Consider the following 288,358-nt stretch of genomic DNA (forward strand, 5'->3'; position numbering starts at 1 on the left):
CGCGCAGCAGAAGGTGGAGCGTGACAGGCAACATGTTGACCGATGAGCCATTGAGATGGGTTTGAAGCAGCCATGCATGCGTGAGGTAGTTGGCATGTTGCCGAGTGATTCGGTCGTGTTGATTAGTACATGCACGTCATTAGCTGGTGGAGGTTGCATGTAGAATTATTAGTGGAGTAGTTGCTCAGGACGTCTGCATAGAAAGTGGATCAGGACCTTGGCCTCTGGCCGTGTGAGTAAGAGCGTGAGTTTAGTGATTAGCTGGTAGTACGATCGTGTATGAGTCTGTTGTACTACAAGCTATTTAAGGTGAAAAAGGAAATGAGAAAGGAAGGCCTTGAGGGCACAAGAAAAATGTAGCCGGCGTGTGCTCATCAGGGAAGTCTTTTTGGCAAAGCTGGTGCTGGTTTCTTCCTTGGCGTGCATGAGCGTGTGTATGTTTCCAAGTCTTGTGTGTTCTTGAGAGAAAGTACAAGAGAGAAGAAACAGATTGAGAGAAGAGAGAGCTGTGCGAGGCAGCCGGGAAGAAGAAGAGCGGCGCTGCGAGAGGCGGCGCCAACAGGAGGAGGTACAGCCCCATCACCATGGCCATCGTCTGGAACGGCGTTAGGTACAGTACGATGGCCACCACCAAGAAGAGTGTCATGAAGACGGGAGTCACCCTGGGGTCGCGCCACGGAGCAGGGACTGCGCGCGCTCCCCTACCACTGTCTGTACCCTACCGGCGATCCCCCTCAGTCGATCATACCGCTCACCTGCACGACGTCAGTCCGCCTAGAGCTCGTCGAGGGGGTGCACCTGAACCGGGTACCGCCAGAGCATCGTAGTCATGTGCGGCGGCTGCAAGCTGTCGAACACCTCGTTCAGCTCGTCCGGGTGCGCGAGCTCTGAGCCTGACATGATGCGACCGTATCTGCTACATTGGCAACGGGCATTTCCAAAACTGGTCAAGGACAGAAGGAGATATATGTCGTACCTGCTCGACGTCGGGTGAAAAGTGTACATGCAGTTCTTCAAGATGACACTCGTGAGACCGACAAAGTTCAGATCATACCAGCGAAGGAAGTGAAGCCGACATTCAGGACTCCATGCAACTTTTTGACAGTGGGCAGAATTCATCTGAAGTTAAAATTGAAGTCAGGTCAACGTACTGTGTGCTCATTCCTAATTCTAGGATCAGTAGTACGTGCGTGTGCTAGCTACATGCCTAGCCAAGTATTTAAATTAGTACTATATATATAGTAGTATATGGGCTGTCCGTCTAGTACTTTGTTTAGGTGTTTTGTTCGGTTCAGCTTGAGCTGACGTTTTGGTTTAGGAGTCTGGGTCTAGGTCTCTCTGGTCGACCATATAAAAGGTCAGGGCGCTGCCCTTGTAGAAGGAGTTTTTTTTTTTGCGCGTGAGTTATAAGGAATATACAGAAGATATTCGCCAGGTTCCGGCGGCGTACATCCCATCTAGGGTTCGTACTCTTGGCGAGTAGGTTGGACCGGCTTTCGTCCAATTTGCTGCTGATCTTCTAAAGATTGTCCACGTACTTTCTTTTTTGGGTGTGCATGTTGTTTTTATGGTGATTGCATCTATAAGATCGCGAGCGCCACATCATTTCAGGTGACACTGTACCGTGAAAGATTGGGGAATTTATTCGTGCCGTCGTTTTTCTGTCGACGGTCGCATCATGACAGCTCCGTGACCATATGCGGCGGTTTCCGCGGCCGCCGCGGGTAGTTCCACACTGCGATCATGATCATGCAGATAAACACGGTGGACAGGATCAGCTCCGGGTAGCACACCAACTTCAGGAACACCACGTGCACCACAATCGTCGTCAGCGGGTTCTTCCACTTGCACTTGCAGATGCCGTCGAACCACTTGCAGATGCCATCGAACCTGTTACCTCGATCCAAAACCCTAGCCGTCACCGCTTCCATGTGTGCGCGTCGCCTCCAAAGCGGTCGGCCTCAATGACAGCCGCCGGTGCCGCGCCACCCGTACCTAGGATTCGTCCGCCAGTCGTGTTGACTGGCTGCCATAGAGAGTCTTTTTCCGGAGCCCTTGCTCCGAGTTTTTCTCTCTCCTACGTTTGATTGCTAAAGGTGTCTGGACAGGTCGGTCCAGACATTTGGGGACAAGTTGATGATCTGTGTTAGAGTTGGCCTTATGATAAGCAACTTAGAGATGAAGCTTGTCAATTTAGTAGTCATGGTAACCAACTTAGTAGGGACTCCATGCTGATAGGTAGATACCAAGTTGTTGGGTGCACTTAATCTTTTATATATGTGGCTGCTTTTTATGTAGATACCAAGTTGTTGCCGCCATCTCTTTGTCGTGACGGAGATGGCTACGCGTCGGGGACTACTCCTCCTTTACACACCATCTGGTTTGAATGCCAAAGTTGCTCGGGAGCAGCGGAGAGGGCAACGCCGGACCGCTGTTGAAGATTGACCGTTGGATCAACATCTTCATCTGTCGTGCCGACTCTTTGTCCGCCACAACAACCTCGGCTAATAGGACGACTTCGCTCCTCGTTGTCTGAGGGAGCTATAGCACAACCTCCCGTTTCACTGAACTTTGTCTGAGGGCCATGCGACAACGTGGTGCACAATAGTGATGCCATGGTTCCGGGGGCGTGGCTCTGCTTCATTTTGAGATCGTAATGGTGGTCGTCGCAGGAGGTACAGACCGGCTGCCGTAGTGATCATTGTAGAGGAGGTCGCGAGGGACACGATCCAACACACGGCCCGGAAAAGGGACAGACACGAGGGGCGCAGTCCGGTGTGAGGGCCCTCAGTCGGCTCAGCTCCCGGTCAACAGTGCTAATGAGCGGTACGCTAGACGGCGTGTGGATGGATCGGCAGATGAGATGCTGCTCGGTGTTTGTGTCAACCCTAGCTTTCCCTCTCACCGGAGCTCTCTCTCTCTCTCTCTCTCTCTCTCTCTCTCTCTCTCTACTCTCGCTTCACTCTAGCTCTAGCCGAAGAGGAAGAAGGAGATAGGAAGAAGACACGGCGGACTCGGCAGTTTTTCCCGGGCACGAACGCCGCCGCCGCAACAACGGCTGTATCCCTCAAGCAACAGACTCCAGCCACACTGCCACACCGTTACAACGATCCCCGCAGGGCTTAAATACCTGGGCCACCGCAGGAGCATGATCTCCACGGCCCTGCCCACCCGCTCGCCTTGATTGGCCCGCTCTGACCGCGTCCTCACCGCGCACGTACGCGAACGAGTAGCACCAAGCACGCACGATCTGCACGCGCGCCCGGCGGAACTACCTACGACCTAGCCAGGTACACAAGTCGGACACAGGTCAGACATTGGCCAGACACTCACACACGCACGCACGCCACGCACCTGACGCGTCCCGCGCACGCACACACGCGCACCCGATGCGCACGCTGTGGCTTATTGCCAACACTCGGCAATGTGTGCTAGGCAGTACCTCGATGGATTGGTCGGCGAGGGATTGCGACCGGCGGCAACAACTAAGGAACATGAGTACTCGCATCTGTGCAATAAGACATTGCAAAGAAGCAAGCTAGCACACGCGCGTTCTAGGCATCAGCGTTCCAGCTATTTTGCCATGCACACGTACGTGCTGCCTAGCTGCTGCATAACGCATGACGGGTTGGGCGCCGGTCGTATCTGCTAGCAAGCGCATGTATCGCGCGGAGCGGTGCTGGAGCCGTTCTGTTCGGCTGGCGAGCAAGGGTGCGCTGGAAGTAACGAACGAGCGCCGACGGGTCCTGGATTCTGAGGTAGAAAAGGCAACCTTGGCCATCAAGCCACCCAGAAGCTAGGGTGGAGGCATGCGTGCGTTAGTCTTCTTATATAAATATACTTCCTCCGTTCCTAAATATAAGTTTTTTCAGAGATTTTAATAGAAATCTCTGAAAAGACTTATATTTAGGAACGGAGGGAGTACATACTAATTTTTTGAGAAACAAAGCAAAGAGGATGAGAAGAAAAGTGAACAAAAATGCTGCTAAAACTTCACTTTAGCTGTTATACGTGTTGATGCGCCATTTCTTTGTGAGTACATTCTTTCACATAAAACTAACTAAATATTACGAAATTATATCTCATAACAGACCTAGTAATCCTCATGAACTCTAAATTCGATTGTTATTTGGGGCTGAGCAGTGATTTTGTTTTTTATTTTGAGGGCTCCTCGAATTTTTTTTTAGGGCTGAAACATTGCAAGATCATCGAAAGTTTGATCATCTTTGATCCCTGAAAGTTTCAGATTATGCACATGCAGGGGGTATATGTACAGCTTGGAGCGGCCACTGCCTAGTCGTGATCATGGGGCGGACAACTACCTCAACGTGCACTACTCTTTTTTTTCATGGTAATGTTGGGAATCGTAGCATAATTTTAAAATTTTCCTACGCTCACCAAGATGCATCTATGGAGTATACTAGCAACGAGGGGAAAGGAGTGCATCTACATACCCTTGTAGATCGCGAGCGGAAGCGTTCCAATGAACGTGGATGACGGAGTCGTACTCGCCGTGATCCAAATCACCGATGACCGAGTGCCGAACGGACGGCACCTCCGCGTTCAACACACGTACGGTGCAGCGACGTCTCCTCCTTATTGATCCAGCAAGGGGGGAGGAGAGGTTGATGGAGATCCAGCAGCACGACGGCGTGGTGGTGGATGCAGCGGGATGCCGGCAGGGCTTCGCCGAGCTTATACGAGAGAGAGAGGTGTTGCAGGGGAGGAGGGAGGCGCCCAAGGCTGTGTTCTTGCTGCCCTCCCTCCCCCCCCCCCCTTTATATAGGCCCCTGGGAAGGGGGGGTGCCGGCCACAACCCATCTAGGGCAAGGGGCGGCGGCCAAGGGGGGAACTTGCCCCCCAAGGCAAGTGGGCCCCCCCACCCTAGGGTTTCCAACCCTAGGCACAGAGGGGAGGCCCATGGGGGGCGCCCCAGCCCACTAGGGGCTGGTTACCCTCCCACTTCAGCCCATGGGGCCCTCCGGGATAGGTGGCCCCACCCGGTGGACCCCCGGGACCCTTCCGGTGGTCCCGGTACAATACCGGTAACCCCCGAAACTTTCCCGGTGGCCGAAACTTGACTTCCTATATATAATTCTTCACCTCCGGACCATTCCGGAACCTCTCGTGACGTCCGGGATCTCATCCAGGACTCCGAACAACTTTTGGGTTTCCGCATACACATATCTCTACAACCCTAGCGTCACCGAACCTTAAGTGTGTAGACCCTACGTGTTCGGGAGACATGCAGACATGACCGAGACGCCTCTCCGGTCAATAACCAACAGCGGGATCTGGATACCCATGTTAGCTCCCACATGTTCCACGATGATCTCATCGGATGAACCACGATGTCGAGGATTCAATCAATCCCGTATACAATTCCCTTTGTCAATCGGTATGTTACTTGCCCGAGATTCGATCGTTGGTATCCCAATACCTTGTTCAATCTTGTTACCGGCAAGTCTCTTTACTCGTACCGCAATGCATGATCCCGTGACTAACGCCTTAGTCACATTGAGCTCATTATGATGATGCATTACCGAGTGGGCCCAGAGATACCTCTCCGTCACACGGAGTGACAAATCCCAGTCTCGATCCGTGCCAACCCAACAGACACTTTCGGAGATACCCGTAGTGCACCTTTATAGTCACCCAGTTACGTTGTGACGTTTGGCACACCCAAAGCACTCCTACGGTATCCGGGAGTTGCACGATCTCATGATCTAAGGAAAAGATACTTGACATTGGAAAAGCTCTAGCAAACGAAACTACACGATCTTTTATGCTATGCTTAGGATTAGGTCTAGTCCATCACATCATTCTCCTAATGATGTGATCCCGTTATCAATGACATCCAATGTCCATAGTCAGGAAACCATGACTATCTGTTGATCAACGAGCTAGTCAACTAGAGGCTTACTAGGGACACGTTGTGGTCTATGTATTCACACATGTATTACGATTTCCGGACAATACAATTATAGCATGAACAATAGACAATTACCATGAACAAAGAAATATAATAATAACCATTTATTATTGCCTCTAGGGCATATTCCCAACAGGTAATACGTGGCTCATTTGTATGATAAAGATTAAAGTAAAAGTCACGCAAGGACGACATGACAAAACTCTAAAGATAGCAGAACATCTTTGGGTTTGACACCAACGTCCATCACCTGCCTCCGGCACCACCACAGCATCCACCGAAGAATAGAACGATGGATCACCTCCACACCCAACCTCGACGTGACTCCATCGCTGATATGCAGCTTTGCGGACCTCCAAGGTGGCTTCCCAAAAGTGAAGTTATTGCCGTTGAATGAATCAGACAGGGGCAACACCCCAAACACGCCATCAAACTCCAGATCTGACCCCCACCCCGATTAAGAAGCCGAAGAAGGAAACGACACCTGTCAACTGTCATCCATCAACCACGACACCAACACACGTTCGGTCTTTCAGAAGTCGTCCATGCAGACCACATTTTGCATCCGCTCCTGGACTACCTCCCAAGCTCCGCGCCGATGTTGGAGCAGACGTCGTCGCAACGGCGGAGCCCGAAGACACATGTCCACCACGATGATGCCGTCGCCATACCATCCTTGCTTGAACTGACAGGATTCCAAATCCATCCACAACGATAGGACCAATCATCTCATCGAAGTAGGATCTGAAGAAATTTTATTCAGCATCACCATCGTCGCCGCCGAAGCCAAGACGGTGAGCAACCTAAAAAACTATACTATTTTGGCCTAAAGTTATCCACACATGTGGATCCGGTGACCCTCCTCACCACACCGGATAACAGCACGGAGCACGAGTCCCTTGCGGCGGAAAGCTAGATCGCTTTTCCTGTCTTCGAACGTGCGACTATACGGGTCGGGCTACGGCATTCAGTAGGCTAATACTTTACTTCGCCTCCCTGTGCAGACCCCAGCCTTCTGCATCGTCCTCTCAACGGCATGAATATTGAGCGGCCGTTGTTAGAACACGTCTCCCACCACAGACAACTTCGCAGCCCTAACGTGAACCAACCTGTCGTTGGGTGGTTTGAGGGACTGTGGTATCCCCAGCCCACCAGGTTTCAAATCCTGGTGCTCGCATTTATTCCTGGATTTATTTCAGGATTTCCGGCGATGCGCATTCAGTGGGAGGAGACGTTCCCGTCAACGACGAGGTTCCTACGGTGACTTCGTAAATTTCAAGATGATATGCCAGCTCAGTCTTTCGGAGGTGCTCGTAGGGGTATGGTATGCGTGTGTGCGTTCATAGGGGTGAGTGTGTGCGCGTGTATATGAGCGCTTGTGTCTGTACTGATGTTCAAAAAAAAACTTCGCAGCCCTAACCCAGGTCTCCGCTGGTTCCGCAGACACGGACTGTCCCCAGCTCGTTGTTCCCGTCGACGCTTTCACAATTCGGGTGGCCTCCTTCCTCGGGGTAGCTCCCCCATTCACCGAGCGCTCGGCCATGGACATGGACTCGCCGCAGAGGAGCGAGCACATCGCCGATCAACTCACCGTTGTCACCCTGAGATTTACCGGAGAGAATCACCACCCCCGTAGTAAATCGTAACCGTAGCGGCGCCTAGCGATCGCCTGTGGATCGCCTTCCCGTCTCCCGCAAGGTTTTACCCGTGCTGGGACCGCAGGATCCAATTGATTCTACACGTACGTAACCAAACTGGACACCCCTAAAAAAAGGTAACCAAACCGGACACGTTTTTTACAGTGATATTTCCATATCCGGCTTGCATTTCGACTATATATACACAGCTCGATCTCCCTGCGGGGGGACGGACGCGTGGGCAACGGACGAAGAAGAAGAGAGAAGAAAGAAATAAGATAGGAAGAAGAACCAATCTAGGACGGAGTAGAGATTGTTAGGACGACTGACCACGCGGATGGAGCCGGAGATGGAGAGGGTAGGTTGTTTTCCCTGTAACCACTTGTTTAGATCTAGGTGCAGACCCAAATTCATTGTGTTCATTATTTGTTTATTAATACAACTCTCATAGTGAAATAAAACCAACAAATTTATACAAAACATTTATACTTTTTAAAAATTATTTGTTATTATACTACTCTCATAATGAATGTCCTTTTCAATTAAATAGTTGGCATAATAAACCAGGTAATAACATTGTTGAAAAGTATTTACTATTATTTTTAATATAGTTCTGATGTATATATTGATAAATTTGTTTCCGCAAAATTTAAATTTTTTGTTGTAATAAAAAAGTTGTTTGAATTGAATTGTGACGATTGCCTAAATCATGTAGTGTATATAAGAATGTATTCGTGTGTATACACATGTATCCCAATATATTTAAATATCAATACAGTTTATAGCTCTAAAGCATATTGTCCATCAAATATCTTAATCGTGGTTTCCAGTGTACTACTATTAGGTAATTATTTTTGCATAAAATTTTGGGTATAAGTTGTGCCATTGGTAAATAGGTCTTGGAATTTGGGTTAAGTGAAATATTGTGCATGCTTTCACTGGGATTTAATACATTGCATATAATAATTCACAACTACCATAAAAATGATCTCAAATTGACTTTCACAGACATTAAATTGATTACTGACAAGCTCCATATAAAAGCTCCCTTTAGTCTCTCACAACCATACTATCGCAGTCAAATTGGTTTGTTTTTCATTAATACATGCTATTGGTCTGTGTATAGACTTGCGCCTACAAATAGAATTTTTTTAACACCTTCAATAGAATTATATAGTTATTACAAGTATATATTTTGTATTTTGTACCCTCCTTCTGATGGGGCCCAAGGCATTTTCCAATTTTCCTAACTTATAGGCGGGCCCTGGTTGCTCAGCCGTGACTTTTTGCCATGGAATACGCCTTCTGGAAACGTCAATAGGGCAGCAAGATTGATAGTGCACGGGCTTCTGAGATAGAAGTAAATATGCATGTCGCTTGCCTTACTAAACTTAAATTGTGTTATATGTTGCTCTGTTTTCTTGCTCAATCTATGCTTGTCTCTAGAAATTTTAGCAGATCACTAACTTCATTTCTCCTCATATAAGTAAGGGAATTGAAGATAAAGGACATGTTTGATATTCATAATTTACTTATATTCTATATCTTATACCTAGTCCTCCACTAGCCTATTTCTCTCAACAAGCAAGTGCATCACCTCAGCATGCGACGTGCATGGAAAAAGACTACCTCCAGCGCTGGCCTATATAAGCACCCATCTCCCTTAACCTAATCACATCTCCTAATCTCCTCTCCTCTCCTCTCCTCTCCTCTGTTGCTCATCCAGATCCAGCCTAGCCGCCGCACTCCTCTCCTCCGGCAACTATCCGTCCTTCCTTCACCGGTGTTGGCTTGCCCTGGCCGACGACAACATGCATGAACAACCATGCATGTCCGTCGTCCTTCACCGGTGGTGGCCGGCCGACGACAACACGCGTCAACAACCATGCATGCTCGTCGTCCTACACCAGTGCCGGCCTGCCGGCGATAACACGCATGAACAACCGTGCGACCATCTCTGGCGTCCGTCCGTGCTGGCCGCCACATCACCATCGCGTGCTCTCTAGTGGGATTTTTTTTGAGCTAATGCCTTGTTGCTCCTGGGCAGGCTTGAGGGACGTTGGGTGAGTGACCTTGCCGGACGTTTGTGGGTCAGAAACGTCGGACTGGCGTCAATGCCTCGAAGGCCTAGCCTGTTATGGGCCGGACCAGGTTGACGGGAGGGCATGCCGGTCCGGCCCATCCGTCGCAGCTCGGTGCTTATTCCTGCCTCCCGAGGGGAGGGGAGACACACTCCATCATTTTCACCCGCCGCCTGCAGCTAGAGAACGACCTCGGCCTCGGCGCCGGCTACTCCCCCTCCAAGCAACTGCGGCACCGAATCCAAGCTAAGGTGAGCTGCACACCTATCTGCATTACGGTCAATTCTTTTGCTGTTATGCATTTGGGGTTGGAATTTGACCGCGCCACCTTCGTTTCCCTAGGCTTCTAGTCCTCCGTTGGAACTCTGCAATGTCACCAAGCTCGTCAACCAATCTCCTTGGGATCTGGCAGTGACCGGTGAATGGATCCTCCTTGTTCTCGTTTGGTTTGTTAGTTGTAGTGGTTAGGTTTTGTTTTCCCTATAATCACTTGTTTACATCTAGGTGCAGACACAAATCCATTGTGTTCATTATTTGCTTAATCTTTCTGGAGTGAGCATATTTGGTTTGATTAACCTTTTCCCCTCCAATTCCATTCCAGTCAGAAGTGGAGCACGACAAGAGCTCGTCATCTGAGCTCCTTCCGCCTAGACTGAGTGCTCTCCTTTTGTTTTGCTGGATCATCTGCAAGCTTTTCCTTCTAACTGCATCTGTAAGGATGAACACACACTAACAGTAAGTCCATGACTCATTGTACTCACTGCTCTTCTTTTGATCCTAGTGTTAGAAGATGTTCCTCAAAGCTGGTGTGCTTTATTCCTTATAGCTGCATATTTGAAAACAGCACCACATTAGCAAGGGAGGCAATTATTAGTGCACCCAGTTAGCTTGAACTCCATATTTTGTTTGGGAGTACTATAATATGATTCTGCTACTGATTACCTTTTTATTTCTTCTATTTTCATTCAATATGTGGTAGATATGATTCCCTTTACTATTATGCATGGCGTCCACATTATATGTAGAGCTAATGTTCCATGGCTTGAATATGGTGGTCTGTATTGTAGTTTTAAAGTTAGTGTTGACTACCAGTTGAATAAATGGGTTAAACTATGGTCAAACTGTGGTCAAACTATGGTCAAACTACTTATTCAAGAAATATTAGTGTTAATAAATAATTATTATTTTTTAGAATAATAGTTTCAAACTCAAACGGTGCTTCATGCTCAAGTTCAACTCCTAAGGGTTAATAGGATTGACAATTTAGTATTGTCAGGAAAATAACAAATGCAGACTTGGAAACTAGGGGGAATAAAATTCGAAAGTTAAGCGTGCTCAGACTGGAGTAGTCAGAGGATGGGTGACCGGCCGGGAAGTTAGATGATTTTGAATAAGTGGTTCATACTTGAGCAGTGATGAGGGGTGATTAAAGACTAAATTATCAAATATTTCAGAAATTTGAAAATTCAAAAAAATTAGAAAAACAGAATTTCAAAAAAATACATTTAGTCTCGGTTGGTCTCCAGACAACGGCCACGTGGAGCTTCTTTAGTCCCGGTTCGTAAGCAAACCGGGACTAAAGGTTTGGGCTTTAATCCCGACCCTTCGTTTTCTACTAGTGTACTCCAGGCAGGTATGCTAACTCCATGGTAACCATTTTGCACATACCCATGAAATTCAGGAACGAATCTTACTTTACATATTCCAAGGCATATGGAGACTCTTACAAATTAGGGGTGGGAACAACGAGCACATCTCTTACATAATACATGAATAATCGTATAGGGGATCATACCCTGGATCCTTTAAGCTGCAGAAGATGGGCGGCTCCATGGCGACGGCTGCGTCGACATTGACCGGATCTACAGCATGGCGGCGCTCACGGTGGCTGGTGTTTGAAGTCGTTCCAGAGGATAGGAGGGCCACCCGTGCTAGAACTAGGTAGGGTGGTCCGGCGGATGGGAAGAGAGTGGCGATAAACCTATTTACTTACCCTAGCTTATAGTTCGCCTCGTACTGGTACAGAAAGCGAACAGAGCAAAGGAAGGAGACGATGGGATTTCAGAGGGACTCTTTGCACAAATGGTTTTACCAGGTCCTTTTTGTAAAATGTACCGGCGGCCACCTGATGATAACATCCTGTCCATCAACTTTTCATCCAGTGGCTTAGAATTGCTCGGAGCATTCGTAGCACGAGTTCAACCATAGCACTGGATACGTTCTCGGTTGGTTGGTTGGGTGATTGTAAAGAGAGGGAGGAGGGAGACACCGACACGAGAGTATTTAACCAAAAACTACCACAATTCGTGGAACCGTGCCTACAAACTATCACTTTACGATTTTGTCCCGAAAACTACCACTTTTTTATTAATCTGTGACTAAAAACTACCATGTGAGTAAATCGACTGATTCAGCCATTTTAAACGCGTTTATGACAGGCCTGGCCCGCATGTAAGTGCTGACATGGCATCGTAAGTCAACACCGTTTGTTTGACCACTAAGTGCTGACATGTCTCGTCTCCCCTCGCCCGCCGGAGTGGTCACAGGAGTGCGGCCCCTGCACTCCCCACGCCACAGGCGGCGCATGCCTCTCTTGCTCGCCCCCGTCGACTCCAACCACGGGCGGGCACGGCCGGGGCGTGGGCAGGGAGCGGGGCGCCCGCGGGCGAGCGCGGCGGGGCCAGGCGCGCGGCCACGGGCGGGCGACGTCCATGGGCACGACCAGGGGCGCGGCGGCCAGGCACGCCAGGGGGGCTCGGCCAGGGGCGCGGCGACGGGCGCGCGGCCAGGGCGGCAAGGCCAGGCATGCGGCCACGGGCGCGCAGCCACTGGGCTGGGCTACGGGCGCCCGGCCAGGGGTGCGACCGCATCTGGAGGAGACGGCGCGACCTGCAGGCGGCGCTCCGGCGCGAGCAGGGCGGCGTCTGCCGGATCTGGCGACGACGAGGCTAGACGGTGATGGGAGGCCTGCCGGCGGCGAGGCCCGGGGCGGCGGCCGCTCGGGGCAAGGCCATGGCGACGGGCGGCGCGGGGCGGTTCGCTGGGCAGCGGGGCTGCGCCAGGGAGGCGAGGCTGCAGGATCTGGTCGCGATGGGGTCGGCGACTGCCGGCAGTGCTCCGGTGACCACTGCGGCGGGCGAGGGGAGACGAGCGGGCGCGCGGGCGTAGAGGTCACGGGCGTTAACGGCTGGCCACGAGCGCTTCGCCACGCTGGCACCTAAACGGTGGGGTCGGGCAGTCAGATTCGGATTTAACCCAGGCAAAGCGAGCAGTTTTCATACTTGGTAGTTTTTTGTCACGGATTAATAAAAAATGATAGTTTTCGGAACAAAATCGTAAAGGGGTAGTTTTCTGTCACGTTTTCGTGAATTGCGATAGTTTTTGGCTAAATACTCCCGACACGAGTAGCCACCAGCAGGGCGCCGGTCGGAGGTCATGGCTTCAGGCAAGCAGTCTTTGTAGCAATTGAGGTCAGCGAACAGCGCCCATGGCAGCTCCCTTTCCTCGTGCTCCTAGCAACGGGAGACGCTAGTCCTATCACCGGGAGATGCCATTCGGAACATCCTTGGTATGCTGCGCGCCCCTGTTGTAGCTACGCCAGCCACTGGTCGCGTATCCCTACCTCGCCGGTCATAGGTTAAGACGCAACTTTCTCCCGCGCCGATCGTAGCTTCAATGGACAGTAGCTTGCGAATGACGCGATCTAGGTCGAGGCCACTGATGAGGAGCGAGATGGGTGGGCCGACTTACAATGTTTCCTTTTAACCAACCATCGAGGTTCTATTTTTTTTTCTTTTTCTTGTCCAAAAGTCAGCACCGTCGGTTTCTAAAACTATGGGTCCCTGCCTCCGTGGAGGTTAAAGGATGAAGGACACTCAAGCCTATCAAATTTGTCATTCCAAGGGATTTGAAGGCTGCTTTGGATGTTCATTCCTCATGTTATCAATCGTCCACGAGAGTTATGACAACCCCACAACAAGGAGTTCATCTATGTTCAAAAAAAAAGGAGTTCATCTATGATAACTTAATCGAAGTCTATTCTGACCACCGCTAACATTGTTCACTGTCATATGTGGTTACTAGGACTGTCACCGATGCTCTTGGTGCTACTGGCTATCACGAGGTAGAGAAGCATGCTTCATTTGGTTATCTCTATTTCATAGAGTCATTACTACTTAAGTATATATAATTCCCTCTCAATATAAATTAATAAACATTTTTTACCCCATGTACTATTTGAATTCACATAATTTTATGGTTATATCTATCTCATAAAGTCATCACTATATAAGTATGCATGATTTCCCTCACTTGCGGCACCCACCCACGCAATGCCAAGAGGAACCGCACGCACGAGAGCTCCATCCCAACCGCGACTTCGCGGACCTGTCCAGCGACCACGCGAAGCCACTGACGATACCGGAAAGCAAGCAGGGGACCGTGTTGCGGGAGTACGTCACATAAATGTGCTCGTGCGGAGAGACGATCTTGAGGACCATGGTCCCGTCGCACCTATAGTCAACACCGTTGGATCTAAGAACGTCAACCTTGGGATATGGGCCAGATTAGATGAGATGTAGATCATTTATGCTAAGGCTACTCATAGAGAAGAGTAACATATACTAGTATCATGCATATAGTACTAGTGTATGATACCTCCATAGTACATAGTATTATAGAGTAGTATTATGGATGATCATATTTATTGTGATGCATGACACAAAATAGCATAATATTTAACATGATACTATATCTACCTATGTTACTCTAACCATCTCTCTTTTCTTTAATTTTTTGCCACATCGGCATGTTTATTATTTTCAAGTGCATGATACCGGCTATGATACCACCATTATGGCCAGAGCATTAATAATCTTTGGACATGGGATCATAGGTGCTAGAGCGCATTAACAATAGGTGCTAAAGACGTCTTGGTATGTACCAATTTGCTACGTGGATAGATTCGCACTACTACCAAAGTATACATGCATGGCAGCACGCTGGTCTGGAAAATGTGTGGCACATATTTTTTTTCCCTAGATGGCGTTATACACTACTTTTATGCTGAGACACATATTTATTTTATCTGTGTCCGTCTTTTCTCTCGTGTTCCACTTACATGTGTGTTTCTGCTTTTTAGAGAATTACAAAAATCTGACACACACTAAAACATGTCTTTTCTAAGCTCTAAACTTTGTTTCATTTCTTGTGCAGACAACCACAAATGTCATTGCCAAAAATTTCAGATTTGTTTTGCACAGATTTTTTTTGGATTTTACTGTTTATATGGGTGCATTTGAGTTCGGAACTAGAAAATTCATGTCTGAAAGGAGAAACATGAAACATTAGTCTTTTAGGAGAAATTTTTCATATTTCCTTTTATGTTTATTGAATATTGCGGAGAATTTTACAATGTTAGCAAACACCTATGGAAAACACTTGTATCCAACCGGCTGATTTTGGCTAAGCGTCAACCGCGTCCGACGCCGTCCGATATCACAGGATCGTGCGGCTACCGCTATCCTTATCCAGTAATCTTCATCTCTCTTCTCCCTGTTTATGCGTCCTCTCGCCTCTCTCACTACACGCGTGCTCTCCGCCCTCGCCAAGGCTCCGCCCTCCTGCGTGCTGCTCCTCCAGTAGCTCTCGCGTCTCTCCTCGCCTCCGTATCTCTCTCTCTCTATTTTCTCTTTCTCAAAGCATATATGTCTACCCACACTTGAGCAGTAAACACGTGCACAACCGGAGCTAACAAACTGCCTTGGTGTTGTGACTTGTGCCACTAACACACGCACTTACACACGACTAGACCAGTAGACCTGTGATGCTCATGCAGCTAACTAACTACATGCACGGCTAAGTTCAGTTTTTAGGCAGCCTTACGAATAACCGCAGACCCAACGAAACTAGCATGCCATCGCAACACCATGGGAGCAGCCGGCCACCATTGTCGTCCCACCGCGACCGTCGCTGCATCATCGGAGCAGCCTCGTGTCATCGGAACACTACAGCAGCCATGAAACACATCGTTGCGGCATCGTCGTAGCAATCGGGCGTAGCATTGTCACGGTTGTCGAAGCACAACTTTGCAGCCTCACCACGATTGTTCGAAGCATGCTGTTATCGTCGCGGCTGTCGAACCATGTCGTCACGACATCATCGCGGCCGTCAACAGCACAACACGGGCATTAGAAGCATGTCGCCGTGCCATCGCTGCAGTCATCGAAGCATGCCTCGCAGCATCACTGCGACCGTCGAAGCATGCCGTTGAAGCACACCACGGGTGTTCGAAGCATGTCGTCATGCCAACGCCGCAATCGTCATAGCATCATCGAAGCAGTCGAGATGCCGTCGTGCCAACGCCGCGACCATCGCAACATCATCGGAGTAGTCGGGATGCCGTCGCGCCATCGTCGCGGTCGTCGCGGCACGCCTCGTAGCATCACCACGGCCGTCGAAGCATGCCGTTGAAACATTATCGTGGCCGTCGAAGCACAACACGTGGTGTTCGAGAATGTCGTCGTGCCCATGCCTCGCCAGCCCCAGCATCGTTGAAGCAGTCGGTATGCCGTCGCAGCATCACCACGGTCGTCGAAGTACACCATAGTCGTTCGAAGCATGTGGTCGCATCATCACTGCGGCCATTGCAACATGCCTCGTAGCATCGCCGTGGTCGTTGTATCAGTAGGATGAAGCAGCGACCATCGTCAGGCGTCGCAGCACTACTTGTGGCTTAGGTGCTGCGAAGGAGCATCGCCGGGGGGCGCGGTGCAGCGATGCGAGCTGCAATATAGCAGCGTCAGGGTCATTGGTGCTGTGACAGAGCATCAAGGGGCCGTGTGGTGCCGTGATGGAGTTCCAATGGAGCGTCGTCGAGGGTGGCGCTAGTGCTACCATGGAGCTGTAATGAAGCATCCCTGGATGTCTGTGCTGCGATGGCGAGATGTTGCGAAGTGAACACTGGCACAATAAGGGCGGTGTTGCATTGCCTGCTAGTGCTATTGGGTACGACGGCTGCCACCAGTAGTTCGGAGGGTTAAGGGGTCCTGCAAGGCGTGTGGACCGTTCCTCTTTGCTCTCTTTGTAGTCCTCCATCGATGTAGCCACGACGGCAGCACTCGCGGCAGCACTGCTGCACCGGACCACCATCTTCTGCAAGGACGCCACACCGCCACGGCTACTGCTGCAAGTGCCTTGGCTATTCCCCTTGCTTGTCTCCTCCCTAGCCACAAAACACAACAGCCCGACATCCCAACACGCGCTTGTGGTGCTGCAATGGACAGCTGACGCTACAACCGCAGGGTCCCACGTCGGCCGAAGCTGCAACGTAACGCTCGTGGCGCTGCAACCACAAGGTCTATCGTCGGGGCGGAATTTGCATTGCAATGCTCGTGCCGCTTCCGGTGGCTGGCTCTGCAACCGTTTGATTTTGCCGGTGGAACCTGCAATGTAATGCTTGTGGCGCTGCAACCACAAGGTCAATTAGCGGCGGAGAAAGTTGCATTGCAATGCTCGTGGTGTTGTCGGTGGCCGGCGCTGAAACCACAAGGTCAATCGGTCGCGGCAAAAGTTGCATTGCAATGCTTGTGGCGCTGTCGGTGGCCGGTGCTGCAACCGTAGGATCTGGCCGGCAGGAGATGCTGCCATGCAACACTCATGGTGCAACCGCATGTCTTCTCGGCAGTGGATGTCCCATACGTCACCCATACGTGTGCTGCAAATTGCATGTCTCACCCGCGGCATATGCTTCTATGCAAGTGCGGCAATGATGTGATAAGAGAAGGAGCATCTTCAGTGTTGGGATGGGGTCGACGCCGGTGTTATACCACCTTCTGCTGCGAGCTTGATGGCATTGTGTCGCCGGTGTTTGTCTAGTCGACACAACATGAACTGCTGTTGTGAGCTCGACGGCACTGCGACGGGAGCGTCGCCGGTGTTTTGTCGAGGAGTCACAGCGTGACCTGCTGTTTTGAGGTCGACGGCGCTGCGACTGGAGCGTCGCCGGTGTTTCTCGAGGCGTCACTGTGTGACCTGCTGTTGCGACGTCGAGGCGTCACGGCGTGACCTCCTATTGCGAGGTCAAGACGGCACTCCAACAGTCCAACTCGACGTCGCCGGTGTTTCTTGAGGCGTCACGGCGTGACCTGCTATTGCGAGCTCGACGGCGCTCCAATGAAGGCGTCACCGGGTGTTTGTGTTGTGGCATCGGAATTACCTGTTGTTTTTGCGAGCTCAACAGCCCTTCGACGAGAGCATCGCTATGAGAGCTGAGCGGCGATGCGCTAGCGGGACCGGGTACTGCGACGGAGAAAAGCGAACAAAGAGAGACAGAGGAAAGTCAGCAAAGAGAGGACCCTCCTCGGCTACGTGGAAGGATCGAACGGCTTGTTACCCGGCTGATTTCTGGGTAGAAATCAGTCGGATGACGCCTAGCACGGGCCAACACCTATTGTATGTCCGTGCTATATTTTTGCAATTGTCGAGGAAAATAGAAAGATACAATGTTAGTTTTACATCATTTTCAAGACTAGTGTGTCTATTGTTAGAAATATATTTGGGATACATGTATTTTGTAGTCTAGAATTTATAATCTGACTCCTACCTTATCATGGGAGAGCCTTCTTGCACTTCAAGTCTTGTATTCAATATATACTCGCCCTTCAGGCTCAATAATACATCCATCATATTTCGCAACAATCCCTCTCTCTCCCTTCTAGCATGGTATCAGCCTAACCGATCCAACCCTAGCCGTCGCCCGCCGCTTCCGCTACGCGCGCTGCCCCTTGGGCGGTCGGCCTCCATGACTGCCGCCGGGGGCCGCGCCACCCGTACCTATTTGTTCGTCCACCGGTCGTGTTGACCGGCTGCCCTAGAGAGTCGTTTTCCCGATCCGTTGATCGGGGCTTTCTCTCTCTCGCCGGTCGTTTTGATCAGCCTTAATTTTTGGTTTTTTGATCTACGGTCAGGTTGCGTCGCCCACCGCCGCCAACGACCCCCACGCGCCTCTACTTCGACCCTGGCATGACCAGCCGGCCTCACCTCCGACCCAGCGGCCACGTGCGCCGAGGCGGCCCGTCAGGGCCAGCCGCCGTCCGCTGTCGGCCCGCCCGTCGCTGTGCACCGGCCGTCACCGCCCTAGTATGACCGGGACACCTGCATCGCCCCGACCCGGCAGCCTGGCGCCATGCGGTGGCCCATCACAGGTGCCCGCGAGCGCCGGCCCGCTCGTCGATCTACGCCGCGCCTGTACGGCTGCCTTGTCGTCCGTCATCACCGGGTTCATCTCGGACTGCGCCGCCACCACACCTCTACCAAGCGGCGTCCCTGACATCGTGCGCGATCTACTTGATCACCTGCTCGCCGCCGCGATCCGCCTCAACTATGCCCCGCGACTGACCTGGCCCATCGGTTGCTCGCGCCGGATTGGGTTCATCTCTATAGTAATCAGAGGGACCAGATTGTGAACATGAAAAAGGAGGAGCTTAGCGGGTCCTTACCCCGCTTTATCTGATTAGAGCGGAAAGGACCCGCGGAATTTTTACTCTTATAACGCGAATTAAATCTATTGGATTCTTTCTTATGAAGCAACAAGAAAAATAGATTACTCGAGGATCCAATATCTTATTCCACGAAGGAAGTATCATATTCGTGAAGCACAAGCATAATGTACTCCCACTAATGTGGAATAGGCGGAACTTAAATTAGTCAATCCAATTCAGCATCCAGTTCAGCGCGCCCCTCCACCGATCGGGCAACGTGCCGCCGCTGCGTCGACCCTTCGAGCCGCCGCGCCGCCACCCCGTGGTTCTTTTCCCGGCTGCACCGACCCGCGTCACCGCTGCGTTGCCCCTTCGGGCCGTAGTGTCGCGGCCCGCGGTCCATAGCCGCCCCGAGGCCGTCCGCTCCAGGTCGTCCCCGTGGCTGCACCGACCCTCACGCCGCCGCTGCGTCGCCCTGCCGGGCTGTAGCGAGCGTGGCATGCAGTCTCCGCCGCCGACCGAGGCCTTCCCCGCGGTTGCACGGACTCACGCGCCGCCCCTTCGGGCTGGAGCGCCACAGCCCATGGTCCCCAAGTACTTGGCAGATAAGAAGGAGGGCAAAATGAACAAAGGTATATTTGATATACTTGTTATTGATGTGTACTTTACTAGTGTTTATGGCAACCCCTCAGTATTTGATACTAGTTCAGTTGCTAAAGACTAGTAACTCGAAACGGGAGTTGCAGAATGAACAGAGACTAGTTAAGGGTGAACTGACGATGTGTGTTGGAAGTAGTTCCAAGATTGATATGATCATCATCGCACACTCCCTATACTTTCGGGATTAGTGTTGAACCTAAATAAATGTTATTTGGTGTTTGTGTTTAGCATAAATATGACCGGATCATGTTTATTGCAATACGGTTATTCATTTAAGTCAAATAATAATTGTTGTCCTATTTACATGAATAAAACCTTCTATGGTCATACATTCAATATAAATGGTTTATTGAATCTCGATCGTAGTGATACACATATTCATAATATTGAAACCAAATGATGCAAAGTTAATAATGATAGTGCAACTTATTTATGGCACTGCCGTTTTGATCATATTGGTGTAAAGCGCATGAAGAAACTCCATGCTGATGGGCTTTTGGAATCACTTGATTATGAATCACTTGATGCTTGCGAGCCATGCCTCATGGGCAAGATGACTAAGACTCCATTCTCCGGAACAATGGAGCGAGCAACTAACTTATTGGAAATAATACATACTGATGTATGCGATCCAATGAGTGTTGAGGCTCGCGGTGGGTATCATTATTTTCTGACATTCACAGATAATTTGAGCAGATATGGGTATATCTACTTGATGAAACATAAGTTTGAAACATTTGAAAAGTTCAAAAGAATTTCAGAATGAAGTGGAAAATCATCGTAACAAAAAAATAAAGTTTCTACGATCTGATTGCGGAGACGAATATTTGAGTTACGAGTTTGGTCTTCATTTGAAACAATGTGAAATAGTTTCGCAACTCACGCCACCTGGAACAGCACAGCGTAATGGTGTGTCCGAACGTTGTAATCGTACTTTACTAGATATGGTGCGAACTATGATGTCTCTTACCGATCTACCGCTATCGTTTTGGGGTTATGCTTTAGAGATGGCTGCATTCACGTTAAATAGGGCACTATCTAAATTCGTTGAGACGACGCCTTACGAACTGTGGTTTGGCAGGAAACCAAAGTTGTGGTTTCTTAAAGTTTGGGGCTGCGATTCTTATGTGAAAAAGCTTCAACCTGATAAGCTCGAACCCAAATCGGAGAAATGTGTCTTCGTAGGATACCCAAAGGAGACTGTTGGGTACCTTCTATCTAGAGAAGGAGTTTCTCTCGAAAGAAGTGAGTGGGAGGAAATCAGAACTTGATGAGGTAACTGTACCTGCTCCCTTATTGGAAAGTAGTTCATCACAGAAATCTGTTCATGTTACTCCTACACCAATTAGTGAGGAAGCTAATGATGATGATCATGTAACTTCGGATCAAGTTACTACCGAACCTCGTAGGTCAACCAGAGTAAGATCCGCACCAGAGTGGTACGGTAATCCTGTTCTGGAGGTCATGTTACTTGACCATGACGAACCTACGAACTATGAGGAAGCGATGATGAGCCCAGATTCCGTGAAATGGCTTGAGGCCGTGAAATCTGAGATGGGATCCATGTATGAGAACAAAGTGTGGACTTTGGTTACTTGCCCAATGATCGGCAAGCCATCGAGAATAAGTGGATCTTCAAGAAGAAGACTGACGGTGACGGTAATGTTACTGTCTACAAAGCTCGACTTGTTGCGAAAGGTTTTCGACAAGTTCAAGGAGTTGACTACGATGAGACTTTCTCACCCGTAGCGATGCTTAAGTCCGTCCGAACATGTTAGCAATTGCCGCATTTTATGATTATGAAATTCGGTAAATGGATGTAAAGACTGCATTCCTGAATGGATTTCGGGAAGAAGAGTTGTATATGATGCAACCCGAAGGTTTTATCGATCCAAAGGATGCTAACAAAGTGTGCAAGCTCCAGCGATCCATCTATGGACTGCTGCAAGCATCTCGGAGTTGGAATAAACGTTTTGATAGTGTGATCAAAGCATATGGTTTTATACAGACTTTTGGAGAAGCCTGTATTTACAAGAAAGCGAGTGGGAGCTCTGTAGCATTTCTAATATTATATGTGGATGACATATTGTTGATTGGAAATGATATAGAATTTCTGGATAGCATAAAAGGATACTTGAATAAGAGTTTTTCAATGAAAGACCTCGGTGAAGCTGCATATATATTGGGCATCAAGATCTATAGAGATAGATCAAGATGCTTAATTGGACTTCCACAAAGCACATACCTTGATAAAGTTTTGAAGAAGTTCAAAATGGATCAAGCAAAGAAAGGGTTCTTGCCTGTGTTACAAGGTGTGAAGTTGAGTCAGACTCAATGCCCGACCACTGCAGAAGATAGAGAGAAAATGAAAATTGTTCCCTATGCTTCAACATAGGATCTATCATGTATGCAATGTTGTGTACCAGACCTGATGTGTGCCTTGCTATAAGTTTAGCAGGGAGGTACCAAAGTAATTCAGGAGTGGATCACTGGACAGCGGTCAAGAACATCCTGAAATACCTGAAAAGGACTAAGTATATGTTTCTCGTTTATGGAGGTGACAAAAAGCTCGTCGTAAATGGTTACGTCGATGCAAGCTTTGACACTGATCCGGATGACTCTAAGTCATAAACCGGATACGTATTTATATTGAACGGTGCAGCTGTCAGTTGGTGCAGTTCTAAGCAAAGTGTCGTGGCGGGATCTACATGTAAAGCGGAATACATAGCTGCTTCGGAAGCAGCAAATGAAGGAGTCTGGATGAAGGAGTTCATATCCGATCTAGGTGTCATACCTAGTGCATCGGGTCCAATGAAAACCTTTTGTGACAATACTGGTGCAATTGCCTTGGCAAAGGAATCCAGATTTCACAAGAGAACCAAGCACATCAAGAGACGCTTCAATTCCATCCGCGATCTAGTCAAGGAGGGAGACATAGAGATTTGCAAGATACATATGGATCTGAATGTTGCAGACCCATTGACTACGCCTCTCTCACGAGCAAAACATGATCAGCACCAAGACTCCATGGGTGTTAGAATCATTACTGCGTAATCTAGATTATTGACTCTAGTGCAAGTAGGAGACTGAAGGAAATATGCCCTAGAGGCAATAATAAACTTGTTATTTATATTTCCTTATATCATGGTAAATGTTTATTATTCATGCTAGAATTGTATTAACCGGAAACTTAGTACATGTGTGAATACATAGACAAACAGAGTGTCACTAGTATGCCTCTACTTGACTAGCTTGTTGAATCAAAGATGGTTAAGTTTCCTATCCATGGACATGAGTTGTCATTTGATTAACGGGATCACATCATTAGAGAATGATGTGATTGACTTGACCTATTTCGTTAGCTTAGCATTTGATCGTGTAGTATATTGCTATTGCTTTCTTCATGACTTATACATGTTCCTATGACTATGAGATTGTGCAACTCCCGAATACCAGAGGAACACTTTGTGTGCTACCAAATATCACAACGTAACTGGGTGATTATAAAGGTGCTCTACAGGTGTCTCTGATGGTACTTGTTGAGTTGGCATAGATCGAGATTAGGATTTGTCACTCCGATTGTCGGAGAGGTATCTCTGGGCCCTCTCGGTAATGCACATCACTATAAGCCTTGCAAGCAATGTGACTAATGAGTTAGTTGTGGGATGATGCATTACGGAACGAGTGAAGAGACTTGCGGGTAACGAGATTGAACTAGGTATTGAGATACCGGCGATCGAATCTCGGTCAAGTAACATACCGATGACAAAGGGAACAACGTATGTTGTTATGCGGTTTGACCGATAAAATCTTCGTAGAATATGTGGGAGCCAATATGAGCATCCAGGTTCCGCTATTGGTTATTGAGCGGAGACGTGTCTCGGTCATGTCTACATAGTTCTCGAATCCGTAGGGTCCGCACGCTTAACGTTCGGTGACGATCGGTATTATGAGTTTATGTGTTTTGATGTACCGAAGGTAGTTCGAAGTCCCGGATATGATCACGGACATGACGAGGAGTCTCGAAATGGTCGAGACATAAAGATCAATATATTGGATGACTATGTTTGGACTTCAGAAGGGTTCCGAGCAAGTTCGGACAAATACCGGAGTACCGGGGGGTTACCGGAACTCCCCGGGGAGTGTAATGGGACTATTGGGCCTTGGTGGAGAAGAGGAGGGGCGGCCAGGGCAGGCCACACGCCCCCTTCCCCTCTAGTTCGAATTGGACAAGGAGGGGGGGTGGCGCCCCCCTTTCCTTCCCCCTCTTTCCTCCTCCCCTCTCTCCTACTCCTACTCTTGGAAGGGTTGGAGTCCTACTCCCGGTGGGAGTAGGACTCCACTTGGGGCGCGCCTAGGAGGGCCGGCCCTTCCCCCTCCTCCACTCCTTTATATACAGGGGAGGGTGGCACCCCATAGACACACAAGTTGATCATTGATCTTTTAGCCGTGTGCGATGCCCCCCTCCACCATAATCCACCTCGATCATATTGTAGTGGTGCTTAGGCGAAGCCCTGCGTCGGTAGCATCATCATCACCGTCATCACACCGTCATGGTGACAAAACTCTCCCTCGGCCTCAACTGTATCAAGAGTACGAGGGACGTCATCGGGCTGAACGTGTGCTGAACTCGGAGGTGCCGTGTGTTCGGTACTTGGATCGGTCGGATCGTGAAGACATACGACTACATTAACCGCGTTGATATAACGCTTCCGCTTACGGTCTACGAGGGTACATAGACGACACTCTCCCCTCTCGTAGCTATGCATCACATGATCTTGCGTGTGCGTAGGAATTTTTTTGAAATTACTACGTTCCCCAACAATTTTCACACAGCAACAAGCAATATATTACATATAGGCTTTTTCCCATAATACAGGACTGAATAAACATGAATACATTCATTCAAAGATAATGTCCTTCACACACTGGCCCGCTACAATGCGGGATCCTTCTAGGACGTCATCAAAATACCGCTCGGGCCGGCGGTGCTCTTTGCCCGCATGCGGTCCCTCGGTCGCTAGCTTGACGGCATTCATCTTCGCCCACTGCACCTTGACACGGGCAAAGGCCATCCGCGCACCTTCGATGCAGGCTGACCGCTTTATGGCATCAAGTCGTGGGCAGGCATCGACCAGCCGCTTCACGAGCCCGAAGTGCCTGCTAAGTATGGCTTCGGCAGGCCATAGCCGGATTATCAAATCCTTCATGGCCAATCCGGCCGCCCTATGCTGTTCAGCCAGCTGCTTCAGCTGATCGCTGAGGGGCACCGGATGCTCTGGCGCAAGGTATTGCGACCAGAACAGCTTCTCCGTTGAGCTTCGTTCTTCGGCTCGGAAGAACTCCGCAGCATCAGCAACACTGCGAGGCAGATCCGCAAACGCTCCCGGAGAACTCCAAATCCGGGTCAGTAAGAGGTATCTTTTCGTCACAAATTTGCTCTCCATAATAAAGGCCTTACCCGCCAAAATCTTCTGGGCCTCCTAGGGGAAATGAAGGCGAGGGTTATGGTGCTCCATCGGACAATACAGCATGAAACCGTAACAGTCAGGTCAAATGAACTGAGCTTCTGAACTTCTGGTGGTGCATTTATCTGCTAGACTGTTAAGTTTTATGCCAACCTTCCTTTTGTTATATAGTTGTAATTTGTTTTGGTGCGATAGAAAATTTATTCTTAACGTGCAGCCACCGGCTGAAGAAAATAGCAAGCCATTTTTGTATAGTGTAGGGTGTTCCCTATATTTGCACTGGTGGCGATCTTTGATGCCGAGTGGATGTAATCTGTGCAATTGCCTTAATAGCCTAGCGTTAGTTTTGGCCTTATTTATTTCCTAGTCTTCTTTTTCCCTGGTTTGCTAGTGGCCGCAACTACCATGGGCCATATACGGGCCGTAGGATCCATGGGTCTCCTACGGGTTGTCGATAAATGGGCCTGTAATCGGTGGGCCTCGGGCCGTCGGATAAATGGGTCTACATGGGCCGTAATCGGGCGTAATTGGTATCGACCCAGCACGGTAATAGGCCGTAGGACAGCAAAGGCTTAATTCTGTCACAGGCATAACGGGTCGTTAATGGGCCAGAATATAGGACGGGCTAGAAACGGCGCAACGGGTTAACAGGCCAGAAACGGACGACTCTTGCCATGGGCCGAATTTGGCCCATTAGGGTAACAGGCCAGTAATGGGCCGACTCTTGCCATGGGCCGAATTTGGCCCATTAGGGGAACAGGCAAGTAACGGGCCGACTCTTGCCATGGGCCGAATTTGGCCCATTAGGGGAACAGGCCAGTAACGGGCCGGAAGTAATCGAGGGCCGAAAAGGAGCCCAAGAACGTATGGGCCGTCAATAGGCCGAAAGCTAACACGGGCTCGAAACGGCCCATGTAAATCACGGGCCGTTAACGGGTATAAAGAAAATTACTGTTCATTATGGGTTAGAGTCACCATGGGCCTGTAAAGGGCCGAAAGATACGAAGGCCTCATATGGGCCGAAAGACGTCGTGGGCCATACATGGGCCGAAAGTGAAATGGGCTGGTGTTATATTCGACGGCCCACATGACGTTGTTGGGCCGATTTCCTTTAGGGCCTAACGGGCCGTAAAATGGCTATTTGCGAAGAGACCGTTAACAGGCTTTTCATGGGCCGGCCCGTTAACTTTTGACCAAGTCAAACGGGTCCGCTTTGTAAGCTAAATGGGCCAGTGGTGGGCCGTGGCACGTGTCGTCATATCATAGGCGCCTATCTGACCCACTGACGAGCTGACACGTGTTTCGTCCGGCCATTAAGAATTTTACACGTGGAAATTTCCCATTGGTCGGGGCTGTTCACGGGTTATCGGATCCAAAACCCGACCCGATAGCTTAACGGTGTTCCGTTACGGTGGATGCCACGTGTCGGTCACCCTTGACGAAAGCACTTCTGTGACGCGCGATTTATCGTCATGGAAGTGGACACTTCCGTGATGATAATTTTGGTAATGTCATGGAACACTTCTACGACAGCACAGGTATGACTATCTTGATTCTGTCATAAAATCATCATGGATGTACATGCATGACAAAAAACGCGACCTACTGTGACAAACACGTATCATCACGGAAGTGTATTTTTTTTGTAGTGTCTGGATGTGACGGCCCAGATCGGTTTCTGTTTTTTTTCGTTTCCTGAATCGTTTTGTTTTATTCAGTGAGCGTTTGCTAGTTAAGCCTGTGTAGCGAACGTTTTCATCTAATATGTTTCTGTAGCGGACGTCTGATAGTTTTTGTCTCGTAGCCAGGGACCTTTTAGTAATTCTTTTTTCATAGATTAGTCCCTGTTTTTTGTCGCACTTTTTCGTCGTCGCTGCCCTGATTTCCGAAAAAAAACATAGTCAAAAAATTTTGTGCCCATCCTGTCAGTTTGACCTGGGAAGAGTTTTGAGACACTCGCCATTATAGTGATTTTTTCGCAAAAAAAAAAAAAAAAAAAAAGAGGAGCAGAAAAAAAAAAAAAAGAGGAGCGCAAAAAACAAAAAAGAGCGAAAAAAAAAATTTCCTGAGTGTGCTTTTCCCTTGTTTACGTGCAGCGCCGTGATTTTGTTAGTGTTCTAGGCTCGCGTCTCTAGCACGGTCTAGCCTAGGACCAGCACAGTACCGTCGTTGAGCGTTTATTCAACTTTGCATCTCTGAATTGATTATTGCTTACCATTTTGCTACCATATTATAAGCCTTCCCAGCTCCACATAAGTCTACATCGTGCGTTTGACTCTCCCTGGTAATCGCTATATCCAAGCTTTGAGAGTTTTTGACTACAACGGTTGCCGATCACCACCTGCTGCTGGGTAAGAACTGGTAAGAATTTGAGATTCGCTTGAAGGTTTTGTGACACACCACCATCACCACCACTTCTAGTAGTCTGCAGGATCATATTCTTTTGTGTTTCTATTGCTGCTAACCATGGCAGGTTCACAAGCCGATGAGACTGATTGGGCGAACATGACGAACAAGGAGTTGCATGATAAATTTCAGCAAATGATGAGTGGCCAGGTGGGAGATGTGCTAAACAGATTTGAAGAGGCTATGGAGAAGATAGATGCCGTGGAGAAGTCGTTTGAGACAAAGCTGGATAACAAGTTTACTGAATTACTCAAGCGTCTTCCCCAACCACCACCGGCTGCACATGTCGCACCTCTACAACAACAACAACCACATCTCCAACGCCGCCTTCCAAATCAAGTGGGACGGGCACAGCGCGTTCCAATTGAGATTGGTCAAAATTCGGGTGCTGCTGTCCGTACTGTTGATGCTTCTTTGGCTCCTGCTCCTGCGGCGGCTGAGGAGGATGACGATTATGCGGGCGATTATGAGGATGAGGTTGATCAAAATCAGAACTACGTCCAGCCACCAGCACCACCACCAGCAGGTCGACCTCAGGTATATATTCGCAACGGTAGGCCGGCACCACCACCTCAGGTACGAGATCATGACCATCTCCCTAAACTGAAATTGAATATTCCACCATTTGAGGGTAGATATGTTCCTGATATATATCTTACTTGGGAGTTAGAAACTGAACAACGATTTACATGTTTACAATATCCTGAGGAGAGACGTGTTCCTGCTGCTGTTTGTGCTTTCACTAGCTTTGCATGTGTTTGGTGGTCTGAACATTGTAGATTATATCCTGTTCCAGCTACTTGGGCTGCTTTGAAAACTGCTATGCGTACTCGTTGGGTTCCACCATATTATCAACGTGAATTACTTCAAAAATTGCAGCGTTTAAGACAAGGAAAAAATTCGGTAGAAGAATATTATCAGGAATTACAAACTGGCATGATTAGATGTGGTATTGTTGAGGAGAATGAAGCTATGCTTGCACGTTTTATGGGTGGATTAAATAAAGAGATTCAGACCATTCTAGAGTATAAGGATTATAATAATATCACTCGTTTATTCCATCTTGCTTGTAAAGCTGAACGTGAAGTGCAGGATCGACAGCCATTGGCGCGAACTAACTTTTCTGCAGGTCGACCTTCATCATGGACACCGCGTGCATCTTCTACTTCCACTTCACCATCACCTCCATCAGGTGCCACCTCCAGCCGTGATACAAGAAAGCAGGCACAACCACCACTCTCTGCCAAGAGCACACCTGCCGGGCCTGTGCAGAGCTCTTCTTCTTCCATGGCATCGACAGGGCACACAAGTGATATTATTTGTCGTCGTTGTAAGGGAAGAGGACATTTTGCGAGAGAATGCAAATCTCAGCGTGTCATGATTGCTACTGAGGATGGTGGGTATGCGTCCGCTAGTGACTATGATGAGGAGACTTTGGCTCTTATTACACGTGAAGAACATGGTGGAGATGTTTCTGAAAATGAGACGCAATACATTGCTCCTGAAGACGCTGACAGGTATGAATGTTTAGTTGCTCAACGTGTTTTGAGTGTGCAGGTCACACAAGCAGAGCAAAATCAGAGGCATAATTTGTTCCATACAAAGGGAGTTGTGAAGGAACGTTCTGTTCGCGTCATCATAGATGGAGGGAGCTGTAACAACTTGGCTAGCATGGAGATGGTGGAGAAGCTATCTCTCACCACAAGACCACATCCACATCCTTACTACATCCAATGGTTCAACAACAGCGGCAAGGTTAAGGTAACACGTACTGTTCGTGTGCATTTTAGTATCTCTACATATGCTGATTATGTTGATTGTGATGTGGTACCCATGCAAGCATGTTCCTTATTACTAGGTAGACCATGGCAATTTGATAAAAATTCTTTACACCATGGTAGAAACAATCAGTATACTCTTGTTCATAAGGATAAAAATATTACTTTGCTTCCTATGACTCCTGATTCCATTTTGAAAGATGACATTAATAGAGCTAATAAAGCAAAACAGGAGAAAAATAAGAGTGAAAATCAGATTGTGGCAAAGGAATTTGAGCAACAAATGAAACCTAATAATAAACCATCTAGTGTTGTTTCTGAAATTAAATTGAAAAGTGCATGTTTACTTGCCACAAAATCTGATATTGATGAACTAGATTTCAGCAAATCTGTTTGCTATGCTTTTGTGTGCAAAGAGGCATTATTTTCATTCGAGGACGTGCCTTCCTCTTTGCCCCCTGCTGTCACTCACATTTTGCAGGAGTTCGCTGACGTCTTCCCACAAGACGTGCCACCGGGATTACCACCTATTCGAGGGATTGAGCATCAAATTGACTTAATTCCTGGTGCATCGCTACCCAACCGTGCACCATACCGTACCAATCCAGCGGAGACGAAGGAGATTATGCGTCAAGTACAGGAGCTGCTCGACAAAGGTTATATACGCGAATCTCTTAGTCCTTGTGCTGTTCCTATTATACTCGTGCCTAAAAAGGATGGTACGTCGCGTATGTGTGTTGATTGTAGAGGCATTAATAATATTACTATTCGTTATCGTCATCCTATTCCTAGGCTCGATGATATGCTTGATGAATTGAGTGGCTCTACAATATTCTCCAAAGTTGATTTGCGTAGTGGATACCATCAAATTCGTATGAAATTGGGAGATGAATGGAAAACTGCATTTAAAACTAAGTTTGGTTTATATGAGTGGTTAGTCATGCCTTTTGGGTTAACTAATGCACCTAGTACTTTCATGAGACTAATGAACGAAGTTTTACGTGCTTTCATTGGACGATTTGTGGTGGTCTATTTTGATGATATACTGATTTATAGCAAATCTTTGGAAGAACATTTGGAACATTTACGTGATGTTTTTATTGCTCTACGTGATGCACGTTTGTTTGGTAACCTTGGGAAGTGCACCTTTTGCACCGACCGAGTATCTTTTCTTGGCTATGTTGTTACTCCACAGGGAATTGAAGTTGATAAAGCCAAGATTGAAGCTATTGAGAGTTGGCCGCAGCCCAAAACGGTCACACAAGTGCGGAGTTTTCTTGGACTCGCTGGTTTCTATAGGCGTTTTGTGAGAGATTTTAGCACCATTGCTGCACCTCTCAACGAGCTTACAAAGAAGGATGTGCCTTTTGTTTGGGGTACCGCACAGGAAGAAGCCTTCACGGTATTGAAAGATAAGTTGACACATGCTCCTTTACTCCAACTTCCTGATTTTAATAAGACTTTTGAGCTTGAATGTGATGCTAGTGGCATTGGATTAGGAGGTGTGTTATTACAAGATGGCAAACCTGTTGCATACTTTTCTGAAAAATTGAGTGGGCCTAGTCTGAATTATTCTACTTATGATAAAGAACTATATGCTCTTGTTCGGACTTTAGAAACATGGCAACATTATTTATGGCCCAAAGAATTTGTTATACATTCTGATCATGAATCTTTGAAACATATTAAAAGTCAAGCTAAACTGAATCGTAGACATGCTAAATGGGTTGAATTCATTGAAACTTTCCCTTATGTCATTAAACACAAGAAGGGTAAAGAAAATGTTATTGCTGATGCATTGTCTCGTCGCTATACTATGCTTTCACAACTTGACTTCAAAATATTTGGTTTGGAGACCATCAAAGATCAATATGTGCATGATGCTGATTTTAAAGATGTATTGCAAAATTGTAAAGAAGGAAGAACCTGGAACAAGTTTGTCGTTAATGATGGATTTGTGTTCCGTGCTAACAAGCTATGCATTCCAGCTAGCTCTCTTCGTCTTTTGTTGTTGCAGGAGGCGCATGGAGGAGGATTAATGGGACACTTTGGCGTGAAGAAGACGGAGGACGTACTTGCTACACATTTCTTTTGGCCAAAGATGAGACGGGATGTTGAGCGTTTTGTTGCTCGCTGCACTACATGTCAAAAAGCTAAGTCACGACTCAATCCTCATGGTTTATATATGCCTTTGCCTGTACCTAGTGTTCCTTGGGAGGATATATCTATGGACTTTGTTTTAGGTTTACCTCGAACAAAGAAGGGGAGGGATAGCATATTTGTTGTCGTGGATAGATTCTCGAAAATGGCGCACTTTATACCATGTCATAAAAGCGATGATGCTGTTAATGTTGCTGATTTGTTCTTTCGTGAAATTATTCGCTTGCATGGTGTGCCAAATACTATTGTTTCAGATCGTGATACTAAATTTCTTAGCCACTTTTGGAGATGTTTATGGGCTAAGTTGGGGACTAAACTGCTTTTTAGTACTACTTGTCACCCCCAAACTGATGGACAAACTGAAGTAGTCAATAGAACATTGTCTACTATGCTTAGGGCTGTTTTGAAGAATAATAAGAAAATGTGGGAAGAATGCTTGCCTCATATTGAGTTTGCTTATAATCGTTCATTGCATTCTACTACTAAGATGTGCCCTTTTGAAATTGTGTATGGTTTCCTACCTCGTGCACCTATTGATTTGTTGCCTCTTCCATCTTCGGAGAAGGTTAATTTTGATGCTAAACAACGTGCTGAATTGATCTTAAAAATGCATGAGTTAACTAAGGAAAACATTGAGCGTATGAATGCTAAATATAAACTTGCTGGAGATAAGGGTAGAAAACATGTTGTGTTTGCACCTGGAGATCTTGTTTGGTTACATTTGCGTAAGGATAGATTTCCTGATTTGCGCAAATCAAAGCTAATGCCACGTGCTGATGGTCCTTTTAAGGTGTTAGAGAAAATAAATGATAATGCATATAAACTTGAGCTGCCTGCAGATTTTGGGGTTAGTCCCACTTTTAATATTGCAGATTTGAAGCCTTATTTGGGTGAGGAAGATGAGCTTCCGTCGAGGACGACTTCATATCAAGAAGGGGAGGATGATGAGGACATCAATACAATTATTACACCCACAGGCCCTGCTGCTATACATACTGGACCAATTACTAGAGCTCGCGCACGCCAATTAAATTACCAGGTACTTTCGTTTCTTGCTAATGATTCTAATGTTCATGAGAATATGATGCTGCCTAAATTGGATACATTTGTTTTGCTTACAAATGAAGGGCCTAGCTTTGAGAAGGATGAACATTGGAGCAAGAACAAGCATGGAGATGATGGCATGCGCATGGGGAACAAGAACGGAGTTACAAGTGATGATTTCAGGACGTTGAAGCCACCATAATGCGTGCATGAAGCCTTGGACGAAATATACAAGATGCTACTTCATAACTTTCGTCCAGAGGCTATTCTAGGTGCTGCGTCACCTTATTATTGGGCCAGGCCCATGTAATTTCGAAATACATAAGTATAGGCTGTTTTTAGAGTCCGTATGTGTGGGGAAACAAGAGATAGGGTTGGTTTCGGACCCCTTCCTCAAGGGCCACGAAATTCCCCCCCTCTTCCTCCATATATACAGCCCTTAGGGCGTCGTTTAGACTTTGGGTTTTGTTTAGATTAAAAGTTCGCCATAGCTGCAACTTCGCGTACTTCGTTTGTGTTCAGCGACCAGACAAAGGCGTCACAGAACCCCACCTTGATCAATAAAGCTTTCATCTTATATTCGCAATATCCAGATTGCAATCTCAGTTTCTTGCCTGTTCTTCGTTTGCTCGCAGGAAACAGACCCTCGTGGTCAGGTTGATCGTGCTCCGGCGTGGTCGATAACCTCTCGGAGTTGGTTTAGCGATTGCTAAGGCGCGACGTCCTCGCACGTTCGTAGTCGGATCGTCAAAGTCGACTTCCATCAAAGCGATATTCATCATCTCACCAAAAGACGGGACACCTTTGCCTCTATCAGGGGAGGCCAAGGAAGAAGAGGGGGAACTCTCCTCCCATCCCACCACACCCACAAAGTACTTCTAGTTTTATTCTTGTTCTAGGAAAAGCAAACGATAAGCATGCATAGAATTGTATCGGTGGTCGATAGAACTTGAGGTAATATTTGTTCTAACTTTAGCTGCTCGTTCGGTTCGACACTCTTATTTGTCGAAAAGGGCTACAAACGATCCCATATACTTATGGGTTATCAAGGGCTCCTCGAATGTTATTTATAGCTGAAACTTTGCAAGATCGTCGAAAGTTTGATCATGTTTGATGTCCCAAAGTTTCAAAAAAAAAATTTGTTTTGAATTTATTGTTCATACATCTCCCAAAATCCTCTATTCCAACTAGAAAATTGCCAACTATATATCACCGCTATTTACCTTAGCTGTTGAGATAGGTCGTCACGTAATCGTTTCTCTTGTGATTTAAAATTTTGATAAAAATGTATGAACGGAAATCTAATTTTTTATCACTAGTCAGTTGATGTTCCTTACAATTTAAAGTGCTATTTCTAAGTTGCCTAATTTTATTTTTTGTGTAATTCATATTTTCCATTGTATTTATTTGTTTTCTCTTCTTTTCGGTTTGTATGTCAAGTTCTTTTTTCTGTCTGTGTTCAGGCATACAGGTGTTGCGTGTGTATATGTGTTTGTGAATGCACGCATGAGAGAAAGATGTAATTGCTACGCCACCAACTTTAGGTAAATGCATCTTTGAGTGTATTGATAAACAATTAGTCTCCATGCTTTAATTATGTTATCGAACATTAAGTATAACATGCATGTATACATGTTAATTCCATGTAATCTGTGTACAAATCATCTTGTTGTATGAAAATTATGCTACTATAAAGTTATTGCGGAACTTCTATGCAATATGTGTGCAATTATTTGCGAACATTTGTTTTGCATTTTCTTTCTTCATTTTCTTTCTTCTTTATGGTAAAATCGACAGCCTTAATTCGGTCCTCTGGCGGTGCCACCCAGATGAGTTCTTTTTCTTTGGAAATCCGCATCGCGCAAGTTCCCCCTCCCCGCTGCTCCTTCCTCTTCTCGGGCTGATCTCAAGAATAACTTGTTGCTCCACCCGGTCTTCGTTGGGGTTATGTGAGGGTGTAGGGTTTAGGGTTTGTTCAACTTCGAACAAGTTGTTTCATGGTAGAGTCACATGAAGGTAGTGGATCGAGTGATCAGGAGATGGATGATACCAGTAAGCTATTGGAGTGATTGAACCTCCGGGGTGTTGGTGTAGATGACTTCGAGTGGGGAGAAGAATTGTATATAGATGAGATCAAGCCGAACTGGCTAGCCTTGGGTCCCCTCGTGATGGTCAAGCGCTTTCATCAGAGCGCTTCGATTACGGATATGAGAGATGTGTGGAACTCACCGCAAGCAGTAGTATGGAGAAGAATCAACTCAAATTTGTTTTTGATCCAGTTTAATTGCCTTGGTGGAACATGGCGATGCATCAAGGGCCATGCAATTTATTTGGTGTTGCACTGATTTTATCCTAGTGTGGTGGGTTCTCCAACTCGGAGAAAGTTATGCTGGACAAGCTAGAAACATGGTGCCAAATTCACAAGTTGCTCAATGAGGTATTGAAGGGTAAAACTTTTCTTGAGAATCTAGCAAAACGGAGTGATGAAGTGCAAGAGGCCCAAGTAACTCTACCAAATGGCTTCATTGGGGAATTTATCCATGTAAGAGTGAAGCTATTTGTGAGCAAAAAGCTGTCAAGAGTTGTTGGTATAAAAAAGGGCGGTGAAACAGTGAAATATCTAGTGAAGTTTGAAAAGCTTCCAATATCGTGTCAGGCATATGAATTAATAGTAACTGGCGTGAAGAATGTGGAATAGGAGAATATTATGAAACTAAATTTGAATGGGAAAGCTTCATTCCTACTCCCTGGAGAGGTAGAGGAGGAGGCCTTGAAGGTCGTGGTAACAGAGGTCGTCGAACTATAGAAGATGATTATTATTCTGGAGGGGCAAGCGGTGGTGGACGAGGTCCTGATCGAGGACATGGACACAATGTGCCATTGTTCCCCTACCTCTCATAATGATGGTGGCCTTGGTCTTGGTGGTTGGCGATATAACTATGTATTCAGGACAATGCACTTAATGAAGAACATGCGATGGTGGTCAGACAAGCCTCAATAGAGGTATCTTGATTCAGATGTGAAGATGCAGGATGCCTTTGGAAATATAACGGCTAACAGAATCGCGGATAATAGTACTAATGGTGTTGCATCCATGTTGATACATGTGGTGGGTGATGCCAGCACAACCCTTGTACCCTTATTGGAACTGAGAAAGAAAACCCTTCAGTATAAGCGAGAAAGGTAGAGAGTGTGAACCAAATTGAAGGCTAATTTGATGGGGAGGTTCAGAGCCCTATTCTTAGCATTACACTAGACAATTTGATGCATGGGTCCCGCTCTAAATTTCAAGTCATTTGGAGATCTGAGAAGCTCTCAGCAAAAAAGACAAATCGGACCAAACCAGTACATGAACAGTAAACATTTTTACAGACCCGTCTTTTTTGCTGAGAGCTCCTCAGATGTCCAAATGATTTGCAAATTGGAGCGGACCTCACGCATCAAATTGTCTACTGCACAAAAAAATTGGAATTTTTTGAATTTTTCTAGTATTTGTTTTGATTTTTTTCGTCAGCGTGGGTACAGATGAGCTCGGGTGCATAAATGGATTTTTGAATTAAAAGGGAATAAATGGAGACGATAAAGAGGTCGTAGACAACACTTCTTCACATGCAATTTTGTTAGTATTGGCGATATCCCTCGAGGATGGCCGCCGAGAGCAATGAAACTTTTATCTTGTAACCATCCAGGCCTCGTGAATGAACCCACGTTTCGAGCTTTATTGGACATCCAGCGAAGTGCTAATCCTAACATGATGTTCTTTCAGAGACTCACCTTGATCGCTATCCAAACGAGTGTTTGAGGCGTCATTTGAAAATGGATCAAAAATGGTTCATACCAGCGACGATAAAAAATGAGGAATTTTGCTATTGTGGAAGAATTGTATTACTATCCAACGTCTTGAGTTGGAACCTATGTCCATGGATCACATGCACTGGTGGTACAGCTGGGTGGTTAACTCGTGTGTGTGGATAATTCCGTCGGGATAATAAACATTTGACTTGGGATCGCATGCGTCGTTTGCATCAAAACCATGCCTTGTCATGGCCGCTGATAGGCGATCTATATGTAACACAATTCCCACTTCGATACAACCCCCTCCTAAAACGTATAAAGGGCTATATAGTCTTTTGGCAACTCATCTGTATGTATGTTTGAGTGCCCCAATCGACACGCGCTGCGTTTGAGCCGTGCAAGGAGAGCCTCCCGACTAGGCCGACCCATTATCGCGTGAAAACTGTGGAAGAAACACCGACACGCACTGCGTTTGAGCCGCACAGGGAGAGAAAACCCACCAATAAGGAAATGACAGCACAAGGGTTCGAACTTGGGATCGCATGCGTCGTTTGCATCAAAACCATGCCTTGTCATGGCCGCTGATAGGCGATCTATATGTAACACAATTCCCACTTCGATACAACCCCCTCCTAAAACGTATAAAGGGCTATATAATCTTTTAGCAATTCATCTGTATGTATGTTTGAGTGCCCCAATCGACACGCGCTGCGTTTAAGCCGTGCAGGGAGAGTCTCCCGACTGGGCCGACCCATTATCGCGTGAAAACTGTGGAAAAAACACCGACACGCGCTGCGTTTGAGCCGCACAGGGAGAGAAAAACCACCAATAAGGAAATGACAGCACAAGGGTTCGAACCGTGCACCTCAGTTTGGTAATCGGACCTCGCTAACCAGTCCAGCTGATAAGCTGGCTGTTCAATAAATAAACGCTAGCTATCAGAATGATCACACCAACTGGTTTAGTGTAGCGAACCATTTTCTCCTCTGTTTCTTTTTCTTTTTTTGTTTCTTTCCTCTTTTAAGTTTTGTTTCTTTTCAAAAAATGTTAACGCTTTTAAAATTTTGTTCAAAATTTCAGAAAATTTTCGTTTTTCTCCAATTTTGTTCATAAATAAAAAAAATAAAATTTTCAGAAAACGTACAAGAATTTTTAAAAAATGTTTGTGTACTTAAAGATTGTTCAGAATGATAAAACATGAACATTTTTTGAACAGTACAAACAAAATTTTGAAAAGCAATAACTTTTAGAAAACACGAACAACAATTGGAATTTTCAAACTTTTTTCAACAAGTCAAACAAAAAAATGAAACCAAAAAGGTTTTTTTAATTTCCTCGAACATTTTGCTGTATTTGTGAACAAAACAAATTGAAAGCAGGAACATTTTTTAAATTCCAAAAAAAATTGGAAGCGCGAACGTTATTTGAATCTCCACGAACTTGTTTTGAATATGTGAATAAATTTTGGAAAAAAGGGTACGTTTTTTATTTTGTGAGAAAATTTTGTAAACTAGAAAAAAATGTGATTTTTTCGGAAGCGCCAAATATTTTTTCAAATTTCTGAATATATTATTAAGAGTTAAATACGCCATAAGTCTTAAAACTATTTGGTGTGTGTCAAATTAGTCTGAATACTATGAAAATGCATATATGGGTCCTAATAGTTTGCGAAGTGTGTCGTCCGTAGTCCTATCCACATTGCATCAGCTTTTACTTGCACGGGGTGGGAGATTGACTACTCCGATGTGACAACTTTTTGCATGCCCGCTCCCAAAAGGTCATATGTTCTAATTTTGTGGCATTCACCCTTGCACAGATCCTATCCCTTGCCCTCCTCTCCACCTCCAATGGCCATCGTCCACCTCGGCTCCCGAGTGCCGTAAACATGAGCTTATATGATCAATTCAAGGCACCATGCCAAGATGTTTAAGGTTTTGACAATTCTTGTATTTTATTAAGTTTTCTCGGTGAAAAATGCTAAATGGGCGGACATGACGCAACTTGCATATGGTGTCAAAATTTATTCAAACCTGACATGAATGCCTACCATGGGTATGACCACCTTCTTTCAAAATTGGGTTCAATTCACACATGTCAAAAAATAGAACGTGTTCAACAGAGGGTGTTTGAGTAGGCCAGAAGGGTCTATTTGGGAGCACTTCGTTTCACAGCATCTCTAAAATGGCTACACTTTTTTCTTGGTATTGTATGACCAATTCAAGGCACCATGTCAATTTGTTTCAGTTTTCAACAATTCTTGCATTTATTCCATGAGCTTATATGGCCAATCCAAGGCACCATGCCAAGTTATTTGACAAAAAAGAAAAAAAAGCATTGGCATTGGCCTAACTAGGTGACAACATCGATCTCGTCGGGCGCCTGTTGGGGAGAAACCCTATTAGACGCATATCACGTCAAACAGTCACTGTTTCACACATACCCAATCGATACGAGTGAACATGGGCAAGCCCATTTTAATTTGTCTGTTGCCTCTGTAGATGCCGGTTTTGGGAACCTCTACGTTTAAGAAGGTTCATGAATTTTTATTTTTGTTTTTCATTTTCAAAATCGCAAAGTTCAAAAAAAATGTTCATCACATTTATTTTTTATTCATATTTCTCAGAAAAAGTCCAAAAAAAGGCCGTGTTTTAATTTTTTTTAGAGTTTCAAAATTGTTTGTGCTTTCAAAAGAAATTCAGAATTAAAAAAAAAACTTTTTTCGGAATTTAAAAATGTGTTCCACGTTTCAGACATTGTGTTTGCATTTTTTTGTTTACAATTTTGAAAAATGTTTGCGTTTAGAAAAGTCATGTTTAAATTTCCAGGAAAATGTTCAATTATGTCGTTGCTCAAGTTCTTAAATCTCGGTGCTGTTCATTAGTCAAGATAGCTGGCTCATTGTAGTGGTACTGCTTGTTTGTGTTTTTGTGGGAGGTCCTGGTTCGATTCCTGCTGCATGCTTACTACTTTTAGGATTTTTCACTCTTTCACTAAAAGACCACTATAGAGATTGTTCGTTGATGGGCTGGCCCATTTTAATGCGCTGTGTACCATCCTATCCTTTTTTATGAAGGGGTATGGGCAGATCTGGTCCGTCTATGTGTTTAGGAGGTTGTACTGAAGAAAATTTTCAAAGAAGAAACATTTGCGGATTTGGTGCAGACGACATGGGAAAGAGTAGGATTTGACCCTATTGTTTTTTTAAACAAGGCAAAAGGCTTGCCATTTTCATTGAATAAGAAGAAGGTTTAATAGTTTTGGCCAAAAGACCAGGTTACAAGCATCACTCTCGCGGCATTATATTACACAAATATTTTGCCCCCGCGAGGCACCAGAGCGAAGTTTCCGCTTTGACGCGAGTCACAAGTACCCCGACCGGAATCGCCGTGCTGTGGAACACACGTGCATTTCGCTCTTTCCAAATTTCCCAAGAGATAAGAAGCATAAGGGAACGAAGCGCCCTTCGAGATTCTGACCTCCCGGAAGCTATGTTGCGCCACCACTCCTTAACGGAAACCATGCCTCCCCAATCCGTAGGATGGACATCATGTAAACCGAGCCATGTTTTGATCATTCCCCAAACTCTAACCGTGTAACGACACTGGAAGAGAAGGTGAGCTGCTGATTGTGGCGTTTGTTTGCATAGCGGGCAAAGGTTACAGTTGGGCCAGCCCCTGCGCTGAAGCCGGTCTGCCGTCCAAATCCTATTGTTGATGGTCAACCAAGCAAAAAATTTGCATTTGGGAGGAGCCCAATTCTTCCACACCAAAAGAGGCATATCTGAGTCGATAAGGCCAAGAAATTGTGCACGGTATGTCGTCGCCGCCGAATATTGGCCACCATTGCTGAGCTTCCAGGAGATTGAATCAGCCACGCCGGGGTTGAGTTGAATGCGTGATAGCTCACTCCAAAGGTTGACGAACTCGACTATGTGGTTCACATCAAGGTTCCCACCAATGTCCACTCTGGAGACCCATGAGTTATTATGTAAGGCCTTCTAGACAGTGCAGTTTTTTCTTGCAGAGATCGCAAAAATATTTGGCGCGATGTCTTTGGGTCTCATACCGTTCAGCCAAGCAGACTCCCAAAACAAGGCCCTCATCCCATCTCCAATCAGAACCTTGGTGGCAGCAGCAAATATGTCTTTATCTTTGTCATCACACGGGTTCCCCAAGTTTACCCAAGGCTTGCTTGGATCCGTCCAAGCTCCCCACAACCACCGGATGCGAAGAGTAGTAGCAAATTTTTCCAAGTTGAGAATACCTAGGCCACAATGCAGTTTAGATTTGCACACTTGCTCCCAGTTGATTTTGCATTTTCCACCAGAAACCTTGTCACAACCAGCCCAGAGATATGCACGCCGCAGGGAGTCAATCTTTTTCAGTACCTCCACGGGGAGGTTTAGCACCGTCAAGTAATATATAGCAATCGCCGTTACAACCGACTTGACAAGCACAACCCTTCCAGGCGATGCAACGTGCTTGCCCATCCAAGGCGTAAGTTGTGCCGCAATCTTATCCTCGAGGGGTTGGAAGTGGATTCTATTTAATCTTTTGATCGACAACGACAGACCCAGATATTTCATAGGGAATGATGAGCGGTTGGCCGGGAAGAAGAGGAGGATATCATTCAGATCCAAGTTGTCACATCGGATTGGGGCAACAAGGCTTTTCGAGCAGTTGGTATGCAGGCCCGTAACCTCTCCAAAGTGGGCCAGCGTGTCCACAATGAACTTGACTTCGGTTTTGATGGGAGCAAGAAAAACAGCCGCGTCATCCGCGTAGAGGGACGCCCTGATCGTCATGGCGTTACCACCAAGAGGGTGCAGCTTTCCTTGGGCAGTAGCCTTCTTGAGAATATGGTGTAGAGGATCGATCGCCAGAACGAAAAGAAGGGGGGATAGAGGATCTCCTTGCCTCAAGCCCTTCCCAAGCTTGATAGGGTTGCCCGGAATACAGTTGAGCAAGACTCGCGAAGATGCCAAAGCTAAGAGAGTCGAGACCCAACCACGAAAGCGCGAAGGAACTCCAAGGTGTTTGAGAAGGTCGAGGAGATAGTCCCAGCGAACAGAGTCGAAGGCTTTCTTGATATCAAGCTTGAAAAGTAATGCCGGTGTTTTGTTTCGGTGGAGATGCCTCGCAAGATTGCGCACGTACATGAAGTTATCATGTATACATCGTCATTTGATGAAAGCACATTGCGCCTGTGAAACAAGGTCGTTCATGTGTGGGGCGAGCCGGTTGGACATCACTTTGGCAATAATTTTCGCGATGGCATGGATAAGACTGATGGGTCGAAAGTCCGATATATCTTCAGCCCCATCTTTCTTAGGAATAAGGGCGATATCCGCGGAATTGAGCCAATGAAAATGGGTGGCATGCAAGTCAGAGAAGCGACAAATGGCCGACATGAGATCTCCCTTGATAATGTTCCAGCATGCTATAAAGAAAGCACCGGTGAAGCCATCCGGGCCCGGGGCTTTGTCAGAAGGTAAGGCAAAAACCGCAGCTTTGACCTCCTCCTCAGTGATGGCTGCATCCAACTCCTGAAGGTCGCAATTTGGAGTTGGAATGATCCCCCAATTAATGTCAATGTTGCGTGTGGGACCTTTTTTAGCGATGTTCTTGAAATGGCTATGAATCACTTGCTCCTTCTGGTTGTGTTCCGTGATCCAGCCAGAATTGTGCTTGAATGAAGTTTTTTCTCCTCCGATGGTTCACCCGGAGATGGAAGTAACGGGTGTTAGCATCACCCTCCTTCAGATTGGTGATTCTGGAGTTTTGCCTCTTCCTAGATTTCTCAAGCACAGCCCACGCGATGATCTTTCTCTTTAGTCTTTTTCGAAGATCATATTCCTGTTGGGAAAGCTCTCTTTGATCCATAGCCAGGTCAAGATGCAGAATAACTTCAAGCGCCATATGTAATTGGATCTTAGCTTTGGCGAAAAGGGACTTGCTCCAGGAGCGTAATCTTTGGCTAGTAGTTTTGAGCTTATGAAACAGCCTCTGGTATGGCTCGGTATACGTTGATTCTTCATCCCAAGCATCCTTGACCGTCTTTTGGAAACCCGGCATCTTGGTCCAATGGTTCTCGAACCGGAAGGACTTCGGTCGCTTGGGCCCATCCTCATTAGCGAGTAAAAGCGGGCAGTGGTCCAAAAGTGAGGAGGAGAGGGCATGAAGAATGTGATTGGCAAATTCGATGTCCCAGTCCTCATTGCAAAAAAAGCTGTCCAGTTTACAAAGCGTTGGGTTGTTTCTTTCATTGCTCCATGTGAATCTTCGATTCTGTAGATGGATCTCCTTGAGCTCGCAAGAGTTTAAGGTGTTGCGAAACCTAACTAGGCGGCTGCGGTCCACATTTGTGCGGTTTTTATCTCGAGCCCGGTATATTTGGTTGAAGTCGCCGTTAACCAGCCACTTTGTTCCTGGCAATGGTTTCTGAGATGACAGCTCAAGGAAAAAAGCATCTTTGTGAATGCTTCTAGTTGGCCCGTAGACAGTGGTAAGCTTGAAAGATTTGTTATCCAAAGAATTCTTGATTGCAACAAACGCCGAGAGAAAATATGATCCGAGCTGGACTGGATATATCGATCACAGCTTCATCCCACAACAGCAAGATGCCGCCCTTAGTACCATCAGCAGGCTTGTAGGCGAAATTCTTCAGACGTTGGCCACCAAGATAAGCAGCAGTAAAAGGATCAATCACTTGGAGCTTAGTTTCCTGTAGGCAGACCAGATGACAGGAAGATGCAGCAATTGTTTCGTGGACGGTGGCGGTACGTTCAGGGCAGTTTAAGCCACGGACGTTCCAGCACAGAATAGAGATGTTTTGTTCTAACATTGGTTCACCAAAGATACATCAGGATTACAAATGGGAAGCAAACAGAACAGCATCCACATAATCATAGGTCTCGCCAGGACCAGGGGCAGCAGCTACAAACAGGCGTACAACTAACAAGGATTTGGTGTACTATCATCAGGAACTGAACCACAACTGTGAGTAAGCTGTAGGATCAGACGCCCGTGGAGGCAGCCTCGTCCAGCTCTGGACCTCCTTCTCCACCATGCTGCACCAGGGCCTCCTCCACTGCTGAAGAAAGGTCACAGTCCAGCTGGAAGAGCGCGCGGAGGGCCGCAACGGCAATATCTGGCAGCTGGCCTTGGAACATCTGGGCGAATTTTGCAATCGCCGCTTCTGTAACCTGCTCGCCCTCAGCCACAATGTTCATGCGGCGACAAAGTAGCTGCTCAGCAAGCTTTGCTATGGGCATCTTCCTCTTCTTTGCTCGGAGACGAGGGCTCAGTCGTGGCAACTGGAAGCCGGTCACCCCGGCCAGCGTCTTCCGTCGAGCTGCTGGAGGTCTGGGCGGCGTCGAACGTGGTGACGGGAGCAGCGCCGGCATGTACGGGATGAAGATGGGAGTTGCAGACTCTGGAGAGGCATTGGTAGCAGCAGCAGCAGGGGATGATGCAGAGGACGCAGATGGGGAGGAAGGAGTAGCAGCAGCAGCTTGAGACAGCGACGGGGGTGGCCGAGGGGAGGGGAATGGAGAGTTGGTGCAGCCCCTCGCCCTGTGTCCAACCTGACGGCAGCGCCGACAGGTAAATGGATTCCTGCAGCTCGCCTTGCAATGGCCTTTGAGCAAACAGCGGTGGCACTCTCTGTCTTGGATCTTGACGAACTCGCTCTGTCTCCTTGGTGGGGAATAAGAAGCCGCGACCCGACGCCTTGAATGAGGGTGGTTAGGTCGCTCTTTACGCTACCAGTGAGCCCAGGGCCGGCCCATAGGTACATGGGGCCCAGGGGCAAGACAAAAATAAGGGGCCCTTGCTTACTTAAAAGATCAAAATATTTTATATTTCAAAAGCAAAGTAATATCCGGTACATAGCATATCCTGATGATCTTAATTTGGACTCTAAAACTGACAGTACAATTTACTTATATCGATCAAGTGAACTACACACCATGATATTAATGAAATGATGTAGTTCGACAAAAGTTTGCATTCCTAAATATGGATGGAGACTTCATTATGTTCTACAAAACAAAAATTCATGTCAAAACTGGTTGCTACTAAGATGTTTTGTGTTACCGTCAAATTCCTGTCATGTATCTCTCCATTGTTCAACTTTCTGGAATAATAAAGTTTGTAAAAAATGTCTAGAATTACTATCTGGACGGAACACAATATCATCATTTCTTACAGGACCCTTCTCAACTAAAATATCTCTAGCCTTATCTTCCAGATTATACCAGTGTCGTGGGTCAAAAATATCAACAGTGAATGACTGTTGCTTATAGACACTTGGTGATTCAGAATTTGGTGAATGAGTTACGTTTTCATGCTCACTGGAATTATTATTATCCTCGTTCATATCATGATCAGTAGCATCAGTATTCTCAGTTGGTTGTTGTTAAAAACTTACTATGGCCAATTCTAGGGGATCTTTAGGAGAACTACTAGTTGTGAAAATTTTGTCAAGTTACCCTTTTAGGCTTTTTTCTCTTCCTTTTGTTACTACCGGATGGTTAAATACTTTCTAGAGGACATGTAACTAAACAGGAACAAGAAGCATAAAATGATTAAAAACAGGGAACAAAAGCACCTGAGGTGTGGATTGATGTGTATGTAGGTGGCCAGTTCGGCAGATCCGCATGTTGCAGTAGTCAACACATCCCCCCTTCTCCAGTTCTCAACCACACTTGGATCCACCGAAGAGTCGAACTGCAGATGAAGACCTATGCAGGGGAGCAGGGCAGGAAGATGTGGAATCTCTCAGATAGCAGAGCTATTTAATCGAGGATGAACGGGATTTAGGGGCAGGAAGAGAAGAACACGTACCGTCTCTCCAATGTCTAGCTGATGGGGAACGAGCAGAACATCGAGAAAGGAAGGAGAGCTGGTTGGGGGTACAGATTTGCGCCTTTAGTCTCCATTAATGGCCACCGGCGACCTTGGAATCGGAGACGGCGTGACGCATGGGAACGGCGGCGTAGTTATGGGGGTCTGGGATTTGGGGATGAGGAGGAGTCGAGGAGCACGGGACGACGAGAAGGCGCTGAATCAGTCGTTGTTTTTGTTGGGCTTCGTATGTACTACAGAGGAAATACTAGCTGGGATGGGGCCCCTGACTTCTGGGGGCCCAGGGCGGGCGCCCCGTTTGCCCAGCCTATGGGCCGGGCCTGAGTGAGCCGGCCGCACCAAATGCCATTGATGTTCCTGAGCATCCGCGGCGGGGGCAGAGTGTCTTGATTCCCGAGCAGCCGGCGCTGGGCTCGAGGGAGAGCTCGTCAAGTCCCATCGAGCCTTTGCCTTGAATGAGGTCGCAGACGCGGACTTGAGGCATGGGCGGTGAGCTCCTTGAATGGGCGGAGGTGGCGTGCCTTGCAGAAGATTCGCATTGATGGCGAAGCAGACTCTGCGCTGCACACCGGCAGTGACCGCAGCCGCCGTCACTACTAGAAAAAGGCTTACCAGTGGCGCACCAGTTTTGCCTACTAATGGCGCACTACTGGTGCGCCACTAGCATCACGCCACTAGTAATTTTTACTAATGGCGCACCGCTGGTGCGTCATTAGTATCTGGTACTCTAATGGCGCACCGGGCAGTGCGCCATTAGTATAGGCCACGGTGCGCCATTAGTATGCCTCCCAGGGGGGCATATATACCCATGTGCTTTGCCATACTAATGGCGCACTGCAGTGTGATGCGCCATTAGTATCCTTCGGCATACTGATGGCGCACTGCTGGGTGATGCGCCATTAGTATCCTCTGGCATACTAATGGCGCACTGCGGTGTGATGCGCCATTAGTATCCTTTGGCATACTAATGGCGCACGTCGGCGTGATGCGCCATTAGTATGTATATTAGGGATTATTATTTTATTATTTTCTGATTTTTGCACAGATTACAAAATATATTATTGGACAGAATATAAGCAGCAGGACACAGCAACAGCAGATTCATCGAATACAATAGAAGATTAGTCTCCGAATACAATTCATCATATTAGTCTGCGAATTCAAAAGACCGAACGAAGATAGAACATTACAAGTCTCGAGACCGCGAGTAGCGAGTTTGTCTTCACATTACAAGTCGATATCGATCATCTAAACTACCATCACATAGAAGAGAGATGCGGTCATCACGATGAGCATCATCGCGATGAAACTGGTCTTCATCCGGTTCCTCCAACGCTCCCTCCTCTCTCCCGCTAGATAGCGTGTGTATCTAGATTCCGCCTCCGCCCTAGTGGTGTACCCTTTGTAACTGTTACCGCTGAAACGGTGAACCTGTCTCCGACACTCCTCCCAGTCGTCGTAGACTCCGGGAACCTTACCCTTGTACACGACATACGATGGCATCTCTATGCACTAGCCAAACAACAGACAATACATAAGCAATATATAAGTATGCAACAAAAGGATCGGAAGAGAAAAGCAAGACATTAATAGCACGATTCATGGTCCTACTAACAAATAGCATCGATTACGTCTAAGTTGAACGACTGTCCAAACCAAAGAGACATACAAGTTCACTACAGTTTAATTACAACATGAGCTAATGAATGTTTCAGAACTACACATAGCATCACAACTTTCGACTCGACTCATGGGACCGGAGCGTGGATGAAGCCGCCATCTGTCGTGATGGTCATGAAGTCGCGGGCATTGTCAGCCTGCATTTGTAGCGTTGTGTCTATCTCGCTGTTGGACGGTTGAAATTTGAGGTAGAACTGCCCCGAGGTACGAAGGACATCTTGATGGATGATTTCTGCAAACTCCGACTGGATGGGAAAGAATTCTTGTCGGATGTCCACGTCCTGGATTGCCGCCAAGCTTGCGGCTCAATCTTTGAGATTATTTGGTAGCAGAAGGTGATTATGGTCCCGCACGATCGCCCGCATGTGATGGAGGGCGTAGTAGGCATCCTTCTGACCGCCAGGCGGCTGCTTGACGCAGGGGAACTTCGTATTATGGGTGAACACGTGCCTGCCGTACCTACGAACTGGCCTCTTAAAGGTGCCTCCAGATGCGGCGTAGCCGGGGAGAGCATCATCAAGAACTTTCTTGATATTTGTGTAGTCTATCTTGGAGTCACGGTCCGGGCCGAGATACGTGGCCATGGAATATTTCGGGCTTAAGAGGATGAGTGTGCAATGTGTGTCACTGCACAGAACACGGAATGTTAGAAAAAAAAGAACGATCGAAATCTAAGAAATCATATGTTACGGGGCGGTTAGGAGATGACTTACTCGGGAAAGTAAGGCACGAGGAAGCTATCCTTATCTGGGTTTGCCAAAATGACGCCTTCGAGGTGTGAACTCGCGACTTGCCGGTCCCCAGCGCTGCCCCAGATCTTGGCACGCATGTAGAAGGGGTCGACTATCACAATGTCCGGGGTCTTGTCTCTAATGATCCGCATCTCCATACTCAGCGAAAACAGCCGAACGAAGGTGTAGTGCAGCGGATGAAGGTTAAGCATAGCAAAGATGTCATCAAATCGCAGGACGATCGTACCCCCGACGGCGCTATCCACAAAGCCCTTGCCCTCTGGCACCTTGGCCACGAAAACCGGGTATGCCACATCATTCTCTCTGAGACGCCGCTTCTCCAAAGAAAGAACACTATCATGCAGACTCCGCATAGCACCGGTTGCAGCATTGAGCATATTTGTCGGTAGCATCGGCCTACCCGCCACATGCACCCTCCTCGAGATATCCTTAGGTGAAGGTGGTCCGTCCTGAGCACGGATCGTACTCGGTGCCGGTTGGCTCGCACTGGCGCCCTTGTTAGTCTTTCGTTTCCGTCCCTTCTTCTTGATCTGCTGTAATGGGATCGAGTTCTGCTCACAGACCGCCTTCTTGAGCGTGTTGGGGCTGATAATATTTGGCACCTCAGCTATCTGAGGCTCGGTGAAGGCGGCAGCTGGAGGCGTCTCCTGAGAACTGAACGCCAGACGACGCCTGTTGCAATTGGGTTTCTCCGCCGTGCCAGCTAGATCGCGGTCGTCTTTTTGAGGGTTGGGTTCTTGAGAAGGAGGCCCGCAGAACTCGTCACCGTACCCATGTTCGGCAAAGTACTTATCAACGTTGGTAAATGTACCGCCGTCGTTGTCGTCGTCGTCCGGATCCTGTGCCATATGCATGTTCGGATCCTGTGCCATAGGGATGTCCGGCATATCCGGTAGCGTTGCGGCGTTCTTGCCATGGCTTGGCGCTGGCACGACTGGCGGTCTTGTCTGTGGGGTGGTGTCCCCCGCCCCCAAACGAATCTGGCTCTTCGGCCAAAGCAGGGGCCAGCTTACACAGGCGCTGAGGGTTATCACATCATCTTCGTCGGCCCCAGCGGGTCGAATCGGAGGTAACAACTCGTCGCAGCCTGGGGGCACCCGAACCAGTTCAAATACCTATTCACGATGCCTTCGGTCATCGTGCGGACCATGGTCGCCTGCGGGGTAGAGCAAAACGATATTTTAGAACCAAGAAAAAATTTGGCATGACTTTCCCTAAAAATAGGACCAAAAAGAATGCATAGTGCCAAAATTCTCGCCGAAACGGAAATGAATCAACATTCCGGCAAAATATTGGCAACTATCGCATTTCAAATACCGGTACCTGCAAACACAAACATATATGCAACACCACAAACATATGCAACACCACAAACATACATAGATCTAGCTAGGACATAAAAAGTGCATGTGCACGTTGTTGGAGGGAGAACAACATAAAGATAGCTTCCCCCTTACTTACCTATCAAAAAGGGGCTTTAACCACGTAATTTGGATGAATTTATGATGCAAATGAGGTGAGGAGGAGGAGGCAGCCGAGACAAGCTTGAAGGAGGGAGGAGAGAATGAAGTGGGGAAAGTGAGTGGGTAGGTGTGGCTGTCCAAAATATCTAGCTCGTCCCAGGTTAGTAATGGCGCACCACCACATAATGCGCCATTAGTAACCCTGGTTACTAATGGCGCACCTGCTGGTGGTGCGCCATTAGTAGTTTTGCAAAAAAAAAACACTAATGGCGCACGAGGGAGCAGTGCGCCATTACTAGCTTAAACTAGTAATGGCGCACTGCCCCAGGTGCGCCATTAGTAGTTTTGCAAAAAGTAAAAAATAAAAAAAATATTGTAGTGGCGCACTATGTTGCTGGTGCGCCATTACTAGTTACAACTAGTAATGGCGCACTATGTCCTGCTGCGCCATTAGTATGTCTGGCAAAATAAAAAAAAATTGTTACTAATGGCGCACCAGCACATGGTGCGCCACTGCTACATAGCAATGGCGCACCACATGTCTGGTGCGCCATTAGTGGCCATTCCATCTATAGCCCTTTTTCTAGTAGTGCGTAGGCGGGGAGTGTGTGGCTTGGGGATCCAGATCTGAAGAGCTCGACGCCAGCTGCGGAAAGAGCTCGGCCACCAGATCCAGCCTTCTGAACTGCGGCAATTATTGTTGCTGGATTAGCCATGTTCAAACGTGGTTATATTTGGAGGATATGATCAAGGGCAAATGTGAACATTTGGAATGACTTTATTGTGTGGAATCTAACTAGGAAATGAATTTTCTCGGTTTGGACAACATACCATGAAGAGTGGATACATAATAAATACAGGGCCCGTTCAACAAGACTTTTCTTACAGAAGTGCCATGCAGCCGGTTATTTGCCGTCAGCTATGGAAGCTGCAAGTTGCACGTAAAATCCAGTTTTTTTTTGTTGGTTAGCTCTCCATGGAATTGTCCCCCTCCCCAAATCCAACTAGCTATGACCAACATATCCATGTTGTGGAGAATGCCCAATTTTTCACACGGGTCCGGAGGAGGTGTGACACCTTCTGTTTTAGTGCGATTTGGCGAAGAGACTTTGGTCTACTCTGGGACTTGATGTACTCATCGAATCAGCCCTACCAGGCGATCACTCGGGTTCGGCGGTTCTGGAATAAATGGACCAAACCGGATCCAAAGCTTGGAAAAGTGAGTGTTAGTGTTGTCTTCCAAGAAGAAGATGGATTTCGTTCTATAGTGACAAATCATACGTGATGAAAGATGTCAGTTTTATAGCGGGCCAATGCATACATTCATTTTGCAGCGGATGTGATTGCAGTCGTGGACATGGCTATGCGTGATGGTTTAACACAAGTAAACACTATGGGTTTTAATAGGGCCGGTGCGTAATCAGATTCTATTATTGCAGAGGGCAAACTCAATGGCGAGATGCTGCAGCTGCAATTTTCACGGAGCGCGTGGACACGTTTAAATTGATTAGGAAGGCCATCTTGAAGCATTGTTATCGTAAATCTAATTCTGTAGCTCACGATCTAGCTAAGTTCTGTTTTCTGTAATAAGTGAACAATAGTCTTTTTTCGAGAAAAACTTTCGGTCTATTCATCAAATATCATGGTAGTATAAAGAATACATGGAGTAAAAAACAATTAAATTCATGTTCGTAGACCACCTAGCGACGACTACTTGCATTGGAGTGAGCCGAAGGCGAGCCGCCATCATCGTCCCTCAGTCACCGGAGTCGAGCAAATCTTGTTGTAGTAGACAGTCGGGAATGCTAAATCCCTAAAGGACCTGCACGCAAGAATAACAACCGCCGCCGATAAATAGAAGCGTAGGTTCAAAGGATCCAACCTGTAGCACATGAACGTAGATGAAAGAAGACCGGATCCACGTAGATCCACCGGAGATAAACACCAACGAGATCCGTCAGAGGCACACCTTCACACACCCACCAACGACGTGAGACGCACCGCCGGAAAAGGGGCTGGGCGAGAAGAATCTTATTCCATCTTCAAGGAGCCATTGCCGCCTTGTCTTTCTGAGCAGGACACAAACCCTAAATAGACTCAAAGAAACACCTCAAAATGAAGCATGAGCCCTCCCGCCGGCAAGTGCCTGATCCACCGCACCTCCATGTCTAAGGCCACAGGACATGAGATAGATCGACGGCAACGCCGACGTGAGGCGGGGAAATGCTAAACGCCTTGGAGCCTTTCCTTCTTTCTCAAGTGCAACAATAGATGGGTTGATGGACCTCCAAGTTTTTTAGTCAACCACTATGATATAATTTGTGTTTACGTTAAAGTTAGCCATGAAGGCCTTTTCTAAAACAAAAAAAACATTCTTAATTCTTTTTATCTTAAAATATTTTTATTTTTTATTTTAGAGGGGATTTCTCTTTTTTTACCCCTCACCCTTGGGTTTCACGTTTGTGATAGATATTACCCTGTTTAGCAAAAAATCTTAATTTGTACCCTAAACGGGACGCAGCGATTCGGCGCTCGACCCAGCTGCTCCCGAAATCGTCGGCGTTGGCTACTGTTTCGGGATTCTAACAATTCCAGCTGGCCCGTCAGAACGGCAGCACCGAATAATAAGGATACAAAAGATATACGGCGTGCAACAGTGCGTTCTGGTGAGCCAATTTCATAGGGAGGGACGTCGAGGCGTGCGATGGCCTTCCTAGTCCGCAGACCAGAACAGCGCGTTTATGACTGAGCCGTGGACCAGGATGTCAGGAGGAGCACCACCGCTGGGATGCGTCGCCGTGCCGGGGCCGTGGCCGCCTCGGGCTGATACTGCAGGGTGCCTCTTGGATTATGGATGGGCTTAGGCCCATATAAGACAATAATCCCTGGTTAATCTCTAAGGCCCATGCATATGTATGGCAAGTGGTGGGAAGCGTGTGAAGTTTAGTACCATACTGCTGTAGTAAGAAGAGTGAAACCTCTTTATAAGGGCTGCTCCATCACTTGCTATTGGGAGCTTGGGAATAGGAGTTGTACACGCGCGCTCCTCCTCCGCCGCCCGCCTCGCCTCGCCTCGCCTCGCCACAACGCGTGCGCGCGCCGCGGGTTGCGGTAATGAGCCGAGCCGAAGCTTAGGAATGGTTAATTAATTGTTAATTAATTAACGAGTCGCTTACGGAAGCGCCATTGTCCGAGAGCCCATCTACCTGACGGCCTATATAAGAAGGCGTTGGCTAGTGGAGTGTAACCTAACTCAGTTCACTCACTCCCTCTCATACAACCCTAGCTGTCATCTACTGTTCCTCTCTCTATGCTGCTTCCGGCGATCCCATCCCGACGACCGCGTGCACGGCTGGTCGAGAGAGCAGGTGCCTCCGGAACCCTGTCGTTCGAGATCCTGCCCGGCAGAACGGCAATAAGGTTTTTGGGGAGCGTCTCGACGCGACTGCTCCCGATCTGTCCCCTTCACCGACCGCCTCTGCTTCCACTACTTCCCCTACATCGACACCATGGCCGACGGCGCCGCCGCCAAGAGGAAGGCCACCAACGACGCCGAGGCTGCTGCTGCCGCCGCCGCGTTGGCGTGGCCAACCGGAGGGTATGATCTGTTCATCCCTCGTTTACTCGTTCTCGTGCTAGCCGTATATGTGCTCCTCATAGATGGTTCGTTTCTATGTTCTGTACGTGCTAGCATGCTTAGGTATCGCGATGAGATGCATGCCGTTTATGCCATGCTTACTGTTTACTCGTGGATTAGTCTAATCGGAAAAGTGCTAATATTTCCAACAATCCAAAAACCTTATTTTAGGCACTTTTTGATTCAAGGCTTTGCTGCAACATTGAAACCGGAAAAGTTTACCGGGACACATTTTAAGCGTTGGCAGACAAGGACCACCTTATGGCTCACAGCAATGAACGTGTTCTGGGTCCGTGGTGTGTCTCCCACAGAAACGATTGTTCCTGAACAGGAAAAGGCGTTTAGGGAGGCAACCACCATCTTTCTGGGAGCCGTTCTTACTGTGATCAGAGATAAGTTGGTTGACGCATATCTCCATATGTGTGTTGCCAAAAACTTGTGGGATGCGCTCGAAGCTAAGTTCGGCGCAACCGATGCTAGGAGCGAACTGTATGCCATGGAGCAGTTCCATGATTACAGGATGGTTGATAACCGTTCTGTATTGGACCAGGCCCATGAGATACAATGCATCGCTAAGGAGCTGGAGCTCCTAAAGTGTGAGTTGCCGGACAAGTTTGTCGCGGGTTGCACTATTGCAAAACTCCCTCCTGGTTGGAGGAACTTTGCTACTTCTCTCAAGCACTTGAGACGTGAATCCTCTGTTGAGGATGTCATCGGTCATCTAAGTGTTGAGCAGAACTCGAGAGCAAAGGACTCACACGTGAAAGGGGCAGAGGGTTCTTCTAGCGCCAATGTGGTACAGAAGAACTTCCACAAGTTTAAGGGAAAGAACTCTGTCCAGCAGAATACTACCTTCAAGAAGAAGGCTAAGAAGAAAGATACGAAAAGAGATGGCTGCTTCACTTGTGGTTCAGAGGACCATTGGGCAAATAAGTGCCCAAACAAGTATAAGAAGCCAGGACAGGACACCAAGCCTGTCAATGTGACTCTGAGCAACAATGATGCGGCATCAGGGTATGGTAATCTGTTTACCATACTTCAGTTTGTCAGTCCACCGATTGATGGGTTGACACTGGGGCGAATATTCATGTGTGTGCTGATGTGTCTTTGTTTTCAGGTCACACGAGATTGTTCCGTCCTCAACGGCTCGCATGCTTTTGTTCATGGTGTTGGCATGGTAGATCTGAAGTTTACTTCGGGAAAGATCGTGCAACTAAAGAACGTGCAGCATGTCCCCGCCATCAAGAAGAATCTCGTCAGTGGCTCCCTTCTATGTAAAGAAGGGTTTAAGTTAGTATTTTAGTCTAACAAAGTAGTCCTATCTCGTTATGGACTATTTGTTGGAAAAGGATATGAGTGTGCTGGTTTGTTCCGCCTTTCCCTGGAGGATTTCTGTAATAAAGTCGTGAACCAAATTCATTCCAATGTGAACGAATGTGAGGTTTGGCATTCACGTCTTTGTCACATAAACTTCGGTTGTATGACGCGGCTAGCTAAAATGAATAATCCCGAGTTTCACTTTAGCCAAAGGCTCTAAGTGCCATGCGTGTGTGCAAGCAAAGCAACCTCGTAAGCCTCACAAGCCTGCGAAGGAGAGACACCTGGCACCACTAGAGCTCATACATTCAGATCTCTGTGAGATGAATGGTGTGTTGACTAAAGGTGGAAAGAAATACTTCATGACTTTGATCGATGATTCCACTAGATTCTGTTATGTGTATTTGTTAAATACAAAGGATGAGGCTCTACACTACTTTAAAATCTATAAGGCTGAAGTTGAGAACCAACTTGAGAAGAAAATAAAATGAGTCCGGACTGATCGTGGTGGAGAGTACTTTTCTAGTGAGTTCAATTTATTCTGTGCGGAACATGGTATTATTCATGAGAGGACGCCTCCCTATTCACCCCAGTCAAACGGGGTTGCCGAACGGAAAAACCGTACTCTAACAGAGTTGGCTAACACCATGTTAGATACATCGGGATTATCCAAGGCATGGTGGGGGGAGACTGTATTGACATCATGTCATGTCCTGAATAAACACTAGTCCAGAACAGGCCTTTATCACCGGTTCGTAAGGGCCTTTAGTGCCGGTTCTGCAACCGGCACTATGGAGTGGAGACTAAAGGGCCCCCCCTTTAGTACCGGTTCGGCACGAACCGGCGCTAAAGTGCCACCACGTGGCACGAGCCAGGCCCGGGTGCTGGTAGACCATTAGTACCGGTTGGTAGCACCAACCGGTACTAAATGTTTGGGGGGTTTTGGTTTTAATTTTTATTTTTCCATTAATTTTGTGTTTTCCATTTAATTCATTTTTGTTTGCTGGTATTTTACGATACTACATATTGTACACGTTATGCATATATATAAATAGATTTTCTCGTAGAACTGATCATATATATATAATCGAATGTCTCACAACCACCATTAATTATTCACACATACACATGTATATATATATATATACAATTTCTCCTACATGTTGCCTTGGTGCCTTCGGAGCATGATGACAAGTGGTTCATGGGGGCGGTAGCGGGTAATAGTATTCTCCTTTGGGATCTATGACCTGGTCGAGCAAAAATCCCGCTATTTCCTCTTGAAGTGCTTGTATGCGCTCCTCTGATAGGAGCTTGTCCCGCACCTCTTTGAACTGTTAAGAAGGAGATCAATATGCATGTGTATTAGTTGTGTGACTAGATATCGATAATCATGTAAGATTTGTGAATAGTGTTCTGGCAAACGTACCCAGTCCTGTCTATCAGATCTGCTTCTTTCGGACGCCATTATGCGAATGTTCTCGCAAACGTAGTATGCACACACTTCAGTCCCCGGCGCCTGCTTCAGGTCCTTAACGATAATAGAATTTAATCAGATAATAATTAATCAAGCATGTTAATTAATTAATGGTATTGAAACAAGAATTAAAGAGATGGTAGCTAGCTAGCTAGTACTACTTAATTACTTACCTTGGGTCGATACCAACATAGCTTTTGTCGCCATTTTCCTGGAGTCACCTTGATGTACTTTGCCCAAGCCCTGCCCGTCGGCAAAGAAAATTAATAAAGGGGTTATTAAAAATAGTTCATATCAGGAAATGACGAACTAAATAGGCCGAGATATAGTTAATAATGATTGAAATAACCTGTCGACTATCCCCTTCACGATGCTGTAGTCACTATTTTTTTTTAAGTAGTGAGTCAAGTACTTCAACTTTTCCTTCGTCAACTTTAATGTCTAACAAGATCCAGTGGAAGTTGCATGCGCATACGTTTGCATGTATAAATTAAGCGGGCATGTGCATAACACTAATCAACTATAACCCTAAACCCTATACACTTATTAACATCTAGCTAGTAAGCAAAAACAGAATTTGTAGTACAAGACAGTGTGACTCACTCGAAGTTGTAAGGAAGTAGTATATCTTCATTTCTATTGAGGCGCTTCAAGAACTCTAGCATGCATTTCTCTACATCTTGTCTACACCATTCCAATTTCCATGTGTATTCATTAACGGTATTTGGGTCAATGAACCCAATGCCATAGCGTCCAGCTTTTTTCATTTCATACATCTTCATCCTGCATAATACCACAGAAAAAAAAATATAGTGAGGATATATAATTACAGGTAATTAATGATCAATCAATGAGCACTAGAGCTAGCTTGAGACTTAAATTACAGAAAGAAATCACTTACAGACAATAGCAACTGGCGATAGATTTGTCGAGTGCATCTTGATTGAATAACTGAAATAGTTCTGAATACTCAATGGCCAGAGCTTTCTTATGGAAGTAATGATCTTCCTCGAGTTGCACCATGAGGGACTCTCGATTGGAAATCTTGGTAATTTTCATGTACCAATCATGCAGTTCATACATTCTCATTGGGAGGTTCTTGACCTCCTCGGGCTCGACCAAAGGTTGGCCCCGGACATATTTCCGTTTTATTTCCTCCTCTCTGAGCGGAGGCATGGGCTCGATCTCGAGGAGTTGTCCAACAGTGATCTTGAGCATTTCAGCCTGCATTATATGCTCCTCGGTTATTACCACATCGCCCAGCTCGGGAACGTAAACGGTTTGCCCACAATAATATTGGGCGCGTGTACTCTCATGTGTTGTTGGCACAACAAGCGGGGGGTCGATTGCGCCGCCTGTTCTCCCAGCTGGGGAACGGTTTTCCCGCATTTTTTGACAGCTGCTTGTTGGCTCGAGCTCGAGCTCGCTTCTTTCTATAGTCGTGCTCGATGTGCCTTCTTGATTTGGCGCTCATAGTCTGAGTCAACAGGCTTGGGAGCTGGTGGTCTAGCCATACGAATGAAGTGGTCAATCTTTTCCTCAGGCACTTTCTCCCTCGGCGGCGTTGCCGGTTTCGGTCGAAAATGAGCGTCCACTTCGGCCCGCACTATTGCATCATTTTGCTCCTCGGTCATGTCTCCGCCTGTACTTTCTGTACTACCTCGACTCGTACCGCTACGCACCATAGTTGTGGCGTGTCTCTTCTGCGATTGCTTAGGCGGCGGAGACGGCTGACGTGGCTTAGTTGGAGCAGGAGGAGTGGCCTGACACTGTGCCGGACTTGAAGCAAGAGGTGTGGCCTGACACGGTGTCGGACTTGAAGCAGGAGGTGTGGCCTGACGCTGTGCCGGACTTGAAGCAGGAGGTGTGGCCTGACACGGTGGCGGACTTGGAGGAGCTGGAGTCTGCTGACACGGTCGCGGACTTCGAGGAGGAGTCGGCAGACGCGGTGTCGGTGGACTTCGAAAGATGATGCAATCCTTTTTCCATAGGATGAAACGATGTATGGCCTCTCCTAGTGTTTGCTCGTCGTCACCTCCAGGAATGTCAAGCTCTAGCCCCGAATATGGGCCCACCACCTCATCAACCAAGACACGAGCATAGCCCTCTGGAATTGAGGCGCAATGGAAGGTTGCTTCGGGGGTAATTGTAAAAGCAACGGCGTTCGCCACCTTCATGGATATGTTCTTCATTTTGAAGTGTAGCTCACAGTTAGTGTTCTCTATGATGTCATCCACAGGGTATGTATCCAGCAGTGCGTCGCCCGGGGCGGAACCAACGCTGCTTCTCGGCATGGATGGGACGGTGCTATCCAATGCTGGATGATCATCCGCTTGCTGCTGCCGCTGCTGAGACCCCCTTTCCTGGCTAAGTGAGTCGATCTGCTGCTGCTGCTGCTGGAATTTGAGTGCCAAGTCCGCGTGCCTTGCTTCTAGGCCTTGAAGGCGTTCCGCGTCCTGCTTCCTCTGCTCCTCCTCCAGCTTCCTCTTCTTCTCCTCCTCCATCTTCTTTCTTGCACGGGTCCTGTAGTCGTCGTTCCATTCCGAAAACCCTCATACCAGGGAATAACGCCCTTGCCTCGTGTTCTTCCCAGGTGTTCCGGATTTCCCAGGGCGCGCGTAAGCTCGTCGATCTCTCTGTTGGGCGTGAACGCCCCCTTTCGAGCATCTTCTATTGCGTCAAGTAACTTTCGTTCTGCTCCGTTTAGACTTGCCTTCTTCAAAACCAGGCCTGTCTTCGGGTCCAACGCCCCCCATGCGCATAGAACCAAGTTCTGCACCTGGGGGGCCAGCTCCTAGTAATCGGAGTGACCCCTGCATCCTCCATCTCTTGCTCAGACTTATCCCACTTAGGCATTGCCACCGCGTAGCCACCTGGACCCAGCCTATGGAACTGCGTCTTTTTTGCGGCATTGGCCTTGTTTTTTCTCGACCGTTCCTTAGATAATTCTGATTCCTTGAATTTCACGAAAGCGGGCCAGTGTTCTCTTTGCTTCTCCAGTGTTCCCTTGAATTCTGGAGTCTTCCTTTCTGCAGCGAGGTAGTTGGCCCATACAGTTTTCTTGTGGGTGTTGAATGCAATTGCCATCTTCTTAAAAGCAGCGTCCTTGACTTTCTGCACATCTGCATCAGTGAAATAATCTGGTAGGGTGAAATGTTCCATCAAAGATTCCCAAAGCTTTTGTTTTGCTCTGTCATCGACCCAAGTAACATCTGGGCGTTTAGTTTTTGGCTCTTTCCATTCTTGAATGGAGATCGGGAGTTGGTCCTTCACAAGAACTCCGCACTGACGAACGAACTTGCTCGCAATGTTCTTAGGCGTGAGGGGTTCGCCACTAGCTTTGATGGAATCGATGTTGTACTTTACACCCTCCTTCAACTTTTTGCTCGGGCCGCGCTTTGTCCTGCTGTCTGTAGAAGCAGATTTGCTCGATCCGGAGGGCTGAAAGAAGAAAGATCGATTTGTTAATATATCTTCAAATAAAAAAACATGTGATGATCACTAGATGCCTGCTTATATAAATATACCTCGCCGGTAGTCTTTGTTATTTCAAGATCAACATTGTATTCGTCATCATAATCATAATCATAGTTCATGACTTCATCAGCTCGGTCGTCGAGATCGAATATCTTATCATCACCCTCCCCGGTATTGTTTAGATATTGGGAGCCGTCATTTGCTTCATTCAGATCTTCTGGCCTGCTAGGGCTGCGTATGATCTCGAACAGGGCCTCTTCTCCCTCTCTGTCGGTATTGCCCGCCATAGCTTTTATTTAACTAATACGGAAGAAATATAAAACAATTTAGTATTCAAATTACAATGCATGGATGCAATCAATAAGGAAAAACTGAATCATATAGTACATAATATGCATCTTCTCGAATAATATATAATCTCGAATACATCGTCTCGAATAATATATAATCTCGAATACATCGTCTCAAATAATATATAATCTCGAATACATCACTGGCTAGGCAGCTAATAAAGATCGAATACTATAGAAGAATCTAGGCCACTCGCGGTTCCTGGGGCGCGGGCGGTGGACACCCAAAGACAAGGAACCATCACAGGATCATATCTCCGGTCATCTGCCCAAAGAACCTGCCAGGTATTGGAGAACCTGACGTCCATAGCAGCCATGTAGCGATGGACGTGCTCGTCCTCCTCCCTGACACGACGACGCACCACCTCCGGTGGGGCCGGCTCCCTCTGCACTGAATGTGGCCCACGCGAACGCCACCAAAGGAGATCAGGGTCGACGACGGGACCCGAGGCCGGGTTCCTCACCAAGCGTCGCGCCCCTCTAGGTAGCACCTCCCAGTGCCAGCCCGGCGGAGCCCAATCCCGGACATGGGTCCTCTGAAGCAGGATGTCATCGCGAACGGGTCGACGGCGAGGATGCGGGCCGGGCATCGTCGACAACAAATACTATATGCCGCAAAAGTAAAGTGACATTTTTTAAATGATTGGATTGTGATTTCTTATATGCAAATTCTAAATTTTATAACTAAAAATATAATAAACTAAAAAACATCGACCATATCTAAAACTAACATTTCTAACATTTCTATAACTAAAATTGTATAACTAATTTTTCTTTAACATTTCTATATAACAAACATTTCTATAACATTAATACAGAAAAAACTAACATTTCTATATATAACTAACATTTCTATATAACTAACATTTCTATAACATTAATACAGAAAAAACTGAAAAAACTAATAACAGAAAAACTAAAAACTAAAAACTAAAAACTAAAAACTAAAAACTAAAAACTAAAAACAGAACAAAAATTGTGTATGTGTGTGTATGGTGTGTGTGTGTGTATGTGTGTGTATGTGTTGTGTGTGCAGGCGACGGCGACAGCGAGCCAAGGCGACGGCGCCGGCGGCGCGTGCGGCGCCTTCGATTGGAGGGAGAGGAGAGGGGGGACAGAGGCTCACAGCGCGGGCGAGGTCGAGGCGACGGCGACGGCGACGCGGGCCGGTGCGGGGACGGGGACGCGGGCCGGTGCGGGGATGGGGACGGGCTGGCGACGCGGACGGCGCGACGAGGACGGGGGCGGCGCGGAGTCGACGGGGACGGCGCGACGGCAGCGGCGACGACGCGGGACGGGGCGGCGACGATGAAGCAAAGAGAAGTGGGAGGAAACTGATGAAATTTTCGTAAGTGTTTCTTATATAGGATGGTCCTTTAGTACCGGTTGGAGCCACCAACCGGTACTAAAGGTCGATTTTGGCCAGGCCAAGCGGCGGGAAGCGCCCACCTTTAGTACCGGGTGGTGGCACCAACCGGTACTAAAGGCCCACCCTTTAGTACCGGTTGGTGCCACCACCCGGTACTAAAGGGTGTGCGCTGCCAGGCGAGGGGTGCAGAAGTTTAGTCCCACCTCGCTAGTTGAGGAGCGCCAGGACCAGTTTATAAGCCCCGACGCAGGCACTGCATTGAGCTCCTCTCAATAGCAGGCCTTCTGGGCCTACCTCTCCTACTCTGCCTGTGGGCCTACTGGGCTTGCGGGCCTGCATCCTGGCCCAACTACAGGTTGGGTTTCTAGTCGTATGCAGGCCGCTCTGGCCCAGTAGATGGGCTTTTTTATTTTTATTTTTTTTGCTTTATTTATTTTTGGTTTATTTATTTTTGAGTTGTTTTTTGCTGTATTTAGAGTTTCTTTGGAAATATTTTTGCTTTAGGTACAAAAAATTACAAACTTTCTGTTAGTGCCGGTAGTTTACAAATTTGAATAGTTTACATTTTGAATTATTTGAAATTTGTGTGAATCACTAGTTTGTGAATAACTTAACTTTGAAAATAGATTTTCAGTGATTCTTTTTTCTTATGTTTAATATTAGTGTGTTTTATCATTATATTCAATTTGGTAATGCTTAGGTTATTTAAAAAATGAAATCCCTTTGTAACGGATGAGTTTTCGTCCGAAACCCTGATACTTCGAAAGAGATTGTCCATTTTATACACGAAGTGCATCCAGTTTTTGCGGTAACCCTCTCTACTTTTTTGCACATGCTATGTGGGTGAAATTATGATACCATGCCAACTTTCAACCTTTTCTGAGTTCATTTGAAATGCTTTGCAGTGTGGTGCCCAACTTTATCTTGTCAGCTTCGCAATTCCGGTACAACAATTTCTTGTGATCCTCCAACATGCGCTGCAACTTCTTCTTCTCCAAATCACTTGCGCAGTTTCTCTTTGCATCGGCAATGGCCCGACCTAGATCATCAGCGAGCTCATCTGATGCCTCTTCTTCAGCTTCTTCCCGCATTGCCGGCTCAGCTTCTTCCCCCATTGTTGTATCATCGTATTCAGGGAACCCATGGCCAGGATAGTTGTCGTCGTCCTCTTCTTCTTCATTGTCTTCCATCATAACCCCTCTTTCTTCGTGCTTGGTCCAAACATTATAGTGGGGCATGAAACCGGACTTAAACAGGTGGACGTGAATGGTTCTTGATGTAGAGTAATTGTGATCATTCTTACAGACTAAACATGGACAAGGCATAAACCATCCGCCCGCTTGTTTGCCTCAGCCGCAAGCAGAAAAGTTTGCACGCCATTAATGAACTCGGGAGAGCATCCGTCATCGTACATCCATCGTCGGCTCATCTTCATTACACAACACCGAATAGACCAAATTAATACAAGTTCATACATAAAGTTCATACAAGACTTAAATGCAACAAACAAATAACTCTCTAACTAAAGAATTTAAATGCAACAACAAATGCGATCAAGATCGCAACTAAGGTAACAATTGATCCAACAGCATAATGATACCAAGCCTCACTATCAATGGCATATTTTCTAATCTTTCTAATCTTCAAGCGCATTTTCTCCATCTTGATCTTGTGATCATCGACGACATCGGCAACATGCAACTCCAATTCCATCTTCTTCCCCTCAATTCTTTTCAATTTTTCTTTCAAATACTCGTTTTCTCTTTCAACTAAATTTAACCTCTCGACAATAGGGTCGGTTGGAATTTCGGGTTCACAAACCTCCTAGACAAAAATATATATGTCAACTTGATGGGCATAATTTGTCATAAACACGAAATGCAACAACTAGTTTTAAAAGAGAATATACCACATCCGAATCATAACAAGGACGAGGGCCGACGGGGACGGATATCAAAACCATGGCACTATGTATACAAACAACGTACGGGTAAGATAATTATACGAGTAACTATATATCCAAATCACACAAACATCAATTTGGTAATGTAAAACATTCATGAACAAGAGGCTCACCACAAGGTGGTGCCGGCGACGGAACGGTGCGGGCGATCGACTGTGGTTACGACGGAGATTTAGAAGGCACTAAGTAAACCACACCTACATATGCAAACTAAGTGTTAGTTTTGACCACAAATTGCATATAAATAAAATACTAGCACATATATTTTCTACCAAATTACTAAACTCATAAATTAATCACTATACAAAGCATTGCAAGAGCTAATCTAGCAATGAGAGATGAAAGGACAAAGTTGCTAACCTTTGTGATCATTTGAATGGATGGGGGCCTTCAAATCTTGACAAATTTTGGGCATAATGTGTGATGAACTCGAGAGGAAGAGGGGAAGAACAGAGAGGTGAGTGGAAAGGGGAAGAACAGAGCGAGCTCGGGTGGACGAAGGGTTTATGTAGGACGACCTTTAGCACCAGTTTGTCCCATGAACCGGTACTAAAGGTGCTGGAGGGGCCCCGGACTGACAACATCCTGCCAGCACTCACTTTAGTACCGGTCCGTGGCACGAACCGGTGCTAAAGGTCGGCCACGAACCGGTACTAATGAAAGCGGCTGGCTAGCCGTTGGAACCGGCACTAATGCACACATCAGTGCCGGCTCAAAAGCAAACCGGCACTAATGTGCTTGACATTTGACCCTTTTTCTACTAGTGAAAGTTCCCGCGAAGGATAATGAGACTACTCCCTATGAGCAATGGGAAAAGAAAAGAACTACACTCTCTTACTTGCTCACTTGGGGCTGTTTGGCAAAAGTCAATGTGTCGATCCCTAAAAAGCGTAAGCTTGGACCAAAGACCGTGGACTGCGTTAATTTGGGCTACGCTAAGAACATCGTTGGCTATAGATTTCTAGTAGTGAAATCTGAGGTACCTGACCAGAAGGTCGGTACAATTATAGAGTCGATGGATGCTACATTCTTTGAGGATATTTTCCCCATGAGAGATATGCAAAGCACTTCTAGACTGGAATCTGATGAGACTCCTGAACCTGCCATTCCGATGGAATATTATGAACACAAAAGTGATGAAAGTTCATCAGAGGATGACGAGGAAGCTCCTGTTAGGAGCAAGAGACAAAGGACTGCAAAGTCTTTTGTTGATGATTTCCTCGTGTACCTTGTGGACGACGACACTCCCAGTTCCATTTCAGAAGCTTATGCATCTCCGGATGCTGACTACTGGAAGGATGCGGTCCGTAGCGAGACGGATTCCATCGTGGCAAACGGGACATGGGAGATCACTGATCGTCCCTATGGTTGCCAACCATTGGGATGTAAGTGGGTGTTCAAGAAGAAGCTTAGGCCCGATGGTACTGTTGAGAAGTACAAGGCTAGGCTTGTGGCCAAGGGTTATACCTAGAAAGAAGAAGAGGATTTCTCGACACTTACTCACCTGTGGCTAGACTGACAACCATTCGAGTATTACTCGCTTTGGCTGCCTTGCATGGTCTTCTCGTTCATCAGATGGATGTTAAGACGGCTTTCCTTAACGGAGAGCTAGACGAGGAAATTTACATGCAACAGCCAGATGGCTTTGTAGTAAATGGTCACGAAAGAAAGGTGTGCAAGCTAGTGAAATCTCTGTATGGCCTGAAACAAGCGCCTAAGCAATGGCACGAGAAGTTCAACACTACTCTGACATCTGCTGACTTTGTTGTTAACGAAGCTGACAAATGTGTATACTATCGCTATGGTGGGGGCGAAGGAGTTATACTGCGTCCGCATGTCGATGACATACTGATATTTGGGGTCCACCTCAAAGTCATTGAGGAGGTCAAGGATTTTCTATCTCATAACTTTGAGATGAAAGACCTGGGAGTGGCTGATGTTATCTTGATCATCAAGCTACTAAGAAATTCTGAGGGTGGAATTACACTTTTGCAATCCCACTATGTTGGGAAGATTTTGAGCCATTTTGGATATTCGGACTGCAAACCTTCTGCAACACCATATGATCCTAGCATGCGGATTCGAAAGTTCGAAGGCACGGCTGTAGATCAATTAAGATATTCTCAAGTGGTTGGTTCACTGATGTACCTAGCGTGTGCTGCTTGTCCTGACATCTCATTTGCTGTGTGCAAACTGAGCCGGTTAGATTCCAATCCGGGAGATGTGCATTGGCATGCTGTTGAGCGAGTGATGCCTTACTTGCAAGGTACTTCGAAGTATGGAATTCACTATTTTGGGTACCCAACGGTACTTGAGGGGTATAGTGATTCAAATTGGATATCTGATGCTGATGAGATGAAAGCCACAAGTGGATATATCTTCACACTTGGTGGCGGTGCTGTTTCCTGGAAGTCTTGCTAGCAGGCGATCTTAACAAGATCGACTATGGAAGCAGAAGTCACAGCATTAGACACATCATGCGTTGAAGCAGAATTGCTTCGAGAGCTTTTGATGGATCTACCGGTGGTTGATAAACCAGTGCCGGCTGTCCTTATGAACTGTGACAATCAAACGGTGATTGCCAAGGCTAAGAGTTCAAAGGACAATATGAAATCCACAAAGCACATAAGAAGAAGATTAAAATCTGTCAGAAAATCAAGAAACTCCGGAGTGATAGCGTTGGATTATATCCAGACAGCTAAAAATCTGGCAGACCCTTTTACAAAAGGGCTATCACGGATTGTGATAGAAAATGCATCGAGGGAGATGGGTATGAGACCCACGTAAGTTGCCATGGGGGTAACCCAACCTATGTGATCGGAGATCCCATGAATTAGGACCTGGGAAAACGATCCAGCGGTCAACTGAGGAGAGTTTCCTTAATTAACCCACTTCGTTGGAGATGCAATAATACTCTCAATTATGTAAGGCAGGCTGACTTTTGTCTTAATGTGTTCCAAAGCTTATGTAAGCAAGATGCTAACCTATAGAGCATTCTTTGGAGGAACACACCTATGTGAGCCCGACTGCTGGTCACAGTCTATGAGATTGGGTGATTTTTAGGAAGCTCATGAGAAGGTATGGAGTATGACTAATAAGCTCCACCCGTGGGGTTTAGCCTTCGGCAGCCACGTATCAGCTGACAATGGGCGAAACTTCTACACGCCAAACTGACAATTCAAGGCATAGTCCATTGTTCAATTGTGAAGAAGTCTAATCCCATTTCTCTAGGTGGACGTTCAACTTAACAGTCTCCACTGAAATTTCTGGTATATCAAACATTGCTTGGAACAGTTGACAAACTTATGTGCCTCGAGATCTGGTGGGGGATTGTTGGATTATGGATGGGTTTGGCCCATATAAGACAACAATCCCTGGTTAATCTCGAAGGCCCATGCATGTGTACGGCAAGTGGTGGGAAGTGTGGGAAGTTTAGTACCATACTGCTACAGTAGGAAGAGTGAGACCTTTTTATAAGGGCTGCTCCATCACTTGCTATTGGGAGCTTGGGAATAGGAGTTGTACACGCGCGCTCCTCCACCTCCGCCGCCCGCCTCGCCTCGCCTCGTCAGGACGCGCGCGCGCCGCGGGTTGCGGGAATGAGCGGAGCCAAAGCTTATTTTTGCCGCTCAGGAATGGTTAATTAATTGTTAATTAATTAACGAGTCACTTACGGAAGCGCCATTGTCCGAGATGTTGGACTGTGGGCTGTTCGCGGACTCGGTCGTGGGCCTGGCCCAGGCCCATCTACCTGACGGCCTATATAAGAAGGCGTTGGCTAGTGGAGTGAAACCTAACTCAGTTCACTCACTCCCTCTCGTACAACCCTAGCCGTCATCTGCTGTTCCTCTCTCTGTGCTGCTTGCGGCGATCCCATCCCGACGACCGCTTGCACGGTTGGTCGGGAGAGCAGGTGCCTGCGGAACCCTGTCGTTCGAGATCCTGCCCGGGAGAACGGCAATAAGGTTTTTAGGGAGCGTCTCGACGCGACTGCTCCCGATCCGTCCCCTTCACCGACCGCCTCTGCTTCCACTACTTCCCCTACATCGACACCATGGCCGACGACGCCGCCGCCAAGAGGAAGGCCACCGACGACGCCGAGGCTGCTGCTGCCGCCGCCGCATTGGCGTGGCCAACCGGAGGGTATGATCTGTTCATCCCTCGTTTACTTGTTCTCGTGCTAGCCGTATATGTGCTGCTCATAGATGGTTCGTTTCTATGTTCTCTACGTGCTAGCATGCTTAGGTATCGCTATGAGATGCATGCCGTTTATGCCATGCTTACTGTTTACTCGTGGATTAGTCTAATTGGAAAAGTGCTAATATTTCCAACAATCCAAAAACCTTATTTTAGGCACTTTTCGATTCAAGGCTTTGCTGCAACATTGAAACCGGAAAAGTTTACCGGGACGCATTTTAAGCGTTGTTAGACAAGGACCACCTTGTGGCTCACAGCAATGAACGTGTTCTGGGTCGGTGGTGTGTCTCCCATAGAAACGATTGTTCCTGAACAGGAAAAGGCGTTTAGGGAGGCAACCACCATCTTTCTAGGAGCCGTTCTTACTGTGATCGGAGATAAGTTGGTTGACGCATATCTCCATATGCGTGTTGCCAAAAACTTGTGGGATGCGCTCGAAGCTAAGTTCGGCGCAACCGATGTTGGGAGCGAACTGTATGCCATGGAGCAGTTCCATGATTACAGGATGGTTGATAACCGTTCTGTATTGGACCAGGCCCATGAGATACAATGCATCGCTAAGGAGCTGGAGCTCCTAAAGTGTGAGTTACCGGACAAGTTTGTCACGGGTTGCATTATTGCAAAACTCCCTCTTGGATGGAGGAACTTTGCTACTTCTCTCAAGCACTTGAGACGTGAATCCTCTGTCGAGGATGTCATCGGTCATCTAAGTGTTGAGCAGAACTCGAGAGCAAAGGACTCACACGTGAAAGGGACAGAGGGTTCTTCTAGCCCCAATGTGGTATAGAAGAACTTCCACAAGTTCAAGGGAAAGAACTCTGTCCAGCAGAATACTACCTTCAAGAAGAAGGGTAAGAAGAAAGATAAGAAAAGAGATGGCTGCTTCACTTGTGGTTCAGAGGAACATTGGGCAAATAAGTGCCCAAACAAGTATAAGAAGCCAGGACAGGACGCCAAGTCTGTCAATGTGACTCTGAGCAACAATGATGCGGCATCAGGGTATGGTAATCTGTTTACCATACTTTCAGTTTGTCAGTTCACCGATTGGTGGGTTGACACTGGGGCCAATATTCATGTGTGTGCTGATGTGTCTTTGTTTTCTTCTTACCAGGTCACACGAGATTGTTCCGTCCTGATGGGGAACGGCTCGCATGCTTCTGTTCATGGTGTTGGCATGGTAGATCTGAAGTTTACTTCGGGAAAGATCGTGCAACTGAAGAACGTGCAGCATGTCCCCGCCATCAAGAAGAATCTCGTTAGTGGCTCCCTTCTATGTAAAGAAGGGTTTAAGTTAGTATTTGAGTCTAACAAAGTAGTCGTATCTCGGTATGGACTATTTATTGGAAAAGGATATGAGTGTGGTGGTTTGTTCCGCCTTTCCCTGGAGGATTTCTGTAATAAAGTCATGAACCAAATTCATTCTAATGTGAACGAATGTGAGGTTTGACATTCATGTCTTTGTCACATAAATTTCGGTTGTATGACGCGGCTAGCTAAAATGAATCTAATCCCGAGTTTCACTTTAACCAAAGGCTCTGAGTGCCATGCGTGTGTGCAAGCAAAGCAACCTCGTACGCCTCACAAGCCTGCGAAGGAGAGACACCTGGCACCACTAGAGCTCATACATTTAGATCTCTGTGAGATGAATGGTGTGTTGACTAAAGGTGGAAAGAAATACTTCATGACTTTGATCGATGATTCCACCAGATTCTGTTATGTGTATTTGTTAAATACAAAGGATGAGGCTCTACACTACTTTAAAATTTATAAGGCTGAAGTTGAGAACCAACTTGAGAAGAAAATAAAATGAGTCCGATCTGATCGTGGTGGAGAGTACTTTTCTATTGAGTTCAATTTATTCTGTGCAATATTATTCATGAGAGGACGCCTCCCTATTCACCCCAGTCAAACGGGGTTACCGAACGGAAAAACTGTACTCTAACAGAGTTGGCTAACGCCATGTTAGATACATCGGGATTATCCAAGGCATGGTGGGGGGAGGCTGTATTGCATCATGTCATGTCCTGAATAAAGTTCCCGCGAAGGATAATGAGACTACTCCCTATGAGCAATGGGAAAGAAAAGAACTACACTCTCTTACTTGCGCACTTGGGGCTGTTTGTCAAAAGTCAATGTGCTGATCCCCAAAAAGCGTAAGATTGGACCAAAGACCGTGGACTGCGTTAATTTGGGCTACGCTAAGAACATCGTTGGCTATAGATTTCTAGTAGTGAAATTTGAGGTACCTGACCAGAAGGTCGGTACAATTATAGAGTCGAAGGATGCTACATTCTTTGAGGATATTTTCCCCATGAGAGATATGCAAAGCACTTCTAGACTGGAATCTGATGAGACTCCTGAACCTGCCATTCCGATGGAATATTATGAACACAAAAGTGATGAAAGTTCCACGGAGGATGACGAGGAAGCTCCTGTTAGGAGCAAGAGACAAAGGACTGCAAAGTCTTTTGGTGATGATTTCCTCGTGTACCACGTGGATGATTACACTCCCAGTTCCATTTCAGAAGCTTATGCATCTCCGGATGCTGACTACTGGAAGGATGCGGTCCGTAGCGAGATGGATTCCATCTTGGCTAACGGGACATGGGAGATCACTGATCGTCCTTATGGTTGCCAACCATTGGGATGTAAGTGGGTGTTCAAGAAGAAGCTTAGGCCCGATGGTACTGTTGAGAAGTACAAGGCTAGGCTTGTGGCCAAGGGTTATACCCAGAAAAAAAGAGGATTTCTTCGATACTTAATCACCTGTGGCTAGACTGACAACCATTCGAGTGTTACTCGCTTTGGCTGCCTCGCATGGTCTTCTCGTTCATCAGATGGACGTTAAGACGACTTTCCTTAACGGAGAGCTAGACGAGGAAATTTACATGCAACAGCCAGATGGCTTTGTAGTAAATGGTCAGGAAAGAAAGGTGTGCAAGCTAGTGAAATCTTGTATGGCCTGAAACAAGCGCCTAAGCAATGGCATGAGAAGTTCAACACTACTCTGACATCTGCTGGCTTTGTTGTTAACGAAGCTGACAAATGTGTATACTATCGCTATGGTGGGGGCGAAGGAGTTATACTGTGTCTGTATGTCGATGACATACTGATATTTGGGGTCCACCTCAAAGTCATTGAGGAGGTCAAGGCTTTTCTATCTCATAACTTTGAGATGAAAGACCTGGGAGTGGCTGGTGTTATCTTGAACATCAAGCTACTAAGAAATTCTGAGGGTGGAATTACACTTTCGCAATCCCACTATGTTGAGAAGATTTTGAGCCGTTTTGGATATTCGGACTGCAAACCTTCTGCAACACCATATGATCCTAGCGTGCGGATTTGAAAGTTCGAAGGCACAGCTGTAGATCAATTAAGATATTCTCAAATGGTTGGTTCACCGATGTACCTAGCATGTGCTACTTGTCCTGACATCTCATTTGCTGTGTGCAAACTGAGCCGGTTTGTTTCCAATCCAGGAGATGTGCATTGGCATGCTGTTGAGCGAGTGATGCGTTACTTGCAAGGTACTACGAAGTATGGAATTCACTATTCTGGGTACCCAACGGTACTTGAGGAGTATAGTGATTCGAATTGGATATCTGATGCAGATGAGATGAAAGCCACAAGTGGATATATCTTCACACTTGGTGGCGGTGCTGTTTCCTGGAAGTCTTACGAGCAGACGATCTTAACAAGATCGACTATGGAAGCAGAACTCACAGCATTAGACACATCATGCGTCGAAGCAGAATGGCTTCGAGAGCTTTTGATGGATCTGCCGGTGGTTGATAAACCAGTGCCGGCTGTCCTTATGAACTGTGACAATCAAACGGTGATTGCCAAGGCTAAGAGTTCAAAGGACAACATGAAATCCACAAAGCACATAAGAAGAAGATTGAAAATCTGTCAGAAAATCAAGAAACTCCGGAGTGATAGCGTTGGATTATATCCAGACGGCTAAAAATCTAGCAGACCCTTTTACAAAAGGGCTATCACGGATTGTGATAGAAAATGCATCGATGGAGATGGGTATGAGACCCACGTAAGTTGCCATGGGGGTAACCCAACCTATGTGATCAGAGATCCCGTGAATTAGGACCTGGGAAAACAATCCAGCGGTCAACTGAGGAGAGTATCCTTAATTAACCCACTCCGTTGGAGATGCAATAATACTCTCAATTCTGTAAGGCAGGCTGACTTTTGTCTTAATGTGTTCCAAAGCTTATGTAAGCAAGATGCTAACCAACAGAGCATTCTTTGGAGGAACACACCTATGTGAGCCCGACTGCTGGTCACAGTCTATGAGATTGGGTGATCTCTAGGAAGCTCATGAGAAGGTATGGAGTATGACTAATAAGCTCCACCCGTGGGGTTTAGCCTTCGGCAGCCACGTATCAGCTGACAATGGGCGAAACTTCTACACGCCAAACTGACAATTCAAGGCATAGTCCATTGTTCAGTTGTGAAGAAGTCTAATCCCATTGCTCTAGGTGGAGGTTCAACTTAACAGTCTCCACTGAAAATTCTGGTATATCAAACATTGCTTGGAACAGTTGACAAACTTATGTACCTCGAGATCTGGTGGGGGATTGTTGGATTATGGATGGGCTTAGGCCCATATAAGACAATAATCCCTGGTTAATCTCTAAGGCCCATGCATGTGTACGGCAAGTGGTGGGAAGTTTAGTACCATACTGCTACACAGTAAGAAGAGTGAGACCTTTCTATAAAGGTTGCTCCATCACTTGCTATTGAGAGCTTGGGAATAGGAGTTGTACAGGCGCGCTCCTCCTCCTCCGCTGCCCAACTCGCCTCGCCTCGTCACGACGCGCGCGCGCCGCGGGTTGTGGGAATGAGCCGAGCCAAAGCTTATTTTTGCCGCTCGGAAATAGTTAATTAATTGTTAATTAATTAACGAGTCGCTTACGGAAGCGCCATTGTCCGAGACGTTGGACTGTGGGCTGTTCGCGGACTCGGTCGTGGGCCTGGCCCAGGCCCATCTACCTGACGGCCTATATAAGAAGGCGTTGGCTAGTGGAGTGAAACCTAACTCAGTTCACTCACTCCCTCTCGTACAACCCTAACCGTCATCTACTTTTCCTCTCTCTGTGCTGCTTCCGGCGATCCCATCCCGACGACCGCGTGCACGGTTGGTCGGGAGAGCAGGTGCCTCCGGAACCCTGTCATTCGAGATCTTGCCCGGGAGAACGGCAATAAGGTTTTTGGGGAGCGTCTCGACGCGACTGCTCCCGATCCATCCCCTTCACCGACCACCTCTGCTTTCACTACTTCCCCTACATCGACACGATGGCCGACGACGCCGCCGCCAAGAGGAAGGCCACCGACGACGCCGAGGCTGCTGCTGCCTCCGCCACGTTGGCGTGGCCAACCGGAGGGTATGATCTGTTCATCTCTCGTTTACTCGTTCCCGTGCTAGCCGTATATGTGCTGCTTGCTAGCATGCTTAGGTATCGCTATGAGATGCATGCCGTTTATGCCATGCTTACTACTCCCTCCATCCCATAATATAAGAGCGTTTTTTACACTAGTGCAGTGTCAAAAACGCTCTTATGTTATGGGCAGTGTAAAAAACGCTCTTATATTATGGGACGGAGGGAGTATTTACTTGTGAATTAGTCTAATCGAAAAAGTGCTAATATTTTCAACAGCACCTCCGTACTGGGAGGTCGACCGCCGCGTCGACGCTGCCGGGAGGTTGATGCCGCTACTCTGCTACTCTTTGCGTCCGCAAGCTGATGGTAGAGGAAGCAGAGATGGAACACCGGGCGCCGCGCTGCTGCCACCGTGCGCAAGGACGCCGGGGCTGAGTGCCACGACGGCGTCGAGGCTGAAGTTGAACCGCTGAAGGCCGGCGGTCGCAGAAGATGGCACCGCGTGCTGGGGCCTTGCGCCGACTGTGTTCAAGGAGAAGAAGTGAATGGGCGAGCTGTGGGGCATTCTGTGGGGGCGCTAGGACCTCGACGTACCGTTGGTAGCCAAAAGGCTAGGAACCGCCGGGAGGAGCGGCGTTGCGGCGGTGTGGCTAACCACCGACAGGGATTTTGCGGCTCATGAAATCGCTTCGCTGTACCGTGCTGACAGGGATTTGGAGTAGTATATATGTGTAACCACCGAGAATTTAAAACGTTTTGAAAACATGCTCAATCAGAAGTCAGAACAATGCACATTTAGAGGAATGACTGGATATACAGGCATTTCATCAGTTTAAGTATGCATCAGGAAAACGGGCTAAAACACAGGGAGCCACCCTTGCATACTTAAACTTCACCTACAAGAGGACCGCCACATACCAAGTACAGTCAGCGTACAGCTAATTGGCTGAGCCAAAATACATGGTCACAACAAAGAACCGAACGAGAACAGTGACCATAAGATCTGTACGTAGCTGCTATTAACAGAGCAACACACCCGCAAAAAAAAAAAACAGAGCAACAACAGCAAGCATTTGCGATCCAGCGGCCGTTGCGACTGTGGAAACTGGCTTGAAGACATGATTTAGCCCGATCGGCTGCTGGTTTGGAACGGGCAGTCTGCGCGGCGTTGTTATCTTGGTGTACACGGGCTTGCTGTTGAGCTCGGGAGATCTGCTGAGGAGTAAGAGCATCTCCAGCCGTTGGCCCCCTCAGGACGCATAAAAATCGGCGAGCCGGCGATACAATCGGCGCTGGGGGCGTCCCCCCCCCCCCCCCCCCATTCATTTTTCAACCCCCAACCGCCGCGCACTTCCCCTACCCGGGCCCGCTGGTCATTGCCCCTAGCGCACCCCTCGCTCGCCTCCTTCCTCGCCGATGCCGCCGGCAAGTTCAAAATGATACATAGATAGTTCACCATAGCATACATAATGAAAATGATACATAGATAGTTCACCGTAGCAAAGCCTGTTAAAAGAAAAGATCAACTACTCGTCGTTTTCCGGCTCCGACTCGGTAATGTCCTCCTCCGACGTCTGCAAGTAGGCGTCAGCATGCCGCTCGTCCTCGGAGTCCCAGGACGACGTGTTCAGTTGAGCGGCCTGCTTCCGCGCACGCTTGTCCTCCCGATAGGCAGCTCGCTCCTTTCTCCTCGCCTCCCTCTCCGTCCTCCGTCGCTTGTAAAACTGGCGCTCGTTGACGATGTCCTGCGGGAAGCGTTCGCACCACTCCGCCATGGCTTCCACGTCCATCTCCACGATCGCTAGGCGACGCTGCCGCCTCCGGTTGTCACGACGATCCTCGTCGGTGAAAAGCCGCGGGAGATGCGCGAGATCCTGCGCGCACTGGCTCATCGACACATCGTGGAAATTCATATCCCAACGAGGCCGCCAGAGGCGCCACGCCGCCGCGTCATACGCACGGGCCGCCTCCTCTGCGGTGTCGAAGGTGCCGAGACTGAGCCGTTTTTCGCCGAACGAGATTTCGGAGGAGAAGACGCCGGAGCGGCGCTCGCGGACTCCGCGAAATCAGCAGCGCCCAGGCGGCGCATCGACATGGTGGCGCAGAGGCGAGAAAGAGAGGAGGCACGCAGGAGCGTCGGCGGTGGAGAGGAGAGGAGAGGAGAGGGGAAGTGTGCGTCCACCGACGGGAGGTAGGCTTTTTATAGCCGCGGGCGGGCGGCGTCCCGCGTGGCCGCCGGGCATACACGTGGCGCCGCGCCTTCACTGCGCCGCCCGTGAGGCATCAATGGATGCTGACCGGCGCGGCAGCGCGCCGCAGCTTTGGTATTGATTTCCCCCGCGAGAACCGAGGCGATGAGGACGACGAAGCGACGAGAAGCACCGTGTCGCTGACTCGGGGGCCCATGTTTAGTTCGCGCCAAAACCGTTTCACCTGGCGCCCCCGAGCGCCCCCCAGCGCGCCGGGTTCGGTTTGGGTCCGCCGGCGCCAAATTCGGCCCAAGCCGGCGAAAAATGGGTTTATGGGGGCGTGGCTGGGCCGATTTTTTCTGCGGCGGCGTGAAAATATCGCCTGGGGAGGGCGTGTTAAGGGTGCGGCTGGAGATGCTCTAAGCCTATTAGCATAATCTGGCGAGACTGGAAAACACGAAAAAGTCATGCAGAAAAAGTCTTCAAGCAAAGGGCAGAGATCTTTGAAGGGGCTGTGTTCAGCACTGTAAAAGAGGGCAAGTTCAGTTTCAGATCTACTTCGTATCAGCAGCACTTGTAGAAACGGACCTCCTGCGCGGTTGCATTTTTTTTTCCTTTTTTTTTTCTTTTGACGAGGGGTTCGTGCTCGGTTGCATGCAACTGCACCGCGTAGTACTCCTTTTTTTTTACGGGCACAGAGTACTATGCATTAGCCACGGTCCAGTAGGAGTAAGGCCCAGGAAAACATCAGGTCCGTTGCACTATTCTGGACCAGGAGGACAGTGCTAACCCAACGAACGGCAATAAATGCGATAGGGCCGTTCCTGTTTCTGCACAAATACGGGTGACATACGCGAGACAAATACGGGTCATGGCAGCGATCACGAGGGCATGCGATGGTCATGATTCCAGGAACATCTGAGCTCGGGCTCAGAACCGAATTTTCGCCCTAAACGCTCTTATATTTCTTCTTTACGGAGGGGGTACGTGCTACATTTTACCCAAACTTTTTTTGGCCGGCTGTACCTGCCGCGTCCATGGTTTATTTTGGTTTCTGGTTTTTCATCGAAAAAAGTCCAAAATAAACCTTAAAGTTGTAGACGAAAGCTAAATCAAACCCTGAACTTTGAATCCCGGAAATTGGCACTCTGAACTTGTAATCCCGGTCTATTTTGGACTCTAGACCTGTTTGGCACGCTGGGAAGACTACAATCCTGGCCGGGATTCCAGCTACTCTCACAGACTAGAATTTGAGCCGGCCCACTATAACACAACAAGAATTCATGAAGTTTAAAAAATGTTCGCACATTTCTAAAATTGTTCAAAAGTTAAAAATGTTGTCGTTTTCTATTTTTCGCACAAATTCAATTCGTTTTGTGTTTTTAAAAACAGTTTGGAATTTCGTGTTTCGCACAAAATCAACTCTATTAGCATTTTAAAAAACTGTTCGTGATTTCAAAAAAAACACATTTATCAAAAAATGTTCAGCATTCCAACAGTTTTTCACATGCTATGAAAAAAAATTCGTATTTTCAAAATTGTGTCACATTTTCTAAATACTGTTTTTGGAATTTCGTAAATTATTTCATAAATAATATATTTAAAAAATGTTTTGGATTGTTGGCAGTGGACTCGACTGTGCCAGCCCACCAGACATGAAGCAAGTTTTTTTTCCTTAACACGCGACGTAAAAAATTCTTTCTTTCTTTTTCTTAACGGGCGACGTAATAATTCCAAACCAAAAAAAATGCTGTGGAGTCGAACTTGGGACCTGGTAGCCACTACACTGACTGACATAGTCGGAGGCCCGAAATATTTAATCAGAAACCAAAGCGTCGAACTTTGAAAACATTTTTTAGGGGCAAACAATTATTGATAGCGTATTTATTTATGAAATCTTTGAACATTTTATACAGTGCGAGAACTTTTTGAAAATTTCGAATACTTTTAAAAAACCAACTACTTTGAAAAAGCGAACACCTTTCTAAAATTTTTTTGAAACCTGAACAAAATTTTAAAGTGCAAACACTTTTTGAAATATAATTTTTTTTTGCAACCTGAACAAAATTTTAAAGTGCGGACACGTTTTGATACATAAACATTTTCTGAAACCTGAAAATATTTTGTGACATCTAAAAAATATCACAAGTTTTAAAAAATGTACGGGCCAATCCAAATGTTTATAAAATGTATAATAATATTTGTGTGATTCAAAAAAATGTTTTTAAATTCAAAAAATGTAATATTTCAAGAATGATCATGAGTTCCAAAAAATGTGTTTGTGATATTTTTAAAAGAATGTGTTTACAATGTAAAAAAAATGTTTGTGTGATGTAAAAAAATGTGTCTTAACCTTAACAGAATATATGTGGCATGTCCTTGAAAAAAATGTATGCAAATTTAAAAATGTTGAACCACGTAAAGAGTGTTGTGTAATTTTATAAATTGTTTATTGTCTTTAAGAAAATGTAAAACGTGTAGTTGAAAAAATATTACCATGTATTCAAAAAGTTTTGAAAACATGTAATTTATAAATGTACATAATTTATTTGAAAATATCAAAAGTTTATACAAAAATATTTAATGTGTGCGTTAAAAATGTACATTGGGTATTGAAAAAAATTAGACATGTGTAAAAATGAAAAAAGAAAAGAAAACGAAAAAGGAAGAAACTAAGAAAAAACCAGATTAGTGCGCGCGCGCGAGCAACTGCGCTACTGGGCGGCCCCAATTCAGCAAATCCCGGCTATGTTCTATCAAGGTTTAAAATAGACCGGGATTAAAGTGTTTAGTGTGCTGATTTCAGGGATTGAGAGTTCGGGGTTTGATTTAGCTTTCGCCTAAAAATTGAAGGTTTGTTTTGGACTTTTTCCTTTTTCATCCGGTTTATTTGCACTGAATTTTCTTCCATGTCCAAGTTGCGCTGCTGCATCTGGCTCAGCCTAGTCCAACCCAACTGCACCCTAGTGGAGCGAGCAGAGGACCCCGGCGGCGGCGAGGAAGTGGAAATAGCCAGACTCCGGGTGGGAAGCGTGGCGCAGGACGGAAAGCACCACAGGTAGGGTGCGGCGAGCAGGTCGCGTCCGTGCCGGGCGCCGGGCGCCGGGCACCGCGCGGACGCCCGCGTCGTTGATCCCGGGTACCTGAGGCTGACTAGAAGCTACAGCGCCAGGGCCTGCCGGGAGGCTGTGGGGCCCAAGGCCGTGGTCAGTGGGAGCACGGCACGCTCGGCCAGGGCACGTGCTCCTCCGCCCTGAAGAGCGCCCGTGGCAGCGAGGGGAACTGCGCCTGCCGGCACACCTACTGCTGCTTCAAGGGCCACGTGCCGGCGGACCTTCCGCTGGGGACCTTCCTGGCGTCGCGGAGGCGGGTGATCAAAACGGAGCAGAGAATGAAGCCTAGGAGGCTAGGACGACCAGCCCAGAGCTTCTCCGCTGTGGGGCGCAGTTCCACGAGGACGACCGGAAGCGTGTCCGGCGATGGCACAGCGTTTGGCGCATTTCCCGCCTCGTCCTCAAGATTCTCTCTCCCTTGATGCGGCGTCGGCGAGCAAGGCAAGAGTCTGAGGACAAATTAAAGAAAGAAGGGAGCGGAGCAGTGCGGCTTGGTGAAACTGATCCACAGTGGCGGCGCCCATGGAGTGTCAGACAGCAGATCGACGTAGCCAGGATAACATCATTTCTCTCTTTTTAGACGGCGTTTGAATATTTTTGCTCGGATTTTTGAGCTTCCTTGAATGTTAAGACTCTGTTGCGACTTCTAATAATATGGCTGCATGCATGACTGATGGTATTCCTCCTTTTCAAAAAAAATATGAGGAAAACAAGGAATTTGGGTTGCAGGGTTCAGATTGACAGACCAGTCTTTCGTGCTTGCTTGTTTCCGTTTCAACCAAGTTGAATCTTGAATGGATGGCCCTCCTCTTGTATATATGAAGGATTGGCGCTTTTGAGTTTGCTGTAAGCAGTTTTACAGGGCTAATGTTTTTGAAGTTGAATGGGGCTTAACTTTTAGGAAGCAGCTGCTGTACATTTGGTAACATCATTGCTGGAAGCAGCTGCTGGCGTGCGTCCGGAGTCGGGGCTCGCGCACGTGTACCGCTTCCTCAACGTGAACGGGTCGGTTGTGATGGTATCCGTCCACGTCGCCGCCATGGCGCACTTCCTCTTCGTGCGTGCGCCGGCCGGCCGGGGTCCGCGTTCATCCGGACGGGACGGGACGGGACCGCGTGGCTCGGCCTACGCGTGCGTGGTACATCCCGTACAAGATCATGTCGTCCGAGATCTCGCTCTACCGGCCACACAGCACTAATTGCAAAAACCATCGACGCTTCAGGTAAGGTTTGCAAGAACACATTTACGGAATTGTGCCAAAAAGCACTAAATTTTTTCATAAAACACTAGTCGCCGGCTTAGGCCGTTTTGAGCATGATTATGACAGGTGGGTCCCGCCAGAAGAGGTGACGTGGCAAAAAAATTGTCAATTACATCCCGCTACAGTTTTAGTTTGCAAAAGGACCCCTAAAAAAAGCAATCGGGTCCTCCAGTCCGGTGGTGGACGCCGGCGGCCAATCCCAATTACACCCCCCCGCCCCGGTGGTGGATGCCGGCGGCGGGTCCTGCGTGGTCTGGGACGGGCAAGAGGGCGTGGATCCAGCGGCGGTGTCGGTTAGGACGGCGAGGCAATGGAGCTCCAGCGGCGGCTTGAGCATCAGCGGCCATGGATGAGCTCCGGCTGATCCAGTTTGGGCATCGAGCAGCCATGATTGAGCTCCGGCGCCGTCGGCTTGAGCATCAGGCACGCATCAGAGAGAGATGGGAGAGATTGGGGAAGGCACCAACCTCAGAGAGAGATGGGAGAGATAGGAGAGGGCACTGCCGGCAGCGGAGCTCACGGGCGAGGGACATGGACCGCACCTCCATGCTCACCGTCGGTGGATTTGCCTCGTTGATGCGCAGCTCCGGCCGGAGCTCATCCATGGCCGCCGTTGTCGCGCCTCCTCTTCACGCCTACGCGGGCCGCCGTCGCGCGTCCTCTTCTCCTCGCCGGAGCCGATGCAGGTGAGCAACAAGGGGAGGCCGAGGCCGGGGAGTGGCCGAGTGAGAGGAAGGTGGGGGCGGGGGAATAGAGGAGGAGAAGGAGAAGGAGGCGGGGCGTCGCGGAGCCGTCGTCCATGCCGAGCTCGCCGGCCGGGAGCTCGTGCGCACGGCTGAGGAGATGACCTTATCCTCTCAGGCTCTTTTCCAAATCAGTCCATGTTATTCTGTCTATTTGCGAACCGTTATGTTGTGCCACGTTACCCCTTCTGGCTGGACCCATCTGTCATAATCGTGCTCAAAACGGCCTAAGCCGGCGACTAGTGTTTTTTACAAAAAATTATAAAAAAATTAGTGCTTTTTGGCACAATTCCGTAAATGTGTGGTTCCTGCAAACCTAGCCTGAAGTATCGATGTTTTTTGCAATTCACTCGGCTCGTAGTAGTAGGTCACTACAAAAGCAGGGTGTGCCTTAATGGGCAGAAGCGACGGCCACTCGGGATGCAGAGGAGGCGCAACAGACCAACAGAGCAATCGATTGTAGCACGGGCGGTATCCCGTTATTCTTTTTTGTTTATTTTCTTTTCAAAACGGGGACAAATGATTCGGCTCCCAGTTAATTAGTGAAAAAACCGGGCAAAAACCACCACAAACCGATGAGCGGCACACATGCCACTCCAAAAAGGGCCTCGTTGATATGATACAACGACGTCATCGTCATCACTTCTCTCCAAGAGGCGTCATCACCATCGCAAACTCCGAGAAACGACTCTGACTTCGCCAAAGACGATCGTCGAACCAACCCACACTGAAAATGCCGTGTGGGGTCACATGAAGATCCACGCCATACCTCAGCCACAGCGACAAGATCAGCACAGCTCCAACATCGACGGGAGGCTACAAAGGAGAACCAGACCCAGCAATCCGATTTCTTTTGTTTTTATCCAGGAAACGTTTCGGCTCCTACCAACAATAACTATACGGCAACCAGAAAATAACCTATTTTATTGATCGAAGGAATGGTGCACTTTGGGGATGCGGCTTCCTCTACAGAAACAACGGTACGCCTCGGCAGTAGTTCCTATGCGGGAAGGGTTCCTATACCACAAGCAAAACCAGAGAATCACTTTAGTAATGTATCCAGGCAGTGGCCCAGCTAGGTGACTTCCGGCAAGCTAGCTATTTTGCGCTAGGAAAAAACAAAACCTTGCTTTGTGAACCAGGAGAGAAAAGGATACTGACTTGGATAACTAAACTATCCCATCTTAAAGGTTGTTTATTCGGCAGCCGCAAATGCTACTCATTATATGGATTTAGACAAAGCGAATTTATTTATTACTAAAGCCGAAGTCGGTAGGAGTACTATTATGAAGAAATTCAGACCTTGAGCTCGTAGTTTCCCCTAAAAAAACATGTGTCATATAACAATTGTACTAAATATAGTAAAGACTATGATGGTGTCGTGGAAGATGACCACCTGCTACCCATCACCATACGCCACAGGGCCCCGCGCGCCACCGCAGCTTTTTTCGACTTGAAGGCAACAACCCAACCAAGGCCGTCCCAAAAACACACCGGAGAAGGGCCGAGTACCTCAACCAAAGCCACGTCTCCTACATCGCTTCCAGTGGCACCGTTGCAACAGAAGCCTCAACGCCAACTCTGTCACCTCCCATTGGTCCCGCTTGCCGATGCCGAGGTAGAAAGATGAAGCCATCGATCCGTTCGATGAGGACATAGGGTTTCCCCCGGAGCTGTAGCGGCGGTCACGTGAAGGGTGCAAGAACAATGCAAAGATCGCTGGTCAAAGGCCCACGGCCGTGGCAGGGTTTTGACCCAAGCTACTAGCACCACAATCGCATCGGACGACAGTCCGGCGCCGGCAAGACCACCAGCCGCAACCTCCCGCGACCAAGCAAGCCGACGAAGAAGACAGAGGGGGCAAACTGAAAAGTGGCAGACAAAAATTCGGTTGTGGAGGGGGCAAACTGAAGAGTGCCAGACAAGGTCACGTGCTCCACCAGGCAGCGTGTCTGGTCACCCGCGCGATCGAAGCATCCAGAGACGCGACCCACCTGACGGCAAGCGGTGGGTGCCTAATCCCACGCGCGGCTCATCCTCGCTGATCCACGGCGCGCTTCACCCAGCGACCACCGCTGCTGCTGTTTCCATCTCTCTCTCTCTCTCTCTCTCTCTCTCTCTCTCTCATTCACAGGATCTAGTACCGTATAACATTGGAACTCCACAATCTTTGCTACTACTGTTTGTAACTCCATAATCTCACCGTACCGGCCTCTTCCCTCTCTCAAACGGACCTTGCTTGTGTTACAACTCTGAATCGTGTAGGAGTACATGTGTGCTGCGAATTCGAGGCAAGTTCTCGTTTAGTTATATGGATGGATCCCTTGCATATATGTCTAATTGTTACATAGACGAAAAATGGAGTTACTATGTATGGGTTACTTGTTCCCTTGCACATTTCATTCAAGTTCCTGTGCTCTATTATATTCATATATATTTCGTCTTCTGTTTCAGAGAAAATCCCCTCTTGCTTACTCCATTTTTTAGCTACTGAATTACTCTCAAAATATAAGAACGTTTTTTTTTAGGAAAGCCTTCATGGCTAGCTTTATTAAAAAAAATTATAAGAACGTTTTTGACACTATAGTAATGTAAAAAACATTCTTATATTATGGGACAGAGGGAGTACTATGCATTAGTAGCACCTGTTGCAGACTCGTTTTGCTCTTCGGGGGAGGCTCTACTCTACTTGAGCTAGTACACGATGCTTTAGTTTGACAGAGAAATCAGAGGGAAAGTATGAGGCTTCAGTTTTAAAGTGGCCTCTGCTTATTTCAGGTAGCTCACTGGTAGTTAATGACAGAAAGCCTGGCCATTGAACAACATGCAGATATACATAAGGCTATGTTTGAATAATTTGGGCACATATTACATGAGTGTGGCGCCCATCCCATCAAAATGGAGGAGGTTGACAAGCACAAAAGGTACGTTCAATACGTACTGGGGCTCAGCATCGACAACAGACCAACATCCAGAGTTCAAGAGTATAAAGCAACAGCACCGACAACACAACAGCATCCAAAGTTCAACATTCAAGGTGCACTGACAACAGAACAACATCTAAAGTTCAGTATCCAAAGCTCAACATCCAAAGTGCACCGACAACACAACAGGATCTAAAGTTCAGGATCCAAAGTGCACCGACAACACAACAGGATCCAAAGTTCAGGAGGCAAGTGCGACAAGTAAAAATAAATAAGTCTTGCTGGGGGCACAACACAACAAACCCCTACATAAAACAATAGCAATAGCGCTAGTCAGGCTCCGGACGGGGCGGTGGAGTCCGGTGGAGCAGAGCTCGGCGATGATCCTGCTGATGCTGCCTCCAATGCTGTAAGAAGCCACAAATTTTGTATATCGCGTCAGTAGTCGCTGGAAGGTATCATACAAGGTAAACATGCTTGGAAATGCGGAAGAGTTTGATTGTGAATGTGGTCAATTTCACACATGGGCTTGCTTTGCAGCCATGTGCTTAAGGCACCAGTGGCATCTTTAAGTTTGATGTTCCAAAAACTGCCAAGAGTGGCCTAACGAAACCTGCACTTCGTTGTTCATTACAGGTGCTTGACTTCATCCGTGTGAAGGAAATTCCAGCTAAATCATATACCGTATAGTAAAACGGTGGACCAAAGATGCTCGCGACATTCTGTTGGCACACCTTTCCCATTCTCATCGACCTACGTCCGTCTGCTAACAAAAACAAGGTAGCCCCGCGTCCCCGCGTCCCCAGCGTCGCTCCTGGGCGGCTCGGGGGAACCCCAGTCATCGGCCGCAGGCGCCCCCCTTCGCCACCCCTTCTCCCCCTCGCCGCTGCCGGAGGATGCGGCCGGGCTAAGCCCACGCCGTGGACGGCGGCAGCGGGGCGTTCCCCGCGCGAAGGCGCGCATCTCTGGTGGAGGGAGGCCGCTCCATCGTCCTGCTCGGCGGCCCGGCGTTGCGGCGCTCCGGTGGCCAGGACCGCGGATCTGGAGGGTGGCTCCTCCGGTGGTCCCCTGGTTCCGGTTGCTGCTCGCGGGATGGCGCCTCCGGCTCCCTGTGGTCTGAGGCGGTGACTCTGCTTCGCTTCTCAGATCCGGCCATGGATGGGTTGGGGTGGCGGCCCTCCCACCTCTGCTTACCTGCAGGTTTGCTGGCCAGGAGTTGTGCGCCTCTTGTGGTTGCCCTGCGGAGGAGGGTTGCTGGGTCTGGCAGGCGGCCAGATCTGGCTCACCGCCGGTGCTGCTGGCCGACGGCAGCAAGGTGTGGTGGCGGCATGGAGGGCCTGGTGGTTGGGTCGGCGTCATGTGTGGTTTGCCCTCCGGACAGATCTGATCTGGCCGGTGCGACCTCGATGTGCGGCGGCTCAGATCGGCGGCGACCCGTGCACACGATGCTTGATGGAGGTTCCTTCAGCGGATCCGGGTGAAAACCTAGTTCTCGGCTTTGCCAAGACCGGCGTTGGCGGCACTCTATTGTGTCATTACCTTCTTGAAGGCCTCGCCGTGGAGAAGCTCCAGACCTCTATCTGCTACCTCCGGGGGAAACCCTAAATCAGTAGATCAGATGACGGCGGTGCGTTGGTGTCGTTTCCTCCTTGGGGGCGTCATTCTTTGAGGCGTACACGGGTTCGAGGGACCAGTGGGCGGCTTTTTTGGTGGAGCGGTGCTTCATCCTGCACATTGATGACGGCGGAGATCGATGGCATGGCGCTGTGGAGACTCGGCGTCCGATGCGTGGAGATGGGCTCGCGCAGGAGGAGGTTGCTGTCTGGCGTCATGGTGACGTCGATGGCAGAGTGGCCAGACAAGGTAGAAGCCTCAACATGATCTGAAGACCTGTGGAAGATGGCGGCGACGATACACGAGTGCGTCTGACCGGATTGTGCCCTAGACCCGGTATGTGGCTCGGCTGGGGCTTCCGAATGAGTTTCGGCTTCCGGCTTTTGATGTTAGGCTTAGGTGAGTGGTTTGGGTAGTGGCCCAGCTAGCACCCCCTCATCATATTGGATAGGAGTAGCGGCATATGTTGCCAAGTTGGTGGATTCAGGCACATTGTTGTAATACTTTGTACGGTCCTGGAGAATAATCAATAAAGTGGCCGTATGCATCTCCCAGATGCAGAGGCCGGGGGTCATCCTCCTTTTCTAAAAAAAACACCTTTCCCATTCTCAGAGGGATAACATGGATCGTGGCCTGTTCTCTTATCGACACTTAAGCATGTATATGCACGCAATGGAGTTGGTTTGACTCAGTGACACTAGTACCAATGCTTATGATCGGCTCATCGCCTTGTTCAATTCTAATATTGCAGAAATGTACACTTAGTAGAAGATTGATGAAACAAAGAGAAACACGGGTTAAAACTGAGACCAGCAGCATGGGACTCGAGTAATCCTACTAATCATGCTACTGTTTCACACTGGCTAATCATGCTACTGTTGCTACTGGTTCAAATTTATGCTGCTTGCAAAATCAGAGGCCACAAGTTCAACAAATTAGTTATTGGTTCAGACTTATGTTGTTTTATCCGTTTATCGACTTACCAAATTAACATAAGCTCTTAGACCTTTTCTCCATTAAATTGCCCCGCTTGGACCTGCACATTAAAAATGGATGTTAAGCACCATAAAAAATTGCATAGTTTAGTAAACAAGTTAGCATACAAGGTTTACATATTACATAGCTACCTGGAGATCCATTTTGTCCTTGATAAGCAACGACCAAGCTACAACCACCTCCAATGTGGTGTCCCCAAGTACACAATCAAACGCGGTTGTTTGGCACTGCTTAACAGGAAAGTCAACATGCCCCTTTTGTGCAATACACTGACCGGGCCCTCCGTATGCTTCTATGGTCACTCTTAGAATCCCATATGATTTCACTGAAACCACTCGTCTCGACAAGTGAAGATACTTGCCTGAACCTGAATGTATTTCTTTGTCACGATCATCAAGCAAGACAATTGACCTGCAAGTGGTATCGATCACATCTACAGCAGAAGAAGGAGCCCAAAAGCAAATGACCCGACATCCATGTTTGAAAGGCCAATCCCCTTTGGTTACTCGTATGCCCACAATAGTAGCTTGGTGCGATTTATGAAGCTGCTCAAGTGTTAACTCAGTTGTACAACGATGGTTGGAGAGCAAGAAGGTAGGTCCATCACCACCATAAGTCACACTGGCTGAGGAAGTGTAAAAATCATCTGTACCGCCGTAACGGCCTGTACAAATAATCAATCTTTGCGACTCAGCTTCATCGATTACTTTGAGTTCAACTTCAAAGTCGACATGGTCAAAACTAACAATCGCACGAGACGGACCAATCAAGCATAAGGAATCATTCTGCAGGAATTATAATCATTATAAATACCTAATCGCAATTATACTACAGAACATGAATAAAATGAGAAGAAAACTTAATACAATACATACTTCTCCATTTAGTTCTTGATAATCAAACTTTGGCCGAGAGAACAGAATGTTGCGGTTGCGGTCCACAGTGTCTCGAGCAGCAACCTTGCCATACACTTTGAGTGGCCAATTCAAGCCTTTCAGATTCTTTATCTTAATTGAATAGATCTGCAAAGTAGTACCAGTGACGGCAGCAAGGGATGGGATGCTGCCAGGTGTGTAGTGTGTAAACTGCATAGGGCTTAGTATGGCTGCAGCACAAAGACAAGTGTCAAATGTTAGAATTCTAATATGAATAAGCAATGTAAAGATATCATCAAAAACAAGCGTGTAAATTGCATAGGGCTCAATATGGCTGCAGCACCAAAGACAAGTGTCAAATATCAGAATTCTAATATGAATAAGCTTTGGAACAGAAATATTTCATTTTGAAGAAAACGTAACTTCATTGACAGCACACTGAAGCTAGAGGTACATAAAATGTGATTATTTTTCTAAAACGGGCTTGTTTGCATTTAAATCATCATGAGCTACCAAATGGTACATTAATGTTCCTACTCCAGAAATTGCCACAGTGCTTGAAAGAATAGTTTCATCTTCTACAATTAGAAGAACTTTCTAGTTTAGCGGATTGTCGGCCGATTCACAAGTTTACTACTATCTATTAATGCTTCTAATCATTTTGCCATGATAAAATTCTGCTTTATCCATAAAGAGAGAGCGCTATAAGTTTAAGATTCAAATTAGTGAGGTGATTTGCATGGAAAACTGGTGGTACAGAAGTTGCAAGGATTGCTGAAAAAAGGTTCAAGCATAGGGAGACACTTATTACAAAAACTTGCATCTCATAGTTACTCCACACAAGTAACACACACAAAAGTACAGGATATGTACAGTTACACACATCCCCCCTACTGTTATGCGTGTATGTCTCATAGTTAGACATTAATATGTATGCTAAACTTTGTTAGTAGTGTACTAATTGCTTGATTTATTCAAAACAAGATAACTATACAGATGGTGTACAGGTTAATCATGAAAATATACATCGAATTCTGTTACCTTTTTAAGTTGATTGCCAATTATGGAAGGGCCACTTTTATAGGATGTAACTAAGCAGTCATACACAGGGATGTTCATAGTTTGATTTGTCAGAGTATGGGAAGTGACAAAATTGACTTGGTGTTGTTGGAGCGTCAAGTTGTTACCCTACATATGTCATGTTCCATATAACGAGAAGAGAACACATTTTTTGTGTTTGTTTTAAACTGGCACTACCATTTACATTATGTAATATCCGTATCTACTATGTATCCATTTATTTAGGGGGGAACAATGGAAGAACTGGTACCAGAAAGAAGACTGATGCAACTTAAGGATCAGCTAACAAAGGGTTGCATAAACACACAGTTGAGAACTTCAGCTTATATGATGCTAGACAAAGCTCAGGCGTTTGGATCACCTCTTAGGCTATGCTTTACATACCAGACCAGGGGTGAACAAAATAGTACCCCAGCAAGAAAATTTTCCACTGTTTCCTCACAATGCGCCTTGCTGGAGGCTTGAGCAGAGCAGAACACTATACTTTCAGGTCGATAAACAAAATTAGTTTTCATCACATTTATGTCTAACTTGTTCTTACTATTTTTTATATATCAACAGATGTTTATTGGATTTACTGTTGAAGTTACCGACATGTAAACAACTTCATCTAGCAGTCAAAAGGAGACACGCAATGTCTACATAAGACAGCGGGTAAGCAATATAGGCTGTCAGCTTTAAACTGAAAAAAGAAATCATTTTAGATGGAATTATGACACCCATTTTAGATGGAATTATGTGCAGTCGTGTGCTGTGGTCATGCTCTGGGGAGCACATGCCCTTGCTGTCCAAGCTACTGGATTACGGGATGCCTCTGTAGAGAGCCACAGGTAGCACTCTTTGTTGGCGTTACTGTAGGTCATTTCTTAGGTGGGTCATTTTTGCTCTACTAAGGATGGATTTATTACTTCTTTGTTGATTGTCAGCTCACGCTGTGTCGATCTGTCTTACACCACATGCTTGCTTGCATTTAAATTATTGTGAGCTACCAAATGGTACATTAATGTTCCTACTCCAGAAATTGCCACAGAGCTTGAAAAGATGGTTTCATCTTATACAATTAGAAGAACTTTCTAATTTAGTGGATTGTCGATCGATTCACAAGTCACTACTATCTATCAATGCTGCATACAGTGTTTCTAATCATTTCACTATGATAAAATTCTGCTTTATCCATAAAGGGAGAGCGCTGCAAGTTTAAGATTCGAATTACTGAGGTGATTTCCATGGACGACTGGTGGGTACAGAAGTTGCAAGGATTGCTGGAAAAAAAAAGGTTCAAGCAGAGGGAGAGACTTAAAAGTAGTGTCCTTGCTGTCCTGTTAATAGACCAGCCCCAAGGTATCGCAGTTTATTGCTATGGCTTCCCCAACAGATAATTCTCCTAAACTTACAGAGGATCCAAACACCCAGGTAGCAAACTGCTTCTAATACATAATCATATTATTTGCAAACAATAACAGGAGGTCATATTTATATAACATAACATGGCTTTTCTTAATGGGAAATATTCATGACAGGGCAGCAGACACCAAGCAATACTACTTAGGGGAAAAACATAGAAGGACTAGCAGATATATATATGCAAGGAGATTACTTGTATTTGCGAATCCACCGCAGCGGCCAATCTTGCTGGCCCAACCATTTTCCCAGTATTTCCGATCCTTGGCGAAAAAGTATTGATCAAGCTCCAGACTTTTCTTGAAATACTTGATTGTGGATGGGTCATTCTCCTTGTCCTCCTCTTCCTTGGTCTTCTTCACCTTAACATCCTCACACTTGGTCTCCTCCTCCCTCATGTCTAACTTGGCCAAGGTGTTCTCGTAATTATTGGGAAATCGATAATATTTGCTGAAAAGAGTCGACAAGTTGATCTGCCCCGGCTCCGGCTCCTGCTCCGGCTCATGGTACATGCTGAATCCCTTGGATATCTGCATATTTAATTTGGCTGCTGTATTGCACAGCTCGGTGGCCTTGTAGGAGCAGATGGGGTCATTGGATTTGTTGAGAAAATACAGCATAGAAAGCATCCGATGGCCCAGGTCCTCCATATCTTGGAGCATCAAGTTGAAGTACTCCGCAAGTTGATTCTCATCGTCCCTGGTAGTAGCAGTAGCAGGGTCCTTTGTGGCGATTGTCCACGTTGTTTGAGAATCGATTTCTTTCCAGACAGAGAACGTGGGAGTAAGTGAGGCATGCAAGTCTCTACGCTCCCTCTCCACGGAGATGATTTCCTTTACCAGGGATTGGGGCTTCTCTTTCCCCATCTTCTTCAATAGCTTCTTCTGCTTCTTCCTGAGTTTCCTCTCCATCTTCTTCGTGAGCTCCCCCTCCATCTCCGGTTTATTGGGGGTTTAATGAGACGATGCACTTCTCTTTTTCTCCTTTCTCTTCTTCTTTGATTTGATTGATTGATTGAATTGACGCGTTTCTTGGTCCGTCCGCTGCAAGGAGCTGTGTATATATAGGCTTGAAATAACGCTTCCTTACCCATAGATATCCAAGGTGGTACTAAAGTTTCCTTGCTTTTTTTTCCCTTAATAATAACTGCAGGCCGAATCGTTTTGGTCCTCCACCCAGTCGAACGTGCCGGATTTGCCGCGTGCGGAAAGGTGGAGAGGGCGCCGGCCGGAGTGGATGTGAACGCGGGAGTCATCATGGCGCTGAAAGCCTGAACCCCCGTCCATCTTGATTCTGGCCAAACCTAATGAATCCGGCTATTTGCATCAACGCTGGCCATCCAACTTAAATCCTACGCCTAATGTAACACTTGCCTTAATTTTGCAGAAACATGCCCGTCTCCATCTTAGTTCTGTCTGGTACTTTTTCGAAAAACCCCTCAGCGGTGGGCAGCTTTACCTATTCCGTACTACACGATCCTACCTGCATCAGCGGCGGTGCGGACGGAACGCGTCTCCTTGGATGATCGCTTGAACTGAACGCATCTCTTCGGACGGTCGCCGCGACGGCGATGGACTGCAACTCCCAGCCCCCGATCTCAGGATGCAAGTGGACACGTCTGCCGGCCGGCCGCATTGTCCGCAACATTCCGCGTTTGCTAATAGCAGGATTAGCATCAGCCGCCTGCGCTACTAGGACTGCCTGCAATTTCCTGGCACGCCTAGCATTCCAGGCACAAGCTGAACACGCAGATGCCGACTGAACATGCACGCACAAGCTGAACATGGAGGCACAAGAAACATTGAACTTTCAGATATATCAACATCTCAAGGCAAAGCTTGGAAATACTGAAAGCTCATGTAAAAAAAATACAGGCACTCTACTGAACTGAGACTTCTATATTATGTAAACTAGCGTAGGTTTTACTGCATATTCACAGGTGAATCATGAGTAATAACATCTTGTACAGATTAATTCAAATTACAGTACCATCTCTTTTCAGTAAAGAGGACCGAGATTATGCAACAGATGAAGCTAGATGGTGTTCCGTGATGGCCCTCGGTCTCTTGAAATACTTATGAGTTCTTAAAAATGTTGATTTCGTCGATGCAATGGATTCTTGTAACGGGTGGAATTATGTGTTTTGTCAAACTGCCTTCCTCTTATTTTCTCCAACTTGTGTCTATCAAACGGAAAGTAGCAAGCAGCAATACGACCATGTTCACATAAACCTGAAGCATGCTCTGTTTTTCTCATACAAATAATCAACAACTATCACCCAAAAGAAATACAATTACAAGAAACTTTGCCATCCTATGAGCGCTCATCCCTTTATTCAGTTGTATAATAGTATCATCAATTCATCAATAATTTTGGTTGTTAGTTGCTAAATTAGTGTCATCGTCGCCGACACGGCGACCATCTGACAAGATGCGTACTATTCCAGTAGCATATTAATCAAGCAAGGAACAATTCAGTCTGCAAACCCACGTCAATCTCACTTATACTATTCACCAGAAGAAATTAAACAATCGTTTCGTTTAGAATTTTGCAGTCCACAAGACCTTTACAATCACTTCTTGTTTCTAAGCTTCCAGGTTTGGAAGCTTGCAGCAACAACAACATGTTCTTGTTTGTGAATATGGGAAAGAAAGGTAGAAATGCATAGTCACAAGGAATGCAGAAGGACCAACTGATATTATGCTATCACTACTAGGGAAAAGCCTAGCAGTAGCGCCGGTTTTAGGTCTAGCAGTAGCGCCGGGGACTGCGCTACTGCTACGGCGCTACAACTAAAGGTTAGCAGTAGCGTTTTTGGTAGAACGCGCTACTGGTAGTTACTAGCAGCGCGCCTCTCTACCCGCGCTACTACTATTATTAAGTATTCTATTTCTTTCTTGTTTTATGTCGTATTCATACACCAGCATACAAGTTTTCATACAGTAGCAATTTAGAGATTGTTTTTACATCATAATGAGTTATTACATCATTGGTTGAAAAAACCGTGAATTAGTTTCAAGTGGATGGATCCAAAGTGACCAAGTCATGGATTAGCGTGACTTGGTCACTTTGGCTCCATCCACTTGAAACTAATCCGCGATTCTTTCACCCAATGATATAATAACTCATCATCATCGTCATCATCATCATCATCATCATCATCATCATCATAATACCATTAACAACTTATCATCATAATACATCATCAACTCTAACACATTGTAGCACATGATTACAACTTCTAATCATTATCATAGTCATAATCAACACTAACTATTTGTTCTTAATACCTAGGACCTACTCCTCTCTCCTAGGTAAAATACGATAAAAGAGATAAATCGTCTATCTCCATGATGAAGAATGGAGATAAACCTATCTCCAACTTGTGGCTTGCGCACATTCATGTTGTCTCCAATTAGTTGCATGTGCGCATTCATCACTTTGCTCCATTCTTTGATTTTGAGCATTCCATCATTTGAAGAAATTGAGTATGTACTTTAGTAAGCATTCGAAGGAGTTGGTCGTAAGCTAACCATATGCATATAACACTACTAGGAAAATGCTTATAGATAGAAGTTTACCAGTAGCGTTTGTTTATGACCCCACACTACTAGTAGTTAGTAGTACGCTGGCTAGAAAGAGCGCTACTGGTATCTGTTAGCAGCAGCACTTGTTACCTAGCCCCACGCTACTGCTAAGTGTAACACACCACACCCCCTGATCAATAAATATTAGCAGCGCTGGTCGTCCAACCGGCGCTACTGTTAGTTTAGGATCTATAGCGTCTGTTTAGATAAACGCGCCACTGCTATTTTTTCTATGTATAACATTTTACCAGTAGCGTGTTTCTCTAGCCCGCGCTATAGGTAGTGCAACACTAGCCGTAGATATTTTGCAAGCTGCCATAGCAGTAGCGCGCATAGGTGACCCGCGCTACTGCTATGCCCGCCAGCCACCTACCACCTTTCCCCTTCTTCCTCTCCCCCTTCCTTTCTCCCCCTTTTCTTGCACCTTGCTTGTTCCTTTTAATGCTCCCCCTCCACCACCCCTCCATTAGAGCCCCCCCCCCTCTTCTTTGCCCTCCACCACCCCCTCTTCTTTGCCCCTCCACCACCCCCCTCCATTAGAGCCCTCCCTCCCCCTCTTCTTTGCCCTCCACCACCACCCCTTCCATTAATGCCCTCCCTCCCCCTCTTCTTTGCCCTCCACCACCCCCTTCCATTAATGCCTTCCCTCTCCTCTCCCTCTCCTTCCACCCTAGCTCTCTCTCTCCCTAGCTAGCTAGCTAGCTAGCTAGTTAGAGCTATATATATATATATATATCTAGAGCTACTAGGTAATTAATAAGAATGGCGCTTGATATCCCTCTCGACACATAGGTGAGCAAAAAAAAGTGTTTGCGTGGATAGGACCGAAACTATATATATATATATATATGTAGATATATATATATAATATACCGAATTGTGTGTGGCATAATTTGAGTTGCCTACATTGTGTATTGGATGAAATAATGTGGGTGACATGAGTTGCCTATGCTTTGCCGAAATGTCGATTCAATTCCATTTCGGCGAATTTTGGGCAAACTCAATATGTCCTATGTTTAGGGAAGGTCATGCCGAATTTTTGTATGAATTTGATCCATGCATGCATACGTGGTTATAATATTTGCTCCGCGCGCAGGTGATCATGAAGGTCAATGGAAGGATGGTGGAAAGATACTGGCAATCCGCTGTGGACGACATGTATGAAAGAAGACTGAAGGATGTTTTATGTCCGTGTCGAAAATGCAAAGGAATAGTCAGGCTCGACCCCTTTGAGGGTGGTACATTCAAGGCGCACCTGCTCATGCATGGTTTCATGGATGGCCATAATCGGTGGATAAGTGAAGATGATGAGGAGGAGGAGGACGTCGACGGGGCAGGAAATAACGACATAGGGCCACCAGACGAAAATATGACCGGTTATGTGCCCGAAGAGGAAGACGGCCTCGAAAATATCGATGGCGAAGAGGCAGTTCAAGGCGGAGACGACGCGGACACGCCGCCGTCTGCGTCGCTACTAAGTTCAGCCATGCGGGACCCGCATGTTCGAGACCTGCTTCGCAAGAAGACGACTAGCGACAGAGCTGCTTCTAGAGAGGAGGCCAAACTGGCGCAACTGGAGGTAGACTCGATGATTCCTTTGTATGATGGTCGCAATCCCGGGGTGATCCGCTTGAGTTTCATACTAGAACTTCTAAAGACGAAGGCAAAAAACAAATGGACAGATGCAAGCCCGGATGAGCTTCTAAAGTATCTAAAGAAGGTTCTTCCCGCGGGAAGCCTATGTCCTACTAGTGTCGAGGAGGCAAAGAAAATCGTGTGCCCTCTTGATCTGCCACACATTAGGTATCACACATGCATGAATGATTGCATCATATATCGGAACGAGCACACGGAAAAACCATCTGTCCAAAGTGCAATGCTTCATGATATAAAAAGGCCGGAAATAAAGCTCCACAGAAAGTTGTATGGTACTTTCCGATCACTCCGCATCTAACGGTATTTCTTAGATCCTAAGGAAGCAAAGCTTATGCGCTGGCACGCGGAGAGGGTGAAGCCAGATGACGGTGATGATCCGAAGCTGAGACACCTCACATATGCTAGCCAGTGGAGAGCATTAAATGTTAAATTTGATTATTTCGCAAATGATCCAAGGAACATCGTGCTTGGTGCTAGTAGTGATGGCATGAATCCGTTTGGCAACCAGAACACCAATCATAGCACATGGCCCGTGTTTGTATGGATGTACAACCTCCCCCCTGGTTGTGCATGAAGGAAAAATACATACACATGGCTATGCTTATTCAAGGGCCGAGACAATCGGGAAATGATATAAATCTGTATCCCGGGTTACTTAAAGAGGAGCTACAGACCTTATGGACAACGCCGGCGAAGACATGGGATGCAAGCATAGGAGAGTATTTCTACATGAGAGTCGCGCTGAAAACAACGGTGCAGGACTATCTCGGTTACGGCTATCTCTCCGGCCATGTGTGCCACGGATATTGCGGATGCACGAGGTGCATGGATGATACAACTTCTCAGCAGCTATCGAAAGATGGCGGGTCTTCGAAAATCATGTACATGGGGCATCGAAGATGGCTCGAGAAGGATGACCCGTGGAGAAAGCATGGAGATCTATTCAATGGTTAGGCTGAGCATCGAGGTCCTCCACGTAGGCATAGCGGTGCAGAAATATATGAGTTATTGAAGAACTGGAAAGAGTGCCCCTTGCCGGGAAAGGCAAAGAAAAACGCACCGGAGCCCCTGCTGAAGGTATGGAAGATGAGATCTGTTTTCTGGGACTTGGAATACTGGCCCAAACTCGACACGCCTCATAGCCTTGATCAAATGCATATCACAAAAAATATCCTTGAGATTTTGCTTGGAACATTGATGAACATGCCGGAGAGGACCAAGGATGGGGAAGGCAAGAAAAGACTTGGAATTTTTTAATATCAGGAAGGATCACCAAATGCCCGGTAAAAAGTCATCAGAGGAGACCGAGACGGAGATGGAGACGGAAGATAGGGGCAAAAAAGTAAACAAGAAGGAAGAACAATATTTCCCCGCCCCTCTTGCTTCACCTTAGATCCGAAGGAGGTCAATCAATTGTTCAAGTGCCTTGCCGGAATCAAAGTTAGTTCTGGATACTGTGGGAAGATAAGCAGATATATGGACACTAAGAAAAAAAGGTTCAGTGGGATGAAGTCTCACGACTGTCATGTAATGATGACGCAGTTACTCCCGGTTGCACTTATAGGGATTATGGACACACATGTGTGTGAGGCGCTTACTGACCTATGCCACTTTTTTATGCTATCTCTCGAAAGTCGATCAGTGTGAAGCAACTCCATAGGCTACAGGAAGAGATCATTGTCATACTGGATGAGCTAGAGATGTAATTCCCTCCCGTGTTCTTTGATTTCATGGTGCATCTATGTGTCAACATCATGGACGACATCATCAACCTAGGGCCGACATTCCTGCACAGCATGATGCCGCTCGAGAGGATGAATGGGGTCATCAAAGGATTCGTTCGTAACATGTCACGTCCAGATGGAAGCATAGCCAGGGATATCTGACCAAAGAGTGCATCTCTTTCTGTGAGAGTTATCTAGTAGGCACTGGAGACCCTGACCGTGGAAGGCTCGAAGGCGAAGGTCACACCAACGGTCCTAGGGATGTGAATGTGTTACGCTCGGGCCAACAAAACGACCTTGACAGGGCAAACTTAGCAGTGCTACAACACCTAGATGTGCTAGAAGATTTCATGACACTGCACAAAGAGACCATCGCAAAGAAGTACCGTGACCGTGGGGTGCACAAGACAAACGCTGAAGTTATTAGAGAGCACAACTCACTTTCTTGTGTTGGTTCAAAGAGCGAGTTCTGGCTAATCCCCCAGAAGAGGGCCGTCCGAACGGAACGCTCATATACGCCTTAGCACATGGCCCCTCGACCAACCTCGTGACTTATCAAGCATACAATATCAATGGATACACGTTCTGCACGGAGGAGAAAGATATAAACAGTGCTGAACAAAACTCAGGGGTGACGATGGAAGCCATGGCCGGGAATGTAATTGAAAGATATTACGGAAGGGTCGAAGAGATATGGGAGCTTAACTACTCTGGATTGCATAGCGCGATGATGTTCCGTGTCAGATGAGCTAAGAATGTACAAAGAGAAAACCGACATTTCACTACCATGTGTATACCCGACTCCGATAGCAGTACCGTCAACGCCATCGCCAAAAATGAGCCATGGGTACATGATACGTCTCCAACGTATCTATAATTTTTGGTTGCTCCATGCTATATTATCTACTGTTTTGTACTATATTGGGCTTTATTTTCCACTTTTATATTATTTTTGGGACTAACCTATTAACCGGAGGCCCAGCCCAGAATTGCTGTTTTTTGCCTATTTCAGTGTTTCGAAGAAACGGAATATCAAACGGAGTCCAAACGGAATAAAACCTTCGGTAACGTGATTTTCTCACCGAACGTGATCCAGGAGACTTGGACCCTACTCCAAGGAACAAAAGAGGTGGTCACGAGGGTGGGGGGCGCGCCCTCCCCCCCAGGCGCGCCCCCTGCCTCGTGGGCCCCCTGCTGCTCCACCGACGTACTCCTTCCTCCTATATATACCTATGTACCCCCGTCAGATCAGATACGGAGCCAAAAACCTAATTCCACCGCCGCAACTTTCTGTATCCACGAGATCCCATCTTGGGGCCTGTTCCGGAGCTCCGCCGGAAGGGGATTCCACCATGGAGGGCTTCTACATCATCACCATAGCCCCTCCGATGAAGTGTGAGTAGTTTACTTCAGACCTTCGGGTCCATAGCTAGTAGCTAGATGGCTTCTTCTCTCTTTTTGGATCTCAATACAATGTTCTCCCCCTCTCTCGTGGAGATCTATTCGATGTAATCTTCTTTTTGCCGTGTGTTTGTTGAGACCGATGAATTGTGGGTTTATGATCAAGTTTATCTATGAACAATATTTGAATCTTCTCTGAATTCTTTTATGTGTGATTGAGTTATCTTTACAAGTCTCTTCGAATTATTCGTTTGGTTTGGCCAACTAGATTGGTAGTTCTTGCAATGGGAGAAGTGTTTAGCTTTGGGTTCAATCTTGCGGTGTCCTTACCCAGTGACAGAAAGGGTTGCAAGGCACGTATTGTATTGTTGCCATCGAGGATAACAAGATGGGGTATTTATCATATTGCATGAATTTATTCCTCTACACCATGTCATCTTGCTTAAGGCGTTACTCTGTTTTCATTAACTTAATACTCTAGATGCATGCTGGATAGCGGTCGATGAGTGGAGTAATAGTAGTAGATGCAGGCAGGAGTCGGTCTACTTGTCTCGGACGTGATGCCTATATACATGATCATACCTAGATATCCTCATAACTATTCTCAATTATGTCAATTGCTCAACAGTAATTTGTTCACCCACCATAGAATACTTATGCTCTTGAGAGAAGCCACTAGTGAAACCTATGGCCCCCGGGTCTATTCTCATCATATTAATCTTCCTACGCTTTTATTATTACTTTGCTCTTTACTTTTCCTTTTATTTTACTTTGCATCTTTATACCAAAAATACCAAAAATATTATTTATTATCTCTATCAGATCTCACTCTCGTAAGTGACCGTGAAGCGATTGACAACCCCTATTCGCGTTGGTTGCGAGGAGTTATTTGCTTTGTGTAGGTACGAGGGACTTACGCGTGGCCTCCTACTGGATTGATATCTTGGTTCTCAAAAACTGGGGGAAATACTTACGCTACTCTGCTGCATCATCCCTTCCTCTTCGGGGAAAACCAACGCAAGCTCAAGACGTAGCAGTACACGCTAAACACGTGACACAATGTTTCTTCATAACGGACCCGATCAATCCCAGCCATGTTGTCATGAGGAGAAGCAAAAGGAGCATCATCGGAATGGATGGAGTCGCCAACGAGGAAGACGACGACCAGTGCGGTGATCCGATGAGGGAAGATGATGCCGATGACGATGAAACATACGTCAAAAGAAGAACGAAGACTACATTACCTACGAAAGATCGTAATCCTTGTAGAAGGAAAAGTCACAACCATGGGCTCAATTATTCGACAACGAACAAAAGAGGCAAGAAGATCAGTCTGAAGCGTCATCGTCGCCCAAGCTGACAAACTAATCCATAAATTTTGTGTGTGTCTATTTTGTAAACCGTCGTTAGCGGTCAAATGATGTAATATATATTATACTAACTATTATCTGGAGGGTAACAATGGTATTGCTCCAACGACAGACCAAATTAAACCCTAGCTAGCTAGAGCTATATACACACATGCTATACAAACTTGTACAAATGCAAATGAAAGATAAGAAAAAGAAAAAGAAAAAGAAAAAGAAAGGAAGTTTTGCAAAATGAAATGAAATAAAAAGAAAATGGAACTAATAAGTTGTGGAAAATGAAATGAAAGAAAAATAAAAAGAAAAAGGAAGGAAGTTTGTGGAAAATGAAATGAAAGAAAAAGAAAAAGAAAAAGGAAGGAAGTTTGTGGAATATGAAAGAAAAAGAAAAAGAAAAAGAAAAAAGTAGCAGTAGAAAAAGAAAAAAGTAGCAGTAGCGCGGTTTGTGCTAGGCAGCGCTATAGGTAAGTTAGCTATAGCGTGTTTTTCTGCGCCGCGCTATAGCTAACTTAGCTATAGCGCGTTTTGCCATGGCGCGCTGTAGCTAAGTTGCCTACACATCACGGTCCCTTTCCTCTCTCTCACTCTCGCTCGATCCCCTTCTCTGATCTCTCCCACGCCACCGTCAACGCCCGCACCCGCCCACGCCGCTGACGCCCCGCACCAGCCCACGCCACCGCCCACGCCCGCACCCGCCGACGCCGCCGACGCCCGCACCTGCCCACGCCACCACCGACGCCCGCACCCGCCCACGCCACCGACACTCGCACCTGTCGGTGTCAAAACCGGCGGATCTCGGGTAGGGGGTCCCGAACTATGCGTCTGAGCATCGAAGGTAACAGGAGACAGGGACATAATGTTTACCCAGGTTCGGGCCCTCTTAATGGAGGTAATACCCTACTTCCTGCTTGATTATCTTGGATGAATATGGGGTTTACTAGAGTTGATCTACCACGAGATCGTAATGGCTAAACCCTAGATGTCTAGCATGTATGATTATGATTGCCTCTACGGACTAAACCCTCCGGTTTATATAGACACCGGGGGGCCTAGGGTTACACATAGTCGGTTTACAGAGGAAGGAATCTTCATATCCGGATGCCAAGCTTGCCTTCCATGCAAAGGAGAGTCCCATCCGGACACGGGAAGAAGTCTTCGGTCCTGTATCTTCATGGCCCATTAGTCCGGCCTACCTCACATAGCTCGGACGCCCGAGGACCCCTTAATCCAGGACTCCCTCAGTAGCCCCTGAACCAGGCTTCAATGACGATGTGTCCGGCGCGCAGATTGTCTTTGGCATTGCAAGGCGGGTTCCTCCTCCGAATACTTCAAAGTAGTCCTCGAACATAGGAAACGTGTCCGGCTCTGCAAAACAAGCACCACACACAGCCGCAAAGAGTATAATATTTCACAAGTTCCATCTGCTGACAACTTCTGTAGCGAGACGTTACGTCCTTGCTCGGTCATTATTTCGAACCGTTTTTTAGCTTCCCGCTCAACGTTTCGAGACGCGGTTTTTATTGGCACATCTTGTCGAAGCAGAGATCGTGTCCCTTTATCGCGGGATTCTCATCAATACGAGTGTGGGTAATCCAACCGCGCCGTCCGCATGACCCTTGGGGAATAGGCGAGCGTTAAGGCGAGTGGGGAGGTGCTTGATATTCGCTGCCTATATAAGAGGATAAAAGTCCACTCTTTTACCCACGCCTTCTTCCTCTCTGCCCATCCGTTCTCGAGCTCCAGCACCCAAGATTCCATCCTTTCCGCCCCCCAAAAAAGCACTCTGACCATGTCCGGATCTGGAGCACAGGGCAAGTGGATGGCCTCCTCCGTCACGGAGGAGAACATCACGGAGCTCCGGGAAGCGGGATACTTGGCCCAGGAAATCGCCCATCGGCTTCCGGCCAAGGGGCAGATCATCACTACTAGGGAAAAGCTTAGCAGTAGCGCGGGTTTTAGGTATATTAGTAGCGCGGGTGCCCGCGCTACTGATACGACACTACAGCTAATAGGTAGTAGTAGCGCGGGTGCCACCCGTGCTACTACTAATCTCTAATCTCTGTTTTTTTTGAATTTTTCCCCGAATTTTCAAATTTCTGAATTATTTTAATCTCCAATCTCTAATCACTAATCACCCCTCGTCATTCCAAATCATCTAACTTCCCGGACGGTCACCCATCCTCTCACTACTCCAGCCTGAGCACGCTTAACTTCCGGGTTCTATTCTTCCTCGTTTCCAAGTCTGCACTTGTTGTTTTCCTGACAATAGTAAGATGTCAATCCTATTAACCCTCAAGAGTTTAGCTTGAGCACGAAGTCACACATTTCACAGTTTGAGTTTGAAACTATTGTTCTAAAAAACAATAATTATTTAGTAACACTAATATTTCTTGAATAAGTAGTTTGACTATTGTTTGACCACAGTTTGACCACAGTTTGACCAGATTTGACCAAAATTCCAAAAAGATGAAATAATTATTTAGTAACACTAATAATCTTGAATAATTACTTAGTAACTCTAATAGGCCTTGAATAAGTAGTTTGACCACAGTTTGACCAGATTTGACCAAAATTCAAAAAAAACTGAAATTTGAGCATAACTTTTTTTCCTTTTAGAATTTGAGAATTCTAAAAATTTGCAAACAGGCCTTAGGGAGTCAAAATCGGATGCGGATTTTCGTGCTGAACATTTTGATATATTATACGTTTTTTCTGACATCGTATGCAAAAGTTATACCGTTTTACATTTTCCCTACACTTTTTGCAAAACATGTCCAAATTTAAGTTTTTAAATTTTCCTAAGTAGTACATGTAGTAACATAACTACATCTCAAAGGATTTTAATTTTTAAAGTTTTTATCATTTTGTTTTGCTTTTTACAAAACTGAAAAGGCGATCCACGGGGTGGGGGTAGAGTTTAAAAAACCCAGTACTTAGTAGTAGCGCGGGTTTTTACCCCTCGCTACTACTATGGCATGTCCCCGAGGGGCACGGTTGAGACCGCTTAGTAGTAGCGAGGGGTAAATACCCGCGCTACTACTATCAACTTAGTAGTAGCGTGGGTTTATAACCCTCGCTACTACTATGGCATGGCCCAGGGGCACAGTAGAGACCACTTAGTAGTAGCGAGGGTTAAAAACCAACGCTACTGCTATCAACTTAGTAGTAGCGAGGGTTAAAAACCCGCGCTACTAGTATGGCATGTCCCGGAGGGCACGGTAGAGACCGCTTAGTAGTAGCGAGGGTTAAAAACCCGCGCTACTGCTATCAACTTAGTAGTAGCGAGGTTTAAAAACCTGCGCTACTAGTAAGTAGCAGTAGCGAGGGTTATAAACCCGCGCTGCTAGTAAGCGTCTGTGTATAAGCTTTTCCCTAGTAGTGCATCCCCACCCTGGAGCCCAACGAGAGGGTGGTGTTCATCCCCCACTTCATCCGCGGGTTAGGATTTCCTCTCCACCCCTTCGTTCGCGGACTCATGTTCTACTACGGGCTAGATTTTCACGACCTAGCCCCAAATTCTTTCCTGAACATCTCGGCATTCATTGTCGTGTGCGAGGCCTTCCTCCGAATCCCACCCCACTTCGGATTATGGCTAAATATCTTAAATGTGAAGCCGAAAGTGGTGGATGGTCAACATGCAGAGTGCAGAGGAGCCATGGTGAGCAAACTGTCCAACGTCACATGGCCCACAGGCACCTTTGTGGAGACCGTCAAAGGGTGGCAACAACAGTGGTTTTATGTCACACAGCCTTGCGACACCACCTGGGCCGCTGCTCCTGAATTCAAGTCCGAACCCCCAATGCGGCTTTCCTCCTGGCTGAAAAAGGGTCTGGACTGGGCGTCATCAGATGAGGTGTCAGCGCTGCAGACGCGCATCAAGAGCATGGTGGACAAGAACATTAAGCTCGTCAATGTGATCCAGTTGATGCTTGTTCGCCGGATCCTTCCTTGCCAGAACCGGACTTGCCACTTGTGGGAGTTTGATCCGGCCAAGCAACAGACCTTGCAACAGTTCTTCGGCGTCACGCACGAAGGTATCTGGAAGGTGCTTTTCAAGGCCAACCAGTTGTGCCTGAAGACGACCGAGGACCGCGGATATAGCCTGACTTATACAGCCAGTCCGGTAAGTTCTTCATACTTCAAGGTGTTTTCCTACCTGTGCATTCAAGAAGAATGTCTAAGCTTCTTCATTTGTCTTTTCAGGGCTGGATAAAGAAGGCATAGCAGATCCAGTGTCTGGTTCCGCTGCCTGAAAACCCAGCTATCCCACTTCTGACGAAGATGCTCGTTCCGGCGCCCTACCAGGCGCCGGAGAAGAAGGCCAAGAAGAAGGGCCAGGAGGCGCGAAGCGGCCTCCGCCGTGAAGGCACTTCGGATCCAACGTCCGAAGACGCCGAAACCCATTCCTCCCCCGCCGAGAACAACGAGGAGGAGGAAGAAAGCAATTCTCCCCCCGAGGGGGAAGGAAGAAAAGGGCGGCCTCCACGGATCTGGAGGCGGAGGCGTCCAAAAAAGAGAAGGTCTCCCTTGCAGATAATTCCGCATTGGGCACCGGTAGTAGCTCTGAGTGGCGCTCCAGACAGAAGCCCCTGGCCGAATCGTAAGTACTCAAAGGCACTTATGCACATATATATGTCCAGCTTCTTTACTTCGTGGTTTTAACATGTTGAATCATGCGCTGCAGTCCGGCTCACTCCCACCTCCAGCGATCCTCATCTTCAGGGAATTCACTGGATCCAAATGTGATGAACAGCGAGTCGCCTCCGCCGGCCTTCTCCCCCAAACCTACGGACGACGCTGAAGTGTTGTCCCGAAGGACCCTCCCAGGCTAGGGAGAGGTACAGGAGGCCATCCAGGTGGCGCCAAAGGGTGATACCTCGGCGGCCGGACACATAGGGGAACAGACCCCCTTGGAAACTGGCGACGGGGGCCATACCAAATTCGGCCCCCAGCCGAATACTATTCCAGAGGCCCATATGGCTCCAGAATCAGGTAAGCCACCTCCTTAGAAAGAGGAGGTGCACCTATTCCGCCAATGACCTTTGTCCACCCAGAGGCACCGGATACTCTACTGGAAGCGCTTCAAGGTGCTTCCATTGTAGAAGAACACCGTATCCTTATGGGTACGGTGGTTGAGAGGGTTCATTGTGCCAAGAGCGGACTGACCGAAGCCTGCACCAGCCTTCTAACAGGCTTTGAGGTATGTGAAAAAAGAATGCCATAGTATAGACAGTTGCCCCTGAGACTCTGTCCGGTGTTCGAAAAGAAAGGCCGGACAGAGGAAAGGGTGATGCAGCAATAGTAGCGTAAGTATTTCCCTCAGTTTTTGAGAACCAAGGTATCAATCCAGTAGGAGGCTCCTCAAAAGTCCCACGCACCTATACAAACAAACAAGAACTCGCAACCAACGCAATAAAGGGGTTGTCAATCCCTTCACGGCCACTTGCGAAAGTGAGATCTGATAGAGATAATATGATAAGATAAATATATTTTTGGTATTTTATAATATGGATAGGAAAAGTAAAGATGCAAATAAAAGTAGATTGAAAGCTTATATGATAAGAGATAGACCCGGGGGCCATAGGTTTCACTAGTGGCTTCTCTCAAGATAGCATAAGTATTACGGTGGGTGAACAAATTACTGTCGAGCAATTGATAGAAAAGCGAATAATTATGAAATTATCTAGGCATGATCATGTTTATAGGCATCACGTCCGTGACAAGTAGACCGACTCCTGCCTGCATCTACTACTATTACTCCACACATCGACCGTTATCCAGCATGCATCTAGAGTATTAAGTTCATAAAGAACAGAGTAACACATTAAGAAAGATGACATGATGTAGAGGGATAAATTCATGCAATATGATATAAACCCCATCTTTTTATCCTCGATGGCAACAATGCAATACGTGCCTTGCTGCCCCTGCTGTCACTGGGAAAGGACACCGCAAGATTGAACCCAAAGCTAAGCACTTCTCCCATTGCAAGAAAGATCAATCTAGTAGGCCAAACCAAACTGGTAATTCGAAGAGACTTGCAAAGATAACTTAATCACACATAAAAGAATTCAGAGGAGATTCAAATATTTCTCATAGATAAACTTGATCATAAACCCACAATTCATCGGATCTCGACAAACACACCGCAAAAAGAGTTACATCGAATAGATCTCCAAGAAGATCGAGGAGAACATGGTATTGAGATTCAAAGAGAGAGAAGAAGCCATCTAGCTAATAACTACTCACAAGTCATCGGAGAGGATATGGTGATGATGTAGAAGCTCTCCGTGCTTGATTGCCCCTCCGGCGGAGCGCTGGCGAAGGCTCCAAGATGGGATCTCGCGGATACAGAAGGTTACGGTGGTGGAAATAGTTTTTCGTGGTCCTCTCTGAGTTTTCGGGGTACATGGGTATATATAGGAGGAAGAAGTAGGTCGGTGGACGCCCGAGGGGCCCACGAGACAGGGGGCGCACCCAGTAGGGGGGGACCCTCCACCCTCGTGGCCGCCTCGTTTATTTCTTGACTTCCACTCCAAGTCCTCTGGATCACGTTCGTTTCAAAAATCACGCTCCCGAAGCTTTCATTCCGTTTGGACTCCGTTTGATATTCCTTTTCTTCGAAACACTGAAATAGGCAAAAACAAAACAGTACGGGCTGGGCCTCCGGTTAGTAGGTTAGTCCCAAAAATGATATAAATGTGTAAAGTAAAGCCCATAAACATCCAAAACGGGTAATATAATAGCATGGAACAGTCAAAAATTATAGATACGTTGGAGACGTATCAAGCATCCCCAAGCTTAATTCCTGCTCGTCTCGAGTAGGTAAATGATAAAAACAGAGTTTTTGATGTGGAATGCTACCTAGCATAATTCTCAATGTAATTTTCTTTATTGTGGCATGAATATTCAGATCCAAATGATTCAAAATAAAAGTTCATATTGACATAAGAAATAGTAATACTTCAAGCATACTAATCAAAGCAATCATGTCTTCTCAAAATAACATGGCTAAAGAAAGTTCTTCCTTACAAAATCATATAGTTAGGCTATGCTTCATTTTCGTCACACAAAAATGCTTCCATCTTGTACATCCCCGATGACAAGACAAGCAATTGTTTCGTACTTAAATAATCTCAAACTTTTTCAATTTTCACGCAATACATGAGCGTGAGCCATGGATGTAGCATTATAGGTGGAATAGAATATGATGATGGGGATTGTGTGGAGAAGACAAAAAAGGAGAAAGTCTCACATTGACGAGGATAATCAACGGCTATGAAGATGCCCATCAATTGATGTCATGGCTACTCACCTCGCCGCGCCATAGCTCACCTCCTCTGCTCCCTCTCCCGCGCGTCGCGGGAGCTCCCTCTCCCCACGCCGCCGTCTTGTTGCTTTCCCGTCCTCGTTCCTCTCCTCATTCCCATGGGTAATCACGGCGAGGTGGTGTCCTTCCCCGAGGGCGGCGAGCTGGAGCTGCCCCTGTGCGTAGTCGACTACCTCCTCGCTGGCTGGACGCCATCGACCACGAAGCCGGTCTTCTCCAAGCGACTCGCGCTCGCCATGCCTTCCTGCCCGTCTTCGACGCCGCCACCGGTTCGCGCTACTACTCGCCGCTCCTGGTCTAGCCCCACCGGCGGCGCAACCGCACCCACAGGCTCCTGCCCGAGCAGCAGTACTTCATGGACCGCTGGGGCCGCATGGGGGGCTTCGTCCCGGCGGGCAATGGCCACCAGCCGCCGTTCCAGGTGCGGGCGCAAGAGCACCCTTCAAGCGAAAGCACCATATGGCGTCTGGCGTGCTCCTCTGCCTCCACGTGGGCCAACGCTGCGACTTCTGCTCCAACCTAGTCCATCAGTCTACATCCAAAGTTCCACAACTTTCTACTCCTCCCAGATTCTTTCTGTTGTTCCAATTCCACAACTTTCTACTCGCCCCAGATTCATTTTCTACTTCACACCACTATACTTTTTTTTTTTTTGCAATTCCACACGAGTACACTTTATCCTCTTTGTTTTAGCCAGCTCCGTTCTGCTCAGTGGCATAAAACGATGCGATTTTAATTAAAGAGCTGGGATGTGGTCTGGTCTGTAGCAGGGTTAGCAGCCAAGCAGGCAAATGTAACTACTGGGTGTATGTATGTGGTTCAGTACATGAGGGTGTTAGAGATTGGCCTAGGCCTAGGTGTGTTGCTGTCCAAGGGTGATGTCCCATTTTTGCAAGTTAAATCACCTTTTTATACTTATTGTCTTGCTGTTCTGTGAGCATTCCATCTTGTCTTTCGACTGCACAGGCAAAAGTGTTGTTGGTAATACAGTCTTCTCTTCTGGCATTAGCACTGGTAGATTACAAAAGCTCTGAAAAAACAACACACTGTCCAAGGGTAAATCTATGCTTAGGCTATCTATATATACTCTCAAATTATTAAGTGAGGAGTACCAACCAAATTTAGTTAGCAAACAAGTTTTGTTCTGACTAAATTAAGTTCGAAGTACTGCCATTGATTCAGTTTACTATAGTCTGAATTCAGTCATCAAAATTCAGAATGTTTCATCAAAATTCAGACATTGGTACAATATATTTTACACAGAATGTAGCAAACAAGACAATATTCATAAAATTTCATAATGGATGGCCAGTAGCTGTTCTAGTAACTTAATAGACGGTGTAGTTACCATAAGAGTACAGAGTCTGTTGGGTTATTCAACTAAAGCATCTTCAAATGGTTGTGTCTCTGGATATAAGCTTTTACAGTCTCATAATGGGGAGATCGATCGATCGGAGCCTAGCTACCAGTTAGCATATTAGTGAGTGGTGGTGATTAACACGAGAATGAATCCATGGCCATGGGCGCGTCGGATCAGCTGGAGCGCCGGCTGGCGGGGCTGTCCAGCTCCGGAGGCTAGACCCTGTAGACCACGACGAAGAGGAGGAGCACGGAGCGGCGGTCCATCACCACCAGCTCGCCGCCGCCCGCGTCCACCGAGTCGTACTCGTCACCGTGCTCTTCGGTAGGGCTGGACGGAATGAGCGGGCTTTTCGGCCCGCTCGTGGCCCGTTAAGGACCGGACCGTACGGTCCAGGACCGGCAGAAAAACAGGTCGGTCCGGGCTGCCAATTTCGGCCCGAAAAAATCTCTGTCCGGTCCGGTCTTTAACCGAGCCGCTCGGTCGGACCGAGAAGACGCAGTCGCCGCCGGCACCGTTCGTCGTCGCCGCGGCCATCAGCAGCCCCCCGGTGAAACACCGTGTCCCTGAGCTTCCTCTCTTCATCCTTCCTCTTCTCCCCATGCGCCGTAGCCTCTTGCTGCCGCTCGCCATTGCTGTCATGCATGCACTGCCGCCAATCTGGAGTTCTCGAGTCTCGACCACGGCCTCTACTCAAAGGAACGAAAGAACAGGTAGGAACGGGAACTGCGGCCGTGCCATCCCACGTCCACGAGCTGAAATCATGCGAATGGGAACAGCCTGATCTAACTAACCTGAAACTAAGATAAGAGGTGGACATGCACACGTTGCATGGCACGTTATTTCAGCACAGCATGCACACCGGCCATGCGAACGCGTTGCTGGTGCCACCAGGAAGAAACTGGGGCGCGATCCCGAATGGTCTGAAGGTGACGCCGCCGCAGCTGCTGTTCGAGGAGTCCCTGCGTTTCTTCTCCATGAGAGCGAAGACTGTCAGTTCAGAAAATTCAATTTCATCAGGTTCACAAAATTCAGTTCGTCAGTTTCGCCAATGTTTCAGCTGTCAGTTAATTTCTCGCGCATGTTGTCCACTTCTTCAATTCACTCGCGCACGTAGTGTTGAGTTAAACTCTATTGTACTGAACCTGTCACTTAGTTTTTTCAGGAGTCAATTACATCGGTGGTGCTAGAACTTGGCGTAAATAGTCACTTTAGTGCTAGAACTTTCGGCATACATTAAAGTGGTGCAAAAACTTATACAAACGATATGGATTTGTGCTACAAGCCGTAGACCTCAGATTTTATTTTCTGGTCTCACTTCGTATTCTCGTGTGTGCATCCCTCGAGCCGCTGCCACTAGTAGAAAACTGGGCTTTGGTCACAGAGCAATATTTACATTAGTCCCGGTTCAGTCATGAACCGGGACTAACGTGAGCATTGGTTCCGGTTCGTGCGGCCAGGGGCCTGCCGGGCCTCGTGGGGGCATTGGTCCCGGTTCGTCCAGACCCGGTTGGTGGGACAAACCGGGACCAATGGGCCACGCTCCTGGCCCACCACCCTTTAGTCCCGGTTCATACCACAAACCGGGACTAAAGGGCTGGTCCTAATTGCGGCCAGTGTTTGGTCCCACCTGGCCAACCGAAGGGCGCTCACACCAGTTTATAAGTCCGTCCCTCTCTACCTTGTTGAGTGAAAATAGATGCCCTTATACAGGGAATTTGACCTAAATTCACAGTAAATTTCTTTGAATTTTACAGAAATTTATTATGAATTTAGGTTGAATTTTCTCTGTAGGCGCATCTATGTTCATTTTTATAGTAAATAAATAAATAAACCTTAATAAAATAAATAAACCTTAATAAAATAAAATAAAATAAACTATAGTAACTAAAATAAATAAACCTTAATAAATTAAATAAAAATAGCAGCAGTAAAATAAATAAAAATAAAATAATTAAAGTAAAATACATAAGTAATTAGAAATAAAATAAATAAGTTTTTTGTTGTAAGTAGAAACAAAACAAAACAAATAAAGCAAAAGAGAAAACAGAAAACGGAGAAAAAAAATTATGCCACCTACTGGGCCACCACGGCCTGAATACGACTTGAAACCCATCAACGGGCGAGGATTCAGGCCCGCAGAAGGCCCAGTAGGCCCCACAGGCAAAGAGAACGGTTAGGCCCGAAAGCCTGCAGTTGAGAGGAGCTCGAGAGGGTGGGCGCAACAGCGCTTATAAACCACTCTCGAGCCCTCTCAACTAGCGAGGTGGGACTAAACTTTTGACGCGGGGCAGCACAAGGCCTTTGGTCCCGGTTGGTGCCACCAACCGGGACTAAAGGGGGTCATTGGTCCCGGTTCGTGGCACCAACCGGGACCAAAGGCCTTTAGTCCCGGTTGGTGCCACGAACCGGGACCAAAGAGTTCCCTATATATACCCCATCGTCACAGCAGAGCACTCCACAGTGCTCTGTTTTTTCTGGCCGGCGAGGGGAGGGAATTTGGGTGCTCTAGCTCACCTCCTATGCACATGAGGTGTTCGATGAAATGTCTGAGCCACACTAGTTAATCTTTGTCCTCTCGAAACTCGACCTCCGAGCTCCATTTTCCCCGAGATTTGTCTAGGTTTAGCGGTCCGTCACGTCCCGTCCCCGTCTTCACCGCCGTCGATCGCCCGCGCCGATCTCGTCGCCAGCACCACCGTGGTGAGCCTCTTGTTCTTATCTTCTTTCTAAAAGCAAAAATTCTTACTTTAGATAGTTACTTGTCTAATTTTGTTACTTTTATTATTCCTTCTTATTACATAGTGCGATGGTTTTGGTATCCGCCCCCGTCGGCCCTCGTCCTGTCTATGATTCGGATGTGGTATATATTATCTTTTTATAACTATTTGGTTCATTTATTGTTTATGACAAATATACCGACCAACGTGACATAGATTTTATTTATCTAGGAGGTGGTTGAACCGGAAATTCTAACCGACCCTATTGTCGAGAGGTTAAATTTAGTTGAAGAAGAAAACAATTACTTGAAGGAAAAAAATAAAAAAAAATTAAGGAGAAGAAGATGATATTTTGCATGTTGAGGATGTCGTCGATGATCACAAGATCAAGATGGATGCAATGCGCTTGAAGATTAGAAAGATTAGAAAATATGCCTTTCATACCGAGGCTTGGTATCATTATGCCGTTGGATCAATTGTTACCTTGGTTGCGATTATGATCGCATTTGTTTTCGCATTGAAATGTTTTACATAGTTTCAATGTATGGTTTAATTAATTAGATGCTCTGGAGAGCTATATATATGTTGTTAGATGAGAACTATGTATGTACTTTGGTTCTAATGTGATGATGAACTTCTATTAATTTGGTCACTTAATTATCTATTCATGATGTTCTGTAATGGTTTTTGACACACTTAATTATATATAATGCACGCAGATGAACCGGCAATGGATGTACGGTGACAGACACACCTCCGAGTACATTAAGGGCGTGCATGATTTTTTCGAAGTGGCTGAGGCAAACAAGCAGAATGGTTTTATGTGTTGTCCATGCCCTATATGTGGGAATACGAAGTCTTACTCTGACCGGAAAATCCTTCACACCCACCTGCTTTACAAGGGTTTCATGCCACACTATAATGTTTGGACGAGACACGCAGAAATAGGGGTTATGATGGAAGACGGCGAAGAAGAGGACGATGACAACTATGTGCCCCCTGAATACGGTGATGCTGCAACGGGGGAAGCTGCTGAAGATCAAGAGGAACCAGACGATGTGCCCAATGATGCTGCAAGGGGGGAAGCTGCTGAAGATCAAGAGGAACTAGTGCCCGATGATGATGATCTCCTCTATTTTTCTTCTTCTCTCCTCTATTCCTTTCTTCTTCTCCTCTTTTTTTTTTCTTTTTTTTCTTCGATCTTCTCCTCTATTCCTTTTCTTCTTCTCCTCTTTTTATTTCTTCTTCGTTTTCTTATGTTTTATCGGGTCTGTCGTCGTCGATATACCCCTCTTCCGATAACTTCAACACGAGGGGGGGTCGATATACCCCCTCCCCGCCGATAATATTATTTTCCCATGTACGTATGTCGTTGTTGTCGATATAACCCCCTCCCGATAACTTCAACACGTGGGGGGGGGGGTCGATATAGCCCCTCCCCGATAACATTATTTTCCCATGTATGTATGTCGTCGTTGTCGATATATATAACTCCCTCCCAGATAACTTCGACATGATGGACGGTCGATATTTATACCCCTCTCGACCGTGATAACTTATACCACGGGAGCACCCCCCGGCCCTCTCGCTCGACCAAAACTCTCGAGGACACCCAAACCCTAAAAAAACGATGTCGGTCTCCTACCCCCTCCCGCCGCGCCCCTACCCTTGAAGCGTTGCCTAGGCCACCCCAAACCCGGAATAAGCTAGGTCTACGTTTGCACTAATATATCCACCTGCTGTCATGTTTGTGTAATAATTGCCATGTTGTAATATTTGCAGAAACAATGGAGCACGGACAAGACGAGCAAGCAGAAGAGGTGTTGGGGGACATAATCTTAGCCGGAGGTGATATCTTGTCGTATCTTAACGACAATGATGGTCTGGAAGAACAGGGTGAAGAAGCAGGCTACGGTGATCGAAGAGTGGAGGAGGAAAGACATGATTATGATGGCTCCGGTGACCCAATGCTGGTGCAAGAAGGAGCCCGTGGTGACGGCTCCGGTGACCGAACAGAGTCCGGCCAGGTAAATATATTAGTTAAGCCTGTGCTGACTAGCTAATTGATGCATTCATTGTTTTGGTATGTACACATATTAATTAACACTCGTCTTTCTTCTTTTTTCTAGCCCTCCGGATCGAGCACAACTGCGGTAAAGAGACGAGGCCCGAAGAGAAAGTTGCGCTCGGATGAAAGGTTTGAGATCACAGCAATTGCGCGCGACGGCCAACCGATTGAACCCATCCGGACAAAGAATGCATTTGCTGCTCAGTGCGGGGTTCTAGTTAGGGACAAGATCCCGATCAGCATCCACCAATGGTATAAGCCTAAGAAGGAAGACCCTGAGGTGTATTATGTCAATGATATGCAGAAAGATGATCTTTGGACTGAGTTGAAGGAAAATTTCACCCTACCGCCAGAGGAGGATCCGGAGAAGCCAGTTATAGAGCAATTAATCAAGTCTCATGCTCTTAAGAAGATGGCAGACCTATTCAGGAGGTGGAAGAATGAGCTGAAAACGTTTATCGACAAAGAAGAGACACCAGAATTCATCGGCCGGTATGAGAAGATCAGAGATCACTGGCCCGCATTTGTGGCCCACAAGACATCGGAAAAGAGTAAGAAGATGTCAGCGACAAACAAGAAGAATGCTGCAAAGAAGAAGCTTCACCATCGCACGGGGTCAGGTGGCTACCTCAAAGCCCGACCTAAGTGGGCCAAGGCTGAGAATGATCTGCTTGAAAAAGGGATCAAACCACAGACAATGAACTGGACAGACCGTTGCCGGACTTGGTTCTTCGGGGCTGGCGGAACCTTGGACCCTGTATCAGGGAGGTGCGTTTGGACGAACGAGCTTTTGAGAATACCAGTCAAGAAGATTCAGCAATATATCGATGCAGCGTAGGAAGGGACGTTCGTTCCAGACAGAGAGAACGACGAGCTCACAATGGCCCTCGGGAATCCTGAGCACCCTGGACGGACACGAGGCACGCCAGGCTCCGTTCCGTGGAAGGCTGGTTTTCCGGACACGGGCGGTTACAAAAGCCAGGAGAGGAGGAAAAAAGTGGAGCAGATCCAAATTCAGAAGCTGCACGAAAGGGTTCAAGCGCTAGGGGAACGAGACGGCAATCGACATGCCGAAACTGCCCCTGAAGCTACACCGCCATCTCAGCGGAGAAGCAGCGTGGCTTCCACCGAGCTGCTTCAGCTGGAGCATGCGGCTCCTGCTAGCTACCCCGTGGATGCTATCACGGAGTCTCAACATTGCCACCTTATGGCGGAATGGCAGAACTTCAAAGTCAAGGCGGCTGTTGGCTCTGTTTTACCTCCTGAACCCGGCGCAACCTACCACTGCCGGCCGATTCTAGAAGGATATGCTAGGGTGATGGTGGATGAAATAACGGAGGGATTTGAGGAGCTCCAGCTTGACCACCCTACCGGTGAAGGGGAGACTCGGCTGGGTTCTGCTCTGAAGACTCCATGCCTATGGCGGAAGGAGCTCATCAAGCTTCCGAACTGGACGGCTCCGGCGAGTAAGGGCACTCCGCCTCCTCCTCCGGCGAGTGATCAGGGCACTCAGCCTCCTTCTCCGGCACGTGGCGGCACTCCGCCTCCTTCTCCGCCAGCGCCGGCGCGCCAGAGCAGCCAGCCTCCTCCTTCTCCGCCTCGTCAGCAAGGGCGGAAGAGACCCGCCGCCGCTGCGGCTGCTCTGGCGCGTCGTAGTCCTTCTCCTCCGCCTCGTAAGCAAGGAAAGAAGACAGCCGCAACCGCTCTGTCTGCTCTGCCGGCGTCTAGCAGTACAGCTGCCAGAGGCGGGAGGCAATACAGATTCGGTCCTTCTCTGAAGACTCCAGAGAAGTTACCATACGAGAGGACCGAGGAGGAAACCAGGAAGATCGTGCGAGCCGAAGTGACAAACTTCTTTGAAGGGGTGAAAGCAAAGAAACATCCACCTCCGGAGGAGAAGGTAGATCCGGTAAGCAAAGCGCACTCTGGCTGCCCTGACAAAACCACCAAAGTCTCCGCCGAGAGGCAACTATGAGCGCATTCTTGCAAAGAAATATGCCGAAGCGGAGCGGTCAGGAAGTACTGTCAGTGATCAAAGGTTAAAAGAACGACGAGCTGGGAAAAAAATTGCCCAGCTCGGCGAACAAGCGAACCAATCGTGCCCCCCGCTCAAGGTGTCAAAAGACATCGTCGCTAATGATCCGAGTATGGTGCCCGGTTATAGCAATCTTGGAGATTACCTGCCCGACGATGTACATTATGAAATCATGGAGGTGGACGAACACAAATACCATTACGGGAAGCCTCTCGTCAAAGATGAAAGATCTCTAACAACGATGATGCGAAGACTACATGATTGGTACATGAAAACCTGCAGAGAGTCTGATGGGATGAATACTTTGACGCTGAGAGTTAAACCGGAGCATGACCTCGTTGGAATTGATCTGCTGAATGTTCCATTTGAGAATTTCTTCCAGTTTTACAATCAAAAGGCCCTCGATAAAACAATGATCACTTGCTACTGTCTGTAAGTAGTACTACTTCTGTCATTAAGTCTCTCTATATAGGTCAGCTCTTTCATTGCATGTATTTATAATTATCCTCACTATATTATGCAGATTGAAGATCGCCGAATTGAAGAAAAGACAAATCGGTGATATTGGGTTCATTATCACAAATCTCATAGATGCATATATGGTTGAGAAACATCCCAAAGAAGCCGAGGCCAACTTGCTACAATCGTTGGTATTAAATCAAAACAAAGATATAATACTCTTTCCTTACAACTTCAAGTGAGTGTTACTGTCTTGTGCATATTCGGTTTCCCTTATTAGTCCAGGTTATGGTAATGTAATTGATGACTTATGCATGTATGCGCAGCTTCCACTATATTCTCCTAGAGATTAAGCTTGAGCAGGGAGTAGTAACCGTCTTAGACTCGAGATGAAAAGATCCCCAGGACTATGCGAACATGACTCAAATGCTCGAGAAGTAAGTTAAATCGATCATTATCCACCATATCAGCAACTTTGTTCATTTCCTGATATTAAGTAATTGTTTTCTTTGTCTGGCAGGGTTTGGAGAAAATTCACCACAAAAGCTCCGGGACTGTCGAAGAAGCTGCAATTTAATCACCCGAAAGTAAGTACTATAGTAGCATGTTCCGCGCTTCTCCTAGTGATTCAAGCGCTAGTTTCATCAATACCATTTAGCATGCTTGCTTGTCAGTTTGATTGACCTCTATTTCTCGTAAAGTGGCCGTGGCAGGAACCCGGGAATAATTACTGTGGATACTACGTTTGCGAGTCCATCCGCTACACGACCTGTGAGCGGGGCTACACTGAAGAACAATATGAAGTGCGTAAGCAATAATATTCACAATTTTATTTTATTACCATCATTTGTGTTGAGTTTCATTTATTCATATATATATGTATTGACCCCCTTCTTCAAATTAGATGTTTCGGAAGCGGGATGAACTCTTAGCACCAGATCGTATGCGAGGAATTCAAGAGGAATTGGCGGCATTCTTCCTTGACCACGTGATCGCTGAAAACGGAGAATACTATGTGGACCCTGTGTTCCTACAATTTAATTAGGAGATTGTATTGTAAGAGATAATTATTGTATATATGTTGCCGGTAGTGTCGGATAGATATACGAGAACTTGTTGTTCGACCAATATCTCGGAGAAGGAGAGGTGGTCGATATCACTTCTCTCTGTATGCATATGTTCATGACGATCTTCTGTTTCCTTCATTTGATTACTAGCTAGCGTGTCTACTCCTCTCCATACGTATATAGTACATAGCGTCGACCAAGCACGGAGATAAGAGAGGACACTTCTCTCTATTAATTAGCTAGCTAACACAATATATGAAACACCTAAACTAACCCCCCAAAACCCCTAAACCACCCCCTTAAAAAAAACAAAAACCTCAGCTCCTGCCAGCTGCTGACGCGTGGATGCCTATTGGTCGTGTCACCAACCGGGACCAAAGGCCCCCCTGCCTGGGCTGGCAGCAGCGGCCACGTGGAGGACCTTCTGTCCCGGTTCATGTAAGAACCGGGACTAAAGGGTTAGGGCTTTAGTAACGACCCTTTAGTCCCGGTTCGAGAACCGGGATAAAAGGCCCTTACAAACCGGGGTAAAAGCCCCTTTTCCTACTAGTGTGCTGTCGAAGGAAATTGATGCATGTATGTCCTCTCGTGCGTGCATATCCAGATTCTTGTATGCCTAGTATACCTTTCTGTTAGTTGAAGTGAACAGCATTTTAGTCACCTAATTCAAATGTGTTGCACTGTGAGGAACTATTTATTTGTTGTCTATAACTATTGAAGAAAATCAGAACTGAAGAACTGGACCAAACTTTTTGTAAAAATATGTGCAGTACTTTTTAGTTTGTTGCTCTGCACTTTTGGGATAATAGAATGCGACTGTGATTTTCTTCGAAGCACTTTTTATGATAATAGAGAACCGAAACTGCTCCACGGACGACACTTCTGCCCGATCATTGCACGATGTGTAAATCGAGCAGCTAGTGCACTTTTCAGTGCTGTGCATGTCCGGCTGGATGTGATGATCGTGCGTGAATCGTGCAAATTTGGCCGTGTGCATAGCACGACTCATATAGAACTAACCAACCCAGTGCTCGCGTTAATATTCAGGAAGAAATTGAGCCCCTTGGAGATTCGAAAAAATTGTGCCCCTTGATATGGCCCGTTTAATCAAACACATAATAAATTCATTAATTAATCTTGCTTTAACTAGCACATATGCCCGTGCATTGCAACGGGAGAGAAATTATTGTGCCCATTGTCCATAGAAACGACCGTCATCATGACATAATAACATCCGAAAGTGCCACCTAAATATGTTTGTGCGTTGCAACAGTAGAAAAAATTGCCTCACTCTCCTATCCCAGTAAGCAAGTGGTGGGAGGCCAGCAGCTAGGTCACTGTTTCGCGTGGTGAATGGAGAATGGACCGGGCCGGGATGGAATATGCGTGGACTCATCCCACGTACCTGGGCTATCTTTCGCAGGCGGGCCGGAACCGATTTGGTCTAGCAGCATGAAGGCAGACACCTTTGCGTGAGTTACTAATTGTTTCTTTCTCATTTTTCATTTCATGCAAGCAAAGAGTGTATCGGGACGCTTCGTTTATGGTCATCTCTACAATGTGTGAAGAATCGCGACCTCTTTACGAAGGTCTGTACACGATTGGACGCTACGGTGAGCGATACTTTTACCCAACATGAGTGGCAGCATGATCTCAGGATTGGCCTCCATACGTCTTAGGCGTTATACAGACACTAGATGTTTCTTAGCATTCCGCCTTTTTTGGTTTGTGTTCTGTGTGTGGACTTCTTTTGGCTGTGTGCACCTTAGTATGCAGAGGCCGGATGTCATGCTTAAACCTTTTAAGTCATAAAGCACCCCTTATCGAAAAAATAGCCAGACACCCCTGGAAAACGCCAGCAGAGAAAAATCATGTCAGCACCACTCGTTCTCCCCAATAATTTTTTCCGAAAAGGCGGCATCAGAAAGCATTTTTCCCTAGCCGTGATGAACATGACGGCGAAAAGGAAAATTCAGGTTGCCTTCAGTAGTTCAGGCATACTACTACTACATAATAGCTCCACTCGCCCAGCTGAAACGGGAAAACAGATTTAATCTCAGGTCGGAAGATGAGGAGGAGGAGAACAATCCACATTTCTTCAGTAGTAGGAGTACAAGTTACTGAATCTGTTGCTTGTCCCGCATGAGTTCAGACACATCTTTCTTATGGGATATGGGATAGCTTGACACTCAGCTCACACAACAGAGGTTATCTCTTGGGTTTGTTTAGCTCTAAGCTTGATGGAAGTGTCACTCCCATCCATTCATCCAGGAACAAAAAAGAAGTAGAAGTATGTCAAATACTTTAACCCAAAAAGTGAACGTCAATCTCATGAATATTACTGGAAGAATACAGAAACTGGATCGTTAAAAAATGGGACGCACCTTTGCTTTCAAACTAAGGATCATGTCATTGGTTGGTTCATCAAACTGATCCCTCTCTTCCCTTCTTAGCTCGAGCCACCTAACAGCAGCATTAAGTGAAATGTTGACATGTTGGACAAAATGAGGAAGGACCTCAAAACACTATATTTTTCAAAACTCATACATACGATTAGTTTTAGCACAACAATAAATATCACTGTAACTCAACACCTCCGATAATCCTGCATCAGAGAGGCCTTGGGTTAAGGCTACTAATGATGGAACTCATTAGTCTGTCGTCTGTCGGACGTCACATTGGATTAGTGAGTGGAGTCTTTGGCATGTGAGGGAGAATGCAAAACTGGATCTCCAATGGGGCGCAAAACCGCTGGATCGAGTCGCCAGCGAAATCTTCCAAGCACGGCAGGAGTGCGCATCCTGGATCCCAAGACTGGGCGATGGTTGAACTGGTGCCACACAGGGGGTTGAGGGGGGAGGAGTAAAAATGTGTTTGGAACGCGCTTTGGTCATGTTTCGATGGATGTTCTGTTGCCTATGCCTCTTTACTTGCATTCGCAGGTTTGAGGGTGTGTGTGTGTTTTGGGGTTGTTGCTTCATCTGTCTCCTTTTAAACTTAGGTGGTGTTTGAGCTTTGGCTGTATGATATGACTATTTGGTTTCTTTAATAAAATAGGGGGAAAGATCCCTTTCATTCAAAAAAATTTAGTCTGTCGGACGGAAACATTTGTGTCCATGTCAAACCTATGCCTAGAAGTAGTCAACATGAAAATAATAATATAGAAAGGTCTTATTAAGGAAAACATAGGTACCTTCTACAGATGAGCCTCGAGTTTATCCCTTTGCTTCTCCAACTCAGAAGTCTCGGCAGTCAACTACTCTACAAGTGACACATTAAAAGGTAAGGAACATCGGCAGAATATACAACAAAGCAATAGTCACCAAGCATTTATTTTAATGTATGTGTGACATATGTGAATTTGCGGACGTCGATTTTTAGAACATCTGCACCTGGGCCCTGCTATCCTGGCTGTCCAATATTGCTTTAAGATCTGTGCAACACAACTAACTTTTTATATGAAATTTTCTCTTTTTTGTTTCTCTCACATAGGACATGTCTTGAACTTCAAACCTTTGCAGCGTGGCAAAGCTTTCTATCTAGAATCTAGGATAAATCATACATAATTTTTTGTCAAACATAAATATACAAAATATGATTTTTTAATCTAGAAAATCATAATTTGTATATTTATATTTGACAAAAAAATCTGAAAGATTTATCCTAGATTCTAGATAGAAAACTTTGCCACGCTGCAAAGGTTTGAACTTCAAAACATGTTTTATGTGAGAGAAACAAAAAAGAGAAATGTGTTTGCACGAATCACGATGCGCGGAATGGATGGCTAGATAGAGAGGGCCTGGGTGCAGGTGTTCTATTATATGTTTTCGGTGAATTTGCATGCAATGTACTTATGATCCAGAATATAGGTAGACATCCTAATAGCCTTGTAAACAAAGCTTGGGCTCCACTAGTAGCTCGAGCTCGGTTAGAACTAACCTCAAGTTAAGTTTGGTTCAAGCTCAAAGTGACCTGGGCTCAACCTCATCTCAGTTAGCTAGAGCTGACCTCACAAAACTGTCTTCACTTCTTATATGCATGACCTTACTGATCTTTTTCGAGCTTAGCTAAACCTCATATCAGTTTGCTCGAGCTGAGCTCAAGCCTAACTCTAGTCTCGAACCACATCACGACTGGCTCGAGTTTGACTCACTGGCAACCCTACATCTCATGAACCAATATATGATTTCTTATAGTATAAGGAGTACAAACATTTCTACTGCCACCGTATGGGCTAGGGTTCCTACTTTTTCAACTGCACTCACTTATCTTCCTTTCTGGCATGAAAGTTAAGAGCCTCCTCTTTCTGGCGTCTGCAGTATGCACAATAAACTTTGAAAGGTCACCTCGAAGTTCTTGTACAACCAATGGATTTGTTAAAGAAAATAGTACCACAATGAAATCCAGAAAAAGAATGCAACCACAGCAGGGAGCAACATGAGAGATACTTCATGGTCTACCGAGTTTTTGAATTCACCCAGAAAAAACATAAACTCGAAGGGTTGATGGATGAAGGGAAATGAGTTCGTAAAGGTAGATGATATGAAGTAAACCAAATGGCAACAAAAGATTCATAGAAAAATTGTATGGAAGCTACACCTGTGATCCAAATACGCTTCTCTGCCTTGGAGGATGAATTGGCAAGGGAGGATGCTAAGACCTTTAATTTGTCAACATGAAAATTTTACCACAATGTATTTGTTATTGCAATCCATGACTTTTTCAACAACTGAACATATATAAGAAGCATTCATGTTGAGTGTCTATCATGTCAAGATCAGAAGTTTGAACTGAACAAAAAGGTACATGGAAGCTGACTCCACCATGATCTCAAGGACAATGGTGACTGGTCACTTGTACACACAAGATATGTGTGAAACCTTAGCCCAAAAAAGCAACTTCTATTACCGTCGCATCCAAGTGTCTAACAAGGGTAGTAGTGCATAGGATACAACTATTCAATGGGAGATTTAAGGAACATACTAAAGCATATCCCATGAATCAACAGTTCAATTATTTCAGCGACAAATTCTACAAATGAAGTTTCAGGAACAGAAAATAAGTAGAAGTATGTATGCATAAAATTTGCAGCCCATAGCACTGAAAGATATTCCTATAGTGATCTAAAGTATTATGTGCAAGGTATTATTCAGTCATTTTGCAAGAAGTTTCAAAATATAAAAATTTCCAGCTGAAGAGCCTGAAACGACTGCTTCCTCATCGTGGGCTGGAACCAACTCATCCTATATATATGTAATATATCAGCCACAATGCCCCAAATCTTTTTAGCAACAATGTAATCAAAGAAAAAGATGCTTGATAGTTTCAACCTGCGGACATAAAACAGAAGAAGTTCTAGGAACTACCTGACACTTAGCTAGATTATCTCTAGTCAAGCTCTTGTGAATGATAAGCCACAAGAAAATATATATGTTAGGGGGAAATTTAATCTTTCAAATACAATCTTTAAACGCATCATGAATTCCTCCAAAGTTAATTAGTTTGTAGAAAGATCTAACAATGTTGACACCTGAGTTTTCGAGCACCCAAATGGGTTTATCTTTACCAGAAGAAACTGTTGTATTCTGAACTAAAGACAGTAGTTCCAGCCATTTCTTATACAGATCTTCATCAACACATCTTCTAAATGAAAGTTTCAGGTTTTTGCCATCCTACACCTGCGCAACAATGTTATCTTTTTGCTGGCAGATGCTAAATAGCGCTTAGAACATTGCCTTAAGAGATACATCCCCAGCCTAATGATCATGCCAAAAAAGCAATATTCACCCCATTTCCTCATTCCCATTTATAAAAAAACTGCGACATTAAAAGCCCAACAAATATTCTTCCAAAAGGGAGAACCCACACCTAGTTTACCGCAAAGGATGTTAGGTTTGTTAGTGCCATATTTATAGCACGTGATATTTTTCCAGTCACTATTTTTACCATCAAAAAACCTTTTGCTCCAAGCTACCAACATTACCATATTAAAATCTCCAAGGTTGGGAACCCCCATCCCACCAAACTCTAATCTCATAGAAATAAGCCCCCACTTAGCCAAATTTTATTCATGTTCATTACCCACATCCTCCGAAAGGAAATAGGACATGTGGGAGATGATGTCGTCAATGGCACACTTAGGAAACCTCATCATGGACATCAAATATGTAGGAATTAATGTTAGCAATGAAAGTGGTAACTAGAATCAATTTGCCCATTTATGATAAATTCCTTCCAAGCCAACCAAAAATGTTTTAAATAACTCTATCACTAATGGCTTGCAAATCATCTCTCCTCATTTTTTATAATGCAGGGGAACCCCTAAATACTTAAAATGGAAAGAGCCCATCTTACAATAGAAAAGTTGTGCATTATAGTCAGCGGTTCCTCATACACATGGATGGTATGCATGTCTGTTTGATGCAAAATTATTTTGAGACCAGATAGCTTTCCAAAACATGACAAAATCATTTTCAGGTTCCTAGTTGGATCCACAGATTTCCCTACGAATAGTATGGTGTCATCTGCACGCAAGGATCACATGTGGGAGGAGACCAGAAATCGAGTTTCTTCATATAGCGTTTAATAACATTTTAGTAAAAAAACATCAGCCACAAGGTTAAACAACAGGGGGAAAGAGGGTCCCCTTGTTTGAGGCCTTTGCCACCAACAAAGTGTGATCCATTAGTATCATTAAGTCTAACAGAGAAAGAACTTTTAAAAAGAGGGCTACAAATCCGACCAATTCATTTTTTTAAATCCTATGGAGGTAAGCATTTCTAAAAGGAAATCTCAGCTCATTTTGTCATAGGATTTTTCATTGTCAATCTTAAGAAGCCCACTGGTCCCTATTCTATGGATGCCATGAATCACTTCATGAGCCATAACAACAAATTACAAAATAAATCTTCCTTTAATGAAGGTAGTTTGATTATGAGAAATTAGTCTTGTTACATAAAGGAGATTCCCTGGTGCTCATAGCTTTAGTAAAAATCTTGATAGCACGGTTACTATGACTGATTGGTCTAAATTTACTCATCTCATCAGCACCAGGTTCTTTAGAGATTAAAGTAAGGATAGAAAACTAATTCTGTGAATGTCAGGTCCCCCCATCTCAAAATCCCTAACCATCCACGTAAAGTATTTATTTATCACATCCGAAAAATATTTGGTAGTAAAGAAAAGAGAGTCCATCATGCCAGGTGCACCATTTGCATATGAGCCCATAATGGCTTTTTTAATTTCATTCTTAGTACTTTTTCGCGAATACACAAAGATTGCGTATCATCCCATTGATAGGTAGAAAGAGAGTTTACATACAAGTGTGCTACTCTTGCGGCCGTACACATCTAGCTGGCGGCATCAAGAGAGCCAGCGAGCAGAAGATTAGGTTGCTCAGCCTCAGGGAGATAGATCAGGTTACATGAAAAATTCTGTCTAGTCCTTTGGCGCCGGCCTTGGACCAGCGCACGGCCTCCTGCTTAATGGTCGCCGTGAGAAGTGTATGGGATGGAATCTCGCTGTCGAAGAGTACGGCGTTCCGGTGCTCCCAAGTGCTCCAAGCCGTGAGGATGATAAGGGAGTTCACGCCTTTGCGCAAGCAGGCCGAGGTGGTGGTAGCCGCGTTTTCCCACTAGTTGAAAAAGCCGACGGCTTCATCTGGTGGTGTGATGGGCTGGCGGCACCAGGAAAGCACCTCATGCCAGGATATGCGCGCTAGCACGCAAGCAACGAGCGGTGATCAATGGTCTCGTGTGCTTGGCCGCATAGCTTGTAGATGGAGTCGTGCGGTAGACCATGGCGCGCGCGCCGATCAGCCGTCCAACACAGATTGAGGGCAGCAAGCCAGAGGAAGATTTTGGCATTGGAGGGCGCCCGGGTCCTCCAGATGAGGCGCCAGAAAGGTGCGGTGGTGGAACCATAGAAGAGGCCACGGTAGCAGGAACTCGTCGTATAGATACTGTTTGGAGTCCATTTCCAAGATAGCTTGTCGGGGTTGGGTGATAGAGAGATGCCCTGAAACTTTTGCCATAGCTCGACGTACTCAACTGTGGCCACGCGGTTGAGCGTGCCATGGATGTCCGAGATCCAAGTGTTATTGGTCAGTGCTTCACCGATGAGGCGGCTCTTTCGTCGTCGGCGCGGAATGAGGGAGAGCAGCGTAGGGCCAGCTCCGCAATGGATTGGCCGTTCAGTCAATGGTCGGTCCAGAAATGGCATGTGTTGCCGTCGCTAAGGGTCCAGCTGGTGGATGCACGGAAGAACTTGGATGTCTCGCGGTCATGCGGGAGGTGCAGGTGTTTCCACGGGCTCTCCTGGTTAGTGGCCTGGAGCCAGAGCCAACAGGACCGCAGTGCCACGCCGGTGCGCTGGAGATCACGGATGGCCAGACCGCCATAGGCAAGAGGCCGACAGACGCGGGCCCAGGAGACAGGGCAACAGCCACCACTGGCGTCATGTCGTCCAAACCAGAGGAAGTCGCAGATAAGCTTGGTGATCCGCTTGAGGATGGGAGGGGCGATCGCCATCGCAAGGAGGATGTGGACCGGCATGGCGGTGAGAACGTGGCGGACAAGGGCCAGCCGCTCGCCTCGGGAGAGCAAGGAGGCCTTCCAGGTAGCCAACTTCTTGACAATCTTGTCGACAAGGGGGAGCAGGGCTGATACTGGTGTCTTTCGGATAGACAGAGGCAGCCCAAGGTAGTTGATAGGAAAGCTCGCCAAGGGGTAGGAGGGGGAGGCCGTGACGGTGGCCAGCTCGCCGTCGGAGCAGCTAGGAGAAGCGGAGCACTTTTGAAAGTTTGTGCAGAGGCCGAAGGCGTGACCAAAGAAATCGAGGAGGGCCCAGATTACGCCCAGCTCTTGGGCGTCAGCATGGCAGAACACGACGACGTCGTCCACAAAGAGCAAGACGCTGGCAGGGGCGTGTCCCGCGGTCAGTCTATTGATGATCCCTTCATGCACGTCGTGTTGTAGGAGGGTGTTCAGTTGGTCGATGACGAGGACGAAGAGCATTGGGGATACGGGGTCCCCCTGGCGCAGGCCCTGGGCGTGGGCTACAGGAGGGCCGAGGTTGCCATTGATGAGGACCCTAGTGCAGGCGGTCGAGAGCATGATGGAGACCCATTCGCACCAGTGTCGCCCAAAGCCAAGGTGCTGCGGGACTTGGAGGAGGAAGGGCCAGGAAATAGTGTCGAATGCCTTGGCGATGTCAAGCTTCAGGAGAAGGCGGGGGAGCTTGAGGTTATGCAGCAACCGCGACGTTTGCTGGACGAGGAGGAAGTTGTCGTGGACGCTCCGGCCAGCGTTGAATGCGCTCTGGTTGGAGGTGATCAGCTCGCCGAGGCGGGGCGCAAGCCATAGGGAGAGTACTTTGGCAAAGAGCTTGGCGATGACGTGGATGAGGCTGATCGGTCGGAAATCCGACATGGCTGAGGCATCGGGGGTCTTGGGGATGAGGGTGAGGAGTGCCTCGTTAAGCTTGCCAAAGCTCATGCCGTTCATGGAGTGGAGCTTGTCGAAGGCTGCGCAATGATGGGCCAACACGCACGTAGACCAAACTAACAAAATGCAACTAGACAGCTGTAAGAGACTTGGTCAACAAATAAGGTATCGTGTTGACATACGTGACAATGTAGAGTAGCCCCACAACATACACCCACATACAGCCTCTGCTCTTTGGCCGGAATTGTAGTTAGTGGTTGATTATTAGTGTCCCACATACAGCCTCCTACGCTACCCTACCCCGCTGCTTTGCGTGCCATGAGAATCATTGATCGATCGCTCCCATTCCATTACATATCTAGCTAGACATATTTCAGATTTCTCAGGCTAAAACTACAAGATTTTGCAAGCTATTTTGTTTGTCAGAGTTACTAGGGTTTAACTTATGCATGAACAATCCCGCTTCTACACAACACAGAGTTGCACAATATTATATTATCCCCTCCGTCCCATAATATAAGAGAGTTATATTATGGTGCGAAGGGAGTATATTTTTTGTTGCAACAAGTTAATCTCATATTATCCGTTTCTTTGCAGGCATATCCCACTGAGTCGAACGTGGTTGATCCGTCCATTTCACCTGTTTTTGAGAGAAGATGTGGTCACATGGTAGTTTTTTTTATATATGTATAGACCCAAAGTCCAGATGATACAGCATTCACACATACAAGTCGAAGGTAGAGGGAGAGGGGACGGGGGAGCGAAACCCAAAGAGAAGGGCTCAGTCGGGGCTGGTAAGACAAGCCAGCCAAACATCTACCGCGTGCTTCAGGGAGCGGGGAAGTCGCACGCGCCAAAGCACCGCGTCATCTCTGCAGGACCTGAGCAGCCTGGATAGCGACGAGGGGATCCCTTGGAACACCTTTGCATTTCGGTGCTTCCAGAGTTGCCAGCAGCAGAGCAACAGGAAGGTTGGGCCCGACCCAGCGGGCACCTGAGGCGGGGGTGGGGGGTGGGGTGATCAAGTGTAGCTCGCGAACAGAGGTGGTCACATGGTAGCAATGAAGAAGATAAGCGAAATCTATGTCGTGCCACGCAGCAGAATGCAAACGAGTGACTACAATGGCGTTGCACGCACCTTTCGCCCGGACCATTCTCCACCGATTTTCCACACACAACATTTATCTAGTTTTAAGGCACACCACGACTTTTCTTCACAAAAAAGTCTATAAATGGCGGTACTTGGCGCCATAATCTACCAGGCACCACCAAGATCGATCATGAAGCCATACATGCCCACGGTACTGAGAGCCCCGAGGGTGGTGGCCATCCTGGCCATGGTTGTGGCGGCGGCACCCGCCACAGCCGTGAACGCCCAGCAGTGCGGCTCCCAGGCTGGTGGCGCGACGTGCGGAAACTGCCTCTGCTGCAGCAAATTCGGATACTGCGGCAGCGGCGACGCCTACTGCGGCGCCGGCTGCCAGAGCCAGTGCAGCGGCTGCGGCGGTACCCTCACTCCTCCCGGCGGTCAGGGCGTGTTGTCCATCCTGTTCAGAGACCTCTTCGACCGGCTCCTCCTCCACCGCAATGACTGCCAAGAAGCCCGCGGGTTCTACACGTACGAGGCCTTCCTCGCCGCCTGCCGCGTTCCCGTCATTCGGCCCCACGGGGAGCACGGAGACACGGAAGCGGGAGGTGGCGGCCTTCCTCAGGCAGACCTCGCACGAGACCACTGGCGGGTGGCCGGCGGCGCCCGACGGACCGTACGCCTGGGGCTACTGTTTCAAACAGGAGCACGGCTCGCCGGGAAGCTACTGCGAGCCAAAGCTGGAGTGGCGGGTTGCTTTTATTTTTTGCCTCAAACCCTCCAGTATTTCTTTCTCCAACACACTGACAAGAAAGGACCCACATATGTGTACACCAACATGGCAATAATTAATTTGGTCAAAGTCCACAATCCCAGACTCTCGGTGCCACGTCACAAAATCCCCTCCTAAAACAGAGTGAAGGTTCATTTAGAGCGGGATCAAAAAAACAGGCTACAAACTTCAGGGATTTAAACGTGATGGTCCGTTTCGGACGAAGTCTACGACCTTAAGGTTTAAATCAGTCTTTACTCATTAGACGCCTCCTTTCCATCTACGGTAATCGATTGACGCCACACGCGTGCAACGCACCGCACCAATTTAATTCATGCATGACGCGTTACTTTCCAGGCGAGTGTCCTCGATAATTGCCGCTTGGCTGGCACATTTATGCCTTTGTCGCGTGAGTGAATGTGGATCATCGGATCCAAGTAAGAATGCGACACGGTAGGCAGGGGTGGCGGGCCCGAATGTAATTAATGCCCCACCTCCACCGCTGGCCTATATAAACACCCATACCTTAACCTAATCACTATACACACTTGCCCCTCTACTCCTCTGCTGCGCATCCAGCCGCCGCGCTCCCGTCCTCCCTCCTCCTGAAGTCGATCGCTCTCACTCGTACGAGTCGTTCGCCACGTCCTTCGCCGATGGTGGTCTGCCGGCCGGCGACACGCATCCTTCCTTCCTCGTTGGTGCCCTTCCGGACCAACAAACATGAGATGCGGCGATCCAGTCAGCCGGTGGTCATGCTGGATGGATCACCATCGTCGTGCAATCCAAGGGACAAATTCTTTAAGCCAGCGTGGTGCACGGTGGCACGATGCTCATATCGGTCGGTGTCCACCCATCGTATGGTGGATGTGTGGGCTACCGCGAAGGAGCCTACAGTCATCCTGCTTGACCGAATTGCCTCCGGCTCGCCCGTGAAATGGAGCCCAGGTACCCGGGACGAGTCCACCAATCTTGCATTGCGGCCCGGTCCAGTTCCCATTCACAATGCCTACACTGTAACCTAGCCGCTCACCCCACCAACCAGCAGAAGCAACGCGCCATCATTTACACTCGAGTTGCGTGGTGCCGTCCCCTCAACGCCGACGGTGGAGCGGCTCCTCCTCATCCGCTCGACGCCAAGCCAAGCAGCATGTGAGCTTGCCCCCTCCCTTCCTCTTGGTCTTCATGACGGGGATTTTGTTTTCTGAGGAGATTTCCTTCTTCTTGCTGCATCATGGTTCATTGCAGCTCTGCAGCCCCTCTTAAACTCCTCCTGCTACAAGTACAAGGGTAGTTCTTCCATCTGTCCCTTTGCAAGATGAAGTAGGGCACCAAACCCCCTTCCCAGCTTCTGAAGTTAGATTTTAAAGGTGACCCATTTTCTGATGTTTACTATTTTAAACTTTTGTAGCAGTACTGTTAACTATTGGTGAGTGTTCTGGAAAAAACAGTCCAATGAAACATATATTTGGAAAATTGTCATCTTGTGATACTAGTGTAGGATGATGTTCCTCAAAGATGTTTTCCATTAATAATTGTTGTTGATGTCCTATTCCTCGATCGTGAGAGGTGCCGTTTGTCTGATCACTTTTGTGTTTTACTCAGATTCTGTAATATTGTTTTCTAGATGTATTGTGTGTGGTTTGTCTCCCCTGGTTGTCTATTTTAGTTGTAACCGTTGATGTTGGACTGATCTTTGCTCTGCAGCACCCACTGCCTGATGCCTAAATCTATTTTCTTACCATGCCTTTCATCCATTTAATGTGAGCTATATTCCATTTTTAAGAGGCTTGGCTTCTTTATAATAACCTCATGTTTACTACTTCATATTTCTAGTCAGTACTTGAATGTGATATTTCTAGTCGGTATCTTCTTGTCATTATAGTGTTGCTGCATATCTGAGAATAGAAAGTATTGATTAGCTGCTTGTGAGTGTTCTGTAAAATTCATAGTCAAATGAAACATATATTTGTGAAAACAGCATCTCAGTATTTAGAAAGGCAACCAAATTTACTGTTGATGTATCATTCATCTATTGTGATTGGTGCCCCTTGTTTGATCACTTTTGCATTTGATTCAGTTGCTGAAGGTGTAGGTGCATTCACATATCTGATTTTTTTTTTCTCTTTTAAGGATTGAGTTTGTTAACTCGCATCGGTTAGAACTGTTGTTGTCTTGATTTTCCTTAGTTGGAAGGTTTCTGTTTGAACCCTTGCTTCGCTGTAACAACTGCTTTAAGGCTAAGTTCTTTTCTTGTCCCCTTGCCTGTCTATTCCATTTCTTGGAAGATGCTTTTCTGTAATCAACTCTTGTTTACTATGTTATTCCTAGTCAGTACTTGAGTATTATTTGGTAATTGTAACTTGAATCCCTCTGTCGTGTTAAAAATGATCTTATATTATGAGACGGTCGTAGTACTTAAGTGAAGTATAAATTTACAAAAAACATCTTGTCATTCTAGTGTTAGTAGATTTTCCTCAAGCTTATTTACTTTATTTGTTGCTACTGCATATCTGAAAACAGCATCTCATTAGCTGGGAAGGCAACTATAATAATGCACTCAGTTATCAGCTGAATTTTGTGCTAGTGCTATTTCTTTTGTCTGTCTGTTAGTAAAATATTAGTACATCGTGTAAATTCCACATTTTATTGTACCTTATATGTGTTTTTGTCAGGTATTAATCAGATTTGTGCAAAATTCGTATGAAATGGGACATCTTGAGGTATTAATAAGAATTTTGTGCTTATATCTTCTTTTGTAGTTCTTGTTACCTATTGTTCCCAGTTTGTATGTTCTGATATTATATGTTTTACCTTTGATAAACAGCATCTGAAATGTAGCGCAGAGAAGTTAGAGAAATAAGCAAAGGAAACGGCCAAGTCAAGAGTGGAACATTTGGTTCAGAAAACTTCTCTGGTAGGTTGACATTAAGCTACATTAAGATGTTGCCCATGTGTGTCGAAGTGACAACCTTATTATTGTATGCTATATGTAGGATATACCTGTTTTCCCATATGGGTACAGATGGAGTAAGCGTTACTAAGTGGGTTAGAACTCCACTAGGTGTCGGTCGGGAAACTTTCATTGCAGAGAACCTATCATTTGATTTGCTTCATGCAACAACCAATAAAGCGCAATACAAGAACCTTTATGGGCAACTACACCAGCATGCCTATTCTATTGGTGCACACACTCTGAAGTGCTCCTTGGAGTATAAAGTTTCCCCTGACATTGTCCAAAATGGGGAGATTATTCCTGAGATTAAGAATATTGGCACCCCAGTGACTTCCTACATTGTTGAAGATATGAAGGTCAGTCACTCGTAGTTCTCATCTTTTTATGACAACCTTAAGAGATCTAATAATTAGGTCTAAAATATATATGCAAGTGTCTGTTTATCATTTGAAGAAAGAATCTTTATTTTAATTATACAATTTCTTTTTAAGTTTTTATTCCGTTCCTAGGTGAGATATGAAAGTTATGTCATAATTATTATTAATCCAATTCATTTTTGTTATTGCAATTAGTCAGGACCTGTATCATTTTATTCTGGTTTGGGATAGCAGTGAAGGAGGCCTATTTATTGATTTTCTCCGTGAAAATGCAACGCGTTATGATGCGGAGCATCCCACGATCATCCCCATGGACGTACCTACATCTCCCATGACACCACTTGGACCTATGACGAGCTCGAGCAAAGGCTATCGAAGATAAGGTGAACTCGCTCCTCTCCTAACTACCCCTTTCTACACATGAGACATGGCTACTACCTCAAGCGAAAACACTATGTGTGATCAGGTACTTAGAAGAAGGCCACAGAACAGCTACAACCAATGACCAAGACGGCGAGGACACCGAGCTTGAAGGCCAAGAAGAAGAGACGCCGAAGATGCTACAGCCACCGGACGGCCGGTCGGGACCGGACGTCCGGCACCTGAAGCCCAGCCTGCCCGAGTCCCAGCTGACGCATGCTAGAGCGAGCGGACGTCCGGCCCGGACCGGACGACCGGTCACTCCTCCCAGCGAGCGGACGACCGGCCTGCACGGGATGACCGGCACCATGACCACCGAAGGGAAATTAGTGGAAGTCCAAAGGCACCGGACGTCCGACACCACCATCACAGAACAGAAACAGCGGAAGTCCGACGACGACTGGACGTCCGGACCCCCATGAGCCACCGGACGACCGGTCCCCAGCGGACGTCCATTGCCTGTATGCACGCAGCTTCGGGCTAATGCCCATGTACACCTTCACTTCGGCCCCCATTTGTACTATGACTATAAATAGACCTCTCCCACCTCCTAGCTATGGTTAGCATTGTGATAGCTCATATTTTGAGATAGAGCCTTGCTCATCCATCTGGATCTACTCCACCGCGAGGGACCAACACCTCTTCGGAGAAGATCCTCGTTGGATTCAAGACCTCCTCTCGAAGAAGACCCTCATCAAGAACTCCTCTCGGAGAAGAACCGGTTACCCTATGTATCGTCCTTTGTTGGATTTGGATCTTGTATCACTTTTTGTCTCGATGATCTAGCACATGTGTGACTTTATTCTTGTTGGTTGAGTGTTTTCTCGTGTTTTCCTCTCGTTTCCCTCCTAGTGTTCTTCGTGTTCTCGGTAGGAATCCCTCCAAACTTGAAAGATCGTCCTCTAGGGTTCTACCCTACATCATCTTGGTATCATGAGCCACGTTGATCACGTTTTTGGAGCCCCTACCCTTTGTTTTCTAGCATGATTTTGTTGTTTTTCGTCCTAATCCGAAAATCCCCACCAAAAATAGCCCCAGATTTTTTTTGTGATTTGTTGGTATGTTGAAATTTTGTTGGATTTGATCCATGGATTTGTCTTGCCACGTGTGGATCTAGCTTTTCCCCATCTTCTCCACCATTTCCATCCACAAAACCGCTCGTATTTGACCTCTCCACCTTCCTCCACCACAAAAACGAGTTGTTCATCCCGTGCCCGAAATCGCCTTGGCACCGGACGACTGCTGACCACCGGACATCCGGCGACCGGACAACCGCTCTCCACTGGACGTCCGTTGAACCCTAACGAAATTGAAAAATTTCAGTTCGGCCACCACCACCTCTCCACCTTCCACCACCTTTTGCAAACGCCAATACCACCTCCACTTTCCGCAAGCACCACCATCGCTCACCGCTACCACCTACGACGATTTTGACACGTTTTGGTCTTTGAGAATTTGACTTGTGGTTCCCGTGTCCTATTGTGTTTCGGCTATATAGGTACGGTTAGACATCAACATCACCACAGCTCATCTTCGCAAAGGACTCGTCATCGCCAAGGACGATAACCTCGACGACATCTTTGTCATTCCATGCACTTGCATTGATAACCACATTGCCTTACTTTTTGTGTTGCTTACCCATCGAGACTAGCCATTGAGTATTGTCGGCAACGTGACTTGTGCACATTAGTGATCATACTCCATAGCATACATACCATATCATAGTGGTGCATATCTTGGTATCATCTTTTCTGTCACAAAGTTTTCATCGCATACTCAATTGCTATCACTACTGGAATCAGCTTCTTTGCCGTCCACCATGGCGGACGGCAAAGGCATACAAGGCGGACGGCAAACACCTTTGTCGTCCGTCGGCTGACGGCAACAGGTCCGGCTGAATAGGCTACGACAAAGGCTTCTTTGCCGTCAGCTGGCGGATGGCAAAGATGAAACGATCTTTGCCGTCAGCCGGCTGACAGCAAAGGTCCTGGACGGCACACGTGACAACGTCTGGCTGATAGGGGGCTAACGGTGAGCTTTGCCGTCAGCTAGCGGACGGCAAAGTAACCAAATAGGACAGCCCCCAGGTTGTACAGGGAGCTGCCACGTGGCATCTTTGCCGTCTACTGGCTGATGGCAAATTTCTTTGCCGTCCACCAGCGGACGGCAAAGATCCTGTATAGCCCCTGTTTTTTCTTAAATTCATTAAATTTGAACACACAAGTTTCAACACACAAATTTCACAAAAGACATATCCAACACACAAGTTTCATCATATATACATACATAACCAACACATAGTTCCATCCATACATATTACAAAAGGTTCACATTGTTCATCCAACACCGTTATCCATCCATCCATATAACAAGTTCCATCCATGCAAGTTCATCGATACAAAATAAAAGCAGAAAGGGAAAAGAAGCACTCCATCCATATAACAAGTTCCATCCATGCAAGTTCATCAATAGAAAATAAAAGCAGAAAGGGAAAAGAAGCACTCCATCCATGCAAGCTTCCGTGAATTAAATGAGATCTACAAAATGGGAAACAAGAAAGTTAGAAGAAGAAGAAGAAGAACATGAAGAAGAAGAAAATGAAGAAGAAGAAGAATGGAATAAGAAGTAAGCATACTTAGGTAAAATGGAGCTAACCTAGCTAATTATGCCATCTTTGAGTGAACTAAGCATATTATGCCATCTTGGTCATTTTGGAGCTAACCTAGGTAAACTAGGTCATTTTGGAGCTAACCTAGGTAAACTTGGTCATTTTGGAGCTAACGTAGGTAAACTAGGTCATTTTGGAGCTAACCTAGCTAAAATGGATCATATTGGAGCTAACCTATGTAAACTTGATCATTTTGGAGCTAACCTTGATATAATGGACCATATTGGAGCTAACCTAGCTAAACTTGATCAATTTGGAGCTAACCTAGCAAAAATGGATCATATTGGAGCTAACCTAGGTAAACTTGATCATTTTGGAGCTAACCTAGCTAAAATGGATCATATTGGAGCTAACCTAGGTAAACTTGGTCATTTTGGAGCTAACCTAGCTAAAATTGATCATATTGGAGCTAACCTAGGTAAAGTTGACCATTTTGGAGCTAACCTAGCTAAAATGGATCATATTGGAGCTAACCTAGGTAAACTTGATTATTTTGGGGCTAACCTAGCTAAAATGGATCATATTGGAGCTAACCTAGGTAAACTTGGTCATTTTTGAGCTAACCTAGGTAAACTAGGTCATTTTGGAGCTAACCTAGCTAAAATGGATCAAATTGGACTAACCTAGGTAAACTTGGTCATTTTGTAGCTAACCTAGGTAAACTAGGTCATTTTGGAGCTAACCTAGCTAAAATGGATCATATTGGAGCTAACCTAGGTAAACTTGATCATTTTGGAGCTAACCTAGCTAAAATGGGTCATATTGGAGCTAACCTAGGTAAACTTGATCATTTTGGAGCCAACCTAGCTAAAATGGATCATATTGGAGCAAACCTAGGTAAACTTGATCATTTTGGAGCTAACCTAGGTAAACTAGGTCATTTTGGAGCTAACCTAGCTAAAATGGATCAAATTGGAGCTAACCTAGGTAAACTTGGTCATTTTGGAGCTAACCTAGGTAAAATGGATCATATTGGAGCTGGCCTAGTTTAAATGGGTCATTTTGGAGCTAACTTAACTAATTATGCCATTTTTGAGTTAACTAAGCATAATTATGCCATTTTTTACACAAGTAAGCCAAGTGTATGTCATTATTGAGCAAACCTAGGAAACTAAGCATATTAGAGATAACTTAGCATATTAGAGCTAACTTATGTCATTTCGGAGAAAACAAAGCTAAGTATATATAGATCATTCTGGAGATCTGACATACCTGACATAGCTCACTCCTCATTCTTCTTCTCCTTCTCCTTCCTCATCCTGATGCGCCAAGAGCGGCGAGGCGGTGGAAGCAGTGGGATGTAGTCTTCTACCACAATTGGCATGGTCATGTTGCCCGACTATGGGATCGCCGGCGCCACAACAATCGTGAGGTCATTGTCAGGCACCACCACCATCGCAAGGCCATCTTCAGGCAGCACCATCGCTAGCTCATCCTCAGCCACCACCATCTCTTGCCCATCGTCAGCCACCACCATCGCTACGTCATCCTCAGCCACCACCATCTGTTGGCCATCGTCAGCCTGCACCTCCTCATCCCCACTCTGCTCCTCTTCTTCCCCACTCCATTCCAGATCATCCTTGCTGCTGCTTTTGCTGCAGCCAGAGTCGTTGCTGCTTTGGCTATAGCCAGAGTCGCTGCTGCTGCTCCCATTGCCTGACCAAATGCAACAATGACCATTAACAATCGATGTGAGACAAAGCAAAATGTAGAGGAAGAAGAGGCAGAATGTACTGGCATCATCATCGTCCAGGTAGCGCATGCGACACATAGTCGTGTTGAACACCTTCACGGTGAGCATGGCTTCACCGTCGTACCTGAAGAGAAGGAAGTACCCGTGCTGCAGGTCGTAGGCATGGTAGAACTGCTCCCAGCCACGACACAGGTACATGTGGCCATACCTGATCACCAACTCCACGTCCCAAAGCCTACGAAGCCCGCTGCCGGCCTGTCGCAGCTTCACATTCTTTGGCCGATGGCCGTCCAACATCGTCATAAAAGTGTCAGGCAGCCTCTGCAGTTTGGGACAAGAAGTGATGTAGCAAACAGCAGAGTTATCATAATGAGATGGGTGAAGGGGAGATCTCTCCTTTTATATACCTCCCTCTTGGAGGAAGTCCCAAGTATGATACTGAAGAATTCGAAAGCATCCAACTCGTACTTCGGTGTGGCAGAGCAGAGCCTGCGGTGACTGTCGGTGTCAAACCCGGCGGATCTCGGGTAGGGGGTCCCGAACTATGCGTTTAAGGCTAATGGTAACAGGAGGCGGGGGACACGATGTTTACCCAGGTTCGGGCCCTCTCTATGGAGGTAATACCCTACTTCCTGCTTGATTGATCTTGATAATATGAGTATTACAAGAGTTGATCTACCACGAGATCGTAGAGGCTAACCCTAGAAGCTAGCCTATTATGATGATTGTTCTTGTCCTACGGACTAAACCCTCCGGTTTATATAGACACCGGAGGGGGCTAGGGTTACACAGAGGCGGTTACAGAGAAGGAAATCCACATATCCGAATCACGAAGCTTGCCTTCCACGCAGAGGAGAGTCCCATCCGGACACGGGACGAAGTCTTCTATCTTGTATCTTCATAGTCCAACATGTAGGAGATATGCCCTAGAGGCAATAATAAATGATATTATTTATCTTCGAGTTCATAATTATGTTTATGTTCCATGCTATAACTGCAATGATTCTCGAGTCTGCAATATCCACGAGGCTCGGAGGAAGACTCATATGCACGTGTGGAATAATAAACGGTAAGAAGTATTCCTAGTCTGGCCTCTAAGACTAGCTCAAGTGTTGCATGATGGTTATGTTTTCCTGATCATGGGCATGTCTATGCCAGCAATTTTGAGGGCACAATGTTAAGAGAACATTTGTGTTGAATCGACCCGGATTGATGTTATGCTAAGAGATTCATTCGTCACAAGTTAATGGTTTATAACACAGAGATAGTTAATGTTTGCATAATTCCTTAGACCATGAGAGTATCGAGTTTCTTCATGCTTGCTTCATGAACTTTGGGGTTTGTTAAACATCATCCGTAACGGGATGGCTATTACGGCGGCTTACGGGTTCATGGGAAAGTATGTTAAGTAACTTGATAGCTCGAGATTGGGATTTGCTCCTCCGACGATGGAGAGATATACTCGGGCCCACTCGGTGTTACGGTGTCCATCATCGTCTGGCCAGACACTTTGTGATTTGATCACGGGGATGCCGGAACACGAAACGAGAAAAGAGAACAAAACCGGTAACGAGGTAACTTGCATAGTGGACAAAGTGTTGGCCCACGGGGATGCAATAAATCTCACCTCAGGTGTTTGTGATATATCGTGAAGCAACAGGAATAGCTCACCTCAACTAGAGGTTCACTCGAATATTCATTCGTGTGGGTATAGGGGTCAATATGGGTGTCCACGGCTCCGATGTTGATCATTGATCGGAAGGGGTTCCAGGTCATGTCTATACTTCACCGAACCTATAGGGTCACATGCTTAAGGGTCATCTATCTGCTGAATACTAGACAGGGAGTCTGAGAGAAAATCACCGAAAAAGTTTCGGACACCGAAAAGTTTTGGACAGCGGAATCATACCGCAGAGAGAGGTCACCGGATGAGTTTCGGTGAAACCGAAAAAGTTGTTTCGGGGTATGCCATTAAGTCAAAATGGCTTCGGCACATGCCTGATAATTCTTGGAGGGTACCAGAATCATTCTGGAAACTTTTTGGAATTTTCAGAAATAAAAACCGAAAACGTTTCGGAGCTGCCGGTACCGCTTTGGCTATTTTTCGCAGATGAAATTCACTAATCTGAAATTGTTTCAGAATGAATCCAAAATCATTTTAGTGGGTACTGGAATTATTCTAAGACCCACAGAAATATTTTCGGATTTAGTGGACGTGAAAAAAATTGTCTTCATGAATAGTGAAAACGCATTCTTGTTTGCTTTTCGCAGATGAAAATCACTAGACCGAAATTGTTTCAGAACGCGTTGAAAATTATTTTAGTGGGTACTGGAAATGTTCTGAGCCCACATAAATATTTTTAGTTCGAACGGACGCTGAAAAATGTCGTCATGAATAGTGAAAGTGCTTTTTTGATTGGCTTCTTGGAGAAGCCACCTTGAGGGCCTTTTTGGTATTTCCCCCCTTGGCTTCTTGGAGAAGCCACCCTTGGGCTTGGCCTATAAATAGGGGTGGAGGGGGCTGCCTAAAGGATCATCCCTTCTCACATACAAGTGCCATGCAATGATCTGGCTTCTCTCTCCCTCCCCGCGAAATAGTTTCATAGAGCCGAAAGGCTGTCTGGGTTCCGGCAGGAACTAGTTCTGGACGGCGAAGCCCTGCCGGATAGATGACACCGTATGTGTGCAACTCTGTAGAGAGATCGTAGTTTCGGTCTTAGTTCGTGAGTGCCTCCCGAAGGGCTGTCCATGTGACCGTCCGAGTTTCGAAGGTCCTCCCGAAGGGCTGTCCGAGTGACCGTTCGAGTTTCGAAGGTCCTCCCGAAGGGCTGTCCGTGACACCGTCCGGGGGGCTGTTCGACTGCCTCCCGGAGGGCTGTATGAGGAGCAGATGAGGGTATACATCCTCGCGGTTGGGAGGTTGTAAATCCTAGCTGCGGGGATCTGCACCGCCGATCGTCATCGACTCTACTTCCCGCTGTGCTACGAGTCGGTAACGAAAAAGATCAAACCATGTATGCACTCTCCATAGTGGTCCTAGGCTGGTGCGTACGTCAGAAAATTTTTGTTTTCTGCTGCGTTACCCTACAGTGGCATCATGAGCCATGCTATGCGTAGATGCAGGTTGCGATCTAGAATACATAGAGATGTATGGGTATTGCATAATATAATTTTGGAGTGGATGAGATCTATTGCTGAAAATTATTTATGCGGGTGACAGATGAAATCTGTTACCCGACGTTCTTGTTGCTTCCCTAGAATTTGCGTTTGCTCAATCTCGAGACAGCATGGTGGAATTTGACAAAGTTCTGGCAATCCGTGATCCTGATTGATCATGGAAGTGCTATCAGTTCTTTGGGTTCTCCCGTAGTCAAAAGAAAGATGAAATTCGCAGATGAAAGGGCATTGCGGATATGATCTGCACGGGGGTCATGCGTATGACGAAGTTTAGTATGGGGCTCGGGATTTAATTATCCCGTGTTTCATACACCCCGAGATGTTAATCTAGCAACCTGAATAATCATACTTGATGATAAAATGTTGGTAGCTGCGGTTTAAGTCAAAACCTTAGAAGCCATGTAAAATAAATTTTGCATAAACCAATTAGAGGCGTCTAACTTGGTTTTGCAGGATGTGCATGTGATGTGGTATAGCAGTGCTCATACTAATTCGATTATGTATGAGATGACTATATGATGTAATTTGATTAACATGACCTGCGTGTCATGACTCGGCATGATGGCTGGAGCCATATGATTGCACTTTAATGACCTGCGTGTCAACCTTGTTGTAATGCATTATTTTGTTAGCTATAGAGATAGCAATATTATCTGGTGCATCGACAAGGTGGTGGCAATCTTCACGAAGGTGAACACCGACGCGAATGCCAAAGAAGAAGAAATGAAATACTTCTCCATCAGAAAGGGCTATACCATATCATGCTATTATGAATTGCCTGAGATGTTTATCCCTTATGATGCACCCTTCTTGATTGCGCGGTAGTCGCTTTTATTAGGGTGATCTCTCACTTAAAATATCAAGTAGTTAGTGTTCTCGCAAGTGTAGCACCGTCACGGCACCTATCTTTTCGGGGTGCGCCATGGATGCATGGGTACGAACGATTAGAGAAGTGTGAGGCGGGTGAGGTCAGACCTCGCAGCAAGATCACTTGGTTGTCTTGACGTTCATGGCAGGATCGTCCTGAGCTCGGAACACACGCATCGAAAGATGAGCAAGAGTCACATAGAGATGTGATCGGCAAGTTGGCCTACCGATTAAAATTCCCGTTATGAGATGATGATTCTATGGCGATGAATTGAAGTCTGGATCTTGTATCACTCAAAATTAATTGTGAGAGATATTGATTTGAGTGGGAGCGCACTGTTGAATTAACATGTTTAATTCTCAATGCAATTAATTATGAACACTGTCTAAGTATTTCTTGAATAATAGTTGTAGAATAATGGCTCGCATTTCCACCTTCCCTATTAAAATTGAATAGCTGTTAAATATCTGGTTAAAACTTTACGATTGGTAACGTAATATGAGGATTGTCCTCAAAAGTGCCGAGAAGGACTTTGTCCTATCGCATGCTTTCCGTATCCTCCCGCTAATGCTATGGATCATGTGACTCTCGTCCTTCGATCCAAAAGCTAGAATTCTGTTACGGTCAAGTGGAATATGTTTGCTTCCATGAAACCCAAACTTCTAAAGTTGGGATAGTTATATGATATTCATGGAACTGAAAATTATTTTCAGATACAAACAAAGCAATGTTTGTTTGCAAGTATTAGTAAAAGTGTTTACTATGCATTTGACTGTTGGGAAAGGGATCCAGAAGAACGCCTGTCATATAATGAAAGGTGAATAAAACAACAACTTAAAGAGAAAGGAAGTGTCCAAAGGGTGTTAGTATGACTTACACGCCTAGGAAGTCCGGGGCTAATGCCACTCTTAAGTTGGGTGCTTCTTCTGAGAGTAGGAGAAATACTAAAAGTTAAACTGCTAGAAGTATAAAGGCAAAAGGAAAGAAGACTGGAATATCCAGCTCATGTATGAATGTCATACAAGTTTTTGATGTATAGAAGGCTGGTCAAAGATATAGTTCTTGCGAATTATGGTTAAACATGTTAATCACTAATTCTTGGGTATTGTGAGTTCATCACAAAAATGCCCGCTCGATTGCATTCTGTTGCAACTCGATGTAAGAACTACTATGGCCTGAAAGACTAGCTAGAAATGAGGTTAAGGTATACACAGGGAACATAGTAAATGTTACTATACCTTCCATCGGTGTATTGCCGTCTGTATTTATTTTCATAATTCATTTAGAGTTTTACAAACTCTATCCCATTGCATAAGGTATCTTGCAAGAAGGTTGTTCATAAGAGAACTTTTTATGTTCGATGTTATGAATAACACAAGGGCCATACTTTCATTATGAATGAGATGTATGTTATGAATATTGATAATAATACAATACCTCTGGGTTTACTTTCATAATTCATTTTAGAGTTTCATACACTCTAGCCCATTGCACAATGTTTGTTGCAAAAGAGTTGTTCATAAAAACAACAATTGTTGTTAAGTATTATGAATAACATAAGGGCCATACTTCCATCATCGATGGGACGTATGTTATGAATATTGAGGGTAATATGATACATCCATAACACTGACGCTAAATGTCGCAAGACTAAAAGAATACCACACAAGTGTGGCACTACATTTGGTCACATTGGAGAAACCCGCATGGAAAATTCCATTATGATGGATTTTGAAGTCTTTTTGATTTTGAATCATCTGACACTTGCAACTTTCCTCCGAAAAGTGAAGTGACTAAAATACCGTTCACAGGCCATAAGGAACGAACAACAAACTTATTAGTGATCATACATTTGATGTGTGTAGTCCGATAAGTGTTGTTAGTGGTGGATTTATTTATCTTCAGAAATGACTCAAGTAGATATATGGATATTTACTTGATGAGACGTAAGTCTGGATCTTTTGAAATCATTCGAAAGGTTCTCAAAAATGAAGTAGAAGTTATTGTAACAAGAAAATTATGTTTCTGCAATTTGATTGCACAAAGGAATATTTGAGTTACATGTTTAGCGAATGTCTGATGAGTTGTGAAAGGGGTTTCATAAACTTGCACCTCCCGGAACACCACTGCAAGTGGAAAGTCCGTGGAGATGTAATCAAACCATTTATGACATGGTAAGGTCAAAGATGACATAAATAAATTTGCCATTATCCCTTTTAAAGTGATGCTTTAGAGACTGCGGCTTTTACACTGAAAAGAGCTACATCGGGTCTGTTGAAATGAAGCCATGGTATGGTACGCCCAACCATGTTATATCTTTTCTTAACATTTGGAATATGGGGCTTGTGTAAAAGGTTACAAACCTATTCCAAATCAGACAAGTGCTACTTTGTAGGTTATACCAAAATGTTGGGTATTCCTCCCTCACTATACCGAGGCAAATAGTTTTGCCGCGAAACGGTGTGCTTTTAAAGAGAATGGTTCTTTCAAAAAGGTGAGTGGGAGAATAGTGCAACTCGACGAGATAAACAGTATCTACGTCATCAGATCAAAGGAAAGAGACCTTGGAAGTAATTCCAGAGTTTCCTACTGCGACTGATACGGAAGTCTCTACAATAAAATGTATGAACTTCGGTCGAACTTGCAGCTGAACCACGTAGGCAAGGCTCGTGCAAACCTCTCAGGTGCGCAAACGAGATATTGTTGTTAGACAACATTATACCTACGATACACAAGGAAGCGTTGATGGGCCCTGACTCCGGAATTGGCTAAATGCCAATACAACCCGAGTTAGTTTCCATATAAGTGATTCAAGATTAAAACCTTGATACACCTTTCGGAAGACTTAGAGTCTAACGAATATTTATGGAACTTAAAACTGATACGGATAAAATGTTTTATCCATAAAGCTCGACTTGTTGAAATAACAAGTTCAAGAGTTGACTACGATGAGGTTGTTTTCATCGTAGCGATGCTTAAAGTCGGTTCGGGTTGAACTAGCAATTAATACATATTTCAATCATGAGATATGAAACATGGATGATAAAAGGATTTCCATCTGATGGAAATGAAAGCTAGGACTTGTATATGATACAGTCCAAAGTAATTTGTCGATCCAGAGGATGCTAGTAGGTATGCAAACTTCAGAGTTCCAGCAATGGACAGAAGAGAGCAAAATGGAGTTGGAATCTTCGTGTTTTGATGAAATGGTCAAAGGGGTTTTGACTTCATCAATGGGTAACGAAGATGCTTGTAATTCAAGAAAGTAAGTGGGAGCGTAATAATATTTCTAAAAACCTTATGTGCTTGGCACATTGGTAATTGGAAATAAATTTCTTGACACAAATTAGGACTTCATTTGAAAATAGTTTTTCGATGAAGTGCTTAGGCTAAATAGCCTCAATATTAGGCATGATGATCTATGGAGATAGATTTACCTAATGGGGCTAAGCAATGAATACATATTGACAAGATGCTAAAACCTTTTAGCATTTAAAACGCCAAGGAGTGATTCTTGCCAAAGTCACATGGAAAGAGTTTTTGCAAGACTCGGTGTCCCAAAACACTGATGAGTAAAATACATGATGCAGATTCCACACACTTTTGTGTTTGGATTAATCATGTATTCCATGGTATGTAAAACAACCAGATATGTCCGATACTCCCAAGGTGTTGCGAGTATGGATACCAAAGTGATCAAATTACTGATCATGGGACAACAGTGAAAGATGTCACAGAGTACTAGAGTAAGTACTGATGACATGGTTTTCTCGCAAGCAGAGATCATGAAGAGTTCGTTGTAAAATGTTACATCGATACAGTCTTCATCTTTTCTCCATGCGATTTTCGATTTAAATTAAGGGTTTTGTGTAACACACAATGTGGTGGCACAGTTAGTTGGAATTTGTTCAAACTAGTTACTGTGGCGAATTCTATAACAAGGGCTAAGTATGTTGACGCTTTAGAAGCGACAAAGAAGATGTTGAATCATATAGTTCATTCATGAACTTAGTATAGTTCCAAGATGGCTTTTGACAATGGGACACTACTGCAGGTAGTTGCTCCATAACTCAGTCTGAGGAATCCAGGTTCGACCTGTGATTCACATACATACAAAGCCAAGTCCACACAAAATATGAATTTTGTGAAAACGTGAAAACGCGAGGACATGCAAAGATACACACGGAACTGAAGTCGTCAGATCCGTTGGACATCAGGCTATACCACAAGCGAAGCATATTTACACCGGTGTGCCACAGGTGTGAAGTGCATTAGCATAAGCTAGATTATTGACTCTAGTGCAAGTGGGAGTCTGTAGGAGATATGCCCTAGAGGCAATAATAAATGATATTATTTATCTCCGAGTTCATAATTATGTTTATGTTCCATGCTATAACTGCAATGATTCTCGAGTCTGCAATATCCACGAGGCTCGGAGGAAGACTCATATGCACGTGTGGAATAATAAACGGTAAGAAGTATTCCTAGTCTGGCCTCTAAGACTAGCTCAAGTGTTGCATGATGGTTCTGTTTTCCTGATCATGGGCATGTCTATGCCAGCAATTTTGAGGGCACAATGTTAAGAGAACATTTGTGTTGAATCGACCCGGATTGATGTTATGCTAAGAGATTCATTCGTCACAAGTTAATGGTTTATAACACAGAGATAGTTAATGTTTGCATAATTCCTTAGACCATGAGAGTATCGAGTTTCTTCATGCTTGCTTCATGAACTTTGGGGTTTGTTAAACGTCATCCGTAACTGGATGGCTATTACGGCGGCTTACGGGTTCATGGGAAAGTATGTTAAGTAACTTGATAGCTCGAGATTGGGATTTGCTCCTCCGACGATGGAGAGATATACTCGGGCCCACTCGGTGTTACGGTGTCCATCATCGTCTGGCCAGACACTTTGTGATTTGATCACGGGGATGCCGGAACACGAAACGAGAAAAGAGAACAAAACCGGTAACGAGGTAACTTGCATAGTGGACAAAGTGTTGGCCCACGGGGATGCAATAAATCTCACCTCAGGTGTTTGTGATATATCGTGAAGCAACAGGAATAGCTCACCTCAACTGGAGGTTCACTCGAATATTCATTCGTGTGGGTATAGGGGTCAATATGGGTGTCCACGGCTCCGATGTTGATCATTGATCGGAAGGGGTTCCAGGTCATGTCTATACTTCACCGAACCTATAGGGTCACACGCTTAAGGGTCATCTATCTGCTGAATACTAGACAGGGAGTCTGAGAGAAAATCGCCGAAAAAGTTTCGGACACCGAAAAGTTTCGGACAGCGGAATCGTACCGCAGAGAGAGGTCACCGGATGAGTTTCGGTGAAACCGAAAAAGTTGTTTCGGGGTATGCCATTAAGTCAAAATGGTTTCGGCACATGCCTGATAATTCTTGGAGGGTGCCAGAATCATTCTGGAAACTTTTTGGAATTTTCAGAAATAAAAACCAAAAATGTTTCGGAGCTGTCGGTACCGCTTTGGCTGTTTTTCGCAGATGAAATTCACTAATCTGAAATTGTTTCAGAATGAATCCAAAATCATTTTAGTGGGTACTGGAATTATTCTAAGACCCACAGAAATATTTTCGGATTTAGTGGACGCGAAAATTTGTCTTCATGAATAGTGAAAACGCATTCTTGTTTGCTTTTCGCAGATGAAAATCACTAAACCGAAATTGTTTCGGAATGCGTTGAAAATTATTTTAGTGGGTACTGGAAATGTTCTGAGCCCACATAAATATTTTCAGTTCGAACGGACGCTGAAAAATGTCGTCATGAATAGTGAAAGTGCTTTTTTGCTTGGCTTCTTGGAGAAGCCACCTTGAGGGCCTTTTTGGTATTTCCCCCCTTGGCTTCTTGGAGAAGCCACCCTTGGGCTTGGCCTATAAATAGGGGTGGAGGGGGCTGCCTAAAGGATCATCCCTTCTCACATACAAGTGCCATGCAATGATCTGGCTTCTCTCTCCCTCCCCGCGAAATAGTTTCGTAGAGCTGAAAGGCTGTCTGGGTTCCGGCAGGAACTAGTTCTGGACGGCGAAGCCCTGCCGGATAGATGACACCGTATGTGTGCAACTCTGTAGAGAGATCGTACTTTCGGTCTTAGTTCGTGAGTGCCTCCCGAAGGGCTGTCCATGTGACCGTCCGAGTTTCGAAGGTCCTCCCGAAGGGCTGTCCGAGTGACCGTTCGAGTTTCGAAGGTCCTCCCGAAGGGCTGTCCGCGACACCGTCCGAGGGGCTGTTCGACCGCTTCCCGGAGGGCTGTATGAGGAGAAGATGAGGGTATACATCCTCGCGGTTGGGAGGTTGTAAATCCTAGCGGCGGGGATCTGCACCGCCAATCGTCATCGACTCTACTTCCCGCTGCGCTACGAGTCGGTAACGAAAAAGATCAAACCATGTATGCAGTCTCCATAGTGGTCCTGGGCTGGTGCGTAGGTCAGAAAATTTTTGTTTTCTGCTGCGTTACCCTACACAACAGTCCGGCCAAAGCATATAGTCCGGCTATCCGAGGACCCCTTAATCCAGGACTCCCTCAGTAGCCCCTGAACCAGGCTTCAATGACAATTTGAGTTCGGCGCGCGGATTGTCTTCGGCATTGCAAGGCGGGTTCCTTCTCCGAATACTCCGGAATAGATCTTGAACCCAAGAATCGTGTCCGGCTCTGCAAAACAAATTCCACATACCACCGTAGAGAGTATAATATTTCACGAAACTAATCCGCTGACAGTTTCTTCATAGCGTGACATCACACCGCGGCCCGGTTATTATTCGAACCGTTTTATCAGCCTGCCACGACACGTTTCGCGAGGAGGTTTTATTAGCACGTCTTGTCAAAGCAGAGATCGTGTCCCCTTATTGCGGGATTCTCATCAATACGGGCATGGGTAACCCAAGCGTGCTATCAGCATGACGCTTGGGGAATAAGCGAGTTTCAGGGCATGTGGGGAGGCACATGATTTTGCTGCCTCTATAAAGGGATAAGGATTCCCCTCTTTCACCCACGCCTTCTCCTTCCTCTGCTCATCCATTCTCGAGCGCCAACACCCAGGCTTTCACCTTCTCCGCAAAAAGAAACATTCCAAACATGTCCGGTGCGGGAGGCAAGTGGATGGCCTCCTCTGTTAAGGAGGACATCATGAAGCTCCGAGAGGCCGGATACTTGTCCAAGGACATCGCGCATCGGCTTCCTGCCAACGGGCAGGTCGTCCCTACCCCAGAGCCCCACGAAAGGGTAGTGTTCCTCTCCCACTTCGTTCGTGGGCTGGGATTCCCCCTCCACCCGTTCGTCCGCGGACTAATGTTCTACTACGGGCAAGACTTCCATGATTTAGCCCCCAACTCCATCCTCAACATCTCGACATTTATTGTCGTGTGTGAGGCCTTTTTCCGCATCCCACCTCACTTCGGCCTATGGCTGAAGACTTTCAACGTGAAGCCAAAAGTGGTGAGCGGCCAACAAGCAGAGTGCGGAGGCGCCATGGTGGGCAAGATGCCCAATCGGGGTTGTTCTACATCACCGAGCCGCGCGACACCAACTGGGTGGCGACCCCTGAATTCCGATCCGACGTCCCCATGCGGCTCACTTCCTGGCAAGAGAAGGGCCTAGCCTGGGGCTTAGTGGAAGAGCTGACTGGACTCCAGACATGTGTTCAAAACATGGTGAGCAAGAAAATCAAGCTCGTCAACATGGTCCAAGTCATGCTCTTCCGCCAGACTCTTCCATGCCAGAGGCGGGTTTGTAATTTGTGGGAGTTCGACCTGGCCGAACACCAGACACTGCTAGAGCTCTTCGGCACAACACACGAAGACATCTGGAAGGTGCTCTTTAAGGCCGGCGAGATACCATCGCCCTCGACCGAAGATCGCGGGCTCAGCGCGAAACGCCGAGCTAATCCGGTAAGTTTTCATATTTGCAAGACATGCCTTCTTACTAACATGTCCGCGGGAGGAATCTAAGCCTCCATGCCGATCTTTCCGGCCTGGGTATCGATAGCGGAGCAGATCAACTGTCCGGCTCCGCTTCCTGAAGATCCAGAATCACCTCTCTTGACGAGGATGCTATTTCCGGTGCCCTACGAGGTACTAGAGAAGAAGGTCAAGAAGACGGCTAAGGGGACCAGAGATGGCCTCCGACATAAGGGTGTTTCGGACATGACGTCCGAAGACACCGAGACGAACTCCTCCACCGAAGACGAGGAGGAGGAGGAGGAGGAGATCCGTCCCCCCACTGGGGGGAGGAAGAAGAGGAAGGCCTCCACACATGGGGAGACCGAGACGTCCAAGAAGGGGAGAACTTTCCTTCCGGACTACTCCATCGCGACTACCAACCGCGGCGAGGAGTGGGAGCCCAGGGTCAAGCCCCTGGCCAAATCCTAAGTATCCGGACACACTAGTACTTCCGGTCTATTTGCTTTATCACTTCTTACCGTGCCAGACATGCACCTGCAGTCTGGCCAAATCCAACATCGAGATATCCTCCTCTTCAGAGGGATCGTTGGACCCGGCGGTGATGAATAGCGAGTCTCTTCCGACGGCTTCCTCCCCCAAGGCTGCGGACAACACCGAGGTGTTGTCTCGAAGGATACCGGGCCAAGGGGAGACCGTTCTGGAGACGCTGGAGGGTGAGACCCCGGCTGCCGAACACATGGGGGGCAAGGCCCCCATGGATACCGAGAATGGGGGCCGCAGCCAGCTTGGCCCCCAGCCGAATACGGCTCCGGAAACCCAAGTGGTTCCGGATTCAGGAAAGCGGGCCCTCCCTAACAAGGGGGGCGAGCCGTCTGTACTGATGACCTCTGTCCATCCATAGGCATCGGACAGCTTGCTGGAAGCGCTTCATAGCGCTTCCATTGATGAAGAACACCGTACTCTAATGAGTATGGTGATTGAGAAGATCCAGTCCGCCAAGAGCGGACTGACCAAAGCCTGCACTAGCCTTCTAACAGTCTTTGAGGTAAGTAATGAAATTGTGAAAAAATGTCACAGTATAGACAGTAGCCCCTGATGCTCTGTTAGGTGTTCGGAAAGAAAGGCCGAATAGAGGATCAAATAATAGTCGCATGAGTCTAACAAAAGATGTCTTATGTGAATAAGCAGGCGTCGCTGCTAGCCGCTGTTGCTCGTACTGCGAAGGTCTCTTGACTAAAGCAGAGCCTGGAGCGGACCGAGGGAGAGCTCGGCCTTGTAAAGAAGTAGCTGGAGGAGAGCCAAGGTATGTAGTACCCAGCCCGTATAGTTATGAATTGTAAATGGTTCATGTTGATGAAAGCGTTATGAACTGTTGTAGGGGCCACGACCGAGGTGGCGACCCTGAAGAAGGCATTAGCCGAGGCCAAAGAAAAAGCGTCCAAGGAACACGCTGCATGCGAGAAGCAGGAGGCCCGGGTCAGCGAGGTGCAGCAAGAGCTCCAGGATGCCGTCAAGAAGTAGGAATCCTTGGAGCGTGACTCGAAGTCTCAAGAGTCCGAGCTTGCCAAGGCCCTCCAGAGCGCACAAGACGCCAGAGCCGAAGCCCAGAGGGCCCTCCAGGAAGTCCAGGCGGCCCAAAAGATTGCGGCGGGTAAGGCTTTTCTTATGGAAAGCAAGCATGTGAAGGAAACATTCTGTTTACTTACCCGAATTCGGAGTTCTCCAGGAGCGTTTGCGGATCTGCCGCATAGCATATCACATGCCGCAGAGTTCTACCGAGCCGAAGAAGGGAGCTCGACGGAGAAGTTGTTCTGGTCCCAATACCTTGGGCCAGAACATCCGACGACCTTGAGCGACCAGCTGAAACAGCTAGTCGAGCTGCACAAGGCGGTCGAACTGGCCATGAAGGACCTCATAGTCCGGTTATGGCATGCCGAGCCTCTGCCTAGCAGCTACTTCAGACTCGTAAAGCGGCTTGTGAGTGCCTGCCCGCGACTTGACGTCATAAAGCGGTCGGTTTTCATTGAAGGTGCGCGGATGGCCTTTGCCCATGCGAAGATGCATCGGCCGAAGATGGATGCCGCGGCGCTGATGACCGAGGGACCGCCGAAGGGCAAGGAGCACCGTCGACCCAAAATGTATTATGACAGTGTCCTAAAGGGATCCCTCCTTGTGGTGGAGCGATGTGCGAAGGATGTAATCTTTGAATGAATACATTCATTTTATCCTATCCTGTAATATAAAACAAGTTCGTTGTGCAATATATTGCTTGTTTATTTAAAGTTGTCCCACCTGTGCGGCCGTTTATGAAATCTGAGAGTTGGCCAGTCGTCGGCTTCCGCCCCCATGTAGCTTGTACAGGGGTGTTCGGGATAAATCTAAACACTCTTTATCCAAGTCTTTGGTCCTTTAAGGAGGTGTTTAGCGCAACGAACAAGGCAGTCAGACTCTACGGCTTTATCACTCCCACTTAGCCATAGTATTTCTATAACTTTAAATTTCAGCGAAGCCCCTAGTATTCGGAAGGCCGAACTTGGGGCGCTATACATGCCTAAATCGGGCAAAAATCGATTCCTCGCATGAAGTGGAAAAAATCTTTAAGGATTTTGAGACCTCTCAAACAGCGACCAGCTCTCGCCGCATCATGACAGTCAGTTTTCGGCTTTCTCTACTGAGGTGCTCGTCCGGAAGAACCGGGACACAATCGTAGTAGTTCTCCCTGTGCCGCCTTAGCCGATATAGCGGAACGTAAGGTAGAAAAACATGGGAGCCGGGCAAACCCAACATTTGACCAAAGACATGATTCGGAGCTAATGCATATAATGCTATAAGTTCGGGGTGCCGAACTATACTATAAAGTGTTCGGACTTTCTTGCCGTGTTATGGGGTACATTGGAGCCCCTGGCGAATTAAAGCATACCCGAGTGTACGAATGCAGAGAATACAAAGACAAGGAAAAAGTTAAGTAAAGAGCAAACGCTTCAAGTTATTTTTCCATTGTAATTTGAATAATACGTCAAAGCGTATTTGTACAAACAGTGCGAGAAGCGAATAAGGCTATTTAACATGCCATTACCAAGAGCGGGCTGCGTGCGGGTATGTAGAACAGGAATAACGATCGTTAGCAAAGATCGCCTGGGAATTCCCTTATATGTCAAAGCCCCTGGCTTCTCTTGGTGTACCCTTCCGCGATGTGTTTGATGACCAGGTATCAGGAAAAGCCTCAAGAAGAGAAAACCTGAAAGGAGAAGAAAAAGTGAAGGTATGCGGATCCAGGAGCGGTTGAGCCGCAGTGTGGACCGTAGTCTAGCTGTGCCTCCGTCTATGCCATGGCATTTTAAGTGCGTAGTTGTGTACGCACGGCACCAATTTTACCGCTTGATTGGGACTAGAACAGAGGCCGGATTGCTAGGTGAGCTCCGGACCGGTCGGTCGGTTTTGCTGCAGAGTAGTTCGGACTCGTTTGAGGTTGTCGGGGGGCTTTATTGCCGAATTGAGGCTCTGCCTAAGAAGGCTGCTCTGCGCTTCTGCTGCAATGGCCGCGGTGTGCTCCTCAGTATGGAGGGAGCGCTCCGTATTCACATTGATTGTTATGACACCGCGAGGTCCGGGCATTTTGAGCTCGAGGTAACCATAGTGTGGTACTGCATTGAATCGAGAGAATGCGGTTTGTCCAAGCAGTGCATGATAACCACTGCGGAAGGGGACGATGTCAAAGATTAACTCCTCGCTTCGGAAATTATTCGGTGATCCGGAGACTACTTCTAGTGTGATTGAACCTGTACAACTGGCCTCTACACCTGGTATGACACCTTTAAAGGTGGTTTTGGTGGGCTTGATCCTTGAAGGGTCGATACCCATTTTGCGCACTATGTACTGATACAGCAGGTTCAGGCTGCTGCCACCGTCCATAAGGACTTGTGTGAGGTGGAATCCATCGATAATGGGGTCAAGGACCAGTGCGGCTGAACCGCCATGATGAATACTGGTCAGATGGTCCCTGCGGTCGAAGGTGATCGGACAGGAGGACCATGGGTTGAATTTTGGGGCGACCGGCTCCATCGCGTAGACGTCCCTTAGTGCGCGCTTCCGCTCCCGCTTGGGGATGTGGGTCGCGTATATCATATTCACCGTTTTGACTTGAGGGGGAAATTTCTTCTGTCCCCCCGTGTTCAGTGGCCTGGGCTCCTCATCGCCATCGCTGTGCAGCCCCTTGTCCTTGTTTTCGGCATTTAACTTGTCGGCCTGTTTAAATACCCAACATTCTCTGTTGGTGTGGTTGGTTGGTTTATCAGGGGTGCCGTGGATTTGACATGGACGATCGAAGATGTGGTGCAAACTGGACGGACCCGGATTGTTTCTCTTAAATGGCTTTTTCCGCTGACCGGACTTGGAGCCACTGAATCCGGCATTAACGACTGTGTCTTCTGCGTTATCGCCATAATTTCAACGCTTGTGTCTGTTGCGTCGGCGTTTGCCATTGCTATCTCTGGTGTCTGAAGTGCCAGGCTTTCTTGATGTGTTGTTGCTATGGGCTAACCAACTATCCTCGCCCGCGCAGAAGCGGGTCACAAGTGTCGTAAGGGCTGCCATGGATTTCGGCTTCTCTTGGCCGACGTGTCGGGCTAGAAACTCATCACGGATGTTATGTTTGAAGGCCGCTAGGGCTTCGGCATCCGGACAGTCGACGATTTGATTCTTTTTAGTTAAGAACGGAGTCCAGAATTTCCTGGCTAACTCTCCGGGCTGTTGTATTATGTGACTTAAGTCATCAGCGTCCGGTGGTCGTACATAAGTGCCCTAAAAGTTGTCGAGAAATGCATCTTCCAGGTTCTCCCAACTGCCAATAGAGTTTTCGGGCAGACTATTCAACCAGTGCCGCGTTGGTCCCTTGAGTTTGAGTGGGAGATATTTGATGGCATGGAGATCATCACCGCGGGCCATGTGAATGTCGAGAAGGAAGTCTTCAATCCACACCACAAGATCTGTTGTCCCATCATACGATTCGATGTTTACGGGTTTAAACCCTTCTGGGAACTCATGTTCCATTACTTCATCAGTGAAGCACAGGGGGTGTGCGGCGCCTCTATGTCGGGCTACATCGCGACACAGTTCGGATGGAGCTGGTCTGCGGTATTCGGCCCGGGTGGATTTCTATGTAGTGTATCCGTCGTGACGGTCATCGTCGCGTGTTGAGGCGCACCCCCGTGATCCGTAGATCGGTCTTGGCTATCCTGCTTTGTCTTCCAATTCATACCGCCGGTCATGTGTGTATCCCCGAGCCTTTGTGTTTCTATTTGTTCGGCGACGGGGTGCGGGCTGGTGTTCAGACTGATACGCCGCTTTATCCCGGCCACGTGGTGGTCGGTCAGCCGCATCATGCGCTGGTAGTATGGGCTCTAGCGCCTCGTCCTCGAATTGAGGGAGCAACCTGCGCCTGGGGTAACTTTTGGTTGGGTGCTCGAGTCCGTGTTCCTCGGCTGCCAGGACCTCAGTCCATCTATCAACTAGCAGATCTTGATCAGCTTGGAGCTGCTGCTGCTGCTTCTTTAGGCTTTTTGCAGTGGCTATAAGTTGGCGCTTGAAGCGTTCCTGCTCGGCGGGATCCTCAGGCACGGTAAATTCATCGTAGCCGAGGCTCACCTCATCCTCGGAGAGAGGCATGTAATTATCGTCCTCCGAGTCTTCATTCATGGCCTGTTCATCAGGGCTGGCTTGCCCGTCCTCCCGTCCAGCCTGCTCGAGGCTTGGCTGGGCGGGGTCGTCTTCGTTATCTTGGGCATCGTCCAGAGTGCTATTGTCTCCTGTACCGGTATTGCTGTTTTTACCATAGCGTGGTTTAGAGCGGCGCCGCTGACGTCGGCGCTTCGGCTGCTTCTCGGGAGGTTTATCCTCACCTGTATCCTTTTGGTCCTTGCCATTGTCTTCTTTGGGGGTATCCACCATGTAAATGTCATATGACGAGGTGGCTGTCCAGCGCCCTGTGGGCGGTGGTTCATCTTCTTCTCCCGCATCGTCGTCCATACCTTCGATGTCTTCGGAGTCGAAGTCGAGCATGTCGGTCAAGTCGTCGACAGTGGCCATCAAGTGGGTGGTGTGTGGGCAGCGAAGTTCTTCGTCGTCCGTTTCCCACTCAATCTGGACATAGTTCGGCCAAGAATCTCCTGACAAAGAGAGAGACTTTAATGAATTTAACACATCGCCCAAGGGCGAGTGTTGAAAGATGTCCGCGGAGGGGTACTCCAAGATCGACGCCCAATTAGATTCGACGGGCGCGGACACACGCAGTTCAGAACCTGTATCCGGAGACGAGTCCGAGGGTCCAATGGCACAGACCTCGCTAGAGGTTGGATCGGTGCTCGGCTCTAACACCGTAGAGTATGCAGCTTCCGTGGTGGGCTATAGCCCCCCGTCCACGGACGGCGCGATCTGTTTTGGATCTAGGGCCACGACAGTCACAGGCGCTGTCTCCTAAGCATAGTCTGATGACAGATTTAAGTCACGCTCATCGTGGCTACAGAGAGCGGCTGTCCTGGGCTCGAATCCGTTGAAGATCAAGTCTCCGCGGATGTCGGAGATGTAGTTCAAACTTCCAAACCTGACCTAATGGCCAAAGGCGTAGCTGTCGATCTGCTCCAGATGGCCAAGCGAGTTGGCCCGCAGTGCGAAGCCGCCGAATATGAAGATCTGTCTGGGGAGAAAAGTCTCGCCCTGGACTGCATCGTTGTAGATGATTGAAGGAGCCATCAAGCCTTATGATGACGACACAGTGGAACTCTCAATGAAAGCACCAATGTCGGTGTCAAAACCGGCGGATCGCGGGTAGGGGGTCCCGAACTGTGCGTCTAAGGCTAATGGTAACAGGAGGCGGGGGACACGATGTTTACCCAGGTTCGGGCCCTCTCTATGGAGGTAATACCCTACTTCGTGCCTGATTGATCTTGATGATATGATTATTACAAGAGTTGATCTACCACGAGATCGTAGAGGCTAACCCTAGAAGCTAGCCTATGATTATGATTGTTCTTGTCCTACGGACTAAACCCTCCGGTTTATATAGACACCGGAGGGGGCTAGGGTTACAAGAGGCAGTTACAGAGAAGGAAATCTACATATCCGAATCGCCAAGCTTGCCTTCCACGCAAAGGAGAGTCCCATCCGGACATGAGACGAAGTCTTCTATCTTGTATCTTCATAGTCCAACAGTCCGGCCAAAGCATATAGTCGAGCTGCCCGAGGACCCCTTAATCCAGGACTCCCTCAGTGACAGCCTCTCCTCATCTCTAATAAGCAGCAGAAGAGACCAATTAGTATCTAGAAGCATATCTATAAACATAGAGCCAAGTTTCTAGACATGAAAGAAAACTGAGAAAAAAAAGCAATGCACTTGTGCTCAACAACATCAACAACACTTAATTAATTTGGTAGGTTAGTTGGCAATGGCAATTGGCACCCTTCAAAGTAAACCTAACTAAACTTAAAATACAGAAACAAAAGTAAACCTAAACTAAACTAAAGTAAACCTAAACTAAAGTAAACCTAAACTAAACTAAACCTAAACTAAAGTATCTAGAAACAAAAGTAAACCTAAACTAAACTAAAGTAAACCTTAACTAAACTAAAGTAAACCTAAATAGCAATGCACTTGTGCTCAACAACATCAACAACACTCAATTAATCTGGATGAGCTATCATAATAAATTCTTGCACTACAATATAAGGCTCTTTGCTCTAAACCTAAACTAAAGTAAACCTAAACTAAACCAAACCTAAAGTAAACCTAAACTAAACTTAAAATACAGAAATAAAAAACAGAAAAAATACAAGAGGTCTCACCAGGTGGAGGAGGGGGCGCCGGAGGGATGGGGCGGCCGCGGTGGTGGAGGAGAGGGGCGCCGAGGCGGTCGGGTGGAGGAGGGGGCGTCGGAGCGGCGGGGCGGCCGCGGTGGTGTAGCAGAGGGGCGTCGGGGCCGCCGGGTGGAGGAGCGGGCGCCGGAGCGGCAGGGCGGCCGCGGTGGTAGAGCAGAGGGGCGTCGGGGAGGCTGGGTGGTGGAAGGGGCGCCGGAGCGGCGGGGCGGCCGCCGTGGTGGAGCAGAGGGGCGCCGGGGCGGCCGGGTGGAGGAGGGGGCGCCGGAGCGGTTAGGCGGCCGCAGTGGTGGAGCAGAGGGGCGCCGGGGCCGCCGGGGTGGAGGAGGGGGTGCCGCGGCAACGTGGATGGCGTGGGGCTGCAGCGGCTCGGGCACGGGGCGGGCCGGGGCGGCGCGGCGCGACGACGGGGATGGCGCGGGGCGGGGAAGGGGGTCACCGGGCACTACAAGAAATATGCCAACTTGTGACCTTGACTATTGGTCACTGAAAGGTCATTGTTTTTCATTTGCGACCTTTATGTGACTAAAAACAGAAGGTCAAAAGCTGGCAGTCGTAAACTGAAATTAACGACCTTCTCTGTGAGAAGGTCGTAGACGTTTACGACCAAAATAGAAGATCGTTGAACCCATGACATTTTGTTCTGGTCACTGGCTGTCTGCCCAGGCCACGTCGGATCCAACGTGGCAATCTGACGTGGCAAAATTACGACCAATTGAAAAGATCTTTACTTAGAATCAGCCCGGTCCATTTCGGTGCTTTAGACGGCCGAGCCCATTAATTCGGCCTTTTATGTTTTTTCTTCTGTGAAATTTTTGTCAGCTTCACGGGCCAAGCCCAACATTTCTGCCACATTATTTGTGGGCTTTGGTAGTTTTACAATCTATTTCTTTTTGGGCCTAGGCCTTTCAATTTTCTAGGTCTTCACCTTTTTTTCAGTTTAATTTTTTCCACAATCTTGTTCAATTTTTTTGTATTGTTTGCTCTGTGGCCTTTTTACGGCCCAAATAGCATTTGTTTCATTGCTGGCATATCACAAATGACGACCAAAATGAGAATGTTATATATATATATATATATATATATATATATATATATATATATATACATGCCGTCTATTCTACAATCGATGATAGAATAATATTCTGCAATAATCTTGTACTTCCCTGTATACCTATATTGTACTTCTTGTTTAAAGAAACTGTACTTCTTTTTATATAACAGAACTTTACCATAGTAGTTTCCTTCTATAAATTTCTTTCACAGGTAGGTTAGCGTATTAGCTTGCTGCTATTTCCAGGGTAAATTGTTGTGTTGCATTGTTTCTAATTAACTGTTTTCATATTGTTTTTGGAATATGTGTATTTGTTTTCCTATAAAAAAATTTAGGTATCATTTTTTAATTTTATTCTGTGAATACTGTCTTATCCCTATGTGTTTTCGAAATGCTATGGTTGTCCTAGTTTTTCAAAATCAGAAACGAATCATGTCGTGAGGACAACTTAGCTGCTGGCCATAACTACAGAGAGTTGGCATTTACTCTGTCCATCCGTCCGCTCGGCCCAAATCTCTCTCCCTTTCTCTTATCTCACGCGCGAACGCTCCTCCTCTCTCTCTCTCTCTCTCTCTCTCTCTCTCTCTCTCTCTCTCCAGTGCTCCTCGGCGACGAATCCGGTGCACGATCCCCCGCCGGGCAACCGCTGCTACGAGCAACCGCCGCCCGCTGCAACCGCGCGCACGACCCCCCCTCCCTATTATCCAGGTCCGTTTCCTTTCTCTTTCTCGCCCACACTCCTGTCCGCTGCATTGCTGGGTACAGCACTCTGCGACTCTGCCGCAGATCTCGTGAAGCGGAGTTCGATATCGCCGCCGCAGCAGCCGCAGTTCCGATTTGTTGCTCTTTTTTGGCCTCTCCCTTTGTCTCTAATGCTTTGCTCTGATTTTGCCCGCAGTCGTTTTCGTCCGCAGCAGAGGGGAAGCTTGGTGGTTGTCGATTTTGGTAGGGTTTTGATACTTGGTGAAGCAAGGATTCTTCCTGTAGATCGATTTGGTTGGTGTATCCGCAGGCATGTTGTCTCCACCTAAGAGCCCGATGGCCGAATCGGCGCAAGGTTCGTCCCGCAAATGTTGTGCTTGGGATTGTGATGTTCTGTTGATGTAGTACATTTTTTAATTTTCTTCCTAGGATTGATTTGCTCATGTGTGGTTTTGGCATGGATTGGCAATGTTTTTATTTATTATATATTTGGTTGTGGATGTGAGATTATTTATTTCTCAGGTGTAGTATATATGTTTGATGTTTCAACAAGTCTATTTGTATGACATGCACTGATTTGATGTTTTGTTTTTGTGAAATGTTTTTCTGTACTTCACTGAGTGGTAGTTTTGTATTGCTCCTCCATGCTGTTGTTGTACTTCACTTGTGTAGTACATGTGTACTTCTTATTTATTTTCACAGTTTTTCCTTATGTTGTAGTGTGGTGAGTTTTATTTGTATATTTTCTATAACTGTTGTGATTTTAGGGTTTTTAGAATTGGCCACATGTATTTCTTTTACACATATGCTTTACACTGCTCATGATAATACATTGCTATTTATTTTTCCCATATTGCATTGTAGTGCTAGCAGAATTGTTGTATTGCTTTAGTAGTTTCCTTTGTACTTCTTGTTGCAATTGTTCCAATCTTTTGTTTTCTGTATTGTTGTACTGCTTTCTAGCATTGGTGTAGTACTTCTGTTGTTGTTGTGTTTATTATATCAATTATATTTATTTCTTTTTGCGCAGCGGAGACAGTTGACAGTGTTGCAGCGTCTGAAACTTATTCATTGTCTTCTTTGATTTTGTTTGCAGAAGATTCTGTTTCCCGATCAGAAAATGATATATCAGATGTTCTATCTGATCTTTGCTTAGAGCTTTATGGAGAAGATGGTAATAAGGTTGATGAGGCTGCGAATACGCCTGAGGACATCCTTGCTGCGAATACGCCTGAGGTCATTCCTGCTCGCAACCGGAGGTCTAAGGCATTGAATGACAGGCAAAGTCAGCCTGCCAGCAATCCTTCTAGCCCTGTTGGAAGGGGTGAGCATGATATTGGCTCTTTGGAACTTTCGGAGACGCAGTCACAGTCCGTTGATGGTACAGAGGCTGTGACTCAGCCTGAGGATGTCGCTGATCAGCTGGAGGCTGAGAATTTAAGGGTGGCGGAGAAAATAGCAGCTGCTCGAAATCGCAGGTCAAAGGCATTGCACGATATTTCATCTCAATGCACGGATATAGTTGTTCACGATAGTGCTGGTGTTTCTGATGGCCCTCCGAGCCCTGTAAACCATGTCCCTGTAAAAAAGATTAGGACAACTTGTAGGAAGGTAAAGTCACCTCCTGATGCTCCAGTATGCAGAAGCCCGCGTGTTCTGCCTAGACAATCACATGATGTCGATGGTAAACGGCAAAGTCCTAAAGTCATTCAGAGAGGCAGCTCTGCAAATCTTAATCCTGCTGTTGCAAAAAAGGTGAAGGCAGCTAACCAGGCTGTGTCCAAGGCTAAGGCACCTGTTGATAAGAAAAAGAATGATGTTGTTAAGCGTAAGGAGAAGGTTTTGTCCAAGGGCCAGCAAACTAGAGGTAGCACAAAGAAGCTACCTCGTGCTACTTGCAAATCTGTGCGTTTTGCAAAGGATGATGATTTTGAGCCCGGTGATGGTGATGATGGTGATGAAGAAGGCGACGATGACGAACCTTATGTTTCTGAAGAGGTTTCTGATTCTGGAGATGATATCGGGAAGGTGAATTTTTATTTCATTATTTCTTGTCAAGTGTTTCTTGCATAATATATTCTATACTTCCCTTTGATGTTATGATTGAACTGCCAATTGTGTAGTTACTGTACTTCTTATACTCTTCATTGAAATTTCTTAGTCTAGTTTTTTTTGTAATTTCATTTTTTGTGTATAGTTATTTTTCATCTTTATTAATTTGTGTTATTTTTTAATGTTTTTTAGTATGAGTTTGTGGAGAGGCCTTTCAAGAGGAAGAGAGGCGAGGAAGGTGAGCCTAGCAACAAAGTTGAAAAGGTGGCGAAAAAGCGGTTCAACACCACGATTAGGTGCTCTTTGAAGGAAGTCGCTCTTTGTGTTGCGTTGTTGAAGGAACGTCACCTGAATGTTCTTCATACTGCTGATCTTGTTCATATCAAAGACTTCAAGATCAAATCCAACATTAATCGCCGTCTTGCTTGTTTTCTGATGTATAATATTGATCCTAGGACCATGATCCTTGATCTTGGTGGAAACAAAGTCCTGGAGATCAATGCAAATGTCATTGAGAAGCTTTTTGCACTGCCTAATGGTGACGACTCTCCTCGAAGGCCTTCAGAGGATTATGGTGCTGCTTTGGTGAAGTTAAAGGATGAGCTTAGGATTCCAAGGAATAAAGATATAAAAACTGATGAGCTTCAGAATATTCTGTCGCAGCTTGTCGATGACCCTCTTAGGGATGGCCTTGCTCTGAACGTGTTTGGTCTGATTTTGTACAACAAGTTTTTCTGCCCAGGGTATTCTCTGCGTGTGAAGAAGGAGGCGACAATGGTTGAAGACTTTGACATTGTCAAGTTGAAAAACATGCAGATTTGTCAGCTGATTGTTGACGAGATGAGACTTGCTATTGAAGCCTGGAAAGCAGGTGCAGACTGGAGAGCTCTTCCTGGTTGTGTTATTGCGCCTGTTCTAGCTTATTTGGATTGTCTAGACCACCGCTCCATTAACCGTAAAGATAAGAGGTACCCCCGTGCCATCTACATGGATCCTAGGAAGCTTATGAAACTTGTCAATCTGGATATTTTGAAGAAAGGTGGCCCGGACCCTAGATCTTGGATCTTTGGCAAGTTGCCGGTGAGTTCTTTAGTACCATCCTTTGTAGTGCAATTCTTTTAGTTGTAAGTATTATACTTTTTGGTGCTGTCCTTTTTTCTTAATTAGTAATTAATCTTATGTGAAGTTTGGAGGTAGGTATTGTGGTAAGAGGTTAGGGGGTGTTGGGGGGGCGGGGGTCTCCCCCCACATATTTGGCTAACAAAAATACAATATATAAATACTGTCACCACATCTCACTCACACAAATTATTATGTATGCATCTGTTTGTACTGCTTTGCATATATTGTTTGTACTGCTTTAGTGTTCATCTCAGCACACTCACACAAAGTTATTATGTTTTGCATCTGTTCGTACTGCTTTGCATACATTGTTTGTACTGCTTTAGTGTTCATCTCAGCACTTCTTGTTCATTTAGTACTGCTTTATACTTCTTTTTTATACAAATTATTATGTATGCATCTGTTTGTACTGCTTTGCATATATTGTTTGTACTGCTTTAGTGTTCATCTCAGCACACTCACACAAAGTTATTATGTTTTGCATCTGTTCGTACTACTTTGCATACATTGTTTGTACTGCTTTAGTGTTCATCTCAGTACTTCTTGTTCATTTAGTACTGCTTTATACTTGTTTTTTATATTTGTTAGGTTATTATACATTTTATTTTATTTAACTTTTGTCTATTAGTGTATTATTTTGTTGTATAACATTTTTGCACTCTCTTTTTGCAGTGGAAGGGGTGCAACGATATTATCTATTTTGATGAAAGCGTTGAAGTGACTGGTACCAATTATTGTGTGTATCCCAAAAAGAGGAAGTTTGAACCGTCCTCAGGAATTGTTCACGCTAGTAGCCGTAAGTTTGCAGGAAGCAGTAGTGCTGCAGGTGTTTCATCGGAAGGAGTGGGTACTTTGTTTGATTCCACTTTCCAAGAGCTTGATGCTGCAATAGCAAAGGCAGTTCAGTTGTCACTTCAGCTGCCTACCACCACCAGCCGTCTAAGCAGCACTGCTGGAGTTTTGCCCCCTGAGCTTGCATTTAATGAAGATGCTCACAGGATTGTGTTGGATGCTGAGGCTGTCAATCTTGATCATTTGCAGAAATCTTTATCCCAGATCAAGGATGGTTTTGTAATGTACAAGACCATGCAAGATGGTCGCTGCAAGCCTTTCGAAGAGCACGCACAAAAGTATCTCACGGAGATTTCTAAGGGAGATTGTCCTACTTCCGGCGGAGATGCTGGTGCTGCTGCTGCCGGAGTGCATACATGTGCTGGTGGGGAAGGGGAACACATTGATTCTACTGTTCCTCATGTAGATAAGGTGAGATATCTTTTGTACAAGTATGTTTCTGCTTTGCTATGATTTCTTAATTTTGTGTGTTTTTGTTAGGTGAGTACTGGTGGGCCAACATTATCTCAATTTTGTGCCCCTGAGCATCATGTGGCGTCCAGTGTTTCGACGCGAGAAGATCATCATGAAGAGACAGATGTACAACTTACTGGTGATGTTGGAGTTGTGAAGAAACCAGAAGCTGGTGTTGCTGAAGCTGCTCATGAAGATCCAGTTGAAGTTGCCGCCGGTCATAGTGATTCTACTACAGTCACAGCTGCTCTTGAGAAGACATCCGCTACTGTTGATGCTGGCATTGAGCGCGAAGCTGTTCCCGTATCGGATGCACACGAGATCCCATCTGTTGCTGTGCCGGATCTTGTTGTTAAAGCTGCGCCATCTTCTGCAGGCAAAGACATAGGCAAGAACAAATAATGTCCACACCCATCTCTAAGCTTTAAACCTTTTTGCTATTGCGGTGATCTTTGAGTGTGTGATGTATGTTTATGGGAAGTGGGTTTCTTTTGTGAAAAAAATGTACAATATGTGTTTCGGGAAACATTTGTGATACTTGTAATATGTTTATATCGGTGTAATCGATGTTGTGCTTTTGTGTCCTGATGCCTTTTGTGCTTTACATTGTGTATGTATGTTTGTACTACCTTTCCCCTTGTTGAAGGTATATCTGTACTGCTTTTTAGTGCTGTACTTCTTGTTAGCTACAGTAGCTCAACTGACTAGCACATCTTGATTTCACAACTACATTTGCAGTTGTTTCTGTACTGTTTTAGTTCGGCACTGCTTTATATATGTACTTCTTGTGTATCTACAGTAGCTACACTTTTCATTATGTCATGAGGTTCTGTACTTCTCCTAAAGTTGTTTATGTACTTCTTGTTAGCTACAGTAGCTCAACTGACTAGCACATCTTGATTTCAGAACTGCATTTGCAGTTGTTTCTGTACTGTTTTAGTTAGGCACTACTTTATATCTGTACTTCTTGTGTATCTACAGTAGCTACACTTTTCATTATGTCATGAGGTTCTGTACTTCTCCTAAAGTTGTTTATGTACTTCCTCTACCTGTATATTCTGTACTTCTTTTAATGTACTTCTTTTTCTGCAGGTGTTGATTATTTTGATCATTTGATACAAGATGAGGTTAAGATTCCAGATTCTGTTGAAAGGTTTTACAATGCAGTTACTTCTATTGAAGAAAAGGACAAGATTGCGTATGTTTTGTATTCTTATTTCCTCTGTTCTATCTTTTTTCATGCTTTTATAATTTTGTTATTTCACCTGTGTCCTTCTGATTATTATGCGGTACATAATAATTTTCAGTGGAGAAGTTATGTTTGAGAATATCTATTGCAAAGCTACCGTATTGGATATTGCTAGAGCGTTTCGCCCTGATGGCATGCTTGGCACAGAAGTAGCGTCTGTTGGGATCTACATTTTATCAGAGAGGTATAAAGAATCTGAAAAGTTGGTTGTGCCCTACTGGATCACTGTAAGTTTGTTTCTTATATTTTAATCTTTTGCCTATCTTTTTTTGCTTGCTACTTTATTTTTGTGAGCGTACCATTTGTTTATGCTTGCTTTATTTAATATTTTTGTGTAGTCTAAGTTGTATCGTGGAGATATATCTGCTCCCGTGATTAAATGGTTTTCAAAGAGAGTCGGAGACGAGCGTATTGACAAGAAGGATATTGTGAGTAAATTATAATTTTGGTTATCTTTGTGTGTGTGGTTTTGTTTTTTGTGTTTTTTTAGTGACTTTTTGGTATTTTGCCTGTGCTTTATATTGTTTTCGCAGATTGTGTTCCCAACGTTAGATCCTCCTCCTCCCAAAAGGTATCCAGCTGAGTCAGCTCGTATTGGTCACTGGGTGACCATCAGCATAGACATGAAAAGACATTGCTTCCAGTACATTGATTCTCTGTACGACAAGGATGACCAGGATGGGTGGACCATTTTCCTGAAAATGGTGAAGAATGTTAAGATTCTCTGGAGGGCTGTTAGCAATAAAATGGATATCCATCTAAAACCTGATAACATCGACAGTTTTGAGACCAGATATATGAGCACAGAGAAACAAGAAGATGGGTGAGACATGCGCACATTTTTTCTTATCACACACTTCTTTTTGCTAGATGGATAACACCTTTTTTCAATTCATTCACATTAGTGTTTTTTTCCTTTTGTTGTGTATGAAGGTGTTCTTGTGGGTTTTTCATGCTGCCGACTGTTCAGTCGTGGGATGGTAAAGAACTTATGAACTTTGCACATGCTGACATTGCCAACATGAAGAAGACCATGCTTTTTAGTTGGGCTATGTCTGGCCATTTCAATATTGATTTTAACAAGCTGTTCGGCTACCATCCAGGTTAGTATTTACTAGTTTTGTGTTTTGTTCTGATCAGCCTGTTATATAAAATTTTTACCTGCACTTCCAGTTGCATCATTATTGTACTTCTTGTAGCTGTGATATAGCCATCATAGCAGCAGTGTTATCTGTGCATATTTTTGCTACTTTTGTTATGCAAGTTTTGTGCTAGATCACTCTCTTTTATGGTTTCACATGTCTCTCATGATATTTTGTACTTCATTTTTTTATTTTAAATTTCTGTCTTTGTCAATTTAATGCAGGTGAATGTATGAACGTTGGGGATGAAAGCTTTTCACTGTTTGAGACCCAAATGGTTAAGCCTTCTCATGAAGTTATTACTATTAGTAGCCAAGAAGATGTCGAGGTTCTGAAAGAGAAGCCCGTCGTTACGAAAACGCCGTCCAGCAAGAAGAAGCCGGCTATAGAGTCTGATTCAGATTTCGAGAAAATTGCTGTTGGACATGAATCTACTGACACCGATGACTTTGTCAGGCCAATAATAACCACAAGGTCCGGCAGGCTGGCTCATGGTAAGCAAGGGGCAATTTTCCCTGCAAAGAAGAATAAGAAAGCTCCCGGGATCAACTCTGCGAATTTATTGTCCAATGAGCGTGCGCCAAAGAAAGCAAAGAAGTGGAGTCAGCCGGTTGAGCAGCTAAGGCCCGTCGAGTATAGTAATATCCAAAATGCTAGGCTTTTGAAGGATTTCATGCTAAGCAAGCATGCATTTCAGAAGTATAAACTGTGCGTTCTTCTTGATCTTACTAGTTTTGCTAATATTTTAGATGTTTAGTTAATCTTGTGCTATGCAATAGTATATTCTTATTCTTTTCTATTTTTTCTTATTTTTCTTGCTGCCATGTTTTTTGTGCTTTAAAAGCAAGTACCCTGCTTTTGGTTAAACAAGTTTGTACTGAATTCTGATAATGATTCTAGTACTTCTCAAAGTTTTATAATTGAACTTCTTGGTTTTGTATTTTTGTACTTCCCTAATTTCAACCTTTGTACTGCCATGTATTGCTTAAACATGTACTGCCTTCATTAGCTTCTTCAAAATTGTAGATGTAATCATTTTAATAACTTATGTTAATTTAGTTCATTTTATCTTCATTTTTGCCAATTGCAGAACAACTTTTGCTAGGTTCGTTCACGGTGTTGATGACACTGGTTTTGAGGTTGAGACAACTTTCACCGGTGAAGATTTCGTAAGGAATTTTGCTCAATATGGGCAGATCGAAGGCGAGATGATGGACTTTGTCATTTCTAGCTTTAATTCTGATGCAACCATGAGTCATGTTTTTGCTTCTGGGAAGCGTGTACTTTTGAGCTCGTACTTCGTTGCGGTAATGTTTTTGATTCTATTAGCAAGTTTCTCTTATTTTCATGTGTATGTTATTTTTCTTTTTGTATTTTGATGTGTACCCTGTATTTTCTGATCTTAAAGCACTTTTTCTTTGATGTGCAGTATGTTCTTGGACTGGATAATTTGACGAACACCACAAATTTTGATCTCGAGGAAGCAGTTAGGTCGTTCCACAATTTGGTGAAGCCTTCACAAAATCTTTTGTTGGCAGACTTGGTTAGTATAGTTTGTTAAAATTTTCATTTAGGTGTTAGCATGTTCTTTTTTCTGCTTGTTTTTGCAGTGTACACAGTTGTTTTATCTGTATATGTAACTACTTCTTACACATCTGGTTGTTATTTTTAAAAACAGATCTTGCTCCCCAACTGTAAACCTGTTGGTACTTCAAATACTTTCCACCATTCGCTGTACGTTCTGAACAAATCCCGTAAGACATTTGATGTCCTGGAGTCATTAAATTGGCCGACAAGAAGCAGCACTCAAATAACAAGGAGCGAGTTCCACAAACGTGATGTAAAAGAAATTGTGAGTTTATGCTTCTTTACTTTTATGTTTATAATTTTTTCTTGTTCCATTTTGATATTTTAGTAAACAGTTTCTTACACTTCAAGGATTGAGTTCACCTCTGTTTTTACAGGGCAAAAGGTTTGATGCTGTTATGCAAGCTGTTTATGGCAAAGAAGCGTGCAAGAAGAACAATATACCGTGCTGGAGCAAGATTGCAGATAAACCCCACTACTTGATGCCTGCTCAACAGGGAGTTAATGAGTGTGGTATCTATTGCCTCAAGTTTGCGTGCACGTATGATGGGTATCGATGTGTCGAGCATATCAAGAACTACGATGTTTGTCCCTGCAGACTACCCAGTTTTTGTTTTATGAAGCAAAAATATTTTCTTCATATTTGTTTTTTTGCCGCTCATTGTGCTGACATTTTTATTTTTTGTCGCAGGACCGTTCTGAGGACTGGAAGGCTGAGTACATGTTCAGAGTTCTTTTCCATGAGGATAACAAGGTGCCTCTTGAGGACCTTCCGGAGGAAATCCAGTGCCTCTCCCCTACTTCTACGTTGTCAACACAGGGTGAAGAACTGCTGCTGATGTTAACTCAGCTCCCAGCTGAATGATTTGATGACGCACAATATGTAGTGCGACTAGGATATGTGCTAGACAATGTGTCCTTTTTGTAATCTAGATGATCTGTTGTGTGAAGAACTACTTTATTTGTGGGAATATTGTCGCCTTATCAGTATGCAAAACATCTCTGCTGGATGATGTGTATTTAGTGTGAATTATGCTGAAACATTTGGCATCAATTTTTAAATTTATTGAAAATATATTCTTGTACTTCCACTTTTGCTTATTTGTACTTCCTACAGTTGTATTTACTGTACTTCTTTTTCAACACAGATTTTTTACTCAAAATGTATTCTTTATAGCATCATTTTTGTCCTGCAAGCATTTTTTACTGAATAATTCATTTTGTTAAATATAATAGAATATTTTACTTGTTATGGAAGGGGGGGGGTAGGGGGGAGACCCCCCCCCCCCTACAATGTCTTGTACCGAGTGAACTTGCACCCCCATCTGTGTTAGCGCGAGGCCGAGCTGGGTGGGCCTGCGGCGAGCGCTAACGAGGCGCAGGCCCACCCGGTGAGGCCGAGGTAGGAACGAGTCGTAGCAGGCGACGACGCGGCGTGCCGCGACATCGCATGTGGAGGCGAGTCCGTCACACCAGAGCCTCACCATCTATCTTAGGGGTGTGTGTGTGTGTGGGGGGGGGGGGTTGGTAGGTGGGTGTGGTTAGGCACCATTTTATATATGTTTCTAAAAGGAAGGCAAGCAGAAATGATACAGAAACATTTTTACTATATGCGAAGTCAGGGCGTATAGTCACTGGTGTAGTACCTTGATTTTTTAAAGTACTTTTATTTTTCAAAATTATAGAACTGATGTCATAATTGTATATGTACTTCCTTTAGTGTTACGTTTGTACTTCTTTATCTATGTATTCTGTACTTCTTTGAAACTTGTTGTTTGTTAAAATAATACTTGCAAAGTCTGTATATATATATGTATTTACAATGTCAATGTATTTGTTTATATATAATTGCAAAGTTTGTTAAATCTATGGGTTTTATAGAACCAGATCAATTTTCAATGTCAATGTATTTGTTTATATATCAGTCATGACTCACATTAGCACATTACCATATAACTTTTTACAGCAATATAACAAGTAAATTGTACTCATCCATCCAAATCAGCATATTTTTAAGTCTGAAATTGGTTTGCACAGTAGCTGTAGTATATATCATCTATGTTCTGAGAGTAACATACAACCCATGCAGCAATATGACAAGTTAATATATTATACAAGCTAATCAACATTTCTTTAATCTAGAGCTACTCCTTGTTGGTGTTTGTTTTGGCGCTTGATTATTGCTGTTGTATCTTGCTTTTTTTGGGTGGGGGAGGTGGTGTTCGTTCTTCCTCTTCTTCGGTGTCCTCTTCATCAATATCATTGTCTTCATCATCATCCTCTTCTTCTCCTTCCTATTCATATTCTTCTTCTTCTTCTTCTTCTTCTTCTTCTTCTTCTTCTTCTTCTTCTTCTTCTTCTTCTTCTTCTTCTTCTTCTTCTTCTTCTTCTTCTTCTTCATCTTCATCATCATCATCATCTTCTGCAGTGGACATATTATTCTTCTTCTTAGATGTCTGATTTTTTTTCTTTGCTATCTCCAAAGCAGCTTTGATCACTGGACAGCTTAGAATGTTGTGCCCTGACCCAATTTGCTTGCATCCCTGGCATATCCTTTTACTTTTTTTATTCAGTTGTTTCTTTTCATCTTTGGGAAATTTTGTTGGACACGACCTCGCATTGTGCCCTGACCCAATCTCGCCGCACATACCACATTTCTTCTTCCCTGTTTCAGTTTTGTCATCTGTTTTTAGGACTGCTTCTTCCAGCTTCATTTTCTTTCCAGCCACCGATGGTCTCGATTCAGCTGTGTTCTTATACCTGCTTCCCTTAGTTTTTGATATTGGTGGAGGTAAGATAGCCTTAGTTACAGATTGAGCATTGCATCCAGTACTAGGCATGTCATCATCGTCATGCGATGTTCTCGGCATCTCTGTTGATAAGTCAGGCTCAAACTGGTTTATATCTGGTGGAGTGCATGCATCACCATCATCATCATCAGCTGCTGTTGATGAACCCACTGCTTCAACCCTGTTTAACACTTCTAGCAGGCCAGCTTTCGATGTTACGTGCTGGTCGTCTGACTTGCCTCCTGTTCTCACAATTTTCAAAGCTATTTGGAGAAGTTCATTTTGTTGATGCAGGAACGAAGACCCGTCAAATGATTCAGTCTTGTAGTCTCTCCTGTCAAATGTTTCCCTTGCCTTCGCTCTCGTAGTGTACCTCTTTAGTATGTAGATATCAGGTACACTCTTCACTCTCAGGTGCTCGAGCATTGCAATTATGTGCACGCAGAACAGACCTAGGAGCAGGTAGTTTTTGTGCATGAAAAAACAATTAGTTTTCATCATGAAAAAACCATAAATAGTAAATTCACTTTTTGTATATTTTGGAATTGGACGTGTAAACATTATTTGTGTTCTCTGTCTATATTTACCTGTATGCTCAAACAGCATGCACTCGCAGCTGTATTCCTCGGTCTCAGTGTTCGCAACAACTTTGAACTCATGGTTTGACCATGAGAACGTATCCGTTGGCTCATGGTAGGACACAAGATAATTATGTTTGTCAACTGTAGGATCCTGGCTTGTCTTTATGCGGAAGAGTGTGCTATTTTTAAGTTTCCTCCTGAACTCGGTGAATACGGCTTTTGTATAGTGCTCACTGAACTGCTTCTCAAAACCGTAATAAGTTCTTGTGTTTGGTTCTGTCTGCAAAATGTTTTAAGCAAGTGTGTCAGTATGGTTGTATGGAAATATCAAGTGCAAGAAGTTGTTGTACTTCTGTAAACTGTAACAACTGTACTTCTCCCCTGTATTATTTCTGTACCTCCCCGAAAACTGTAATCTACCACTTCTTTTTACAAAGACAAAAGAAATTTGAATTGATAGCGTACCATTGATGCCAATGTCTGTGCATTTTCAACTTGCCTCCTTGAAAATATGCAGTTGTTTACTTGCTCAGCAAATCGGTGCAGGTTTTGGTCCTGTTTGACAAATCCTTTCTTGAGTATGTAGTTCATACTTTCACTTCGTTGAGTCGAAGTCATCCTTGCAGAGAAAACCTCTTTGAAGTAAGCCTATATCCATTCCTTCCTGTCTGCCCACATGTGCAGAATCATGCTGTGATCATCATGAAGCTTGTATTTATCAACTAGCTGGTGCCAAGCTGTCTCAAATTCAGTTGGCATCAGGGGCCAATTTATGATTGCCTCAAACTCAGACTTCAAAGTGGGGTGCAAGTTGTACAAGTATGAAATATGCGAGGTGTACTTGTTTGTTATATGCCATCGGCAAAACTTGTGTAGGGACCTGGTGAAAACTTGTTTTATCGCAGGGGTCATCGAAGGGCACTGGTCTGATTAGAAAATGGAAGGGGCATGGTTAGTGTTATAAATTTAGAACTTCTGATAATATAATGTTTGTATTGCTTGTATAGTAAAATTAGAACTTCTTTTTGCATAATGTCCCTGAACTTTTGGTATTTTCAAATTAAAAACTTCTAAATTACTTGCATAGTTATTTCATATAAAAAACTGCTTCTAGGTAAACTAACTACAATGTCAGTCTATATGTCCACGATCTATATAAATTGGAATGTGTTATACCTGTTAAAATTATTGTAGGTTGCTTCCCATTGTTGCATTCCAAGAAGGTTCTGAATAGCCAAGCAAAAGATTCTTCACATTCATCCCTTACAAGGGCACACGCGAATATTGTTGACTGGAGATGATTGTTTACTCCTACAAATACTCCCAAAGGCATAAGGTACTGATTTGTCTTATAAGTGGTGTCAAATGTCATCGCATCACCAAAATCTTGGTACGCGCCCCTGCAGCTTGCATTAGCCCAGAAGATGTTCTTTATGTGACCAAACTCATCAATCTGGAAGTCGAAGAAGAATTCATTATTTACTGCTTTCATCTCAGCAAAGAATCCCAACAGCTTCTTCACGTCATCGATGCTATCTTCCTTAAGAGTTAAGAAGCTTCCTGCATATTTCAACAACACAAAAGGTTGTACACTGTTCAGTAGCATGTTCTTTCCGAAGCTTTTTTAATGGTCATGAAATCACAAGCTGAAAAGATAGTGTATATCATTTTTGTTGTTACCTGTTGATTAAATCGCGTCCGTGCAACGCCAAGAACTGACCGCCACCGAGGGATCCATATAGGATAGACATAATTGTATGGTGCTGAACATTCTGGAACTGGAGGAACTTAACATAATCCAATATAGTGGGGTCAAATGACTTGTGGGAATGAAGAAACACAAGCATGGAAGGGCTCTGTATTAGTTGGTGGTTGTGCTCAAAATTGATGTCGACAATGACTACTGTATCATCGTGCTCATTCCCCTTTAATCGCAGCTTCGCCTTGCATCCACATCGCTTTGTCGTCTTGTCCCGACACTCAGATTCAGAATCAGAGCTCACGTGCTCCCCTTCACGTGTGCAGTACAGGTATCTATTGAAACCACTCTTCTGTCCAATTCTTGTTCCAAAGCCAACGTGCCTGGCGTATCTATTGTAGAACACTCTGCCTGCTTCGAAGTCCTCGAACACCATCCCCATCTTTGGTACAAGGTAATCTGGGAGGTCAGATTTCTGCAAAATAAATCCAAAATGTACATAAAGATGCCTAAGAAGTGAGTTCCATACAAAACAAACACACATACTTGTACTGCTATGAAAGTACTTTATTGTACTGCCATGTAACAATATTCTTGTACTGCTTTTTATGACACCTTCATGTGAAGAAAACCAGCACAAAAAATGTTTTTTTGTTCCAATCAACTGCACAGTGCCGGCGTGACAAACGTGCCGTCCGTGTGCCAATACAACACTGAGCAGATAGTTGGAACAGCCATTTTTGGGTGTGTTCCCGCACTATGTGTGGTTTTAATGATCCTTATTAGACAAAGAAAAACTGTACAGATGCAATCATTTCTTACTTGTTCATAGTACTGCTTTTCATTTTATATGAGTTACTACATATACAAGTAAAAAGGTACTGCTGTTCAACTACATTTGTACTGCTTTGTAAACAAGAGGTAGTTTGACTATGAAAATGTAGTAATAACATCTGTTTATTATACTCACATGGATATACTTTCGATTCTCCTCTGGACTTATGCAGTCGTCAGGTTGTATCGGACAAGGAGGCGTAACCACTGATTTGTGCAGCAGCGGGTCACGTTTCGGGTGCACCGGCAATTTCTTTGACGTATTGTTGCGCACTAGTTGTTGCTTTGAAGTCGATGAAGGTGGACGTGGAGGCAGCGTATGATCACCCACACCTGGCTGCTTACGACTCGGAGGATGCAAACCTGCTACTCCAGGAACAATTTTAGGGCGGCGATTTGTGGTGTTTCCAGCTGTGTGGCAAGCCGCAGGTACTTTATGCATGTTGAGCGTACTTGTATCAGCATGCGCAGAATCCACATCCACATATGGTGGATGTAAAGCCCCAATCTCAGGAATTTTTGTTCGGCTACTCTGCATGCCTGAAACCTCACGCACAATACGCTCAATACGTGGTGGCACTTGTGGCCCAACACATTTACTTGTATGGCCAGCTTTCGGCAATATTGATGATCCAGAGAAAACGAAACTGCTCGGAGGTTGCGGCGACGGCTCCATGCTGCTAGGATCAGGTGAATATCCAGTGACATAAAAATTTGGCGGATCTTCCATTATGCACCGCAGAGGCACTGCATTCGTGACGTGACGAGAGGAGTAGCATCCAATGGCAAACCATAATCATCAACCTGAAAGTGGTCAGAAAATTGATGAGGAATTGTCAGATTTTCTCATGGCTGTACTGCTTCTGTACCTTAGATGTACTTCTTTGAAATCAAAACCTATACTTCTTTTTTTTGATAACCATGAGCATGAATATAGTGACACAAAACAAGATTTGTAAATTTGTACTTCTTCTCACAGATATTGTTGTACTGCTTTAAAAAATGTAATAGGTATTCAGAATCCAAAATCCAAATGTATTAAGTGTAGTATTGTAGTACAGTTATTATAACAGAATCGCAATTAGTAACCATATATAGCAATGAGTTATAAACATTTTTCTTTTGATTGAGGACCTCACCTCAGTTCGAGCATAGGGATCGACGTTTTCATGTGTAACAACATGTGCAATTGCAGTTGAGTCAGCTGCCCGATTTGGCAAATGAGTCAAACTTTGCTTAAATCTTGGAGACGTTCTCGTATTCTTCATTTCATTGGTAATTTTTCTTGACCAAGTAGGCGCTTTTGCTGCACGGGGTGGCATGATGTCTCGCACTAAACGACAAAACGACAAACTAATTGTCAGAGCTCATCTAAATTGACACAAGGAAGTTTCTCGAAATCGATATTTATAGTTCTCACCTGTAGTGATTTTCTGTGTTGCTCTGCACTGCTGCTTCAAGATATTCTATACTGCTACTCTTCACTACACAGAACCTTTTTGCACTTCCCTAAGCTTGCTAATTCCACAGCTCCAAGCAGCAGCTGCAAAAGATGAGTACCAAATTAGCATAAAGGACACCCTGTACTGCGACTTCAAACTACTCGGTACTTCTCTCAGTGTAATTATGGTACTGCCTCCCTATCAGGAATAATTCTCAGCAGGTACTTCCTCGCTCGCATGCTGTACTGCTCTGTACTTCTACCTAAATATTGTATGTACTTCCCATTACTGCTACCTTTGTACTTCACGTAATTCTCCACTCAGCAGGTCAAAATTTCATTCAATCTCCTCGCCGCCCGCCGGAGTAAAAAGAATGCCACAGAATGCCACGATGAAGAGAAGTACATTTTTACCTGGCACCTCTCGCTGGAGAAGGAGCTCGTGCTTGTGCTCGACGTTGGAACCCGTAATAACCCCGCACCCGTACAAGGTGGTTAACTGGGGCGTCACCGCCGGTCGAGATCTCGTCAATCTCGCGCCGCTCGCTACTCTGTCCTCGCCGCCGGAGGGGAACCAGGGGCAGCCTCACCGTGGGAAGAAGGTGGTTAACCGGGGAGGGAGGTGCGCGCGGCAGGGTGGGATGGCTCACCGGGGGAGGGAGAGGTGCGCGGTGAGGGTGGGATTGCTCGCCGGGGAGGGAAAGGTGCGCGGCGGGGGTGGGATGGCTCACCGGGGAGGGAGAGGTGCGCGCGGCGGGGGTGGGATGGTTCGCCTGGGAGGGAGAGGTGCGCGCGGCGGGGGTGGGATGGTTCGTCGGGAGGGAGAGGACGGGATCGGGGATCTGTTTTCGGGATCCGGGCAGGTGTTGCCTGGTCGGGTGGGTGTCCAATTGAAAACTACCTTATATAGGGGCTTGCATATTGTAGAATATTATTCTACAATCAGTTGTAGAATAGACACCTAGGTGTCCCATATGGGCGTCCTATATATATATTACAAGCATGCCATAGTTCACATCATCCAAGAATTTAGAACAGCTTCAAAAGTACTGCTATGTAGTAGTATATTACAACCAGTACATATTTTTAATCACGCACGAACATATAATTAGCTACAAAGATGAAGCCTTCCCATCATCCAAATTCTTCAGCCTAGAGCTCCTGCAAAAGAGAGGAAGTGATCGTTATTATCACTATCAAGTCAGAATGAAAGAAATATGTTCCAACATAAAACAACTATGAAAAGAATAATGAACAGAATAATAAACAAATACACAAGCAGCTAGGAGTCAATCCTGAAGCATGAGGGCATGGGTAACAGTAACAACCATGAGTAAATATAGCGAATGTTATATTGGTGTACAAAAACTAAATAGCATCAGGCTCTAAGAAGACTCCAAAAACTTGCTTGCTCACAATACAATCATGTTTTTGACGACAAATGCTACTAAAATTTAGGCACAGGTCATATTCTAAGCAGTATCAACACCATGGCAGTAAAAATTAACAGTAGCAGGACAACAAAGTGCAAATGAAGAACAAAGTACATTGGCAAAGAGTCAACTCTCCATTTCCCCTGATGTTCCATTTAAGAGAGATGTGCAAATGAATTAAGGAACCACGAACTAGAAGCAAAGGAGAAATTTGCATACCATTTTCCTTGGTGAGTGCTGGGATGATCTTCTCTTCCTCCTCCTTAGATTCATCCTCGGAATAAAAATCCATCATGGAAGCAGGAGAAAAGGCAGCTCAAGGAAACAAGACTCAAGTAGTATTGTACATAAGACATGTAAATGTGTACTTGACGTAAGAAGAAGAAGACACATTCTTACTACTATAGAAAAGGATATTCATCTCCCTTAGCAGGCTGGATGTCTTGGAATTGTGTGACAGCTCAAACTCCTTCTCAAAGACGAGGTCGAACTGAATCTGAGGGAACTTGTCAGTAGAGAGGGTCCTGATGGCTAACTTCTGGTCGCCGATCTTGACGAACATGGTTGCCTTGTCATCCTTCTTCACTTCACCAAGGGCACCCTGGCATGGAAACGCACACAAGAGGAATAGATCAATAATTACCATGTTTCAATCATCATCAATCAATACTATAATAGGTACGGAAGAGTTAATTGAAATGTTGAGCACAAGGCAGCAGCAACAGACCTGGGAGAGATGGAGAAAGTGCTCGTCATCAGGTGAAACATTGACGGACTGGTTAGGCTTAACCTCAAGGCCTGCACAAAAGTTAAACAAACACAGGAGGAGGGTCAATTACACAACCAATCTCAGTTATTTTTCATTGGGTAAAAAAGGTGGAAATGAAGCATATGTAGTTGAACATGTTTTGAGCAAGCAGAAAGAATTTAATCATGCAAAGATACAGTGATGGATGAAAGCATGTATAGAGAATGTATATTGATTAGAAAAATAAAGGACTTGGGTGGGTGCTGCAAGCAGAATCAAAACAGTTACGTATATCCCTAAGTATTGTTATATGTTAAAAAACTGTCAAACAGGACCTGTTAGGCTACTCCATTGTTTTCCAATTGGTTTCAACAAAGTGCTGTGATGTATGTGTCTTAACTTAACTCCTAAGAAATGTTCACAACCTGAATTAACTACACTTTTTCTCATTCAAAGTGACTATAGAATGTTTCTTATGAATGCATAGCTTAAAGGCGGGGCGGGGCTGAGAATCATCATGCTGAAACTGATACAACCACATCATATCCTTCTAACGTTCCTAGTTCACTCAGAAAACACTTCACCAACAGCACATAATTGCAGTCTGAAAACACAATTCATTCAAAAGGACACAAATCAGTACGCACAAGTGTTGGACCTTCAAATAAGCAGACTTATGCACAAGTGTGGCATAAGTGCATAACAGGATATGTATATATATGTAGAGGAGAGAGATCACCTTGGCAACAATAGATGGTGGGCATCCTGGCCGGATCGGAGCAGCTTGTCCCTGGCCCTCCCCACGGGATGGTACCAAACTGCACACACACCAAGCAAGAGAGCACGCATCAGATCATATGAGAAAATGAACAAAAAATAGAGAAGAGGAGGAGAGGGGTCACCTTGGCAACAGATGAACAAACTTTGGTCCTTTGGCTCTGTCCTCGCCGGATTGAAGCATCTTGTCCTTTGGCCCTCTCCACACACCAAGCAAACTGCAGAAAAAACACGCATCAGATGAGGAAATGAGGAAAAAAACAGAGAAGGGGAGGAGGGATTAATACCATTGTCAGGGTCTTGGAGGAGAGAGGCCTGCGCTGCACCTCCGGCGTGCGGCAGCTTCGTCCGCCATGGCCGCCCGCTGGCTAGGCTTTCGGTCGGGCGCGAGGAGGGGTGTATGTGGAGGCTGGACGCGGCAGGGGACTAGGGGGTTGAAGGAGGAGGGCGCGTAGGCGATGGTGTCGGAGGAGGAGGATTCCTCTGCCGGTGCGTGGCCGCCGCAGCCACGATCGAGTGGATCTGGATCCTCCCTCGCCAGTCGCCAGGGAGAGGAGAAGAGGTTAGGGGCCGCCGGCGGCGTTTGGTGGATTGGGGAATCGAGGCCGAGGGGAGGAAGACGGAAGAGGTGCGGGTCGCCCGCCAATCGCGGCCCCCTCGCGACGACGCTGGTGCCACCGCCACCGGTCGCCCCCCACTTGGACGAGCCCCGCGGGTCGAGGCCCGTGTCGTCGGGGAGCAGCGCGAGGGGCGCGGCCCCGCAGGCGGAGAGGGAGCAATGGCGCAAGCGGGCGGAGGGATCCGAAGGTGGGTGGCGCACGGCCGTGACGTCGTGGGTGCGGCAGGGGACGGGGCGGCGGCGGAGCACGGGGCGCTTGGGTTGGATCTGTGGCGCTAGGGAGGTAGTGGCGCTGTGGAGGTTGGAGGCGGCGGCTAGGGGTTGGAGACGAGGGCACGGTGGCCGTGGGAGGAGGTGGTCGCCGCGGTCGAATGTGTCTAGGGTGTAGGGAGAGGGGAGAAGGAGAGGGTAGGGGCGCCGACTGTGGAGTAGAGGGCGGCGGGGGCGGTGGGGGCGGCGGGTCGTCGATGGTGGCGGTGGGGGGCGGCGGCAGATCGAGATTGGGGAGGGTCAGGCGAGAGGAAGGAGAAGAGAGCGAGGCGAGAAAGAAAGGAGGAGGGGGGTGGATGGAAATGTGCACAAGGACTCAGGAGAGCTAGGGTTTCGACTTAGGTGGGCTTTGGGTGAGGACAGCCGTTGGATCCGGGAGCATCCAACGGTGATCCATCCACGATCCGCGTGAAACACCCACGGACCAGTCAAAATGCAGCACACGCATATGATGTCATGACCATCTAAATTGGTCGTGGTTAACTAAAAAATTGGTCATGGTTGATTAAAAATTCATTTTCCATTTTTCTAGTGCCCAAAATGAGTTTTTTGTAAAGGACCTACCATATATTTATTTCAAGATTGTACCAAATCAATTTTCTAAAATACTAGGACATATTTAATGCAAAATTGACCAAATGGTTGGGTGTAAAAAGTTTTTATACACCTATGGTGAAAAACACAAATTTCGGCCAATTTAGTTGGAAGCGGGTCAAATTTGAACTACACCTGCCTCATAGTTTGCTCTTTATTTTTTTCAAAAATCATTTCTAAGTACATAAGTATCTATTTAATCATAGAAACACAAAAGGTTTTCCAAGATTCAACCACAAGCTAGGAACGGTCATGCCCGCCGTTTTGACCGCATTTTGGAACGGGTATAAAAAATTCAAAAAAAATCAAAAAATTGGAAAACCTTCGCATTGTGTCATTATATGTGACCAAGTTACCAGCAAAAATTATAAACTTGTAATACGGCGATTATTTTTAAAAAGTGTTCTCAGAAACAAGCTATCAAGTGTGAAGATGCATGGCTTTCAACCCAAATGCTCAATCTTAGGGCCACATTCATGGCATAGTTTGTTAAACTGATCTCATATTGTGCACAAGGGTGCATATTGGGATGACAAACAATGTTGCCTAAGGAAGTTTTCATTTTCTTTGGACGAAAGAATAATTTTCCATTTTTTCGAGTGCCCAAAATGAGTTTTTTTGTGAAGGACCTACCATATATTTGTTGCAAAATTGTACCAAATCAATTTTCTAAAATACTAGGACATATTTAATGCACAATTGACCAAATGGTTGGGTGTTAAAAGTTTTGATCCACCTCTCGTGAAAAAGACAAATTTCCGTTGATTCAGTTGGAAGCGGGTCAAATTTGAACTGTAGCTACCTCGTAGTTTGCTCTTTATTTTTTTTTAAATCATTTCTAGGTAGATAAGTATCTATTTAATAAGAGAAACACCAAAAAAATCCCAAGATTCAACCACTAGCTAGGAACGGTTTTTCCCGCCGTTTTGACCGCATTTTGAAACGGGCATAAAAAATTCAAAAAATCAAAAAATTGGAATACTTTCTCATTGTGTCATTATATGTGGCCAAGTTACCAACAAAAATTATAAACTTGTAATACGGCGATTATTTTTAAAAAGTGTTCTCAGAAACGAGCTATCAAGTGTGAAGATGCATGGCTTTCAACCCAAATGCTCAATCTTAGGGCCACATTCATGGCATAGTTTGTTAAACTGATCTCATATTGTGCACAAGGGTGCATATTGGGATGACAAACAATGTTGCCTAAGGAAGTTTTCATTTTCTTTGGACGAAAGAATCATTTTCCATTTTTTCGAGTGCCCAAAATGAGTTTTTTTGTGAAGGACCTACCATATATTTGTTGCAAAATTGTACCAAATCAATTTTCTAAAATACTAGGACATATTTAATGCACAATTGACCAAATGGTTGGGTGTTAAAAGTTTTGATCCACCTCTCGTGAAAAAGACAAATTTCCGTTGATTCAGTTGGAAGCGGGTCAAATTTGAACTGTAGCTACCTCGTAGTTTGCTCTTTATTTTTTTTAAAAATCATTTCTAGGTAGATAAGTATCTATTTAATAAGAGAAACACCAAAAAAATCCCAAGATTCAACCACTAGCTAGGAACGGTTTTTCCCGCCGTTTTGACCGCATTTTGAAACGGGCATAAAAAATTCAAAAAATCAAAAAATTGGAATACTTTCTCATTGTGTCATTATATGTGGCCAAGTTACCAACAAAAATTATAAACTTGTAATACGGCGATTATTTTTAAAAAGTGTTCTCAGAAACGAGCTATCAAGTGTGAAGATGCATGGCTTCCAACCCAAATGCTCAATCTTATGGCCACATTCATGACATAGTTTGTTCAAATGATCTTATATTGTGCATAAGGGTGCATATTGGAATGATAAACAATCTTGCCTAAGGAAGTTTTCATTTTCTTTGGACGAAAAATTCATTTTCCATTTTTCGAGTGCCCAAAATGAGTTTTTTTTGTGAAGGACGTACCATATATTTGTTGCAATATTGGACCAAAACATTTTTATAAAATAATAGGCCATATTTAGTTCACAATTGACCAAATGGTTGGGTGTAAAAAGTTTTGATCCACCTCTCGTGAAAAAGACAATTTTCCTCCGATTCAGCTGGAAGCGGGTCAAATTTGAACTATAGCTACATCGTAGTTTGCTCTTTATTTTTTCAAAAAATCATTTCTAGGTACATAAGTATCTATTTAATCAGAGAAACACGAAAAAAATACCAAGATTCAACCACTAGCTAGGAACGGTCATTCCCACCATTTTGACCGCATTTTGAAACGGGCATAAAAAATTCAAAAAAATCAAACAATTGGAAAACCTTCGCATTGCGTCATTATATGTGACCAAGTTACCAGGAAAAATTATAAACTTGTAATACGGCAATTATTTTCAAACAGTGTTCTCGGAAACGAGCTATCAAGTGTGAAGATTCATGGCTTTCAAGCCAAATGATCAATATTATGGCCACATTCATGACATAGTTTGTTCAAATGATCTCATATTGTGCACAAGGGTGCATATTGGAATGACAAACAATGTTGCCAAAGGAAGTTTTCATTTTCTTTCGACGAAAAATTCATTTTCCATTTTTCGAGTGCCCAAAATGAGTTTTTTTGTGAAGCACCTACCAAATATTTGTTGCAAAATTGTACCAAATAAATTTTCTAAAATACTAGGACATATTTAATGCACAATTGACCAAATGGTTGGGTTTCAAAAGCTTTTATCCACCTCTCGTGAAAAAGACAAATTTCTGCCGATTCAGCTGGAAGTGGGTCAAATTTGAACTGCGGCTGCCTCATAGTTTGCTCTTAATTTTTTTCAAAAATCCTTTATAGGTACATAAGTATCTATTTAATCAGAGAAACACAAAAAAATTCCAAGATTCAACCACTAGCTAGGAACGGTCAAGCCCGCCATTTTGACCATTTTGAAACGGGCATAAAAAATTCAACAAAAAAAATTGGAAGACCTTCGCATTGCGTCACTATATGTGACCAAGTTACCAGGAAAAATAATAAACTTGTAATACAGAAATTATTTTAAAAAAGTGATCTCAGAAATGAGCCATCATGCGTGAAGATTCATGGCTTTCAAGACAAATGATCAATCTTATGGCCACATTCATGGCAGAGTTTGTTCAAATGATCTCATATTGTGCACACGGGTGCATCTTGCAATTCCAAACAATGTTGCCTAAGGGAGTTTTCATTTTCTTTTCACGGAAAATACATTTTCCATTTTTTGAGTGCCCGAACTGAGTTTTTTTTGTGAAGGACCTGCCATATATTTGTTGCAAAATTGGACCTAATCAATTTTATAAAATACTAGGCCATATTTAATGCACAATTGACAAAATGGTTGGGTGTCAAAAGTTTTGATCCACCTCTGGTGAAAAAGACAAATTCCCGCCGATTTAGGTGGAAGCGGGTCAAATTTGAACTGCAGCTGCCTCATAGTTTGGTCTTTATTTTTCCCAAAAATCATTTCTAGGTAAATAAGTATCTATTTAATCATAAATACATGGTTTGATGGCAAGACATCGAGGTTTCGACGGTGTCCGAGGGCCCCAACTCTAGAGCGCATAAGCTCGCATGCCCGCCGTGTGGTTACGCGTGATCGTGGTGTTGCCATGCGTTCTAGGCGGCCTAGGCATGTCTAGTGGGTTGGGCACTCCCCAGGTAGGTGCTAGGAAGAAAATTACAACATAAGATTCTCATGAGGAGACCGAACTATGCTCAAAGATGAATTAGCTGCCAAGTGTTTGATTAGCGGTACGGGAAATGCACATGGCCAATGGGCGTGAGTTTTGGCTGAGGATGATCATATACTAAGAAGAATGTATTCACAAATTTTTAGGGAAATAAAGAATATATAAATAACACTTCCTTCACAAAGTGCTGCTTTGAACAGAATAGGAAAATGAATATTGTTGAGTTTTTTTTGAACTAGGCAACAAAGGTTTTTGACATATTTGATGAAGATATGATCCAAAAAATTTATGAGAATTTTGTGGGAATTTTTGGAATAACAGAAATATAGGTTGCTTCACAACCTAGGGCAAAAATTGACACATGGACATGACACATAGGCAAAACTGATGAGATGGCGCCTAGTCATCACAACCCACCACAATTTACAAGGCTATGACCATCTATATTGGTCGTTAACAAATAGAAATAAGGCAGCGGACCAACGCTGTTTGCTTTATGAAAATTTCGTGTAAGGAAATTACGACCTTTCTGACCAAAATGGTCGCAATGGTTTAGGGTTTGGAGCCCCCCGAACAGCTTTTGACCAATTGGTCTCAAATGGTCATAGATCTATGACCAATTCTTCCAGGGTCACTGACAGAAGGTCACTAGTTGACATATTTCTTGTAGTGGGGGCTGCTGGGGCGGCGCGGCGGCGGCACGGGGGCGGGGTGGCGCGGGGCGGCGGCTCGGGCGCGGGCAGAGAGAGAGAGAGAGAGAGAGAGAGAGAGAGAGGGGGGACAGAGAGATGTGGGGCGCGGGCGGGCATCGATGGATTTTAGTTACGGCACGGTTCTTTGTCGTCTGCTAGCATACGGCAAAGATCCTAGCTAACGGACGTTAGTTTGGCCACTTTCTTTGCCGTCTGCTAGCGGACGGCAAAGAAAGTGTCTGTTAGGTGGTAATTGGTAGTGGGCCACCCTCATTCTTTGTCGTCCGCTAGCGGACGTCAAAGATTCCATGCCGTCAGGTAGCAGACGGCAAAGAGTTGGCTGACGGCAAACATGGTCTTTGCCGTCAGCTCTTTCTTTGTCGTCCGCTTCTATTAAGCAGAGGGCAAAGACCTTCTTTGCCATCAGCTAGCGGACAACAAAGATATAGCTGATGGCAAAGATCCTGATTCCAGTAGTGTATCTTGGTTCGTGAAGTTTTGCATGAGAAAAGAGCTCAAAAGTGAAAGAGCCAAACAAGCTTTTAAGAAAAGAGGGAAAGATAAGCAAAGAGCTTATAAGCAAGAACCATAGCATCATACTACATTAAGATTGTCATATCCGATCATCTTGGATCATACCATCGGTATACCATACATATAGCATACTTTGGATAGGAGTCGTTGCATTTTTTGCTTAGTAGGTTGTGCAGAAGTTCCGTATCCTTCTATTGTGCAACTGTGCTAGCGTCTCTCTAGTGTTGTGCAACAAGAGCATTTTCGTGGTCTCCACATTTTGGCTCATTCCTTGGTTGCACGAGCCCACTTATCTATTTGCGTGTGTGTTTCCATGTACCATATCTTGCTATCGGTCTACTTGTTGCATTTGCAAATTTGTGAATCTTTTCCAACATTATTGAAGCTCACTAACAATTGCATCAAATTTTGTGCCACCATCCTAACCGAGCTCCACCATAAGCTTTTACTTGTGTAGGTGTGAGAACGGACAAGAATTGGTACCAATTGTGCTATTTCCTTGTCCACATTTGAGTGATCATTGATCCATCTTCAACATCGGTCAAGGTACATTTGGTATAAGTTCTTCTCTTTCTCCCACTCACATATTTGTTTGGAATGATGGATAGGCCAAGTTCTTCTACCAACCCACTCTTCATCGAGCAAGACGATGACATGTCATCCTACGTCACCAAGAGCCACCTCTTTGGTGCACCACGAGCGTTGCATCAAGAACGACAAGCAATGAACCACCGCATCGACAATCTCGCCACCGACTTGCGACTCTCCGAACAACGAACAAGAGACTACTTCGACAACAAGCTCGACGCTCACAAACAAGAGAACGATGCAATAGTGGACAAGATCCATGCCTTGTTGGTGAACCGTCACTCTTCCACTTCTTCATCCTCAAGACGGAGCCGCTCAAGTCGACACACCGACGACACCTTCTCCGGCTCAAGTACACCGACATCAAACACTCTACGTCGAGCTGCGCGTCAAGATCGTCAATCATCTCGCAATTCTCTACACGTCATTCATCCACAAGAGCAATTCGACAAGCTAGCACATCGTCATCGACCAAACCAAGTCCCTCTTGCACAAGCTCAAGAACGACAACGTCAACATCACCAAGAGGAAGAGCGAGCACGACAACATCAAGATGAATAAGACACCGAGGCTCAACGTCTTCAACAACAACAACGTGAAGCACAAGCTCTTGAGGCGCAACGTGCCCTTCAAGAATCAAGTCGAGCCATTGACAACCGCAACCGAGATAGGCGCAATCAAGTGGAAGCACTTCGCGAAGAAATCCATGAGAGGAACTACCAAGCAAGAATACATCATCAAGTTCCTCACGCTCCTCCACAAGCTCGACAAGCTCCTCCACAACCTCAAGTTCAACAAGATCAAGATGACTATGGAAATCCTCCACGCCAAGAGTAACTTGAGGTCGATAATCCTCCACGTCAAGAGCGTCATCATCACCCTCGACCCCGACACAATGAAGAGCAGTGATACGGCAAGCTAAAGTTCACCATGTCCAAGTTCAATGGAAGCAATGATCCCGAAGAGTGCCTATCATGGGCATTGAAGGTCGACAAAATCTTTCGTTTGTACTACTATGAGGAAGAGAAGAAGATCGCTATGACATCACTTGATTTCCAAGACTATGTGCTCATATGGTGGGAACAAGTCCTTGAGCGCCGAGAAGCAAGAGGTGAACCACCAATCACCACTTGGGCTCAAATGAAAGATGTCATGTGAGCATGTTTTATGCCCACCTACTACAACCGTGATCTTTTCAAGAAGCTACAACTCCTCAAGCAAGGAACAAAGAGTGTTGAAGAATACTACAAGGAAATGGAGATAGCCATGATAAGAGCCAATGTCATGGAAGATGATGAGCAAACTATGGCCCGTTTCTTGAATGGCCTCAATCATCCCATCAAGAAGATTGCCGACTTCCAACCCTACTCCAACCTCATTGAGCTCGTGCATCAAGCTACCAAAGCGGAACGTCAAGTGCAAGATGACTTCAAGTACGCCAAGTACTCGTCCAAGAGCTACGGCTTCTCTAACACCCAAACTTCATCGACTCCTCCAACTTCTACCTCAACCAATCCATCTACAACCAACGGCGACAAGTCGAGTTACAAGAAAGCTTCGACAACCTCAAGCTGTCCTCCTACTAGAAGCAACTTCAATCCGCGGGCTTCATCATCTACTCCAACCGATGAGACCGTCAAGACAAACTCCTTCAAGTGTTTCACTTGCGGCGGCCGAGGCCACAAGTCCTTTGAGTGTACCAACAAGCGCACCATGATCCTCAAAGACGACCGAACCTATGACTCCATGAGTGACGAGGAGATGGAAGCCCTTGAGCAAGTGGCCATGCACCGGCGCGTGAACGAAGATGAAGATGATCAAGTCTTTTGTGATGAGGATTCGAGCCCCGCTCTCGTTGTCTCCAAAGTCTTGACTCTTCAACATCAACAAGACGAAGACCAAAGATGCCACATCTTCCACACCAAGGCCGGCATAAATGGAAGGTCCGTCAAGGTCATCATTGATGGAGGTAGTTGTCACAACTTGGCAAGTGAAGAACTATGCTCCAAGCTCCAATTGGTCAAGATGAAGCACCCGCGCCCCTACAAGGTCCAATGGCTAAGAGATTCCGGCACTATATAAGTTGAGCATACGGTCAAAGTCTCCTTCAAAATTGGAGCATATGAAGACACTTTGGAGTGTGATGTCGTCTTGATGTCCGTTTGCCACCTTCTTCTTGCTCGACCATGGCAATTTGACCGCGGCGTCATCCACAACGGGCGTACAAATCACTATAGCTTCGAAATGAAAGGGAAGGAGTATGTGCTACGACCAATGTCTCCAAATCAAGTGATCGCCGACAAGAAAGCCACACATCTTGGAAAAAATGAGAGAGTGATCCACCCAAAAGAGAGCGAGCGCCCCAAGCCAAAATCGAGTGCCTCCACGATGAGCGACAAGAAAAACTTAGTCCTATTTGCCACCAAAAGTGAGATGAGAGAATTGTGTGAGAACCTATCTAGTGTTATGCACTTTGTCCTTGTGTGCAAAGACGAGGCACCAAAAACTAACACCTCTCACGATCTACCTTTAGTGTTTTGTTCTCTTTTGCAGGAATTCCAAGATGTTTTCCCCGATGAGCTACCTCCGGCTCTACCTCCACTACGAGGCATTGAGCACCGAATCGACCTAATCCCTGGAGCACCTCTTCCTAACAAGGCTCCCTACCGCTTCAACCCCGAGGAAACGAAGGAGATCCAACGGCAAGTGCAACAACTAATCGACAACGGTCAAGTACGTGAAAGTTTGAGCCCTTGTGCCTTTCCGGTCATACTTTTTCCCAAGAAAGATGGTACTTATAGAATGGTCTCCGATTGCCGTCCCATAAATGCTATCACCGTTAGATATCGCTACCCTATTCCACGCTTAGATGATATGCTTGATGAGCTTAGCGGGGCCGCCATTTTCTCTAAGATTGATCTTAAGAGTGGCTACTACCAAATACGCATCCAAGAAGGTGATGAATGGAAAACCGCCTTTAAGACCAAATTTGGCTTATATGAATGGCTAGTTATGCCAATGGGTTTATCCGAAGCACTTGGTACTTTCATGCGAGTCATGCACTTTGTTCTTCGTCCCTATATTGGTGTATTTGTTATGGTCTATTTTGATGATATTCTTGTCTTTAGCAAATCCCTCAAAGAGCATGTCACTCATCTTAGAACCGTGTTGCAAACCCTTAGGAAAGAGCGCCTTTATGCTAATGTGGAAAAATGCCTTTTTGGTGTTGATAAGCTTGTTTTCTTGGGTTTTGTTGTGTCTTCTAAGGGTGTTCATGTAGATGAATCTAAGATCAATGCTATTAAAACTTGGCCCCAACCAACCAACTTGCAACAAGTGCGTAGTTTTCTTGGTTTAGCCAGTTTCTATCGTCGCTTAGTGAAGGATTTTAGCACCATTGCTTCACCTTTGCATGCTTTGAGCAAGAAGAATGCGCCGTTTGTTTGGGGACCATCCCAAGATACCGCATTTAATGTGCTTAAGAATTTGCTTACTCATGCTCCCTTGCTTGCATTACACAACTTTAACAAACCTTTTGAGATTCATTGTGATGCTAGCGGTAATGGCATAGGAAGCGTGTTAACGCAAGAGAAGTACCCCATAGCATACTTTAGTGAGAAACTTTCTGGCGCGCAAGTCAATTATCCCATCTATGACAAAGAGCTATGCACTTTAGTGCGAGTTTTGCGCGAATGGGAACATTATCTTCGCCCTCATGAATTTATCATTCATACCGATCATGAAACGCTTAAGTACTTAAAAGGACAAACTAAGTTGAATAAGCGTAATGCAAAATGGAGTGAATTCATAGAGTCTTTTCCTTATGTCATCAAGTACATCAAGGGTAAGGAAAGCGTAGTTGCGGATGCCCTTTCCCGCATATGCACGCTTGTCACTAAACTTGAATTGAATGTTACTGGCTTTGAGCACATCAAAGACTTGTATGCGAATGATCCTACCTTTTCTACTCCTTATGCTAAGTGTTTGACGCATACATCTTGGGAAAGATATTACATCGAGGATGACTATCTTATGAGAGCTAACAAACTTTGCATTCCCGAGTCTTCTCTTCGTTTGCCCCTTTTGCAAGAGGCTCATGGAGGCGGAGTCATGGGACACTCTGGATGCGACAAGACATTTGCCACGCCCCAAGAACTACTTTTGGCCCAAGATGTTCACGACGTCTCACGCTTCACCAATCGATGCTCTACATGTCGCAAAGCTAAGTCAAAAGCTCAATCCCATGGTCTTTACATCCCTCTTTCTATTCCTTATCAACCTTGGGAAGACATTTGCATGGATATTGTACTTGGTTTGCCTAGAACTCAAAATGGAAAGGATTCCGTGTTTGTTGTTGTGGACTGATTATCTAAGATGGCACATTTCATTCCATGCAACAAGATAGACGATGCTTCACATATTGCCAATCTTTTTTGTAGGGAAATCTTGCGACTCCATGGCGTACCAAAGACAGTTGTCTCGGACCGCGACATCAAGTTCTTGAGTTACTTTTGGAAGACTCTATTTCTCTTCGGCATACCACCCACAAACCGACGACCAAATGGAGGCGACGAACTGAACACTCTCCACTCTACTACACGTGTTGATCAAGAGGAACATCAAGGAGTGGGAGGAGTGTCTACCCATCGCCGAGTACGCCTACAACCGCCCAAGGCATAGGACTACTGGCAAGTCCCCCTTCGAGGTCGTCTACGGCTTCAGCCCGTTGTCCCCATTGGACATTCTACCTCTTCCACTACAAGAGCGCACCAACATGGACGCGAGTGCACGAGCAAGCTACCTCAAGAAGTTGCATGAAGATACACGGCACACCATCGAGCACCAAGTACAATGATGACCCACAAGTATAGGGGATCTATCGTAGTCCTTTCGATAAGTAAGAGTGTCGAACCCAACAAGGAGCAGAAGGAAATGACAAGCGGTTTTCAGTAAGGTATTCTCTGCAAGCACTGAAATTGTAGGTAACAGATAGTTTTGTGATAAGATAATTTGTAACGGGTAACAAGCAATGAAAGTAAATAAGGTGCGGCAAGGTGGCCCAATCCTTTTTGTAGAAAAGGACAAGCCTGGACATGTTCTTATATGAGAAAAGCGCTCCCGAGGACATATGGGAATTATCGTCAAGCTAGTTTTCATCACGCTCATATGATTCGCGTTCGTTACTTTGATAATTGGGTATGTGGGTGGACCGGTGCTTGGGTACTGCCCTTCCTTGGACAAGAATCCCAATTATGATTAACCCCTATTGCAAGCATCCGCAACTACAAAAGAAGTATTAAGGTAAACCTAACCATAGCATGAAACATGTGGATCCAAATCAGCCCCTTACGAAGCAACGCATAAACTAGGGTTTAAGTTTCTGTCACTCTAGCAACCCATCATCTACTTATTACTTCCCAATGCCTTCCTCTAGTCTCAAATAATGGTGAAGTGTCATGTAGTCGACGTTCACATAACACCACTAGAGGATAGACAACATACATCTCATCAAAATATCGAACGAATACCAAATTCACATGACTACAAATAGCAAGACTTCTCCCATGTCCTCAGGAACAAACGTAACTACTCACAAAGCATATTCATGTTCATAATCAAAGGCGTATTAATATGCATTAAGGATCTGAACATATGATCTTCCACCAAATAAACCAACTAGCATCAACTACAAGGAGTAATCAACACTACTAGCAAACCACAGGTACCAATCTGAGGTTTTTGTACAAAGATTGGATACAAGAGATGAACTAGGGGTTGAGAGGAGATGGTGCTGATGAAGATGTTGATAGATTGACCCCCTCCCGATGAGAGGATCGTTGGTGATGACGATGGTGATGATTTCCCCCTCCCGGAGGGAAGCTTCCCCGTCAGAACAGTTCCGCCAGAGTCCTAGATTGGTTCCGCCAAGGTTCCGCCTCGTGGCAGCGGAGTTTCGTCCTGTAAGCTTGCTTATCATTTTTTCCAGGGTGAAAGACTTCATATAGCAGAAGATGGGCACCGGAGGCCTGTCAAGGGGCCCACGAGGCAGGGGGGCGCGCCCTAGGGGGGTGGGCGCGCCCCCACCCTCGTGAAGAGGGTGTGGGCTCCCTGACGCTGATTCCTTCGCCAGTATTTTTTATTAATTCCAAAAATGACTTTCGTGGAGTTTCAGGACTTTTGGAGCTGCGCAGAATAGGTCTCTAATATTTGCTCCTTTTCCAGCCCAGAATCCCAGCTGCCGGCATTCTCCCTCTTCTTGTAAACCTTGTAGAACAAGAGAGAATAGCGATAAGTATTGTGAGATAGCGTGTAATAACAGTCCATAATGCAATAAATATCGGTATGAAAGCATGATGCAAAATGGACGTATCAACTCCCCCAAGCTTAGACCTCGCTTGTCCTCAAGCGGAAGCTGATATAGAAAAATATGTCCAAATGTTTAGAGATAGAGGTGTCGATAAAAATAAAATACGGACTTGACAGCATCATGATCATTCTTCTAACAGCAACACATAAATATTTTGTCATATAATTCCTTATGCTCAAGTAACAATCTATTCACAATGTCAAGTATGATTCAGAAACTTCATTGAGAACTAACAAACTATAATCTCAGTCATTGAAGCAATTGCAATTTATCATAACATGGGAAAGAGTCAATAATAGAGCTTTTCAGCAAGTCCACATACTCAGCTATCATTTAATGTTTCACAATTACTAACACTCACGCAATACTTATGGTTATGGAGTTTTAATCGGACACAGAGAAAGATAGGGGCTTATAGTGTTGCCTCCCAACCCTTTACCTCAAGGGTAATGTCAACAATAATAATTCATGCTAACTTACATCCAATTGGATATATATATCAGGATCTTTCCAACACGAGGTGCTTGCCAAAGGATAAAATGTAAAAAGGAAAAGTGAAGATCACCTTGACTCTTGCATAATGTATAAGACATAAAGTAAAAGATAGGCCCTTCGAAGAGGGAAGCAGAGGTTGTCATGTGCTTTTATGGTTGGATGCACAAATTCTTAATGCAAAAGAACGTCACTTTATATTGCCACTTGTGATATGAACCTTTATTATGCAGTCCATCGCTTTTATTACTTCCATATCACAAGATCATATAAAGCTTATTTTCTCCACACTCATAAGGCATACATATTTAGAGAGCAATTTTTATTGCATGCAACATGACAACTTACTTGAAGGATCTTACTCAATCCATAGGTAGATATGGTGGACTCTCATGGCAAAACTGGTTTAAGGGTATTTTGGAAGCACAAGTAATTTTTACTTGGTGCAAGGAATTTGGCTAGCATGAGGGGGAAAGGCAAGCTCAACATGTTGGACGATCCATGACAATATACTTTAACTAAGATGTGAGAAAGCATAACCCATTATGTTGTCTTCCTTGTCCAACATCAACTCTTTAGCATGTCATACTTTAATGAGTGCTCACAATCATAAAAGATGTCCAAGATAGTATATTTGCATGTGAGAACCTCTCTTTCTTTATTACTTCCTATTAATTGCAACGATATCCAAAACTATGTTTGCCAACTCTCAACAACTTTTATGCCTCATACTCTTTATGTGTGAACTCATTACTATCCAAAAGATCAACATGGTCTCTTTTTATTTATTTTTATTCGTTCTACTTTCTCAAGATCATAGCAAGATAGCAAAGCCCTTGACCCAACACTAATCTTTATTATAAATAGCTCACAGACTCGATTACATAGAGGGATCACAAAGCAAAACTCAAAAACTAATTCATACCAAAACTTTATTCTACTAGATCAAGATATTACCAAAAGGATCGAACTAAGAAAAACAGTAAAGATAGGAGTGTGATGGTGATACGATACCGGGGCACCTCCCCCAAGCTTGGCAGTTGCCAAGGGGAGTGCCCATACCCATGTGATTATGTGTCCTTTGCTGGTGAAGAAGGTGTTGTTGTTGATGATGTAGGTTTGTCCTCCATCTTCCAAGGCATAGGCTCCCCATCATAGAAAGATGATCGAGTCTCCAGGATCCTCAAATCTGCAGCCAAACTCATCCTCTTGAATCTATATTCATACTCACAGTTTTGGTTTTGCAGGTCATAGATCTGGGCTTGGAGGTGCTCGATTTTCTTATGAAGCTTGAAGATGGTCTCCCCAATGTCCTTGGCATCTAGCTTGTGTTTGTTGGTGAACTCCGCGATCATCATCTGGTTGGCGTTGAGTCCGCGTTCGACCATCCCTTGGCACTTGAATACTTGTTGTTCCATTGCTTCAAGCCTTGTCTCCACGCTTTTGGTCCTCCTTGGTCCCTCAACATCGCGGATGTGCAGCACCCCCTCACGCATCTCAATGGTTTGAGGGTGTTGCAGCACCTCCGCGAGGTAGGGATTGATGACCTTCTCGAAAAACTTGTCCTTGGGGGCGCTTGAAGACATCATGGTGACCTAGGTCTGTCAGAAAAATAGCTCGAAATAAAGACAGATGGTATTTGCATGATACGGTGGTCAAAACCTCTGGGAGATTATATAATGAATTTTTATCAACAGAAAGAACTATCGTGCAAGAAAACGGAGTCCGGAGAGCGCACGAGGTGCCGTCGAGGCAGGGGGCGCGCCTAGGGGGGTAGGGCCCGCCCTCCACCCTCGTGGACGCCTCGTGTCCTTCCCGGACTACTTCTTATTTTCCTATTTTCTTAAATATTCCAAAACAGAGAAATACTGCTGTTAAAATTAATCTGAAGTCGATTTACTTACCGTACCTCGTACCTATTCCTTTTCGGAGTCTGGAACATTCTGGAAGGTGTCCCTTATGTATTCCTCCGGGGTTACGGTTTCAATAACATCATTTTCAACATTTATTGGGTTACTTGAGATATAATGTTTGATTATTTGATCGTTCACCACCTTCGGATTTGTGCCTTCGAAGTTGTTGATTTTTATGGCACCGGAACGATAGACTTCCTCGATAACGTAAGGGCCTTCCCATTTAGAGAGAAGTTTTCCTGCAAAAAATCTGAAACGAGAGTTGAAAAGCAACACATAGTCACCCACATTAAACTCACGCTTTTGTATCCTTTTGTCATGCCATCTTTTAACTTTTTGCTTAAACAGTTTGGCATTTTCATAAGCTTGGGTTCTCCATTCATCAAGTGAGCTAATGTCAAATAACCTCTTCTCACCGGCAAGTTTGAAATCATAATTGAGTTCTTTAATAGCCCAATATGACTTCTGTTCTAGTTCGAGAGGTAAGTGACAAGCTTTTCCATAAACCATTTTATATGGAGACATAACCATAGGATTTTTATATGAGCCCATAATGCATCATCAAGTTTCTTGGATCAATTCTTTCTAGATCTATTAACAGTCTTTTGCAAAATTAATTTAAGCTCTCTATTACTCAGCTCTACTTGGCCACTAGACTGTGGGTGATAAGGAGATGCAATTCTATGGTTAACATCATACTTAGCAAGCATTTTACGAAAAGCACCATGAATAAAATGTGAACCACCATCAGTCATTAAGTATCTAGGGACTCCAAACCTCGGAAAAATAACTTCTTTAAGCATCTTAATAGAAGTGTTGTGATCATCACTACTAGTTGGAATAGCTTCTACCCACTTAGTAACGTAATCAACAGCAACTAAAATATGTGTATACCCATTAGAGGCAGGAAAAGGTCCCATATAATCAAAGCCCCAAACATCAAATGGTTCAATAACAAGAGAATAATTCATAGGCATTTCTTGACGTCTATTAATATTACCAATTCTTTGACATTCATCACAAGACAAGACAAACTTACGGGCATCTTTGAAGAGAGTAGGCCAATAAAAACCGGATTGCAATACCTTATGTGCAGTTATATCTCCAGCGTGGTGTCCTCCATATGCCTCAGGTGACACTTGCGTAGGATCTGTTCCTGTTCATGCTCAGGTACACAACGTCTAATAACACCATCTACTCCTTCTTTATAAAGGTGTGGGTCATCCCAGAAGTAATGTCTTAAATCATAGAAAAACTTTTTCTTTTGCTAGTATGTAAAACTTTAATGTCCTTGGGACACGGCATCTTTTCAATAGCATCTATCTTAGCTTTATCAACTTCAATACCTCTTTTAGAAATTTTATGCCCCAAGACAATGCCTTCATTAACCATAAAGTGGCACTTCTCCCAATTCAAGACGAGACTAGTGTCTTCACATCTCTGCAAAACTCGTTCAAGGTTGCTCAAGCAATCATCAAAAGAGGATCCATAAACGAAGAAATCATCCATGAATACCTCACAAATCTTTTCACAAAAGTCAGAGAATATAGCCATCATGCACCTTTGAAAAGTAGCAGGTGCATTACATAAAGCAAAAGGCATACGTCTATAAGCAAAAGTACAGAAAGGGCAAGTAAAAGTGGTATTTTCTTGATCATCCGCTGACACAGGTATTTGAGAGAAACCAGAGTAACCATCTAGAAAGCAAAAATGTGTATGTTTGGATAGTCTTTCTAGCATTTGATCAATAAAAGGTAAAGGGTAATGATCCGTTTTAGTAGCTTTATTTAATTTGCAGAAATCAATTACCATCCAATAATCTGTAATAATTCTTTGCGGAATCAATTCATCTTTATCATTATGAACAACAGTAATACCTCCCTTCTTAGGGACACAATGGACAGGACTAACCCACTTACTTCAGCAACGGGATAAATTATACCTGCCTCTAGGAGCTTTAGTATTTCTTTTCTTTCCACTTCCTTCATCTTAGGATTTAACCTTTGTTGGTGATGAATAACTGGTTTGGCGTCTTCTTCCAACTTAATTTTGTGTTGGCATAGAGTGGGACTAATGCCCTTAAGATCATCAAGAGTATATCCAATAGCAGCACAGTGCTTCTTTAGAGTTTTCAATAATCTTTCCTCTTCCTGCTCTGAAAGGTTAGCACTAATAATAATGGGATATATCTTCTTTTCATCGAGATAAGCATATTTAAGAGTGTCAGGTAATTGTTTAAGCTCAAACACGGGATCACCCTTAGGTGGTGGCAGATCCCCTAGGATTTCAACACGTAAATTGTGTTTCAAAATAGGACCCCATTTAAAGAATACTTCATCTATTTCCCTTCTCTCATTCATGAACATATCATTTTCATGGTCTAGCAAATATTGTTCTAAAGGATCAGTAGGAGGCACAACAATAGAAGCAAGACCAATAATTTCATCCTTACTAGACAATTCTTTATCATGGGGTTGTCTACGAAATTTAGCAAAATTAAACTCATGAGTCATATCATCCAAACCAATCGTAACAACATCTTTTTCGCAATCAATTCTAGCATTAACAGTATTCAAGAAGGGTCTACCAAATATAATGGGACAAAAGCTATCTTGTGGGGAACCAAGAACAAGAAAATCAGTAGGGTATTTAACTTTCCCACACAAGACTTCAACATCTCTAACAATCCCAATTGGTGAAATAGTATCTCTATTGGCAAGCTTAATTGTAACATCAATATCTTCTATCTCAGCAGGTGCAATATCATGCATAATTTCTTGATATAAGGAAATAGGTATTGCACTAGCACTAGCACCCATATCACATAAGCCATGATAACCATGATCTCCTATTTTAACAGAAATAACAGGCATGCCTACAATGGGTCTATGTTTCTTGGCATCTGGTTTAGCAATTCTAGCAGCTTCATCACAGAAATAAATAACATGCCCATCAATATTATCAGCCAAGAGATCTTTAACCACAACAATATTAGGTTCAACTTTAATTTGCTCAGGTGGTGTAGGTGTTTTAGTATTACTCTTACGAACCACAGTTGAAGTTTTAGCATGATCCTTATAAGTGGTAGTAGGGACAATAGGATCATTATAAGTGGTAGTATTTTCTTCAACTTTAATAGGTGCAACTACTTTTACTTCAGTGGGAGGATTATATTTAAACCACTTCTCCTTAGGGAGATCAACATGAGTAGAAAATGATTCACAGAAAGAAGCTACTATCTCAGAGTCAAGTCCATATTTAGTGCTAAATCCACGAAAAACATCGGTATCCATAAAAGATTTAACACAATCAAACTTAGGTGTCATACCTGACTCCTTACCATCGTCGGAATCCCAATCCTCAGTGTTGCATTTAATTCTTTCCAATAAATCCCACTTGAATTCAATAGTCTTCATCATAAAAGACCCAGCACAATAAGTATCAAACTTGGTGCGATTGTTGAGAGAAAGCCGAGCATAAAAGTTTTGAATAATCATTTCTCTGGAGAGCTCATGATTGGGGCATGAACATAACATTGAATTAAGTCTCCCCCAAGCTTGAGCAATGCTTTCTCCTTCGCGAGGCCAGAAATTATATATGTAATTGCGATCACGATGAACAAGATGCATAGGATAAAACTTCTGGTGAAATTCCAATTTCAATCGTTTATAGTTCCAGGATCCCATATCATCACATAGCCTATACCATGTCAATGCGTCTCCCTTCAAATATAAAGGGAAAACCTTCTTCTTGATAACATCCTCAGGCATACCTGCAGGCTTAAACAATCCACAAACTTCATCTACATAGATTAGGTGCAAGTCGGGATGTAATGTTCCATCTCCTGTAAAAGGATTAGCTAGCAGTTTCTCTACCATACCCGAAGGAATTTCAAAGTAAACATTTTCAGTAGGTTCAGTAGGTTGAGGAGAAACTCTTTGCTCTACTGGTCGGGGTGAAGGTACCCCGAACAAGCCCCTCAAAGGATTAGTTTCCATAGTACTAAGTGACATTAAATTTCAGCACACTATATAAATTTGTTCTTACCAAGTTCCACTTACCAAAGGCGCTTTACTCCCCGGCAACGGCGCCAGAAAAGAGTCTTGATAACCCACAAGTATAGGGGATCTATTGTAGTCCTTTCGATAAGTAAGAGTGTCAAACCCAACGAGGAGCAGAAGGAAATGACAAGCGGTTTTCAGTAAGGTATTCTCTACAAGCACTGAAATTATAGGTAGCAGAAAGTTTTGTGATAAGATAATTTGTAACGGGTAACAAGAAATGGAAGTAAATAAGGTGCAGCAAGGTGGCCCAATACTTTTTGTAGCAAAGTACAAGCCTGGACAAGTTCTTATATGAGAAAAGCGCTCCCGAGGACATATGGGAATTATCGTCAAGCTAGTTTTCATCACGCTCATATGATTCGCGTTCGTTACTTTGATAATTTGGTATGTGGGTGGACCGGTGCTTGGGTACTGCCCTTCCTTGGACAAGCATCCCACTTATGATTAACCCCTATTGCAAGAATCCGCAACTATAAAAGAAGTATTAAGGTAAACATAACCATAGCATGAAACATGTGGATCCAAATCAGCCCCTTACGAAGCAACGCATAAGCTAGGGTTTAAGCTTCTGTCACTCTAGCAACCCATCATCTACTTATTACTTCCCAATGCCTTCCTCTAGGCCCAAATAATGGTGAAGTGTCATGTAGTCGACGTTCACATAACACCACTAGAGGATAGGCAACATACATCTCATCAAAATATCGAACGAATACCAAATTCACATGACTACTAATAGAAAGACTTCTCCCATGTCCTCAGGAACAAACGTAACTACTCACAAAGCATATTCATGTTCATAATCAAAGGCGTATTAATATGCATTAAGGATCTAAACATATGATCTTCCACCAAAAAAACCAACTAGCATCAACTACAAGGAGTAATCAACACTACTAGCAAACCACAGGTACCAATCTGAGGTTTTTGTACAAAGATTGGATACAAGAGATGAACTAGGGGTTGAGAGGAGATGGTGCTGATGAAGATGTTGATAGATTGACCCCCTCCCGATGAGAGGATCGTTGGTGATGATTTCCCCCTCCCGGAGGGAAGTTTCTCCGGCAGAACAGCTCCGCCAGAGCCCTAGATTGGTTCCGCCAAGGTTCCGCCTCGTGGCGGCGGAGTTTCATCCTGTAAGCTTGCTTATCATTTTTTCCAGGGTGAAAGACTTCATATAGCAGAAGATGGGCACCGGAGGCCTGTCAGGGGGCCCACGAGGCAGGGGCGCGCCCCCACCCTCTTGAACACGGTGTGGGCCCCCTGATGCTGATTCCTTCGCCAGTATTTTTTATTAAATCCAAAAATTACTTTCGTGGAGTTTCAGGACTTTTGGAGCTGCGCAGAATAGGTCTCTAATATTTGCTCCTTTTCCAGCCTAGAATCCCAGCTGCCGGCATTCTCCCTCTTCATGTAAACCTTGTAAAACAAGAGAGAATAGCCATAAGTATTGTGACATAGCGTGTAATAACAGTCCATAATGCAATAAATATCGGTATAAAAGCATGATTCAAAATGGACGTATCATACAATGAATCGCGACCAAACTCAACACCGACAAGCAACCCATGATATTTAACATTGGAGATCTTGTGTGGCTTCACCTTCGCAAGGACCGCTTCCCCAATGAACGCAAGTCCAAACTTCTACCTCGAGCCGATGGACCCTTCAAGGTGCTAGCACGCTACAACAACAACGCTTACAAGATCAACCTCCCACGCGACAAGTACAATGTGAGCGACATCTTCAATGTCAAGGACCTCTCGCCATACCATGGTGATGAAGCTTTCGATCTGAGGTCGGATCTTTCCCAGGGGGGGGGGGGAGATGATGCGGAGCATCCCACGATCATCCCCATGGACGTACCTACCTCTCCCATGACACCACTTGGACCTATGACAAGAGCTCGATCAAAGGCTATCGAAGATAAGGTGAACTCGCTCCTCTCCGAACTACCCCTTTCTACACATGAGACATGGCTACTACCTCAAGCGGAAACACTATGTGTGATCAAGTACTTAGAAGAAAGCCACACAACAGCTACAACCAATGACCAAGACGGCAAGGACACCGAGCATGAAGGCCAAGAAGAAGAGACGTCGAAGATGCTACAGCAACCGGACGACCAGTCGGGACGGGACGTCCGGCACCTGAAGCCCAGCCTGCCCGAGTCCCACCCGACGCATGCTACAGTGAGAGGACGTCCGGCCTGGACCGAACGACCGGTCACACCTCCCAGCGAGCGGACGACCGGCCTACAACGAACGACCGGCACCATCTCCATCGAAGGGAAATTAGCGGAAGTCCGAAGGCACCGGACGTCCGACACCACCATCACAGAACGGAAACAGCGGAAGTCCGACGACGACCGGATGTCCGGACCCCCATGAGCCACCGGACGACCGGTCCCCAGCGGACATCCGTTGTCTGTATGCACGCAGCTTCGGGCTAATGCCCATGTACCCCTTTACTTAGGCCCCCATTTGTACTATGAGTATAAATAGACCTCTCCCACCTCCTAGCTAAGGTTAGCATTGTGATAGCTCATATTTTGAGATAGAACCTTGCTCATCCATCCGTATCTACTCCACCGCGAGGGACGGACACCTCTTCGGAGAAGATCCTCGTTGGATTCAAGACCTCCTCTCGGAGAAGACCCTCATCAAGACCTCCTCTCGGAGAAGAACCGGTTACCCTATGTATCGTCCTTTGTTGGATTTGGATCTTGTATCACTTTGTGTCTCGATGATCTAGCGCATGTGTGAATTTATTCTTGTTGGTTGAGTGTTTTCTCGTGTTTTCCTCTCGTTTCCCTCCTGGTGTTCTTCGTGTTCTCGGTAGGAATCCCTCCAAACGTGAAAGATCGGCCTCTAAGGTTCTACCCTACATCAGGTTATGTACTTTCCTGGAGAGTTTTTGGCACTTTGGCTCAAGCAGGACCTGCGCGATTGTGTTACTTTACTGATGAGTTGAAGTTGTCAGATCTCTTCATGTTTGATAAAACCAAACAACATTCAAGTTATAGTGTTGCGTAAGTGTTTATTCCTCTTTGTCATATAAGTATCCATTCACATGTTGTAGCTTAGTAATTGTTGGTGCTTTTGTTTGCAGCAAGCGCGTCAAGTTTGGAAAAGATTCTATGGTGAACGCAATTGATCTGCTTGCCAAAGTCCATGCTACCCCAGGCCTTGAGGAGAATTTTAAAACTAAGGTTGTTGTTCACTTTTTTCTATTCATCTTCGCAGAGGCACTCCGTTCTGATATTTTCAAGAGGAGGATGTACAAGACGATATTTTCTCAAACTGAAGAATAAAACTGATGAAGTGGGTGATATATATCAAGTCTGTGCAAACAGCTGGAACAATTCTTCCAAGACAACTTGTCTCGTGAAGTTATTGATTCTTGAAACGAAGATGGCAGCAGACTTGAAGGCGGATAGGCCAACAAGGTCAATTGTTGTGGTCCTCATCCCAGCCTTGTGGAATTCTTAGAAGAAATAGAGATCCACAAGAGAATTGTTGAGGAGAGGTGTTGTTGGTTTGCAAGCCAAGATATCCAAGACGCCTATCAATTGAAAAAGCAACCAGTGCATTTATGGAGAAGTTGCCTACAAGAGACTTGTTGAACGCTGCATATCGCTGCTGAAGTACTCGGAGCTTGTCACAGGGGTCATCATGCGTGAAAAGCCTTACGACAAACCACTGTATCTTGAAGGTTATTCGTCCAAGGAGTCCAAGAAGCTCAGTGAAATAAAACCAATATGTTTATACAAAACATTTATAGTTTTTAAAATTAATTTTATTATACTACTCTCATAATTAATGTCCTTTGCATTACATAGTTGACATAATACACCACGTAATAACATTGTTGAATAACATTTACTAATATTTTTAATATAGTTCTGATGTATATATTGATAAATTTATTTCCACAAAAAAAATTTGTTGTAATAAAAAAACTGGATTGAATGAATTTTGACGATTGCAAAAATCATGTAGTGTATATGAATGTATTTGTGTGTATATACATGTGTCCAATATATTTAAATATCAATACTGTTTATAGCTCTAAAGCGCATTGTCCATCAAATATCTTTGTTTCTAGTGTACTACTATTAGGTAATTATTTTTACATAAACTTTTGGGGTATAAATTGTGCTATTGGTAAATAGGTCTTGGAATTTGGGTTCCGTGAAATGTTGAAATTTGCATGTTTTTACTGGCAATTAAATACATTGCGTATAATAATTAACAACTAACATAAAAATGGTCCCAAATTTACTTTCACGTACATCATATTGATTATTTATAGGCTCCATACAAAATCTCCGGTTAGCCTCTCACAACCAAACTATCGCGGTCAAATTGGTTTGTTTTTCGTTAATACATGTTATTGGTATGTGGAGTGGACTTGTCCTTACAAATAGTGTTTTTGATCATCTTCAATATTTTGTCAACGACATTATCATATAGTGATTACTAGTATATATTTTGTATTTTGCACCCTCCTTCTCTTAGGGCCCTAGGCATTTTCCCATTTTCCTGACTTATAGGCGGGCCCTGGTTGCCCAGCTGTGACTTTTCGCCATGGAATACGCCTTCTGGAAACATCAATGGGCAGCAAAGTTGATGGTGCAGTGGCTTCTGAGATAGAAGTAAATACTCATGTCGCTTGCCTTACTAAACTTAATTATGTTATATGTTGCTCCCATTTCTTGCTTTATCTATGCTTGTCTCTACAAATTTAGCAGATCACAAACTTCATTTCTCCTCATATAAGTAAGGGAATGGAAGAGAAAGGACATGTTTAATATTCATATTCTCTCAACATGCAAGTGCATCACCTGAGTATGCCACATGCATGGAAAAAGACCACCACAACATGCAAACATGCATAATGATTTTCCCTCTATTATGTTATTTATATTGTGGGTGTTCTCATTGCTAAAGGGGTGGACCTTTAAATGTGGATGTTGAGTTAATTTCTCCGTGTCTCCTGTTGTTGCAACAGAGGTTATTTGAACCACTATATAGGATGCTCTTGGTCTACTACTACTATTGGATCTAGAATAACAAAATACATGTCATTCTATACATCGCTAGACATAGTATAGTAGATATAAATAGTTTCCTCTATAAACTTGATTAAAATTTGTAAAATCTGACTACTAAAAAAGAACCAAACAGAGGGAGCATAAAGTGAGCATCATGTTTGCCGAAGAGCATCCACAAAGCGAGTCTAAAATGAGGTCCCATCTAGAAAGGTACAAGAACTGACTCATTTTACCAAAATGTATCAGAAAGTCATGATCTCTTTTTTAGGGTGGTATGAAGGAAATTTGCTCACTGATTATTTAATTTACTCATATAATCAAGCATGTAAATGATGTAATAATTTTATCAAATGGAAGAAAATGTCAACCTATTGTTCACATACGAAAACTTCACCGTGTACCCCCGACATCGAGCGTGACAGACAGAATAACATCACCGGAGGATCTTGACAGGGAAGCGGTGCGCAAGACACGTCGATGGTGTCTTTTAAGAGACCCGAAATCCCACATGGCTAAGAGGGACCACATGAGGGCACTCGGTAGCTATGGGCAGCCATAGGTCGACCTGGTCACCCCTCTGGCCTCGTGGATCGTGCCGCTAAACACAAAGAACAACGAAGAATGAGGAATAAGAAAACAAGGGTAAAGGCGAACAATTAAAAAATAGTAATATATGTGTTTTCTAATTGTGTGTGGTCCACTCGTCCAACACCCGTCATTTATTTTGTTAAATTGTGATCCAAATTCTACCGTATTGGACTAGACGTAGTACATACGGTGTGGGCTTTGCGTTGGTACCGACGCGTACGAGTACAACTCGTTTACTTGTCGTACAAGGACTCTCATGTATTGCCCTCATATATACCCCATGTAGTCGCACCTCAGACGGTCTGTCGTCTCGTGCTTGTAATACTCCCCCTCATAGTGATTGCGCCTTCGTGCGTCAGTGGTTTTCTCCCGCAAGGGTTTCCACATAAAAAATCCATGTCTCTCGTGTCTCGTTTATTCTCGTTATTATCTAACAAGTGGTATACAGAGCTGAGGTTCAGATACGAGATTTGAGACAAGAGAAATTAGGGTTCTGTCCGTGCGCCGCCGTACGCGTCCGTCAATCCTTCGGATCGATTTCTAGCCGAGACCGACAGGACATCGCAGATTGATTCTGCTCCAAAAGCTGCTGCGCGCCCGCTACAGTCATCCGATCCGCCGAGCTGCCGCTGCTGTTGTACGTACGGGCGCTGCCCTGCCCGTGAGCTGTCAAATCGTTTGGTTCAAGTCCCGTAGAGGAGCGATCTGTCCAAGCCGTCGTTTTGAAGCTAAGTGCAGAACTTGTTTTCTTCTCACTGACTTGGGGGCTGTAGCTTTCCACCGTACTTTTGGCCCGTTAGAACGGGTCCAATGGGACGAGATGCTCCAATGCATTGCTCTACACTCTCCCTCCATGGAGAAAGATTCATTATCTTGGTCCCTTGAACCAAGTGGGAGGTTTTCTACCAAGTCCCTATACCACGCCATGCTAGCTACCCCGGGCCCAACCGAAATGACTCTTCTTTGGGAGATTAAGCTACCGTTAAAGATTCACATCTTTCTGGCAATGGGTGCGAGGCCGTTTACCCTCGGGTACGGAAGTTAGAAAACGGAATGGCCTCGGGGATGGTCTATGCCCCCTATTAGCGCACCTGAAGATTCCAACCATATTTTCTTTCGATGCCCGACGACAGTCCTCCACTGGAGCTGCCTCAGGGAGGTGATTGGTGGTGATTGGAACCATTATAACCTCGCCGATCTGTTCCAGGCGGTCCTAAGCCGAGAGGCCAGGACGCGCCCTAGTCTGTGGGTAGTAGTGGGGGCGATGGCATGGACCCTATGGACGGCTCGGAATAAGCTCGTGATTGAGCATGTAATTCCAACTCGTGCGACTGATTCTATTTACAAACTGTGTGGCTTCTTACAGCTATGGAGACCGCTCAGCAAGCGGTGTGATCGAGACTTCATCGACAGGAACATCTCAGCTTTGCGCACCATCACCGGAGCATTGGCGCCTCCGCTCCCGCCTCCACCACCTGAGCCGGATTAGTTAGACTTTGATCCATATTTTGGGGTTGTTTAGCTGTACCCCCAGCGCTCCGTTCTATGTTGTACTTCTGCTCTACCCTTGTGGTAACCTATTTTCGTTTCCTTGGCTGGACCTTTTGTTGGCCGCGGTTGCCGGATATTGTTGTGGTGGTTGCTTTATAATCTAAAGCGGGGGAAACCCTATTTCGTGAACTAGTTTTCTTTATCCATCGATCAAGAAGTAGTACTACATCAGCCAGCTACTAGTACTACGTCACGTGACGGCATCTTCTTCAAATCAGATTTCTTTTGTCTTCAGTTGCTACGTGCATACGAGGAAGCTACCAGGTGCTATTTACTCTGTTTTATCCGCAATATAAATTCTGTCAAGAATTATTTCTACTTCCGACTTGTACTACTTTGTGCATAGTTTATCAACTCATGGTGTCCATGAAGTACGATCTTCCGCCGCTGGACCGTGACAAGGTTTACCCTATGGCAAGTCAAGATGCGGGCGTTGTTGGCATAGACCGACTATGATGAAGCACTGGATAGTTTTGGGAAGAACAGAATTCAGGACTGGACTGATGAGGAGAAAATAATTGATCGTAAGGCTTTGTCAAAAATTCAACTCCATTTGCATAATAATATTTTGCAGGAAGTTTTGAGCTAGAAAACTGCAGCCGCTCTATGGTTAAAGCTGGAAGGGATTTGCATGACTAAAGATCTCACCAGCTAGATGCATCTGAAGCAAAAATTATTCCTGCACAGGTTACACGAGGGAGGTAATGTTTTGAATCATATTTCAGAATTTAAAGAGATCATATCCGATCTAGCCGCAATGGAGGTTAAGTATGACGAGGAAGATACTGCTTTAATGTTACTTTGTTCACTACCAAGTTCTTATACCAATTTTAGAGAAATCATATTATACAGTCGTGATACTCTCACGCTTAATGAAGTTTATGAAGCTTTGAACTCCAAGGAGAAGATGAAATTAATGGTGCCTCATGATGGTTCGAGTTCATCCCAAGCCGAGGGATTATCTGTTCGTGGCAGGACAAAGGAGAAGAACTCCAATAATGGAAACAGAGGCAAAAGTAAAAACGGCTACAGGGGCCTATGGCAATCCAGAGACTAGAAATATTGCAGATATTGTAGGAGAGATGGGCATGACATCACAAAGTGTTTCAAGTTGCAGAATAAAGAAAAGAGGAAAGGTAACAAACAAGGTGAAAATTCTGCTAACGTTGCTCGTGATGATAGTTCCGATGATGCTCTTGTCGTTATTGCTGGATGTGCTGAGACTAATGATGAGTGGGTACTTGACACTATATGCACTTTTCATATGTGTCCACATAGAGATTGGTTTAATACTTTTGATTTCACTACTTCTGGTGGTTCCGTTTTGGGTTTTGATAATTCACCATGCAAGATTGAAGGCATAGGTTCCGTTCGAATCAAGATGTTTGATGGCACAATTAGAACTTTGACAGATGTTCGGTATATTCCGAAGATGAAGAGAAATCTTATCTCTATTAGTGCCCTTGATGCAAAGGGGTACAAGTATTCAGGTGGAGATAGTGTTTTGAAAGTCACCAAAGTTTCCCTTGTTGTGATGAAAGGTGACTTAAGTTCGACCAATGGTCTTTATTATCTTCGAGGTTCTACCATTTCAGGTAACGCTACTCCAGTTATTTCAAAGAATTCTGATTGTGATGCTGCTAACCTTTGGCATATGCGTCTTGGACATATGAGTGAACTTGGTTTAGCAGAGTTAAATAAGAGAGGTCTTCTTGATGGATATGAACCTGGTAAATTGAAATTTTGTGAGCATTGTATCTTCGGCAAACACAAGAGGGTGAAGATCAACACTTCGATTCATACAACTGAAGGTATTCTTGATTATGTGCATTCTGATTTATGGGGACCGTCTCGCAAGAAGTCACTAGGTGGTGCAAGTTACATGCTGATTATTATTGGTGATTATTCGAGAAAAGTTTGGCCTTATTTCTTGAAGCATAAATATGAAGCATTCTCAGCATTTAAGGAGTGGAAGATTATGATTGAAAGACAAATTGAAAAGAAGGTAAAGATACTTCGCACTGATAATGGTATGTAATTCTGTTCTAAGCAATTTAAGAATTATTGCAAGTCTGAAGGCATTGTCAGACATTACACCGTTCCTTATACTCCTCAACGAAACGGTGTTGCTGAGCGTATGAACAGGACCATTATTTCCAGAGCCCGTTGCATGTTGTCCAATGCAGGTTTGCGTAGGCGCTTTTGGGCTGAGGCCGCTTCCACTGCTTGTTATCTCATTAACCGTTCACCATCTATTGCTCTTAATAAGAAAACTCCAATTGAGGTATGGTCTGGTTCACCTGCTGATTATTCACAGTTGAAAGTTTTTGGTTGCACTGCTTATGCTCATGTTGATAATGGAAAGTTGGAGCCTAGGCTTGTTAAGTGCATCTTTCTCGGTTATAAGTCTGGTGTTAAAGGTTTTAAATTGTGGAATCCTGAAACCCAGTAGGTGGTTATTAGTAGAAATGTTATCTTTAATGAATCTGCTATGTTACATGATGTTCCATCTACTAATGTTCCTGCTGAGAGTGAACAGCAGCCTACTATTCAGCAACCTACTGTTCAGGTGGAGCATGTTATTGATTCAGGTGATACATCTGGTAATGAAATTGTTGATGCGCATGATGAACCCGTCTTTGATGATGATCATGTCACTCCCACTCCAAATCAGCCTATTGTTCCACCCGGTTGGAATCTTGCACGTGACAGAGTTAGGCGGGGTATTAATAAACCTGGCAGGTTAATTGAAGAGTGCAATATTGTTTCTTTTGCTTTATCTGTTGCAGAAGAAATTGAAGGTAATTCTGAGCCTTCTTCATATTCCGAGGCTATTATTTCTGGTGATAGTAATAAGTGGATGACCGCTATGCATGATGAGATGGAATCACTTGAAAAGAATGGCACTTGGGATTTAGTAAAATTACCTAGAGAGAAGAAACCTATGCGTTGCAAGTGGGTTTTCAAGAGGAAAGAAGGTGTTTTTCCTAATGATGAGACAAGATATAAAGCAAGGTTAGTTGCTAAAGGTTACAGTCAGATTCCAGGTATTGACTATAGCAAAGTCTTTTCTCCTATTGTGAAGCATAGCTCTATTCGCACTTTACTGAGTATTGTTGCCATGCATGATTTTGAGCTTGAACAATTGGATGTTAAAACTGCATTCTTACATGGAGAATTAGAAGAAGATATTTATATGGAACAACCTGAAGGTTTTGTTATTCCTGGAAAAGAAAAGCTTGTCTGCACGTTAAAGAAATCTCTTTATGGATTGAAGCAATCTCCTAGACAGTGGCACAAGAGATTTGACACCTTTATGCTCTCTCAAGGTTTCAAAAGGTCAAAATATGATAGTTGTGTTTATTTGAAAAATATCAATGGTTCAACTATTTATTTGCTCCTTTATGTTGATGATATGCTAATTGCTGCAAAGAGTATGTCAGATATTGATGAACTAAAGAAGCAATTGAGTAATGAATTTGAGATGAAGGATTTGGGTGCAGCAAAGAAAATTCTTGGCATGGAAATTTCCAGAGATAGACCGTCTGAAAAAGTATATCTAAGTCAGAAGGGATATATTGATAAAGTTCTTCGTCGTTTTAATATGCATAATGCCAAGCCGGTGAGTACTTCGTTAGCTGCACACTTCAAATTGTCATCAGCTTTATGTCCTAAGTCAGATTCTGATATTGAGTACATGTCTAGAGTTCCCTATTCAAGTGCAGTTGGTTCACTTATTTATGCCATGGTTTGTTCTCGTCCGGATTTATCTTATGCATTGAGTGTTGTCAGTAGATACATGGCTAATCCTGGAATAGAGCATTGGAAAGTAGTTCAGTGGATTTTCAGATACCTGTGAGGTACTTCTAATGCTTATTTACAGTTTGAGAAAACTGGAGATGGACTTGTTGGTTTTGTTGATTCTGATTTTGCTAGTGATTTGGATAAGAGAAGTTCACTCACAGGTTATGTTTTCACCATTGGTGGTTGTGTTGTGAGTTGGAGAGAAACTTTGTAGTCTATTGTGGCTTGTTCCACTACTGATGCCGAGTATATGGCTATTTCTGAGGCATGCAAAGAAGCTATCTGGCTGAAAGGTTTGTACACTGAGCTTTGTGGAGATTCATCTTGCCCTACCATATTTAGTGACAGTCAAAGTGCTATATATCTTACCAAGAATCCAATGTACCATGAGAGAACAAAGCACATTGATGTCAGATATCACTATATTCGAGATGTTGTTGCTGAAGGTGATTTGAAGGTATGCAAGATAAGTACTCATGATGATCCTGCTGATATGATGACAAAACCAGTTCCGACCAATAAGTTTGAGCTTTGCTCGGGCTTAGTTGGTATTTCTCACTAGTCCTATGGACTTTGACGCACAAGGTGTTTATACTGATTCTGATGGAGTTATTCACTTTTTTCGACTATTGGAGGGAATTTGGCTCAAGGTGCAGATTGTTAAATTGTGATCCAAATTCTACCGTATTGAACTAGACGTAGTACATACGGTGTGGGTTTGGCGTTGGTACCGATGCGTACGAGTACAACTCGTTTACTTGTCCTACAAGGACTATCATGTATTGCCCTCATATATACCCCATGTAGTCACACCTCAGACGGTATGTCGTCTCTGCTTGTAATACTCCTCCTCATAGTGATTGCGCCTTCGTGCGTCCGTGGTTTTCTCCCGCAAGGGTTTCCATGTAAAAATCCATGTCTCTCGTGTCTCGTTTATTGTCGTTATTATCTAACATATTATAATAACATATTTATGAGGCAGCTAGATTTCTCATACAAGGAAAGGACTCCCAATCTTAGAATAATCAACTAACTAAGATTTAGGGTGGGCCTAAGACAATGGTTCAGTTTTAAAGGATCCATGTGCGACATACAACCAAGGATTAAAATGATCCAATAACAAAAGCTGTTCATCTCGATGATGCGACAACTTTTCGTGTGGATAGTGCAGCGTTAGCAAAGGACGCATGCGAGAGAGGCTACCTAGGGATTTGGATTTTGGGATGGAGTGTCAAAACTGACTCAGTCCCACAGAGCGAAGGGGTATGCCACCTAGACATCCTTGTGTCTGGCAACCCATAGATCTCACCACTGGTCACGAGTTGCTGGTAGCGAACAACGCAGAGCGCCTCGGCATAGTACATTACAAGTGGCAGGTGATTTTGAAGGTCTGCCGCTGCTATTGTTTTAGTCAATTTTGAACAATGTTTGGGTTTTGTATTTTAGGGATAGAATTATTGTCCCATTTTTTAGTGGGGTCAAATTTACTAAATTAAAAGCTTCACGTAAAACTTTGGCACTTCTTTGGGTTGATTTACTATTTTTAGGGCATTAAATGGATTTATAGGTATTTAACGAGGCTAGATGAATTTTGATTTAAAAAATGATGTAAATGAATTGTTAAAAATATGAAAGTTGGGAAAGGTGTCATGATATGACCCCTAGAGGGTGTGGTAAAAAAATGAGAAGTTATAGAAAAGTTGTGATGTACTTCTCTTAGAAATTGGAGTCTCTCATAGGAAGTATCTTAGTTATGAAGGGTAAGTATCGGGTTTGAACAGGAACTCAATTTTCTTTCATCATTTTTACTTGAAATTTTGTCATTGTTGAATGTACACCATTTCCAGTTCCATTTTAAATTTATTTACTTTTCTGGATTAATATGATATGTGTAGGCATTTAATGCATTTCTAGATATTTAATGGACATCAATCGAATTTAAATTACATGTACATTACCAAATGCCCAAATATTCACTAGTGGAAAAACGGCTAGCCACAACTTCCGTTTGTAGCGCGCCATTTTTCATCAACGCCATCAAATTGGTACGCCAGCTATAAGTTGCTATTGCTGACGTTGGCAATACATCCTACGCCACTACTATGTGGGCTTAGTTGTCGTGCCCAGTTGAAGTATATTGTTGTCGTGCGATTTATAAACACGCCGTAGATACTTAGCTTTGTGCTGTCATGTCTTGGCCCGGAACGCCAGCACTAAGTTGTGTCTATATATAGATGTGTTGGCAGCCAGCCCCTTGTTCTCAAATACATTCACACTTCCATTCTACACAAAATTCAACTCCCTCTTAGTCAGCTGCTTAGGTGACAATGGACCCACCGGAGCTTGTCGAATCGGCACGAGCCACCCGCTCAAGCCCACATTGGCGGGGGCGTGTCACAAGTTCGGGACTCCACCGCCTAGGCCGAGCTCTAGTCTGGCCCCGTTGGCCACGACATGCCCTCGCGACGGCCAATGCAACCAGCCCTGTCTGGCGAATCATCCCGCTGCAACGCGACGTCCCTTCGACGGTCCGGCAACTATGCCACCGACGCTGAAGCTGCCAGGAATCGAGCGAGGGCACTTGTGCTGCTTTTCTGCGGTTGTGGACTGCTGATAAGCATATGTCGCACACACAAAGTAATCCAGAGCGAGAGTTCTACATCTGCGATTACCGTGGAAATGTAATATGATAGAAAATACCTCGATATTCTACAAATTTGCACAATTCGCGATCATTAATATATGTGTGTGTATATTGTGATCCATAGGCTTTAGGGATAAAATATTGCTACACATGGATATGGGTTGATCTCGTGCAGAAGTACGTGAGTGAGTTGCTCGGGTACTTCATTGATGAACTAAGAAAACAGATAGATGAGATGCAGCTGAAGACCGACGTGATGCGCGACCAAATACAAAAATTCAAGATGCTTCGATATGGCCTTTTATCTGGTGTTATGCTTGGCCTCTTTCTCCCTTCTGGATCGGCGGCAACATTTTTTTCTCGTGGGAATCATTACACTGATGATGTTCTTAGTCTAGATCAAGTGTATGTAGTACTAGAAGTTATATATATATTTTATTATTTCCATCCTTCAACTATTAAGTATCTACGCTAGATTAATTAGATCGATCGATGTTGGCCGGTGTTCTCTAATTATTGGTTTCCCTTGTATATATGGTTACATATTTACACAAAGTAATTAGTAAAAATAACAACATAATAATCAATAGGAAAATAAGACAATAAAATAATAAACTAAACATCTATATAAATATAAAAAATAATATGTCTAACACATAATTAAAAGTAAAAAAAGAATATGTATAACAGATAGCAATGGCGTTGGCCGAGTAGGCCAACGCCAGCAATTACCCACCCCCCCCCCCGCATGAGATATTGCAACCCCCCCCACCCACAACCGTAGATCCCCATTAAATCGCCGCCTCCCCCGTCGCCCTCGTCTCCGCTGCCTCCACCGCCGTCGCCGCCTCCACTGCCGAAGTCCCCGTCGTCGTCGCCTCCGCCTTCATCGCCGAAGTCCCTGCCCCCGTCGCCATCGCCTCCGCATCCACCCGGCCACTGCCCCTTCCCCGCCGCCGTCCCCGTCGTCGTCGCCTCCGTCGAAGCCCCCGTTGCCGTCGCCTCCGCATCCACCCCGGCCACCGCCCTCGGCCCCGTCGACTGCAACGCTGTCTACCGCCGCCGCGGGTAGTTCTACTTAGTGTAACTTTATTGTATTTCTAGTAGTGTACTTGTGGTGAAAAAATGTAGTGTAGTTGTGGAATTTGATTTTAGATAGTGTAATTTTATTGTATTTCTAGTAGTGTACTTGTGGTGAAAGAACGTTTTATGCATTGTAGGTTTTGCAGGTACTCGTTAATATGCCCATCTTTTTACTAACTTGTTAGTTATATATATGCGTCGTCACAGATGGCCCCGAAGTTTCGTGGTGTATGAAAGAAGGGAAATAAGTACTATGCCACCAATAGGAAGGACAATGTCGTCCATGAACTTGGCCATTGGGACACCTCGGAGTTAGCAGCACGCGCTTATGATGCCATGACAGTAGAGTTGTTTCAGGAAGGGGCAAATCTTAACGTCCTTGAGTGTCGTGAGTTCGCGATGTTCCTCACGCCCGAGGACATGAGGATATGCACTAGGGTTGAGGAGAAGGAGAGCAAAGAGGCCGAGAAGCAGTTCTTCGACCCATTGGTGAGCGAGCTTATGAGAGATCACTAGTAGAAAAACGACCTTTAGTCCCGGTTCTGTAACCGGCACTAAAGGGTGGGGACTAAAGGTCCCCCCCTTAGTCTCGGTTCAGCACGACCCGAGACCAAAGGCCCACCACGTGGCACGCGCCCGCGCCGGGGGTTGGGGGACCTTTAGTCCCGGTTGGTTTTTTTCCCCATTTTTTGACTTTTTTTTTCAAAAAAATTGATTTTTTCTTCTGATTTTCAAATTCCTGAATTATTTGACGATTTAATCTCTAATCACCCCTCATCATTGCTCAAGTGTGGAGCACTTATTCCAAATCGTCTAACTTCCGGGCCGGTCACCCATCCTCTCCCTACTCCAGTCTAAGCACGCTTACCTTCCAAGTTCTAGTCCCCCTTGTTTCCAAGTCTCACTTGTTGTTTACCTGACAATAGTAAGCTGTCAATCCTATTAACCCTCAGAAGTTTAGCTTGAGCATGAAGTCCCACGTTTCACCGTTTCAGTTTAAAACTATTATTCTAAAAAATTAGTAACACTAATATTTCTGGAATAAGCAGTTTGACCATAGTTTGACTAGATTTGACCATAGTTTGACCACAGTTTGACCAAAATTCAAAAAAACTAAAATAATTATTTAGTAACACTAATATTTCTTTAATAAGTAGTTTGACCATAGTTTGACCACAATTTGACCTAATTTAACCAAAATTCAAAAAAATGAAATTTGAGCATAACTTTTTTGCTTTAAGAATTCGAGGATTCTAAAAATTTGCAAAACGGCCTACGGCCATCGAATTCGGATGTGGATTTTTGTGCTGAACATTTTGATAGGTTATGCTTTTTTTCGACATCATATGCAAATGATATGGTCGTTTTACTTTTTCAGATCACTTTTTTGCAAAACATGTCGAAATTGATGTTTTTAAATTTCCCTAACTACTAGATGTAGTAACATGACTACATCTCGAAGGATTTTAATTTTTGAAGTTTTTATCATTTTCTTTTTTTTAACTGGAAAGGCAACAGGGGGGGCTAGAGTTTGAAAATTGCCCTTTATTCCCGGTTTGTGTCTCCAACCGGGACTAAAGGTTAGACCCCTTTAGTCCCGGTTTGTGATACAAACCGGGACTATAGGTTGGCCCTTTAGTCCCGATTTTTGTTACAAACGGGGACTAAAGGGGCTCGTGGGGTCCCGGCCCGACACCAACCTGCCACCACCCCTTTAGTCCCGGTTTGTGACACAAACCGGGACTATAGGTCACAAATGAACCGGGACTAATGCATAGCCGTTCGAACCAGGACTAATGATCACATTAGTGCCGGTTGATTTATAAACCGGGACTAATGAGCTGAACATTAGGTCGTTTTTCTACTAGTGGATGACAAACTCGTGGAGGCCAACAAGATGATGTTACTTTAGTATGCAGCTAGGAAGAGCGCAGAGGAGGATCCCGTATACTGGGATGCCTTTGGAGCGTGAGGAGGTGGGTCGGCAGGGGTGTCGTCGTAGGTCGACTAGGCACGACCATGAGGCCGGTTCCTCTGGCCACTAGCTTAGCGCGCGCTACCTATTTCATATGAACTGTTTAACTTTATGCATGTTTTTTGTTTGTACTACGCATGGTTTGTAGAATTGTTTTATTACAAGTATGTATGTGTTAATAACTAGATGGGTGGATAGCGCTGGTTCGTACTAACTGCTTAGACCTCTTCCAATGCAAAGGTGCTTAGATGAGGTGCTAAGTATATTAAATGCATTAATTAGCAACTCAAGTCCCCAATGCAAAGGTGCTAAGCTCCATGCATTTAATTAGTTATAGACTCAGAATTGTGCTTCCACCTAGGTACACATGCTTAGCACCGTTTCTTTCTGGGGTCACCATACTACTCTCTCTCTCTCTTCTTAACTAGCATGCCATATCATATTTTTTGCGGGAGTTGGCAACCTTAGCACATGTACAAGGTGGCGCATTGGGATGGCCTTATGTTGCATTATATTTATGTGCGTCTTAATTATGTCTGCTTATTTTTCTCAACTTCATGCATGAAAGCAGTAAATGGATGCCCCACACTAGTAGAAAAAGGGTCATTTGTCCCGGTTCGTAAGGCCCATCTGTCCCGGTTGTTGATCCGGAACTAAAGGGTCGTCACTAAAGCCTTACGCCTTTAGTCTCGGTTCTTACATGAACCGGGACAGATGGGCCTCCACGTGGCCGCTGCAGCGAGTCCAGGCAGGAGGGCCTTTGGTCCCGGTTGGTGGCACCAACCGGGACCAAAAGGCATCCACACGTCAGCAGTTGGCAGGAGCTGAGGTTTTTTTTGAAAGGGGGTGGTTTAAGGGTTTTGGGGGTTAATTTAGGTTGTTAATTAGCTAGCTAATAGAGAGAAGTATTCTCTCTTATCTCCGTGCTTGGTTTACTAACGCTACTGCTATGCCTAAACATGGCTTAGATTGAAGTGAAGGCAACATGTGGTGCATGTCGAAAGTAATACTAATCCTAACTTGATCAAGTTTGGATTGTACTACTTTCGACATGCACCACATGCATGTTGCCTTCACCCCAATCCAATCCATGTTCATTTCACCCACTGATATATAATAACTCTTCATGCTCGCATCATGCATCATCATAATAACAAGTCCTACTAAGCATCATCATACAACTTCTACTCGTTATTAATAATAAGTCATACGATCATCATCCTCATAGTTATCGAACCAACCCTACTTAATTGTTCTTAGCACATGATCATCAGTATTAGGTAGGACCTAAATACCCTCTTTAAGGTAAAATAGCATAAAACAATATAGACCCTGACTCTCCATTATGGAGAATGGAGATCATCCTGTATCCAATTTTTGCGCTTCGCTTCCTTTTACTTCCAAGAACCTCCTTACGACTGTCCATACATTTTTTCCATTCTTTGATTGTCATGTCTCCACTTCTTTTAGAAATCCGGTATGGATAGTTGAGATTCGTAGGATGACCTGGCTGTATGTTCAAAACATCAAGGCGACCATGCTGATACATCAGATGAGGCACACAATCATTCGGGATTATCTGTTGAAAAACATAGTAATAACTTCGTAGTTAGCAATGATGTACTAGTTTTAGAAATATGCAAAAGATGCACGGAGGTCGTAATAGTAAAATATCTTACCAGTGTATCTCCATGGTAGTTACCGTAGTTCAACACGTGCACTAGTGGCACGTATTGACCATGTGAGACCTGTGGTTCGGTGAGATGCCAAAGGGATAAGAATAGATCTGCCGAATGACGTCCTCACTAGGACGGTATGTTTTAGTTGAACATGTTTTGATTGAGTTTCATGCATGATGTATATGGTTGTGCCCAAAATTGTGTAACTAGCTAGCTACTTCTTTCTTTCAATTTTGCGCAGGTCATCCCTTGCGGGGCAAGCCGTGACTTCTTAGAGAAGTTTAAAGTTCCAGTTGATGCCACCATCACATTCCAGTGCACCCTCATGAAGATGCCGACGGCCCAAAAATTCAATTGTCTTGTCACCAACAACGCAAACCGCCCCTACTTCGCTTGCCCTGGCCGGAAAGCCCTTGCAGATGCTTACAAAATGGAAGCTGGGGAGAGAGCCACGTTCTACCTCGACTACAATCGTGACGAGATCATGGTCTACTACAATCCTGTTGGCAGCGATGATGGTGCACTTACTCCGGACTATGACCGTGACTTCGCCCGCCGAAAAGTCGTAGTTAGATAGTTGGCATGCATGGAACATATCATGTTATTAGCACCTCTATTTATTTGAACTTGGACATTCATATGTGTGTTACTTTGTCTACTTTGTTGAACTATCAATAAGTACATTGTTGAACTTAAATGTTATCATTGGGTCTATTTATAGTTGATTTAGTGACTATTCTTAAACTGGATTATGCTGTCATTCTGGCTGAAATCGCTGCTATACAACTTTTATTTCAAATTTGAAAATCAAAGTAGTTGCGTCGAGAGAACATGGAACGTTACAACTGATGACTAATACTGCTGGCGTGGACAACGCGGCACGCCATTACCGTCCAAAATACTGATGGCGTAGGTGCCAACTCCAGCGCTAATTCTTAACACCGGCGCCATATTAGTTGCATCGGGTGCCCACGCCACTAAGGCTGCTTTTGGCACGCCGTAGCTACATTTTTGGTGCATCATTACCTTTGCTAGAATCACCGTCAACAGATAGGAAAACCTAGAATTACCTTTTTTTGCATGGAGATTCGTGCAAAAATATGTTTCTAGTTTTTCTTTTCTTTCCTTACATAAGAAAAAGATCAATTCCTGCATGCATCAACCTTATAACATCATGTCGTCATTGGAGGGCAGGCGATTGTAGAAGTTGAAGCGCAGGTTGCTCCTGCCTCGAAACCATGCCCACCGTCCGGAACGGCGTTAGGTGCAGTACGATGGCCACCACCAAGAAGAGTGTCATGAAGACGGGAGTCACCCTGGGGTCGCGCCAGCGGAGCAGGGACTGCGCGCGCTCCCCCTGGGTAGCCAGGTTGCCAACCACTGTCTGTACCCTACCGGCGATCCCCCTCAGTCGATCATACCGCACCTGCACGACGTCAGGCCGCCTGGAGCTCGTCGAGGGGGTGCGCCTGAACCGGGTACCGCCAGAGCATCGTATTCATGTGCGGCGACTGCAAGCTGTCGAACACCTCGTTCAGCTCGTCCGGGTGCGCGAGCTCTGAGCCTGACAGCTCCGTGACCATGTGCGGCGGTTTCCGCGGCTGCCGCGGGTAGTTCCACACTGCGATCATGATCATGCAGATAAACACGATGGACAGGATCAGCTCCGGGTAGCACACCAACTTCAGGAACACCACGTGCGCCATAATCGTCGTCAGCGGGTTCTTCCACTTGCACTTGCAGATGCCGTCGAACCACTTGCAGATGCCAATGAACCTGTTACCTCGATCCAAAACCCTAGCCGCCGCCGCTTCCGTGCGTGCGTGTCGCCTCCAAGGCGGTCGGCCTCAATGACAGCCGTCGGGTGCCGCGCCACCCGTACTTAGGGTTCGTCCGCCGGTCGTGTTGACTGGCTGCCATAGAGAGTCTTTTTCCCGAGCCCTTACTCCGAGTTTTTCTCTCTCCTACGTTTGATTGCTAAAGGTGTCCGGACAGGTCGGTCCAGACATTTGGGAACGAGTTGATGATCTGCGTTAGAGTTGGCCTTATGATAAGCAACTTAGAGATGAAGCTTGTCAATTTGTAGTCATGGTAACCAACTTAGTAGAGACTCCATGCTGATAGGTAGATACCAAGTTGTTGGGTGAACTTAATCTTTTATATATGTGGCTGCTTTTTATGTAGATACCAAGTTGTTGCCGCCATCTCTTTGTCGTGACGGAGATGGCTACGCGTCGGGGACTACTCCTCCTTTACACAACATCTGGTTTGAATGCCAAAGTTGCTCGGGAGCAGCGGAGAGGGCGACGCCGGACCGCTGTTGAAGATTGACCGTTGGATCAACATCTTCATCTGTCGTGCGGACTCTTTGTCCGCCACAACAACCTTGGCTAATAGGACGACTTCGCTCCTCGTTGTTTGAGGGAGCTATAGCACAACCTTCCGTTTCACTGAACTTTGTCTGAGGGCCCTACGACAACGTGGTGCACAATAGTGATGCCATGGTTCCGGGGGCGTGGCTCTGCTTCATTTTGAGATCATAATGGTGGTCGTCGCAGGAGGTACAGACCGGCTGCCATAGTGATCATTGTAGAGGAGGTCGCGAGGAACACGATCCAACACACGGCCCGAAAAAGGGACAGACGCGAGGGGCGCAGTCCGGTGTGAGGGCCGTCAGTCGGCTCAGCTCCCGGTCAACAGTGCTAATGAGCGGTATGCTAGACGGCGTGTGGATGGATTGGCAGATGAGATGCTGCTCGGTGTTGGTGTCAACCCTAGCTTTCCTTCTCACCGGAGCGCTCTCTCTCTCTTTGTACTCTCGCTTCACTTTGGCTCTAACCGAAGAGGAAGAAGGAGATAGGAAGAAGAAGACACGGTGGACTCGGTGGTTTTTCCCGGCCCACAAACGCCGCCGCCGCAGCAATGGTTGTATCCCTCAAGCAACAGACTCCAGCCACACCGCCACACCGTTACAACGATCCCCGCTGGGCTTAAATACCTGGGCCACCGCAGGAGCATGATCCCCATGACCCTGCCCACCGGCGCGCCCCGATTGGCCCACTCTGAGCGCGTCCTCGACGCGCACGTATGCGAACGAGTAGCACCAAGCCCGCACGATCTGTACGCGCGCCCTGCGGCACTACCTACGACCTAGCCAGGTACACAAGTCAGACACAGGTCAGACTATGGCCAGACCTTGGCCAGACACTCACACATGCACGCACGCCATGCACCCAACGCGTCCCACGCACGCACACACGCGCACCCGACGCGCACGCTGTGGCTTATTGCCAACACTCGGCACTGTGTGCTAGGCAGTACGTCGATGAATTGGTCGGCGAGGGATTGCGACGGGCGGCAACAACTAAGGAACTTGAGTACTCGCATGCGTGCAATAAGACATTGCAAAGCAGCAAGCTAGCACACGCGCGTTCTAGGCATGAGCGTTCCAGCTATTTTGCCATGCACACGTACGTACGTGCCGCCTAGCTGCTGCATAACGCGGCACCATAACGTGCTATTGGTGACGAACTGATCCTCTTCCACCAATATGAAGTTTCAAGTCTGCGTCTACCAGGATGGTCTATCTCACTCCTGCGCGAGTGCTTTTGTCTTCCTGTTTGTGAGCCTACGGGCATGGTGGTGTTATACTGTTTTGGGTTCCTGTTGGAGACTGCCTTGTTATGTTTAGGTCTAGAGGTTTGCGTGATTCTCGGTGTCACTGGGTTTTCGCCCTGTGATGGGCTGCTCGATGACGAGTGCTTATGGTGGGTTTCCCAGTGGTGCTTTGATCTCGCCTTACCCCCTTTCTAGCTTCCTTATGTTTAGTCGTTACGCTGGGTTTGTGGTCACTGAACTTTGTATTTCCGTTATGCTTATAATGGAAAGGGGTTAAGGCCCGGGTCAAAAAAAAAGCTGCTGCATAACGCATGACGGGTGGGGCGCTGGTCGTATCTGCTAGCAAGCGCATGTATCGCGCGGAGCGGTGCTGGAGCTGGTCTGTTCGTGTCATGTGCGCTGACGGAGGGATGCAGGGATGCATGTTCGCATGTGCGCTGGAAGTAACGAACGAGCGCCGACGGGTCCTGGATTCTGAGGTAGAAAAGGCAACCTTGGCCATCTCGCCACCCAGAAGCTAGGATGGAGGCATGCGTGCGTTAGTCTTCTTATATAAATATACTTCCTCCGTTCCTAAATATAAGTCTTTTCAGAGATTTTAATAGAAATCTCTAAAAAGACTTATATTTAGGAACGGAGGGAGTACATACTAATTTTTTGAGAAACAAAGCAAAGAGGATGAGAAGAAAAGTGAACAAAAATGCTGCTAAAACTTCACTTTTAACTGTTATACGTTTTGATGCGCCATTTCTTTGTGAGTACACTCTTTCACATAAAACTAACTAAATATTACGAAATTAAATCTCATAACAGACCTAGTATTCCTCATGAACAGTAAATTCAATTGTTATTTGGGGCTGAGCAGTGATTTTGTTTTTTATTGTGAGGGCTCCTCGGATTTTATTTAGGGCTGAAACATTGTAAGATCATCAAAAGTTGGATGATCTTTGATCACTGAAAGTTTCAGATTTTGTTTTCATAATTTTTCGAATTTACTGTTCTTAAGTGTGTAGGGGCACCCGGGTGTTGAAAGTCCCTTTCTAATTTTATTTTGCAAATTATTTATTGATGGTCAAACTTTTTATTAAATGTTTGATTGAAAAAAAATTCTAAAGCAAGTAGTATTATGAACCAGAGGTAGTTTGTAGAAAATGATTCTACTGTCGATACAGGGATGTGCGACTAAAGCCCATACTCTAGCAGCTCAAATGGTTCCAATGCAAGGATCGGAGTGGAAACAGGGATATACAATTTCAGTGCTTGCAGAGAATATCTTATTGAAAACCGCTTGTCATTTCCTTCTGCTCCTCGTTGGGTTTGACACTCTTACTTATCGAAAGGACTACGATAGATCCCTTACACTTGTGGGTAATCAGCCGGCGGTGGCGATGAACTCGGCGCGGCGAGATGCCATCGCTTCTTTACCATGTGTGCGGTTGCGGGCGGCGTAGCAACCCGGAATGAAAGGAGGAAATGCATAAACTCTCATACCTAGATATTTTTCCATTTCGTGAAGCCTGTGAATTATATTTTGTGCACTCAATGATCTCTTCTTTGGATTGAAGTGTTATGATTGGCATATTAGGGGCTTAGCCCAGTTAGTTGTGGCCCAATTTATCTTATCGTTATTAGGGGCTTAGCCAATTATCTTATTAGGGGATTATATAAACTCGTGTAAGGACTCGTTTTGGGATTAAGCAAGAAGCAATCATATTTGGTCGGCTTCCTTAGGGAGCTGGGAGATCTATCCCTAGCCGCCGCAGCTCTCTCTCTCTCTCTCTCGTGCGCGCGCAACGACGGCGGCCCAGCGCCAGCGACCACGCCTTCCTCCACGCCATCCCTCCTTCCACCCCTACAACCTGAGACCACGACCTGATAGGGATCCGGTTACTATCAATTTGGTATCAAATAGCTTCGGTGCGATCATGTCCTCGCCGCCGCCCACCCCGACCCTTCCGCTGCCGACCACGACGACCGTCCCGATGGCCACCACGGCCAGCGCCCTGCTCTTGCCGGTGCCGGTGACCTCCTCTGTGCCCGTCCCCGTCGTCTTCACCCCGGAGGATATGACGGCTGTCATCCGGGATCTCACCCAGGTGGTCACAGGCACCTCCACGTTCCTCGCGGGATACTATGGGTCGCAGCCGCCTGTGCCCTTCGCCACCGCAGCAGCCGCCGTCCTCGGCGACCCAGGTCGCGGGTCGCCGCCGCAATGCAGCAGCTGGCGTGGCACCCGCCACCAGCGACGAACCCCGACGCCTCCACCATGCTGTAGGGGCAACAGCTTCAGCCGCCTCCACCGGCGACCGCGGCCCTGGGCATCCCGACAACGGGCCCGGGGGTGCCCATCCACCAGGTCCGGTTTCCCCCGTCGCCGTCTCCTTACCAGCTTGGCTCGCTTGGTCCCTTTGCACCGGTCCACACGACGGCCTCGGTCGGGCCGCACGTGCTGCCTCCGCCGGTGACGCACCCGGCCATGCAGTTTGGCGGGTCCTCGGGCTACAAAGAGTCCTTCGCCAGCGTCGATGGATCCCTGTTCCCGGGCGGCACCCTGATGCCCGCCTTCTCGGCCACGTCATCCACGCTGTGCTGTGCTGACGAGGCACACCCGCCCGTCGTCCACGTCCAGACGCCGCCGAGATTCTCCAAGCTGGAGTTCGCGACCTACAACAGCACCGTCGACCCCCTGAATTGGCTCAACCAATGCGACCATTTTTTTAGGGGACAGCGCACGCTCGCGTCCGAACGCACCTGGATCGTCTCGTATCATCTCCGAGGAGCCGCGCAGATGTGGCACTACGCCCTCGAACAGGATGAGGGTGGCATGGCACCATGGGAGCGCTTCCGCGAATTGTGCCTCTTGCGCTTCGGTCCGCCTATACGTGGGAGCCGTCTGGCGGAGCTTGGGCGTCTTCCGTTCCTCACCTCGGTGCAAGACTTCTACAACTGCTTCCAGGCACGGGCGTTCCACGCCCCCGGCATTTCGGCTCGTCAGCGGGCTGAGCTCTTCATTGACGGCCTACCGGATCACATTCGCGTGGACGTGGAGATGCGCGGGCCACATGACCTTCAGACGGCCATGTACTACGGCCGCGCGTTCGAGCATCGCACGGTGGCTATCCAGCAGGCGCCACCGCCCCGGGCCGCTGGGCCACCACCCTGCCCGGAAGTTCCCGCGCAGGGTCGGCCTGCCCAGGCTTCCGCGGCGCCCCTCGCCGTGGCTGCGGCACGCCCGTTCCGCCGACTCACCCCGGCCGAGCAACTCGAGCGTCGCCGCCAAGGGTTTGTGCTTGAACTGCGACGAGCCCTACATACCGGGCCACGTATGCCCACGACTCTTCTACCTGGAGGTTGCAGACTATATTGAGGAGGACCCCGCCGTCACCGGGCTCGGCGACCAGCCCAACCCAGTTGACGCGGAGGTGTTTGTCGACCGTTGATCTGCCCCGCCTTCGAGCTCAAGGACGAGATGTTTGTGCAAGCCGTGACCGCCAAGCGAGATCGAGCGAGACAGGGGAATACGGGAGCAGTGTTTTGTAGACCAGTGACATACAGACGAAATACAAGTGACCTGAAACCGGACGGAAACTTTACGACGCAAAAACGACCATCCGCTTGACCTGAAACCGGGCTGTAGTATCGTTTGGTCGAGGAAACATGCATGGTTTGGGAGATGGGAACGCGAGCAACGGAAGCCGAAGTTCAACCGTGAGCATTGCCGGGGGTGAAGACCCGTTTGCAGTGCAGCCGCCATTGTGCCTGCCCAACTCGACGATGACACTAGTGAGGACAGGTGGTATTTTTTCACACGGGCCATGGCAGAGAAAATATAAGCATCACGCCTTGCAAAATTCAGTAAGCATTTTGTCTGTCGCTTTTCAGGACGATCGATCGACTTTGAGTACATGCAGGCGTTGCGTTCAGTCAGACTCGGTGCATGTGATTCAGATACGACAATTCGCTTGTTTATACCGCCTCTGACAAAAACCCAATACAACACATGCAGCAATGATGACTATGGAATAGTTAATGGCTCTATAAGGATGCGGGATACCCTCTCACAAGAAGGTATGTCCATGCGCAAATCACCAGCGCCACTTTGAACTTGTTCTTTTCCTGAACTGTCATCCAAGGCCCATACGTCATCTTCACAGCTTCAACCATTGGCAGTATGTTGTATTGTTGTGCTCCCTTTATCGATGCCAAACATCCCTCTGATCTATGACAGCACCTCTTCCGTGAGGGCAACTCCAACACGCCTACACAAACGGACACGGATTTTGGCTGTTTTTTGTCTGCCTAAGTCAGCAAACGGACAGATGGACACCGGCGGACATACGGACACGGCCGATACCCAATTGGAAGGACCTATTTCGAGTTGTAACTTTTTGTAAATAGAAAAAAGATAGGCCATAGTAAACGCGCGACATGGCGGATCCCTCAGACCCGGCGGCTGCCTTGTCTCCTGCTGGCTCGGTACCCCGGCCACCGCCGCATTGGAGGCCGTTGCGCCTGGTGCCGGAGGGAGTGCCGCGAATACTATGCGTCGGGGCGTTGAAGTTGCTTTGACAACAATATCCTGGAGCCACCACGAGCTCTGTCGCCGGCGGCCGGGTGCTCCCATGGCTGTGACCACGTCCTACAGCCATGACGGCTGGGTGCACCTGACGGCGGTGACCGAGGTGACCACAGGCTGCAAACATCGCCGCTAAGGGCCGCAACCGCAAGTGCAGCTGTTGCATGGGTCGAGGCGGCGACAAGGACGATCGGTGAGGGTGGGGACCGACAATGGTTAGTCCGCAAAACATATTGTCATCAACACCAAAACCAATAAAAGAGAGACATGCCCTTTCACGCGTGAAACCCACAAAGGGAGGCCCCCCTTGTGCTTTTTATGTAAAGTTGATCCTATAGAGAAAGTTCTCGAACGCAGAAAGAAGGGTTCCTCGGGTTGGGTGGGTGTGGTTCCGAGAATCTAAAACGGAGGTTCTTCACATAATGTAAGCATTTGTGGTGGTCATTTTTCATCTAAGCCAACTTACACGGGGGAGGATGGTGTCGGGGGTTGCAACATCCCCCTATATATGATGTTCTCGTGAAGATAGAAGGGTGCCATCAGCTGGTGTGTGCATGGTTCCGACAATGTAAAACGGAGGTCCTCCATGTAATGTAAGCGTTGCGGTGGTTGATGTGTCTAGTTATCTATCGCTTCCATGTTCTCTAGTCCTTGATATCTCTTTTTGTGTGCATGCAATGTCAAGCCGATGGAGAGGGTTCCTCGTGCAGAAAAAGGGGGTTCCTCCCACCGACAACAATCCCCTCTATGAATAACTCTTCTCTCTCTCTCTCTCTCTCTCTCTCTCTCTCTCTGTGTGTGTGTGTGTGTGTGTGTGTGTGTGTGTGACTATCTATCTACTATCCATCGACCAACCTTGTGCGTTGCACGCTGGACCCGCCTTCACTATTATTGTTCATATGATGTGTGGAAATTGTGCCGATAGGTGCAATATCAGTGCTACGTGAAAGGTTCATGTTTGCATGTAAGAATGTGCCCCCATGCGGTGTGCATGGTTCCTACAACGTAAAATGGAGCTTCACGTGTAAATTAAAAGTTGTATTGATCCTATATCTATTTATCTATGGACCCCTCTTTCTCTAACTTTTTAAGACCTTATTGAACGCGTATGCATAGTAAAAGCTCGTGTGGTGTCGAATGGTGTGGGGTTTGCAATGTCCACCCGATGGAGAGGGTTCCTCGTGCAGAAAAAAAAGGTGCACTCTGATGTAGTGTGCATGGTTCCGATAATATAAAATGGAGGCTCTTCATATATACAGAGAGGGGATGGATTTGCTAACCGCAACTATAGAGAAGGTTCTCATGCGCATAGAAAGGTTCCTCGTGGTGGGTCGGAGTGGTTCCGACAATATAAAACGGAGGTTCTTGATGTAATGTAAGTGTTTTGCGGTGATCATTTTTCATCTTAACTCATTTTTTATCATCCCCGTGGTGCAAAAAATGTGGTGCTTGTGAAACCCACAAAGGGAGGGCCCCCCTTGTGTGGATATGTAAGGTTCGTCGTATAGAGAAGGTTCTCGAATGCAGAAAGAAGGGTTCCTCGGGGTGGGTGGGTGTGGTTCCGTTAATGTAAAACGAAGGTTCTTCACATAATGTAAGCATTTGCGGTGGTCATTTTCCATCTAACCCAACGCCCATGCTCCCATCCTTTGTCATCTATGGGGCACAAATCTGGTGCGGATGGGCATGCAATCTAAAATGGGATATGTAACTATTCACCATAACCCCCCCCCACCCCACCCCACCCCACCCCCGCGCGTGCGCGGTTGTGTTGATTAACCTATTCAAAAGAGAACATCACAATTTTTATCATATTAATCTAAAAATGGGTTGTACATGGTTAATTATGGTGTTTGGTCACTAATCGTTGGCATGTCGCACGCCCAAGACGTAAGAATGGTGGGAGTGGAGGAAGTTGTTGTTGTAATGCCTGGCTGTGACAAGTAGCTTTGACTTTAAGGGCATTTCCGGCCGATCCCTAAATCGCATTAGAGAAGTGAAAACACCAGTTTACTCCTCTAAACCGGATCTAGCCGATCGCCTAAAACTCATAGAGAAGTAAAAAAATTACTCCGAGCGGCTGCCGAGGAGTAAATTAACTTGCCCCCTTTGTGCCGCTCACTCTACCGCCCATGTCGACTTATCGACTCCCCTGTCGCCCATACATGCTACCCGAGACCCATCCGTAGTCGACATTGCCGACTACGGCGCCACGGAGCCGAAGAAGGCGGCGACGGGAACAACAACTGCAATATAGGCAAGGGCGGATGGCAACGGCAGTGATGTCGGCAGGTGCATGTACGGTGACCTAGATGATGACACAGACGCGTACCCTTGATCAGGGGTCTGTCCAGAGCTGAGTGGAAGGAGATTGTCGAATAATTCGATAGTAATTAGAATTAGTAAGGTTTAGCTTGACTGACATTTAAATTTTTTATGAAAACTTTACCGAGTTTCAGTTTGTATGTTTAAGTAGTATACTTCTTTGAATCTTTTTTATGTTCGTTTGTGCCACATGCCCCTCTTTCTTCATTAATTACTCGCCACATCATATGTTTTGTCTAGAGATGTGTGATGTTACCATCTATATTACTCCTACTGTGGATAGTCTAAGAGAAATCGACTGACCCTAGTTTGTTTTTTCAATCGACTGATGTATAGCTAAAGCGGTGGAGTAATTATACTTCACTGAAACTAACTCGGCGGTATTTTAGGGGTCGGCTGGGTTGGAGCAAAAAATAAACATAAACAATATTAACATGGACGTATTAAAAAACAATAGCAGAAAACGGACGGGGTGCAAATACGTGGTCCTACGTGAAGTAAATGAATCGTTAACTACTCGCATTAAAAAGATCGAGAGAGAATGATTTTGTCTTTTACGATGTGCCCATGAGCATCCTGCTGCTCGTGGTCCATGCTCTATAATGTTGCGTGCCGTATTGAATGTGGCCGTGGCATTAAGGGAGATCATGATCTCTAGGGCTCACGGGTGTGGCGACATGCAATCGTCTGTCATACACCCAGCTCGACATCACTATAAAAATACCAACGTCAGCCATTGAAATCATTCAACATCCATTGGGCCAAACGCCTAAACCCTCACCCTACTACTGTCGTCTGCAATTCTGCAGTTAGCAGCCATGTCCAGCGGTAGCTCCGCCTCGTCTTGGTTCGCGAGCAGCAGGCTGTTTTTTGCAGCTGCGGCGCGAAGGCAGCCCACCTGACCTTGTGGACAGATGCCAACCCAGGCCGGAGATACCTGTCTTGCTCACGGGCGACGGTGAGCGCGCAGTTCATCTTTTTCCTGGCGCAGGGCTTTTGGTGGATCTGCGTGAGCTTTTGGTGGATCTGCGTGACAAGATCCGTGTGCTGGAGGAGGAGAACGACGTACTCCAATAGTCCCGCCTTCCGAAACAACAGTTCTGACCAGCAGCATGACCGGAGTTGGCGTTCCCATCTATGCACCGCTAATTTTTGGGTTGTGCTGTTCACTGTGGCTACCTTTGCCTCGCGCATGTGGGTCGGTTGAACTACCAGTACGTGTCGTGGTTCATATCGTTGTTGTTTTTTTGACGAGAATGGTTCATATCGTTGTTTGTTTGTTTGTTCGATGATTTTAATCTTAAACTAGCAGTGTTCATCAAGAAGAGTACGAGTACTAATTTTGGAGACCACAAAATAAATCGGAATCAATAAGTGCCGAACGTGTCATTTTTTTAATTCTCGTCCTGAACGCTGAATCCACCCTCGGTTTTTCGCACACGAATCTTGGAACAGAATTCTGCCACCACATATTTCCTTGCTCGTTCGGGTTTCATGCACGAGCAAGAGCGAACGATGCAGTCACTCCCCCTCCCCTCGCCCCACACCTTATCCACTCAATCGATACTCGACGCGAGCACACTAGAGAATGAATAGATGGGAGGAAGAGAGAGGTGCGGCGGCAGCTCGCCGACGGCACCTGGGATGGCGACCTGCAGGTGGCCAAGCGGCGGTGCTCGAGAGCTCCTCTCCTACAGGAGCTCCAACGTGGAGGCGTAGGTGCAGCTGAAAATTGGACCAACGCGTTAGCAAGTTAAATGGTACTGTAGTATCTGCATGTTGCATCCAACGCAGCCGGGAGGAGGACAGAGTTGGGGGTGGGCAGCAGCACCTCGCGCCATTGACGACTGTGGACAGCCTGTACCGGAGCACCTCTCCACGAGCGCGGAAGGAAATCAGATGGCACGCTCTGGCTCCATCACTCACCTGCACTCAGCTGCTAGTTCCATGGGCGTCGCGACCGCATAGAGCTCCTCCTCCTCCACGTGCAGCTCTCCTTCGTCGGCTGGACTTGATTTCACGGTGTCGCCTCCTCGAGCAGATCTCGGCCACGACAGAAGTGGTGATGGTCGTGGTTGTGGCACTGTCGAAGGGTCATGGAACGGGGGAGTAACGTGTGATGGCTGGGGGCGGTGGGACGCTGTTGCTGTTATACGGGTCATGGGAGGAGGATATGAATGCAGAGAAGGCGGTTGTGGAGGCTGGCGTAGCAGTGGAGGAAGAGAAGAGCATGATCGCCTGACCTTGTGGACAGATCCCAATCTACTCTGTTAGGGAGGCCAGGGCAAGCGCATGATCGGCTGGGCTCCATGCTAGAGCGGTGGTGATGAGCGATGGAGAGGAAGGGCCGGGACAGAATGACCTTTGTGAGTCTCGGCACTTTGCTATATGTATAGCAAGTTATTTTATTGCATATGGCTCGGTAGAGCTAGATTGGTTGGTTTGCTAGGTGCTTCATTTGAATGTCACACACGTACTGTGCTAGACTTAATGCAAAATGTCACAAAAAAAGAGAGGAAGATTTAACCGTATGTCCAATGGTTTGCCAAGGAGCTAGCTTGTACAGGTAAGACTTGTGATGCCTTTCGAAAACCTCAGGCAGATACGACCAAAAAAGTTCACATGGGCCAGCTGGGTAATTGTTTTGGAGAACTTTATGGACATGCATCAACATGGCAAAGTCAGAAGCTGCGACACACCCTGCTGTTGGAGCCGACGGTTCTCCAGATTAATGTTGGAGCTATTCGAGCCGAACACTGGTGGTCACTGCCTGCTGCACTGCCATCCTGGCAGCCTAGTGCATGGGCAGCACTCTAGCGTTGCAGACTGCGTGGGTCATCTTCCTCTATAAGAGGAAATAATCATCAAACGATTAATAACACGAAAATGCAAATAAGGAAAGAGGAGGGACCAGATCCCAACACCAACGAGCGCACGTGATTGCAGCCGCCTCAGCGAAGTTTCATGTAGCCTTCAGAGTTTTTCCTACATGTAGCCTTCAGAGCCAGTGGCATTTGCCTTGGTGCCTTCGGAGCACGATGACAATTGAGAGTAGTTCATTGGGGTGGTAGCTCGTAGTAGAATTCTCCTTTGGGATCTATGACCTCGTCGAGCAAAAATCCCGCTATTTACTCTTGAAGTGCTCGTATGCGCTCCTCTGGTAGGAGCGTGTCCCGCACCTATTCAAACTGTTAAGAAGGAGATCAATATGCATGTGTATTAGTTATGTGACTAGATATCGATAATGACGTAAAAATTGTGAATAGTATTCTGTCAAACGCGCGTACCCATAGCTGTCTATCAATTTTGGTCCTTTCAGACGTCATCATGCGAATGTTCTCGAAAACGCAGTATGCACACTGATCTCTCCCCTGCGCCTGCTTCAGGGCCTTTATGAGAATAGAATTTACTCATATAATAATTAATCAAGCATGATAATTAATGGTATTGAAACTAGAATTAAAGAGATGTGCTAGTGCAGAACCGGGCTATAGCCCCGGTTCGTAAGGGGCTTTAGTGCCGGTTCTATAGCCCGGAATTAAAGAGATGCATGGTAGCCAGCTAGTACTACTTAATTAATTATACCTTGGGTCGAAACCAATACAGCTTTTTTTTCCATTCGCCTGGAACCTCTTTCGAATTCCTGAACTTTGCCCAAGCCCTGCCCGTCGGCAAAGAAAATGAATAAACGAGTTATTAAATAGTTGATATCAGGAAATGACGAACTAAAGAGGCTGACATATAGTTAATAATGATTGAAATTACCTGTCGACTATCCCTTTCACGGTTGAGTAGGTGTGTTTTTCTTTAAGTAGTGAGTCCAGTACTTTAACTGTTTCTTCGTCAACTTTAATGATTAACAAGATCCAATGGTAACTGCATGCACACACGTTTGCATGTCTTAATTAAGCGGGCATGTGCATAACACTCATCAACTACCCTAAACCCCTATACACTTAATTATTAACATCTAGCTAGCTAGTAAGTAAAAACAGAATTTGTAGTACAAGACAGTATGACTCGTGTGTAGTTGTAAGGAAGTAGTATATGTTCATTGGTATTGAGGCGCTTCAAAAACTCTAGCATGTTTTTCTCTACTTCTTTTTGATACCATGGATATGTCCATGTCTCTTCATTAATGGTATTTGGGTCAATGAACCCAATGCCATAGCGTCCAGCTTTTTTTATTTCATACATCTTCATCTTGCATAATACCACAGAAAAGAATATAGTGAGGATAATTACAGATAATGATCGATCAATGAGCACTACAGATAGCTTGAGACTTGAATTACAGAAAGAAATCACTTACAGACAATACAAACAGACGATGGATTTGTTGAGTGCGTCTTGGTGGAATAACTGAAATAGTTCTGAATACTCAATGGACAGAGCTAGCTTATGGAAGTAATACTCTTCCTTGACTTTCACCATGAGGCCCTCTCGATTGTTACTCTTGGTAATTTTCATGTACCAATCATGCACTTGATACATTCTCGTTGGGAGGTTCTTGACCTCCTCAGGCCTTACCAAAGGTTGGCCGCGGGCATATTTCCATTTTATGTCCTGCTCTTTAAGCTTAGGCATGGGCTCAATCTCGAGGAGTTGTCCAACAGTGATACCGAGCATTTCAGCGTTCCGTCTATGCTCGTCAGTTATTACCAGTTGACCGGCGCCGGTACTCTCATGTGTTGGTACAACAAGTGGGGGGGGGGGGTCGATTGCGCCGCCTGTTCTCCTAGCTGGGGAACGGTTTTCCTGGATTTTTGGCCAGTTGCTTGGCTCGAGCTCGAGCTCGACCCCTTTTGTTGTCGTGCTCGATGTGCCTTCCTGATTTGGCGCTCATAGTCTGAGTCAATAGGCTTGGGAGCTGGTGGCCGCGCCATACGAATAAAGTGGTCAATCTTCTCCTCGGGCACTTTCTCCCTTGGCGGCAGTGCCGGTTTTGGTGCGAAATGGGCCTTCACTATGGCTTCGTTTTGCTCCTTGGTCATGTCGTAAGGCCTCTGCGGAAGAGGCGCGAGGCCTTTTGGACCATATTGATATCGCTTGCCTCCGCATGTACCTCCTGTACTACCTCGACTTGTAGCACTATGCACCATAGCTGTGGCGGCTCTTTTCCGCGATTGCTGAGGCAGCGGAGACGGCTGACGCGGTGTCGGACTTGGAGGAGGCGTGGCACGCGTTGGTGGACTTGGAGGAGGAGGAGTGGCCTCACGCGTTGGCTGAGTAGAAGCAGGAGGAGTGGCCTTACGCGTTGGCTGAGTAGAAGCGGGAGGAGTGGCCTCACGCGTTGGCTGAGTTGAAGCAGGAGGAGTGGCCTCACGCGTTGGAGGAGCGTGAGTCGTCTGCTCCTCGTCACCTCCTGGAATTTCATGCTCTAGCTGACGCGGTGTCAGTGGCCTTCGAAAGATGATGCAATCCTTTCTCCATAAGATGATACGATGTATGGCCTCTCCCAGTGTGTGCTCCTCGTCACCTCCAGGAATGTCAAGCGCTAGCCCCGAATATAGGTCCACCACCTCATCAACCACGACACGAGCATAGCCTTCTGGAATCGTTCGGAAATGGTAGGTTGCTTCGGGGCGATTTGTATAAGCAACGGCGTCCGCCGTCTTCACGGATATGTTCTTTATTTTGAAGGGTAGCTCACAGTTAGTGTTCTCCATGATGTCATCCAAAGGGTATCTATCCAGCAGTGCGTCGCCCGGGGCGGAACCCACGCTGCTTCTCGGCATGGATGGGACGGTGCTATCCAATGCTGGATCATCCGCTAGTTGCAGCCGCTGCTGAGACCCCCTTTCCTGGCTAAGCGAGTCGATCTGCTGCTGCTGCCTCTGCAATTTGAGTGCCAAGTCCGCGTGCGCTGATTCTAGGCCTTGAAGCCGTTCTGCTTCCTGCTTCCTCTGCTCGTTCTCCAGCTTCTTCTTCTTCTCCTCCTCCATCTTCCTTCTCGCACGGCTTCTGTAGTCGGCGTTCCAGTCAGAAAAGCCCTCATACCACGGAACAACGCCCTTGCCATGTGTTCTTCCCGGGTGTTCAGGATTTCCCAGGGCGTGCGTAAGCTCGTCGTTCTCTCTGTTGGGCGTGAACACGCCCTTTCGAGCTTCTTCTATTGCTTCAACTAACTTAACATCGGCTCCTTTAAGAGACGCCTTCTTCGAAACCTCGCCTGTCTTCGGGTCCAAGGCCCCCCCATGCGCATAGAACCAACTTCTGCACCTGGGGGGCCAGCTCAATGTAACTGGAGTGACCTGTGCAGCCAGTATCTCTTGCTCGGACTTATCCCACTTAGGCATTGCCACCGCGTAGCCACCTGGCCCCAGCCTATGGAATTGCTCCTTTTTTGCGGCATTGGCCTTGTTTTTTCTGGACCGTTCCTTAGATAATTCTGATTACTTGAATTTCACGAAAGCGGGCCAGTGTTCTCTTTGGTTCTCCAGTGTTCCCTGCTTTGACATAGCTATACCATACAGTTTTCTTGTGGTTGTTGAATGCAATTGCCATGTTCCTAAGAGCAGCGTCCTTGACTTTCTCCACATCTGCAGGTGTGAAATGATCTGGTAGGGTGAAATGTTCCATGAGATCTTCCCAAAGCGCATTTTTTGCTCTGTCATCGACAAAAGTAAGATCTAGACGGGGCTTGGATAGCTCTTTCCATTCTTGAAGGGAGATCAAGAGTTTGTCCTTCACAAGAACTCCGCACTGACGAACGAACTTGTTCGCAATGTTCTTTCGCGCTATTGGTTCGGCATTAGTTTTGATGGCATCGATGTTGAACTTTACGCCCGGCTTCAAATTTTTTCCCGGGCCTCGCACTACTGTGCCTGTAGAAGATTTGCTCGATCCGGAGGGTTGAAAAGAAGAACGATGGATTCGTTAATATATCTTCAAATCATTTAAAAACATGTGATGATCACGAGATGCCTGCTTATATAAATATACCTCGCCGGTCTCTGTTTTATCAAGATCACCATTTTCTTCGCCATCATAATCATTAATTTCTTTGCCATCATAATCATTAATTTCTTCGCCGTCATAATACATGACTTCATCAATTCGGTCGTCGCGATCGAATATCATATCATCACCCTCCCCGGTATTGTTCAGATATTGGGAGCCGTCATCTTCTTCATTTCGATTATCGGGCGCGCGAGGGGAGCGTATGATCTCGAACAGGGCCTCTTCTCCCTCTCTGCCGGTATTGTGCGCCATAGCTTTTATTTAACAAATCCAGAAGAAATATAAAACAATTTAGTATTCAAATTACAATATGCATGCATGCAATCAATCAATAAGAGGAAATCCTGAATCATAGTACATAATATGCATCGTCTCGAATAATATATAATCTCGAATACATCGTCTCGAATATTATATATTGAATACATCACTAGCTAGCAGCTAATAAAGATCGAATACTACAGAATAATCTAGGCCACTCGCGGTTCCTGTGGCGCGGGCGGTGGACACCCAAAGAGAAGGAACCATCACAGGATCATAGCTCCGGTCATCTCCCCAAAGACCCTGCCAGGTATTGGAGAACATGACGTTCATAGCAGCCATGTAGCGATGGACGTGCTCGTCCTCCTCCCTGACACGGCGACGCACCACCTCCGGCTGGGCCGGATCCCTCCGCACCGAAAGTGCCCCACGGGAACGCCACCAAAGGAGCTCAGGGTCGACGACGGGACCCGGGTTCCTCACCAAGTGGCGAGCCCCTGAAGGTAGCACCTCCCAGTGCCAGCCCGGCGGAGCCCAGTCCCGGACATGGGTCCTTTGAAGCAGGACGTCGTCGCGAACGGGTCGACGGCGAGGATGCAGGCCGGGCATCCTCGAGAACAAATACTATACGCCGCAAAAGTAACATTTTTTAGATTGAATTGTGATTTCTTATATGCAAATTCTAAATTTGTATAACTTAAATTATAAGAAATTAAAAACTAACATTTCTACAACATTTCTATAACAATTTGAAATTAATCTAATTCATCTAGCTAAAACTAACATTTCTAAAATTTCTGACATTTCTAACATTTCTATATACTATTTGACATTAATCTAATCTAATTAATTAATTCATCTAAAACTTTGTATGAAAAACATAAAAACAGAAAAAAATTTAAAACTAAAAACAGAAAAATTGTGTGTGTGTGTGTGCGCGCACGCGTGTAGTGTGAGTGTGTGTGTGCGCGTGTAGTGTGTGTGTGCGCGCGCGCGGCCGGCGCCGGTGGCGGCGCGGTGGATTGGAGGGAGGAGAGGCCGGGGGAGGGACTCACAGTGCGCGCGGGCGAGGTTGAGGCGACGACGACGGCGAGGTCCAGGGGACGGCGACGGCGAGGCGAGGGGTCGGACGGCGATGGCGCGGGACGGGGCGACGGGGACGGCGACGGCGCGGGACGGGGGCGGCGACGAGGGGCGGCGGCGACGGGGCAGAGGAGAAGAAGCAGAGGGGGAACTGATGATTTTTTTGAAGTGTTTTCTTATATAGAACCTACCTTTAGTACCGGTTGGAGCCACTAACCGGTACTAAAGGTCTGTTTTGGGCAGTCGAAGCGGCGGGAAGCGCACCCCTTTAGTACCGGGTGGTGGCTACAACCGGTACTAAAGGCCCTCCTTTAGTACCGGTTATAGCCACGGCCCGGTACTAAAGGGGGTGCGCTGGCTCCAGGCGGTGCTCAAGTTTAGTCCCACCTCGCTAGTCGAGGAGCGCCGAGGCCAGTGTATAAGCCCCGGCGCGGGCATTGGATTGAGCTCCTCTCCAATGCAGGCCTTCTGGGCCTACCTCTTCTACTCTGCCCCGTTGAGCCTACTGGGCTAGCGGGCCTGCATCCTGGCCCAACTACAGGTTGGGTTTCTAGTTGTATGCAGGCCGCTGTGGCCCAGTAGGTGGGATTTTTTTATTTAGTTTTTGTCTCAAAAAAATTTAGTTTTTTTTCTTTTTTACTTTATTTATTTTCATTTATTTATTTCTGAATATTTTTCTTTAGGTACAAAAAATAACAAACTTTCTGTTTGTGCGAGTAGTTTTCAAATTTGAATAGTTTTAAAAAAATTAATTTTGTTTTGTCTCAACAAAAATTTAGTTTTTTTTCTTTTCTACTTTATATATTTTCATTTATTTTATTTCTGAATATTTTTTCTATAGTTACAAAAAATTACAAACTTTTTGTTAGTGCCAGTAGTTTTCAAATTTGAATAGTTTAAATTTGAATTATTTGACGAACTAATTTGTAGACGAAGTGCATCCAGTTTTTGCACATAAAATTTCTTCGCGTTTCAAATACCAAAACACATAAGTACCCTAACTATTACAAAGATTCCCTCGGGTTTGTTCGAAGCGGCACTTTCCACATATATAAGTCTGGAAAGTCACTACAGAAGAAAGTGATGACGGTGAAGCCTATCACATGCCAGTGTGGGATCTTTGGGTGTGACATTTTTTCTTCGGGTGTGTCCCTTTGCGCCGTAACCATGGACAATCTTCATCATTTAACTGGATGCTCGGATCAATATTCACTGTGAATGGAGCAATTTCATCAAACTTTTCATAATCTTCTGACATGTCTGTCTTGTCATCCACTCCCACGATGTTTCTTTTCCCTGAAAGAACTATGTGGCACTTTGGCTCATCGTATGATCCATTCGCTTCCTTATCTTTTCTTTTTCTCGTCCTGGTAGACATGTCTTTCACACAGAAAACCTGCGCCACATCATTGGCTAGAACGAATGGTTCATCTGCATACGCAAGATTGTTGAGATCCACTGTTGTCATTCCGTACTGCGGGTCTTTCGTTACCCCGCCTCGTGTCATATTGACCCATTTGCACCGAAATAAAGGGACCTTCAAACCACCTCCATAGTTAAGTTCCCATATGTCCTCTATGTAACCATAATATGTTTCCTTTCCCGTGTTGGTTGTTACATCAAAGCGGACACCACTGTTTTGGTTGGTGCTCTTCTTATCTTGGGCAATCGTGTAAAATGTATTGCCATTTATCTCGTACCCTTTGAAAGTCATTATATTCGAAGATGGTAACTGGGACAACAAGTACATGTCATCTTCAATATCGCCATCATGCATGGCACGTGTCTGCAACCAACCGGCGAAAGTCCTCGTTTGTTCACGTGTAATCCAGTCGTCAGACTGCTCCGGGTGTTTGGAGTGTAGAGAATTCTTGTGTTCCTCCATATACGGAGCCACAAAGGCGGAATTCTGTAGAACTGTCTAGTGTGCTTCAGTGAGAGAATGCCCGTCCATACATATTATTTGATCCCCTCCTAGCGTGCCTTTTCCATCCAGTCTGCCCTTATGCCGCGATTCAGGAACACCAATCGGCTTAAGGTCAGGAATAAAGTCAATACAAAACTCAATGACCTCCTCATTTTCATGGCCCTTCGAGATGCTTCCTTCTGGCCTAGCACGGTTATGAACATATTTCTTCAAGACTCCCATGAACCTCTCAAAGGGGAACATATTGTGTAGAAATACAGGACCCAACGGATTGATTGGAAAGAATAACTTTGAGGTGGTTTCGTACCCTACCATAATCTCTTCGTTTGTTCTCCGCTATTAGTGACTTTGGAGTGACTCTTTGTTGCATGTTGAGGGATAGTTATATGATCCAACTATGTTATTATTGTTGAGAGAACTTGCACTAGTGAAAGTATGAACCCTAGGCCTTGTTTCCTATCATTGCAATACCGTTTACGCTCACTTTTATTATTAGTTACCTTGCTGTTTTTATATTTTCAGATTACAAAAACCTTTATCTACCATCCATATTGCACTTGTTTCACCATCTCTTCGCCGAACTAGTGCACCTATACAATTTACGATTGTATTGGGTGTGTTGGGGACACAAGAGACTCTTTGTTATTTGGTTGCAGGGTTGTTTGAGAGAGACCATCTTCATCCTACGCCTCCTACGGATTGATAAACCTTAGGTCATCCACTTGAGGGAAATTTGCTATTGTCCTACAAACCTGTGCACTTGCAGGCCCAACAACGTCTACAAGGAGAAGGTTGCGTAGTAGACATCATACCTTCATACTGAGCAGGCATTCAAAGAAGATTTCCTTCTCTTCTTTGGTAAGAGTGTAGCTGGCCTGACCCTGATGTATGCCGTCTTTTCCGTGCATACATTGCTAGTCCTCCCGTGCCCCTGGTGTATCTTTTGTCTTCCCATACACGCCCAAGAAGCCTTTACCATGCTTATTTTGTAAGTATACATGTTGCTGTTTGAAAACAGAAAGTTTACCGCTGTTGCAAAAATTCCTCAGAAAAGTCGGAGCATGATATAATGTTGAAACTTTTTGCATATAAAGCTCTGATAAATTTACTACAGTGGGAATTTTCTTTCATATTTTTTGGAGTTAGGGAAGTATGATGAATCTTGCATTCTTTACAGACTATACTGTTTTGGCAGATTGCTGTTATGGTTGCATTGTTTGCATATGTTTGCTTGTTTAATGATTCTATTTGAGGATAGGAGTGTTAAATATGCAGAGGCATTTAGTATGCAATGTTGAATAATAATTTTAGTGATTTGTTACAGTAGAGGATGATAAGGTTTTGCATTGGTTTATACTAACCTATCTCACGAGTTCTTGTTGAGTTTCGTGTGGATGAAGCTTTTGATAAAAAGAGAAACCATGATATGAGAGGAATTAAGGAGACACAAAAGTTCAAGCTTGGGGATGCCCAAGGCACCCCAAGATAATATTTCAAGAAGTCTCAAGCATCTAAACTTGGGGATGCCCCGGTAGGCATCCCACCTTTCTTTTTCAACAATTATCGGTTAGTATCGGTTGAACCTAAGTTTTTGCTTCTTCACATGAGTTGTGCTATCCTTGCAATGTCATTTTATTTTGCTTTGCTCGCTGTTTGAATAAAATACCAAGATCTGAAATTCTTAAATGAGAGAGAGTCTTCACATAGTTACATAATTATTTAGCTACTCATTGATCTTCACTTATATCTTTTTGGAGTAGTTTTTCATTTACTCGTGTGCTTCACTTATATCCTATGAGTAAATTGTTGAATGAGTTGATTGTCATAAATCTGAAATTATATATGTTTCATTTGCTTATCCCATGGGGAGTAATGACTTCACATCTAAGAAGTAGAGGTTGTAAATTTATTGAAGGTTAGCAAGCATTGTATTGGTCACTTGAACAATTCATGAAAGAATATTGAAGGAAGAGAAATTTCACATATAAATATACTATCTTAGACATCTTTTATAATTGTGAGCACTCATTAAGTACGACATGCTAAAGAGTTGATGTTGGCCAAGGAAGACAACGTAATGGGTTATGTTTTCTCACATCTCAGTTAAAGTATATTGTCATGGATCATTCAAACATGTTGAGCTTGCCTTTCCCCCTCATGCTAGCCAAAATTCCTTGCACCAAGTAGAGATACTACTTGTGTTTCCAAATATCCTTAAATCCAGTTTTGCCATGAGTGTCCACCATACCTACCTATATGCGGTATTTACCTGCCGTTCCAAGTAAATTTGCATGTGCCAAACTCTAAAGCTTCAAACAATAATCTGTTTTGTATGCCCGAATCGCTCATGTAGCGACTAGGGGCTGTCAGTATCTTCCATGCTAGGTGGGTTATTCTCACGATGAGTGGACTCCGCTCATCATTCACGAGAAAATGGCTGGTATTCGGGATGCCCAGTTCCATGATCAAAAGATCAAAATCAAATCAAAAATAATTTCAAACAAAACTCCCCCAGGATTGATGTTAGTTGGAGGCACCCGTTGTTTCGGGCAAGCCATGGATTGATGATTGTTGGTGGAGGGGGAGTAAAAACTTTTACCATTCTGTTTGGGAACCGCCTATAATGTATGTAGTGTGGAAGATATTGGGAACTCTTGGTTGTTATGTTGACAATGAGATCATACCTCTCAAAATTATTTTCCTCTCTATTTTAAAATTGAGCTCTGGCACCTCTGCAAATCCCTGCTTCCCTCTGCGAAGGGCCTATCTTTTACTTTATGTCTTTTACTTTATGCAAGAGTCAAGGTGATCTTCACCTTTCCCTTTTTCATTTTATCCTTCGGCAAGCACTTTATGTTGGGGTGATCCTGATATATATATATATATCCAATTGGATGTAAGTTAGCATGAACTATTATTGTTGACATCACCCAAAGGTGAATACGTCAGGAGGCAACACTATAAGCCCCTATCTTTCTCAGTGTCCGATTGAAACTCCATAACCATTAGTATTGCGTGAGTGTTAGGAATTGTAGAAGACTATATGATAGTTGAGTATGTGAAGTTTGCTAAATTAAAGCTCTGACATAGACCCTTCCTGAAAATAGGATGAATTGCAATTGTTTGATGACTGAGAATATAGTTTGCTAGTTTTCATGAAAGTTTATGGTTTATGTTTTAACATGTGAATTGCTTGTTACTTGTTCGTACAAATTTTTATGAGATGAACTACTGTTATGACATATAATCATGCTAGAAAAGGTGATTGAAATTATCATTGATCAAACTTGTGCACCTTCTAGCATTCACACTTCATAAATTCTTTCTTTTATCATTTACGTACTCGAGGACGAGCAGGAATTAAGCTTGGGGATGCTGATACGTCTCCAACATATCTATAATTTATGAAGTATTCATCCTATTATATTATCCATCTTGGATGTTTTACGGGCTTTATTATACACTTTTATATTACTTTTGGGACTAACCTATTAACTGGAGGCCCAGCCATATTGCTGTTTTATTGCCTGTTTCAGTATTTCGAAGAAAAGGAATATCAAACGGAGTCGAAACGGAACGAAATCAACTGGAGAAGTTATTTTTGGAAGGAAAGCAACCCGGGAGACTTGGAGTCCACGTCAAGAAAGCAACGAGGATGGCACGAGGCAGGGGGGCGCGCCCTCCACCCTCGTGGGGCCCTCGTGGCTCTCCTGACATATCTCTTCCTCCTATATATACCGATATACCCTAAAACCCTCAGGCAAGAAGATAGATCTGGAGTTCCGCCGCCGCAAGCTTCTGTAGCCACCAAAAACCTCTCGGGAGCCCGTTCCGGCACCTTGCCGGAGGGGGATCCCATCACCGGTGGCCATCTTCATCATCCCGACGCTCTCCATGATGAGGAGGGAGTAGTTCACCCTCGGGGCTGAGGGTATGTACCAGTAGCTATGTGTTTGATCTCTCTCTCTCTCTCTCTCTCTCTCTCTCTCTCGTGTTCTTGATTTGGCACGATCTTGATGTATCGCGAGCTTTTCTATTATAGTTGGATCTTATGTTTCTTCTCCCCCCTCTACTCTCTTGTAATGGATTGAGTTTCCCCTTTGAAGTTATCTTATCGGATTGAGTCTTTAAAGACTTGAGAACACTTGATGTATGTCTTGCCGTGATTATCTGTGGTGACAATGGGATATCATGTGCCACTTGATGTATGTTTTGGTGACCAACTTGCGGGTTCCGCCCATGAACCTATGCATAGGGGTTGGCACACGTTTTCGTCGTGATTCTTCGGCAGAAACTTTGGGGCACTCTTTGAGGTTCTATGTGTTGGTTGAATAGATGAATCTGAGATTGTGTGACGCATATCGTATAATCATACCCACGGATACTTGAGGTGACAATGGAGTATCTAGGTGACATTAGGGTTTTGGTTGATTTGTGTCTTAAGGTGTTATTCTAGTACGAACTCTAGGGCTGTTTGGGGCACTTATAGGAATAGCCCAACGGATTGATTGGAAAGAATAACTTTGAGGTGGTTTCGTACCCTACCATAATCTCTTCGTTTGTTCTCCGCTATTAGTGACTTTGGAGTGACTCTTTGTTGCATGTTGAGGGATAGTTATATGATCCAACTATGTTATTATTGTTGAGAGAACTTGCACTAGTGAAAGTATGAACCCTAGGCCTTGTTTCCTATCATTGCAATACCGTTTACGCTCACTTTTATTATTAGTTACCTTGCTGTTTTTATATTTTCAGATTACAAAAACCTTTATCTACCATCCATATTGCACTTGTTTCACCATCTCTTCGCCGAACTAGTGCACCTATACAATTTACCATTGTATTGGGTGTGTTGGGGACACAAGAGACTCTTTGTTATTTGGTTGCAGGGTTGTTTGAGAGAGACCATCTTCATCCTACGCCTCCTATGGATTGATAAACCTTAGGTCATCCATTTGAGGGAAATTTGCTACTGTCCTACAAACCTGTGCACTTGCAGGCCCAACAACGTCTACAAGGAGAAGGTTGCGTAGTAGACATCATACCTTCATACTGAGCAGGCATTCAAAGAAGATTTCCTTCTCTTCTTTGGTAAGAGCTTAGCTGGCCTGACCCTGATGTATGCCGTCTTTTCCGTGCATACGTTGCTAGTCCTCCCGTGCCCCTGGTGTATCTTTTGTCTTCCCATACACGCCCAAGAAGCCAAGCAGGGTCACGCAAAGATTCTTTGTCACGTGCATCACGTCGATTGCGGAGCGGACCTCTAGGTCTTTCGAATAGGGCAGGTCCCAAAATATAGATTTCTTCTTCCACATGGGTGCGCGTCCGTAAGCGTCCTTCGGAACAGGTTGTCCGCCAGGACCCTTTCCAAAGATTACCTTCAAATCCTTGACCATATCATGTACATCAGCACCAGTACGGTGGCGAGGCTTCGTCCGGTGATCCGCCTCACCTTTGAAATGCTTGCCTTTCTTTCTTATGGGATGCCTGCTCGGAAGAAATAGACGATGTCCCAGGTACACATTCTTCCTACAACTATTTAAATATATACTGTCGGTATCATCCAAACAGTGCGTGCATCCACGGTATCCCTTGTTTTGTCTGTCCTGAAAGGTTACTAAGAGCAGGCCAATCATTGATGGTCACGAACAACAACGCCTTTAGGTCAAATTCTTCCTGTTTGTGCTCATCCCACGCACGTACACCTTTTCCATTCCACAGCTGTAATAGTTCTTGAACTAATGGCCTTAGGTACACATCAATGTCGTTGCCGGGTTGCTTAGGGCCTTGGATGAGTACTGGCATCATAATGAACTTCCGCTTCATGCACAACCAAGGAGGAAGGTTATACAAACATAGAGTCACAGGCCACGTGCTATGGTTGCTGCTCTGCTCCCCAAAAGGATTAATGCCATCTGCGCTTAGACCAAACAATACGTTCCTTGGGTCACCTGCAAACTCCTCCCTGTACTTTCTCTCGATTTTTCTCCACTGCGACCCGTCAGTGGGTACTCTCAACTTCCCGTCTTTCTTACGGTCTTCTCCGTGCCATCGCATCGCCTTGGCATGCTCTTTATTTTGGAACAAACGTTTCAACCATGGTATTATAGGAGCATACCACATCACCTTCGCAGGAATCTTCTTCCTAGGGCGCTCGCCCTCGACATCACCAGGGTCATCGCGGCTGATCTTATAGCGCAATGCACCGCATACCGGGCACGCGTTCAAATCCTCGTACTCACCGCGGTAGAGGATGCAGTAATTAGGGCATGCATGTATCTTCTGTACCTCTAAACCTAGAGGGCAGACAACCTTCTTCGCTTCGTACGTACTCTCGGGCAATTCGTTGTCCTTTGGAAGCATATTATTTATCATTACCAGCAACTTTCCAAATCCCTTGTCAGATAGACCATTCTCTGCCTTCCATTGCAGCAATTCCAGTGTGGTGCCCAGCTTTTTCTTGTCACCTTCGCAATTCGGGTACAACAATTTCTTGTGATCCTCTAACATGCGCGACAACTTCTTCTTCTCCTTTTCACTTGCGCGGTTTCTCTTTGCATCGGCAATGGCCCGACGTAGATCATCAGGGGGATCATCTGATGCCTCTTCTTCAGCTTCTTCCTGCATGGCCGGCTCAGCTTCTTCCCCCATTGTTGTATCATCGTATTCAGGGAACCCATGGCCAGGATAACCCCTCTTTCTTCATGCTTGGTCCAAACATTATAGTGGGGCATGAAACCGGACTCAAACAGGTGGACGTGAATGGTTCTTGAGTTAGAGTAGTTGTGACCATTCTTACAGCCAGCACATGGACAAGGCATAAAAGCATCCGCCCGCTTGTTTGCCTGAGCCGCAATCAGAAAAGTATGCACACCATCAATGAACTGGGGAGAGCATCGGTCATCGTACATCCATTGCCGGCGCATCTTCATTACACACCACCAAATAGACCAAATTAATACAAGTTCATACATAAAGTTCATACAACACTTAAATGCAACATACAAATTACTATCTAGCTAAAGAATTTAAATGCAACAATAAATGCGATCAAGATCGCAACTAAGGTAACAATTGATCCAACAACATAATGATACCAAGCCACACTATCAATGGCATATTTTCTAATCTTTCTAATCTTCAACCGCATTTTCTCCATCTTGATCTTGTCATCATCGACGACATCGGCAATATGCAACTCCAATTCCATCTTCTCCCCCTCAATTCTTTTCAAATTTTCTTTCAAATACTCGTTTTCTCTTTCAACTAAATTTAACCTCTCGACAATAGGGTCGGTTGGAATTTTCAGTTCACATACCTCCTAGATAAAAATATCTATGTCAACTTGATGGGCACAATTTGTCATCAACACGAAATGCAACAAATAGTTTTAAAAGAGAATATACCACATCCGAATCATAACACGGACGAGGGCCGACGGGGACGGATATCAAAACCATGTCACTATGTATAACAAACAACGTACGGGTAAGATAATTATACAAGTAACTATATATCTAAATCATACAAACATGATTTTTTTATATAAAAAAGATAAGAATAAGAGGCTCACCACAAGGTGGTGCCGGCGACGGGTCGGTGCGGACGATCTACAGTGGTCACGACGGAGACAGGAAGGCACTAAGTAAACCACACATACATATGCAAACTAAGAGTTATTTTAAGCTCAAATTGCATATAAATCAAATAAACTACCACATATAATTCCTCCCAAATTACTAAAACCCACAAATTAATCACTATATAAAGCATTGCAAGAGCTAATCGAGCAATGAGAGATGAAAGGACAAAGTTGCTAACCTTTGTGATCACTTGAATGGATGGGGGCCTTCAAATCTTGACAAAATTTGGGCAAAATGTGTGATGAGCTCGAGGGGAAGAGAGGAAGAACAGAGAGGAGGAGAGGGGAAAGGAGGAAGAACAGAGCGAGCTGGACGAAGGGTTTATATGCAGGATGACCTATAGTACTGGTTCGTGGCAAGAACCGGTACTAAAGGTGCTGGAGGGGCCCCAGTCTGACAACATCCTACCACCATACCCTTTAGTACCGGTTCGTGGCACGAACCGGTACTAAAGGTTCCGCATGAACCGATACTAAAGAGAGCGGCCCGCCTAGCCGCTGGAACCGGCGCTAATGGTCACATTAGTGCCGGTTCTGATACAAATCGGGACTAATGTGCTTCACATTAGGCCCTTTTTCTACTAGTGTAGGGATCCGGTTCCTACCATGAAGTCTTTGCACTCTAAAGCTATCTTGTGGCATAATCGTAATTGCTCGCATAGTGTGTCTTGTTGTGATCTCTTCAATCTATCACTCCAACTTTCAAGCACCTAGAAAGTTGCAGCGGTGATTTATGGTCTATGAAATGGACCAGTAAACATCTTTCTATATAGGAAAAATGAATGTGTAGTCTATGCTCACCATACACATTCAGGCATCAAACCAACAAAAAAAAATCTGTAACAAGTAAACTGTGTCCCAATTGATTCAAGTCAGATCTAAGAACATGTAAAATTGCTCTTTCAGAATTGAAGCATCAAAACTAAGAGCAAAAAGAATTTTCTGTGCTTTATTCTCTACAAGGCAAATTGTGCTTTCCACTTCTAGGTGTGCTTCCAGAAATGACATTCTGCAACATCTCAAACTAAAATGTAAATACAGTACGTGAAGCAAAAGTGTGAAAATCCTTTTTATATATAAAAAGTCAATGGTGGGTTAAGCAGAGAAAAGATAAATAACCTAGAAAATCTCACGTTAATCAGAAAATGTTAGCCCTCAATCTGCAAAATCTTCCAAAAATATACTATAACAGTCTGATTTGCGTACCATAATATGGTGAGCCAAAGACGATTTGATGTGCCACATATTCGTGATGCACATAATAATTCAGACCCCTCCTGTGCAATTCAGATCCCTCCCGTACAATTCAAAAAAAAGATCTTAGCTTGCAGAAATCAGGTAACTAACTTGAAAGCGTGTATCTCTTCCATATATTCCTTAGCCTTATTGACTCCATGAGGAAGGCAAAAAAATTTATTTGCATACCGTAATATGAGCAATGCTAGGTTCACGAGGGCTTTTTTCACATGATCAACGGACTGGCCAATGTGTGCACTTTGGATTGGAAGTTGGGGATGAGGCGGGCCCCACCCCACTGAAAATGGGAGGTGGGGTGGGATTAGTTAGTTGGAAAGATTAAGTAAAAGTTCTATAATCGTCCATGCGTGTAGTTTTTTTTTGTGGTGGTAAACAACTTTATTCATCAAATTCCATAAAGTGTGGGATATAAATTGGGACATGTGGTTGGCCTAACCAAATGTGGCGCCCCAGACCTCTACCAAGGGTAAATTTAGCTAAACTATGTGATTCCATATTACCAGCATGACCTTCAAAAGAAAAGATACAATGAAAATGACCTGAAGGAGATATTATCTCCTGCACTATTGATCCATTCTTCCCCATGCTTTCTCTATTAATGTCTGATATAGCTTGTTTGGAATCAGAAGAATTCAACACATTCTATAAGTTTAGATCTTCAGCGAGCGTTAGAGCCTCTCTGCATGCAATAGTCTCGAATATCAAAGGATCCCTCAAACCAGAAATGACCAGAGATGAACTTCCAAGATAATTACCAAACTGATCACGACATACAGCTGGCGACGAGCCTCCGCTTCCCACTCGGACCCAGCGTCGACATGGCTCTTTGCATAGCTAGCCAGAGGTGCCTTCTGTCGAGCGGATTGGGCGCCTGCTAACCCTCCTCACTACTAGGGAAAATCCTCGTAGTAGCACAGGGTTTTTTCCTAGCAGTAGTGCCGTCCCCGCGCTACTGCTAGGGCGCGAGCTAACTTTTAGCTTTAGCACCGCTTTGACCCACACTACTGCTAAGCCAGTTATCTGTGGCGTGGGTTTTAAACCACACTACTGCTAAGTACTAGCAGCGTGGGCCTTTACCCCTAGCTACTACTATTCATCCATATTTCATTTCTTTTGTTTTTACTATATTATACACTGCTATACAAGTTTTGATACAATAGCAATTAAGAGATAGTTATATCAATATGATCATGATGATATGTTATATTAGTGGGTGAAGGGAACGCGAATTAGATTGGATGGATCCAAAGTGACCAAGTTCGGATTAGTAGATTCAGTAATCCAAACTTGGACACTTTGGATCCTTCCACTTGAATCTAAATTGTTCTTCTTCCACCCAATGATATAACAACTCATCATCACCATAATAACAACTCATCATCATCATCATCAGAATAGTCATATAACAACTAATCATTCAAGCACATTCTAGCACATAACTCATCATTAGCATCATAATAAAAGCGCATCATCATCATCATCATAGTCATAGCCAACACTAGCTAATTGTTCTTAGCACATGATGAGTACTAGCTACGACCCGCTGCTCTCTCTAAAGTAAAATAGCATAAAACAGGATAGCCCCTAATTCTCCATTATGGAGAATAGAGATCCATATGTCTCCAATTTGTGGCATGCGCACCATGTTGCCTCCAAGTAGCTCCCTGCAATCGTTCATAACTTTTCTCTATCCATTGATTGTGAGGTCTTCATCCATTCGAGAAATCGAGTATGCACTCACTACAAGAAATATGTCAACTTGTGACTTTTGTCATTGATCCTGGAAGAAATGGTCGTAAATTTACGACCATTTGAGACCAATTGGTCATAAGCTATTCGTGGGGCTCGAAACCCTAAACCGTAATGACCATTTCGGTCAGAAATGGTCGGAAAGCAGACATCACTGGTTCTGTGCCTTATTTCTAGCTAATCACAACCAATATAGATGGTCATATCCTTGTAAATTGTGTTGCATTGCTATGACTAGGCGCCTCCTCATCAGTTTTGCCTCTGTCATGTCCATGTGTCAATTTTTCCCTATGTGTCAATTTTTGCCCTAAGTTGTGAAGCAGCCACATTTTTGTCATTACCAAAATTCCCAAAAAATCTCATAAATTCATTGGATCATATCTTCCTCAAATATGTCAAAAACCTTCCTTCATTAGTTCAAAAATAATTCAGGAATATTCATCTTCCTATTCTGTTTAGAACAACACTTGGTGAAGGAAGTGCTATTTATATTTTCTTGATTGCCCTCAAAATTTTGGCACTCTTTCCTATCCAAATAATTGCCTCATGACAAAATTCAGCTCCATTTGCCTAGTAAATCATTCTCAGCAAATTTCCAAAGTTTCTGTTCCACTTGAAGCTTTGTGAAGAAAGTATTAGCTAGGAATATCCTAATGAGTTGAATTTTTACCATATCTTCTATACACCCAAAGAGGAGGTTAGGACAGACAAAGAGGAGGTTACCAGGCGAGGAGCTCATGTGTGAGGCGGCGCCCGAGTCGAGGTACCACTCAGCATGGTACCAAAGGACGACGGGCCGGCGGTGGCGCTGTGGAGCATGGCCTGGAGTGAGGCCATGTCCCAGGCTTGGGATGGCAACGAGGACGGGCCATCACTTGGATGACCGTAGCCAGCGGGCGGCCCATACTCGGGTGCACCGGCGACACCATAGCCATACTGCAGAAGCGCGAGTGGAGTGGGCGCCACAAGCATGGCCTGCTGAGGTGGCATCCAAGGGCGGGGTCCCACCACACCGGAGCCGGGAGCATGCCAGCCATCGGCCAAGCCTGGACAAGGCATGTCCACGAGTTGGCCTCGGGTGCCGGTGCAGGAACAGACGGCGTGGGGTTGGGTGCAGAAGGTGCCTGGAGAGCAGCGCCGTTGCCACGACTGTGGCGGTGCCTGTGCCCGCACCCGTGGGTGTTGTCGTTGGAGGGCATAGGCGATGGAGGCATGACCCCGCATCCAGCGACCATCGCGTGGGAGGACTGCAGGCGCACTGACTGCCCCGCGTGGTGCTCCTCCAGAAGGAGGAATGAATGCACCTAGAGAAAGGAAGGCAGGGGCACCTACGAGGTGATGTGGGGGATCACGGCGTGGAATTGGCGGTTGAGCCCGCGAAGGAGCTGAAACATCCATCGTGTCTCCGTCATGGACTGGCCAAGGTCTTGCAGTTGGTCGGTGAAGGATTTCAGCTTGTTGCAGTACTGCATTACAGTTAGAGCACCCTGGACGAGCGTGTGGTAGTCGACATCGATGTAGAGGACGCGGGCAAGCTGTTTGCCATGGAAGATGCCATCCACTGCTATCCAGTCCGCAAGCGCGGTGTCATCAGGCTGCATGATGGCATCGAGGAACTCCGGCGAGATGATGGTGTAGAGCCAGTGCGCCATGACGTGGTCAGCCATCGGCCACTCGGGGTCGTCGAGGTGTGAAACCGCTTCCGGATCGACATGGTCATGCAATGCGAACATGCCGACAACGGTGTCTAAGTGGCGGCGCCACTGGGAGTAGTTTCTGGCACGGAGGTCGAGCTTGACTGGGACATGACGGCGGATGTCGATGATCTGCAGGATCGACATGGGGAAGGAGGGCGCCACGACGATGGCTGGTGAGGCGACTGGAGGTGGTGCGGGAAGGGCCGTCGCAGGGACGCAATAGGTGCAGTGGCGCCCAAAGCTGCAGCAGGGGCCGCATCGGCGCTCGGAGGAGGCGCATCGGCCAGAGGTACAACATGGAGAACATCTTCGGCGGCTAGCACATGGCAATGGAAGCAGGACCTGGGACCTCCATGAATGGGTTGTGCAGGTCGGGAACGTCTGATACCATGTTAGGAGAGGAGATTAGGGAGAATCACACCACACTTTGATTGTGCACACGCAGGGGGTATATGTACAGCTTGGAGCGGCCACTGCCTAGTGGTGATCATGGGGTGGACAACTACCTCAACGTGCACTACTCCTTTTTTTCATGGTAATACATGTCTCATTTGTATGATAAAGATTTAAAGTAAAAGTGACGCAAGGACCGATATGACAAAATTGTAAATATAGCAAAACTTCTTTGGGTTTGACACCAATGTCCATCACCTGCCTCCGGCACCACCACAACAGCAACCAAAGAATAGAATGATGAATCACCTCCTCACCCGACCTTGACGTGGCTCCATCGCTGATATGCATTTTTGCGGACCTCCAAGGTGGCTCCCCAAAAGTAAAGCCATTGTCGTTGAACGAACCAGACAGGGGCAACACCCCCACCACGATTAAGACGCAGAAGAAGGAAACCACACCGGTCATCCATCAACCACGACCCTAACACACGTTCGGTCTTCCAGAAGTCATCACTAGTAGAAAAGGGGCCATTTGTCCCGGTTCGTAAGGGCCTTCTGTCCCGGTTTAAGAACCGGGACTAAAATGTCGGTACTAATGCCCTTGGCTTTTAGTCCCGGTTCTTACACGAACCGGGGTAGATGGGCCTCCACGTGGCCACTGCGGCCAGCCCAGGCAGGGGGGCTTTGGTCCCGGTTGGTGACATAAATCGGGACCAAAAGACATCCACGCGTCAGCAGCTGGCTGGAGCTGATGTTTTTTTTGAAAGGGGCTGGTTTAGGGATTTTGGGGGTTAATTTAGGTTGTTATTAGCTAGCTAAGAGAGACAAGTGTCCTCTCTTATATCTTCGTGCTTGGTTTACCAACGCTACTGCTATGTTCATTTCACCCGCTGATATATAATAACTCTTCATGCTCGCATCATGCATCATCATATATAATAACAAGTCCTACTAATCATGCATCATCATACAACTTCTACTCGTTATTAATAACAAGTCATACGATCATCATCCTCATAGTCATCGAACCAACCCTACTTAATTGTTCTTAGCACATGATCATCAGTATCAGGTAGGACCTAAATACCCTTAAGGTAAAATAGCATAAAATAATATAGACCCTGACTCTCCATTATGGAGAATGGGGATCATCCTGTCTCCAATTCTTGCGCTTCGCTTCCTTTTGCTTCCAAGAACCTCCTTACGACTGTCCACACATTTTTTCCATTCTCTGATTGTCATGTCTCCACTTCTTTTAGAAATCCGGTATGGACAGTTGAGATTCGTAGGATGACCTGGTCGTATGTTCAAAACATGAAGGTGACCATGCTGATACATCAGATGAGGCACACAATCATTCGGGATTATCTGTTGAAAAACATAGTAATAACTTCGTAGTTAGCAATGATGTACTAGTTTTAGAAGTATGCAAAGATGCACGGATATCATAATAGTAAAAAAATCTAACCAGGGTATCTCCATGATAGTTACCGTAGTTCAACACGTGCACTAGTGGCACGTATTGACCATAATGTTGAGGAGTTCGATTGTAGATATTGTAATTCTCAAGATCATTACAAAATGTGATCAGATGATTTTTCTCCTGATAAGTTAATTCGGAGCCATCGGTGTAGTGGGTTTTGTCTACCATCTTCCGCACATTCTTTGAAGAATGAAAATAAGCTGTCAACTATTTTGAAATAAACAATATAAATTACTTAATAACTATGTTTGAGAAGCTCACATAGGGGAAGAATTGGAATCGTATCAACAAGGACCCAAATGTCCATATTGTCTTGCTCGATTTTAGGATCACCAAGATCCATGGTGGCAAGCATACCCTCATCAAAACCATATATCTTCCAAAGTGCTTCCCAATTTTTGCAACCAAAATGGGTTACACTAGTAGAAAACAGGGCATAGGTCACAGGGCAGTTTTCACATTAGCCCCGGTTCAGTCACGAACCGGGACCCATGGGGGCATTCGTCCCGGTTCGTGAGCCCAGGGGGCCGGCCGGGGCCTCGTGGGCATTGGTCCCGGTTCGTATGGAACCATTTGTCCCGGTTCGAGCCATGAACCGGGACTAATGGTCCTCGCTCCTGGCCCACAACCATTTGTCCTGGTTCTTGGCATGAACCGGGACAGAAGGCCCGGATTTAGTACCGGTTCATGCCACGAACCAGGACCAATGAGGTGCCTATATATACCCCTCGCCCGCGAGCAGAGCACTCCAGTGCTCTGTTTTTCTCTGGCCGGCGAGGGGAGGGCTTTGTGGTGCTCTAGCTCACCTCCTATGCACATGAGGTGTTCGATGAAATGCCCGAGCCACACTAGTTAAGCTTTGTCCTCTCGAAGCTCGACCTCAAAGCTCCATTTTCCTCGAGATTTGTCTAGGTTTAGCGGCCCGTCACGTCCCATTCCCGTCTTCACCGCTGTCGACCGCCCGCGCCGATCTCGTCGCCGGCAACACCGTGGTGAGCCTCTTGTTCTTATCTTCTTTTTGAAAGAAAAAAATTCTTACTTTAGATAGATACTTGTCTAATTTTCTTACTATTTTATTCCTTCTTATTACATAGTGCGATGGTTTTGGTATCCGCCCCCGTCGGCCCTCGTCCTGTCTATGATTCGGATGTGGTATATATTATCTTTTTATAACTATTTGATTCATTTATTGTTTATGACAAATATACCGACCAGCGTGACATAGATTTTATTTATCTAGGAGGTGGTTGAACCGGAAATTCTAACCGACCCTATTGTCGAGAGGTTAAATTTAGTTGAAGAAGAAAACAATTACTTGAAGGAAAAAATAAAAAAATTGAGGAGGAGAAGATGATATTGGAGTTGCATGTTGCGGATGTCGTCGATGATCACAAGATCAAGATGGATGCAATGCGCTTGAAGATTAGAAAGATTAGAAAATATGCCATTCATACCGAGGCTTGGTATCATTATGCCGTTGGATCAATTGTTACCTTGGTTGCGATTATGATCGCATTTGTTTTCGCATTGAAATGTTTTACATAGTTTCAATGTATGGTTTAATTAATTAGATGCTCTGGAGAGCTATATATATGTTGTTAGATGAGAACTATGTATGTACTTTGGTTCTAATGTGATGATGAACTTCTATTAATTTGGTCACTTAATTATCTATTCATGATGTTCTGTAATGGTTTTTGACACACTTAATTATATATAATGCACGCAGATGAACCGGCAATGGATGTACGGTGACAGACACACCTCCGAGTACATTAAGGGCGTGCATGATTTTCTCGAAGTGGCTGAGGCAAACAAGCAGAATGGTTTTATGTGTTGTCCATGCCCTACATGTGGGAATACGAAGTCTTACTCTGACCGGAAAATCCTTCATGCCCACCTGCTTTACAAGGGTTTCATGCCACACTATAATGTTTGGACGAGGCACGGAGAAATGGGGGTTATGATGGAAGACGGCGAAGAAGAAGAGGACGATGACAACTATGTGCCCCCTGAATACGGTGATGCTGCAACGGGGGAAGCTGCTGAAGATCAAGAGGAACCAGACGATGTGCCCAATGATGCTGCAAGGGGGGAAGCTGCTGAAGATGAAGAGGAACCAGTGCCCGATGATGATGATCTCCGCCGGGTCATTGTCGATGCAAGGACGCAATGCGAAAGTCAAAAGGAGAAGCTGAAGTTCGATCGCATGTTAGAGGATCACAAAAAAGGGTTGTACCCCAATTGCGAAGATGGCAACACAAAGCTCGGTACCGTACTGGAATTGCTGCAGTGGAAGGCAGAGAATGCTGTGCCTGACAAAGGATTTGAGAAGCTATTGAAAATATTGAAGAAGAAGCTTCCAAAGGATAACGAATTGCCCGACAGTACATACGCAGCAAAGAAGGTCGTATGCCCTCTAGGATTGGAGGTGCAGAAGATACATGCATGCCCTAATGACTGCATCCTCTACCGCGGTGCGTACAAGGATCTGAACGCATGCCCGGTATGCGGTGCATTGCGGTATAAGATCAGACGAGATGACCCTGGTGATGTTGACGGCGAGCCCCCCAGGAAGAGGGTTCCTGCGAAGGTGATGTGGTATGCTCCTATAATACCACGGTTGAAACGTCTGTTCAGAAACGAAGAGCATGCCAAGTTGATGCGATGGCACAGTGAGGACCGTAAGAAAGACGGGAAGTTGAGAGCACCCGCTGACGGGTCGCAGTGGAGAAAAATCGAGAGAAAGTACTGGGCTGAGTTTGCAGCTGACCCAAGGAACGTATGGTTTGGTTTAAGCGCGGATGGCATTAATCCTTTCGGGGAGCAGAGCAGCAATCACAACACCTGGCCCGTGACTCTATGTATGTATAACCTTCCTCCTTGGATGTGCATGAAGCGGAAGTTCATTATGATGCCAGTTCTCATCCAAGGCCCTAAGCAACCCGGCAACGACATTGATGTGTACCTAAGGCCATTAGTTGAAGAACTTTTACAGCTGTGGACTGGAAACGGTGTACGTACGTGGGATGAGCACAAACAGGAGGAATTTAACCTGCACGCGTTGCTGTTTGTAACCATCAACGATTGGCCCGCTCTCAGTAACCTTTCAGGACAGACAAACAAGGGATACCACGCATGCACGCACTGTTTAGATGACACTGAAAGTATATACCTGGACAAAAGCAGGAAGAATGTGTACCTGGGCCATCGTCGATTTCTTCCGACCAACCATCAATGTCGAAAGAAAGGCAAGCATTTCAAAGGCGAGGCAGATCACCGGAAGAAGCCCGCCATGCGTACCGGTGATCACGTACTTGCTATGGTCAATGATTTACACGTAATCTTTGGAAAGGGTCCCGGCGGACTAGCTGTTCCGAATGACGTTGAGGGACACGCACCCATGTGGAAGAAGAAATCTATATTTTGGGACCTACCCTACTGGAAAGAGCTAGAGGTCCGCTCTTCAATCGACGTGATGCACGTGACGAAGAACCTTTGCGTGAACCTGCTAGGCTTCTTGGGCGTGTATGGGAAGACAAAAGATACACCTGAGGCACGGGAGGACCTGCAACGTTTGCACGAAAAAGACGGCATGCCTCCGAAGCAGTATGAAGGTCCTGCCAGCTACGCTCTTACGAAAGAAGAGAAAGAAATCTTCTTTGAATGCCTGCTCAGTATGAAGGTCCCGACTGGCTTCTCGTCGAATATAAAGGGAATAATAAATATGCCAGAGAAAAAGTTCCAGAACCTAAAGTCTCATGACTGCCACGTGATTATGACGCAACTGCTTCCGGTTGCATTGAGGGGGCTTCTACCGGAAAACGTCCGATTAGCCATTGTGAAGCTATGTGCATTCCTCAATGCAATCTCTCAGAAGGTGATCGATCCAGAAATCATACCAAGGCTAAGGAGTGATGTGGCGCAATGTCTTGTCAGTTTCGAGCTGGTGTTCCCACCATCCTTCTTCAATATCATGACGCACGTCCTAGTTCATCTAGTCGACGAGATTGTCATTCTGGGGCCCGTATTTCTACACAATATGTTCCCCTTTGAGAGGTTCATGGGAGTCCTAAAGAAATATGTCCGTAACCGCGCTAGGCCAGAAGGAAGCATCTCCATGGGCCATCAAACAGAGGATGTCATTGGGTTTTGTGTTGACTTCATTCCTGGCCTTGAGAAGATAGGTCTCCCTAAATCGCGGTATGAGGGGAGACTGACTGGAAAAGGCACGCTTGGAGGGGGGAACTCAATAATATGCAGGGACGGATATTCTTGGTCTGAAGCACACTACACAGTTCTACAGAACTCTACCTTGGTGACCCCGTATGTCGATGAACACAAGAACAGTCTGCGCTCCAAACACCCGGAGCAGTGTGACGACTGGATTACATGTGAACACATCAGGACTTTCAGCAGTTGGTTGGAAACACGTCTCAGAGGTGACACCACTGTTTGTGATGAGTTGTACTCGTTGTCCAGGGGACCATCTTCGACTGTATTGACTTACAAAGGATACGAGATAAATGGGAATACATTTTACACGATCGCCCAAGATCAAAAGAGCACCAACCAAAACAGCGGTGTCCGCTTTGATGCAGCAACCGAGAGGGGAAAGGACACATATTATGGTTACATAATGGACATATGGGAACTTGACTACGGACATGATTTTAAGGTCCCTTTGTTTAAGTGCAAATGGGTCAATCTGTCAGGAGGCGGGGTACAGGTAGACCCACAGTACGGAATGACAACAGTGGATCTGAACAATCTTGGGTACACTGACGAACCGTTCGTCCTAGCCAATGATGTGGCACAGGTTATCTATGTGAAGGACATGTCTACCAGACCGAGGAAAAGAAAAGATAAGGAAGCGAATACATCATACGATGAGCCAAAGCGGCACATAGTTCTTTCAGGAAAAAGGGACATTGTGGGAGTGGAGGGCAAGACAGACATGTCTGAAGATTATGAAAAGTTTCATGAAATTCCTCCCTTCAAAGTCAAGGCTGACCCAAGCATCCTGATAAACGATGAAGATTATCCATGGTTACGGCGCAATAAGCAAATGACACAAGCGAAGAAAAAGTGAAGACTTTCTCCCGCAACTATTATGATGATAGCATGCCAACTTTGTAATAGACGAGTATGATACCATTGTCCGTTTTGTACAAGAAGTGCATCTAGTTTTTGCCGTAACCCTCTCAACTTTCTTGCACATGCTATGTGGATGAAATGATGATACCATGCCAACTTTCAACCTTTTCAGAGTTCATTTGAAATGCTTTATAAGCCCTGAGTGCAGAGAGGTTAGGCCCGTAAGCCTGCTTTAGAGAGGAGCTCGACAGCTCAGGCGCACCGCACCTTATAAACAGGTGCGGCTCTCTCTTAGCTAGCGAGGTGGGACTAAACTCACCACCACGCCGCTGTGCAAGGCCATTGGTCCCGGTTGGTGGCACGAACCGGGACCAATTCCACCCTTTGGTCCCTGTTGGTGCCACGAACCGGTACTAATGAGGCTGTGGCCCCACGAGCACCTTTAGTACCTGTTCGTGGCACGAACCGGTACTAGAGTTTCTTACTAGCTAAGCAGTTTTTTAGTCCCACCTCGCTAGCTGAGAGGCACTAGGAGCGGTTTATAAGCCCTGAGTGCAGAGACGATGAAGAAGAGGCGCAATGCTCACGTTGCTTAGCTTCAAGCCTTGAGGAATAAGGTAGACTGCATCGAGCTATGTGCAGTGCAGTCTACACTATTCCGAAAGGCTTGAAGCAAATCAACGCGCATTGCGCCTCTTTTTTATTTTTAATCATTAAAAGCAAAAAGAATTTTCATAAAGAACTTTTTTTGATAGAAACTTTAATAGCAGAAAGAATTATCATAAAGTAAAATAAATAAGTAATTAGAAACAAAATAAAATAAAATAAATAAGTTTTTTGTTGTAAGTAGAAATAAAACAAAATAAATATAGCAAAAAAGAAAATAAAAAAACTAAATACAGCAAAAAGAATTTTCATAAAGAACTAATGGCACTAATAGAAAGTTTATATGTTTTCTAAAACTAATGGCACTAACAGACAGTTTATAATTTTGCTGACCTAAAAGCAAAAAGAATTAAAAAATAAAGCAAAAACAAAGAAATAAATAATGCAAAAATTTAAAAAACTGCCACCTATTGGGCCACCACGGCCTGAATACGACTAGAAACCCAACCTGGGCCAGGATTCAGGCCCGCAGAAGGCCCAATAGGCCAACAGACAGCACAGTGTGACATTAGGCCCGTAAGCCTGCATTTGAGAGGAGCTCGAGAGGGCAGCCGCAGTGGGGCTTATAAACCACTCCGAGCCCCTCTCAACTAGCGAGGTGGGACTAAACTTTTGGCCGCGGGCAGCGCAAGGCCTTTGGTCCCGGTTGGTGGCACCAACCGGGACCAATGCCCCCCTTTAGTCCCGGTTGGTGCCACCAACCGGGACCAAAGGCCGCCGCTTCCCGCCCTTTGGGCTGCTGAAAAGAGGCCTTTGGTCCCGGTTGGTGGCACCAACCGGGACTAATGCCCACCTTTAGTCCCGGTTGGTGCCACGAACCGGGACTAAAGGTTTGCTATATAAGTCCACACTTAGGAAATTTTCGACATACCTCGCCAGTTGCCCCCGACGCCGCCAGGCTGCCCGTGCTCGCCGTCGCCGCCCGCTCCTCATCGCCGTCGCCCCGCGCCCTTGCCTCGACGGGTCGCCGCCCGGTGCTCGTCGCCGTCGCCCTGCCCCCACGCGCCGCCCCGCCTCGTGCTCCCCTGCTCGCGCGCGCCGCCTCGGCGCCCCGAGCCCCCCTGCCCGGCCCGCGCGTGCTCGCCGGCGCCCTCGCCCCCCCCGTCCCGGCCCCGTGCGCCGGCGCCCTCGCCGCCCCCGCCCCGCCGTCGCCATCGTCCTAGCCGCCCCCGCTGTGAGAGCCGCCGCCCCGGCTCTGTTTTTTTATTTTTATTAGTTTAATTTTTTTGTTCATATGTGATGTATATGTGTATGTGGCTATAATGTATATGTGAACAAAAAAAATTGTATGTATGTAGATGTTCAAAATGTATGAATATATATGTCAAAAATGTTTTTTTGTTCATAGAAAGTTTTTTGTTCATATATAGAAAGTTTTTATATATGACAATGGATATATATTCGATATATATGAGAAATGATGATCCACATGGAAAAGTTTTATATATGCAAAAGTTAGAATTTTAGAAAAGTTTTATATATCTAGCTAGGAAGGGAAGAAGAAGAAAAAGAAGGATAGGAAAGAAGAAAATAAGAAGAGGAAAGAAAGAAGAAGAGGAGAGGAAGAAGAGGAGATATAAATAAGAAGAGGAAAAAAGAAGAAAAAGAAGAGGAGAAGAAGAAAGGAATAGAGGAGAAGAAGAAAAAATAGAAAATATTCTATTTTTTCTTCTTCTCCTCTATTCCTTTCTTCTTCTCCTCTTTTTTTCTTCTTTTTTTTCTTTTTTTTCTTCAATCCTCTCCTCTATTCCTTTCTTCTTCTCTCCTCTTTTTATTTCTTCTTCGTTTTCTTATGTTTTATCGGGTCTGTCGTCGTCGATATATACCCCTCCCGATAACTTCAACACGAGGGGGGATAACTTCAACACGAGGGGAAGGGGGGTCGATATACCCCCTCCCCGATAACATTATTTTCCCGTGTATATATGTCGTCGTTGTCGATATAACCCCCTCCTGATAACTTCAACACGTGGGGGGGGGGTCGATATACCCCCTCCCCGATAACATTATTTTCCCGTGTATGTATGTTGTCGTTGTCGATATTACCCCCTCCCGATAACTTCAACACGAGGGGGGATAACTTCAACACGAGGGGGGGTCGATATACCCCCTCCTCGATAACATTATTTTCCCGTGTATGTATGTCGTCGTTGTCGATATAAAACCCCCTCCCGATAACTTCAACACGTGGGGGGGGGTCGATATATACCCCCTCCCCGATAACATTATTTTCCCGTGTATGTATGTCGTCGTTGTCGATATATATAACTCCCTCCCAGATAACTTCGACATGATGGACGGTCGATATGTATACCCCCTCTCGACCGTGATAACTTATACCACGGGAGCACCCCCCGGCCCTCTCGCTCGACCAAAACTCTCGAGGACACCCAAACCCTAGAAAAAAACGATGTCGGTCTCCTACCCCCTCCCGCCGCGCCCCTACCCTTGAAGCGTTGCCTAGGCCACCCCAAACCCGGAATAAGCTAGGTCTACGTTTGCACTAATATATCCACCTGCTGTCATGTTTGTGTAATAATTGCCATGTTGTAATATTTGCAGAAACAATGGAGCACGGACGAGATGAGCAAGCAGAAGAGGTGTTGGGGGACATAATCTTAGCCGGAGGTGATATCTTGTCGTATCTTAACGACAATGATGGTCTGGAAGAACAGGGTGAAGAAGCAGGCTGCGGTGATCGAAGAGTGGAGGAGGAAAGACATGATTATGATGGCTCCGGTGACCCAATGCTGGTGCAAGAAGGAGCCCGTGGTGACGGCTCCGGTGACCGAACAGAGTCCGGCCAGGTAAATATATTAGTTAAGCCTGTGCTGACTAGCTAATTGATGCATTCATTGTTTTGGTATGTACACATATTAATTAACACTCGTCTTTCTTCTTTTTTCTAGCCCTCCGGATCGAGCACAACTGCGGTAAAGAGACGAGGCCCGAAGAGAAAGTTGCGCTCGGATGAAAGGTTTGAGATCACAGCAATCGCGCGCGACGGCCAACCGATTGAACCCCTCCGGACAAAGGATGCTTTTGCTGCTCAGTGCGGGGTTCTAGTTAGGGACAAGATCCCGATCAGCATCCACCAATGGTATAAGCCTAAGAAGGAAGACCCTGAGGTGTCTTATGTCAATGATATGCAGAAAGATGATCTTTGGACTGAGCTGAAGGCAAATTTCACCCTACCGCCAGAGGAGGATCCGGAGAAGCCAGTTATAGAGCAATTAATCAAGTCTCATGCTCTTAAGAAGATGGCAGACCTATTCAGGAGGTGGAAGAATGAGCTGAAAACGTTTGTCGACAAAGAAGAGACACCTGAATTCATCGGCCGGTATGAGAAGATCAGAGATCACTGGCCCGCATTTGTGGCCCACAAGACATCGGAAAAGAGTAAGAAGATGTCAGCGACAAACAAGATGAATGCTGCGAAGAAGAAGCTTCACCATCGCACGGGGTCAGGTGGCTACCTCAAAGCCCGGCCTAAGTGGGCCAAGTCTGAGAGGGATCTGCTTGATAAAGGGATCGAACCACAGACAATGAACTGGCCAGACCGTTGCCGGACTTGGTTCTTCGGGGCTGGCGGAACCTTGGACCCTGTATCAGGGAGGTGTCGTTGGACGGACGAGCAACTTGCAATACCCGTCAAGAAGATTCAGCACTATATCGATGCAGCGCAGCAAGGGACGTTCGTTCCAGACAGAGAGAACGACGAGCTCACAATGGCCCTCGGGAATCCTGAGCACCCTGGACGGACACGAGGCACGCCAGGCTCCGTTCCGTGGAAGGCTGGTTTTCCGGACGCGGGCGGTTACAAAACCCAGGAGAGGAGGAAAAAAGTGGAGCAGATCCAAATTCAGCGTCTGCACGAAAGGGTTCAAGTGCTAGAGGAACGAGACAGCAATAGAGATGCCGAAACTGCCCCCGAAGCTACACCGCCATCTCAGCGTAGAAGCAGCGTGGCTTCCACCGAGCTGCCTCAGCTGGAGCATGCGGCTACTCCTAGCTACCCCGTGGATGCTATCACGGAGTCTCAACATTGCCACCTTATGGCGGAATGGCAGAACTTGAAAGTCAAGGCGGCTGTTGGCTCTGTTTTACCTACTGAACCCGGCGCAACCTACCACTGCCGGCCGATTCCTGAAGGATATGCTAGGGTGATGGTGGATGAAATAACGGAGGGATTTGAGGACCTCCAGCTTGACCACCCTACCGGTGAAGGGGAGACTCGGCTGGGTTTAGCTCTGAAGACTCCATGCCTATGGCGGAAGGAGCTCATCAAGCTTCCGAACTGGACGGCTCCGGCGAGTAAGGGCACTCCGCCTCCTCCGCCTCCTCCGGCGAGTGATCAGGGCACTCAGCCTCCTTCTCCGGCGCGTGGCGGCACTCCGCCTCCTTCTCCGCCAGCGCCGGCGCGCCAGAGCAGCCAGCCTCCTCCTTCTCCGCCTCGTCAGCAAGGGCGGAAGAGACCCGCCGCCGCTGCGGCTGCTCCGGCGCGTCGTAGTCCTTCTCCTCCGCCTCGTAAGCAAGGAAAGAAGACAGCCGCAGCCGCTCCGTCTGCTCTGCCGGCGTCTAGCAGTACAGCTGCCAGAGGCGGGAGGCAATACAGATTCGGTCCTTCTCTGAAGACTCCAGAGAAGTTACCATATGAGAGGACCGAGGAGGAGAACGCGAAGATCGTGCGAGCCGAAGTGAAGAACTTCTTTGAAGGGGACAAAGCAAAGAAACATCCACCTCCGGAGGAGAAGGTAGATCCGGTGAAAGCAAAGCGCACTCTGGCTGCCCTGACAAAACCACCAAAGTCTCCGCCAAAAGGCAACTATGAGCGCGTTCTTGCAAAGGCATATGCCGAAGCGGAGCGGTCGGGAAGTACTGTCAGTGATAAAAGGATGAAAGAACGACGAGCTGGGAAAAAAATTGCCCAGCTCGGCGAACAAGAGAACCAATCGTGCCCCCCGCTCAAGGTGTCAAAAGACATCGTCGCTAATGATCCGGGTATGGTGCCCGGTTATACCGATCTTGGAGATTACCTGCCCGACGATGTACATTATGAAATCATGGAGGTGGACGAACACAAATACCATTACGGGAAGCCTCTCGTCAAAGATGTCAAATCTCTAAGCACGATGATGCGAAGACTACATGATTGGTACATGAAAACCTGCAGAGAGTCTGATGGGATGAGTACTTTAACGCTGAGAGTTAAACCGGAGCATGACCTCGTTGGAATTGAACTGCTGAATGTTCCATTTGAGGATTTCTTCCAGTTTTACAATCTAATGTCCCTCGATAAAACAACGATCACTTGCTACTGTCTGTAAGTAGTACTACTTCTGTCATTAAGTCTCTCTATATAGGTCAGCTCTTTCATTGCATGTATTTATACTTATCCTCACTATATTATGCAGATTGAAGATCGCCGAATTGAAGAAAAGACAAATCGGTGATATTGGGTTCATTAACACAAATCTCATAGATGCAACTCAGGTTAAATTTCATGCCAAAGAAGCCGAGGCCAACTTGCTACAATCGTTGGTAATAAATCAAAACAAAGATATAATACTCTTTCCTTACAACTTCAAGTGAGTGTTACTGTCTTCTGCATATTCGGTTTCCCTTTATTAGTCCAGGTTATGGTAATGTAATTGATGACTTATGCATGCATGCGCAGCTTCCACTATATTCTCCTAGAGATTAAGCTTGAGCCGGGAGTAGTAACCGTCTTAGACTCGAGACGAAAAGATCCCCAGGACTATGCGAACATGACTCAAATGCTCCAGAAGTAAGTTAAATCGATCATTATCCACCATATCAGCAACTTTGTTCATTTCCTGATATCAAGTAATTGTTTTCTTTGTCTGGCAGGGTTTGGAGAAAATTCACCTCAAAAGCCCCGGGACTGCCGAACCAGCTGCAATTTAGACACCCGAAAGTAAGTACTATAGTAGCATGTTCCGCGCATCTCCTAGTGATTCAAGCGCTAGTTTGATCAATACCATTTAGCATGCTTGCTTATCAGTTTGATTGACCTCTATTTCTTGTAAAGTGGTTGTGGCAGCAACCCGGGAATAATTACTGTGGATACTACATTTGCGAGTCCATCCGCTACCATACCTGTGAGCGGGGCTACACTGAAGAACAATATGAAGTGCGTAAGCAATAATATTCACAATTTTATTTTATTACCATCATTTGTGTTGAGTTTCATTTATTCATATATATATATGTATTGACCCCCTTCTTCAAATTAGATTTTTCGGAAGCGGGATCAACTCCTAGCACAAGATCGTATGCGAGGAATTCAAGAGGAATTGGCGGCATTCTTCCTTGACCACGTGATCGCTGAAAACGGAGAATACTATGTGGACCCTGTGTTCCTACAATATAATTAGGAGATTGTATTGTAAGAGATAATTATTGTATATATGTAGCCGGTAGTGTCGGATAGATATACGAGAACTTGTTGTTCGACCAATATCTCGGAGAAGGAGAGGTGGTCGATATCACTTCTCTATGTATGCATATATATATGTTCATGACGATCTTCTGTTTCCTTCATTTGATTACTAGCTAGCGTGTCTACTCCTCTCCATACGTATATAGTATGTAGCGTCGACAAAGCACGGAGATAAGAGAGGACAATTCTCTCTATTAATTAGCTAGCTAACACAATATATGAAACACCTAAATTAACCCCCCAAAACCCCTAAACCACACCCTTTAAAAAAAACAAAAACCTCAGCTCCTGCCAGGTGCTGACGCGTGGATGCCTATTGGTCCCGGTTGGTGGCACCAACCGGGACCAAAGGCCCTCCTGCCTGCGCTCCCCGCACCGTCCACGTGGACGGCCTTTAGTCCCGGTTCGTGTAAGAACCGGGACTAAAGGGCTAGGGCATTAGTAACGACCCTTTAGTCCCGGTTCCAGAACCGGGACTAAAGGCCCTTATGAACCGGGGTAAAAGCCCCTTTTCCTACTAGTGTTACACTCTCAGAATTGTACAGCTTTGCTTCAAAATCCACACCATGATGGGTCATTAGGTGATTTTTTTTGTTTCCATACTTTCATGGTCTTCAAAACCCATCCTCTCCAAGACATAGCGTCTTGCATAGCATGGGATAAGCTAGTCGAACTGGAAAAGATGAAAAGTACACGTTGAAATAGTTGAAGTCATGCTTAATTACAAAAAAACTCTTGTCGTCGTTGCATACCGTTTCAACATCGAAGATCTCCTTGAGCTTAATGCTGAAGCGCCGATCTTCGTCCAGCTCAAGGAACCTGTCGCACATACCTCGGTCGTCGTGGCACAATCGCACTCCCCCGGGCGGTTTTCATCGTCTGAGTACGACATTTTCTATGTTCATAATTCAAATATTAAACTTGTACAATTAAATATATGTACTAAAAACATAAATTAGATCATTATTATTTATCACGGGTTGACTATTGGTCTGTCGAGCCTTTTCTTGAAAACTCTCAACTCACGTGGTGTACATATTCGACGTTGGTAATGGTTGTCAGTGTCAAAACCGGCGGATCTCGGGTAGGGGGTCCCGATCTGTGTGTCTTAGGCTGATGGTAACAGGAAGCAAGGGACACAATGTTTACCCAGGTTCGGGCCCTCTCGATGGAGGTAAAACCCTACTTCTTGCTAGATTAATATTGACGATATGAGTAGTACAAGAGTAGATCTACCACGAGATCGTAGAGGCTAAACCCTAGGAGCTAGCCTATGGTGATTATGACTATAATTGTGATCGTGATCGGCCTTTTAAGGACCAACCTCTCCGGTTTATATAGACACCGGAGAGGGCTAGGGTTTACATGGAGTCGGTTACAAGGAAGGAAACACAATATCCAAATCGCCAATCTTGTCTTCCATGCAAAGGAGAGTCCCATCCGGACACGGGACGGAGTCTTGAGTCTTGTATCTGCACGCTTCAATAGTCCGGATGATGTATATAGTCCGGCTGTCCGGATACCCCCTAATCCAGGACTCCCAGAGTAGCCCCTGAACCAGGCTTCAATGACGATGAGTCCGGCGCGCAGTCTTGTCTTCGGCATTGCAAGGCAGGTTCCTTCTCCGAATACTCCAAAGTAACCATCGAACACGTAGACCGTTTCCGGATCTGCAAAATGATCTTCACATACCGTCGTAGAGAGAACGATATTTCACAATGCAATCTGCTGACAACTTTTTAGACAACGTGACATGTCATTACGGTCGGGTTATTCGAACCGTTTTCCTTCAACCAGGCACAGTGCATATAGCGAGGCGGTTTCCTTGACACGTCTTGTCAAAGCAGAGATCGTGTCCCCTTATCACGGGATTCTCATCAATACGGGTATGGGTAATCCCACCATGCCATCAATCGTGGCGCTTGGGAAGTAAGCGATCCTCAATGGGCGAGTGGGGAGGCGCACCACTTTCGTCGCCTCTATAAAGGGATAAGAGTTACCCGTTTTTACCCACGCCTTCTTCCTCCTTTGCCCACTCTTGCCCCCTCGAGCTCCAGTGCTCTAGCTCAAGTCTTCTCCGCACAGCTAAACATGTCCGGAGCAGGAGGCAAGTGGGTGGCTTCCACCGTGAAGGAGAAGCACATAGCAAATCTTCGGGCGGCCGGATACTTGGCCGCGGACATAGCGCACCGGCTACCAGACGACGGGCAGGTCATTCCAACCCCGGGACCCCACGAGAGGGTCGTGTTTCTCGCCCACTTCATCCGTGGACTGGGGTTTCCACTTCACCCCTTCGTCCGCGGGCTCATGTTCTACTATGGGCTAGATTTCCATGATCTAGCCCCGAATTTTGTCCTTAACATCTCGGCGTTTATCGTCGTGTGCGAGGCCTTCCTCCGCATCAAGCCTCACTTCGGCTTGTGGCTGCAAATCTTCTGCGTGAAGCCGAAGGTCGTGAGCGGCCAGCAAGCGGAGTGCGGAGGGGCCATGGTGGGCAAAATGCCCAATGTCACCTGGCTTGACGGCTCCTTTGCGGAGACCGTGAAAGGGTGGCAGTCGGGGTGGTTCTACATCACCGAGCCGCGCGGCGCCAACTGGGCGGCGGCCCCCGAATTTCGATCCGGAACCCCCATGCGGCTCACCTCCTGGGAAAAGAAGGGCCTGGCCTGGGGCGAACCTACAGAGCTGACCGGACTCCAAAACTGCATCAAGAGCATGAAGGACAAGAACATCAAGCTTGTCAACATGATCCAGGTCATGCTCGTTCGCCGGATTCTTCCGTGCCAAAGGCGGGCATTCAATCTGTGGGAGTTCGCCCCGGCCGAACACCAGACGCTTCAGAGGCTCTATGGCATGAAGCACAAAGACGCGTGGAAGGCGCTGTTCAAGGCCTCCGAAGTACCCCCTCCCATATCCGAGGACCGTGGTCTTCATGCCGCGCGGCCTCCTCGTCCGGCGAGTGATCTAACTACCACCGGATTCTGTTCTTCCCAATATATTCATGAGGGAGTATTAAATAATTGTGCATGTTTGATCAGGATTATGTGGAGACAGCGGAGCAGATTGACTGCTTGGCTCCGCTCCCCGAAGGTCCGGCCGATGCTCTCTTGACGGAGATGCTAGTCCCGGCGCCCTACAGGGCGCCAGAGAAGAAGGCCGCCAAGAAGGCCCCGGGGACTAGGAAGGGTCTCCGACGTAAGATCGCACCGGAAGCCTCGTCCGAAGACGACGAGGCGCTCTCCTCCCCCGAAGGGGAGGAAGAAGAAGAAGGAGGAGCCGCCCCATCCGGAGAGGATGAGGGGCCTGAGAAGGCGGACCAGGGGGCCGGGAAAGGCCCCCGTCGCAAGGCCGTCATACCCTCGTCGCCTGATGACGACGAGACAGATTCCTCCTACGGAGGTGGGGGGAAACAAGAGGAAACTCTGCTTCTCCACACTGAGGGGGAGATGAAGAGGAAAGCCGCTCCGGAGGGGGAGGCTGGGACGCCCAAGAAGGGGAAGGTGTCCCTTCCGGACTACTCCACCACGGCCGCCCATAGCGAGGAGGGGTGGCTGCCCAGGGGGAAGCCCCTAGCGCGATCGTAAGTATCCGCACTCTATCGTGACTTTACTTCATAGTCTTTTTATAACGCCGAACATATATGCAGTCCGGCCAGGGTTCATCCTGAGGTATCATCTTCGGATGGATCCCTGAGCGTTTCAGCGATGAACTCGCTCCCGACGGCCACTACTCCTCAACCCGAGGATGACACAGAGGTGTTGTCCCAAAGGCTCCCAGAGCGGGGGGAGGTGACTCTGGAGACGCCCGAAGGCGGAATTCCAGATGTCGGACACGCGGGGTTCAAGATCCCCGCGGATCGTGCCGATGAGAGCCGCAGCAAGCCGGACTCTCATTCGGATACTGAGCCGGAGGCTTCAATGGCTCAGGATGCGGGTAGGCGGCCCCTCGCTAGGGGGGCGAGCCGTCCGTGCCGATGACTTCCGTCACGCCAGAGGCGTCGGATAGTCTGCTGGGAGCGCTTCGCGGCGCTTCCATGGATGACGAGCACCGTACTCTTATGGGTGCGGTGATTCAGAAGGTTCTGTCCGCCAAGAGCGGACTGACCGAAGCATGTACCAGCCTCCTGACAGGCTTTGAGGTAAGTAATAAAAATGTGTAAAATTACCACCCGAAAGGTAGTAGCCCCTGATACTCTGTTTGGTGTTCGGAAAGAAAAGCCAAACAGAGGGTCAATTATAATCCACAGGAGTCTAACAATAAGTATTCATGTGAATAAGCAGGCTGTGCTGCTTGCCGCTGCTGCCCGCACAGCCGAGGTCGCCGAACTAAAGCGGGACCTGGAGCGGGCGCAGGGAGAGCTCGACCTCACGAAGAGGCAGCTCGAAGAGAACAAAGGTGAGTAATTCCCCGTTCTCACATAATGAAGGATATATAAAATTGGTTATGCTAACGACGAAGCGTCGTGATTTCGTAACAGGGGCCACCACCGAAGTGGCCTCTCTCAAGAAAGCGCTGTCCGAGGCCGAAGACAAGGCCACCACCGAAGTGGCCTCTCTGAAGAAAGCGCCCCCCTTCCTTCCTCCCCTCCACCTCTTCCCTTCTTCCACTAAGGCCCATTAAGTTACCGGGGGGTTCCGGTAACCTCCCGGTACTCCGGAAAAATCCCGATTTCACCCGGAACGCTTCCGATGTCCAAACATAGGCTTCCAATATATCAATCTTTATGTCTCGACCATTTCGAGACTCCTCGTCATGTCTGTGATCACATCCGGGACTCCGAACAACCTTCGGTACATCAAAACATATAAACTCATAATATAACTGTCATCGTAACTTTAAGCGTGCGGACCCTACGGGTTCGAGAACTATGTAGACATGACCGAGACACCTCTCCGGTCAATAACCAATAGCGGAACCTGGATGCTCATATTGGTTCCCACATATTCTACGAAGATCTTTATCGGTCAGACCGCATAACAACATACGTTGTTCCCTTTGTCATCGGTATGTTACTTGCCCGAGATTCGATCGTCGGTATCTCGATACCTAGTTCAATCTCGTTACTGGCAAGTCTCTTTACTCATTCCGTAATACATCATCCCGCAACTAACTCATTAGTCACAGTGCTTGCAAGGCTTATAGTGATGTGTATTATGAAGTGGGCCCAGAGATACCTCTCCGACAATCGGAGTGACAAATCCTAATCTCGAAATACGCCAACCCAACATGTACCTTTGGAGACACCTGTAGAGCACCTTTATAATCACCCAGTTACGTTGTGACGTTTGGTAGCACACAAAGTGTTCCTCCGGTAAACGGGAGTTGCATAATCTCATAGTCATAGGAACATGTATAAGTCATGAAGAAAGCAATAGCAACATAATAAACGATCGAGTGCTAAGCCAACGGAATGGGTCAAGTCAATCACGTCATTCTCCTAATGAGGTGATCCCGTTAATCAAATGACAACTCATGTCTATGGCTAGGAAACATAACCATCTTTGATTAACGAGCTAGTCAAGTAGAGGCATACTAGTGACATTCTGTTTGTCTATGTATTCACACATGTATTATGTTTCCAGTTAATACAATTCTAGCATGAATAATAAACATTTATCATGATATAAGGAAATAAATAATACTTTATTATTGCCTCTAGGGCATATTTCCTTCAGTCTCCCACTTGCACTAGAGTCAATAATCTAGTTCACATCGCCATGTGATTTAACATCAATAGTTCACATCACCATGTGATTAACACCCATAGTTCACATCATCATGTGATCAACACCCAAAGGGTTTACTAGAGTCAATAATCTAGTTCACATCGCTATGTGATTAACACCCAAAGAGTACTAAGGTGTGATCATGTTTTGCTTGTGAGATAATTTTAGTCTACGGGTCTGTCACATTCAGATCCGTAAGTATTTTGCAAATTTCTATGTCTACAATGCTCTGCACGGAGCTACTCTAGCTAATTGCTCCCACTTTCAATATGTATCTAGACCGAGATTTAGAGTCATCTAGATTAGTGTCAAAACTTGCATCGACGTAACCCTTTACGACGAACCTTTTGTCACTTCCATAATCGAGAAACATATCCTTATTCTAGTAAGGATAATTTTGACCGCTGTCCAGTGATCTACTCCTAGATCACTATTGTACTCCCTTGCCAAAATCTGATGTCTTCATTAGTTAGTTGACCCATGTATGTCCTGTGTTTATCCAACATTTGGTCCCATATTTTTAACTTTGGTGTCTACTTGAGAAAAGGAGGAAAAACTACAGTTCAAAGCCTTTTATAAAATGCATGTCACTTTATTTTCTAAGATATAAAAATTACTTGAATTATCTGTAGCATACTTCTTTGTCGTATAATATAAGTCTCCCAGGCGATCTAAACAAATACGAAGGATATAATTAGGCACATATGCCACTTTCTTTCTTAACCTGTATGAAGAAAAAAGAAAACTTGTATTAGCAAAATTGTTCAGTACTGTTAGTCGAGCAGTACACATGTATGAACAAAAAACGAACATGTATGAACAAAATCGTCCAATAGTTTTATTCAAGCAGTATATAGAAAAACCATCGCCCAAATGCATATGGAATACTCAAGCTGAAGAAGCCAATTGGATGGTAGAATATGCTATCAGGCTTAAATTTTATATTGAGGTTTGAAGAGAAAATATAGAAAAGTAAGGGCCGAAGGTAAATAGAAATATAGAATACTGAAATGTGTTTAACCAAACATCAAGCATTCATTTGTGTACTTCCTCATCTAAAATAATCATATCAGTTCTATTATCCTTTATCTCACATTCTCACAAGTGCACTGTGCCAGTCAGTGGTCCTGCTATCTGAACTTCATTGCTCTTATTTTGGTTCATTTCTTTGCAACATTTTATTCCTATTGTAGCCTTCAATCAGTTTTAGCCTTTTGAATCATTCTGTATGTTTAGCCTTTAATCAGTTTGCATTTCCCCCTTATTTTGATACATTGCTCTACAACAGTTTATTCTTATTGTGTTACAGGTACTTCAATTGTAAGTGCATGCTTACGGAGTTCTATCATGCACAATCATGTGTGCACACCGGTCTATCCAGAAGATTAGCTCGCGACCCTCTCCGCCGGCTCCCCGGGGGTCGCATCCGGCTTGCCGCAAGTGCACCTACGCCGCCGCCTCCCCTGGGGCCGCAAGGTGAAGAAGACGACCGGGGAGAAGGCATGTGGCGGGGGGCAGGCTCTCAAGTGGGAGACAGAGCTCGCCTCCCCCAACGACGACGACTTCGACCTGAAGTGGAAGTCGGAGGCCAAGTCCAAGCCTGGCGCCGTTGGCAAGGCCAAAACCAAGTGGGGCACTGAGGAAGCCAACAAGGATGACAAGAAGAAGCCGGCGAGGAAGTGTGTCCAGAGCAAGGAGATCCCCGTTGGCTGGACGTCCAGATCGAGATACTCAACCTAGCCCTGAATATAATGCCTCGTGACTCCACCCCCGGCTACACCATTTATTATCTATCCTGTGATGTGTGTTTTATTCCTCTCACATGCATTCCTTTTTGTGCTTTATGTGATTCTGTTTTTGTTCTAATGCATGCAATAGACTTCATTTGATAGACGCAATAATAGGAACTGGCTTCTATGGTGTACGAGACAAGCTCAAGCACTACAAGGACACAATGGGCATTGTCTAATGAGTTGTGGAAATAGGGCATACCATTAAGTATTAGAACCATCAGAAGGTAATGATGGGGTAAAACTTCTCTAGGAAAGGACTTGCCATCCCCTTCTAATACAACTCGGCGTCACCGGGTAAGACGCTGATACATTACAAGGCAGATCTCGGCTGAACTCTCCCTCCCCGCCCTGGAGTCCAAGCGTTTGTGGCCTACATCCGTGAGCTCCGTGTCTCCGTCCCTCCACCGAGTAGCGGCACACACACAAGGGGATCAAGCCCAACCAAATGGACGATGCTCCTTCCTGCCACACCCCTGTGTCCCGTTCAGGTGGTGAGATGTCACTTTTCGTTCTCTTTCTCTAAATTATTTTACAAGCTGGTAGAAATTGCATACTCGTAAGGCCATAATATAGGTTTCTTTGACCATTCTTGATAACAAGATAAGTTTAGAATATAGTCATGAGAACTTTTTAGTTCCAAGAACTATATATGGTTTAGAACTATACAGCTACACACATATATTTAGTTCAGAGCAATATATGTTAGATCAGATAGCTGAATTAGTTAGCTACAAAAATTTGATTTTGCTCCCTCGTTCATTCAGTAGGTTTAGTTCCAATAGTATTTTTCACAAAAATACACAAGCAAATGTATTAGTGTTCTCATTCAGGTTCTCATTGCCTCTATTTGTTTGCATTTTTTGTGTTGCCATACAGATTACAGGTTGCATGTATGAATATCCAAGTGGGATACTTGATCTATTTAGTGAAACAAGACGTGTTTATATATGTCAAAATTTCTGTTGGAGAGGCACAAAAGCGCAAAGGTCGAGATGTGTAAGGATTTAATCAAGGAGACAACCCGGTAGAGCTATCAAGTGTTAGGGTATAGCCTAACTAAGTAGGTTTATTATCTCCCATTGCATCTCTCTTGATCAAGACATGCCATGACCTGGTTTATTGTATTTGTTATGTTATAATGGATTGTCTTGGCTTTCTTTTGGACTAAAGCCTTTTGTAGTTGTCTGGATCAATTGCTATGTACTGGATGTGTATGTATCGATGCAATGCTTCTGATATAAACTTGATATATTAGATTGGTAAACAGGACTACATTATGCTATTTTTTATATTTGCAATGCTTCAATGATTGTATTACCGGATTGGATATGAAGTATACCCGGCAGCGGTGCTGCCGGGTGCGGCAAGCCGCACTTCCTATCTAGTGCACATAGTAGGAACTTACATCATGCAATACTTGCAGCAGTCCAATACAGTTGCATGCGTATGTGTATTTGTTCGCACACGAACACGTCACCGTGTACCTCCAACACCGGGGGTGATGCACCGCAGCTCACGTCGAAGGAGACCCGACCGGAAGCGCTGTACGCAAGCAATCTCGCGGGTGCTTCTGAGGACCCCAAACCCCACACGCCCGGGAGGGACCCCGTCAGGGCGCGCAGCGGCTATGGGCTACCCTAGGTCGACCTGATCACCCCTAGGGCCTCGAGGTTCGTCGCCCTGCAACAAGAAGAACGAACGAAGAACGAGGAAGAAGAAGAACTAGGGTTAAGGAGAAAAAATAAAAGATAAAAAGTGGTAGATGATTTGTTCGATTGTGTTGTTGAATCGGCCGTCACCCTTTAGGTATATAAGAGGCGGCTGGACTTTCCGTGCAAGTAAAAGGCTTGGATTCACGTCCAAAACCCTAGTCAAATTCAGATTGGTTTTGTCCGAACTTTCCAAAACTGTTCGGTATAAACTGGCTGGACCTTGCAGGTAATTATTGAGGTGGTAAACGGCCTCGGATGGAAACGAGCCCAGAAGCAATCTTGACAGTTTCAACGAGACGAAAAACTTTTATGTTGAACGGTTTTTGATCAGAGGTCATCTTGGGGGTCAAATCGTTCGCGCAAAACAGGCTATTATTCGCGCTACCCATCAGACAGGGTGTGGTGGGGCGCGCCACTTTTGGCTCGTGATAGGGCTGTATTCGGATGGCTGTAACTTTTGCATACGAACTCGGATTGGGACGAGTTTTATATGAAAATCGACCGCTTAGACGAGACGAAAGAAGACAAGTCGTGTAGAAACTTTTCTTATATGAGGTCGCCTTGGAGGCTTAACTGGCCGAACAATACTCTGAATACAAAATCTTAATACTTTGAGCATAGTTTCGGCCCTTGAGATGAGGTCGGATGGCGATGGCCCAAAGTTCAAAGATGTTCATGTCGACAATACGAAACTTTTTCACGTAGACCACTTTTCCATTTGGGGCCATATTAATTAAGTTCTTGACCATGCTAAAATCTGGTGTCAACACATGCGCCCCTGTTTTTCGGCAAAACTTGAATGCCGAAAAATAACTTGCACGAAGTTTGGTCTAAGCGCGATGTCAACACTCCATTTGCCATTTGTACGTGCTTCGGACGATAGGTATATATCGGCCATTTAGATTAGCAACAAAAGTGAAGCTAATCGAACATATGATGATTTGGTAATACCCATTCATGATGTAAGAAATGATATTGCATCCGTGGATTAAAATAAGCCCATTGAGGGTAATCAATCATATTTGATGACGAATTTCATGGCATAGGCATCAACGGCATAGTTGAAGAATATGAATAATGTGTGCACCGAAGATGTTGAAACCTTCGGCTTGGTCCTTCATAGTTTTCACTCTTTTCCTTCTTCATTTTTGCCGCACTTCGTGCAATGGATGCTTTCACATAATTCTTATTTTGAGTACTTATTTTAGGAACCCATGACATGTTCCTTTCTTCAAGTTCTTGTGCACTAAGTTTTGTAATTTCTTCTTTTGCCAATACAATAAGCCGAGTGAGCACCCTGGTTATGATTTTGTTTGAACTAATGACAATTCTTGTTTTACCTTGTGCACTTTCAACTTCTTTTCTTCAGATTTGGCACTTTGATTCTCGACAATTGATTGCTTCATCTCATTGCCTTTAGTAGCCAATGTTAACACTTTAATTGGCTCTTTATCCATTAAGATCAAATCTAAATTGGCACTCTTGCGACCATCTTTTTTAACTCGACATACTTGTTTGATCACCTCTTCCTTTTTTTCTTGAGCTCCGGACCGATTCTTTCTTATTGAAACGGTCTTGAACATATGCCAGCCCACTGAACGTTGATCTTCTTGAAGCTGCATAATAATGGTGAGATGGTCTAAAATATGATGGAGAATGTGCCATTGTATCGTACCTGGCCCATGATGAATATCGGTCTACATGAGCATAGGAATGCATCCACGACATTGGCATTGGCGACAAAATAAGGATATGAACACGTTGTACTAAAATTCTCTTCTTGCCAATACCGATACTTGGATTTGCACCTAGGGGGTGATCTTGATGCTTTTGCATTACTCGGTCGATAAGCACCATTCTCTTCACTTTTCTTTTGATATTTATCTAATAACTGTGCAAAAGTGACCTTGGATTTCTTGTGCTTGTGCTTATTGCGGCCTTTATCTCCTTTTTTTTGCTTGCATCGATCTTTGGATTGCTTTGTTGCCCCCCAGTCCTTGGCGTCTTCATTGTATCTTCGATAGAACTCATGCCTTCAAGAATATTTTCATTGTGCTCTTGAACAACTTCTTTACTTGAAAGCTTGATCCCATCACCTTTAGTTTTTACCTTCTCATCTTTAAAGGAATCGTCTTGAAGCAGCCGATTTAAAGACTTTTTTATTAGGACCAATCGGAATAGACTGGTCATCCCTTTGTGTTTCAACAAATTTTAATCGTCCTTTATCAATGGCCGATTTAACTATTTGACGAAACATGTTGCAATCCTCAAAATTATGCTTAGACGAATCATGCAACTTGCAATACATTGGTCTATGGATTGATGGCTTCACATGGTGATCAAGAACTCTAATGTAATTATTTTTCATTAACAAATCAAATATTTGATCACACATGCTTGAATTGAAGGTATACTTCTTCTTTTCTAGCCGATCCTGATGTGCAAACGGCTTTGGAGTTAAGCAAACGAATGGTTCAATTTGAAATATCCCCATTCGGCTATGCATTGTGTTTTGCACCCTATCTCCGATGTATTTGGATAAGATATTATATTAGCATCGGATTTCTCAAAAGAATTTGACCTTGGCTTTAAATTTCTAAAATGAAAATAATTAGAATACACATGTCTCAATTGAGACCAAGTGCAAGCCAAGTATGAAACATGCAAAGCTACCCAATTAGATATGAAATTTTGATAAAGCAATGAGGAAAACTTTGGCTTCAATAATATGTCAATATCGATCTTTATAAATGGCACAATAGGTTGACCGATGTGCTCTATAACAGTTTTATTGCTAACAAGTAAATTTCCCTTCTTCATTGGTCTTTCAAAATTACTTATGAGAAATTTTCTTATAGAAGCATCAACAATAAAGTTGCGACCAAATTGGAAGATAGGTAAATCACTTGCTAGACATACCTTTTCAAATACGTTGGGAGAGCATGATGGTTGTGTTACTTGAACGATATGTTGTTCCTCTTTCGAATAGCTCCCCAACACCTTGTCGTCTTGTCTTTCTAGGAAAGATTCGGCATACATAATATTTGATTCGGTATTTTCAATAGCTGAACTAACTTTGTTATCCGAATCACCACATTTTTTGCCAATTCTATCCACACCCAATGCTTTCTCTTTTTGGCATAATCTAGCTTGGATTGCAGTAGAATTAATAGGCCTTCCCCCTTTTATTAATTCATGTAGAACAACATTGCATTCGTCCTAAAAAGACGTAAGATTTTTCTTAATGACCCAATCTGGATAGAATAACGAGATGTCACCGAAATTCTGTAATTGTGTTGGGGGGACATGATATGCCACGGTAGTAGGTGAAGGCATTTGTGCTCCTGTAGAAGTTCCACTTATTCGACCATAGCCATGAAGGTGCGGAGCCGAATTATGGACACCAACAGTTGCGTATGGTGCCAGAAAATTAGTAGCATGAGGTGTAGCATATGATGTTTGAGGGTAATTGGCCAAATAAATAGTAGTAGCATGGCCAATTCCCCTATCCACCGGCACGTTTGAATTAACATACTGCAAGTTATTTGCCAATGAATAAAAAGTTGAAACACTCTGTTGCATCCTATTGGAAGTTCCTACATGGGGTGTCTCAACTTGATTAACCGAACTCATCATGTTGTTCATCGGCATATAGATTTGTGGGGTTGCCGATGCATGGGAGTTGGGATACATATGTTGCATGTTGCTAAAATTATATGAAGTTGAAGCATGAAGATTATTCTGAATTGGCCGTTGCGCATAATTAGATGCATAATTGATAAAACTAGGGCTAGCCGACACATTATGCTCATTAAGCGATCTAGCAACAAGATATGCATTATTTGCATCTACATAAGTGAATTGGGTATTCATATTACCTTTGTAGATTGCAAACCCTAGATGACGATCTCTTCGTAGCAAGAATGTGCTGGAGACCGTTCAAAGCTTTGTCCCCAGCGGAGTCGGCAAAAAGTGTGTTCGCACACGAACACGTCACCGTGTACCTCCAACGCCGGGGGTGATGCACCGCAGCTCACGTCGAAGGAGACCCGACCGGAAGCGCGGTACGCAAGCAATCCGGCGGGTGCTTTTGTGGACCCGAAACCCCACACGCCCGGGAGGGACCCCGTCAGGGCGCGCGGCGGCTATGGGCTACCCTAGGTCGACCTGATCGCCCCTAGGGCCTTGAGGTTCGTCGCCCTGCAACAAGAAGAATGAACGAAGAAAGAGGAAGAAGAAGAACTAGGGTTAAGAAGAAAAGATAAAAGATAAAAAGTGGTAGATGATTTGTTCGATTGTGTGTTGTTCAATCGGCCGTCACCCTTTAGGTATATAAGAGGCGGCTGGACTTTTCGTCCAAGGAAAAGGCTTGGATTCACGTCCAAAACCCTAGTCAAATTCGGATTGGTTTTGTCCGAACTTTCCAAAACTGTTCGGTATAAACTGGCTGGACCTTGCAAGTAATTATTAAGTTGGTAAACGACCGTGGATGGAAACGAGCCCAAAAGCAATCTTGACTATTTCAACGAGACGAACAACTTTTATGTTGAACGTGTTTTGATCAGAGGTCATCTTGGGGGTCAAATCGTTCGCGCAAAACAGGATATTATTCGCGCTACCATCAGACAGGGTGTCTGGTGGGGCGCTCCACTTTTGGCTCGTGATAGGGCTGTATTCGGATGGCTGTAACTTTTGCATACAAACTCGGATTGGGACGAGTTTTATATCAAAATCGACCGCTTAGACGAGACGAAGACAAGTCGTGTAGAAACTTTTCTCATATGAGGTCGTCTTGGGGGTTTAACTGGCCGAACAATAGTCTGAATACAAAATCTTAATATTTTGAGCATAGTTTCGGCCCTTGAGATGAGGTCGGATGGCGATGGCCCAAACTTCAAAGATGTTCATGTCGACAATACAAAACTTCTTCACGTAGACCACTTTTCCATTTGAGGCCATATTAATTAAGTTCTTGACCGTGCCAAAATCTGGTGTCAACAGTATTCATGAACATAAATAATCACATAGAAGTATGTGTTGGTTGATCTACAGAGGTACATACTACATAAGTAGGTACAAGTGCGCCTTGGCATCCAAGAGCATAGGAAAAAATACATCCCAGAGCAAGCTTTCTCTTGATGTTGGCCTTTCTTGAGTGTGAGCTGCTCTTGATCACTATCTCTACTATGACACGGTCATATTGAACACATGAAATAAAGATTTTCACTTGACCTGGCCAGCACTGAGCTTTTTATGTTTTTAAATACCATTGAAATCATAGTTTTTTGTCTGATTAGATTTTCAAACATTTGCAAGGGGAAGAACTTTTGAATTAGAATTTTTTGATGCAATTTCTATAACTAATTAGTCTTATTCCTTATATATATATATATATATATATAAGGAATAAGACATATATATATATATATATATATATATATATATATATATATATATATCTTATGTTTACTAATTGGAAGCACCATACCTGACACCACGCTAATGCTAGAAAGTAAGAAATTACATCTGTGCAATTAATATATAGTTCCTTTGTAGCCATATATTGGATGAAACAGGAGACGTCCTCCCCTATGCCAGTCATCCTCCCTTTGGTCTCTCCCTTATTCCTTGAAAAGAAGAAAAAAAATGCAGTCATACCTCTCCATTTGCTTAAAAAAAAGAAAGGAAAGCTTTTTTTTTAATAACAAAGTAAAAAGAGAAAGGAAAGCTGAGACGTGCTGCCCTTGGTCTCTCCCTTCTTCGCGCAAAAAAAAACTGCAGACATATCCCTCTGTTTTGAAAAAGGGGAAGGGAAACCTTATCGTGAACTCCCAATATTTTTTTTCTAGACTACAAAGCATACTGATGAAGTTACACATGCATTTGTGAGACACCAAGGTAAGCATGCTGTGCGTACATGCATGTAAGTATGTCAACTATTTTTCTCCTAAAAAAATCACCATGCACACTATCACAATGCATATATGCGTGTATACCATACTAATCACGCATGTACTTAAATCACACTTACATATATACTCCTGAATATGTATGTGTCATGCACACGGTGTATTCAGAAAAAAAATCTCAGTGTCAAAAAAGCTTTAAATCCATCTAGCAAATACATGTAATAAAAATCCTAGAATATATTTAAAAAATCAAAATTGCTATTTGTGCATTGTTTATTTTTTTGCGAAAATTGCTAATTAGGCATGTGCGTCAGAGATCCGTTGGTTTCAGAAGTGAGGGCATATAAATTAAGTTTCATATTTAAGACATTTCAAGACAAATGCTCAACAATGGAGAGCACTTAACTAGCTAAAAAACAATTTAGTAGTACCCAAAGAAAAGCAGTGTCATTATTTTTCCCGATGACTCATATGGGATGTCAGAAGGATCAATTTTCAAAAGTGTACAAATAAATTTTTAAAGTCCTATAGGTGGGTATCCAATAATTTAGGGGAACTTTTAAAATAGAGAAGTGGGAGCTTCTAGAAATTTACAGGTTATTTTAGAAAACTTCTATATTTCAGTGTTGACATTTTAAAATGTCCAAAAATCACCACGCACACAATCACAATGCATATGTGCGAATACTATACCAATCACAGATGTACTTAAATCACACTTACATTTATTATCCCGAATATGTATGTGACATGCACACAGTATTTTCATAAAATGTTGAAAATCTCAGTGTCAAAAAAGTTTTAAATCTATCTGGCAAATACATGTAACAAAGAAATAAAATACTCTATACACTATGAAAACAAGTAGTAAATTATATTTTTAAATGTGCTGTACTTTTATTTTTAAAAGATTCAAATAAAACTATAGTTATATAAACTTTCTATGTACAATATTAAGTTTTTCATAAATTGCTAGCCCGTGCAGGAGCACGGGTGGATGTCTGGTGGTACTAGCTAGTTTAATTATGACATACAAAAACGACGGAATTGCTAGTGAATAGCATTAAAAGAAGGAAACCAAGTTTCATCGTTTGCCCACTATTTACAACTAGTAACTAATAAAGGAAAGCCATCTGTTAACCATAGGAAAGGCAGGTCAGCATCGTCTCAAGGCTCAGCTGGCAGCAAGTCGCTGGTGTAGTGCGTGGACTCATCCAGCACGTGGTACGCCGTCTCCAGGTGGATTTTGCCGGCAAACGTCTTGGAAGACTCCATGTTCTTGCTCCCCATCGTGGCGTCCACCGCGACCTCCTCCACTGACCACTGTCATCCCTTGCGACAGTCTGAACCACTCGGGGGGTACCGACTTGGACAGGTCATTGCTGCGGTGCACGTAGCTAGGGAGACGCCACGGGGATGATCACGCGACCAGGGGCGACCATCTCCTCCACCGTGACCACTAGGGGTCCTCGAATGGCTCGCTGGTTACCAACATGAACTCTTCCACACCGGGCTCGCCGACCCGTGCGGCTGCCCCGTCCTTGTCCGCCGGATCTGGGCGCCCATGTGTATCCTGGCGATTGTGGACGTGAGGGAGCGACCCTCCTCGGCCGGAACGAGGTTCTGGGCTGAGATGGCCACGACCTTGAGGTACATGAGCTTGGGGGAGTGGTACACTTTGTAGCGTGTGTCGTTGGTGAGCCCATCCTGGAAGAGGGAGTGCCCTTCTCGTCACTTGCCGGTGTGTCGTGGCGTGTGTCGTGGGGCGGCTTCATCTCCACTTGCCGGTACACCGCAGGACCCACTGCTGCAGGGCCAGCGGGGTGTGTCAGCGAATGCACGCCTCTCCCAGTGGTTGCAGGTACCAAGCAAAACACTCTAGGTAGGATCATCGGCCTTGCTCTTTCGCTAGGATTCTGAGGTAGAAAAGGCAACCTTGGCCATCTCGCCACCCGCAAGCTAGGGTGGAGGCATGCGTGCGTTAGTCATGGGAAATGCTACACTTACGGACTATTTTGGCACGGAAGGAGTTACGGCCTGAAGTGTAAATCCATCATTGGTTAGTGGTGGGGCCCTCAACGAAATTCTAGGGGGGAGGGATTAATAAGGAACCGACATGTTAGTCCGTAGCCTCTCTCCCGTGCCATATGCCCCGTAAGTGTAGGATTATTGGTTAGTCATATACGTACTAATTTGAGAAACAAAGCAAAGAGGATGGGAAGAAACGTGAAAGAAAGAAAATGCTGCTAAAACTTCAATTTTGCTGTTATTCTTTTTGATGCGCAATTTCTTTGTGTGTGCGCTGTTTCACATAAAACTACCTAAATTTACGACAATATATCTCATAACAGACCTAGTATTTTTTAGCCTAACGAATTATTTTCTTAAGCATTATTTTTGCAACAAAGGTCATGTTGCAGAAATATATTTGCAACAACGGTTGGGTTACAAAAACCTTTTTTCATCTTTTTAACTTTTTGCAACAAAGATGATGCTCTGGAAGGATTTTTGCAACAAGGAAGATGTTGCAGAAAAAAATCCAATGAAAAGAGATTGAACGCACCGGCTACTTGTTGGGGCTTCATACGTTTGTAACATAGTCAGTGTTACAAATTTGTGTTTGCAACATGCCCAATGTTGCAAACTTGTTGACCCGTCTCGCGTAGCGCTACGTGTCGTATGATTACATCAAATCGGACGGCCGCGGATGTGGCGGATATGCAAGAGTCATCCACTGGTTGAAAGGTAACGTTTCTCATATTCTAATGACAATGGTATGTGAACCATAAATTAGACTTGTTTATTTGATAAATATGATGCAAACATTATTAATGTGAATCTTAGTACCTGCATATTACACAGGTGTCTCACTCCCAAGCTGGTTTCAGCCACAAAGCTTGCCGGGCTTAAAAACACTTAGTTTTGCAGGCTCTAGTCTACTCGACCATACCTTCTCCCATGATCTCACATAACATATCTTAAATGTCTACATTTGGTATTTTTCTATTCCTGATAAATCTAAGTATTAAAGGGTGTAGAAATATACCAAGCCTTGAATGTTTGTTGCATCTAGATTACATACCGGCCATGAAGAAAATATGAATTGATACTTGCAAGGACGTGCTGGAGATATGCCCTAGAGGCAACCATATTATGATGATATTTTCCAATGTATTCATGGGTGATTTGTATTGTACTTGAACATCATCAATGATATGTATCAATAAGTGTGTGACTTGTTTGTGGAACTATATATTTTATGAAAATTGTTCTAATGGTCCCTAGTTAACAAGGTTATGCGGACACACATCCTTTGACTAGTATACCATTCGCTTGACGATTATATTTGACAAGTCATGGGCATAGAGATACTAAACCGATAGTATGGACTCTGGATGGAGATCACTGAGTCAGACAGACCCACTTTGAGACGCAACAAGATATTTTCATTTGTTAGTCTTAAGAATGATGTATATGCCATGTCCTAGATCTAAGGTCCTCGCATGTTTTCGGGATGAGGATCAACTCACTTATGTTCTATCAAAATTTAAAAAAAATCACATGGATTCAAATATGTTTGCTATTTTACAAAGAAATCATAGATTTTACAAAAATGTTCATGATTTAGAAAGACATTCATGGATCTTTTAAATGGTCATGATTTTTCACAAATAATCAGAATATTTAAAAATTTCATATAAAAAATATATAAAATGTCCACGAGTAATAAAAATGGTATGAAATTCAGACCAGAAAAAACAGTCAAGCAAATAAGGAAAACCAGTAAAAAAACATATTGGGAAAAAAAGATGAAACCCAATAAAAAACGGATGCAGAAAAAAACCAAGAAAAGACAAAGCAAAATGAAACAGAAAAGGAGAAGGCAGGAAAAAGAACAAAAATTGTAAACCGAAAGAAAATCATCCCAGCATTACAAAACAAAGAAAAAAAAAGGGGCAACACTTTGTCTCGAAATCACTAATTAAAGAGCACTCTTTCCAAAGGTCACTCCCACACCCTAGGTTGGTATAAGTGTGTGCACTGCATGTGCGTCACTTGTCGCAACCTGGGAGTTTTCCCTTTTTCGTAGATCCGTTTATTTGAAATATTTTATCTCTTAAACCGCGCATCCAAATCAGAAACCGTTTTCACCGTTGGATTCTTCGAATCGAGATTTTCAAAACCAGATCACATATTGATAGGTACTAACGAACTTTTTTCACGGAAAAAGGACAAAACAACCAAATCGGGAGCATGTCTCTTTTCTTTTTCCGAAATAGGAACGACTGTGTGTCTCGCGTAAGCAAATCCGTGCCTCCATGAGAAGTAAACCCGTGCCTCGTGCGGATGGAAAAAAAGAAAACACTTTTTTTTGTTTCGGAGAGGCACGACCATGCCTCTCGTGGAAAGGAAAAAAAAGAAAACACTTTTTTTTCATTGTCAAGAGGCACGGCCGTGCCTCTTGCGGAAGCAAATTTGTATCTCCCGCAGAAGGAAAAAATGCGTTTATTTCAATTTCCGAGGGCACGGTCGTGCCTCTCGCGGAAGGGAAAAAAAGTAGAAAACATGTTTTTTTTCATTTCCCAGAGGCAAAAAGAATCACTTTTTTGTTTGTTTCCGAGAGGCCCGGCCGTGCCTCTCGCGGAAGGAAAAAATAAAATAAAAAATACATTTTTTTTCACGGAATTGACTCTAGAAGAGGCTCCCGAAGGAACGCTCTTTAATTAGTTATTCCCACTTTGTCTTGCCTTGTGCGAGACAAGGCGTGGACTCGCCTGAGGGCAGCCTCAAATGGGGGCCCAGTACAGACCTGCCGCCTCCTTCACTGGTTGGTTTTTTTCTTTACTTTTTGTGAGTTTTCTTCATATTAGCAAAATAATTAAAATTTATTTATTCCTGAGATTAATTCATTTATATTTTTAGATTGGTTCACGAATTTTACAAATGTTCATACAGTTTCAAAAATGTTCGTGCAATTTTTGGAGAATGTTGAGAGTACTGAAATAACTGACCATAAAATTTCAATAATGTAGATGTATTTAAAAAAAGTGTTGGTGGTATTTTCCAAAATGTTTACACAATGAAAAAAATGTTTTGTGACAAAAAAACTGTTTGTCACATTTTTAAAAGTTGTTTATACAATGTAAAAAAGTTTCATGTAATTTTAAAAAACAATGTTTTGCTGCATTTCAAAAAATAGTTCATGAATTTTACAGAAAATATTCACGCGATTGATGAATATGTTTTTGAATTTTCTAAAAAATGTTTAAAGTATGTAGTAAAATGTTCACGTAGTTGTTGAAAAAAAATGCATTGTGGCATTCAAGAAATATTCATTGTGTATACACAATATTCTGCATGTATTCAAAAAATGTTCAAACATTTACATATTTGTGAAAAAAATTAATCATCTATTCGAAAAATGTTTAAGGTGTATCAAAATATGTTATGCATGTATACAAAAAGTGTATGATATGTATTAAGATTAGTCAACACGTATTTCAAAACAGTAAAAGTAAAAAACAGAAATAGAAAAATGTTAGACGATAGCTTATAAGCCGTTCGATACCGGTCTATAGAAGCTTCCCAAAACCACTCAGTGGAACTACAGTACTAGGTCGGCCTACTAGCCTCGAGTGGAGGTGATAGCTTGTGTCCGTGCAGGCAAGATAGATCCCTGTTGGGGAAAAAATGGCTAAGAGTATCGTAGAAAAATCAGTTTAGCTTCTAACATTTAGTGGTTGCTTGTAGGTACATATATGAGCGGTACTGATCCACGCTTCAATCCCTTTTGCATATGGGGCAAGGAGATATTCATGAACAAGCGTCAAGTGAGAAAATTAAGAAAGATTGTTAGGCGAAAGAAACGGGTGATGGGAATTTAGCTCTTTATTTACACTTTGTCCAAGACAACAGTGAACTTTAGGATGGTAAATAATGTGTTGCCTTTTCCCCTGCCCACAACAAGTTACTCGATTAGACCTGAGTATCTGAATTTTTTCTCTTTTCAGTGGTTTCCGAAGCAATCTACTGATGATTACCTTGCAAACTACATGACCGGAGTGGAGGCAACTAAGGTTAAAGTACATAATTCATGCTACCATGCTAATGCTCTAGAAGTCTTTCTGGAGGCGGTGAAGGATGGCCGGGCGATCGTCACAAGGGGTTGGACAAAAGTTGTTCGTACCTATGGCATGCAAGAGGGCACATTATGGGCATTCCGCTTGTTCAACACCATTGATAGCCAAAATGATTTACATTTGTCTCTTCACCTTTACCACATCTAAATGTTGTGGTTCATCATAGTTAATTGCTGCCTAATCCTGTAATTACTAAACATATTGTACCGTGAATCTTATTTATGGATTGGTTGTTGAACCGTTGTGCTGAGAATTTGAATTCCACATTTCATATTTCAAAATTTTCAATTCGAATAATAAATTATAGGGAAAAATAAAATTAAACAGGAGAGAATAAAATAATGTGCACATGGTTAGAAAAAAACAGCGTGTCCGATGAAAAATAGAGAACAAACGGTTCTTTGACGTGAAACGTTTGCGATGCCCGATGGACGCACACACGGTTTCGTCTCATATGCGTGTGTGATTCATGGTGATACGGCAAACGTTTCAAACCTGTGCGTGTTGATAGTTACACCTATCACCCACGGGGCTATACATAAAACTGTGTGAGATGTATATACGAACGGAAACATTTTCCCTGGATTGACTGTGTGGGATGTACATACGAACATAAATGTATTCCTTGGATTGACTGTGTAGAATGTAAATACCAAATGGAAACTTTTGTCTGGGATTGACTGTGTGGGATGTACTGACGACCAGAACCGATTGGGCCTGTATAATTGTATTTGATCACTCTCCCGTCACACACGATCTCATTTTGCACAGCATGTGTGACCGGAGGGCCTATCCCCGACGGTTTTGGGTCATGTGGGAAGGACCCCCCTATCGCACACATTCACTCGGCAACGGTTCAGAATGTCGTCGCGGAAAGGGGTTAAAACTGTTTGTATAGCACATTATGGTACGAGTGTGTAAGTGACTATTTGTCATGTGAAGAAAGAGTCTTGTTGTTGGCCTAATAAAACATTTTTTATTTTAATAATATCATGCTAATCTCAAATTTATTTTATCCGAATTCATTTTTACTTATTATTACAGTTAATATTTACGTAGGGCTCTTATCACTTATTCATGTGTGGGGTTCCCGAAAAGGAGGATGATTTATTAAATTTTTTTCATGCAAATGCAACTGGGTATATTCTTACATGGAGAGTTTTTGCAACTTTAGCTTATGGGGCTCCGCACTTGTGTTATTTTACCGACAATCCACCTTTTGTTAAAAAGTTGGCAGAGCTCTTTTACTTTGGAGCATAGTGTTATGTAAGTGCATCTACGAAGATGCTGATTACAATAGAATTGTGGATAACTCAACTTTATACTAAACATTTTTACCTTTGTAGATAAACTCATTTTCTTCATGAATAGTCTTAACTTGTAAACAATTTCTATTATATTCAGCAAAACTATTTTTTCAGTTAGCAAAACTTTTTTTGCAGGATTTTAGCTAGCAAAACTAAACACACACACACACACACACATATATATATTATGATACAATATTTTACTATATAATTTTATCATTGATATGATGAAATACGCATATAATAAATATGAGGGACACCTAAATACAATTATACATTTTACAAATTGTTGTTAGTTAATTTTTTTGAGATAATGCCTCTTACAAATCATTGGCTAAGACTTTATTGTTTTTATATAGTGGAAAAGGAAGAAAGTTGAGTGTCTTTGTATATTCATTGTTTCACTTAGATGAGCTAAAAATATATGTATGGGCTTGTATCGATATTAGTTTTCTTAAATATCCTGGCTTACACCTCTAAAGGAGATACATGTTTCGAGAGTGCATGGTTGTCTACTTTAGGTGTAAGGGCCTCTCCAAAGCGGATCCTAAAACTTCCACTATATGTCTGGATCAGAGTATTCGAACCACTTTTGCCATCTGATGGAAACCTGCATATGTCCGCTTAGCAGTCTGGACATACGGATTCCGGTATCCAAGAGATAAACAGGGGGGCTTTGCCGCGGTCCGAACATACACTTGACTAATCACATGCATGGTCCATCTCTTCTCTCTCACCTTCCAACCACACATGCTTGGTCCCCCACTCCCCCCTCTCCTCACAATAGGACACCAAACCACAAATATCACACCATATGCATGGTCTCCACCTACTTATTCTCCTCCCAATCGGATACTCTGTTATTATCATTAAATGGCTCCCTCCCGCATCTTGTCCGTCGACAATGTCCACATAAAAACGGATATATACTAGAGACATTTGCAGGTCAGCTTTGGAGATGCCCTAAGTAAGTAAAAGTTGTAGTTTCCAGCCTAAGCAAAGTTGGTTGTGTTGCTACTATGTCCCTCACCAAGTAGTGTACAAACATGCATGGGAATACAAAAGGTACTTGCACACCCTTGACAAAAGACGCGACATATATAACGACTAGAATCTATATCTATACCTAACAACAAAGGGAGGTTGTTTCTCCGAGTATTTTTGGTCTATCCACTGCCTTCTTTTTTTATCCGAGATGGTACTATAATTTTGTGTGTCTGTCCGCTTAGTTTTTTGGGCCTGGCCACAATATGGAATATACCCTACATTTTCATCCGCCCAGGCCGTGTATAAAAAATATTGGCAAATACACGCCGAGGGCGCGCCCGATTGGGCCAACCCAGAAGCATTGTGGTAATGTACTAGTTTAGTTGTACCAGTAAAACTGCAAAAAACAGAAGCAGATTGAGGAAACATTTTCGTTAGGGTTATAGGTTCTCCTAGAGGTGATATGTGGCCACCGTCGAGGTTTATCTTCTCTATCCCGATCCAACCACTGTTACTTTTTGGGTTGATCATTGGGAGATCCCTACATCCCTACTCAGCCTTGATCGAACTTCTGGCTCGCAAGAGGATTTAGGGGTACTGCAACAACCAATCCAGAAATTGTCGGTTTAGGGTTCAAGATGGCAGCGGCAAGTTCAGCGCCGGAGGAGTCTGGCGCGGGGTCTAGTTCTGAGTTGGATAATGATGACCCACAAGTATAGGGGATCAATCGTAGTCCTTTCGATAAGTAAGAGTGTTCAACCCAACGAGGAGCAGAAGGAAATGACAAGTAGTTTTCAGCAAGGTATTTTCTGCAAGCACATAAATTATAAGTAACGAGTAATTTGATAGCAATATAATTTGTAACGAGCAAGTAACGGTAACGGTAACAAAAGTGCAGCAAGGTAGCCAATACTTTTGAGGCAAAGGACAGGCCAAAATGGTTTCTTATGATAAGAAAAGCGTTCTTGAGGGTACACGGGAATTTCATCTAGTCACTTTCATCATGTTGGTTTGATTTGTGTTTGCTACTTTGATAATTTGATATGTGGGTGGACCGGTGCTTAGGTGATGTTCTTACTTGAACAAATCTCCTACTTATGATTAACCCCGTCGCAAGCATCCGCAACTACGAGAAAAGTATTGAGAATAAATCTAACCATAGCATTAAACTTTTGGATCCAAATCAGCCCCTTACGGAATAGCGCATAAACTAGGGTTCAAGGTTCTTTCACTCTCGCAACCCATCATCTAATAACTACTCCATAATGCATTCCCTTCGGCCCAAGCATGGTGAAGTGTCATGTAGTCGACGTTCACATGACACCACTAAGGGGATCACAACATACATACCATCAAAACATCGAACACATATCAAGTTCACATGATTACTTGCAACAAGATTTCTCCCGTGACCTCAAGAACAAATGTAACTACTCACAAATGATAATCATGCTCAAGATCTGAGGGGTATTAAATAGCAAAATGGATTTGATTATATAATCTTCCATCAAATAAACCATATAGTAATCAATTACAAGATGTAATCAACACTACTAGTCACCCACAAGTACCAATATATAGTTCCGGTACAAAGATTGAATACAAGAGATGAACTAGGGTTTGAGAGGAGATGGTGATGTTGAAGATGTTGATGGAGATTGCCCTCCCCAAGATGGGAGAGTTGTTGGTGATGATGATGACGATGATTTCCCCCTCTGGGAGGGAAGTTCCCCCGGCGGAATCGCTTCGCCGGAGGGCAAAATTTCTCCTGCCCAAGTTCCGCCTCGAGACGGCAGAGCTTCGTCCCAAAAGTCCTCCCCCTATTTTTTCTAGGTTAAAATGACTTATATACCAGGTGGGTTGTGCCCACCTGGTGGGCCCCCTCCGGTAGTTGTTTTCTCCAATAATTCTTATTTATTCCATAAAAATGCCCCATGAAGTTTCAGCTCATTTGGAGTTGTGCAGAATAGGTAGCCTAACGTAGCTTTTTTTAGGTCTAGAATTCCAGCTGCCGATATTCTCCCTCTTTGTGTGAACCTTGCATATTATGAGAGAAAAGGCATTATAATTACTCCAAAAAGCATTATCATGCATAAAAACATCATAAATAACAATAGGAAAACATGATGCAAAATGGACGTATCAGATAACATCATGGCGGAACTAGGGTTCCACTGGAAGTGATTTCAAGATGGATGGCAGTAGTTTGAGTTCACAACCATAGAGTCAACTTTGGTTCTTGAAGAACATGAGAGCGACATGGGATCTTGCACATGTGTTTTACACAATGCAAAAAATTTGCCTTGGGAATGGGGAGCATGTGATGCAGGATGGGCCTTGGAATATAATTTTTGGGGAAACGTTTTCATCCTTACACACTATGATGGTGTGACCAACTTTTCTATGGTGGTATTTGACATGTTGAATATTTCGATCCAAATCCATGACGTCCCGGACAAATTTTCTCATCTGGTGATGGCCCTTGCAGGAAAAGTGGGCGAGCTCAACGGTAACTTTTACCATGTATGGATTAAGATCATTGTTTTTAAGCCCTTGAAGAATGTGGTCTCAGTGATACGGGACTCGAAACAGCAAATTTAATAGGTGAAGTAGGAGAAGCTTCTTGACTTGTTCGGTGTGTGTGGCCACCTCGACCATGTATAGATGGAATACAACGACATAATTCACCCCCTATCGGCGATATATTTCAAGGATCTCAAGGCCTCGTTGTACATGCTTGTGGGATCAGGACCATGTGGTGGATGTGGACGCCGGGGAGGGCACAGAGGAGGTGAAGGTGGAAACCGAACCAGTGCGAAGACTATTCGCGATGACCCTGTACCATCCTCTCATGATCCTACTGCGGCGCTCGAGGACCCTGTACCATTTTTTTGGTTTAGGTTCTTGCCAATGTGTCACCTTCTTTTTCCATCCAGTTGCTTTATTAACCTATTCACCCCTCCAATCTCAAGGGGAGCGCGAGACAAGAAGGCACCCACATTTCATCTCTCCTTGGAGTAGGACCAGCAGTACATAATCTCTCATCTGAAGGTGATCTCAAGGTTTCCCTTTATTTTCCTCCAGGCTCATCCCATTGCCAAGATACTTCACTCTGCTGCAACTCTGCTCCAATGCCAAGTTACTCCAGTTGCCTCCACGCCTCTTGGTGCTAGTACACATCGTCCGAATTTCCCTGAAGAGGAAGGGTGATGTAGCAGAGTAGCGAAGCATTTCCCTCAGTTAAGAACCAACGTTTATCGAACAACTAGGAGACTCCATGTGAATTAGATAAGCAGTACCTGCACACACACACACAAAGCAAATACTCTTACCTCATGAATGCAAGGGGGATGTCAATCCCCTCGTTCTCGTTAACTATAAGGATCAAACCTGATAATGGTAGATAGATAAATTGCAAATAAAATAAAAGATAATAAAATTTAGCAAGGTATTTTTAGGTTTTTAGTGAATGGACCCAGGGGCCATAGCATCACTAGTGGAACCTCCCTAATAAGCATAATAATACGGTGGGTAGACAAATTACTGTTGGGAAATTGAGAGAAAAACACATAGTTATGACGTTATTCACGACATGATGAATTGCATAGGCGTTACGTCCGTGACAAGTAGACCAAAATGATTCTGCATCTGCTACTATTACTCCATGACTCGACCGATATCCAACATGCATCTTGAGGTATTAAGTTCATAACAAACAGGGTAATGCTTGGAGCATGATGACATAATGTAGACAAAGTAATACCAACTAATATAATTGAACCTCGTCGTTTTACCCTTAGTAGAAACAACACAAATATGTGCCTCGCTACCCCTTGAGTCACTATGTGAGGACACCGCAAGATCGAACCTACTACTATGCAACACTTCCTATGAAGATCTAATAATCAACATGGACAAAGAAAACTCATAGATCAGAAAGCATACACATCTATAGTAATCACACATAATAAAGTTCAGACAAGACTTAATTACTTTCAATGAATAATCATATCATAAACCAATAATTCATTAGATAGGATTACACCGAATTGGTCTTCGAAGGGAACACTGCATTGAAGATGAAAGAGAGAGATATAGCCATCTAACTACTGCTATGGACCCGTAGGTCCTGTAGGATCTACACACGCATCATGGCGAAGGCACCAAGATTGATGTAGAGGCCCTCCGTGAGTGATTCCCCCTACGGCAGAGTATGGTAGAGGCCTCCAGATGAGATCGCGGAAGAACAG

At 45.4% G+C, this 288,358-nt stretch overlaps 2 protein-coding genes across 2 annotated transcripts; both read right to left on the reverse strand.

The window, feature by feature from the left end:
* Positions 1-85,211: 85,211 nt before the first annotated feature.
* On the reverse strand, positions 85,212-89,597 carry LOC123050862 (uncharacterized). Its single transcript, XM_044473590.1, has 4 exons — positions 88,775-89,597; positions 86,098-86,327; positions 85,354-86,007; positions 85,212-85,262 (listed from the first exon to the last, which is right to left on the reverse strand). Exons 1-4 carry the CDS (start codon positions 89,511-89,513, stop codon positions 85,227-85,229), a joined length of 1,659 nt encoding a protein of 552 aa, XP_044329525.1. The 5' UTR covers positions 89,514-89,597; the 3' UTR covers positions 85,212-85,226.
* Positions 89,598-173,107: 83,510 nt separating this feature from the next.
* Positions 173,108-176,159, reverse strand: LOC123050863 (histone deacetylase HDT2). The gene is made up of 7 exons (XM_044473591.1): positions 175,407-176,159; positions 175,245-175,337; positions 175,082-175,160; positions 174,322-174,392; positions 173,997-174,195; positions 173,814-173,909; positions 173,108-173,322 (listed from the first exon to the last, which is right to left on the reverse strand). Exons 1-7 carry the CDS (start codon positions 175,407-175,409, stop codon positions 173,309-173,311), a joined length of 555 nt encoding a protein of 184 aa, XP_044329526.1. The 5' UTR covers positions 175,410-176,159; the 3' UTR covers positions 173,108-173,308.
* Between the last annotated feature and the right edge of the window lie 112,199 nt (positions 176,160-288,358).

This window comes from Triticum aestivum, chromosome 2D (assembly GCF_018294505.1).
Source record: "Triticum aestivum cultivar Chinese Spring chromosome 2D, IWGSC CS RefSeq v2.1, whole genome shotgun sequence".
NCBI classification, from domain to species: Eukaryota; Viridiplantae; Streptophyta; class Magnoliopsida; order Poales; family Poaceae; genus Triticum; species Triticum aestivum.

Excerpts from the sequence above, each read along its gene's own strand:
- LOC123050862 (XM_044473590.1), bottom strand. The coding sequence starts at position 89,513 with ATGGAGGGGGAGCTCACGAAGAAGATGGAGAGGAAACTCAGGAAGAAG. Across the intron at positions 86,008-86,097 it reads ATCAAGAACTAAATGGAGAA|AATGATTCCTTATGCTTGAT; the intron begins GTATGTATTGTA and ends TAATTCCTGCAG. Across the intron at positions 85,263-85,353 it reads AGGACAAAATGGATCTCCAG|GTCCAAGCGGGGCAATTTAA; the intron begins GTAGCTATGTAA and ends TTTAATGTGCAG.
- LOC123050863 (XM_044473591.1), bottom strand. Across the intron at positions 174,393-175,081 it reads CACCATCTATTGTTGCCAAG|GCCTTGAGGTTAAGCCTAAC; the intron begins GTGATCTCTCTC and ends ACTTTTGTGCAG. Across the intron at positions 174,196-174,321 it reads ACTTTCTCCATCTCTCCCAG|GGTGCCCTTGGTGAAGTGAA; the intron begins GTCTGTTGCTGC and ends TTTCCATGCCAG.